This window comes from Coturnix japonica, chromosome 5, assembly GCF_054131305.1.
Source record: "Coturnix japonica strain WE chromosome 5, WE-NBRP24, whole genome shotgun sequence".
In the NCBI taxonomy this organism is placed as follows: Eukaryota; Metazoa; Chordata; class Aves; order Galliformes; family Phasianidae; genus Coturnix; species Coturnix japonica.
The window spans coordinates 41,691,789-41,920,897 of record NC_140667.1 but is presented as its reverse complement, the minus strand read 5'-3'; the positions used below and the strand labels follow the sequence as shown (position 1 = coordinate 41,920,897).

At 43.8% G+C, this 229,109-nt stretch overlaps 1 protein-coding gene, 1 long non-coding RNA gene and 1 other non-coding gene across 29 annotated transcripts; 2 read left to right on the top strand and 1 right to left on the bottom strand.

Moving 5' to 3' along the window:
• Positions 1 to 14,451: 14,451 nt before the first annotated feature.
• Positions 14,452 to 197,185, top strand: FOXN3 (forkhead box N3). 27 transcript variants are annotated; one of them, XM_085549332.1, is made up of 11 exons: positions 14,454 to 14,728; positions 25,647 to 25,783; positions 25,927 to 26,170; positions 27,793 to 28,183; positions 88,805 to 89,361; positions 109,295 to 109,431; positions 130,131 to 130,195; positions 170,721 to 170,786; positions 180,587 to 180,695; positions 187,322 to 187,345; positions 189,721 to 197,185. In XM_085549332.1, exons 4-11 carry the CDS (start codon positions 28,162 to 28,164, stop codon positions 190,268 to 190,270), a joined length of 1,530 nt encoding a protein of 509 aa, XP_085405458.1. In that variant the 5' UTR covers positions 14,454 to 14,728; positions 25,647 to 25,783; positions 25,927 to 26,170; positions 27,793 to 28,161; the 3' UTR covers positions 190,271 to 197,185. The 27 variants fall into 27 exon arrangements, 24 of the variants coding, with proteins under 24 accessions (XP_085405468.1, XP_085405458.1, XP_085405461.1 ...); XM_085549333.1 differs by lacking the exon at positions 14,454 to 14,728 and adding an exon at positions 23,932 to 24,224; XM_085549335.1 differs by lacking the exons at positions 25,647 to 25,783; positions 25,927 to 26,170; positions 27,793 to 28,183 and adding exons at positions 45,119 to 45,247; positions 46,513 to 46,629.
• On the bottom strand, positions 82,624 to 86,279 carry LOC116653457 (uncharacterized). The gene is made up of 2 exons (XR_014946759.1): positions 85,391 to 86,279; positions 82,624 to 84,860 (listed from the first exon to the last, which is right to left on the bottom strand). It is a non-coding gene; the product is annotated as an uncharacterized LOC116653457 (long non-coding RNA).
• A 26,176-nt stretch (positions 197,186 to 223,361) lies between the features above and the next one.
• On the top strand, positions 223,362 to 223,434 carry TRNAT-UGU (transfer RNA threonine (anticodon UGU)). Its single transcript has one exon. It is a non-coding gene; the product is annotated as a tRNA-Thr (tRNA).
• Positions 223,435 to 229,109: the final 5,675 nt, after the last annotated feature.

Here is a 229,109-nt window from a genome sequence, read left to right as displayed (position 1 = left end):
GTTGGGTGGTTATGATTTTTATCTTTTTTCTTTTTGAATATACATATATATATATATAGACATATATATGTATGTATGTGTATGTGTGTGTGTGTGTGTATATATATATATATATATATACACACAAACGTTGATTTACGTTGAGTGTGTTGTACAGTCTGTCCTGATACAGATACTGGAGACATATTGGATGTAGGTGCCACATTCTGGACTTACCAAGAAGGTTGGACTCAAACAGAAGTCATCGTGATGGGGCAGGAGGAGCCCCCTCCTATGGATGGCTGTTGCATTGGCTTCATGAAGGCTGCAGTGGGTGAGTTGCTGCAGGAATACATCCCATCCCACAATCGTCCTTCTGTGGGGACACTACTGGGGACACCTGACACTGGGGCCACTTGAAGCTGTGGCTGGAATTAATTTTATCTCAATGCCAGATTTCCACCTTGAGCACAGCTGCGTGTAAGTAGAAGGCAAAGTAATTTTTATGCGTATGTGATATGATAATTAAACTTAGCACTTTCTCCACATTTGCTATTCAACACTGTAAAAGGAAGCTAAATGAATTGCCAAGGAGATGTAGTGAAAATTAATGATGGGAATAGGACTCAGAAGGGCTGTTGACATCTGGGCTCAATGTTCTGCAGAATATCTACTCATTGGTTAAGATCTGGTAATCACCTTAGGTGAACATCCTTGGCTTTCTTCTGACAACCCCCCTGGCACGTAGCTGCATTTCTGTGCCTTTCCTTCCAGGCCAGTCCTCTGCAAGATCATTAAGATTTGATGCAATAACAGTTCTTTGTTTTAAAAAGACGGTTTCTGATGTCTGCTGTAGAACACCATCTTAGAGATCAACTTACATTACCAGAAACATGGCAAGAAATCCTTAGACATCACAACTATACAAAGCATGGTTTGTCCAATGTTAAACCACCAGCAAGGACAAACTATTTTTAGAGCTGTCATATGTTATCGCACCTGAGCTTTATTTGTCCTCTGATTAAAAGAGGTTTTCCCTCAGAAAAGTTCACTTGAATTTTATACTCATTTGTTAAGTCTTACGTTCCAATCCAATTTATTTTAAAGCAGATTCTTTGGGGAAAATTATAAAGCTAATTTGAATCGAATCTTTGGAGATTCAGGTTTAAATGAAGTGCCATAAAATTGGCAGTCAAAGGGAAAAAATAGAATTGAGTGTTATACTTGTATTACTCAGTGGACACAGGTGCCTTGCTTTTTGCTACTGCTGAGGGTTTTGATATCATGTATTTCAGACAATTTATAAACACATAAGAATTAAAGCTCCTCATTTTCTTCATTCCAATTGTAAACTTTTGGCTGTCAAGATCACAAAGTATGTCATTCGCTGTTTCCATTTTATCATAATAAATTCTATAAACTCTTAATGGTATTAATGCTGATTTTGGGGAAGTGAAACAAAGTCCCGTATTTGTTATGTCTTGGGAAGGTGGTTCTTCAGTGTCTAGTTGTGGGCTTGTCAGAGTAATGCTCCTCACTGCCAACATCATTCTTTCTCTGTTTCCAAATGTACAGGGTAGCACTTGGTTAATACTGCTGAGCTGTTCTGGGTGTTTGTTGAGCAAGGTAGAAAATGTCTGAAGTCTGGGTGGCAAATGTGCGGCTTTTTCTGAAGCCGGTGTCTTTTTGAGGCCTTATGATCTTGTATTATCGAGCACCTGGTATCTCACTAACAAATGAGTCAAAATTTGTGCTTACAGGCTTTTTGGAAACAGGTTAAATCTGATTTCTTGTTTTTGTAAACAAAACAACATAAAGCCTGTAGATACACCTTAAAAACAGGGCCTTTTTCTTAACAGAACTCATGTTTTTCTGTTACTATTTGATGCATTCACAGCTTGGGAAATTCACAGAAATAATGGCCAAGGAGCTGGTTGTTCAATTTCCTCTCACAGAAATTACTGGGTAGATGTTCATTACTCCATCCCAGCACTGTGCTTCCAACCTAATCAGAAGCAGAAGTGAGGATATGAAAGGACGTGCTAGAGAAAGCTCCAGTGCACTCCGTTATGCATTCTGCACACATGGGTCTATATTAGAAATGACTGGTATTTTGTTTGAGTAAATACATTAGGAGATATTTAAATTAAAATATATGTCACTTTCTTCCAATTTTCTTAATGTGAAAAGAGTTTTACTGAAAGAAGCCTTCAGGCCCATGGCTGTCTTTTGATACGCTCAGCTTCCCAGGAGCTATTATTTAGAGTGGAGATGCTTGCTCTGGCTCCATTTGTGAGTGCTGGATACCTGAAATCAGACACCAAGGATGGTATTTGAATGTGGAAATGAGAATCCTCCACTCTTTCACACATGCTGAGCTGCTACAACCCTCAGTGATCTCAGTGGGAGCTGTGGCTGCTCAGCATTTTGGAAGTCACCCTGTTAGAAGGGAGGAGCTTAGAGGTGGAGGTAGATGTCGGACTGCCTTGATAGTGCTCCAGTGCACCCTGGAACCAGATGGAGGTGAGAGGGTGAGATGCTGCTCTTCTCTGCATCACTGCTGAGCTGATGGGAATCTATGGAGCACTCCTCCTGCCTATCCCTGGCATTCTGAGAGTAGTTTGGCATCTGCTCATCACAAATTTATATGTTGCCCTTTTTACCTAAAAACAGCATTTGCCAATGTTCTGCCAGCTACAAGCGTATGCAAGCTGCTGGTCTCTGGGCGGAGTGGCACGTGGTGCCTTACCTCATTTGCAGGGCATAATTCCATCGGACTGAATTGATCTCTGGATTCCTGAAATCCTTCTCCATCTGTTGTGATTACAAAGAGAATAATGTTTTTCTGTTTATGTCAAAGAAGATAGAGGCCCTTGTCCTGGTTTTATATCAATGAGTGGAAACCTGATATTCCCCTTTGTTCAAAATGGTGTTGTTCCTGAATGCCAAAGTGAAGGAGAAGAAAACAATAGAAGTACATTTATACAGTTGTCTCTGTTTTACATTTCCTTCTGCTTAACTGTGCCTGAACCTCCTCCCTGATCTGAGTTCTGTCCCTCCAACAGTGGCTCTTGTGTCTCACTTGTCAGAGCACGAAAAAACTCATGGTTTTCTCAGTTTCTGTCTTCTAATCTTTATTTTAAATAGGCCCAACTGTACTTGGTATTTGTTTGATTTTGTCACCAGCCCTGTTTATTAGCTGATGGAACCAAGCCCTAGGCAGTATAAGCTCAAACAACAAAGGAGCTCACATACCTATTTAGCCTCACCCAATCCTGTGCTTTACTACAAATTAAAATAGATAGGTTTCCTTTGTGAGTTAAGCAGCAGGTGCAGCTCACGTTCTTGTAGCCAGAATAATCATTTTCTTCAGAAAAGTTTTTTAAAATGTTCTTGTAAAAGGTTCAGACTTTTTTGTTCTCGTCTCTTTTAGGGACACATGAAGGAGATTCAGGCACAGGAGGAGAAAAAAATGGAAGAAGCTCAGGAGAAACAGGTAAACAGGAAATGGGAAAAAATCAAACAACAAGCTTTTTCAGAAGAAGCAGAGCAAGTACATAATGTTTGTTTCAAGCTACCTATAGAAATAGTTACGTAAATGAAAATGTTTTTAAGTAACCAATAAGCACTCGCCTCCATGTACACTGCTAAGGATATTGTACAGACTGGTGGGTGTTTTATAGAGATGCCAGTAGACAGACAGGCTTTTGATGACAAATCATGTTGTATGCAAGGTGAGAAACAGCACAGAGAGCATTGTCCTTGATTGAGAACTGGGCTTACACCTCTGGGGTGGAGCAGAGGGAAAGCTGGACAGGCCTTGCACAGCACTGCCTGTCCTTGCTCCATCTGTGAGCAAAGCAGCAAGCTGGCTGGGGTGCTGCTGGCATGCAGGTGTCGGCATTGTGGTGCCCCTGCCTCTGTGAGTGCATTGACAGCACATCCTCTGTGCAGACAGTGTGCTGCTTTTAGTATAGTGCTATAGAGCTCCAAGAAATGTGAAACTCAAAAAATAATGTTTCTTTGGCAAAATGCTGAGTGCTTTGTGTTGGCTTTGTTAGTAATAATAGCATAAATACAAGATGGATTTTATTACACATAGTTATTAGGCATAAAACTTGAACAGCAAAGAAATACCAGCATGTGTAAAGCTCTTCTTTCACAGAACTAGGAGTAAGTCTTGCTCGTACGTTTGATAACTTTCCCCAGCTCCTGTAATTATAATGTATGTAAGGAGCCATCACTAATGCAGATCACAGAATCACAGTGGTTGGAAGGAACCTCGGAGATCACCCAGTCCAACACCGTATTAAAGAGATTCCCTAGGGTAGATTACACAAGAAAGTGTCCAGGCGGGTTTTGAATATCTCCAGAGAAGGAGACACTGCAGCCACTCTGGGCAGCCTGTTCCAGTGCCCTGTTACCCTCAAAGTTAAGAAAATTTTCCTCATGTTCAGCTGGGACACCTCCTATGTTCCCGTTGGTGCCCATTGCCCCTTGTCTGTAAGATTTACACTGTAAGATTCACGTTCAGTCTTTTCTCCTCCAGGAGATGCCACTCCCCTTAAATTGCCTGGTCATTGGACCACATAATTGAGGGCAGAAATGGACCATGTTTTCCTTCTGCTTGTGTATATCATGCATAAACTCACACATAAGCAAGGGATTATCTATAATGATTCTTTGTGCATTTATCTTTTGATAAAAAAATGTTATGTTACTTTCTTCAGCTCTCGTTCCTTTCGACTCAGTCATGTTCGCAATGTGTCTCACTGGCATGTGCTGAAAAGAGTCATTAGCACACACTGAAGGGTATCAAATGGGATGTTTGCAGCTGTCATTTCACTGGATTATCTTTGGCTGTTCCCCCAGTTCAGGCTAATTGTGTCTGTTGTCACTAGGCAGTCGGAGGACTATGCAGCAGGGGCCCAATGAAAGAATCTCTTCATCAGACTGTGTGTAGGGGTAGGAAACCTGTGGGAAATTAATGCTAAGGACATGAGAAGAGCAAGTAAGCACAGAGGAAGAACAGAACTTTGTTTGCAGCTGAGTGACGTTTGATAACTAACAGAATGTGGCTTTTTGGTGAAGCTAATTCTTCATTCAATTCAATTTCATTTAAAAAGAAGCATCCACAAATTCAAAACAATCTGACTGTGTCCCCTGGCCTGCCTCTGGCACGGCAAATATGGCTACAAGCAACTCCACGTGGGCGCAGCAATACAGCCCGCAGGTAGGGATGCCTGAGGCATTTCCTCAGATTCCCACTCATGTGGCCAGGAGGTCCCTCTGAACGAGGGAAATGTAACGTCTGTGATCAGACTGTGCTCCTGACAGCATGGGGACATTTGGGGAGAGATTCCCTGCGTCTGAAGCCCTGTCAGAAATACAACCAACAGCACACACCGTGTGGCACAGCTGGGAGCCAGTGGGATGCCAGATGCCCTTCAGCCAGTCCTCTTTCTCCACCTCTGTTTTCTCTCAGCTGTTTATGGCAGAGACAAGGGTGTGTGTAAATAACCACGTGCCCCAAGGAATGTATTTAGGGTGTTACACTCAAGGAGTAAAAAAAGCATGTAGACGCCGGCTGCCTTGCTGCACTGCGTGCAGACATACACATTAGGAAAGCTGATGTGAAGTTTTACTGTGTCAGTAGTTGAGCACATGAATATTTCATGGAGAATTGTTAGGTAAATATGCAAGAGGTTTTTTGTTCGGATTCGAATTTGCCTTTACTCAGGCATTGAATTCTGTGGACGAGAGGTTCAATATTTAATGCAGAGTGTGTGTAACCACATGAACTGGTGCTTCTCAGAGAGAGGGTGTTTCTTTAAAATATGTTCTCAGTCTAATATAGCTTAAATGAAGTCAGTGGCACACAGGATGTGCTGCAGGTAGGAGAGCGATAACACGAGTGTGGCTCTGCATAACACTTGCATTTTTTATTTTATACTTTCCAGCTCTTTGGATTTTGTTTGCAAGAGGAGTTTGGTGCAATCAGTCACAGCTCCTACAGGAACACAGAAATTTGTTAACACTAAAAATCCCCCTTAAGATGGCGTTCTGTACCTCTCCTCCTTCACCTTCCTCCCTTGCCTGCCAGAATGAGAGTGTGTGTCAGGGCAGGGTCCCGCCGGGAGCAGCTTTGGCATGAGGCTGGCAGGCACAGATGGCCGGCAAGCTGCAGCCCCAGTCCTCCTTGGCTGCTCGACCACACCGGATCCTCTGATGGGTCCTCAGCAGCCAGCAAGAGCGTGTTTGCTCCAAATCTTGGCTCCCTTGCTTTCCTCAGGCTGACAACAGACACACTGCAGTCCCTCTCAAGCAAACCCTCCCCTGTGTGCTGCAGGCTTGCAGCCTTGTGGTCACCATCACGATGTCCTCCTCATCCCTCTGTCTGAGCACACTGTGGTTGCCTGGACTACTTGGTTGCGTTTTTTTCTTTCCTTATGGCTTTTTTTTCCCTCCCCTCTCTGCTTTGCATTTCTCTTCCCACCATGATTCCCTTGCCCATGCTAGAAAAAGGAGGAATCCATGACAGTGGTACCAGAGCGTCTTGTGAATATGACACAGTGCTAGACAGCTCAGACAGCACAATTATGTTGGAGGCAGTGGAACTGAGCCTTTTTATTCCACAGCTGAGATCCTGACTTCTATTTTCAAAAGATTAATTCTTTTTAGGTTTACAGAAGTCAGCCAATGTCTACTCCTTGCTGTTGCTTTTTCTTGTCAAAGCACTTACATTTCTGCGCTTCCAACAATCTTTTTATTGGGAACAGCAAAGGAGTTTTATAAGAATAATGCACTTGTCTCTGATGCTCAATCAATCTAATTTTCAGCCGCTTCAAAGTTTGCCAAGCGCCACAGCTTAAAAATCCACACTTGAGCTTCTCACAGCGTGTGAGAGATGCTGCCTGAATTTCTGGGCATTCAAAGCTTGTGCTATCCTCAGGCAACATCAATTTGTCCATTACTGCAATGAGCCCATATTGCTCTCTGTGGTTTGATTCAGTTCCAGTGGCAAATTACAAGATTTAGGAGCAACTGAGAAAATATAGGTGGGAATTTCAAAAGTTCCTTCAGCGCGTCCCAGCCCAGCTCCTCCCTTAGAACTCACAGCACTTGTGCTCCAGGTCAGCCAGTAACTATGGCTGTACGTAACACTATTATATTTCTGCTGTGGTTTATTAGGAGAGCCCAGCAGGCATCCTTATTTCTGAAGTGACTGCAAACTGCCCTTCCAAAAAGCCACGTGGGCCATCTCACTTGCAAACATACATATATGTTTACTAAAACAGAACAAAGTGTATGTATGAAAGAGGAGACAAAAACGAGTTGCCACCCTGGAACAGAGTCCTGGAGAACTGAATTTCAACAAATAATTTTTTAATATAGAGGCTTCCCTGTGTTGTTATGCTGTGAGGTATAATCATATTGGTTAACATGTCATAACAGCTTTTATTCTCTGTTTCTTATGACAGCACAGTTTGGAAAACTGAAACGTTATCATGATCCCCATTTATTTCACCAGAATGTTTCCTTTTTACAGGTTGGCATTTAGTAACACTGCTCTTTTGTTTCCATTGGTTTCCTGTCAATGCTACTTTCTGTCTTAGACATTTCCATACAGTAATAATTCAGTGTTTAGTTAGAAAATACTGTCAGGATGTACTTACTTGTATTTAAACACTTTTCAGTGGGAAGAATTAAAAAAGAAAACCTCTGAAAACATACCTGTTGATTTGTGATTCTGTAAAACATCTTTTACCTCAGTTGTATGCCAGATCTGCCCCTTCAGCATTGCTTTTACAGGAGCAGGAGAGAGTATGGCTCAAAATGCATTAAAGAAAAGAGAAACGGCTGATATATTCTGTTATTACTCAAATGATGTTTCAAGCATAAAACAAAAGGTGAAGCATGAGTGAACATCTTGCAAAGCTGAAAAAGAGAGAACCTCTCCTTTTATTTAAAATACTTGTATGTGTTGAGATGCAACAGAAGTCCCAGATAGTCTTCGTTTGTGAAAATCAAGCCATAGCAGTTCAGCCTAGATGCCTGGATGTGGATTTGGTGCTCAGACACCTTTGGAAGCTCATTACATGTTGAGCCCATGCACCAGAAGATGCTGCAGAGGAGCAGCCCTACATCATGACTTGCTGTGCTGCACCTTTTCTCTTCCTTCTTCTTGTGCCTATTTCCCTTGGGACTAAGACTTGGTGCACTGAGTGCATTTCATCCCTTGGCCAGCAGCACCGTGGATTATATGACATTGGCTTTGGGGGGACAGGGAGTGAAGCCGTACAGAAAAGTACAGATACCCCATGGCATGGCCTGACAGAGATGGCAGTGATACTGAGCACGGTGTACAGTCTGGACACTGCAGAACCTGTACCTGTCCTGATAGGGCTGAACAGATAAAACAGCTGTTGACTCCTACTTTTTAGTACCAGCTCTCAACAGAAGCCAAAGCAAACACACTCCTATCTCACTATTTCCTGTCTGTGAAGTAGCTTCCCTCTTTACCTAGCTCCTTGGCAAAACATGATTTTAACTGCTCCAGTATGGTCAAAAATACTACATATAAGTAAATACAAGCCTGAAGGCTCCATAGTGACAGTACCACTTGCCTTCGTATGCCTTCAGGTACTGCCCTGTGGACAAAGACGAGCAGTTCAGCCCCCCTCCCCTCCCTGTGCTGGTGTTTCTGAAGTGTTCCTATCTTGGGTGATTTTCTAAGTAATAGGTTTTGAGTGACTGTGGGATGCTTCTGCCAAGCAATATAAATCAAATTTTGCATACCTCATACCAATCTATACAGTCATGCATTGAACTGTATCCATTCAGCTCTTCCTGTTGCTTCCATATCTCTAGAAATATCCTGAGTCAAGATGCCAGCCCTCCCCGCACCCCACACTCCAGAGGCTGGTCTGCTGAATGATGGCTGTATCTGCCCTGAGGACATTGTGAGCCCCATTCCCAGTTATAAGCTGCAGATATAGCATCTCCTCCCTTACGTATTTCTCTCCATGGAAAGAAAACCAAGGAAGTATGAGGCCAGATGGGGTGTGATGACTTTCCACCAGGTCCCTGAACAATAACCCAGGGATCAGATGTCAGGGTTCACTGTGAAGTACTCATACCACAAAGCAAAGGTTCCATAGGCACTGAAGTGACCTTAGGAGCCAACACCTGGAAACAGCTTTTTGCTTGAAAAACTAGTGAGCTTCCCACATCATTACTGCACTTCATGCAATGACATGGCCTAAAAGAACTTGGCAGTTTTCACCTCTCAGGGAGGAGTTCTGGACATTCCTCTCCTTGAATCCCCTTCTAACCCTCTTTCTCCTTCTGTGAACCTTCCTCCTGGTTTAAACTCTCAGTTAAAAATAGAGATTTTTCCCATAAAGAACCTAGCTCTGGAAGTTGCTTGCACAGGTTGGTCTACTTTGATTTTTTTGTGTGCACTCAAGATACTCCTGTCTGGAAAATAACTTCTGAGCATGCAAAGGAGGTTGCTTCATTAATACAATGGTGCACACCTGCTAACTGCAGTTAAAGAGATCTTCATGTATTACTACTGAAACTGGCAGCAATTAATAGAACAAATGATTCATCTTCCAAAGCCCAAACAGACAAATGGTCTCTCTGGCTGCCTTTATGCTTTCTAATCAGCTTACTGTTAGAGCACATTTTTTGCACAGCCCACTTGCATTCAACCTTTCTGCACTTTTGGTGGTTCATTACCTTATGTTTGGAAGTAGCTAGACCTGTGCTGGTACCAAAAGTCTGCCAAGCAACTTCTAGTAATGACAGAGATGTCAGCAGCACCCAGCTGGCTTGACTCAGCTCATCCATACCTTTCAAACATGCCTTCAGAGGTAAATAGAAACACCTGCCTGTCTGGGAGGTGTCAAATGGTGCTAGGGAGAGGCTTCAAAACTGGGCCTTACTGAGTAAAATGGCTTTGGGATGGCATCCTGGTTGGGTATGTTTGTATGTGAAGATACTGTATGGATGGAAAGGGCTGTCTGTAGAGGGCTGTCTGTAGACAGGACTGTTGCTAAAGGCTGTGCTGAAGATACAGGATGTGGTATGTGCCACCTGCTTTCTGAAACAAGAGGTATGTGAGGTGGGGGCCAGGCTGCTGAAATGCTGCTTAAAGCTGCTCTGAGCTTGAGTCTTGTGATCCAAGAAACCCAAAGCTGAATTTTGATGACTTATAACTTGGGGAGATGTAACCTGTAGCATTTCTCTGTGGAGCTGCTTGCAGTCCTATCCTGGTAAACTTGGTTTCTAATAACAGAGCAATTTTAAGGTTGTTATAGTAAATATAAGCAGTGAAGATCTTCCAGGTGCCGTGTAATGATTGCATTTTAAAAATAATCCGTGGATTAGAAAGAACATGTTAAATCAAACTCTTTGCAGTCATCTGAGACTCAATATCTTGATGCTTTTGAAATAACAAGGGCTGATGTTCTGGCAAACCTTTCCTTCCCTGATCCTTGTTTCTTAGGCCAGCTTTACCTTGTCATGATTGTAGCCTATGCTAAGAAGCTAATCAATAGCTGGGTGAAACAGACTGGAAGATCTCTGGAGCAGCCTATAATGCTACTAATCTCTTAGAATAAAGACCCAGTTTTGAAGATGTGTACTGCTTGAATAACTGTTTGCTCCAAAATGTTACTCTGCATTTCCATCATTTGAATGATTCCCCTCCTATTCCCAAGTTCTTCACCAGGCAACACTACTGTGCTTTGTAAATAAGAGTGCGTAACAGACAGTGATTTTTTCCTCATGGTCTCTTACGAGGTCTTTATTTTCTATCAAGTTCAAAGCAGTTCTGTGTAGATAAAAGGTTTGTGCTTCAGATTCACTGTTTCTTTTTGCCACTGAATTTTTTCATCTATATCAAGTCATTATCCCTCTCCAGTTCTTTCCAGACATCTCCTTCTCTAGCTGCTTCTTTGTACTTCAGTCGATGGGAGCTTCATCAGCTCAAGTACATTAGGAATTAAGCTGAGAGCAAGTATGCTATGAAAAATCCCATTATTTCCTGAGATAAGCATCCATCAGAAACAAAACACACACAAAGATGGAAAGGAATCAAGTGTATGCTGGGTAAAACAAGGAAACAGGCAAGTGTGGGAGTGAGGGGAAGATTTGTTAAACTTGCATTCAACTCGGTGGAAAGAGAATGCTGCCAAGACAGTCTGTATCTGAAATCAGCATACAGTGCTTTGGGATGGTGATTGTCAGTCTGCTATTTCCCATTTTGTTTAATTTTTAATCCAAATTGTGTACTAAAAATAGGGAGCATTTTGGAGCTGAAAAGATGTGAGTAGCAGAAGGAGGAAAAAACAGAACATGCAGGAGGAATGCTGCTGTAGCTGAAACAGCCCTGTTGGGATTTCTAGCTCTGTATGTCAGTCATTTGTGGTTATAGAATGCAGACTTACCTTATCTGGGCCATTGTGGCAGGGAGACACTGTGGTAGTCCCTCTGTAAAATAAATGATAAGTCATATCCTGTGAACATAGAGGGATGACTGCATTCCTCTTTGGACAACCATAACTGGAATATGTTATGGAATATGGACAACAATTCACCCATCCTGTTCCTAACGAAGTAATATTTCTACAGCTACTGTCATTCCTTTTCATGTGTCTGAAGAGCTTTGCACTGCTATTTGTTAATAGCAGCAAGTTTTTACTTTTGGGGAAGTTTTTACAGAAGTGCTGGAGCCTCCTATTTTCAGTTAGCATTGCTTCAGCATGGCTAGTTTGTCCTGGATGGGAAAGCCAAGAGATGTTTATCTGGATAAGATTGTGAAACCTTTATGTTTATGCTTTAGCCTCCTCTCCAGAGGAGACTGTGGAATATCTTGCCTGAAGTCCCAACTCAGCATCTCTTCTGAAGAGGCCCCTTAAAAAGCAGAGCAATCTCCTCTAGGCTAAGCAAGGAAAATCAGCTGGAGGAGTTAAAAAGAAAAAGCAGAGGAAACCTAATCTAATCTTTGAACAGATGTGCCTCCCGAGTCTCCAAAGTCCTCTAGCATGAGTGTATGCATGTGGTGCAGGAAGTACTGATTTCAGCAGCCATCAGAGGTTCTGCTGCCTCTTCTGACTTCCATGCGGTATATTGAGACTTGCCTTTGGCTTTCCACAGAGCAGCAGATTCTGGGTGACAGCAGTGCAAAACAGGAAACTTCCAGAAATTCAGATTTGGTTTGGGTCCAGGGTGCACAAAGTTTTGTGATCTGCATCATAATCTCAAATTGGTGCCTAATTTTGGAGGACCTTTGTTTAAAGGTGTATGGGAACTGTTGAGTCATGGCCTGAACCACTGACTGAGTACCTGGGGAAAGGACCATACCAGCCCTGGAAGTGCAGGTGAAGGCAATTCAGCTCTGTAAACAGAAGTTACAGATTGTGTTGATCCGACCAATTGCTACAAAGGACTAAAATGCATTTATCTATATGGCATTAAATTTTATATCATTTGGAAAATTGCTAAGCCCCCCCCCCCCCTCCCCCCACTCTTCCTTTCCAGAGGATGGGAGATATGAAGCTTACTTAAGTTTCTCCAACTATGTCCACCTAGAAGAATCATACCTTGTCAAAACAGCTTCTTCCTTGGGAAATGCTGGCTTGTTTAACTAGAGCACAAGATATTTTAAAATCATGTTCCACATGTTTTGTTTTCTACTACTTTTAAGTCTAATAACCAGTTTTTGTTGAGAGTAACCAGGGAAAACAAAAGGGATTTAAGTGCTTAAGTCAGTGGACCGTAGCTTTCTGATTTATGATGGCAGTGATAGAAATTAGCTAAGAGGCTTCCAGATACACCACCTGATGTCTGCTTTCAGATCCTGCTTAACTCTTTAAAAATCTAGCCCCATGAATGTTAGAACTGTGTGGCGTACTTGAAAGCCCTCTGTGGCACTATCAGTTGAGGAATTGGCTTTCTTCTCCCAGAGTGCTTAGAAAAGTGGGTTGTAGGTTTTTCTTATGTATGTATTTTTTTCCCTTCCTTAATGTGCTTTGGAAGTGACGGCAATTTTGGAGTTACAACCAGCTGTAAGCACCCAGGGCTCAATAAGGATGCTTTCTTTCTGAGAGGAAGGGATCCAGCTGAGCACTGAGCCAGGTGAGGCTCCAGAAGGCAGTGGACTGTGTCCAGCCCTGGTGTGATAGACTGCTGGTTCCTGAGCTGCAGCGTGCACTACAAACCTGATGTGATTATGCCCTTATCATGTTCTGAAATTCATGTACGTCTTTATAGCTGAATTGGTTCCCAAACATGACAGTCCCTCTTGTCTTCTGTCACTGCTGAGTAAAAGACATTGGGGACAACTGGAAGCAAATTACTGGTATGGCTGTAACTGAGCAGTCAGCCACAAGCTGAGCTTAAAGCTGTTCCAACTGCAACCAGAAGCTGCTCTGTGGAGGTGTGTGTTTGGACCATACTGCGTGTTGTCTCTGTAAAAGAGGATAGCAGGGCTATGTGTGCTCTGTCTGTTCTCCTTGGCATCCCTGCAGCTTGACTTCTCTTGCAGGTGGGCGCTGGAAAACTTGAACCTTCCAGGGCTCAGCCCTTGTAGGTGGGAGGAAGTTAAAAGAAGACTCCTCTTGCATCTTTCACTGAAAGAATTCCCCAGTCAGGTCTGAAGTTCACCACGAGCAGTGGAAAACTAGCCTGCTGTGTAGGATCACCTGGAGCAACTGCTCCTCACAGAGTCAGAACTAACTCCTGATATCCTGATGACACATCAGGATGGCAATCCTTTAACACTCACAGAGTGGTTTTTATCTTCTAAGCATTATGAATATTAGCTAATAAATCCTCACAAAGCCTGAGGGAGTTACAGAGGTATTGTTATAAGCTGGGGCCAGCAAAGCATTTCAGTTGTAGTTGTGCCTCATGCTGTGGCTACTGCTGGCATGGGTTGGGGCAGAGATTAAAATGTTACAACTAAAAAGCACTCTTCTTTTGTCCTCCAACAACTGACAGTTCGGTGAGGCTCTTCACAGAGCAGGAGGACCTGGGATGCAAAACCAAGTGGGGCTGTGTCCGCCCAGCCAAGAGCAGTGCTGCCAGCTGCAGCCGCTGCCTGCTACCCAGTGGCTCCCAGGCTACACGTGGGGAGCTGGGGCACTGCTGAGCCTCTGGTGGGGCTGCACAGTGCAATGCCCAGAAACCCAGTGCCAGCTCCTGCTGGAGCCTGTGTCTGCACACCTCAGCAGAAGGCAGAAGTAGCTCTGTAGGAGTGGCACATGCTGCAATTGCAGTACAGAAACTGCAGCCCTTTCTTGCTGTGTCTTCCAGAGCCCTATTAGCAGGGGTGAAGCAGCAGCCTTGGAACATCTTGCTGCCCTGATAGAAAGGAAATATGCTCCTCTTTAGCATAGATAAGGGCCATCTGTGCATGGCTGAAGTGAGATAACATTTAGGAACCTCCCAGGATATTAAGGCGGCACTTTTCTTTGGAGTCTCGTGCTGTTCAGGCTCATGGCAGTGCTCCCTTTGAACTCTCTGTGGTTTGTAGTTCTCACCACTTGCTCAAAATGAAGCAGAATGCAATGGTTCATCTAATATTATGGCTCAAGGAGAGTGTATGTAACAGTACCTGTGCTGATATGGGCCAGTTGGTGTTTGGACATCACAGGCCTCTGCATGGTGCTCCCAAAGGAGCACATGTATTTTGCTAAATCCATCCATCAATAAAACTTATGCTACCTGCTTCTAGATGGTAAGTTACATATGGGGAACTGTTTTTTCTGTCGATGATGATCAAAATAGAGCACAGTACTTTCTGGTTTTGTTACCAGGGCTGAGACAAAACATGTGGGGACCTGCATGGAAGTAGCTATATCAGATACAGTTTTTGAAACACAACTCAATCTGGCTGCAAGGCATCATTTTTCTGCACCATTGAAAGCCAGGCTATCTGTCCTAAGGACTGTCTGTTTTAGCCAACGTGTCTCAATCCTATTTATGGTTTCCCTAATATCTTACCTAAATCTCTCAAACTGTCACTGTTACAATTACATCATTGTCTGTTACCTTTCTGCAGTTACTTCCTGTCCAATCTGTCACAGGTATTGAAATTACTTTATTTCCTTTCTCTTTGCAACGATCTGGATCCACTGAAAGGATGCTGTTGTGACCCCACTCAGACTTTCTTTCAGTTTAAGCAGCCCCAGTTCATTCAGCTGAAATTTCTGGCTGGCTGATCTTGCTTGTTCCTCCCATCTGGTGTATCCCTGATTGTTCCATATCCACCTCAGGGTGTACTGGAGATATTGCCTCACTGTGTTGAAGCAGGCAAGATTACCTCATGTGTTTTACCCCGTGAGAGATTGCTGTTTTCTGGGTGTGTCAGTGCTTACTGGGGGCCTGGGAGAAGCATGGACCCACGTGTCATGGGGGAGATAGTGCAATAGAGCCTCAGAAAACACTTCTCATCCTAGTTTGAGTTCTTACCTCTTTCATTATATTGAGTGTAGCAGTAAAGGAGATTTCACTCTGTTAAGAGATCTTTTCTACCTTCTCAGTTGAGTAATGCCAAAAAGCATGGTGGTACTACAGCTGTATTACAAAGCTTGTTCCAAAACCCAGGACTCCACCAAGTGAAGCACATGTATTGTAATCAGTGAGTCATGATAAACTGTAGAAAAAGGGGAGCTCAGGATATTTGGCTGAAAGACTGAAGGTCACATACAGGTCAGTAGGAGACTGAATTATAAGATCTTAACATTTGCTCCTTCAGAAAGCAAATAATGTAAGTCCAGTTGAAAGATGAGTCAGTGGCCTTTTGCAGACAGACAAAATGAACTGAACAGTGAGGTTCAGGTATACAGAAGTTGTAACCAATATCCTGAACCTTGCCAAAGGGAGTTGTGTTGGTGAGTGGCTCAAATCTGGCCAATCTTTATTTCCAAGTAAAAGCAAAGGTATGTTTTGACAGAGAGAATGTGGGGAGAGGGGAAAAAAAAGAAGGGGAGATTGCAGAAAGAGAGAGAAAAGTGTCCTGCTTTTGTCTGGAATGAAATATTTTTCTTTCTAGTAGCTAATTAACTCTCTCCTTGCTGAAAGCAGGGCACAACTAGGTTTAAGAGGCTGCTTAATTAAAAGCAAAGTGATGAGTGATGACCAGAAAACTTTAGTATTCTGGGAAAAATAGAGGGTATCTTGATAAGATAGGGGAACTTCAAAGTGTGAAGTCTTTATCCTGTTTTTCCAGTGCTTTCCAAAGAGACTCTGATGATTGCCTCTCTTTACTCTTGTTGCTCTGTGTTGCAGGACATGAATGTATTTTTAGTAGTGTAAAACCCTATGGAAGGGAAAGTGATTTTGTTTTAGATGATTAGCCAGTCCCTGCAGCTCAAGGTCTTAAATTGCTCATGTATGCGTGCACGAAGATTTCTTGTATGCTTTCATACCTGCCAGGGACAGTGGACACTGACTATGGAGCCCTCACTGTGTTTCTTATTTGGCAGTGATAAACTCCCTTTGGTAAGTCCTCTCTGGCCTCAAATCTTGCTCAGTCCTCGCTACAAAGATGTAAAGCAGGATTGCTCCCCTTTGTCTTTGTTTTCCCATTTTGAAGAGATTATCCACTTTCCTTCTGTAGGACAACAGGAGAATTATGGCAAAAGAGTCTGGTATATCCTTTCTCCCACTTTCCTGATATGAAAGCACAGAACATCTGTGGGAGAGTTATCTCTGGTGGGGGCCTTGATGGAGAGTACCAACCAGTCTCCGTGTACAGACACTCTGCACTCCTCAGCACTTATCTGCAGTCTGCATCCTTGCTACTCAACAGGGGATATTCTTTTAAACCTTGCTCTCTTGTTTCTTTTGGTGCTGTGGCACAGGTGTTTCTGTTTATGTCAGACAGATTAATCTTAATGCCACAAATGCCTGCATAGTTGATGCCCTCAGCCTGGACCTTGCAGCTTGAGAGATGTGCCTCCAGTCCTGCCCCCCCCCAGCCCAGCTGAGGATTGAGGGAGCAGCCTGGTACAACCCAGGTATATCTCCCAGTTAGGAATACATTATTGCTGTCAGAGTACGTGTTGTCTGTTCTTTAACCAGACAAGACTGGATAAAAAAGGTATATGGATGGTTGATACAAGCAAGATGAGAGTAAAAAATGTTGGTAGGGTAGCAGTGAAAGCTGTTACTAAAGAAAAGAGCTGTAAAGAGAAAAATACCAGTCTGCTTTATCAATCAAGATCTCAAGCTGTTTCACCACTTCCTAGTCCAGGAAACTGGCTTCCTCTACACCTCCCCCCAACCAGGAGTGCACTGGGGCTGCCTAGAGCTGCTCCCCCAGGCAGGGGGGTGACCCCCCTTTTCTTGATAGCCAGGAATCTTATGTTAAGGATGTGGTGGTAAAATGTCATAAATTGCAATAATTGAGGGGAACAAAGACACTTTACTGTCACTTCATTAGAACTGCATTATACTTTCTATGCTGAGCTTTTTTAAAGACCAGAATGATTTAACTGTTAGATAAAGCATCCATCTCCATGTATCTGTACAGTTAATTTAAGGGTGACACTCTTAGCCAGGTCCCATCAGGAGGAAAAGGATAATACACTATTAAAGTTGCAATTACTGTATTAGACTCAAAATGTAAATCCATATACCAGCTGTTATAATCTAACAAAGAAGGAGGGGGACGTCTGGCAAATAGTTCTTGTGGGCTTTTATATAGCTGTTCATAACAGTGAAATTAAATGAATACATGTGTATGTGTGTACAGCTAGATTTATAGACTCTCCTTAAAATGTAAGCACTTCAGGTCCCGCTGAAGTAGCAGAAAACAGGCTGGGATTGTTCCACCTGCATAACTGGCCTTCAGCTTCCCAGTGTTCAGATATGCTTTGCAATGCCAGAGGGACTCGCCTATGCCTCAAGCTCAGCTGTTTCTTGGGGCAGGTGTGGGAATTCAGCGGGTTGACCTTTGGAGAATTGTGAAGCAGAAAGGAAGCTAATGCTGCAAGAGTGTTTCCTTTGGCAGGTGCTGCCCCTTTCCCTGTGCCAGGACCCCTCTGTGAACCAGGGCCTTCAGGGCACCAGTACTGGCTGCAGCACAAAGCCATGCTTAGTAGCTGTGATTTCTTTTTTTTTTTCATGTATTTTCTCCCCTTCAGATATTCTTGGCTAGATCTCTAGCAACCAACTGCAGCTTTGCTGTGGCTTTGCTCTGCTTGCTTCAGCAGAGCTTTGTTGGTTTGGAGTAGCTGAGGGCGTAACCCTCGCTCCAGAGAGATGAAATACCTTGTTCAGACCCCAGTACCTTATTGGAGCTGGGAACAGCACATACGTGGAACGTTTGCATTAAGAGCTTCTCTTCAGGTGCCACCTGCTACCAGAACAGTCTGGAGACCTGCAGGAGGTGCCCTTCAGGAGCTGAAATGGCACAACTGCTTTTTCAGTGTTGAAAAATAACATTTCTGAGCTTACTGAGCACAGTCCAGGAGTACATATATCGTATTCTAGAAGAAACCACCCTGTCTTTGGGTACCCTGTGATTTAATCTCCTTTCATTTTCAACTTTCCCTCTTACTGAAACTGTTCCGTTACCAGCATTTGCTTTTTCATATAAATGCAGTTTATTTCAGGTTTTTCAAAGTCATCCTGCATGACATTCCTCCCCTTTGCTGCACTGGTGAGACTTCCTAAATTTGTGACTTTATTAATATAAATTTATATTAATAAGTAATATCAATGTAACTTTTTTTTTTTTGCATATACCTCTAATGAAATTGTCGTACAAAAGCAGACCATGAACAGTACTGTTTGTCCCTCCTGGTGTGGAAAGCCCTGTTGATGTGGTCCTTCCTTTTCCATCAAAGTCTGTTGTCCTGTTTCTCTGGCCTCATCACTGCCTACTGCGTAGCTGTGCTGTGACTTGCACAGGCAGATTTAAATGGTTAATTCCCCCATGACACTGTTGTAAATGCTTTGCCAAAGTCCAAATAACTATGATTTTCTTTTTTCATGTTTTCCCTTTGAGGCTAAATAGCAGAAAACTTTGGGTTTTTTCCCCCCACATATATTTTAAAAATTATCCTAGCAAAAGTATGTGCAACTGCTGAGATGGCTTTTTGTTTTCCCCAGTGTAGATGTTACCTGTGTTGTTCTCCAGGGAGCCTGTGCCCCTTTATGGTGGCATTCAGCATCCTGGTTGCTCAGAACTGGGAGGGAGCTCATCCCCTGCTTGTCCATTCATCCTCACCTAAACGCATAGCACTTCCACTTTCTCTTCCATTATCCCTCCCTTAAATACAGTCTATCCTTCATTAAATTCAGTATCGCTTTTATTACAGAAAACAGAAGTACCCATTTATATTTGGAGCCATATTTGATTCTCTCTGTTCTTTATATCATTCCCATCAGTTCCACGTTTTCCCCTATTTCTCCTTCTATTTGTATAAATTAGGAGTCATTTGTTGTTTTAATTTCCTTTGCAGTGCTACACTTTCAGCATTTGCCACTGTATTTCCGCACTCTAAGCTCCAAGTCTGTTTTCCTATCTGATACTTCTCCCTTTCTATGCCATGTAAGTGCTCAGATTGCTCGGACTTAAAGTGATTAATTTGGCTTTGTCTTAAGAAATACAAGGTTTTGTGGCACAAGGCATGTCCCACATGCACTGGCCCCATCTTTTGGTGGTAGTGGCACTGCAATTGAGGTCATTTCCACTACTAGGAGTGGGACAGAGGAAGCCAGAGCTTGGCAATGCCTTAGATTTTTGCCAGGAGATAAATAGGTCAATATATTTCAGGACTGCACTGGCAACCTGGTATGTCTGATCTCTCTGTGAGTAATAGCCATTTTGAAGTGATTATTCATCCTGTTAGATCTGAAGCATTTCTCTAGAAGTGTTGTTTTTCTAACTTACGTGAAAGTTTCTTTGATCTGAATGTCAGGTCCTTTATAAACTGAAGTCCTTGAGTTATTTGGTCAACTTATTTTCACTGTTTGTTTCCTGGTAGTTCAATAAATAGTAGTTGGTCTATTTTTGTTGATTCTTTGATTTAATTTTGAGTGAGCCAGCCCATGCTTGCTCATTGCAGGATTCTTGTCTATGATTAGCTCTTGCCTGATGTATTTTCTGCTTACTGAAACCAGGTCTTAAATGCAGTTTTCTCTATCAACTCCTTGGTGAAGAGATCTGATGCTCTCATTAAGCACCTGGACCATAATACTGCATTTATTCTGCAGTGTAGGCATTGGATGTGATATTGCTATGAATACATTATATATACATACATCTAGCCTTTCTAGACTCTGTTCCCCAGTTGCTCAAAAGTTCAGTAGAACCAACTTTTACTGTCCTTCCTTGGAACTATTTTGGCTTGAACAGATCTGCCTTCAGCCTTTACTGCCTTGTCTTTGCTTTATAACATATTGCGTTGTGGTGCCATAACATCTGTCTGCCAAGATAATCTTTATTTCTATCTTTCCTGAGCAGCGTGTACCTTTCAAGGATTTGCAGAGCGCAGGTAAATGGAGCAGCTTTTAGGACAGCGCCTTTCAAGTTCTTTATTCTGCCCTAGTGGAGACTGAGTAGCCATTTCTCCAGCTTTTCTTAACCTTATTTCCTGCCTTAGGCTGGCAGGGAATACAGGCATGTACTTTCACACTAATCACATGGAGTTTCTCATGCTGAATTTTACTGTGGGATTCCAACAATAATATTTCTTTTAAAAATTTTTAAAGACTTGCTTTCCAAATATGTGCTTAAAAAAAAAAAAAAAACAGGCAGTAAAATCTTCCCCTGGAAACCTGTTTGTCTTGTCTGAGGAACAGGTATTTCAGGGTCTTCATTAGCAATATCTGAGCTCTACAAATACCATTCTAGTGTTTGCCCTCCTGTTCTGGATGAAGCCGGTGCTCTTAGCATGTTTACCACATATCTTCCCTGTCTGAGACGTGCCAGAGTCAGCAACTTCCTTGGGTTTCCTCGATCCTTTATTGTGTATTCCACTACCCATCTGCTGTGAATCACTCATAAACCTGGCCTAATCATGACTAATATGTGAAGAACTAATTTGCTCTTCACAAGATTAGATGAATTAGGTTGAATAATGAAGGCACTGATGCTACTAACTTGATTTGATTTGTATATGTTTAGACATATTTAAAGTCAATGGAGAAGTATTTGCAACTTGCAAAGCTCAAATGTTTCCTGGTTATTATCTTCTCTTTTGTAATAATCAAATTCATTTGCAACTAACCACAACAAAGCAACCCAGTAACAAAAGATGTATACCATGTTGGCAGTTGAAATGGTCATTTGATTTCCAATGGGAGCCTGTTGGCAGGTAGATCCTCAGCAGTCCTCATTTTCAGATCTACCTGTTTATGCAATCTGTATGATTTACCATGCCACAGAGAAGAGTCTGTTACAGCTTCTGCAAGTAAACTAGATGCTACATTAGACAGCCAACTTTCCTAGAGCTGTTAGCCATATAAATACGTGATAAATTGTTTTCCCTGTGTTAGGAAATCAAGGTGAGCCTGCTAAAAATAATAACGATATATCAATATCTCAAGTTTTCTTTTAATCTCCATTTGCCTGCAGCTCTTCCAGCTGAGGGCAGAGTGGGTTGACCAGCTCAAGGAAGTAACATTTCTAACCTCCCAATTCAAAAGGGGACATGACCATATTGTGTATTATAAAGTAATGTTTTCTCGAATCAAGAACTTGATGTCAATCATGTTTTTCAGTTGCAGAAGCCTGTTGTTTATTGCAGCAGCACATTTTGTGTAAGTTCCTTCCTGATTTATGGTGATTCACATTGATAGACTTCTAGTCTATGACACTGCCATCACAAATGGTAATTTACAGCAGCTCTAGCTCTGCTCTTTCAGAGCTGGCTTTCAAGGACTGGAGCCAAGAGCTATTCACCAGAAGTAAATCTGGGAGGAAGTTCACTTACTATGAATATTAATTAATGTTTATATACTGCGGTTTATTTTGTTATGCAGTGATTTAATTCAGACCATCCAAAATAGAGCTGTATGGCTGAAGAGAATCAGTAGCCATGTGCTCAATTCATTTCAGAGATAAACCTGCTTCCATTCATTTTCTTTTATGGCATAACCTGAAAACAAGCTTTCGTCAGCGTGGCAGAAAGGGGAGTGTATAAGGCGGTGACAAGTGGTGCTTCTCTGTTCTCTGTAATTATGCAATAAAGAGAAGATGTTCAGATTCACCTCCAAGCCCTTCCCCCGTGTTGCTCTTCCCATGTGAGAGTTAACCTCTTCACTTTGCTGCTTTCTTCTTATTCAGAGTAATCATCTCCTCATGGAGATGCTAGTGGAAGTGATTGAGACAAAGGGGTGTAGCATCATCTTGATGCTGAAGAGCTTTCAGAGGAGGTAAGTGTGCGACTTCCCAGCAGAGCAGAAGAATACACAGCTGAAAAATCTTCCTTCATTTCTAAGAAAAACAGGAATGGCCGGGTCACTGCTGGTTGCTGACATGTTTGTATTCCTTTGTGCTGCATGTTTTATATTTCGTAATCAAAAGCCAGTATTTATTGGGCTGTGCTCTCAAAAGGTCTCATCTCAAAATACTCTCACACCAAAATCTGTGATAAGAATAAAATCCCCAATGGAGACTATTAGCCCCAGCAATTTTATTTTATTTTTTCTGACATCAGCTCTTCCCTGCCTTAAAGGGAAGGGAGAGCCCTGAGCTCTCCTCTAAGGAGGCTGAGTGTGGGTGCTGGCCAGCTGGGCCTGTTGGGTCCAAGCCCTCTTTGTAAGAGGGAGAGATGGCTATGGCTTCAGTCTCTGGGCTGCCTCCTTCCTTCTGCCCGTGGAGCACAGCAATGGCCTCTCAGAAAGCTGCTGCTGGTACCTGTCCTTGCCCAGTGGGCACATCAGCCTAGGGAGACCCTTCCACACATCTTGTGTGTATGGTATAGCAGATAAGCCATAAATAGTTTTGCCTGTTTCAGTAAGTACCTGAACAGTGTTGCATACCATTGTAATAGAGCAAAAAAAACCCCCACCTTATTCCATTAAATTAGATGTTAGGAGTAATAGTTGGACCTTTAAGGTTAAGGGAATTCGATCCATTCAGGTGGCACAGAACAGCCTTCAGTGCATTACACAGCCTAAGGAGAGAGCAGAGTGTTGCCCACTGTATTTACTATCATGTTTGTTTTGGGAGCTAAATTATTCTTACTAATTCTGCTAGCAGTGTAATACGCTGTCTCAGTAATGGAAAGCATATGAAAGCAAGCAGATGGCGAGAGCAGAAAAAAACCCAAGCATGTCCTGATAATGTAGTAAGCAAGTTCATTTTTTTGGCATTAGGCTTTCATAACCGAGGCATGGTGATAACAAGTACAGACACATTTTTAAAGCGCAGTTCATCACAAAATACAGCCAGTTTCATTGCAGAGCAATGGAAGATTACTTTGAGACTTTTATTTAGATAAAAGCTAGATGTGAATGTTGTTGAATTAGACCCATCGTTTATTATTGCTGGCAGATGAGTGACAGCAGATACTGGTCAGAGTGATGCCATCATGGTCCTGTGATCTCTCGTATCTTCACAAATGTAGAGTTTCTCACCCATTCATTTGCAAATATGTAGCCACCCTGTACTCCAGAAAAACAGCAGGCTCTTTGACACAGGGTGTTATTGCAGTGGGCAGTATTGGAAATTCCAAGTGTTTTATTTCAGTCTGTGGTTGGAAGTTGTAAAGTTCAAGGTTGCTGCTTCTTAAATATCTGCCTATCTGCAGCATGTGGGGATCCCGCCTGCCTTTGGCCCCATTCCCTGTGAGGAGGGCAGTGCTTGGGGTGTGCTCTGTGCTCAGCATGGCTGGAGAAGAGTGGCCAAGCATTGCTGCTGAAGCAAACAGTCCTGGCATGGAGGAATTATTTTGGGGGGGATAAGAGGAGGGGTGGAACCAGCCTGACTACCACCAACCCACCACCAGGCTGGATTAAGGTTCTTCAGAGAAGGGATGCATTATTTTTTGTTATGATTTCATTTTGAAGCCATGCAGCTGCATTGTGTCACGTCTCAAGTGGCTGCAGCCATGCACCGTGACATGTGGCTGCAAGCAAGGCCCTGCCTTCAGCTTCCAGGAGTTTGGTTCAGAGGGAATAAGGGAGGAGGAGCTGCCAATGCTGCTGTGTGGGGAGCAAGTGCCAGTTCAGGGAGCAAACAGAACTGAGCCGTGATCTCTTTCATAGGGAAGGAGGTGAGTAGAGCCAGCCCCCTTTCTCATGGAACCATGTAATTGGTTACAGTGCTCGTTTTTCATCATTCAATAGCACAGCATGTTAAGTAATGCAAGTGTTTTGGGTTTTTTTTAATATTTCATATGCATCTGGTTCATTCCTGATTTGGAGAAACAAAGGCAAGAAAGGCTTTCTGATTGCTTGCTCCCTCTGAGGGCCTTGCTCTTGCTGCTTCCTGAGGAAAATTGTCTCCCTTTATCTTTTTTTAGCGATGGATGCTGATTTAACCTCCCAGGAGATCGTGTTTTTTCTTCTGGGTTGCTTTTGGTGTCTCCAGGAAGTGGCAGGTGGTTCTGCTCAGGAGATGCCTTTGATGGCCCCATGTCCTCTCTGTTTCATTACCCAGGCAGGAGGTGGGACTGCTGTTGCAATTGTTCCCATCTGTTTTTGGCTCCCAAGGCTGTGCCAGCCATCTCATTTCTGTGGCTTCCTCTTGTGAGACCTGGGGACAGATACAGAAGCCAGGTGACACAGGGGTGCTCTGTGGACAGTGCAGGGCCTGAGGCTGTTTCCTGGTAGAGCCTGGGCAGGTGCTCAGCAGGTATGGGATGGGACAGAGTCTGCTCTAATGCTGAAGGTGCAGCTTGAACCTCTGGGGGTGGAAGACCCTGTGTTGACGGCCAGAGGTCAGGGCATGTTACTTCCTTCTGCTGTGGTGTCTCTGCCATCTGCAAATCCCTCCAGCAGTGGCACCCTGCCTTGTTCCCACTTTGTTTAGGCTAAAGCCAGTGTGTCTCTCTTCAAAGCAAAGTGCTGCTCTTCCTGTGGGAAAAATCTCACTGCTACTTTTGCTCCATCACCACATCAAGCTGCTTTCAGTGCAGTGTCTGTAAGCAACTGTTATTTGTGGTGTTTGTCCTGCAGTGAGCCATGGTGTGTTGTGTCACCATAGTTCTAGACAAGGCTGTGAAAGCAGTAGAGGACTTTTCCAGCAACTGATGCCTGCTGCTGCTGCTCACAGCCAGCACAAAGCCTTCCTGCTGCCAGGCCTGCCTGCCCAGTGCTGCTGTGTTTATTTCTGGGGTTAAAGGGAAAGGGGGGAAACTGTATCTGGGTATTTTAATTAGCTAAAGATAATGGAAACAAGTGGCACTATGGCCACTTCCTAAACAGAGGCATGTGTTTGTAGAGTCTTGGCACTGTTGGGGAGCACTAGGTAGGACTCATCAGGCCAAGTCATCACTGCAACAGTGCTGGGCAGACCAGGAGCCCACTGACTCCTTGCAGGGATGCTGGAGCAGACTGGGGCCATCACTCCCCTTCTGCTGCCCCTGCACTGCTGGAAGTGGCACAGCCCTGCTATGTGCAAAAACCCTTCTGAATTCTTTTGCCTTGGTCTCACACGTCTGAGTCTTGTAACCTTGCTGCTGGTTCATTTTCAGGAGAGACAGAATATATTACAGAGCCAAAATCTCATGGGCAAATATTAAGACCTAGCACCTGCTGGATGGAGCCCACAGGCTGCAACCTTCTGTCTCCTCCAATGTTTGCATTCTCCTCTGTGTGAAAGAGCAACATGGTAAAGAATTCCTATTATTTCAAATATTTCACCATGGTGTTATCTAGCCTAGTCTAAACAATGGTCCCACTTGCTCTTGAGAATTGTGCTCTGCAGGGGAAAACAAAATGTTGTTATTCCCAATGTGTTCCCCCCACCACAAGGACACAGATATTTGTGACATGGAGTGGCAGCGCGCTCCTGGAAGCATCAATCCAGATATATATTAGCCGGAAAAAGAGAGAAAGAGTTGCCCTTCTGTCATATTCCAAACTGATCCACCCAGAGAAAGATCCATGCTGTGATGCTCCTGTCCTGGATGTGCCATTTCTCAATGCAGGAAGTAGATCACATCGCAGGCTCTGGGAATGTGTGGAATGTGTCACTCGCCCCATTGCCTTAAAAACAGTAAGTCTGTAAAACCTCGCTAAAAGCTGTAGTTCTGCAAAAGCTGCAGCTGTGGCAGTTATTTTCATATTCACTGACCAACTGGAGGAACCAGGCTGTGAACACCCTGACTCCAGTGGGAAATGGCTGGAGAGCCAGACCAGACCCAGATGTCCAAATGCAGCCAAACTTCAGCCCGAATACAGATAGCACAGCTAATCCTGACTTAATTTATGGCAGCCTGAACCTGAATGTGAACTCACCCACTGTGTTAACAGAGATCTGAACCTGGATTTGGCTCCTGAATAGCTTGGGTCTAGGTCTTGAAATTACCCGGTTGTTGGCTGCAGTCTGCTCTGGAGCTGGAGATTTATTTCTCCAGGAGGCAGGAAAACACGTTATGTTGCCAAACTACTTCCAGTCTTTTCCAGAATTACAAGTCAGGGGATGGTGGGTAAGTCTTGTGATTTTCATCCTACAATCTAAACCAGATGGGCTACTCTCCCAGCATAAATATTTAAGCAAAGAAAAGCAAAAAAACTGGCAGAAAAAGTTCAGTTTCCTAATTAATTGCATTATTATGACTTGCACTATTTAACAGGATGCGCATAAAGCTGGTTTACGAGATAGTTTGATCACCTCCTTTGATTCATCTCAATAAAATCTGGGATTTTTGTTTTCTCAGGGATAATGAAGTAACTGTAGAATAATAAAGTGGCTGTGCTTATTGGAAACAGAAAGCTCTCAGCTTTCAGAAGAAAAGATCCTCTTGGTGAGGCTCATGCTATATTAATCCAAAAGTACAAATAGGTGGAGGTGATCCAGAAAGCCTGTGTTAATAACATCAGCCCAGGTGAGGTTAACAAGGCAGAGCATGGGCTGTAGGGTGTGAGGATATGGTGAAGAGAAAATCTGTGCTAGGTTTTCTGGTCCCCATCCTGGCAGAGTAGCCAGTGGGCTTCTGCTCAGCACTGCAAGCCCATTGCTTGTGTCAAGTACTTGGAATAAGAACTTTGAGGTTTCCTTTTTGGAGAAGCATGGTGAAGATACAAAGCATGAGAGCTGTCTTCCATGTGGAAGAGCTGTGCGGGAGACCCCGAATGTGGGTGGTTCAGTTGCTGTTAGTGGCAGTGAGAGATGATTTATCTGCACCAGACCTGGAGGCACAGATGCTGAACCGGCAAACCTAGAGGACAGGGGATGTGGGACAGGGAGGGTGGGAGAGCAGAGTGGGGAATGGGTGCCAATACGAATGTGGAGGGGAAGAAGCATTATTTGGCCTCAGGCTAGACCTAGAATGGCCAGAAAGCCTGCATCCTACTGGCTGCACCCAAAATAGTGCCCAGAACTGCTGAGTGTGCTTCCGGACATTGAATCAAAGAACAGAGAAGTGGTTTTACAGTACATCACAGAGCACCCTGCTTTCCCAGCAGTCCCCTCAGACAGGTACTCAGGATGAAGCTTGGCAGTACCAGAGCGGCTTTATGAATGTTTTCTTGCAGCTTTACATTATTCTAAAATCTGCCTTGGTCATTGCTGAATAGTCATCAGTCATCTTCCCTCTGGTGGCATAGCATGTGCTGTGTTGGATCTCAGTTCCACACGGTTAACAGAAATCCTTCCCCTTATTTTTTTCCTTTCAGTCTTTCAGCATTTCTGCCACTGAAGATCCTCTTCTCCGGCCTCGAGTCAAAAAATCTTTGTGGCAGATTTGGCGTTGCCTGTAATAATTTATGAACGTGATGTGTTGACATGTTTACTGTGTGCATACATTGAGCTACTTCAATCGCTGCCTTGTCAGGAAGTGTACCCAGGAGAGAACAGATGAATCCAGGCACGCGGTGTGGAGGAAACACTGGGGAGCTGAAGCAGAAGTGCCCTTTGCTGTGACATTTTGGCTGTGCCCCTGCTGGGCTCACAGGAGAGGTTTCCCTGGGAGGACGTGGGTGCCCCGGAGAATTCACAGTGAACCATTTAAATGGAGACTTTGGAGAGCAAGAACCCAAAAGGGAATGGAAGTGCTCAGATCTACAGGTATCTAATTCAGTATGTGTTGGCAAAACTGCAAGATAAAGTGGATGAGGAATGTTTTTTTTAACTGCTGTGCCTTATTTCAGTGGTTAAATGGCTCTTCTGTTTTATTAATATCATTTGGGTTGTACAAGTAAGCTGAGTGCTTCTGTTCCCATGTCCATGTGGGAGCACGGTGATTGTGCTGGGTAGGCCGGCTGAAGTTTGGCAAAGCCTGCATGCAGGAAGGTGAGAGCCTGAGGTCTGGCAAAAGCAGAAGGGAAGACAGAAAGAGCACTGACAGCTGAGATCCAGCAGTAACCATAACAATACCATCATCTTTCTTAAAAGTCCCAGCACGTAATTCTACTAATGACTTTTATTAAACATTTAAGCCTTAGCCTTCAAATGATTCGTATTTGTTACAAAGCACCATCCCATTAACACAAAGTACAAGCCGAAACAAAGTTAATGAGCCCTAGTGCTTGCCGGATAATTCAAAGTTTGAGTGATATTAACAAAAATAAAGTAAGGAAGAAATCTACTTCCACTGTCCACCAGAGAACTTGAGTTTTATCCTTCTGGTTCATAAAAACAAGTCTATTGCTCAAGTGGCTCTTACGCTGTTACTAAAGTTGTTCTAGAACACATAGATGTGCATAATTAAGTGCCCCTTTGTTACATAAGGGCCTGCCTGGCTGTCTACAGGGAATGCGAGGGGCCTTTATTCATGACATCAAAGAGAATGGCATTACCCTCATGCTTCACTATGGTGGCTGGGGTTGGTCCCGTGTGGTGCCCAGGACACAGCACTGTCAGCAGGAGCTGGGCTCTGTGCACCTGGAGGCAACAGGAACATGGCCCAAAACATACGTGAATGTTTGTCTTATGGAAATATTCAACTGTGTAGGTGCAGCCATTCTCCTTGTGGAACTGGAGTGATCCCTATGGTGAAGACCCCACTGCAGAGATATTTGTCCTTTGGTAGGAGAGGATGCCCTCGCACCATAGGGCCATGGGTTAGGGAAGCACAGGGCTGCTAGGTTGGCAGCTTCCTAGGAGAGCAAGGCTTAATACAAAATGTGAAAGGGAATTAGGCAACATGGGCAAACTTGGACATGGGAGAATGTCCTGCAGCATAAATCATAAATTCTCCCCCATTTGGAAAGAGGTAAGAATTTCATCTTCATTAATTTCAGCTGCCAGATACTGATAACAAAGCGGCCCTCTGTATGAGAGAGCAAGAATCACTGAGGCTGATGCGAGGAGACAAGATGCACTTGGAGACAGAGGAAAAATACAGTGCTGAGAAAGTTTCCACTATTAATATTTTTCCCTTGCAAATGTGGGTCTCCTAAAACACTCCTTTCTTTAGGAAGGCTCTAAATGAAGAGGAGGTGGGAAGTAAAGTTACAAAGCACTTAAGAAAGCCTCAAATATATGAGTGGGAGGAAGGAGGAAGGAATGAAAGAATAATGAAGCCCGTCTCACTGGGAGCAGTCGGAGGCAGGGAAACACTCATACGTGTGCCTGCACTCTGCAGGAACTTGGGCTGAGGTCTCAGACTGCTGTAGTTGGTACGGCTGCAGCACAGAGCATTCAGGTGGCCTGAACTAAGGACAGAGAGGCACTGGTTGTGCTTCCACTAGTGGTGTGTTCCCTTCTCCATGCTGACCAAGGCCAGCTCGCTCAGCTGGTCTTTGCAGGTGGGGTGCTCCAGCCCCCTGATCTCTGTGCCCTCCTCTGGACCCGCTCCAACAGCTCCATGTCCTTGTGCTGGGTGTCCCAGGCCCGGACAGAGAACTCCAGGTGGGGCCCCAAGATGGCAGAGCAGAGGGGGACAATCCCCTCCCTCTCCCTGCACCCACCCCTCTGTTGATGCAGCCCAGGATTCTGTTTGCCTTCTGCCCTGACCCAAGTGCAATACCTTGCACTCGAGCTTTATAAAACTCATTACGGTTCGTGGCGTGCCCACTTTTGCATGCGCCCAGGTCCCTGTGGGTGGCATCCCTTCGTTCCATGGTGCCAGCTCAGCTTGGTGTCATCAGCAAACTTGCTGACAATCCCACTGTCCGTGTCGTTGATGCAGAGCGCCGATCTCGAGACGAATCTCGGGGGGGACACGATCCTACAACAGCCCCCACTTGGACGCGGGGCGGGGAGCGGAGCTGGGCGGGGCGGGGCGGGCGGGCGGGCGGCGCTAGGGCCCGGCGGGGCGCGACGCCGGCGGCGGCGGGAGGAGGAGGCGGCGGTGCAGGCGGGGCCGGCAGGCGGCGGCGCTTAGTGCGGTGCCTCCCGCCGCGGGGCGCGGAGCGGGGCAGCCGCGGGGAGCAGCCAGCCCAGCCCACCCCGCGGCGGAGCGAGGGGCGGCTGCCGGGAGGAGGAGGACGAGGTAAGGGGTAAGGGCGGCGGCGTGGCGCTCAGTGCGGGCGGCGCGGGGCTGCCGGCGAACCCCGGGACAGGGCGGCGGTCGGCGGCGACGAGCGGCCAAACTTCTGGGGCCGCCGCGAGTGACGGGGCCGCCCCGCGGGTTCCGCGGCTGCGTGACGCGCCCGCGGGCTGTGCCGGGTCGGGTCCCGTGGCGCTGTGGGCGCAGACCGGGGAGACCCCGCCGTCCGAGCGCGGTGAAGGGCGGCCCGGCCGGGAGCGCGGCGTGACCGCTGCTGCTGTTAGTGCTGCTGCTGTTAGTGCTGCTATTAGTGCTGCTGTTAGTGCTGCTGCTGTTGGTGCCGGTGCTGCCGCTGTTGCCGCTGCCCGTGCCCGGCTGTTGGCCCGCGGCCGCTTCCGACCCGGCGGGAGTTGCTTCGAGTTGGTGCCTTCAAAGCGTGTGCGCGCGTCACCGCCGCCCGGGGAGGGGTTTCCCGTAACGCCGGGCCGCTGTCGGGTCTGTCGGGTTCCGCTCCCGGCGCTGCGCCCCGCTCGGCGCTGCCTCCTCGGCCAAACTTCCGTGGAGGCGGCGGGGCGGTCGGTCCCAGCGGCGCTGCGCTGCCGGCCCGCGGCTCTCCGGGGCGCTGTGCTTCGGGGTGAGCCCTAAACAAACAGGAGCGAAACGAGGTGGTGCGATGATGAACGATCGCCGCGTCTCTGCGGGCGCGCTGAGCGGGGCGGCGGGGGCCGGGATCCCGCAGCGCGCTCCTGACGGCGCTGAGCGTAGAACGGCGATCGCTTCGGCGGCCCCGAAGGTCGGGCCCCGTCCCGCGCCCCTGAGCGGCCTCGTGTTTGGGGCGGCCGTCCCGGGAGCTGCGAGAGCTGTAAACACTGCGCTGATTGGCTCCGAAATTTAGACACGGGAAGCGGATGGTATCTAATAACAGACAAGTGGAGACAGTGTTGTCATGGAAACTGAGAAGACTCCCCCCATTTATAAAAAAAAAAAAAAAAAGAAAAAGAAAAAAAGGAAAAAATAAAAAAAGTCTGCGTATGATCAGAAGTGCCCGCAGAACGCGCTGGCTTCTGTTGCCGTTCCCACAGCATCTGTTGAAACCCGAGGAGGTGCCCGTCAAACCAAGGTCATCCTGCAGCCGGCCGCACCGCACGCTCTGCCCGGGCAGCGCCGGCCCCGCGTGTAGGGAGCGGGCTCGGGGCGGGCAGCGCCCGGGGTTCATCCCCGCGGCAAAACGATGTGACGGCGGAACGGAGCCGAGCCGCGTGTTGGGGCTGTGCGCGACTCCGACCGCACCTGCGAGAGATGGGAAGCGCGGGGTTATGGGCAGCACCTGCAGTTGGTTTTAGTGCAAATCGCCTGTTGGTTGTGGAGTGCTGCTTGAGGACAGAGCTGTAGGTAGGAGAATAACGCGTACTTCGTTACGTACGAGTGAGGTGTGAGAAAACAGGGCTGATATTTTGGGGCAATTAAAGTTTTACTTCGTTGGACTATTAAGAGCTCACTGTGTATGGAAGGAGAGGAATTCTGCTTCAGAGCAGCACAGAGCTGTTCCCCGGCAGACTCCCAAGAAAGGCTGCGGTGCTTCTGCTTATTTCCTTGTGCAGGGATGGTTTCTGGTGTCCTTGATGAAGACATCTCAGAGCATCTGCTGCGTTTTCTCCCAAACATTTTATTTTCTTGCTCCTTTCCATCCTCTCTTTGCAGTGATAGAGTACCTGAGTGCTTCACCACAGGGCAAAGCATTGCTTTGAAACCTCCAGCAACCACTACTGCCCTCCGTGTACTTCACTTGTGGATTCCCCATTCTGTGTTATTGGTCAGTCAAGTGGTACGGAGCAGAGCAGATGCTGCAGGGGCATCTCTCCTCAGCCTCCCCTGGGGAAGGGGCTGGCACTGTCCCTGTATGTGGGCAAGCGGCCCTGGGGCTGCATCTCTCCTCCCTCTGGCCAGGTGTTGCTCAGAGTCATCTTGGAGCATACATACAGGCTACAGGAGGTAGCCTGGCATTGGAGGCAAAGTGGGCTTGCTTCTAGAAAGAATTTCCTGTTGTCGGGTGCACCCTTATCTGCAGGAAGTGCGTCGGCTGCTTGTGTTCCAAGTGAAGGAAGCAGATGGGATTGGGTGCTCTTTGGATTTACCCTTGGTGCTCCTTGAGGTCTCCGCTGCTGTATTTGGCTCTAATGGTTGTAGTCAGTGAGAGTCCTGCAATGCCAGCCATTGCCAATGAAACGCAAGGAGTACAGTTCTTGTGCTGTTGTCTGCTTTATTTATTCACTTTTAATGTTATCATACTACCTTCCTCCCCCTCAAACTCTCTGGGCTACATTTTCAAAACGATGCCATTTGCATTTTATACCTTTTGAGCTTAATGAATGATTTGAATATTCAGTGATTCAGTGTGGATATTCACAGGTGTTTTTTTCTTCTCCCTTAGAAAGGAAGATCAAAAAGTGCACCAGTTATTTTTCTAACAGGAGCAATCCTTTTGCTCCTGGATCATAAATCACCTTTCATAATCTTTTATTTTGTTTAAATATCCACGGATATTTGAGCATAGGAAAGTGAAATGTAACACTTTACAGGGGCTGCCCATGATTACAAGTCGGTAAATGACTCCATAATTAGCTGGGGCTGGGTGGGATGTGGAGGGGGAAGGCCCATGCGGACAGTGAGGCTGTGCCTTGGGTTGCTGTGTATCTGCAGGCGGGGAGATTTGGGGGAATAAGCACCAGTTCTCTGCTGTCAGCTCACAATGGAGTATTTATGGTGTTAGTCTGAACTTCTATAGAGGGCTTTGGGAGTGGGAAGTATGGAACAGTTGCATAAACTTGTGAGGAGCTGCTCAACTTGCTTCACATCGTGATTTTTGAGGTGGAGACTGTGGCTGCAGAAGGGGCTCCTTGAGCTGAAGGCTCTTTAGTGGGGCGAGTGGGGTTGTCCTGCTCTGTGATGGAATTTGCCAGTTCATGACATGAGATGTAACGCAGTGCAGCACGGCCTTGGCCGGCAGCTTGAAATGTGTCTGTGAAACTGCATTTGGCTTGTTAACTACTGCTGTGACCAAGCCAAAGTCAGACTGTAACAAGAATAATAATAATAAAAAGGAATCTGATAAAGCGGCGCTTTCTTGTAAAATGTAACAATTATGGCTGTGTTTTTTCAGAAGTGATCAGCTGGTTCTGGGAAACCAGCATGAAGCTCTGTAAGGAGAGGCAGCGTTCAGAGGGTGGCTAATCCATAGGTTTTGGAAGTCCTAGTTTGCTTAAGGTTCCAGTCAGGAGCCAAGGCAGCCCGACTGCCTTCCCTATTAGGCTCAGTACCTTTACTGAGGCCTGCGCTTTGCCTGTGTAGCCCAGGGAGGAGCCAGGCACCCCATGGTTGGGCACAGGGTGTGGGATGGCCTGTGCTGGAAGTGCCTGCTGGTGGGCACAGGTGGTGGGTAGAGCTCAGTGAGGCTTTTTAGATAGTTGGAGCTGCATGGGGCTGCCCTGGTGTTAGCCCAGCTGCTGCTGGCCATCTGTTATCACTCACCTCTGTGCTTTGTGCTGTGGTGGGGACACTGAGTGCTCAGGGGTGGTCTCTGATTGGGGGTGCTGCTCTCTCTTCTTGTTTTCTCTTTTTCTCTGAGCATAAGCATCACTTCTTGTGTTTGTGATTAGGCAGTGGGAGCAGTTCCCTGGCTTCAGCTGTAGTGCTCCTGGGTATGAGCAGGAGGTTGCTGGTAAACCCTGCAAGCCTGTCAGTGACAGATGAATAGTTGGGGCCTTCTTCGGGTTCTGTGTGCACCTTGGGTGCTGTGTGATTAAAAGACAATAGCAGCCTTCCTCCAGCACCCCCCAGTTGTCTCCCAGAGAGCCTGGCAGTGTGGGCTCCCCATGATGGGGATGTGGCTAGTGCAGCATGGCAGCAGCTCTGGCCTGCTGCCTCATGGATGTGGGTGATGCACATGAAGAGTGGGTAATGTGTGTGTGGAAAGCACTCCTAAACCTCTCGAGTTAACTGTCAGGAAGAGGTGTGCACAGGCTATGTCTTTGGTATCTGTTGGCACTCAACCTCTTGCAGCAGCAGCCTCCTTTGGCCTGACCTTGATGAGTGCGGCCATGCAGCACTCAGGGTGCTGTTTTGGGGCTGCTTTCTTGCTACCTTCTGTGCACCAGTAACACCTAGCGGCGTCTTGGAGCTCATGCTCATTTCCTCTCAAATGATGTGTGGCTTCTGCCCATCAGAGTGGGGGACTGGTCTCCACAGCCCTTTGGAGTGGTGTGGGCTCAGGTGTGGATCCATAAAACTCACCTATTGCCTGGAGTGACAGGACAGACTGGAGGTGAGGCTTCCACTTAATTCTCTGTGTCGCTAGGCAGCCTCTTTTCCTTGATCAAGAGTACACCCTCTTCCTGAGCAAGGCCAGACCCATAGGCCTGCACTGTGCCATCCCTGTGGGGGGATCTTCTTACTGCCCATCCATGGACACCAGGCTCACCCTGACGAGAAGCAGAGGCACGAGGGGGTGGAATGAGCTGAAGTCCTCTCCCAGAACTGGGTTAAATCTTGCTGTGCCCCAAACTCCTGCTTGTTTCCATAAGGATTTTACAGTAGATCATTTGCAGCAGCCACCCAATTAATATGCTAATTTTAACAGCCGATTTTGTTAGGCTTTTTATTTTTTTGTGTGTTGAAGGTGGAGAAGGGATCCAAATGTTTTGATCCTATTTTTATCATTATCTTCACTGGGTTTTTCTCACTCTGTGCTGTGCAGAGAGGAACAAAATGTTAATAATTCACTAATACACTTTCACTTCATTAACATTTCATCATTCTGGCATTGTGCGTGTGGTGAACTCCTCAGTACTCTCGTTAAGGGCCTGATTGTGGCCCTGTAGTCTGACACCTCTCCAGGAGCAGAAACACCCAAATGCAGGTACAGGTCTGATTTCCAGAAAGGGTTTTTACAAATGGGAAACATGCATGCAAAGATAGCAATGGTTAGGTAGAGACACTGGCTGCCAAGCTCTGAGCCTTTGCAAGACCTACTGATGTGAGCTGGAAAGCATAAAGACACCAGGCCTTATTACAGTATTGCTCACTTCAGTTTATGCTGGGACATGTTTGGTTTAAGGCAGTGAGGTTGATAGCTGGACTCTATGATCTGTAAGTTGTTTTCTGACGTAGATGACTATATGAGTCTGAGTTATGCAAGGCGTGTTCAGGAGGCAGAAGCCCAGCACAGCTGGAGATGGGTAGTAAACTTCTGAGTTGCAAGGGGGGAAGAATGAAGGGCCAGTTGGGATCTTCAGGGAGCGACGTGTCAGAGTGTGGATCAGTTACAAATGCAGGAGGTGCTGGGACTTTTTATCTGTGCTTTTAGAAGCAGTGGAGCATAAGCTGTCTTGTAAACGGTTATGATGCTGCTGAAGTATGTGGAATTACTCTGATTTACACTACCTGGAGGTCTGTGCAGAAGTATCCCAAAAAGAGGAAGGATATGAAGCAAAGAATAGCTGAAAGAAGCTATAGACCTGAGCGACGGGGTGAGTCAAAGTTTGTTCAGAAGTGATAGGGAATGGGGACGTGGGAAGGATCAGAGAGCCCAAAGCTGCTGTTTCAGGACTGGGAGGGCCAGAAGACTGCATCTCGTAGAGCCACTGCAGGGCAAAATGTCAGCCAGGACAGAGGAACAGCACAAACTTAGCAAATAGAATTTGGAGTCAAGAAAGGGAACAACATGGCATTCTTCAGAGGCAGGAGCTGTGAATAATTATGTGGGCCTTGAACCCCTTATCAAGGGGATAGATAATTCCTCAGTGCAAGCAGTGAAGGTTTATTTATTTATTTTTATGCCAGCTAGTCAGTGTTATCTTCCATCAAGGGGCTCCATGACACGGCCATTGCTATGCTGCTGATAATAGTATCAGTGTTGCCCAGTTGCTCATCCTCCATAGGGGCATTACATCCTATGCTAATGGACTCTGCCTGCTCCCTGCATTGTTTTGCACTGTTTCTTCTGGCCACCTTTCCTTCTTCTCTCCTTTTTGTGTGAGTTTCTTTCTGCTCAGGTGGTGTGATGTGGGCAGCTCAGGAATGCTTTCTCAATCAGGAGCAGTTTGTGTTCTTTTTAATTTTTTCTTTTTATTCTGAATTTGTTTGCAGTCTTACCACTATCAGAGACTGTTCCATGTCTGGATAAGAGCTGGGCCAGCAGGACAGTGAGGACCCCGTGTGCCTCGCTCTGTCCTTGGCGTGGTGTGGAAAAGGGCATTGGGAGCAGAAATTGCACCAGTGCAGAAGTCCCGATGGTGGTATAATTGTTTGCCTTGCTTTCTTGTTTCACACACTTCTAAGTTCTTGTTGCCTGCTAGTTATATATGAAGATAGGGGAGATTTGGAGAGTACTTACGGAATTATTGACATTTCTTTAGCAGCTGCTGCTAACCTGCCTACGTTCAGCAGATTTTATACTGTCAAAAACAGTTTCAGCACATGAATGAATGGGCAGGGAGCCACATGAATATTGATCAATATAGACAGAAACCACCCTCCCATTTCTTGTTCAGACAAAACAATGATGATAAAAAAAAAAGGCAGCAGGAGTCAGCCCACACCTTGTTTTACTTTAAAAATAGAACTTTGTTGTGATGGAGTCTCCCAGATGGTAGAGCTGGAATCAAGGTTTCCTTTCCAAACCCAGAGAACAGCAGTTCCAGCCCGGGTGCCAAAAGATGGTCTGCCGCATCTATGAGCAGGGAAGTGGCTTGGCTTCTGCGGGCATTGAAGCCAGCAGAGTGGCACTCTGCAAAGCCCTGCCAGCCTTCCTCTGGTTCCAGCGTGAGAACAAGTGCTGGCTAAAAATGAAGCCTGTTCCGCTTCATGCCAAAATCTATGGACTCTTCCTTTTTTGGCTGATATCTGTGAAAAATTAGCTTGAGTGAATATCTTAGCATTTGATCAGGGTAGATGGTTCGTTTTTAAAGTCCACCTTTTGTGCATTTGTAGGGAACTCCCATGGGATACAGTGGCACTTGCATCTGATTTTATGAATGCAAGGCTTGGTGCTCCACTGCTATCATTGATACCGTGATAACGGTTATTATCCATTTGTATTCCAGTCATAGGTAAACGGTGTTAATATTTTGCTCTTCCCCAGACAGCCTCGCTCTCTCAAGCACATTCTCCGTTGATATGCATGGTGATTTATGTCAGCATTCCCATGTGCCAGCGTGAGTGATGCACATAAGGCTCTTTGGAGCCAGCAGACGTGGCGACCTCTTCATACACACTGATACATTGCAGCATAGATTTATACTGCTGTAACTGTGAAATCTATATCTTGTTATGAACAACATGCAGTCCATTAATTCTCTGTGCAAAATTCAACACTTCTTCCAGGCAAGCCAGGAACAGAGAAACAGTTTAGTCTTCTGGACACAGAGTTTTGGCCTTTACTGATGTGCAGACCCATAGGCCTGAAGAGCACTCATCTCTGTATCTTATGGTTACTGGAGCAAGTGGAGATGGGTTGTCAGTGTGTTTCTTTCTTGTAGCAGTTGTCTCTGGTGTCTCATGGTCAAACTCGGCTAACAGCCTTTTCCCCTGGCACCATGCTCACCATGTACCTTTCTTGGCTATCTTGGAATTGCAGGAAGCTGGTTGTCTTTATGTTAAATTTAACAGTTAATGAGGAGATGCAGACGTGGACAGCAGGATGATCGAAGTCTTCATAACAGATAATGAAGCTAACCGTCTTCCCCTAAAGTGCTTTAGTTTTAGCCTAAAGAGCTGCTTCACCTGTGAGCTGCAGAAGGAAGCGTGGCTAGATTCTGGAAGTAATCTATAATGCATTAATTACCACTGCCAGTAGTCATCTTTCATTCTTAAAGCAACTTCGTGACAGAAGCCACAGAAGAGATTCCTGTCCTACTTACCTTGTGTAAAGTGACTCAGCTCTGCTGAAGCCAGGGTTGGATAGCTGGGGAGAAGGCAGTTTCCTTTTTTTGCTAGAAAGCCTGAATGCAACGTTGTTTTATTTCTGCTCATTAAAGTTAATAACACAGCAAGTGTATTTTGAAATTAAGTATTTCCGGGATTTCTATATGTTAAATAACTGTAAACAAACTTTGTAGTCACTCTATAGAGCTTCCTGATATATCATTTTGAGCTACCTTCCATCTATTACGTTTTATCTGCCTGCAAAATCCATTTCTAATTCTGGCCATATCTGCTTTGTGATCGCTTGCCAGAAATCTATTCCCAGGTTTCTCCTTATTTTAGTGAAATATCTCTGCTTCAGCACCTTTCCCAAGGTGGCTGATCTAATCACGGCACTATCAGTTATCGCTTCTCATTTCCTTTGCTAGCTCTGTCAAATGCAATGCACAACCTAACAAAATGGCATTCAGGTACTCCCAGTGACCACTATTTCCCTCCCCTTTGCTTGGTACAACTGGAACTGCATGTGGCCTCTTCAGTGCATGTCCTTCACTCCAGGAAGGTGGCTTATGAGGAGCGAGTGCTGTGAGCAGAGCTTACACTGAGCAGGTGCCATAGGTGCTTCTGTCCGTGTTGTCCATCTGGGTGTTAGGTTCTACAGCTGCTTTCCCCAGTTGGAGGAAGGCAGTGTTTTGTTCCTTCAGTGAGCCACCAGCCCTCCTTTCAGCCTGCTGATGGCTGCGGGGTGCCCCAGGAGCTCTCCCCCATGGGGGGTTGCTGAGGCAGGTTCTAGGCATCCTGAAGTGGTCACTTCCAGCACATCTCAAAATCAAGGACAGGGGCTAATGGCTGGAAAAGCAGTTCATTGCTGTGTTTTATTCCTAGCTATTTCTTCGCTGTAGGAAGGTAGAGAAATCTGTGGTAAAATAATAATTAAATGCTGACAGTACTAAATTTCCACCCAGCGTGAGTTGGCAGCAGTTGCAAACCAAAACATTAGGTTGTTAAAGAAAGAAAAAACTGATTAAATACCTCTGTGTGCTTTTCTGATTAGCTATTCTTAAAAAGAGCATGTGGCTATAATAGAAGGGTGCACTTGACAGCAGCAATTGCTTTTTTGGGGAAAGGTAAAATTCTCCACTTCTACTGTGTGTGTATACATATATGTATGTCAGAAGGAATTTCTTGCTGATCTTCGCTATGGGCATTTATATCTTAGTAATCATCCATCTTTAATAAGCACCATGTAATCTCCCCACCAGGAAATATGTGAAATGCCCTCAATATTGCATTTCTGGAGTGAAGAGTTATCAATGAGTAATGTGCTCAGGTGTGGTTTGGTCTCCTTTCTTTACAGAGCTGACTTCATCCTTCAGAGCCCCATGGCCTTGGTGAACCTTGCTGTAGCACTGGTGATGTTAAAGCACTGCCAGGCTTGTGAGTAGGCTGTGCTGTGTGCCCTGTGGATGCATGCATAAATGGAGTAAAATGGTAAAAAGGGTCAGGAGGTCCATTTGTAGGTTACTGCTCTTCACCATATTTTGATGTGCTCCAGTGTGTGAGCTCCATGGCAGTGTTTCAGGGGCTGATACCTATAAATACCCGGAGGTGCTCCTGGGTCCTCTGTAGGGGATGCTGCTGGATGTAGCGAGGATCCAGTGTTGGTGGGGATGGTGACAGTGGTGCTGTGTGAGGGCTGTGGCTGGTGCTGGACCTGCAGGAGACCCAGGAGCAGGTGTGAGAACTGTCTGGGGGCACTTTGAGTTAATATTTGTTACAAATGAAGCCCTGGTGTTATGGATAAAGCCTGCCAGCAGCCTGACTGGTGTCAGCTGGGGTGCTAAGCAGCCATCCATGTGTGCCAGGAGCGCCTCTGAAACATCTGTGAGATTCATGGCCAAAATGTGCTTGCAAACATATCCCAGGTGTGGGAGATATCCAGGCCTGTGTAGCTCCTGCTTCTGTCATATCAGACTGCTTATCCCATGTCAGGGTCATCCATCCCCTCCCCCCTCCTTGTCCTTTCCTGTACCTGCATGTAAGAAACTGTACCTGCATGTAAGAAACTGAGGAACAGGGAGATTGAGAGAGTAGTTTTCTCAACTATTGCAGACTGTTTTGCTGTCTGAAGGTGTGCCTGAGTGTAACACAGCATTTTATTGTAGTGATGTGCTCCTGTCTGCACTCAGAGGTTGCGTGTGGTCAGTGGTCTTACAGACATTGCTTCTGCCCTGGAAAGGTTTGTCTGAGGGGGATTGGAAGGAGGCTCAGCCCGTGTGGTTACAGATTTACTCAGCGTTTTTATTAGGCTCTCCTTCAGGCAACTGGGATATTTGTTTTTCCTCTGGGAGCAGTATTAGGTACATTGTTGTTTTTTGTTTCTTTTTCTTCGCTATTTGTTCCAGAAAGCAATTTCTCAGGAAGAGTCATTCCGGTTTAATCTCCAGATTATCTGTTTGTTTGTTTTTCCTCAGGATAAAGCAGCTGGATAATCAGCTAACCCTGATGCAGTCAGAGTTGAGGGCTACGCGTGGGCATCTGTATAGGGATTCAGATCAGAAGAGTGCTGCTTGATCTGTATAGTTTGAGCGTGAGCATGGTAGTTTGGGAGCCTGGCTGCTGTGCAGGATGACTTGAACCCTTGGGAGACTTCTCCAGTTTTAAAAGCTGAGCAAAAGGTGTGTGTGTGCTGTTGTCATAATGGTTTTGCAGTAGAAGAGCAGCATGTGGGAGCAGGAGGATATCCATTCTCGCTACCACCATCCTGGCCCTGGCTGAGGCAGATGGACCTGTGCCCAAGGGGAGGGGCTTCCGTGGCATGGACCTGGCCTGGCTGATGCCTTCTTCCATGACGGGCAGCAGGGAGCCCCTCTGTGGGAGGGAGGATGGGGCATCCTAGGGCTGACCAGGCTGGGGTTGGCCGCTGCAGAATCTGGCAGCTCCAGGCACCCGGCCCTCATGTTTCTGAGTTCATTGGGACCTCGTAGCGCTAGCAGCAAGCTGGGAGAAACTGTTTCTCTCCTGACATTAAAATTCTTGACCCCATACAGTGCAAGGTGGCCAAGCAGTTACAGGCCATTAATCCTGAATTGCTCTTGTCAGGTGTTGTATTCATTAATCCAGGACCAAAGAGAGGTTTAGCTGTCAGTGAGGATATTGACACCCATAAGCAGCATTTGCAGCCATGCTGACATATGCCCTCGAGTTTCATTGGTCAGCCCCCTGCAAAGCTGGGGCTTTAGGTCCACCCACTAAAAGTGCCTTTGAACCTAGGCCTTTTTCTATGTTACAGTGGTTGACTCAGAGCCAGAGGCTCGTGGGGTCCCCTGCTGGCACCAAAAGTGGCCCCAGGTGCTGAGAGGCTGCTCTTCATGCTGCTGGGACACAGCACAGGTCAGGGCGGATGGCCCTGCTTCGATATGTACCCACTTGCTGGTTTTACTGCCTCATTCTGTGGAGGAGGAACGCACCAAGCATCCGATGGCAGAAGTTCCTCTTATTCTTGGATGCTGCCCAAGGGTTACTCGTCAGAACAATAATTGCTCAAAAAAGAAAAAGGAAAAATAAAGAGGTTGAACACCAAGACTTACAGGGTGCTTTGATATGCCAAGCTGTGCTGATCATGTGTAAGGGACATCCTTTTGCAGCTTGGATTGCTATAAAAGGCTTCAATAGCCTTTCTCTGGCAAACTGCTGGTTGCCGTAGTTGGGAGGTTGTCTGAGTGAATTCTGCAGGCTCAGTTCCATGGTACACATATTGATCTGCTGCTGCTCCCGAGGTGAAAACTGTTCATGCTTTAATACATTAAATTCAACTCCCACCGATCTGTGTGGAAGTCTTGTTTTGAAAGCAGAAGAAAAGCAGGGAGAACGTTGAGATGTTTTAACACAGCAAAAAGCATTTTCTTCCTACACAGTGCCACTTCACGGAGGGAACAGCTTCTCCTCCAGTTCTGTTTTGGTCTAGATCTCTCTCTTCTGAGATTTAAACATATGCTTGTACTAGTTCCTCAGCTGGTGTGTAAGTGCTGACGTATTGCATCCACTGACAGCGTACTTGCCTCCTTTACACCTGGTGTTTTTACTCTGGCTCTTTAAAGTTAGCGGGATACTCAGATTTTTCAGCAAGGTCCCTTAATGAAGCTGTACTGTGGGGGTTTTGGGAGTTTTGTTTTCATGAGAAAAGCACTGACATAATTACAATAGGAAAATAGAAAAATTAGGGATTTATTGTCTGGAGGGCTACCAGATTTGTCGCTTCCCATGAAGGGACTGGCCCAGTTCAGCAGGTGGGAGCCTCGAAGCACCATGTAGCTGGACTGTGCCCAGCAGCTGTGATACAGATGGGGCGAGATCCAGGTGTGACAGAAGGCCGTGGGCTGGTGTTGCTGCAGGAAGCTGCCTGAAGCCTCCAGGGAGGCCCATCCTGCCCAGGCTTTGCAGATGTGGCCTCTTCTCACCCCAGACAAGGTGGGGGTTTCCAGGATCATGCAGGTGATACTAGAGCTCAAAGCCACTGACAGGCCCTGCCTTGTCCATGCTGGGATTGCTCACAAACTACTGCTCCCCTCAGCAAAGCAGTAAGGAACATGTTTGGAAGCTGCTGAGGTTGCCATGCTAAGCCATGGTGGGACTTTGCTTTTAGTTTTGTCCTGTTAAAGTATTTTATTTGTGTGGGGTTTTTTTGTTCTGTCTGGTAGAAATAGCATTTGAGGAAATAAAGTAGGGATGTTAGCTTCAAGTCAGGCCATCTCCAGAAAAGATGCTAAGTATCAGGGACTGGGATGAGATCCTGATCTTAATGAAGGCTTTAGAGGGCAGTGAGATCAGCTACATCAGGTTGTCCGCATCATCTCTGCTAGAGGTGCTGAATGAGACAGGAATGGAGATTTGTAACTTTTGTTCTCTTGGTTGCTCCAGTTGTCTTGGTTTTGTTATTTGTTTTCCCTCCAATCTAGGCATTATTAGGTTCTCCTCCTGTGTCTGATGCACACATTTTTCTGCTAATGAGGAAATGGTCACACTCCTATTTAAGTCTTTGTAAAAACAAAAGCATCTTGATTTTATTATAACTTTGGCCGGGCTTTGGGGAGGGGTAGAGTTGAACTTATCTGTGAGTAAGTGGATTGCTGAGAATTTACAAAGTGTAAAATCTTTTGAAAATAAGTTTTTTTGTTTGGTTGGGTTTTTTTTTGGTTTTTTTTCCCTATGAAAATTAAAGAGTGAAGTGTTTTTCATATGGTGCTTGGGACTTTTTGTTGTTGTTCTTCACTTCTGGGCTGTCTATTTTTGATCCCACGTTGAATGGAAACAACAAGTCCCTAAATCAAATAAGATATTCTTCCGTTATTGGGACGACTCTTAAATATAATCCCATAGGCAGATATGAATAGCTTAGTTCCATGAATATCATGAAGTTTATGTTTTATGTGGATTTTGTTTGGTCATTCACTGTGAAGACATGGCTAGAAGTCCTACCTTCCACAGGGATGCTTTTTGCCTTTCCTAGTAAGCTACGCGGAAGTTGTTGGAGCCTTCTCCTATTTGTAGAAGGCACTGTAGACTGATGACCACTCCTCTTCCAAAAAATGGAAAATTTCCACCTAATTGCCTGGAAATAGGGAGGGGTGGATTGTTTTTTAATTATTTTTATTTTTAACCCGACCTCTTGGTGTTACTCTTTGTTCATGGCGACTCACTCTTTTATGCTGGCTGTTCGTAATTGAAGATTTCTGTGGATTGATAACGTGAAGGAGATTAGATGAGGTCAAACTGTCTTTGATTGCTACTTCGGTCTGCAATGCTGTGCTCCTTTCGCTGCAGCACAGATGAAAGAGTATGTTTATTCCTAAAATAAATAGTGCTCTGATGCTCACCTGAGTTTAGCAGTTTATCTGTGGGGAAAAAAGTTTCCTTAGAAATGACAAGGCTTTTCAAATTCTATTTTGGGTGTTTTAATTGGAGTGCACGATGAGTCCTTTGAAGTTTTATTACCTATTATGTACTTGATTCCAAATTTGCCTTTTGCAATAGCTTAAGGTTTTTTATTTGCCGCAGAATATTAACATTTCTGTTTCAAGCTTTGAAAGAGCAAACTTTCTGAGCATGATTATGAACATTAGTTTAATACATAATCCCCACTCAGAGGTTCTTCTGTATTTCCATGTGCTTGTTTAGAGGCTTTTCAAAGGTGCTTAGCTTTAATTACCATTATGTGAGCACACAGAAGTAAGGACCCAAGAGTTTTATCAATTATTCCACTTTCAAATCAATTTTTAGATAGTCTCGGAGCTGTTCTAAGTTGAATTTACATTGAAGTATAAAGGTTTTCATCTAAATGAGACGGAGATTGTGTTGTCTCCTTATTTAAATATTCAACGGATATATGTTTCTTTGTCTTAATGGGGTTGCCGGCAGTGTTTTGTCTTCTGTGGTATTATTTGCTTGCGAGTATTCTCTGTACCTTGGATGTGTGAACTTTTAGCTACTGAGACATAAATAATAGTACAGATCTGTGTAGAAATGGCATGTATAACTGAGTTTCTGTGGGTTCTAGTGAACTATAAGGCCTTCAGTACTTAGTGTAGAATAGAAGAAGGGCCTATTACTTGGAAAGGTAGAAGTGTGCCACCAGAGTGCTATGATTTTAGCAGGTGAGTCTGTAATGGAAAGCTGGCTGCTCCTGTATCCTCCACCATCTGTGAGAAGCTTCAGTGCAGTGGAATTGCCTGCTCCAGTGTCTTACCTAAAGGTCTGTGAAGTCCATGTGGGAATACAGGGTGAGTCATTGTTGAGTAAGAAACTGGAAATGTGCTTTTAGAATGCTGCAGAGACTTGGTGTTTGGGGAAGAGCTGTCTGGTGTATCCCAGACAGTTGTCAGAGAAAGTCAAGAAGACAAGTTCAACCATTTTGTGCATTACTCTGCAAAAAGGAGTAGAAGGTATTTTTAAGTATGTAGATGGTTCTGAAAGTAATGCCTTATATTTGTTTCCATGGAAACTACAACAGATACTAAGAGCACAGGAACACTATTTGATAGAGCAAATTTGCAGCTATAAAATGCTACTTTTCAAAGTAGCCATCACCACGAGCTATACATTTCTGCCAGCTGTGATCAAGAGCATGCATGCCACTCTTGTAGAAACATGTGTGGATGTTCAGAATGTAGCTTGTCTTTGACATTGCTGTCACTACTGTGACACATCCACTGTTTGGTCTCCATAAATGTTCAGCAAGCACTGATGAATATCCATGGATGCCTCGTTTCTGCATGGAGGAATCCAGTGGCACACCTTTGCTTTATATGCGCTTCCACGTCAGGTGCCATTTTGTTGGAGTGTCCCTCTGCTGCCATCTGTCACCTGGCAACAAAACAGAATGGAATATTGGTGGGAAGGTTCACCCTCCACTGCTGTACCACCATCTGCCTCTGATGTTGTGGGCAAACATAATAAAATAGGAGGCATTACTTTCAGAGCAGCCCTGGTATATTCTATTTCAGAATCAATAATTGACTTCTAGAGATTGTATAGAAATACCCTGTGCTGATAGCCAAACCATGAACTGTCCAGCTTTTAAGGTAGCAAAACCAGTACCAATGGCAGTAAGACACCACGGGCTGAAATCCACAGAGTTAGAATTCGCATTGTCTCAGCCCTTGCTTGTCCCAGCCAGGTGCTTCAGCTGTGCATGGTGAATTTATGATCTTTTAGCTAACAAGAGACATTAGTCCTCACGTGTCTATATCAAAACTAGGGACATGTCCTGTTGTGTATAGATGCCGTGTTTTGAGCTGAGCAGATGTCAGTCATTCCAGGGATAGAGTGTAAAGGGTTTCTGAGTCCCATGTGCTCCATAGGATGTGCAGAGGGGAGTGCTGTCCTATGGCCCTGTCCCCACTGGCTGCCCCTCTGGTGGGTCGCCATGGTGCTGTGCCATGGCACCTGCTATTGGTATGAGCAGTACATCACACGTGCCCTTGTGTGGTCATAATCCCTGGCTTTTGTCATGCGTGTCACAGATGTGAATTTCTTGTCCTTGAAGTTACCAGGTTCCTCTTCGTACCAGCCCAAGGCCTTCAGCATTGCTTCATGCCTGGCACAGAGCTTACCCTGTTGGCGCAGTCTGTTGCCTCATCTCTCCTTGGTTCCTCTTAAGTCTGTAAGTTGTCTCCTGTTTTTCTATTTTAATCGTTTTAAAAAATAATGATTCTTAAAATTTTTAAGCTTCCATTTTTACCTGGAATATTTTTGGCTTAGTTAAAAGTTCTCCACCTTTCTGAGATAACGCCATGTGCTTGTGTGTTTAGTGAAAGACAAACGTCAGTTTTTCAATAGGAAATTCCAGGTAGGTTGCAACATTTAGTTTGCAAAAAAAAGGAAAAGTCTTAAGGTTGTGTTTTTTAGGTCACAGGCCCAATACAAATTTTCAGGTTATTGTGAAAACAGCTATTACCAGATATTTTTTTTCAGAATTCTCCAGGAAAGCCAAGCTTTCCCGTAATGAGGCCCTGTTAATTTGTTCCACTTTCTATAAATGTTATCCCTACCAGTACCAGCGCTGTTACTGCACTGGTGCCATTAACCATCTGCTGAGCATGCAAAACTCCTCAGGGCAGAGATCGTATCTTTGCTTTGTACTGTACAATGCAGAGTGGGTAGCTGGCACTTGAGAAACAATTAATGGTAATGCGGCTTAGCAGGGTGTTCGGCTACCGAGCTAATAAGAGTGGTATAAATGCCTGGTTGGATTGGATTAGAGGGAACTGGTGTGTCCCAGTGGTGTGTCTCCAGCAGGTGAGGGGAAATGTTTATTTTATCATTGTTCCTCATCAGGTGATGCTTAAGACCATTTCTGAAGGATGCGAGAGTTCAGATTTGGGTGTACATCTCTGTGCTGCTTATTAGCAGTCTTTACCAACTAAATATTTTTTTTCTATTGTGAAATAAGGGATCTCTTCAGAGCATTAATCTCATTAGTGCCTGCATTTTCCTTCACACAGTCTTCTGTGCGCACGATAAGTCGCCGCTTTATCGTATTTTCCTTTGTATCTTAACGATCCCTGTGTGCCGGGAGCGAGCTGTGCCGCAGCTTTCCATCTTATGCTAATCCATCAACATCAAGTTAGCTGCACGTGAGGAGGATGCGCGGAGACGTCAGCGGCTGGCCGAGGCCCGTGGGTTGCGCAGCAACCTGCTTGGGAAGATTGATGGCCGGCAGCCTGCAACAGGCCCCGCACTGCTGAGCTGCTCTGGGGCTGGCTCTGGTGAAGGCAGGATGAGAACGTGCTCTGCGCCATCCTTGTTACAACTGCTAACTTCATTGGTAGGCTTCATTGTGCAGGTTGAGTGGCAGCTGCAGGCTCATTGATACTGTTGTGTTGCGCTTCCCCTCCTCCAAGGATGCGAGATTCAAGGCACGTTGTCAGTGTTGCTTCTTTCCCTCTTAAAAGGCCCTTATGTCACATCAAATAAAGCCACAGGTGAATGTGGTGCTTGCCCGTTGACCCCTTGCTCTGCGGTGGACTCTTTGGCTCACAGCGTGGGCTGAGACAGCTGACCTCCTCCTCTGCTGTGCTTTCCTTCCTTTGGGTTTCCAGTGTCAGGACTCTGCTGTGGGGCAGGCACAGTGAGATGCACTTATGGGAAAGTAGAAGAGCTGTTTGTGATGGACTGGGTTGTGTAATGGCCAAGTCTTGGAGCCAAATAGGAGCTGACCGCGTCTCTATAATGTTATGGAATATTTGATAATAATGCAACGTATTTATTTGCTATTTGGATCCCTTTAGAGGAATGTGCCTGTCTTGTGCTCCAGGGTGAATTTACAATTCATGTACATTTACTATGGTTGGAGATAAACAGTGCTGAAAAGTTCTCAACGAAACCCACTTGTGTGATCACAGACATCTTTCATGCTTCAAGTCTGGGACCTCTATGCCAGCTTTTTACCAAAGCCTTGATGCAGGAAAGCAATTACAGATGTGCTTACCTTTAAATCTTTTAACAGGAGGCTCAGAAACTTCCTGGCAGGCTTGAGCTGGAACATGGGCTGTGCTGCTCAGGACTGATGCGAGCAGTGTTGCTGGCCAGTGACAGTGCCCAGGAGGCAGCTCTGGCTGTGTGGCTCAAGTGCTTCAGACCAGGTTCCTTCAGATCTGTCAGCCCTGCAGATGCAGCTGCATTTGTATGCGCTGCTACTGGGGCCTGTCCTCACATCCCTGCCCTAGGGTGATTTGATCAGGACCTTGGGGCCACCTCTGCGATATGATTCCAATGTTTGCAGGCAGGGTGAGCGTGCAGCAGCCTATGGAACACTCAGTGTGACTCTTGCTTATGCTTTGCTTAGGTATGTGGCAATTATGGGCTGTTCTAAGTGCGTTTTCTGGTGGCAAGCTCTTTATCAACTGACTGTTGAATTTGTTATTTCCTAAAGAGCACGGCATGCTGCTCCTGTCTGAAAAGCTGCTGTTCTGTTTCCTTTTTCCCCTTATTCTTCAGCCATGCACAGGTTCTTCACTGCTTGTTTTGTTAAAGCCCGTCAGTTCTAGAGTGATAACTTCCATCAGCAAGGTAATGGAGCTGTGCTGAGAGGCAGTGCAATTGTTTTTGTCTGCCTTGTTTCTAAAATGGCTGTGCACTGTGTAGCAGAGAGAAGCATCTGGACACTAGAATCAGGTGTCTGACATTCAAAAAGAGGGATGTATTCAGAGGGTTGGTGTCTGGAAAGGGAGCTCACCCACCAGCTGTAGTGGGCACATGGTTGATTCGCATTGTAGCAGCTACTGGTAATCCTGGTTCTGACCTATGCAATTGCTACTGGTGCTGCATAAACACAAAACTGTAAAGGACCATTTCCCAAATTAAGAAGTTTACATTATAAGAAAATACCACATCATATGTACAATTTAATTGCTACAGTGCAGCTTTAGCTCTTCTGTACCCAGCAGTGGTACTCATCTGCTCAGTGCAGTGTCAGTACCATGCATGCCTCAGGCAACAAGCAGAGAGAAATGGGGCCCAGAAATGGGGCAGATTGGCCCAGTTCAGGGAGTGTTTCTAATCCAGGTCAGGTGTTATCTCCTGAAACACTGTTCTTGATCTCTTCTGGAGCCCAGAGAGTATGGCTGTAGGCTGAGGTCAACATGTCATAGCATCTTAAGTTGGTTGAGAGGGATCACAGACCTAATACCTAAACAGCCTCACAGCATCCTTTCACTGATCTGAGATATATCCAGAGCTTGGTTCTGCTTGATGCAATGTACTCCAGCTTCTGCTTAGGAATTGAAGTCAACCAGTACCTTCTAGGATAGAATCCCAGAGAAGCATGGAGGAAGGGTAGAGAAGCCAGGCAGCAGATAACACTGAGATACTTAAGCAGCAATGAGAATATCTTCTCTTATTTGAGGTATTTAATCTTTCTGAATGAGTAATATAATATTTATAATATTATAGTAGCTGTAATAACTTGCTTAAAAATTAAAAATAGTTAATGGCTGAAGTGGAATAAGTGTGTTTAATACTTCTTGCTGAACTGCTGTACCTCCTAGAAAAGTTTCATTTAAATGCATGATTTTCTCCCATTATAACAGTACTGACAGGAGCAAACACTGGCTCTGTATTCCCTTCTGAATGCACATCAGACTGATGATATTTATAAAGCTCCCTGCCTGATATGTGTCCCAGCTTTCTGGAACATCACTTCCTACCATTAGATGAATTAGCCCAAGACGGATGACAGTGCTGAAATTAAATGCACTGATCTGGCTGCCCTGTGTCCATTTTTGGGATGTGGTGTTAGATCTTTTGTGGTAGGTGAGTTTTGTGTCTTGTTTATGTATTATTATATAAGATTCCCTTAACCCTCCCCTTGGGTGGTTTCTCCCAGACTCAGCTCAACTCCCAGGAAAATACCATTTCTTGCACCACTTTCCTCATGTGGTAAAAAGCTCCACTGGGCTTAAAGACCCAAACTGCTGCTCACAGTCCTCAGCTGAGCACTGTTGGAAATACGATGGAGAGCTTGGATCCATTCCATGGAGGCTTGGTGAGCAGAACAAGATGTCAGTCTTGGTTTGATTGTAGGAGAACTATGTCTTCTGCTGCTGAAGAGATTCCTGTGGGCATTTTGTACACATGGCAGCAGTTTCTATAGCACTGATGCTTCTTTCCTGGATAGATTACATTGCTATTGCTAATTGAGAGAGATGATAAAATGTGAGGGTTGTCATCTACTAGAAGATGTTGAAGATTCTTGCCTGAAGTTACTAGAAAGTGTTTTAAATGTTGCTGTGGTCGCTGTGTGTCACGTTCAGAGCATCATTGGTTCATTCTGTGCAGTCTGTTTACTGCACTTCGTTTACTGACTGCACGTGGCTGTTCAGTGGGGGGAAGAGCATGGGTCCTTGCAGTCATAGGATAAGGGCAGGTTGCCATAAGCCCCTCTTCCTGCTAGTGCCCAGCCAGAGATACAGGAGCAGCCACAGAGACTTACTGTATTCAGGGTAGATTAATAAAATGAAGGCATTTTCAGTGCATATAATGTATGTAAAGCATTTGGTCTTCTACAGTGCTCTTAGAAACTTAGAATGAGTAATAACATTTGCCTATATTGAATGTGTGCAAGTGGAAGATCCAGGGTAACTGCAGGCAGCTTAGCCTGACATCAATCCTGGGCAAAAGAATAGAAGAACTGATAGAGGATTTAGAGAATTAAAGGTAGGGAATATAATTAATGCCATTCAACGTTCTTTTTTGGAGAATACGTCTTGTCAAACAAACTGTTTTATCTGATGAGATTGCAAGTTTGGGAGATGAGATAACTGTGTAGATATAATGTACTTAAACTTGTGTAAGGCATTTGATTTTATTCCACATGACACTGTGATTAAAATATTAGCACTATACACTTCTGCTGAAGCACAGGTTAAATGTATTAAGAACTGAGTAACTGACAGATCTCAAAAAGTAGTTGTCAATAGGGAATTGTGTCTGAATGGGAACATTTTTAATGTAGCTCTGCAGGGATCAGTCAGAGCCCCCGTGCTATTCATCATTTTTGGCAGTGATCTGGAAGTAAATATAAAATTATTTCTGATAAATTTCTGGATGGCACAGAGATTGATGGGTTGAGAAGCTGGGTGGTAGGATACAGTGTTCTTGGTCGCTTGTGCCAGAGGTACACTGAGGGCATAGTAGATACCTGTGATGAGGCTGGTGATCCTTCGTGTCCAGCTAAAATGCAGGGGCTGTGGTCCTTCCTTCTCTCTGCTGCACCACTGCTTAATGTTTGATGCATTCTAACGGGTTCTCCGTCACCGTTTATTGATCGTTGTTTATAAACAGACCAAGTTTTGTGCAGCTTTCCAGCCACAAGTTCCCTAAGCTAAAAGAAGACAGTATATCTTACTAAATAAATGATTAGACATCAATGATTTTCTGCCTTCTAGAGCAGAGTTATTTGGAAGCATGAAAGGAAATTGTTGCAACAGTACAAAACCACTGCCCTTTGCACTTGCATCTTTCCCACAGAGTAATCCTTCATTCATTGTTTACTTAATGAGAAAAGAAAGAGGTTAATTTATAAACCAAATAAAAATCAGACAGAAGACTTTATTTGTGGAACAAAAAAAATGAATTAAACGAACGCTCTATCCATTAATGCTGCTAATTGTACCATGCTCCGCTGAGGAAAATAGACAGGTCTGCTTGGATTTTGTTCTTGCTGATGGAAGCCACTGCCCTGCTCCAGTGAGAGTCCAAGCCAGCAATCTGTGGCGAGAGTTTCTTAAAAACCTTCCTTGCTTGGTGAATTAATTTCAGCTCCCAGTCTGCGACAAGCTCGGCCTCTCAGGAGTTTCTTAAATTTAATAGACAAGTCCAGGAATAATTGGCAGAGCTGTTTTGCCAGTGAATGCCATCTGAATCGCTTGCAAATTCTCAAGAACATGTACAGAGAGCTGCTGTGAGGAGAAGGAGGGACTCCTTAACTCATTTTCCCTGCTCCAGAAAAGTCTATGGTATCGGTGTTACAATTTATCTGCTTCTTGACTATTTCTGTTGATTAAATGACATTGCAGATGTTGGAGTGAAATTAAGGCTGGTATAAGTTGTGCATTACTCTTGAGTCTCCTGCGGTAGCCATTGAGCTTTGCTGGTCAGTGTATGTCTGAAATCTCCAGTATCCTCTAATCAACCAAACCAGCTGGCCCCTGTTGGGAGAAGGTTAGAAGGAAGGGGAGCTGGGGTGCCGTGTTGTGATCTGGATGAGAATAGGGTGGTTGCTTGATGCTGAGTGGAGGCTGAAGCTCTTGTATCTCCCACTTTCTTGAATAAATCTGAGTGGGGTGAGAGAGACCATAATAAACATGGGCATCATGCAGCTTAATGTGTGCTCTAGGGAATGGTTTCATTTTGCAGAAGGGCAAAAGTTGCTGTCGTTAGTGTTACTCTAGTGGAAATGTTAGTACAACTGTCTTCAACAGGAGGTAGCGTTCATGTCTGAACGTACCGAGGGATGGCTTTCCATGGCTCCCTGCATATAGTAAAATGTCACCTATCTTTTGGTACCAATGGCCATTGTAAATTGAGGGCAGACAAGAAATAGAACCGTGATGTCTTGAAAATGGGGGTCAGTTCATGAAGACAGATAAGAGCAGTTTGTGAAAACACTTAGGAGTAACACTGCGTTCCCTTGGAGAAGCCGTTGCTGACTGTGAAGCATAGGTATGGAAAAAACATGTTTGAGATAAAGGAAAAATTGAAGTTGCTTTGTTGGAATTCCCTATGATGCAGACGAGAAGATTTTGTGTTGGAAGAGGCACTTTCCTCTGAACTGTGGCTGAAACTAAAGAAAGTACATTAAAAGATTGATCTAGTTCTGAACTTTATCAGCTACTCTGCACGTGTCGAGGCTTCAGTCTGTCACTACCTGATGGGGCATGAGGGTCTGTAAGCCCCAGCTGTTGAACTGCTGAAGGGAGCTTGGAAGATGTTCCTCGCTTCTCATTGCCTCTGTCAGCCAGTCCTGAACCTTGATTTTCAGATTACGATAGCGAGGGTGAAATGCTAATCATGAAAACAATAAGCAAACATTTGAACTGAGCCCTCTGTCACTGAGCGTGTGCAGTTCTTAGCGGAAAAATCTGGAGCAGTAAATACGAGAAGCTGCTTTTCTCATCTTTAGAGTCATCATTCTCGAATTTAATCTGTAACTTGCTTTAATTCTGACATCACACAATTCTACTTCTTAAGCTGGACTTGTTCTTCTTATATGCTTTATCTGTGCACATATATACATATAAATATGTTTGTAAATGTTGATTTCATATACATGAAAAAGTGTGTTGTTGCAGTGAAGTATCTTGATGGGGCACAGTTACATGCGATCTTTGGAAAGCGTGTTTTTTGAAACACAGCCGTCTCTCTGCTAAGTATTCAAAGAACACTGTAATTATTGCTGTGAATATCTTCTAAGTGCTCAGTGGAAAAAATTGCGCATGTTTTTGTTAGAACATGTATTTGTTCATAACCTGTTCAATACATCGCCTATTTATTTGCCAGCTGGCTTCCTTTCAGAAATGTACTATGGAGAAGGGTGTTTTTTTATATTGTTGTGACATTTTTATGCTGTTGTCATACTTCAGGGAAGATCCTACCCTTCCATAGTATGTATCCTCTGCAAATATTTGTGAAACGTAGGACTGATATATATATATATATATATATTTTTTTTTTTTTCGTAAATATATTGTCAGAATTGTTCTTGGCTTCGGTTTGGGCATGCAAATAGTTTTTTCCTCCCAACTCCAAGTAACATCGTTCTGCTTGCCAATAGTTACATCAACACAGCATTGTTCATTTTGCCTAGAACATACGTAAGCTGCAATGCCTTCGTGTCTGGAACTGGAGCTGGAAGGGCTGTGGAACCTGGGGTCAGTGGCTGAGAGGTGGAGTCAGAGGCCAGAGCTAGCTCAGAGAGGGGCACGAACCCCTTGGTGTCCCCAGGCTTGCCAAGCTGCCTTTGCTTTGAAATGTGCAGCCTCTGTTGTGGCTCTTCCTCTGAGGAACAGCAGACTATGCTGGCTCTGCGCTTGAGGTTTTGAACGTTGGAGGATGCATGCTGCTTTCCATGTTTATGTTTAAACACAGGGCTGGGTTGTGGGGAGGGAAGAGTGGTATTTTAAAATAGATCTCTGAATGTAAACAACCTCATGAAGGAAGGCCAGGGCTGTGCTGGTGTGGCTGAGCTGTTCCCAGCCTGCAAAGCCCTGTTCTGGTGTGCCACAGACTGGTAGTTGGGTGAGGTCTTCTTCTGGGCAGACCCATGCCTATGCACGATCTATAAGGAATGGCCACTGGTTCCTCAGCCTCTGGACACTGGTGCTTAGCTGCTTTGTTCCCTGAGCCACTCAGTTCCAGATTTTAGTTTTTCCAGCTCGTTTCTGAGATCAGGGATGATACAGCTTTCAGGCTGTGGTGTTTTATGGATGTGTTTTAAAATGGTACAGTTTTTTAATAGGCTATTCCATGTAAGTCTGAGAGCAGGGCGTAGTGGGTTGAGAGCGGCTAAAACCATCTCTGTGCTGTTTTCCTCATGGGGGCTGTGGACAGGATATCCACAGCCCCCACCAGGCTGGACTGCGTCACTCCTTCACAGCAAGCAGCAGTAGCACGAGCATGGAGAGACATTTGAGATGCACAACATGTAAATATTCCATAAATACCAGGAATTTGGCAGGGAGGCAGCCATGGCTTCCTCTCTCCCTGAAGACGCTGCCATATGCCCAGAGATGATTCCAGTTATTTCAGTAGTGCCGGCAAAACTGCATTTGGGCTCCCTGTGGCTCCCAGGCTGGTAACAGTGCTGGTCTCTTCTCCTAGGGAATGGGGGGAGACACTGAGCAGCCTCGTTCCACCCGCCCCTTAGCCCAGTGCTGGGGCACAGAGCAGGGACTGATTCTGGGTGCCTCCTGTGATCATTCTGCCCCACCCCTGGGTTTTTCCACCTGGTGGGGTTGTGGCAGGATGTAGAGTAGCTGCAGGCAAATTGCTGTTATGACAGATGCACCACTGCAATAAAACTAAACATTTTTGGCAGTCAGTGACCCAGGTGTGCGCCCATAACTTTTACTTACTGCTGCATGTTGTCCCGGGCAGGCAGCAAATTAACCAAAACGAGCCATGGAGGTCGTGGGTTATATCACTGCGCCCTCAGACTGGAATGGCTCCTAGCTCTGGGGCATTACTGGATTCCAAAGCACAAAGGACTCGTGTCTGTATTTTGACAGCAGGGGAGAAGCAGCACCTCCTCCAGAAGACATTGTTTGCCATCTCCATGGCGTGCCTTGCTGCTCAGCCACGGCACTTCTTCCAGCCCCGTGCTGTCCATGCAGAATTGAAGAGGCATGTTGTTTGGCTTTTTGTTTATTTGTTTGAATCTTTTACATTTTTTTTTTCTTCCCCTTTTATTCTCTGTAAGCAGAGGATGTATTTAGGAGGATGTAAGTGTCCTGGGCAAGAGCACACACCCAGCTCCTGGCTCAGGTCTTCTCTACGCAGCTCTGCACTCCCCATACCATCTGTTTCTCTGAAATTAATGCTTTTGTAACCTCTGCAGGACAGCACTGCAGTTTATGTGTTTAAATGTTTAAAAGGTCCTTTGCAACTTTGAGGATTCAGTGTAGCATCCAGGTCTCCTCACTGGCTGCAGAAATCCCATTTAGTGTGCCTGCCCTGGTCTTCACAGCTTGGCATGAAACTTCATTTGATCTTTTAAAAGCTGTCCTCAGCATTTTGGATGCTGGTAGCGAGGTAGCCCTGCCTCATGGTGCTCTGAAAGGTGGATGGGGGCTTCTGTGATTTGTCTGGGCCCCCTGTTGTCCTTGGCCTCCAGCTAGTGTGCTTCAGAGCAGGGTGTCCCAGAGGTTGTGGCTGGGCATGTTGCTGGGCATCATTGTGCTCTGCTTGTTTTGCTGCTGGTTTGGTTGGGCTTGATGCTCCTCAAGCTATTTTCTAACCGAGGCAATGTTATGAATTCTGGGGTTGTAGCCACGTCTCAGGAACCTCCCAGTGCTTCCTGCTGTAGGTACCAGTGCCTCACCCCATGCATGTGACTGGGATCTTCATACAAACCACTGTGGTCCTTAGCCTGGGCCGTTCCATCCTGTGGTGAATAACACGTTAATCTAGAGGCAGTGCACTTGTTAGTGATTGTCACACTAATTGATTTGTGATAACTTCGTGCTATCACACAGAGTTCACGCAGATGGATTCCCTCGTTAGCCCACTGGTGTCTGCCTTGCAGAACCTGACCTCCTGCCATCAATTCACGTATCTGGCGATGGTGCTTTTGCTGCCACGTGTCTGGATGGAGCATGTCCCTTTTATTTTGCATTCTGGAGCCTTTAATTATTCTCAACAAGTCCCTTTCACACCTTGAAAATCCTGTAGCGATTTCAATTTGAATGGCTTTCTCTGAGGCTGCTGTTTAGAGGAGTGCATCTGCTCTGGAGCCCCAGTGGTAATTGTGCTGTAATAGTTATGATCCTTTAAATGCACTTAAGGTACCATGAGCTTGAAGAATTGATAACGATGCAATCTGGCATCTCAGTACAGGTTTTGTGTTGTCTCCAAGCTGAATATTTTGGTTTTAATTTTATTGTCCTGCCATTTGTGAAGATTGCAAATGTTAGCACGTGGTAGGACTTGGGTGTGTTTAATTAACTGCTTCCCTAAGACCAAGTGTGACCATATACCCATCCCGCAGGTCTGGGTCCTGTGGTGTTTCCTCAGTTACACTCTACCAAACCTCTGCTGAGCTCAGTGGGAGTTCTGCCAGAACAGGGTCCTAAAAAAGAGAGCGTGGCTTATTTGGGCCATATAGGCTCATATTTAAGAGGCTATTAAACAACAACAAAAAAATAAATACAGAAAAACCTAGTTGTCCTTGCCCAGAGCAAACCTTTATCCTGGGACTGGTCCAGCAGATTGATGATGGAGTTTCCTCTGGTTCATCTGTTAACCAGAGTTTTGTACTGTTGATACAATGAATAGATGCAGGTTTTTAAAGTTCTTTTCTGCCTTAATTCTACTCTAAGGAGAGCATTAAAAACAAAAAGTCTCTTATGCATGTCTCTTAATGAGCAGCGAGAGGTGTGCAGTGTGCAGTCTGCTGCCACACTTGGAATGTAACATTCCCAAAATTACAAGTTGGGAGTGTGGTAATGAACCAAAAGTGAATATGGTTCAGTTTGATGTGAATCATCCTTCAGGGGTTTAACTGGGCTCAAATGAGCTGCTGCTGTGTGGGAACCTAGTGGCTACAGAATGCGGCAGGTGTTGTTTGGCCAACCAGAGCTGGAGCAGCCGTGTGGCACCAGGAAACCTTGCTCTCGAAGAAGTTTCCTTGGAGGCTCAAGGAATTTCTTGCTCCTTCCTCAGCAGGAATTTGTAAGCCCAAAGTAAAACCAGCACAGGCTTGGTTGGCGCGTTGTGTCCAGGCAGTGGCAGCCCTTCCTGGAGGAAAGCGTGTGCTTTGCTTGCATAGACTGGGGAGCTGTGTGGTGCACTGACTCGGAGGTTGAGTAGTGTAGTGCTGGGTGGTACGGAGAGCTTCAAGATATGAACTGTGTTGTAATGGGGAGAGACAGAAATAGTGTATCACCTTCTTTAAAGCCTTGATGATGATTATGGGATGAGGTTCTTAACCTGCTGCACAGAGATTTATATAAGTGATTCTCATTAATGCCAGTGGGAATTACTCAGAGATATACAAGCGCATCTCAATAAGAAATGTGCCTTGGCAGTTCACTATTAATATTTGAAGATAGTACAAGCAAAATCTCCTTCTCTGACTCCAGCAGGCTAAAACTAGTGGTATTCCAGGGGAAAATAATCTGTTATTTTCATCTGAGGGGTTGTATAAAGGTGAACCATTCACAGTTCATGTTCTCAAAATAAGCATTTCTTATATGCATGGCATGTTAACTGTTCTCGTGATTCTCATGCCTGGCTCCTGCCTGCTATTTGTTGATAGGCAGCAGCACAGCTCTGTCTTTGGGTGCTGCTGACTTGCTCCATCCTATGGCTCTGCTCCTGTCCTGTTGTTCACAAGAGGAGGAGGGGTCGGTCCCACTCTTTGAAGATGCATCCTCACATGAAATGAGATGGGGAGAAAGCAGGCAGGAAAAAAAAGAAAAAACACAAGCGAAATTTGGAATTAGTAACTTCAGTCTAATGGAATATCTCAAAGGGCTTCTTCTGAAGTGGCCATTGAAGTGGGTGAAAGGGCCGTGTTTGTAGGTGAGGCACTGAGGCTGGCAGGCATTGACCTCTACTTGATGTTTCTCTGTTGTTAAGGTTCCTCTGTTTGGTACATGTAGTTACAAGCTTTCAAGTTGGTTTCCTCAATTTTGACTTTCTTTTTTTTCCCTCTGAAGCTTGAATCTTTAGTCAGGAAGGGTTATTTTAGGTACTGGCTCCATCCTGTCCTGCATGAGCTGTGGCACACAGCCTTCCCCCAGCTCACCTTCCTCCGGTGGGCACAGCTCGGGCTGCGTCTGTTCGCAGCGTGTTGCTGCTGTGCTTGCCCGGTCCCCGCAGGACCTGTGACTAATTGCTGCCACGCTGTTTCAACTAACTTACTCTATTATTCTTAGCATTACTTACATAATTTTTAATGGAAGCCCTAAAAGGGAGAAAGTAAAATTTATTATTCCTGACATCTGCCAGCAGCTTTGGAAAAAGGTAAGACCTGGTGCTGTGGCTTCCCAGCAATGCCCGTGGCTTAGCGGGTTTACCACAACAGATGAGACCTGCCTCTTGCCCTGCAGATAAGTGCTAAAGCTGACCTTTATAGCAGCACATTGCAGGTGATGGTCCACCCTGAAGCCAAGGGTTCCCTGAAGAGAAGGCTCTTGCTCATGGCTGAATTTTGTCAGTTTTCCCATTCTCAACAAGCAGACTGGGGAGGGTGAAGTCAGTGAAGCATTGCACCACATAGTACAGAGCATTGTGCTGTAGTATAAGGGCACATTACACTGATAATGCACTGTTTTAATACTTCATCTGTGAGAACAGAATACAAAAATACCTGTTTGAATCTGAGGTGAGGATTTCATCCTGTTCTGTTTGTAGTTCCACACTAGAGAGAGTTTCTAATTCCAAGGATTTATCCTTTCTTGCACCTTTTTTATTTTTTTTTCATTACAACCTGTAGTTCATAACTGCATAGAAGTGACCGTAAGGAAATGAAGCACACAGGCACACAGCACTTGCACAGAGTAAAAAAGCTTCTTGCTTTCCTGTTGTTAAGGAACAGTCCAATAACTGTGAGACCAAATGAAGGTACACCTCCAGCTCTCCCCTGTGCTGCTACCTGGCCACAGTTCACTTTACAGAAATTTCCAAGGAGCTTCCTGCCCCCATGGTCACCTCTGTGACATCTGTCAGTAGGCTCAGCTCAGTGCCAGCATCCTGGGGATAGGTGAGGGTTAGAGGTGGTGGTGGCACCTGGGGACACCAGAGAGGAGCTGCAGGTTTGGGGCCAGGTTGTTGGGAAGAGAAGGAGCTGTATTTTTTTTTCCAGCAGCTGAAATCCTTTTTGTATTTTGGTTTCTGGTACCAGCTATTTATCCAAAACATTTGGGAGAAAAGCTGTCTCTCTATGAAATATTTAACATCCTCGCCTTCAGCTGTGGGCTGAGAAAGCTCCCAATCCACGTGTGAGTCACCAAGAACTCCTCCAGCAGGAACAGAAGTCAATGCAATTGCTATAGGAAAGAAAACAACACCTTACTGATTTGGAAAATGCTGAGAATGGTTCGTGTCTCTTGTAGATCATGAAAAAACCTTTGCAGTCCTTGTCATATGCAGAGTCCCAGAATTTAGGTGCAGAAGATCTCAGTACCATCATATCCTGTATGATGGAGACAATTTGTAGGATGCCTCCTTTAGGGCATCCAGTGGCAGGGCTTTTATTGAGTGCTGTTCTGGTTCATATCCTGCCATGATGAAGGTTCTAAAATGTAGATCACTGCTTGCCTTGGTGGCTTGTTCCTTCAGCAAATTGGTGCAAGTTTTTTCAGTTTCATTTTCTCTTCCAGCTGTCAGTTCCTGTGCATCTACACAGCTGTGAGATCCCTGGGTTTGGTGCCCGCAGTGTGGAGTAGCCCTACAGAGAGGAGCAGGGGTAGTGCAGTCATGTGCTCCCTGAAATCAAGGCAGCTCCTGCTGGGTCTGAAGTAGTGCCTGGTTAGGAGCCCACTGTGGGCAAGTATGACTGCGTCCATCCATCTGGATCTCAGAGCAATTCTTTAATTAGAAGACCCACCACAGAATTTGGTTGCTGAGACCCTCTGGTTAGTTTGATGAAAGCTGAAGCACCTGTCACCTCTGTGACTCTCAGTATGTTTTCTGTCTTTCTGCAAAGACTTCTAGCAAATAGTAATTATTAGATCCTTCAACTGCTGAGTGTTTTGTATGTCCCATTTGCTTATGTGTCCCATGTATTCATGGTGGCTATAGCCACATTTGCTATTTATTCCTATGCAAGTGAGCTGCCTGAGTAAAATTTAGATGAACCTTCTTTTGTCACATTTCTCCCTTTGATGAAATCATTTTTTTTTCAATGTGCGGATGAATTGATCCACTGCAGAGAGAGATAGCAATCTCTGTCCTGAAGCTAACTACAGAGGCACCTCAGCTGGGTTTTACATTTCCTTCCCCTGTGGACCACATAACATTTTCTTCTGGTCATACGGAATCATTGTATAGGAAATATGAACCTACTGGTGAGAGGTGCACTCCTCTTCGTTACTGTTTGCAGGTTTCATTCATGGAAGGTAACAGTATTTTCACTGGCTGAAAACTGCCAGCTTGTGACTCAGGTAGATTCTGTGTGCTCTGAAATGACTCCTGTAGGGAGGACATAGATGTAGAAATACTTTTCTAGGCTTTATGCTCCACTTTAAACTGTTTCTTGTAGCTTACGGACCTGATGCTGATGTTGAAGTAGTTTGTATATTGACTTCTGATAAGTAAGATTTTGTTTTTGGCTGTTGAGATTAGAAATACAAACCTCGTAGCCTCTGCTCTACTGAGTAATGTTTATTTGAAGATGTGGGGTAGCTCCAGTGATCTCTGCTAATAACAAGTCCCTGGCTGAGCTGCTCTAATTAACCGACATATTCTGGCACGCATCGTTTGGGCCCTTTGATCCTTTGACCTCCTCTGTCTTGTGCACTTGAGACCTGGCTGTGCTTGTGCCTGGCGTTGAGCAGATGTTAATGGATCTGACTCCTTCTGTAGGCCCAGTGACTCTTCCTCTAGGTGACTTGTCTGGTGCCTGGGAGGGTAGCTGGGGCTGCTGCAAGTCAGTGAGGTTTTGAGCAGAAAAGCATTAAAGGCTGAAAGCTGTCAGGTACCGCTGTGATGGGCATTCTGCAAATACCCAGAGACAAGTCAGGATGGTCAGGGGAGAATTTGCACCAGCCTTACAGAGCACACAAGGCCCTCTTTAAAACTGCACCTAGATAAGCACATGTAAGGACTCCTCATGGGGAGGAGCTGGTGTGGCCATTCACCTGTGCCTGAGTGGGCTGATAAAGCTGACAACCTCATTCCCTACACATTGCTCGAGTTGCCTAATACCGCAATTGCCAGCCTCTTTGATGAAAGGCAGGTTCACGTATCAGATTGTTGAGCATTAGGGATAAAGGATTAGATTTGCAGTGTAATCTTCCAGTAACATTCCTCTTGATCCGTAGTCCATGCTTTATGAAGGGGCTTTTTTCTCTCTGACAATGTGGTGGCCAGCTAAGGGATGCTGTCGTCCACCTTCATTTGGAGATAGCAAGGCTGCTGCCGACCTGATGTTCATGAAGGTCGCAGCTGCACCAGGCAAAATTAGTTCTGTGCAGGACAGTTAAGTAGATTGGATTTTCTCAGTTGTAGCTGATTTGCTTTCATCTGGGCTCTTCTTGCAAAGCCTTTTAAAGTCCATTCCCCTCTGCCCCCCACCACTCTACCGTAGGGAAGAATTGAAAGCAACTAAAATGGAGGTATTTCTGCCTGGGCTCCCATTCTGCCTTGTGACCTGTTCTCAATTCTCTCCAAGGAAATTGTCTGACAGAGGTTGGGGCAGGCTTAGTAGTTGATCTGCAGCACCGCTCTGTATCCCCTATCACCACAAACATCAGAGGGGCCAGCAGGGAAGGTTCCCACCAGCTCTTCCCAGTGTGAGACCAGCAGCACCCCTGGCTGCAGGCAGCTGTGCCACATTGGGTTTCCTTGAGGTGGCTGACTGTGCTGAAATGTGAATGAATGAAGGCAGGATGGGAGAAGCTTTCTGACACTATCTTGAGGTTGCCTTTGGCCGCCTGCGGGGCTGGGCAGTTCATTATACAGGGCTGCAAATAGCTGTCTTAACACCCAGTCATACAGACTCCTGGATCTTAGCGCACTATGGACCATGCAGTAACTAGTGCTTTGATGTCTTAATGTAGAAACAGTTGCAAAAGAGAAGTACCAGGTCAGCTGATTATAAATGCAGCCAAATTGAGATGGCAGAATCTGTTTTCTTTCCTAAAAGCTTTTGTAACTATCATTTTCCCAAACTGCGCTGAAAACAAGCAGTGACCCTGCTTTTTCTCTGACATTTTCTATTACTTTTTATTGGCATCTACCTTTATGTTGTGACAGTACTCCGTGCACTGAATTACAGGTCTAAATACTGCTTCAGGCTTTGGGCTTTGTCGACAGTGTGCATTTGGGAAAGGCGTTAGTGCCTGAAGAAGTGAGTGCTCGGTGTGCAGTGATTAGAAATGTGGAAGGATCCACACCCTCTGTCTGTGCCTCAGCGTAGGTCTGAGGTGTGAGGTTTTGAGCTTTCTCATTCAGGCAACATTATATTAGGGAAATGAAAAATCTGACGGTTCTTTTATGTTTACTCCTTTAATGTCAAGAATGTGTCACATCTGCTATTAATTGGTAGAAAATTATGCCTCTAATTTACCAATTTGATTGTCTGGGAAAATGGAAGAGAATGTAACTAAGTAAACGAGTACCTATTAATCTTGTAAGTTTGCCTGTTTACCACCAGCCAAAGCAGCTTGTTATGTGGTGCAGTGGAAGCAGCTCCCCAGCAGTGCTGCTGTGCGTGGCTGGGGCCTTGGGAACCTGCCAGGAGCATCACTGCGGGCAGAGATGTGTCCTAGGGAGCAGGAAGGAGCAGTTGGGTGATGTGGGGACTGCACAGTGTGCCCACTGTCCTGGCTGTGGGGAAGGAGGAGTGGCTGCCTTTGCTACCACCTAGCTGATGCCCAACAGATGTGGGTGCATTTATCCACTAACTGATGTAATCATTATTAATGAACATTAATTATTTCCAGGGGCATGAGGGTGAGATGGGTTGTTACCAGTGGCAGGCTCCTTACTGTAGGTGAGGGTCCTGCCTTCTGTTGCAGGGCCATGCTCACTTGGGTGCCTTGTGGCAGGCTTGGAAAATCCCTCCTGGAGCAGTGTTCCTGCTAACACATCTTCTTCCAGCCCATGTGAGCTTACAGCATGTGTTCTTTTGGCACTGATTTTGAAGTAAAATGGAACAGCTTTCTCTTAAGCTGTGATGTCTCGTCACACCTGCTGCAGGAGGAACAGAAGTAAAAGAAGCTAGGTTGTTTTTTCTGATTTTTGCAGATGGGGAAGTTTGTATTGCAGGTAACTTACGTATCAGATTCAAACTACACATGCACTTCAGCAAGTTGCTGTCACCGAGTCTGAAAACTGGAGTTTAATGAGAAGGGTGGCTGAGTGGCTGTGACTTTGGTATGGTATGTGCACAGCAACAAAGCCTGGTAGCTCTTCTATCAAAAGACACCAGTGTATTTGTGGAAATGCATTTCTGGAGAATCAAATACTCTTATTTTAGTAGCAGAAAGCCCCCGAAACATGCCAGCTCTGGAATAAGCAGATTCTGAAAGCTGGCATATTCTGTATGATTATTCCAGTATACATCATCTGTCAGCAGCATATCCTAATATTTATGTACTTGGATTCTCGTAACTGTTATGAGGATACTGAAGTTCATAAATCATTTCGTATTCGGCAGTCACTTTTGTTACCTTTCTGTGCTTTAATAATGACATCCCATGTGTCCCTGCTAGGGTTCTGAACAGGGAATGGAGTCATGGCATGGTTATACAAGGAACACACTTGACACAAAGATCGGAGACTGGTTGATACTGAAGCCTTCCTCAACTCTACTTCTTTTCGTTCAGTTTCATACTCTGCCATGCTTCATTCAGCTCCATCCAGGCTCGAGGAGTGACTGCACTTAGATTGGGAAATGATATAATATGACTAATTATGTTTAATGCTGATAATGTTGTATAATCAAAATAAAGAGCGGATTGCGTGCAGATCCTGAAAGGGCACCAGGCTCAGAAGTGATGCTGTAGTTATAACCACTGGTACTATTGAAGTGATAGCAGCTGTTCAGCTCTGGTCCACAGCCCCTTTGCAGGAATGTGCAGAGTTTTCCAGAAGAAGGGCTAACTGCATCGGAAGCACGTAACTTCTGATAACAGTAATTAGCTCAGATGATCAGTACAGCTCAAAATATTTAGTGGAATATTATTACCCTGATGTTGCAGGACTGTAAACCGTGGCAAAGAGGAACAGCAACAGGAGCTGCTGTCCAAGCTGGGGATGGCCATGGTGCTGTCCTTGCTCTCAGAGCAACATGCTTTCTGTGTCTAACTCCAAATGTGTGGGGGATTTTCCTTCTGTCCCCCTGCCTTCATTTGTACAAGCATTAGCATGGACACTTCCAGTAGGTGGAGAAATACACTGTGAAGCAGATTTGGATGTGAAAGCAGATTTGGATGTGACATTCTGGATGAGCCGTTGTTAAATTAAGAAAGAAAACTGCAAGCCATAGAGGGTGACTGAGCTCTTCTATGAATGTCTCTTATTTTGCTGTGTACTTTTGTTTTCTCTTGCTTACTAAAGGGATAATGTGCAATCTAGGTTTCAGAGAGAGATAGCTGATTAATCTGTCTGCCAGGTACATATGGAAATAAATTAGTAAATGGTGCATCTGGGATTAAACTACTGCAGAGATGATAAATTATTGCCATCTTCCATGACTGCATTACTGAGGCTTCACTGGGTTCCCTGTACTCAGTTACTTGCTATTCACACGGTAGCATCGCGGCTGTTGAATGGAACGTCTCTACATCTGAAGCAATTTTCTATGATTTGACAGTTTTAGAAGAGGTCTGGCCAGACCTGTAAGGTTATGCAGTATCTTTAAGTATAAGCAAAGCAATTTGATGTGGCTCGTCTTCTCAGAATGAAACGCTGCCAGCTTCTGGGGGCTAGGAATGATCAGCAATGGGAAAGGCAGGGACTGCAAGAGCATTTCTCCCCTCTATCTGCCATCACCCCTCACCCCCATAACAGACTTACCTACTCTGGCACAACACTGGGAGAGCCTGAATGTGAGTGTCCTCTGGCTGGCTCCTCTCCCCCATGCTTGGCCTGATGCAGATGTCGCTGTAGATTGTGAAGCTCCAGATCAATACTGAGACCAAACACCACCACGCTGCAGCTGGTGGTTGCACTGGGCCCTGCTTTCATCTTCTCCGCTTTGTCCCTCCTTCTGCTGCATTAGCTGATCCATATAATTCACCAGCTGGTAGATGAGATGTGCCAGTTGCCTGCATTGGATGCATCACTGCAGTAAGTGCCCCAGCAGGCAGGTGGTGTGCCTGCCTTTCTGGGGGAAGAAAGGATAGCAAAGAAGTTCTCATCAAGGTTGTCGCACTGCGGGTTTAGCAGGGTGATGGCTCTGTCCGTAGTGCATGTTGGCAAGTCTCTGCTGATCATCGCCTCATTTCCTGAGGTCTGTTGGTAGGCTCTTAGTGCTTAGTCTGAAGTCACTTTGCCCTAGAAGGAAGGTGAGGGAATGATGTATGGGCACTTCCCTTTCAGCAGACAGATGCTGTGGGCTCACCCCTGTGGTCCTGGAGCACCTCTGGAGATGTGCTGGAGGGACACCTCAGAGCTGGGAGCTGCTGGGGATGGCTGTGAGCCTCAGGGACAGCCATGGCTGGGTCCTCCATACTTGCAGGCTGGATGCAGGGGCTGGCTTGGCTTGAGAGGCAGTGACTGGGTGAGTGCAGCCTCTGGTTTTATTCTCGGTGTCGCTTGCTGCAGTGTATGAGTCAAGCACAATTAGGATATACGCGATCGTAATTGAATAATACAAGAACAACGTGTTTCATTACAAGATGTATTGGGGGATGCAGGTCTGTAAATCTGAGCTAGTGAGGACTAGCTCTGCTCAATTAATCTAAGCACAGAAATATTTACTGGAAATACATTTATCTTCCGGTGACTATTTGCAAATTTTGCTTAACAACAACAGTTTGCTTGCAATGTAATCACGTTGTGCAGCGAGTGGGACTTAGCTGTCGTTGTTGGCCTTTCCCAGAAAGCATTTGGAGCAGAATGCGGAGTGAGTCCAAGGAAGCACCGACTGGTGCTCAAACAGATTGTGGCGCAGTTACCCGCTCTTACTGCGCACTTCAAGGAGAACCCCTGCAAATGAGACACGTGGGTTTCAAATGTACAGAGAAAGCTACAGAGATTACATTATGAATGAAAATATAGATGGAAATGTCTAATCCGATCTCGTGAACGGGTCTGTAATAACTGCCTCTGAAATATTCTGCTTCCAGCATGCATTTAATTTGTGCTCTGGCGGCAAAATAAAGTTGCTAAGATAAAAACATTCTAATAATGATTTATGTAAATACATTTGAACAAAGTAGGGATGTAGTTCCCTATAGCAAATTGTTTGGAATGTGAAATGGTATTTATGAACTGCCTCTCTCTGTGTGAACACAATAGACGATAGGAGATGCTACATAAAGGAAACATAATTGTTCATTCAAAATGGAGTCTGATGCCACGTTTAGTAAGCAGGGAAGCCAGTAGAACAGATTGCTGAGTGTCTGATGGAATAATCTCCAGCTCGATTCTTTACACGCTATTTATAGCATGCCTTAAATTTTAAATTTAGCCCTGTGCCACAGATGACCATAACAGTCATACCAGGGCTATGTATGATAATACCAATTACTTGCCTTAGAATCAGTGGGGAGAAATCTCAGGTTGCTTTGCGAGCAGGAAACCAGACTGCATGTCCTCAGAATATGGATGAAAAAACAGTTGTTGTCCTCAGCTGCTATGGGCATGTGGGGCCAAATTTATCCTGCCTGTTGAAGGTTTAGGAGTTATGCCAGGGGAGACTTTGATCCCTTGTGTCTAGCGTAGTGGAACCAATATGTCAATATAAGACATCCTGCTGCTTCTGATGTCCTACCAGTGGAATGACACCCCACGTGTGATCTAAGGTGGCTGGTGCCAATAAACATCATTCAAAGTGGACAAGTCACAAATGTGATCAAAAAGGATATTTGAGGAATGTTCTGATTCTATGCTCACATTAAAGCACAGGACAAGAAATTGACTTTTGCATCAGTGAGGACTTAATCCTACAACTTTGCTCATATAAACAGGTGTGCATCATCCCAAAGCACAGAGGACCAAGGGCCGTTTGAAGCATTCTAACAAAGCGCGTCAGGACAAGGAGCAATTTTTTCTTTCAGCATAATGCAAAATTCAGCATATGTCACTGAAAAGCGTTTTCAAATCAAGACAGAGAATGGCATGTAGGAATAACAGTGTCATTTTCTGTGTTTGCTTCGGCATGCCAGCATGTCTGTAGCTACCTGGTGGTGGGCCGAGCCACAGGGTTTGCATCCATCTCCAGCCATTTCCAAGTTTAGGAGCTGTTTGAATCCCTTACTTTGAACAGGGCTGTCTTAGTTTCAGCTGGGAATTGCTTTCTCTGGGGTGCCTGGTGTGATGCTTTGTTTTGGTTCTTGGAGGATATGGTTGATAACACACTGATGTTTATGGTAGCTGCTAAGCAGTGTTGTACAGACCCAAGGCCATTCTCAGCGAAAGGCACAAGGAGCTGAGAGGCAACAGAATGCAGGTAGCTGACTTAAACTGGCTGAAGGGTTATTTGTCACCATATGGCATCATGTACAGGGAGTTTTGAAGGGATGAGAGTTCATCACTCTCTCTCTTGTCAGGAGTGGGCTCAGTATCAATCAGGGGGCGTGTGCATTTGCTTGTGCATCCCTGGTTATATATACGTGTGTGTATATATATATGTAGTCATGACTATTAACCATTTATCCATCTCAGTAAATAGTTTTATCTGAACCCTGGAGTTCTGCTTTGTTTATTTTTTCTTGATTCTCTCCCCCATCCCTCTGGGACAGGAGGGAAGTGAGTGACTGACTCTGTGGTGCTCAGCTGACTGACGGGTTAAACCACAACAAGGGGCTGATTTCCTAGTCACTAGCAGCAGCTCTCCTGGTTTGCCCAGGTCCTCCTACAGTAAATTCAGGGGCCACCATGTGAAGCCATGCGTATCTGGCTGTTGTGTGAGAACTGTCGGCTGGTGACAGGACGGTTTGTCCACAGCCAGAATGGTGGTTTAATGGCAATAACAGAAGCCAACTCTCTGACCCTCGTGCTTACAGACCATTCTTATGGGCTCATCATGAGCTGCTGAATGAGGTTCTGCTCCCCAGAACAGCTGAAATTAACTGCATAAGCAGAAGCCCGAGGAGGGTGGGTTGAAGCCTTGTGTGCTGTTGTCTCTGTTCCCTTGTGGCTTGAGGAAACCCTTCCCTTGCAACAGCAGATCCAACCCAGGGAGGTCACCCTGCCATGTACTGAGGCTGCATCTCGTCTTTCAGAAATGGACAAGCCTCAGTAATTTCAGGAACTCACCTATATAATGTGCTAGGGTATGGCTGGGTATGGCTGACGTTAACTAAGCTGGGACACACCTGGGGCTGCTGCAGGTGCTCAGAGATCTCCAGAAGCAGCTCTTGGTCTGTCATTGGTGACTGCAATGTGGCTGTCTTTAGCTAAGATAAAAGCTTTATTTGCTTAATGGAATCGAATTTTCCTCAGAGAAATAATTGAAACAATAGAAGAATCACCCAAACCTGTGCTGAGCATTAGCAGATGAGCTGTTTTGAAATTGATCCATTTGGAAAGGAAATAATGTGCGGATTGGTCAAGATAATGATGGCACTGGATGATAAAGTAGAAGCAAGGGTGGAGAAAGCTTGTGAGGGATATAGTGTCACCTAAAAGGTTTGCAGAAGTGCTTTTATTACCCTGAATCAGCTTGGCTTTGCACCGGCACTTAGCTGTTTGCAAAAGAATTATACTTGCTTTTGAAATAAATACATTTGGCAGTGAACTCTCAACCTTTCTTTCTCAGGCCTCTTCTGGGTAGTGGCAGGTGAGAAGTAGATGCCTTCATTTCTTTTTCTGAATGCAGCATTAGACAAAATGGGGTGCAAAACTACGGTACATAATTTTCTAGCGAGCTGAATGCTTCAGGAAAATTACAGTCATTATTGAATGTAATGAAACCTGACAAATGAGAGTTTCATAGGCCCTCCTTAGTATTAGTGTGATCCATTAAACATGCTCTCCGGCTGCTAAGTGGCATTGTCCCATTTCACCACAAGAACTTCAGAAATCCTAAGGTAGCTCTGGCTAACAGCTGATTGAAAGCACCCAGTCAAGAGCACTTTAAGGGAAGAGGAGAAATTATCCTGATTAACATTATTTCCAAGAAGGTACTCTCCGAGTAGGCTGTAAATTGTGTTAGAAGCATTTGGGTACTGCAGGGAAGACCAGGTTTGACACTGAAGTAGCCACAAAGTAATGTACAGAGCGGAGCGATCAAGGGAAGAACATTTTGTTGATTGTGGTGGGAAAATTGAATTACTCTCAATTGCATAGCTATTCTGAATATGTAAGTGAAAGTGAATGATACTCGGCTTAAAAGAAGAGCAAGGAAATATAAGGAGCAGAAAAAGACCTTTCCCAAATTCTTCTTGCCTGCATATGTACATCTTCACAATGTTTTTACAGCAAGTAGCGTTGCACGCTGATCATGAATAGCTCATCTGTTATAGTAAGTCATTCCAGTGAATGCAAATGGAATCAATACAGTAATATTCTGTAAAATGATTGCTTTTCTCTTGACTGATTGTTCATTAGGAACAACCTTTAGATGATGGCCGTTAACACCTGATACCTGGCCACTGGTGCTGACTGAGCTGATGTGAGATAAATGGCAAAGGATCTGTGTAATCATTAGAGCTGGTACAATCCTGCTGAATTTTGTAGTGCAAGCTACAAAGAAGGAGTGTGTAACTGCCATTGCAGGACAGTGGGTACTGTGGCAGAGGAGAGGTGTGGATGTATCACAGTGCTTGGTCCTTTGGGCACTTAGAGCACCTAAGAGTCTGCTTTTGTTACAGGCATATTGAATTGAGAGTTCTGGGGCTGTAGGTGAGCATAGTTGTTTTCTTGCAACATGTGAGACTTTCAGTTACTAAATTGCAAGCCCATATTCCACATGTACAAGCAGTAAGTAATACACATAGATGTACAGAAGTGATGGAAATATTATTCAGTTTGGTTTCTGTCTCTTGGTCTCCCCCCCACCCATCCCACTTAGCAGTTTGGGAGGTACTACATGTGGCTAGGAACCATCAGCAGCATCTTTCTGAAGATTCCAGTGCCACTGAAATGCAGAATAATGGCAGGCATTAGTAGATATTTCTGAGTAAAGAATAGAATGAAATTTCAAATTAGGAGAGCCCCGTGACTGTGGTTTAATTGTGGGAGCTGTCTAGTTTGGTAATGTCATCTCGTTTTATGATGTCCTCCCTGACTAGAGCTGATGCAGAAGATTGATTTGGGGTATTTTTCCAAGATCAGTTGTTAAACATGGCTCAATTAATGGTGTTCTGGGAGGTGTTCTGGTGAGAGTAATGGACACTGGTACAGAGGCAGGATGCCTTGACGGCAGATAAAGAGCCAAAGCAAGAAGAATCACAAGGTCAGAACAGAAAACTAGCACTTGAAATACAAATTAGATTGCCATAATCTTACCTCCTTCTAGAAGAGGGGTCCATCAGCCTGGCTGCTGTGGTGCAGAGCAGAACATGACAGGTATGAATGTAATCCCAGAGAAGTTTATTTCCCCCCAGCTACTTTCCTACTCTGTGTTAGGTGTTTGTTGTGCTCATCCCTGTAATATCTGAGTTGTATTTGACATTGTTGTTCAGGGATGGCACCTCGTGTCTTCTATCAGGAGCAGATCTGTAAGGAAGATCTCTATTTGCTATGGTGTGCCTTACACAGAAAAATATTTACAGTGGCTTCTTACATCCATTCCTTTTTGAAACATAAAGCTCTTCAGTGCGCGCTGAATGTCTGTTGCCTCCTCATCTCCCTGGCATTCATTATAAACTGAGAGGCCAGGGCTTTTTAAAAGGCTATTTAGATGTTTTCTGCTCTAACTTTCTCTAATAGATATATTCCTATTGATTGCAATGAGACACAGAGCAGAACAGAACAGATCAATTGAAAAGTAAAGTTAAGACAGCGAGTACACTTCTTTTCCACTTACCTTAATGGAAGCAGTTATGGCTGGATCTATCCCAGGTGTAATGCTGCTGAAGTCAATGGAGCTGTAGCAGCGATGAATTTGGCTCCTAGTGTTTTGTTTTGACCTTTTCAGAAGGTTGCTCGGTGGGAGCGAAACTATTAAACACAGCCAGTGTGATACCTCAGGTTGAAATACAGAAAAGGCAAAGCTGGAGTGAATATCACCTTTTTCATTAAGGAAGAGGCCTGACTTTTATAGAGTAAGGGCAAAAGAATTGATTCCAGATAAGTGCTAAACTTAGTTTCAGGTTTCCTTGGTGAATAACAATCCTGAGTTGGCTTTAGACTTGACCATATGATGTTTTTATAATACATAATATATATTATATAATTATATATATATTACATATTTAATAATATATAATATGTATTATATAATAATATAAAATAATGTTTTGTAACTGAGAATTTACTCTGTTAAGTACGGTTCTTATGCTCTTTTGTATCAGTAGTTTTCTGTGGAAATAAATAGGAGGCATTACTTCTGGAGCTACTTATGTATATGTAGGACAAGTTTCTAGCCGTGCTCAGTGTGTTGGCCTTTATTGGAGGATAATTTTGGATTTCAGTAGACAGCACATATACTTTACACACTGCAATTATCTCAAGAAGGCAAAGAACACAGTGAACTACCAGCCTCAAGCCATCACACTTTATCCCTTTGGATGCACTCATCTAACTAAGAGACTGCAGCTTGCTTGATGACCATTGACTGCTGGGAATTGATCCTTGGTGTTAGTCCTGCTGAACCAGTCTTTCATTCTCCACTGAAATTTCCAGTGGTCTCTGAAAGTAGGGACAGTAAACCATGCATGACAGTGAAAAAGACTTTGACAGCAAGGCAGTGTATGGCCAGAGAACTTTTGCTTCCTTTTCACATGACTGCATTTGGGAAGATGGCGAAAGCCTGAAGAAGTGCAGCAGCAGCAGGTGCAGTCCTCTGTCATCCTGAACTGGTGCCTTCTGGCCAGGCTGCAGGTGCAGAAGGCTGTCAGCTTCCAGCAGCCAAGTGACCAGAAGCAGAAGTTCCTCAGCTGCAGATTAATGGAAATAAACCATTAATAGCAAGAGTTGTGCTAGACTTGGTTGGCTTATTGAAAGGAAAACTAGGAAGAAATGCTGAGATTTGTTTAGTGGTATGACTCAGATCCTTCCTGTATAAACTAGCCTGCGCTCTCTTCTAATGAAGGTGTTGCTGCTTCCCCAGCAAGAGCTTTGTTACTTCTGTAGAGTATACGGCACCATGTTTGCCGGGTTCTTCTGAAGTGTTATCATAAACAGCTAAAGCTAAACTGTGCTTGTTAAACAAATGAACACTGCACATGTTCAGATGCATTATCCAGGCTTTAATTGTGCTCATTTGTTTAGGCCCCATCCTGTCGGGAGGCAGAGGCCTTTGGTCTGAACCGAGGCCTATGGAAGAGCCTGCAGGATGCTGCTGCATGCGGGCCTCTGACTGCTTTAATTTCTCCTATAATCTCTTCCTCTACTTAGTCCTTTTGTGCTTACTTGCTACATGCATGTGTGTGCATGTAACACACATGGCCTAACGAGGCCAATGAGAGTGTAGCACAGCGTTGCTGTGCAGCAGCATCCCGTTTGTAAAGTGATCCAGCTTTGTCTCTAAGCTGGTTTTAAAAATAATTGCTGCATGGAGTCTCACAGCCATCCTGATTAGTGATTTAAAACTTCTGGACTCGGTAACTCTATCTTCATTAGGAAGATCTGTTTTTATAATAATTGTTTCTAAAGAGGAGCTGGGGGATTATTAAGAGATGGCATTCATTATCAGGAAAAATACCACCAAGAAATTTCCGAGACAAATGTTGATGTCCTGCATAATGTTCTTTTTCTTCTTCTTTTTTTTTTTTTTTTTTTTTTTCCACAAGGAAACAGAACTTTATTTAAATAGCATAACTATCTTAATAATTATCTTGAAAGCTAAATTGGATTTTAATCCTAAGAAAGCTCTGTGAGTTCTAGGTGGCCAGCACCTGAGAGCTTAGCAGCTGGGAAAGGCTAAGGCTCCTTTTTTGGTTTGTGTGTGTGAGGGAAACACCAGGAAAAGAACCATAGAGAAGTAGTAATGTCATTGACAAGGAAAGGCTTTGGTGGGATCTGGCATCTAGGAAGCAGGCTAAGTTGGAGGGAAGTGAAGTTGGGTAGGAGGAACCAAGTTTGGGGCTCAAGAGGTGAATGTTGGGAGATGAAGATCAAAGATTTATTTCATGTTTTGTTCTTAAGTGTGTGGGTTAGAAGAGGGATCGGTAGCTAGAAAATTTGCTGGAAGACTGTGTGATGTCTCAGTAATTAGCAAGTGGGTTTGCTGGTGCAGAAGCACAGCTGCTGAATGCCTCAGCATAGGAAGAGCTGGGTAGAGCAAAGCGCTGCTGAGTTTCTTGAGGTTTTCTTTACAGAAATTAGATTTAGTGCAGATCAAAAGCAACAATAATACACTGATATGTGGAAGCTGCGAGATCAGCGTCAGCTGTCCATCTCTGCAGTCAAAGAACTACACGTATCCCTGGATACTTCTCACATCTGAAATGTTTTTTACTGAAAGACTTCTGTCTTTGTAGAGGACATAATTATAGATAGAGAAGGAGCGAATGTGTTCCCCCTTTTTTTTTCCCCCTGAAGCTCAACTTTGCCTTCTTGATGTTTGTTTTGGTTATTGTGGCTTCTGAGGCTTTTTAAAATGAGTGTTTATTTCTTAGACAGAGTGCTTGGGAGTGCTGTGGAATGGCTGAGGCTGCAGAAAACAATATTTCAGCGAAAGGGAATGAGAAAGTAAATTTTCTCTGAGGAGATAAGTTTCTGAATGATTGTTTACGTCTGCATTCAGAAGAAAGGAAATGAATATTGCTCATGGAAGCTGTGAGATGGTCATGAGAGAAGGAAGCCATTATTAATTAATCATCAATTTTTATTTGAATATTTATGTGGCGCTGTGTGGCTGGTGCCCCACAGGGGAAGAGGATCATCTCCCTGCTTGAGGAGCCTACATTCTAAATTTAACGGTGGCAAGGACTTCTTGTGGCAGATGATGTGTTCTCATCATTCCCTGCTCTGCCTCAGCTTTTCAGCCGAATACCAGTTTAATTCCCTGTCCCGTAATTCTTCTTTTGCCCACTGATGGAGGGGAGCCTGTGCTGCACAGGAGTGGTGAGATCAGAGTCTATGAGGGCACAATCAATGCAGTAAACAGAGAGGCAGGATTAGAGGTCTGATCTCAGAGCTGTATCTTGCAATCCTTTACCCAGAACTGTAAAGTAAATAAAACCTTTCCAAGAATAAAGAGCGTGGGATTTGATGCCAATTTGGAAAGACCTGTACTTCCTGTGCCCTCTGACTGCAGTGAACATAAGGCCTTTTTTTTCCCCCTCCCCAAAAATCCTAATGGTGCACACTTAATGCACACTTAATTAATTAAGGCACGCTTCACAGTTAGACTTTGTGGTAGCAATACTGAAAGGTTATTGGTGTGGATGTTTGCTCTTTCTATAGCCGCGTTCCTATTTCTGTGTTTTGAGGCAATTGTTCTTAGATATGCTGTGCCTGTACCTGGTGCTATGCTCAGCTGGCAGCAGTCAGTGGGGAAGTGAACTCCAACAGATGTATTCCGATAAAAACCATATATTTAGTTCCTAGTAATTAGCTGATATATCACAAGGTTATGTAGCGTGAGTAGTTCTGCAAAGCATCAAACTAAACTCTTTGATTCAAAGAATACGTGTATGTGACAGCCCACTTGAAGTGGAGTTCATTTGAAAGGGCAGCTGAAAATACATGTGTTGTACCAAAAGATACCAACATTAACGTAAAGCACCTTCATTGTCAGAGCATCATGTAGTGGTTAGAACAGAAAATGAGAGTCAATCAGTCGAGGTTCTATTTCTGGCTCCAGCATATCTTCACTGAAGTCAAGTTAATTGGAGTTCAGTACAGAAATCTCCCCATATATAGGATTTTTTTATCCACTCTTGCAACTCTCTTTGACTTTCTAGAGCAATCTTTTAGATGATGAAGGAAAGCTGTGGGTTCTTTTATTCATTATGGCAATATTTTTGAGTAGGCATCAGAGCATTGGCCATGGGACTTCAGTGATGAGAGAAATCAGGGGAAGTCTGTAGCTATTGCCAGGTGCCGGTCTTGATCAGAAATCAGTTGCTTCACTGCAATTTTGTGTAGGTATTTTTCACTCTCAGGTGCCCTATTTAAATAAAAGACATGGCAATGTAAATGAAATGGCCTCTGCCAAGAAATTATTTGGCAGTGTTTATATCACCTTAGCTGGCTTAGTCCCACATTGTGCCAAGGGTGCTGTCTCTGCATGGAGCTCTGCACGTTCCTTTTGGGGTATCAGGCCCCCCTAAAAGTGACACCTAAACCAGCAATTGTTTTGCACAGTCCTGAAATAACTCACAGGAGAAACCGTGCAACACAATGTGTGACTATTTTATGGTCAGTGAAAGGCAGAAATTAAAAGTAGGATCATCAGAACAGAGGGAGGTACCACGGAGCAGTGCCAGGCAGGAGTTCATTCTCTATTTTGGGATGTTTCCTGGATGAGTATATTGATCTAGGTTAATAGGTAGGATAACCAAGCCAGTAATAAAAGCTCAGGGTAAATCATTTTTCTGTGATATGGTTGTGGGTGATGATTGGCAGTGCCAGGACAGAAGCTCCAGCACACTGAAGGTCAGCAAGTCAGCTTGGGCAGCTCATGTAGGGAAAGTCCTTCCCTGTTGTGGAAAGGAAGAGTCTGACTGGAGAAGTGCTTAGGAGTGATCAGGATCTCCTTGGGAGGTTACAAATGAGTTGGTTGTAGCCACAGTAATACAAAAGACGCATGCCCCTTCATCTTTATCCAGCTGTGCAGTAGTGCCTTGGTTCTCAGAGCACAGTTTCCATCACTGTCACAAGTCTGCGACAGGAGTCCAGCAGTTTGGTAGATGAGCAAGGTTCATGTCCATGGTGCTGTTCCTCAGGGCTGCCTCTTGCAGTGAGAGCAGCAGTATGGCTGCAGCCCAGGATGAATAGCAGCGTGATGCCTCACACCTGGGAGAAGGGGATCAAAACAATAGAAGTATAGCTGGCTGCAGCGTGCTTCACCTGTAATCCTGTACACGTACAGGAAAATGTCTGTAGGTTATCCCATCCAGCAGCTGATACGATCTATACTATTTTGCCTGAAGCCATTCTGGAGACTACAGAGAAAGTATTAGTGATCTGCAGGAGAAGCCAGGCTGCCTGATGTGGATGTAACATTAGATTCAGCCATAAGACTGGGAGCCACAGAATTTGTTAATCAGAGTCTGCTTTTTCTGGTCAATCTCCTTGGGATATTAACTCGCATTGTTCTAACTCAAGCTCTTCTCCAGGTGGTTTATAAAACAAGAGAGCTTTTTTTGCCCTGTTAATTTCCTGAAGCACAAAGTATTGCTTTCTTGTTTTAAATAAAGCTCCTGTTCTATTTTGGAATAACATAATGAGTGAAAAATGACTTTATCCATCCTGGTGGCAGGACAGCAGTTTGATACGCTGCCAGCCACAGAACCTGGATCAGAAACAAATTTGGGTTCCCAGGCTCTGTGCCAGATGAGCTGAGACATATTTTGGAGGTGATGTACTTGGACTCCAGGAGGAGGTTGTTGACTGTGCTGAGCTGCTTTCAGAAACATCCTGCCAGCTGATCCACAAAGCACTACTGCTCCTTGCCTCAAAATGGAGAGCTCTCCTGGCCAACGTTGTCTGTGGCTGTTTGAAGGTGCTCCAAAGGAACTGGATGCGCAGGTGAAGAATTAGAATTACTCTAGGTAGAAATTAAGGAATTCCTGCATATCTGTTCATCCCTATTTATTACTTAGTGTTGTATTGATCCAAACACAAGCTATCACGCATAACAGCAACTACAGCTTGTGGAAGGGCACTTGCCCTTTTCATATGGAGCCAGAGCTGAAATCTGCATATAAGATGTCCCGAGGACACCTCTCCTCACTGCTACCCACTAAACTTGACCTAACTTCATGCCATTCTGAAACCACGATCATGCTGTCCCTTCCTCAGAGCCTATTTTTGTCTCCCTGACCATTTCCACCCTGGCCATGCAGGTGTCAGGTATAAGGCTGCCACTTGGCTGGAGAACCCCACTGAGAAACTGAAGCTGTGGGTTTTTTAAAGGACAGAGCCCACGCAGGGCCTGGCCCCTTACAGCCCGAGTCTGGGTGAGACAGCATCTTCCAGCTGCTGTTCTCTCTATGGATAAAGATATTTTCAGCTGGAATGATCTGCTTCCGCATTTTGTATGGACGTATTAAGTGCTTGGAAATGTTCCAGGTACTTGAAGTGAGACTATAAAGCAAGAAGTGACTACAAGGGAAAACATGCTGTTTGAACTGTTGTGTAGAAAAAGAACACCCTTTCCTCTTATCTGAGCAGGTGCAATATTGTTAATTATGGTTGTGTGTTCAGGTGGTCATTAATGGGTATGTTTATGTGTTATCTTTAATTGTCTGTTTGTAACTTCAATTACTTTAAAAAAAAATGAAATGTAGAAATAAGAGTATTAGTAGCAGTCTGAGCAGTAGGAAGCATCTATAAACTTGAGGAGTCTGCATAAACATGAGTCATGCCATAGAGATACACAATAATTCCTTACTATTCACATATCACAAGGAATAGGGGGCTTCAACTTAAGCTGTCAGGTGTTGGATTTAGAGCAAAGGAAGATTTTTTTTCCACAGTTGATAGCTAAAACATGGAACTCCTTGCTGTAGCTGCTGGTACTGAAACTTGTGTGTTATTATATGACTTTTTTCAGGTAAATTGATAGGGGAAAAGGTGTGTTTGTAGCATAATACGGCGTCTGCCCACATCTTTAGCTGGAGAAGCTTTTAAGCAGCAGGTTAATGTTGGCGTAAATCCAGGGATGTAGTGAAGTAGTGCGTAGGAAAGCCATGGTGCACTGGGATACCTAAAGGCAGCTTCATGTTTTAACAGCACAACCAAAGCACAGAGGAGCCCAACCTTCCTGACAGATAAGCATACAGGAGGGTCTTGAGAACCATGAGATTATGTGCTTTGCAGAGCCGAGGAGTTGCAGGAGCAGTTTTTCAGCAAAGATAACAGTTGTTACACGTCTTTGTGTTGGGCTGGGTTTGCCCACAGGATGAAGTGTGATCCATCTGCCTTCACCTCAGCCACATCAGCTGGCCCCAGGGTGGTGGTGTGGGTTTCCCGGCTGTCTGACTTACCCATGGCATGGCAGTCTTTGTGAATTAGCTGGAAGTGGTGTCTCAAGGCTCCCCAGTGACTTCTCAAGCCGAAGCCATACATGGCACACTTAACCAAATGAGTGGCGTTGACCAGTGAAGGGATGCTCCCAACCAGATGAGTGGCACTAACCAGCCAAGAAATAAATCTTTAGTCAAAGTTCAGCATTGGTTTTGTTTCACACAGTTAAAAGTTACACTGTCAGTTTGTTTGCTGTTCATCCCCTGTGTCTGGTATTCCTCTGATTTTGGAGCCAACTGAGGGTTGTTTTTATTTGGATCGGATCATGTCTCGGGGCAAAAACTGACATCATTGCTGGGCATCATTAGGGAAATGAGGAGCAGGGTGTGGGGATGCGGGTGCAGGAAGAGCCTTTGTTTCCCACCACTGAACTGGGAGGTGAACTCCACTCACCAGACTGGTTGGTGGGGTCCGGCATGTGACAGGATTTCAAAGCCGCCCTTTGCCAACACCCTTCAGCTATGAGAGGCTCAGGAATCTTGTCAGGTGGAGAGCTGCTGATAAGTTAAGACTTGCATTGCTATGTGGAGCAGACATTGCTCTCAGTGTTTGTTGGAGGATTTGGGTTGATTATTTTTTTTAATCATCATTTTAAAGAGTAGCACTCACGGAGCCTTGGGGACTCAGTGTGTCTCAGGTAAATTCAGGATCGTGGAGGTAAACACAAAGACTGATCATACAGTTTTTGGTAGGCAGTAAAGCTCTTTCTTTTAAGTAGCACAGAAGTTCTTCCTCTGCTTGGTTGTAACATTTCCAGTTTGGAAAAGAAAGAGCAATCAGTTAGAATAGCAGTGGTTATTTAATTGGTGAACTTTTTTGCTAGCTTCTTTTTATTCCACGTGTCTGACTTACCCATGGCATGGCAGCCTATGGTTTTGACGTTGCTTTGCACTTCCCGTGCTTTACAAATTACCTTGCTGTATACCTTATGTAGCAACTGGACTTTACTGTGTAACTTCTGGCTTTTTCTTTTGTCCGGTTGGTTTTGACCTTCGGAGTTGGGTTGTGTAACCAGAGGTGCGAGTAATGTTTTTTTCCACTGAAGATGAGGTGCGTGTCATACCTCAAGTGTCTTTAATGTCACTTTGTAATTGCTAGTTCAACATGTTGCCAGATACTGAGCTGTAACACGTAGATACTGTGAGCAATTTATCTTGCCCAGAAAAGCATGGTGCGAGTAGAGGCAGAGCTGTGCAGCAAACACGGCTTGCACCGGGGACATAGAACCGTCTCCTATTTCATTCTAAACAGAAAAGCAGTGTTTCCAAACATATCAGAGGCACATAAAATAAATGATACTGTGCTTTCCAAGTCCTCTCTTTTTATTTTGGTGCAAATCCTGAATATTTGTAGAAGTACCGACAGGCTCTGGAGGTTCTTGCTTCCAGTTACACACTGGTGTTGCTTCCAGTTACACACACACAGGCTGGTGTGCTCTTATTTAGATCTAGCCTTCATTTTGAGGGCAGACTTCAATTTCTGAATAGTATAATTTAAAGCTATTTATAGCGCTTCGTGATTATCTGTAACTGCTAAGGAAAAATATTGGGCAGAGGAGAAATGAAGATGTATCAGCTGCAGCTCCCTCAGCCCTCCAGGCACCCGCTATCTGGATGCAGTGCAGGCCGCTGCCGGTAGCACGGGTGGCTCTCATCCCGGTATTTAAAGTTTACTTTGCTGCTTGTCTTGAGCAGGGTCAGTGTTGTAGTGAATAATTTATAGGCAGCATGAATGAGCTCATTAGTCACCTTTTCAGAGCTTAAATGAGTTTTGTGGTAGTCATTACACGAGCCTCTGTTCAGTGGCATGGTGGCCAGCTGCCTGCTCACCCAGCCTGGCTCCTCTGCTCTGCCAAAACCTCCTGTGCTTGCTTACCCAGCCTGCACCCTCACAGCACTCTTTGGTGGGCACAACCGTACGTCAGCCTTGTCTGTGCTTTGTGGGTTTAGAACGTGATGATCCTTGAGGTTCCTTCCAACCCAAGCCATCCTATGATTCATCGCTGCATCACCTAACAGAAACTCTCGTAGCTGTCTTTGCGTGGATGCGGTCTGGGAACCTGGACCTGCATCTCACAGGATTTCCTTTGAGAACAGTGTTCAAGAAATGTACAGGAAGAGTAGTGCTGAGTGGTGAGCAGAGGAAAGCGTTCTGGAATATCCTGTTGTACAATGAGCTGGAAATCAAGCTGGGAATCAATACAATCACAGCTGGAAAACCCACCCAATGGAAGCAAACAGCCAGAGGAAAACAATCACCTTCTAGCTTACAATACTAGTGGTAGCAAATTGTTTTTTTACGTCAGTTCCTGAGGAGCTCAGTTTATGAGATGTGAACACAAACTTTGCTACTGGGAAGGTCTTAGTTTTGCATCCGTGGGTACATCAGTAAGGGACAAAATCCCAAAGTCTGTGATGAAGTTTACAGGTGGTGTTCAGAAGAAATGAGGCTGGACAAAAGGTTCTGTCCAGAAGAATTAGTTTCAGGGGTCCTACAGACAATACTATTTGGGATCTTTATAAATAAAATTACTTCTCCATTATAGTTTTTCCCCAAACTTGTTATCTTCACCTCTATGCAATGTTGGGCAGCTGGTTTTCCTTCCCCTTGCTTTTAAGAACAAAAAATGCAGTTGATTTCTGGTTCTGCTGATTACTTTCATGTTTGACTTCAGCAGCCATGTGGTAAGTAGTAAAGCTGAGATAACTCCAGACCAAGTTTTGCTGCATTACACCTGTACAGCAGATAGCAGCGTCTGTGCAGTGAACCCAAGGAAATAGCTCTTTAGTTCTTACTTACGGAGCCTCTGCAGATACTGCAACAACACTAGAAGTACTGGCTGATGTTGCAATTAATTTACCAGCTGCTAGGTATGATTTCAGACCAATAAAGCCATTGCAGCTGAAGATTCCCATTAGATGTGTTTGTAGGCTTTGCTTCCCACTGGCTGGGCTACTAAAATAAGCTGCACTGGCAGAAGCGTGCCATCACCAGTATGAGCTAGGTTTATTCTTGGGTTGCTAGTAAAGTGTGTTGGTGTAATTAGACTGGCAAAGCATCTCCCATATGGACCAATTGTAATAAGTGTGTGTAGGATGAACTAGCATGCGTGCTCTTCTCCTTTGACTGCATTCACGTACAGAGATGCTTGTTGGAAGCTTGTCAGCTGTATATAATTTTAGTGCTAAGCATACTCATTTTCTCAGAAGCTGCAAGCAAGTGTTACTACAATAACATCGTAAATGTGCATACTTTATTTTAAAAGGAACTATTTCATAAAGCCTCTACATTTCGTAATAAGAAATTCATCCTATTTTATAGTGTGAAACAGAAGTGCTGTAGATATGTTTCCTCTCACTTCTGACTGAGCTTCATGTTGGTGCTCCTCTTCCCAGTTCTATTCCTGTTGGATTTCTCCAGTGGGGATAAATGAGAACTTGAGGGATAATTCAATGAAAGATTGGGAAATGCTTTGTAAATGTGATTCCACGTGTCTCGAGTGAATAAATGAAGGATAGATCTCCTGTCAGTAAGCAGAAGTAAGGTCTTCAGTACATGTGCAGCTTGTGTGACAGCACAGGCTAGTGCTTGAGGTGGGGCCAAGTTACCCTCTGATTTGCCATCGGTGAGAGGTTTGACCCCTCCTGGAAGGGTGCTGGAAGGAGGAGGCATTAATGTGGATGTGAATGGCTTGTGGTGAACAAAAGGAGGAAATGCCAAGTGGTGGGTGAAGGAAGGGGCAAAGGCTACAGAATGGTAACGGGATAAGATTGCTGGTAGCGGGGATTGTGAAAGAGGAAGCAAGCAAATACATACTGTATTCATCCTGCTCTTAATAGTTCCTGAAGGTGCTTGGCGTGCTTCTGCTCCATGCAAGATGAAATCCACTGCCTGAGAGATGACAGAGATTCAGAAACGGCAAGTGTGGTAACAGAAGCCAGTTGTTCTTCCTGGAAGAAGGAAAGGAACAAAGGGAGATGGCTGGTTGATGTTACAGCCCTGACATGTCCCACGGTGAAAGGCTGATCTCAGTGGTCGCAAGGAACACAGGCAGCAGCCCTGTCCGCTTGTGTCTTTGCTGGGTTCCATGTGCACTGGGAGCCTTTCAGAACTGAGTGTTTTGGTACAGCTGCATGTCAAATTATAAACCCTCATGAGCAAACTTAGCAGACTTGCAGCACAGCTCAGGTGAGAAGCTTGATCGTGGTGTAGAGAGAATGAGCGTGAGAAGGATGGTGGTCAGCTGGGACGTTACAGTTGGAGATTGGGGTAGAAACGATGACTTAAAAACAAGGATAAGAGGAGCATGTCTACTGTGTGGTGAGACTGGTGCAGCCACAGAGCAGTAAATAGAACTATTTAGCAAGGTGGTGTGGCATGGCTGAAATATACTGCAAAGGAAGGTGTTCACTGCTGAGTTAGGGAATGGAGTGGGTAGCTGAGCTGTGCAGGTCTGGTAGGAGCCCATGACCTTTGCTGTGCTCATTTTGCAACAATTGCTTGTAGGAGGTTATCAGGGATTCCAATCTAGGGGAGGATAAGAGATGAAGGGATACAGGGAGATGGCTGGAAATCCTTGTTAAATAAGATACTGAAACATCTTCAGTTGGTATTCTGAAATCTAAGTGGAAAGATTAGACTGTTGTATATAAGCCCGTGAGGTTAAAGTGCAGTGCTCTGCTGTCGGGACTTCTGTTTGCCTTTTAGTACTGCATATACTTTGGTCTTGGTTTACAAATAGTTTTCATCTGTCGGCGTTGCCAACTTTTTGCAAGATGAGTTAGTGTTACCTCTGTGTAACAAATGGTGAAATCAGTAACCAGGTAAATTTGGTGACTTGGCTGCGGTTACCTGATGGCCATACTTTGGATCATCTGGTGCTGCTGAAGTTTCTAAGCCAGCAGTGTGGCTTAGAGAGGCTGCATCTTCCTCTCTTCATTAGCTGTATTGAATATTGCAGCAGAAAGTCAGGAGCTGGGGAATGCCATCTCCCCAGGAAGTTGTCCCCAGGCGGCTCAGCTCTCACTGGAGGTGAAGCCAGCAGCTCTGGTTGTTGCTGGGCTTGGGGAGAGCAGAGACAGCAGCAGGAGGCTGCTCAGAGCCTGAACCAGTGGCCCGTTCCCTGCTCTCTCAGTGGTCTCTGTCCTGACTGCAGCCCTGCACTCGATCTCTTCAGCTGAATTCTCCTCCAAACACTCAGACTCTTGACTTTGCAAGCGAAGATAAATGTGACAGATCTCCACGTTAGTTGGTAAGGAGACATGTTGATTCACAAAGTGTATGGAGTACATTCAGGTGAGTGGCATTATGGCTTACTGATTTGGTTTGGGTTGAAAACAAAAACAGCCATAAGAGCTGTATACACTGATGTTCTGCTGACTGAGTGCTGGGCTGGTCAGAGGGCTCAGCTGGCGTTGTGGCTCTGCTGCCCCAGCTCTTATCTGTGAGCTGCAATCCAGCTGCTGGCCGGTCCTCCTGCAAATATGCAAGAATGTGAAACAGCGGCTGGCTGGGTCAAGGAGGGGAGGCTGTCAGCAGGAGGTCTGAGTGAGTTACGGTCTGAGCGAGTTAGGGCAGGAGTGGCTGAATGGTTTGTTTGAATGGATGGGTTTCGGCCCTGTGTCTGTGAACTACGTGGGCTCTCATCTAACATTTTTGCAGATGGAAATTGAAAAAGGTAACCAATGTCTCAGAAAACGGCAAAGAAATGCAGTGGGACGTAGCAGTGATCCCAGCTAAGCAGGGTGACACGGTGTGGGCCTGCAAGGCCTTGGGACAGCTGTCCTGACTATTCTAAAGTAAAACTGCTAAAATGCTTTTCTTCTTGGCTTAGGAATGAGTGCCGTGTGAGGCTCTGTCCGTGTTCCTGTGCTTGTAACGCACAACATTTGTGCAACAGGCCTTTTCTCTATTGGTAGAAATATTTGCAAGTATGCTAAATCTGCAAGTCTCGCTTACTCAGGGAAGAAAACACTTGGTTTTTGTGGCTCAGGTTTTGGAGGTACCTGTGTTGGAGGTGTCTTAGTGCCATGACCTTCAGAAGCTGTAAGATCAAACGCCGGGCACACAGGAGGTTGCAGTGTAATTGGCGCTGTCTGGGCTGGGCAGCTGCTTTTCGCGTTCAGATCAAGTTAGGTCACTCCCCTCGGTCTAAAAGTGGCACGCGAAGGTCGCTTTTGTTAATCGAGTTTGATACCGGTTATGTCAAGATAACTTCACCGGGACGAACTCAGGCCTGCTGTTAGAGCACAGCTCTATAGGCTGCAGGAATCAACCGTTTTGCTTCGGTTTGTTTTCCACGTTAGTGGCGGCGGCTCGCGGCCAGCGCCGTGCGGCTGTAGCGAGGTGGACCCGGGCAAGGCCGCGGCCGGGAGACCTGCGCCCGAGGAGCCCCCGCACGGCGCCGGCACGGCAGCGTCTGCAAGCGGCGGGACGACGGGAGCGGCCCCGGGGAATCGCAGGCTGCGCCGCGTTCCGCAGGAGCCGGCTGGGAGCGGGCCGGAGCTAAGGGACACGGCGCTAAGGGACACGGCGCTAAGGGACGGGGCCGAGAACCGCCCCGCTCCGTCCGTACTTGCAGCTCAGCGCCCGGCAGCCGCTCGGGGCGCAGCCGCGTGGCTCCCGGCGGGGCTGGGCTGACCGACGTGCCCCGGGCCCTGCGCTGCCGCTCCGCCCGCCGGGCCGTGTTCCCGCGGCCGCTCCCCGTCCTCTCCCGGGGTCGCGTCCCCTCGCGCAGCCGCCGCCGGTATCTCCGCGGGGCGGCCCCGGTCGGACGCCGAGCAGAGGCCGAGCCGAGCTGAGGCTCCGCGCCGCTCCGCCGCGTCCCGCCCCCGCCCGCAGCGCCGCCCGCCCTCCTTCCCTCTCTCCCTCCCTCCCCCCTTCGGGGCCGTCCCTCCCTTCGTTCCGCGGCTCTCCCGGCGCGGTGGCCCGGCCCACGTTTTCCCTCTCTCCCCTCCTCCCTGGTCATGTGTCGCCTTTTTTGTTTGCGGTGGAAACAATTTCTCGCTCTTCGGCTCTCGCCGGCCGATCCGCTGCCCGTTGGCGCGGGCTGTGTGTGCGGTGCGGCCGGGCCCCATGCTGCCGGCGGAGCGCCCCGAGCCGGGACCGCCGGGACCGCCGCGCCGCGCCCGGGGCTGGTGCTGAGGCGCCATGGCCGCCCCCGTCAGATGAAACTTGGCGCCGCGGCCTCGGACGAACACAGCGCCCGGCGCCCAGCGCTCGGCCCCCGCCAGGTGAGACCCGGCCCCGCCGCTACTTGCACGGGACTCGGCGCGAGCCGGGCCGTGTTGCCGCGCTCGGTGCCGGCCGGGCGGGACTCGCGGGGACTCGGAGCCGCCTCCGGTCCGGGCCGTAGCGGGGCAGAAGTTTGAGTCCCGCTGCGGCGCTGCTGTGCGCTCACATCTGGCCGAGCGGAGCCGTGCGCCGCCGGACTGAGCCCCCGCACGGAGCTGCGACGGTCGCCTGGCAACGCCGTTGATTGGCTGCGCCGACGGCCAATGGGCGCGCAGCCCCCAGCCCGGGCGGCGAGTGCGGTGGGAGCGGAGCGCGGGGCCGCCCCCCCCGGTACCTCCCGGTACCCCCTGATACCCCCGGTACCCCCTGATAGCCCTGATAGCCCCCGACCTCGGCGGCACCGCGCAACCACGGCGCTGTGCGGGGCCCGGCCGTGCCGGCTATGTCCAGCTGTGCCCGGCCCGGCTGTGCTGGCTGTGCCGGCTGCGGTTCCCGCGGGGAGCGGCGGGTCGGAGACGTGCGCTCCGCCGTGACCCCCGGTGTGAGCGCCGCTCCTTTGTCTGCCGCCGAATTCCTCGTTGTGTCCGCGCTCGCGTCCTTCCTCCGGGCCGAGCCGCCCCGCGGGCCGGGAACCGAGCGACGCCGCCGGGCTGGAGGCTCCGGTACCGCCCGGGGATCCGCTCCGGGAGCAGGAGGCACCGAAATAAGCGAATGAAACAGAAAGAGAGCGGCGCGTTGTCATGGCGACGGCGCAATCACATCCCTTCGCTGTCAGCCGTCGCGTAGTTCCCTGCTCGGAAGCTCCTGGGACGCAACTTCCATCCGCAGCCGGAGTTGCGCGGTGCCCACCCGGGGCTATAGCTATAGCAGCTATAGGAGCTGTAGGAGCTATAGCAGCTATAGGAGCTATAGGAGCTGTAGGAGCTGTAGGAGCTATAGCAGCTATAGGAGCTCCGGCACTGCTCGTTTCCTCCGGCTGTGTCGGCTGTGCCGTGCCTTTCCGCTCCGGTAATGGCTGCGTCGAGTGGAAGTACACGGAGAAAGACCCGAGGAACTTCCCTGTTTCGCTTTTCTGTACCGTGTGAAAGGAGCCCGTTGCGTTTCTTCCTCAGAACGACTTTCCTCCCGTTAGTCCTGGTAGATACACCACTCGTTTTGCTGCCGTCTGTGCTTTTTGTCCTTTAGAACGGTATGGGGAGTGACTGTAGGAAGTCCATCTCTGGTGGTCCGTGGGTGCAGAGGATCTCTGCCCTTCTCTGCACTCGCACAGGAGGCTGCCTGCATTGAAGTGCATTGATCCTCACCAGTGTTTATGTTGCTGCTGGCCGTGCCCCCAGTCCCGGCAGTGTTACTGCACGGCAGTGGCAGTGGGGCTGTGCTGCTGCTCCTGGAGCTCTGCTGCTGTTCACGAGCTGCTCCAACCCCCCCCCCCCAGCCACACGGGTCCCCCCATCCCTGTCAGCTCACCCTGCGCTCAGCTCCCAGCACCTTCCTCCTGCCTTGGGCCATGGCTGGGGCAGCTCGATGCAGGTTAAAGCCCTCTCTGTTTACATACACTTTCAAAGTGCTCTATTCCTCTGGTGCTTGTTTCCCCGTGTCTTGGCCCTGGTCCCAAAGCTACTGTGTGCTGCTTGCCCTCCCTCCCTCCTGTTCTGCTTTGGAAGTTGTGCTGTAATGTTTCAGTTGTGCTGCAGCATTGCCTGTAGTTGGATTGAGCCCTCAGCCAGTGCCTCTATCACAAGGCTGTTGTGTTGCCCTCAAGACCGAAGCAGCTGAACTTAATCTGAAGCAACTGCTCCTAAGCCTTCCCTATACCCCCCTTTTTTTTAATTTACATGCTTATTAAAGTGATATGATCGGAGTATTCAATGGTTTGATACATGTATTCATTATTAAAGTAGTGTGTCTCTGGGATTTCCTGCGTGGGGCTTCAAGTGCAGGGAGTACTGAGGCACGTTGGCATTATTGTATCATTCCATGCACTGAAAGTTCTTTACTTGCATTGAGTTCAGGCTGTGTCACCCCATGTTTGGGAGTGAGCTTTAATGCGGGTCTGTTGTTTTTAAGGCAGATGGCACGAGGCCAAGCAGCTGGTGGGGAAAAGCTGACAAAATGTTACACAGAATGTACCTTTACCAGCTAATAACTTTTTGTCTGTTTCTTTTCCCCTGTTGTGGGACTTCCAGGAGCCTCTGCCTCAATGGGTCCAGTCATGCCGCCCAGCAAGAAGCCGGAGGGCTCAGGAATCAGTGTTCCCAGCGGACTGAGCCAGCGTTACCAAGATAGCGATTTGTCAAAGGCACTTCACGATGACGAGGACCTAGATTTCTCTTTGCCTGCCATCAGATTAGATAAAGGGGCCATGGAAGATGAAGAACTAACTAACTTGAACTGGTTACACGAAAGCAAGAACTTGCTGAAAAGCTTTGGGGACTCGGTGTTGCGAAGCGTCAGCCCCGTTCAGGACATTGGTGATGACACGCCTCCGTCCCCAGCCCACTCGGACATGCCCTACGATGCCAAGCAGAACCCCAACTGCAAACCTCCTTACTCCTTTAGCTGCCTCATATTTATGGCCATCGAGGACTCGCCAACCAAAAGACTGCCCGTAAAGGATATATACAACTGGATTTTAGAACACTTTCCGTATTTTGCAAACGCTCCCACTGGATGGAAAAATTCTGTGAGGCATAATCTGTCCTTGAATAAGTGTTTTAAGAAAGTGGACAAAGACAGAAGTCAGGTAAGTTTGCAACTGTGGAGGCCTGTTTGGTAAAACTCAGCCGCTTATCCCAGAACGTATTCATAACTGTAAAGCATAGGCTACACAGTGCTGTCTTTGGTAACGCAGTTCACTGCATCCAGAAAACAGGCATTTCTTTAGCATGGCTCATTCTGATTTTACTAAATTCATTGTCTAGACATCAGTAAGAAAGCAGTCGGTGCGTGTGTTTTCTTTGCTCCCCAGCTGGTGTCTTCATGCGTAGTGGTTAAATATTGTTTTTAGTTACCGTGCTGTGGTAATGGTTTCCAGCTCTACTAGATGAATGTAATCATGTTATAAATAGGCTGCTTGCTGTTCTTGGCTTATACAAATGTATAGTGAAAGGCTATGCCTTACGTAAGAGGCCATCTCTTTTTTCCCCAATCTGTGTCATAGTCAGAAAAGAGGGTGTTTTCTTCTTTTTTTCCTGTACGAGCAGAAGTAGTGCTGACTTGTCAGGGTGAAGCTTCATTCTCTCGCAGGTGGGAAGAGAAACTCTCCGAACAGAGCAGATAGGTCTGGCATCGGAGGTGAAAGTTACCAGAAACTCAGCCATTCTCTCTCTGGAGTTTTGCAGCTTCTGAGAGCAGCGCAGCGGCAGAAGTCTGGGGAGCAGATTGTTGCTTTCGAATCTCCGCTGTTGCTGTCTGGTTTCATTGCTGAATCCTCAGCTGCATCTGCAGGAAGAGGCTGTGTGCGAGGGAATGGGGAAATGAGCCGCGCCGCGGAGGCAGGACTTTGCATAACCTTGTATTGCATAAAGCAGACTGGGAGCAGATAGCATTTTCCGGAGGGGGTGGGCTCTGGGACCTGCGGTCTGGGATGAAGCTCTGGCAAAGTACGAGCGCAGTGATAAAAATACCAGCTTGCAGATTAATTTCACAGTCCTTCCCTCAGGTTGGTGAGCTAAATAGCAGGTAGAATCACGTTGCTGCTGCTCTGCAGTTGGCTGAAGGTCAGAAAGGGAGCACTTTTTTTCTGGCAGGAATAATAGGTGCTCTCAGCTGCTGTATTTCAGTTAAGTTAGTGCTGTGATGGTCTTGTCACTGGTTACCTTGGAGTGAGACTTCTGTTGGTGGTGCTGTTCTCCCTAGTTTGGGTGCGATTGAACTTTAAATGCTCTGGAATAGAAAGTGTTTTGTGGATGAAGAGCCTCATGTTACCCTAAGCTAACAGCTGTTCATTTAAGGTGACTTAACTTTCTTTTCCCTGCACCTTTACTTTTCTAAATGAGCAACTTCTTATTTTGTTTCTTTTCAATGTGGTTCCCTGAAATGCACAGTCCACGTGTTGGAGATCACACGCCGTATGTTGGTATTCTTATAAATTCATTGCTGTGAACGATTGTGTGTGAGGTTAAAAAACCTGTTCCTGAATTGGATCTTGCTTTGTGTGAGCTGGAGCCTCAAATTCTTGTTGGGAAGGAAGGCTCTAATAGCAAGTGCCACACCAAGCTTTTATGGTCCTGTCCCAGGCTGTAAGAAACCTTAACACACAGTGCATGTTAAAAAAGCAACCAGTGCTGTGACTGGCAATGCATGTGTTTAGTGCTGCCGTTTGTTCTATCCCCTTCCTCTGTTTACAAGCTGACTGTTTAAATTACAGCTTCCTTCCTATGAGGAACTTGTATTCATGAATGTCTGTCAAATACCTGCGGCCTTCTAAGATCACAGGAACCATTCCATGAAGCACTTCTCCACGGGGAAGGGGAGAAGCACAATACATGAGTAGTCACCTGTGTCTCGAATTCATGATTTAGAGCCATGGTTACACAGCGAGACAGTAAGATGTGGGGGGAGCCCTTGCCTGTGTAAGTAACAAGGCCGGGTTTTATACTCCCTAGAAAAGCATATGATATGAAAAATAATTCCTGCCATCATTTCGTGCTCCTGAGCCCTTAATAACTCTGTAGTCACCCTGCTGGTAGCCAGCATTAAGGTAATTGAGAAGAGAATCTGAAACTTTAAATGCACAAAGTCAGGTCGCTTAACTCGTGTCCTGGCCAAGGGATGTGGCAGGTGGGGATGGGAGCGCAGGGCTGGCGCTGGGGCCGGGTTGCTGAATCAGGTGCCTGACAGCTAATTGTGGACTTGGAAAGCACTAACCTCCAACTGCTGGCTTTGAAAGGCAGTCATGTGCTCACACACCTCCAGAGCTGGTCGGGGTGCCTTACAGCAAGCAGCTCTGTTGCTGACGGCAGCCTGCAAATCTCATAGGGTGCCTGAGACCTTGGGGTGGGGATAACTCTCCATTACAAGGAATCATCTCATTGCCACTTCTTCCAGTTTGTAGCCACATTCTGCAAGTTGCAGGCTTAGAGCGTGCCCGTCTGACTGTTTTTATGTGACAAAAAGCATTTGGCAAATGGCATCTCTGAAATGCTAACAAGCCGGGCTCTGAAATGTGGGGTGCAGGGAAGGAGTTAATGGGTGCTGGGAATTGCAGGCATTTGCTGGCTGATGCGCGCTGACACACACTGAAAAGCTTGGAGCTTTCCTCTCAGAGTTGTGCCTTCCACTGTTTGTTTGTATCGCCTTTCGGTAAATGGCTTTGCTAAAAAAAGTTCTGCTGAACACTTAATTCCTTTTTGGATTCCCTCTGCATAGTAGTTCCCTCAGTCTTGGGCTCGCTCATTTATATTCATGGCTAAATATGTATTTAATAGCCTGCAGCTCCTCCTGCGTGCGTGTGAATGCTCGTATTTCCTGATCTGAGATCCTTGCAGCAGAAAGAACTTGCAGGCTGCATCGCTTTGCTATCCAGCTTGCCCTGCTCTGGATCTTGTGTGGGAGCAGTTGTTTTCTCCCCAGCTGTGTTCCTGTGTTGCAGCAGTGCACAGGGCTGCCATGCCATCGGGCCATGGTGGACGTGTGTGACTTTGCAGTGAGGCCGATCTGCTGGCCTGAGGCAGGCAGGAGGACTGAAGAAGGGAAAACGCTGAGCCCTTGATTGTGCAAACCCCTTTGCATTGAGCTCAGCAGTTTAATAATAGTTGGCCGGAGTATAAAGTGTCACATGATGGGGAGCACAAGAGGAGTTCCCTGGCTTTGTTTATACTGCTGGACTTGTGAATTCAGTCATTCAGATTAATCCTATTGTGAGCCCACAGATCTAAATGTCCTCTGGTGTGTGTCCCGTTTAGCGCAGCCCTCAGCCCGTGACTCCTGTGACTTCCTGCCATCTGCTCCTTGGCTGCGGAGAGGAATTTTTCTTGTATATGCATCTCCATAGCAACGCGTTTGCAGTTGATATGGAAAGTAAGCAGTTGCCCTAGCAACGGAGTTACTGATGTGGCAGCTCCTGAGCTCGCAGGGAAAGGGCTGAGCTGGTTCAGACGCATTATGTAGGTTTGCTGTAATTAGAGCTGCGCCCACTAGTGCTGCTGCGCCCGAGGGTCTGTTGCAATATTTTGCGATAAGCCTCATTTTTTTCTCCTTGCAGATCTGTGTTATTATCCGTGTAGGGATTCCTGGTTTGAACAAAGGCCGATAAGGTTGTGTTTTCAGGGCGGGTGATCAATCTGTGCCTTTTATGAATGCAAACTTTGCTGACTGTTCTTATGGAACGTGAGCAGATGAAGGGAAAAGATGCTTGGCATCACCAACTTCTCTACAGTTCTTTGGTCTCACTCAGCAGCCCAGTTATGGAAGAAGATGCTCTCATCCCATGCCTCGTGCTCTGCTGCCTTTGTTTGCTGGTCTGTGCTGCTCCGGGTATCCCTCCTACAGAGCGGGCTCCTCTTTGTGTCTGCCCTGCTTGTCTGAGGCAGAGAATGGTGCACGTGTTCCCAGCTGGGTGCATGCTGGGGAAATTCAAGGCTCTTGAGGGTTTGTTTGGCACTTGTGCTGAGGGACGTCTCAATAAAAATGTCTCAGTAAAAATGTAGTGAGAGTAAGGGATATGTTTATGGGGATGGGACAAGAAAATTCTCCTCTCTTGATGTTGAGGTTATTCTTAGAAATACATGGACCATAACTGGGTCACAGAGATCCAGCAAGGCTCCTCCTCCGTCTGGAGCGGGCTGTGGGACCCGAGGCCGCCTGAGTGTTATCAGGGTGTGCAGGGTGTCCTCGTGTCCTGCTCAGCCTGCTCTGTGCCAAGGTCAGGGAGCTGGTGGGACCCCAGGTGCAGCGTGGGGGCTTCTAAGGAGGCCTTGCAGCGAGCACGCTCCCTCTGAAGTGATACTGCCTGCGCTTTTGGCAGGCAGAGCCCTGCAGGAAGGTAAGAGCTGGCTGCAGTGAGAGGCAGGGCAGCCTGGTTGTTCTTTATTATGAGATCTCTTAATCCAATCTGCATACACACAAAGGTGGTAGACTTGTGGCTGCGTCCTCCCTCTGCTAACATTCAGGAAGATGTCCTTTGAAAGCTGTTTGGCCCTCTGGGTATGGAAACAATCTTCTCCAGTTCTGATACCACTGTCACCTAGCGTGACCCACATAGCATAGGCATCAGAACTGCATTGGGTTTGTATCATCTGGTTGGAACTACAGTGGAAAAACCCCTTGGACTCATGTTAAGGACCTCAGGTGATGCTGTTAATAAAATGATGTCCTAAATGAGCAGATCCAATTGTTTATGACCCAGATCGTTAAAAGAAAAGTGTGTTTGTTAAACTACAATTTGTTGTGTTTAATCCCAGATCCGTTTTCTTATATTTCAGTCTGTCACACATGTGCTCGCAGTCACCAGAAATGCACCCCTCAGATTAGTTTTTAAAGCAAAGGGAGTCATTTCTATCCAGAGAAATCACAGCAGACTCTGGAGCCTTCCTCTAATATGGGATTTCCAGATATCAGACAATTTATGGAGAGCTTTCTTGAACCCTTTCAGTTTTGTTTTTGAAGTGCAAAAGCAAGGAATGACACAGAATATTTAAATAATAGATTTCCTAAGGCTCTGCATGGAAGTGCTCTTCCATTTAGCTGGCTTCCAGCTGGTTGACTGCATCACTGCTTACTCCTTGCAGTAGAGACTGCGTGTGTGTGCTGGTTTAGGGCTGTATGGTGCATAATTAGCTCTTCTTCAAACAGTGGTAAGAAGCTGGTGATATCCAGAGGCCTCTGCACCTCCTGTCTCAGTGACTGGTTATACCTGGCCCTTAGGGAAGACAGGCAGTGTGCTGTCCCCATCCTGGGGAGCTGTGGTGGGCTGCCAGGCAGTTGGCCTGCTGGTTATTTGGGGTAGCTGCTCCATGCAGACATGGTGTGAGTTGTGTTAGTGCTGCAGGGCCTGGACGCGAGGGCCTGGGCTGTGCGGGCTGGATGGAGCGAGTTGTCGGCCGTGGCTCCTCCCAGTTCTGGGCTGTGTGCTCCAGCAGCGTGCTGACACGCTTTGGCATTTCAGCGACCAGCCCTGGATCTCGTTGCAGATCGGATCCAGCTGGACTTTTTTTTCCCCTCTCTTACTGAATTCTCAAGTTGCTTTTCAGCTCAGTTCTCAATTCAGGTCACAGCCCAGCAGTCAGTGATGCTGACACAACCGAGGGAGCTGTGACAGGGGCGGCTGGGGAGTACCTTTGGTTGAGGTGCCCGAGGGGCAGTGACAGCAGAGGCCTGATGGAGGCCACCCCCGCAGGGAGAACAGGTCACACATGAGATCATGGGGCTGGGCTTGGAGGAACCCCAGGGATCACTCAATCCAGCCGGTGCTCAGCAGAGCCACCCTCAGCAAAGGGACGTAGCCAGACAGGCTCTGAGTGCCTCCAGAGTAAGAGATTCCCTTTTCTTCTGAAGATGCTGGCTTTTGGTTTTCTCCTGGGAGCAGTTGTTCAAGGGGCCAGTATTGAGGATGTTTCACAGCTGGTTTAAATTGTGCCCAGTGTGAGCTGCCAGCACCAGGCACTGCCCCCCAACAGCCTTTGCTATACAGATGAGCCCCCCTTCTCCAGGGTCACTCTGCGAGCTCCTCTCCAGCTCCTCCCAGCACCTGTGTCACTGCAGTGAGCTGCTGGAAAACTGTTCTCAATGGGATTCTTTTTCAGTGGGCTGGTTTGGTTGGCTCTTTTTCAGCTCCCTGCTTGGCTTGTGGTCTCTGTGGTCAGGTAGTACCTGAGGCAGAGCAGGGGTGGGCTGAGCTCCATTCAGATAGGCAGCAGCTGGCAGCTCAGAGCTGGGCTGTGGGACACGAGCAGTGGAGATGGTTCTGAGGGAGCTGTGCTGGGAATGCTTCCTGCTGGCTGCAGCAGAGCAGCAGGTTATGCTGCACAACCTTATTCCTGGGCAAAGACCTCTTGAGAAGTGCTTAGGAGAGCTGGTGGTGATTGAGTAGTGTGACTGTGAGTGCTGCTTGGGCAGCCTGAGACAGCCTGTGAGGAGCTGAGGAGCCTTCCTTCCTTCCTGTGAGCAGGAAGTGTCTCATGGAGAATGGGCAGAGCATTGCTGGATAAGGCGTCATGCAGACAACCCATGTAGCTGCAACATCACAGCGCGCTGTGGTGCAGTTAGATGTGCAGTTAGATGTGTGGACACAGATTTCTTTTAAATAAAAGCCACACAACTGCATCTGGTTAAGAATTGCTCAGTACGCCCCTGGGGAAGCACTGCGCTGCACACTGGTATGTATTTTCTTTACACTAATTAAGATTTCCCTCTCTGAGTATTTACTTTTATCATTTGATTCATCATCCGGTATTTTGAACCAGTGCAGGTCTCTGCCATGCAAAAAAAGTCAGTGAAGAAAGTTTGCTTTAACAAGACACATGTGGATGTTGCTGGTTTTCTGGTACTTCTCTGTTTTTCTCCATCCTCCCACCAGTTTGGGCTCTTGACTTCAGGGGAGCTGCTTTCTGGTTTACTCTTGGGTAAGTACCAGAGAGCTGAGACTGAGGGCTGCGGAAAGCAGCAGTTGTAGCCATAAATGATGTCGCTGGCTCTTACTTGGTTATCCATAATGGTCATTTTAGAGACGGTACATTTAATTAGTTATGTTTTTCAAATTCTGTTCTGGATGTTATGGAAACTTTGCCCTGGAAACTGGTGTAGGAATCTTTGAGAGGACTCATTCCAAGGATCCTTAAATGTGAGTGGGTTTTTCCTTGCTATGGTAGGAAAGAGACCAGATTGCTGTCCTGTGACTTAAGATGCCCAAACTGTGTCTCCTGCATGCTCAACAGTGAACAGTAGCAGTTTGCTGAGTAATACCAGGATTCTGATACAGCGGTGTGAGTTGCTGAAAAACACCTGTCAGTAAGCAGAGGAATGAATGGAGGTCTGAATAGCAAGGAAGTGTCTGTGGCACTACGTGGAGCAGAAGCTTATTTATAGCATTTTGCACAAGAGAATCTAGTTGAATACTAACAGCAGAATTCACACCAATTCAAGCTATCAGCAGAAAGTTAGGCTCTGCTCCAGGGCTGTATTTATGAGATCCCATGGCTGCCTGCTGCGGGAGGGAGCTCACTGAGATGTGTTAACTATGGCAAATGTTTTTCTGATTTTACTGTGGAAAGAAAAGCCTCCAGTGCAACTGGTCGGGCTGTGGGGGTTAATGAGGGCTGGGGTTGGGTGCTGACACGCCTTGTCTCAAGCTTTCATTTCCATATTTTCTCTTTTCCTCACCCTTTCATTTGAAAGGCAGAGAGTGGGAACACACTTGTCCTAAGGTGATGCGTGTTCTTTTTGAACTGGGGAGGAGGTTTTGAAATGCTCTGCTTTTAGATTAGGAGGAAGGAGGTAATTGTCATCGTTAGGAGTAGGTGATGCAGAATGTAATGAAAGCTGTGGTTTTGCAGCTAGGTCTTTTCTCCTTTAATTGTCAGGTAGAACTAAGGATTTCACGTGGTTTGTCTTGAAGAATAAAATCCTTTCCTTGCAGGATAACCGCTTTTGCAAAAGTTCCCTTTAGTATCACTATCTTGTACAGCCTGTCTGTGTGCAGCCTTCTCCAACCCTACAGCAGGGAAACTGCATGTCCAGGGATCCTCACTGCTCATAGGAACGCTGCCAAGTCTTTGGGGAGGAATGCTTGATGGATGTGAGAACTGCATGCTGTGGGCTGAGCCGGAGCTACAGTTACAGCCAGGCCTGGAGAGAAAATGGTATCGAGCTCCTGGGTCAAAAAGCATTTCGTCCTGCAGGAATGCCTTTACAGATTGTGTTCAGTTGTAAGTTTCAGTGAAAATAATGGTAGGGTTCTTGCATTCATTCACCTTTCTTGAAGAACTTCTGTGCTGTAGATGGGTGGTGTGAATGATTCATTGGTTTACAGGAACTGCAGATGTAGGTGTTTCATTGGGAGGGACTAGAAGTTACGTGGTTGGTGTGGCTGAGATAGTGGGACATCAGGCAAGCGCTTTGTTTTTCTGTTCTGGCAATTGACATTACACATTATTGTTACATAATTGCCTCATTGCACTAATTAATTTGGCTTTTCTCTCTCTTGCCCCCCTTCCCTAGAGATCAATGTTTTCTCTCAGGGCTCAGTGCTTAGTATGCAGGCCTCACTGTTGTAAGGGTAGGGTTGTTGGTTTTGTTTTGTTTTTTCTTTCCAATTTATTTCAAGTTCTGGTGCTTTTTACACTTTGGGCTGCACGACAGAGGAAAGAAGCTGTCATAAAGAGATAAATGGCACTGAAGACTCAGTGCAGAGCTAGCTCCCAGCTATTGAGACAAATGGGATTTTATTGTTCAGGCTCTCCCTCCTCTTCTGCTTAAATTCATTTGTTTTTGTATCTCTCTATCCCTGTGTGTATACGTACGTGTGTGTAAACTCTACATAATTATTTTGGTTTTCAGATCATCAAAACACTTGTGAGGTGAAATAGGAGCAAAAACAGTACGAATTTGGACTGTCACACAAAGCTTTCCACTTGCTCGCATCCCAGCATTAGGAAAGCAGCGTGCTGTGGCAGTGGCATGTGCAGAATTTCCTTAGGACAGATGTGCTGTGCTGCTGCAAATGGTTACCAATCAGTCTCAACAGATTGCTTTAAATCATGATGCTAACTAACCTGAACTGTCTCTCCTCTCCACTTGTTAATTTTTATACTTTCAGGTTTTGCTAAAACACCTGTAAGACTTTGGTGCCTTTTGGGGCAGTGCTGCTTGTGTTTAGAGGAAATCAGTTCCTTCTTAGCTTAGAAAGTCTGCTTTGGTCTGTCATTTACTGTTGGCTCTTAGAGCTGAGTAATTTGGAATATGGGAAAACAGAGACATAATGATGACCATTTCCATGAAGAGAAGAGCTTTTCTGTCATCCCTCTTGTTTGAGAAGAAATACAGAATTTTCATTTAGAAAGCTTTGATTTTAATTTGTAGTATTGAAATGGAAAGGAAGATCTTGCTTTCTTATCCTGTTTTTCTGCTGACTTGGGAAAAAGAGCAGGAAGATGTAGTCCTGTTCCCCCAGCTAAAATATTTGCATTATTTTAGTTTCTAAGTATACGTGCTTGTGATTTAACTGCTTTTGCTAATTAGCATCTGCTCCTTCTCCACCACTTGAGTCCCTCTCACCCTCCAGTGGCAGTATTGCCAAAAATCCCTTTGGCTGGGCTCGAGCTGACGGGACAGACTTCTGTGTCTTGATTACGGTACAATTACCCATTTGTGTGCTGCATCAACCTCAATTTATTTCCCTCACAATTTATAAATTAGGGGTCACAGGCTTGATTTTGAATTTGCACTCTGAATCTTTAATTTAGCCGTGCGTTAGGAGGGGGAAGAATTTGCTTCATCAGTGAGCTCTGTTTTTTCCTGTTTTGACTGTCAGTTCCTGTTGTTTGGCATCAGTTTGAACAGCGTGATGGTTCCAGAGCTTGCTTAAGTGGCTTTTCAATTCAAGCCATGTGTAACTTCAGCTCTGCTAACGGGGTGGGATTGCTTCTCATTCTTCATACAGATACACTGTAACATATGTATTCTGATGCATGTCTGTAATGATCCAGATGAGTTTTCTGTGTTGTGTGGCTTTTAAGGTATACAGGGTAACACTAGTGTCCAGATGTGTGTGTAAAAGTGCAGATGTGTGTGATAGGGATGGGGACAGCAGTTCCTATGCAGATTTGTGCCCTAACATTCCTGAATTTGGCTCAGAAATCATGATACCATTTAAAATAATGGGAGATGTCTTGTTTTCTTAGTCTTTAAGATCCCTACCATCTCTTTACTGTTATTGTTTTTTTTCCTCTTAGTTCTTTATTGTTTCCATCACCTAGTAATAGAGCTGTTCACATGCATGGGTGTGAGGATAACATGGCAGGGTGAAGGGCTTTAAGTCACCCCTATGCTGTGCTGAAAGCTCATTAGCATGTAAGAAAAGAAAGAAGTTGCAAGGCTTTTTGAACAAAGTTTTTCGTTTGTACACCGTCTGCTATTTTTGGTGTGTCAAACGTGAAGGCTTCCTGTGTGAAACCGATAGCGAAGAAGATCACAGAAGACCTGGAGCAGTGACTCAGGTCACAGCAGGCCTGTTAGTGTGACACCTGTGTCGTCAGAATCGCTTCATTTTGGCATTCTTCAATGAGATTTTCTTTTCCTTTAGAGGGTTATATTTGTTCAAAGGCACATTTGATCTTGAATAATTTGGAAGAAAACAATTTTCCATCTTTCAGTTCTGGACTGTTCGCAGCGTTAATGTCGGATGCTGGATGGATTGTCAATTTTTGTTACCGGAGTCCGCTCAGAAATGGTTTCTCCCTGTTTCCTTCCACTTCAGGCACATTAAGTTGGATAAATTCGTGCACTGATGTTTAATCATTGAGCACTAATCACCTTTGTTCAGTATTGATCTGCAGCCTTTTTGTATACTATGATTATCATGAGTAATAGCCTGCTGCTAAGTAGCAAGGATTGGTGCAGACGGTGAGTTAGCCCCGAGTAGTGCTGCTGCTGCTTCTCTAATTTCCAGCAGCTATTACTCTCATCATACAGCATCACTTTCCTTTTCCCTTCCCTGGCCTTTTCCCCCACTTCCATGCTCCAGCTGGGCGCAGCCCTTCCTGCAGACACGTGTCATTCTCCAGCTGTACCAGTCCCACACGCCTGTGGTTGCCCGTGGGATCCTTTTCCTAAGCAGCACATCCTTCTTCCTCCTCCTCTCAGCACACTCCTGTTTTACAGGTGGCTGCCTGTGAACATCACGCTTGAAAAGGACTGCTTGTGAGATAGGAAAGTTAAAAAAAGGCTGGGGAAAACCCAAGTAGGCAGGGCTGTGGTGTGTGGGTTGAAAGCTTTTTTCCCCCCTTCCTCCCACCCTTACCTTACAGAGTAAAAGACCCAGTCTGTGCATGAATTCACTGTTCTGAATAACCTCTCTTCTCTGCACACAACTGATGCTCACATCCTGTTTTCTAGCAGCTCGGCCAAAGCAGCGCCCTGAAGAGCGGTGTTTCTTTTTCTGCTGGGTTCTTTTCGGCTGGCTCTTAGTCTGGCTCTGCTGCCTGTGGTGCATGTCCTCCTATTCTCTTGCAAATCTAAGGAAACCTGCTTTTCCTTTACGTCACTGTGGGATTTGGAATAAAGTGAAGTGGACCTTAAACAGAGGAAAAATATACACCAAGTGAGGATTCTTAGTTATTTGGACTTTGAGGAATGCTTTGCTAATGCGGAACTGGTCTGTCTGGGAAGCAACATGAATAAACCTGTGAGCCCCATTCCTGCCAAGCTGCAGACTTTCATCAGGGACTTGCTGTCTTCCTTGAATGTATCTAAGTGGAAATATTTGTCTTTTTTTTTTTTTTTTTGCTTTAAATCCACTCACACCAGTGAGTCTCTGTCCTATTTGTCTAATGGAATCACTTTGCCTTCTTTAATAAACTACCTGCGTACTTTTCAAATCTGGTTTGTTGGTGGAAGTGCTCAGGGCAGCTGAAAGGCAGTATTAATTACCTGCTCTGAAATGCACTTGATGGAGTGGCTCACACTGCAGAGGGCCTTCGTGCGGAGCCATGGCGTGGTGCATCTGCTGGGATTGTTGAGCTTGGAGAAGAGAAGGCTCCCGGGAGACCTCATTGTGGCCTTCCAGTACTTGAAGGAAGCGTATAAACAGGAAGGGGAATGGCTGTTGATGAGAGTGGATAGTGATAGGACAAGGAGGAATGGTCTTAAACTGAGACAGGGGATGTTTAGGTTTGATATTAGGAGGAAGTTTTCACACAGAGGGTGGTGATGCACTGGAACAGGTTGCCCAAGGAGGTTGTGGATGCCCCATCCCTAGAGGCATTCAGGGCCAGGCTGGATGTGGCTCCGGGCAGCCTGGTCTGGTGGTTGGTGACCCTGCACACAGCAGGGGAGTTGAAACGATGATCTTTGAGGTCCTTTTCAACCAAGGCCATTCTGTGATTCTATGCTGCTTTCTGCCTTTCCCCATTTGCAACCCATTCAGCTGTGCTTATAAAAACTCAGGCACCAAAAAACCCAACTAAAACCTAAAGGGCAATTGCCTTTTTACATTGCTAATTAATCTTACTGTCAAAACTTTGGAGACTGAGCAGCCTTATCTCTCCTTACTGTTTTACAAGCCCAGCACAGGTGAGTGCTGGTGCTCAGGCCCTGGTGCTCCTACAGGCAGATACTGCCCTGACTTCATACTGATGTGCACTGAGCAAGTGAGCCAGGGCTTTGGGCACAGCTGAGGAGTAGTCTTGTTTGGGGGGACGTTTGCAGTGCTGGAATCGTTTGTTTTGCTCCCCAGCCTTTGTCATTCAGTCATAAGAAAGAGAAAAAAAAAAACACAGTAAAAAGTAACTATTTTTGACCTTGACGTAGAAGTGGGATTGAAGGAGGGGGATTGGGATGTGTGTGTACAGGTGGTAGAAACGTGTGTTGCTGTGTGCTGTGGCAGTGGGCACTGAGCGGGGCCTGGCACTGGTGTGTGTCTGTGCAGTGCCTGCCTTAGCACACAGGCCCACCTCAGAGCGCTGCTGCCAGGCCACATCTCCAGCTGTCCATCACTGTGCCTGGATCTCCTCAATTCATCCCATGAACCAAATGAAGCGCTAAGCAAGGGAAGCCCCTGCATTAAGCAGTTAAGGAGAAAATGGTGCCAATCCATTAGCTTTTGTCAGGTCTTGCTTATTTCTGTTTTTATTTGTGGCTAATGGAGTTAGTCCCACCCACTCCCTCCCACCGGTTTCTGTGAGCTGTTAACCCCTTCCCCTGGCAGTTCTCTCCCTTGCTCATTTCATCATTAAGGCGCTGGCAGACAACGCCTGACCCGCTGACCTCCAGCACTGATCTAAGTGTTGGATAATTTTTTGAGTATCTGTTGTGTGAAGGGTTGTTTTAAAATCGCTCTGGGTTTTCAGATGCTTTGTAACCATCTATTTGTGGGAGCAGGCACTGTTCCCTGGCTGTGGAGGCAGCTCAGGGATACTATGTGTCACATTGGCTGGCTGGTACTGGGGGGCTCAATCCATGACACACCGCCTGCATGGCCACTAAGGGGCTGCTGCTCTGGAATCTTGGCATGCTTTTTTTCTTCTTTTGCCCTTGACTTTGCAGGTGACCTTGAGCTCTTAACTTCTTTTGTTTCTGCATGTCCTCAATTTTCAACAGAGTGGGGCTAATTGCACTTTCTGTGTGTACGCAGGAATTCTGCAGGCTGACCCAGCAGTAGCAGTGCTGCTTGTTTCCTTATCTCCTCAGGCTCGCTGTGATGGCCTGCCAACAGCTCTGGCTCTGGGCTCCCTGCTTCCCAGCCCTGTGCCCCCTGGACCCCGTGCTCTATTCCTGCTGGGCAGTGCTGCTGCCTTTTCTTGTCCCCTGGCCTGGTTGGCTTTGGGCAGGCCTGGGGCTGCCAGGCGTTGCAAAGGAGCAGCACATGTCTGCTTTAGTTATGAGCAAAGCTTTGTTTAAGGGCAGCAAACAATATTCTCTACAGGCGCTCACAGGATTTCCATATGGCTGTGAAATAGTTTTATAGGGTTGTTTGCAAATGTAGTAAATGAAGAGATGCCTGACAGGCTACGTGTGGCTCACAGAGAGTGGTGATACCACTTGCCATCTACTAAGCCTGTCAGAAGAGTCTCTTTGTTATGGGGGATGGGGAGTTAATTTTGTTTAAGACAAGGTAACCCTTCTTGCCATAATCCTGCTTCTCACTTAGGGAAAGCTCCTGTCTTATGGGGCCTTCCTCCCCTAGCTTCCCAGTCTGCTCACAGTGGACAGGGGGAGGTCTGGGGACCAAGATGCTTATGGCCCTGCACTACCTGGGCAGCACCAGGCCGCTGTCCTAGTGGCAGGACAAGGGTCTAGTAACTGATGTATTCATGTCTGAGAGAGTTCTTTGAGCAAATGAGCTTAAAATAGCAGGAGATGAGCATGAAAGCAGAGACCTGGACTTCTGCGATTTGAGCTAATGGATATTTTTACCTGGGGCAAAATTAGACCTGAAAGGCTCCAATCTTTTGTTCTCTTGAGAGTAGCAGTGATTTCTTGATGCAGCTGGTTTACTTGGGGTGGAACACCACGCTCCAGCAGTCCTTCCCTTCACACCACTTGTTTCACATATCAAATGAGCATGTATTTATGTCCATGTAACCGCGTTTTAACTAGTGAGAGCTCTTTCTCAGCTTTGTGCTTGATCCGCACTGTGGTGGAGGGCTTTGTAGAAAGGTGTTGAAAACACAGGAGAAGTGGGTGTGAGGGTTTTGTCATGTTGCATGCAAATAGGACTTTATGTTCTCTGTGTTGTGTCAAACTGCCACATAATGGTGCCAAACCTTCCTCTGAAGGGCAGGGGGAAGTTTCTAGAGTTCAAAGGTTGGGGGGATTTTGTGTGAAGCTTTATGAAAATCAAATGCTTAGTGTGCAGTTGTTACTGTCATTAAAATTGCTGCTAAGGACTGTAGCGCAGCTCTCTAAAACTGGCTGTATAGAATTTCACAAGTCTGTGCTAGAAATGTTTGAGAAGAATGAAAAAAAATGACCCTTACACGGCATGAATAGTTATTTGCAAATGTTATGAGATATTACAGTGGATCTAAGGAATGTGTTTTATAAGAATAGCAATCATTGGCAGAGGTTTTGTTTTTCTTTCTTTAAGAACTCTTGAGCAGTTGTATTTAGCTGACCTCAGATGATTCTAACACTCTGTTTGTGTCTTTTTGTGAATTACTTCATTTGTTTAATGATGAGGCAAATAGAGAACCCACCATCCTCATCTGCACGGTGCAGAGCTGTTGAAGAGCATAAAGGTTTGGTGTTATCTGTGACTGTTCATAAAAACTGTTTGCAGCCAGAGAACCAATGCAGGTGAGCAGAGCAGACAATATTCAGTCTGTCCTTACTGTCAAATCCCAATGAGTAAAACATAACCAACAGAGTTTGAAGCAGAGCAGCAGACCAGCTCCACTGTTTTCTCCCAGTGCTGGCATTATTGTGTTGCCCCTGCCTGGAGTAAAGGAAGGAGCTTCGGTCCTAAGCGAGTCCCCCGTGGTCAGCGCAGAGCAGAGCAGGGTGTTGTGGTGCTGGTAGCATGGCCCGCAGGTGGGAAGCACAGAGCTGCTGGGCTGTGCTCGCTGAGTGCTGAGGACCCCCTGCCCTGGCAGCGCCTTGGGGCTGTGGTGCTGATACAAGACAGCTGTGATCACAGTGGGCTTCAGTCCTCTGACTGAGTTCAAGTTTATATCATCAGCTGCTTATTCCCCATTGTGCCTTCAATTTTGTTTGCACAACTTCAGGAGCAGTGTTGTGTGATATGGTCCTAAACATTGAGAAGTATTGTTCCCTCTCTTTCCTTAGGCACTGAAATATCTTTCTGGTCTAAAAACAGTTGTTTGTTCAGATTCTGGTCCTAGCTGTAGCTACTCGAGTGGTTGCTTTACGCTGTGTGGTGGCATCACATGTATTTCCATCATCCCATTCTTTTATTGAAGCTTTCCTTTTGAAAACTGGCTTATTAAAGTTGGATCCTGTAGAAACACCGCTGTGTTTGGGTGGCACACTTGGACACCTGGGAGAGCTGTACGGCATTCCTGTGGGTAAACAGGTTGGCAAATCTGAGCAAAGATTTGCTTCAAGTTCTCTACTGAGAGGGGCACAGTGAGCATGGGATAAATATTTATCCAGAATAAAAACCTTTGATACACAGTAATCTCTGTTCTATTACTTGCAGAGAGGTCATTTGCTGTAACAATAGCAGGTTTCATCCATGCTGAGAGCAAACTGTTACATGGGTAATGGGGATGACTGACATACCAATGGTTCTTTATCTTTGCAAGAAAGTGTCATTAGTGTTATTCAGAGGTCCCGTGTTAATGACTGCACTGGCTCACACTGACCCAGCCAGGGACTGATGTGCCACCATCCTCTGATTTCAAGTTGTGATGACTTGGGACTGCAGATGCTAATTGGAAAGGTCGTTTTTCAACTAATAGGAAGTTTCTGCTTTTTCTACTGGCTTTCATAGTTAGTGCCACAGTAATCAGGGCAGGATAGTTACAAACAATAGTGTATGTGTGCACCACTCCATTTGGGTAATGGTGACATTCCTAGTTCATTCCGTTGACAACTTTGGTTTTGGAGAGTTTAGTCCTGAGCATTCATCCCCTTCTATTTCAGTGGTTCATCTTAGGGGGGAGTTGTTGAATTCTTTTCCTTGGAGCAACAAGCTCATGGACTGAAAGCCAACTGCCCAGCTTGTCCCAGCTCCCCCTGCGTGCCTGCTCTTTCCCAGCTGCTCTGTGCCCAGCCAGGGCTCCGCTCTTCCTCTGGGTGCTGTGCCAGGAGGCACATTGATGTGTCACCATGGCTTGTCCTGCAGAAGGGGACAGTCCCCAAGGATCTTCTTTGTAGAGAGATACTGGGCACCAGGCAGAGACCTGCTGTGGGAAGAGGCAGCCCTGTGCTGCTGCTCCCCACTGTCAGCTTGGTGCCCCACTGGACAGCCGTGATTGTCTGAGTCCAAACCTGCATGCTTGGTGGCCTCTATGTCTGCTCTATTTCCCAAGCTTTGTTTGGGGCAGACTGTGTGACATTAAAAAGAACCACCATGGAAACAAGCTGCGTTCCTAACAAATTTCAAGTCATTGCTAAAATAACCAGGGAATGAAATTCCTCAAATAAGCATTTGCCAAAATTTTTATATAGATAGGGTCTGTATTTTTCCCAGCTGTTGGTCCTGGAAAGTGCTCAGCAACCTTTTATTTTGTGGAGCTTTGGGCAGATGATAAGTACTGCATAGGGCTAGGCTGTCAGCAGTGTGAGGTATATGGAAGCAAGATCTTTATAACGAGGGGTTTTAGTAACGTAATGCTGTTAACTCTAATGATTGAAAGAGCTAACAAACAGCTTTATTTATTTATTTGCTTGTTTGCGCCCTACCAGGTTGTGTAAATAAGATTTTTAAGACTTCTGTATGCAGTCCACTTTGAGGGGGAAAGAAATTGGACACTGAATGTCTCACACCTGTTCTTGGTAATGTACCAGTTTTAATGGCTGGAGGGAAATCATGTTTGGGTATTTGAGCTATCAGGAAGAACAACACCTAAATAGAGTTTGTATGTATTGTAGATGACAGGAAAAGGAATAGAATATCTTAATGATAATTAGTAAACATAATCAGGAAGCTTCTTATAGAAAATATTAAGCCCTAAGTATTCATGGGGTAACTTCTGCGCGTTGGTTTCTCTCTCTGCTAGTTACACCTTTGGAATGGCTTGCCTGTGGTTACAGCCCTTGGATAAGGTGAGAGGACTCTTGGTAACACCATCCTTGTTTGTAACAACCTGAACCATGAATACATGAGCAGCCTGGTCCGAACGGGAGGTGCCAGGAGGCACGGCCAGACGGGCTGCAGTGCTCCAGTGCTGAGGTTGCTGAGCTGGGATCCATTCCTTGCTCACTTGTTGCCTGGGAGACAAATACTACCCAGGGATTTTTTTTCCTTTCTTGCTGGTTTTTGATTGGAGACACTATTGACTTTTGGCTTGGAGGAGGTAGTGAAGCAGCACGCCAAGTGTCATAAGATGGAAATTAATCACTAACCGATTGGTCTGAGTTCCAGTGATTTCCTATCCTGTGGCTGCTCTGTGTATGGAAGACTAATGACACATCTTCACAGACAGCTAGTGGAGCTGTTCGCACCTCGGGCTGTCAGGGAAGAGTCTTAAACTGGGGGACACTTCAGTTTTCTTTGTGTTTCTGTCTGTTGTGTGATTGTGGAAGAGCAAAGGTAAATATCTTAAAAAAGGAACTTTGAGTGGTTGGAGAGCTTTGCTTTAAATGGTGTTTATTGTTACTGCTTAATTCTAAATCAGCTGCAGTGAAAAAAAGAGCAAAATGTATTAGCGAAAAAACATAGCACTGCCTTCTCAGTGTTTCTTCTAACAAGAATACTTTCCCAATCTCTTGTGTGAGAGTTTCTGTTTTCCAGTGAGATTATTTTTGGCTTTCACAAGAATATCTGCAAGCCAAACACATGCAGCATGGCAGCAACGCGTGGTTTGAAGTCAGCCTTCAGCAGTGACCTCACCCTGTAAACCCCTTGACTTGTGCTCACTCTGGTGGGGCTGGTGGAGATCACAGCCAGGTAGATGACTTGGATGAAAGAACTCAGAGGCTTGGAAACAGCGTGTTGTGTTCCAGCAAGTACGAGTAGACAAGGTGGTATTTAAATGTAGCATTTTTAAAGCTTGTCCCATGCTGCAAAGAGTAAGGAATCCAGCAAAGTTTTTCCCTGAAAAAAAAAATGTTCCTAGCTTCGCGTGTTGCTTGCTTAAAAGGAAAATTTGTGGTGTTCTTGCTCTCCCTCTTGGATGGAGCGTGGAAATGGAATTTGAGAGATTTTGATTCTATTTTTAAGTCTGTCCTTTGCCTAAAAAGTCAGTTCCTAGGCTTACCGTGCAAAGTCTTGCAGAGTCTTTGGCTTATTGTCCCACAATTGAAACCTAAACATCACAGGCTCCTTGCTGCAGGCTGGTGTGAGCCATGGGCACTGCAGTGGGTGTCCAGTCAACCACACCCCAAGGCCTGCTGCTCCTGGAGCCCCCAGGCCCTGCAGGCCCAGCTTCTCCCTGTGCTGTCCCTGTGGAGCCATGTGGAGCCTTCTGAATGGTTTCTGACAGCCCAGGGGCTGGCTGGTCCCCATTGACCTGCAGAACCTGGTTCCTTGCTCCCTGCAGGTGGGTTTGGCTTAGATTGAAGGCCATGACTCGGGCAGTGCTGTGAGACTGTGAGGTGCTCCCACACAGAAATCCAGTGAGGCTTGGGAAGCTTCTTTCTTATTTTTCTGGTTTTGTTTGTGGGGTGACTTCTGTGCAGACGTGCAGCCTGTCAGCTGGGAAGGAGCTCTGCAAGCACTAAGTGTATCCCACTGGTGTGTCCCAAAGCCACCCATAAAGCGGGCAGTCACTGCTGCTGGAACCACCGACTGATTTCACAACACCCCGGCGTGGTTTGAGCTCTGGTTTTACTCTTTTGTTTGGGGTTCTGGGAGTGTTTTGTTTTTTTCCCCTTAGGGGAGAAAAGATGATTTATTTCTTCTTGTAGTATAATGGCACCGATGTCATGTGGCTGAAGGATTAAATCCTTTTATTTTTAAAACAGTTGCTAGGGTATGTAAACCCCTCCTCTTCGGCCCTGTTTCTCCTTAGTGTAGCAGCACAAAAGGAAAATAAAATCACTTTCAAAAAAGAATCAGATTCTCTTCAAAGTTTCCATCTAGCAGCAATGGTAGCTTTGTGTTGTTCCGGCACAGGGTGATGGGGACATTGCCAGATGCTGTTAAATGATATTAACTAATAAGGGGTGGTAGGGAAGCAGCTGAATGTGCGTTCTTAGTTTTGTTGTTGTTGTTTTTTTACACCATAGTCACAGTATATATTAATGGAGTGATATCTCTGCTGGGCAAACCGTGTTCACTGCTGTCGGACCAGGAACCCAACTCGCTGCTTTCCTGACAACTGCTGCTAAATGAATAAGGCTGTGCCATTAGATCAAATATTTGATTTTTTTTTTCAATTCTTTTTTCTTCGCAGAGTATTGGAAAGGGGTCCTTGTGGTGTATAGACCCAGAATATAGACAAAATCTTATTCAGGCTTTGAAAAAGACACCCTATCACCCATACTCGCACGTGTTCAATACACCTCCCACATCTCCTCAGGCATATCAAAGGTAAGACCCAGATGATTTTACAACTCTAATTGTTTTCCTGCAGCTGCCTGTGACACTGGGCAGGCCCGGGGGTGCCATGGGCGTGGGGTGGTGGGTGCTGGTTGTACCGGGTGTTGGTTGTGCTGTCCCTGTGGGGCTGCGTGGTGGTTGTCACGGGGACGGTAATCCTGCCTAGCAACCGCGTGGCTGGAAGTTCGGGGGGCTCCGCCTGGCTTGGAATGATGGGTGGTGTTTATTTTACTCCTGTAATTTTTTGGTATATATTTCTGATATGTTTGTAAGAAGTTGGACATTCCCCATGTGTCTGGGAAAAGCAGTAATCCCCTATGTGTGTGATTGCTTCCTCATGTGTAGCAAGACTTGGGTAATGGGTAGAAAAATGTAAATCCGCTCTGCCATCATCGTATCTCCAGGAGCAATACATTGTCATAGTAACAAATTCCAGGGGAAATCCTGATAGCGGAGATGGTAGGTTTGGAGAAATCCTGGGGTGGCAGAGCTCAGTCGCCATCCATCAGCCTTATGTAGCTGAAGGACACAGTAACAGTGTTGGAGATATGAATGAGAAATGTCTGGAACGGGGGGATTCAGCAGTGCAAGAGCACCTCGAGGAGCTGGGTTAATGGGGGAATCACAAGGTTTGTGAGGATCGGTTGCTGTGATTCCACAGGGTTAAAGCGACCTATTGCGTGTCTTTATCAGATGTTTTGGAAGAGTAGGATGCGCAGATTAATCGCATGTTCAGTTTAGTATCTGCATAAGCAGCTTAGAAGTGAATGGAGTGGAAGGATGTATTGTAACAATATTCCAAGTGAGACGGTCACCAAATGTACAGGTGCTCCAGTTCTGAGCAGTTAATTCCAGCAGATAATGAAGCTTTACAGCCCCTGCAGAACGTCCCGCATAAACACAACAGAGACGACCTTTTATGAAGGAGTTTTATAGTGTGGACCCACACGTTGAGGTGGCTGACTCAGTATTGTACGGGTGTCATTAAGATTAGACGTTACTCAAACCAGGAAGTTTGGATTGCAGTGGGAGCCATGGAGAGAAGACTGTAGTTAAGGGCTGAAAAACAAACGTGCAGTGTTTGAACACAAGAAGGAACTTCAGGCTGCAGTTATCTGATTTGCTTCTGCTTCTTGGAGGGTAAGAAAGTTATCTGCGAGCTCTAAGAGGAAGCATGCAGTAATGCAGGTTATTTCGTTGTGATTGGATTGGATTGGATGTGTATTAAAATCAAAGAAAAAAAGAATATTTTTTCCTAGTTCTTCTGATTGAAGCATATTTCATGTAACGTATGAGGAATTTTGAGGGTGAACCAACGTTGTGATACACACTGCGATAAAGGAAAACCTCTCTGCTGGGTGTGGAAAAATGAGTGCCTTAGTCCAAGGGCTACAGTGTGTTTCTTTTTAAATATTTACAGTTGTGTTGGCAATAGCAACCTTGAAATGTATTTATAGACACAAGCTTTGTTAAGTAACTATGCAAGACAGCACCCGGGTATTTTATCTGTGTGTTTTACCTTTGGTTTTCTGTTTCTGATTGGACTGTAGGTGTGATTTTTCTCTTTTGGCGGTGCTTGGAAATCTTGAAATGATTTTTCCTTTTCTCTATGTTGCAGCAGGAGAGTTCTCAAATTATTTTCAGCATTTTCAGCAGCAGAAGGAGAAATATTATCAGGAAATGTACAGTAACAGAAGCTATTAGTTTCACATGTGTGGGATATTATTGCAGATTTTGATGGCTTTCTGGGAAGGTTGGTTAGATCGCTGTGTAGACTATATGATGTGTAAAGCTTTTTCTCTGCCTGTCCTTTTCCAGTCTTGTTTTGCTGGTTGTTGTTTGCTAAACCAGCGGCATCGGCACAGCTGGGCTAAGCTGCCATCTAACTGGTGAAATTGCAAATGGGTCTGAGATGGGAATCACGAAGCATTTTCTCTCCTGCATTGCCCCAGCCTACCTGTTGGGAACCAGCATCTGGTCCTGGTGTGTGTCTGTCCTGCGGGAGCTGCTTGCCTAGCATGGCTGATGTGCTGTGTGTTAGCGAGGTGCTGGGTTCCCAGCCCTGTGGAGAGCACTGAGATTGATGAGGAGTGGGCAGAGCCCCCTCTGCAGTGACTGCCTAATGTGTAAAGTCACTTTTCTGAAGGTGTGCTGCTAGATCTGATCCCTTACCTTTCTTGGAAGCGCTGATGCCAGGAGTGGGTTTATGGCTTATTAGAGGGCTTGGAGGTGTGCTTGTGACCAGATGTCTTATGTAACTTCACCAGTTGGGAATTTGAAAACTGGGGAGTGGCTTCTGTTTTATTGGGGTTAGTGTCTCTTATCGCTATTGCCTTCTGCAGATGATGGCTTTCCTAGAAATGTTTCCTCCATAAATGCTCGTCACCTCTCCGGTGTCTTGCCCTCTGGTATCTGATAGGGATGTTTTTATTCTCTGCCCCATACTAGTTCCACTTTGACTAGTCAGAGTCCTGTGCCAACACGTGTCTCTATTATTTTTATCTCTGTAAGCTGCTTTTGCCCAGTTGTTTTGCCCAGGGAGAAGGTTCTCAAGTGTTTCCACCTCAGGCTCAGGCCCGACCAGCAGCACAACCAGCGGGGCTGGAGCTGTGCTGAGGCTGCTGGTGGGTATCTGATTACTGGCTCTTTGCACAGGGCGATTTGTCATCTTGCCATGAAAATTCTTTCCCCAATCTGCACTGACTGCTGTTGTAGATGGTCTGCTTAGAAATGTGCCTCGGAATGACTCCTTCCAATTTTTGCAGGTTTTGGCTTTACTGCTCCTTCCCTGAAACTGTCACAGGTTTCAGCCTGTACCATTGTTTATTGAAACTAAACCTGCATCAGAGGCAGCATATTGTAGCGTATCATTCCAGACAGCATGTAAGTGCTCTTTTCTGTATGCTTCATGTTTTAAGATGAGAAATTGTTCTTTTCTGGCTTTATGGGGAAGCTGACAAAATAAACATGTCCTATTCATTGAGTACTTTGAGACACTGAAGGAGTCTCCCTGCTAGAAGGGACCAGGGGAATAAACTAATTGGCAGTCCTTTGTGGTCTGGGAGCATAGCTTTAATTCTCTGTTGCAGGTCTTATTTTCAGTAGGAAATGAAGCTGACCATAGCACAGTGTAATATTTCTGTGTATGCCACAGCCTCTTATCATGATCGATCCTGTTATTTTACTTCCTGAGCAGAGTCTGAAAGAGTTTTCTTCTTTGGTGCGGTGTCAGGGCAGAGTCTTTGGGGAATTTTGTTTTGCTGTTTCTGTAGTTTAGAGATCACAAAAAATACCAGTTCCAAGCTGTGCCCTCTGACACAGTAATATGTCTTGATTTGAAGATCCATCTGTGTTTTGAGACTGTGCTGCTTGATGTCTGTTTTCTGGCAAATTAAAGAACATTGGTTCTGCTTGATGCCAGACAGGAATAGCAAAGAAAAAAGAACTTTTGCTTGAGTGAATGCCTGTAATGCTCTCAGTGCATAAATATTTGAGGATTTACCAGTCCAGGACTTGTTTTGTAACATATTCTAATCAGCTCTCCATCCAGTATCACTTCTGTGATATGGGATGTATCCCATTGGCTGTCATTCTGTAAAACAAATAAGACCAGCTCTTTCCTTTTAGGAGGATTTCTCTTGTGCTGTACAACATAAAGGAGGCTGAGGGCAGGGAGATAAGCCGTGGAAGATGGCAGAAGGTCGTGGACAGAAACAGAAGAGCAGAACATTGAGTGCAACCTCTATGGCACAAAAGTCTCATGCATTCTTTCTGCAGCACCTTGTGCTCAGCTCGAGTGGCTGGTGGAAATACAAATAATCCTCTGATTGCATCTTCCCTTCCTCTCAACATGGGTTGAATGCTTCTGGGCCCTCTCAGCTGAGAAGGTTTTCAGTTCTTTCTCACCCATACAAACTTCTTGTTTCCCATTTGCTGTGTATTTTCAGATTTGGCTCTCGAGGTCTTTGTTTTAGTTGTGTGTCTGAAGGCCTTTGGTAAAGAACTGCAAAGCAGCATCCCCGGTCTGTCAGAACTCATCTCTAGAAGATGATGCACAAACATCATCTCCTTGCATTAAGTTGTTGTAATTCATAGCCCCATTTGTTGAATCTTCCTGGTTACTTGGCTTTTTAGGCTTTTGTTTCTCCTCCTCTGTGCCTTTTGTAGATAAATATAGCCTCACTCTAGAGATAGCTTGGAATGGTACTATAGATATTTCCACTTCAGTTCATGGGAAAAGGAAAGTCTAGGGGTTTGTTTTGTTTCGTTGTTTGTAAATCCTTCTAGCTCTGGGCGCTTGTTGATGAATAATGGTTACAGTAGCCTTGTTGATGTGAATTGGTGACCACAGAAACCTGGAAGTAGGTGGGAGCTGTGCTGCTGAGATGGCTTTCTGTTGTGCCCCATCCCTCTGTGTGCTGTTACATGGTTTGAGGGCCCTGCTGTGATGTGGGCTGTGTGGTACTGCAAAAAGCAGAGGGTGCTCCTTTTCCCCCATCCCTTTGTAGCATGCAGTTAGTCTCTCTGCCTTCATCCCCTTCATGGCCATTGCACCTCTCTAACAATTCCAGCAGTTGCATGGGTGGGGAAGCTTATGTGATGAGATTCAGTAACAGTTCACAGAATTGTTAGTAGCTGAAGATTAGGACTTGGGAGCAAGTGCCTATGTGATGAACAGCATCAGTTCGGTGTTACAGCAGTAGAAATTACTTGACTTATGCATATGAAAACAGAAACAACAAGGTCCTGTTTCACTCTTGCTGGTGGTGTAACTGTGGACAATTGTGACACTGTGGAATCCAGGTGACCAAGGTGGCCATCTAGCCTTGGGCCACCCACTGAAAGTATGAAACAGAATGAGGTGGTGGGCCCTCAGCCTGGGTCTGGGGCCATCTAGCAGCAGGTGGGAGATATTGAGCTTCTGGAAGGGCTGGTGGCCTTAAGACCTTGCAGACAAGCTGCTCTTCGTCCTGGACAAAATCCTCTCTGGTCTCCTTATCTGCCAGTCACAGGAGCACCTGTGTGCAGGGCTGGGCTTGTCACGGTAGAGTTCTGAGTTGTTTTGTATGTATTTTTAAAGGAAATTGCAGTTGCATTTCATGCCCATGTCAGGTATCCACGTAATCCTTGCCTGTTTACCTGAGCCAATATATTTAAAAGTACCAATCAGCTTTTCTGCAAATGATTTATTAAAATGCATCCTAAACACTTGGAGCTTTTCCAATATCTTGTTGCAGTACCTATGGCCCTAAATCTTCAAATGGCAGGCAGCTTCCCTTGAAAGCTGTTGCTTTAGTAAATATTTATTTTCAGATAGAAAGCTCAGAACAAGTTTCAGGGGGTGAGTTTTTGAATCTTTATTAGCCGAGAGACCTTTTACAGGGATACATATGGTGCCTCAGCATGTGAATAGTGTACATACGTACAGCCTGTGTATATAGATTGGAGAAGAGTGTTTGTTTGTTGGAAGAAAGTAAGTTTAGGGATAATTTTGTATGTCAGTGTTTGAATGCTGATAAAGGTATTTTTTCACCCTCCTTCTTAGTTATGGGTTGCCTTCTGTTGTCGTGCACTCATGGTGTGTGTGGTGATCAGTGCCCATGTTTCTCATTTTTGGACACAAAACTTTTGGATGGCCCTGTAGGCAGTGTGTGTTTGTGACTGTGTGTAGTTGCTGAAGGCATTTGTTCTGTTTCTAAATCCTAAAACTGCTTTGTAAAATAGAGACGCTGCGTGATGTTTTTTATTTTGATGTGAGTTAAAGGAGGAAAGGGGTTAAGCAATAGATCTCCAAAAGATGGACTTTTATTCAACAACCACATCCAGAGCAAACACAGATGCAGCCTGGATGAGCCCATAGAACTCCATGGGGTGCTTGGGTCTGAATCCACCATGCTGATGTTTCAGGCCAGCCTGGGCTGCAGTAACAAGCACAGGTGCACCTTGCTGTGCCCTTCTTAGGCTTTCTGGGAAACTTTCATCGCTTCTGGAAGCTCCGGCCCCAGCCAGATGTGGGTTTCTTCCAGGTTGGAGGTTTTGATGTTGTTGTGTTTTTGATAAGGTTCCAACCTCACTGTCCACAGTCTGTGGGGTTGCTCAGGACGTGTGTGTGGGGCTGCTTTGCAAAGCGCAGAATTTAGGCCTCTGGGTTTCAAGATCTTTTTTTTCCTTTTTAAGAGGGAAGGAGTGGAGAGATCGGGCAGCTCAAATACCAGCGTGGATCAGAGCTTCGTAACCGATCTTTCCTTTCTTTTCCCTCTGACTCATTTTTGCTTTGTTGGCAGCTCCTCCTGTTAATTGCCAGAACTTGCTCTGTAGGCTCGTGTTGTGCTTCAGTTATGTACTGTAATTTTTCATTGCTCTGCTCTTAAGGCATCCGGGATTGTGCAGCCAGTGGGTCTTGCTAATACAAATGTAAATGCATTTCTTTCTTGGCTTGCTGCGGCATGCGTGCAGTTGTTAAATTTTCTTTTTATTAGCTTGTATGACATATTTTTGGTATTAAAGTCAGTACTACATGGACTTTATTTGTAAAAGAGGAATAGCCGTAGTTGATTAGTGTTCTCTTTCTGAAGGTAGCAGCCGGTGTCCAGCTCCCTACAGCTGGGGCTCATCTTTGCATTTGTTGTTTACAGCCCCCTTCCTTTTGCTGCTGCTGTCAGGGTTTGCACTGCTGGTTTTGACTTCCCTGATGGCTTGCTGTTGTCTGCTTGGGCTCTATGAATTTTGCAGAGCTGTACACATCTCACTACTTATTTCTGTAGTTATTTTTATCATGACTTTATTGTATAGCCTTCTAAAAGAAATCCTGTTTGAATAGTAATTACCAACTACCTGGAAAGCTCCCTAAGATTAGCTAACAAAATAACAAAATATACTTAAAATTGGGTTACTTTTAATTACGTAACTTTCCTGAAAAGAGGTGTTTGTTTTTTCCAGCCAGCTGTCTGATCCATAGCAAAATTCATAGCAGCTCCCCAAGTACTTCAGATTTCTATTAATTGGAGTTCATTCTCTGTATGAAAAATGGTTCTTTGGTTCACTGTTTTGCATATGAAAGATGAAGACGACCATTTTTTTCTCATGAGATTAAAAAAATAAATAAAACAATTAATTAAAATGCAATCATTTTCTAGACTTAAGGGAATTAATAACAAACAAAGCTTCTGGAACAGCCAGCTTTTATTTTCCTGCTTGTGAGTATGGCATAATGTAAAAGGAAGACTTTATACAAACACATTTATTCCATGATAGCTGAAGAGCCGTAATCAGCAGTATTGCTCAAACAGTGTAGATCTTTCTTTTGCTGCTTTTCACTTCAGAGGTAGAAATAGCATTGCTGAGATGCTCGTAGTGCCCTTGCACAGTACCACGCTGCTCCTTCAGTTGTGCTGATGGTGCTCTACGTCATGTAGAGCCATGGTGTGCCTTGGATCCTGGTTGTTTGTCTTTTAAAGGATTGGGGCTTTTGGAGGAAGGATGTGGGCTTTCTTAAAACAATCCTGCATGTGCTGCTGAGCTGTTGTCTACCTGAGAGTGGTTTGATGGCCCAGTGGTGTGGTAGGAAAATTATGGCTTATTTCACTCTCCAATGTTTCTGCACAGAAGAGCATGGAGGCAGCATTTAAGTGCATTTTGGCAGGTAAATGCTCTAAAGCTGCCATAAGGGTTTCCTGACTTGCAGACCCATGTTCTCAAGTCACTTCCATGCTATAGAAAAGTTTTTCAGTGCTGGGTAAAGGTGCAGATGGTAAGGGAGGAACCCTCCCACAACTTGGTGATTCCTTATGAGCCTGGTGGGGTAGGCTGATGTACAGAGCACAGTTTAGTTACTGCATCTTTGTCTGTACTCAAGTGCAGTGTCAGTAGGGCTATTCCTAATCTAATTATTCTCTAACTTAATTCTTTACTAATCCTGGGCTGGCATGGGAGTTGGAACCGCTCCGAAATGGGCAAGAATATCCCAGGAGTTTGCAGGGCTGGGGAAGAAGAGACTCGATAAAATCTCAGAAAATGGGCCATGGGAAGTTTTCTGTTGGCACATAACAGTATTGGATGACCTGAGGAGAGCGTTCTACCTCCAGTTTCTGACACAGAAGCAAACAGGAGTGAGCGACAGATCCTGTACTCAGGGGCTGCAGATGGCATTTTCCAGAGATTGGAAATTCAAATGCTCCCATTCCAGTTGATATGGAACACCGTTGCCTCAGCAAGGTGCTGTGCCAGGGGTTGCTTTTTGGTTGAATATTTTAATGTTCGTAGGGCAGGAGTGTACACAAAGCTGAGCCTTCTTATTCCCCAGTCTTATGTCTAAACACACTGAGATGCTCACTGATCTTGAGCTATGGGCAGATGAAGAAAAGTCATCAGGAACTTGAGCACTGTGCTCCAGCCTGCTGTCCATTGGTGTGATTGGAGACATTACCTGGTCTTTTTGTGTGGTTGTTATGTACCCACATTGTGCTAAGGTGCTCCTCGTACCATACCTGACGGTAGGTGCCTGAGGGCATGAATTAGTGAATGGGGTTGGGGATGTGGTCTGGCAGTTGCATTCCTACTTCAGAGCATTGCTTGAGGTTGTGATGCAGGCAGTCTGGGTTCCTCAGTTGGCATTCCTCATTGCCCTTCAGCTACAAGGCAACACAAAGCACCACATAATATCTTGGTGTCAAAACTCAGCGCTCTGTGATGTAATTCTGCCAGCTTGAAGAGCTTCAGAAGCCTTTGGTTTATTTATCCTGAGTCAAAGCTTAATGCTATAGCCTTAGGTTTGCTGGAAATGAATATCCACTGGAGGTAGCTTTTTTTGTTTGTTTGAGCTGCAGTGCTCAAAGTGCCCATGGCCAGCCTCAAAAAACAGCATGGCCGTACAGATGGTCAGCCAGCCCCAAACAGCAGTGTGCCCATCCTACAGATCTCCAGCAAGCTCCTGGAGCTTCTGAAGCAGCGCCGGAGTGCTCCTTTGGCTCTGCAAAGCCTCGCAGCACATGCTGTGCTATTTAAAGACGCAACGCTTCCTGCTAATTATGAACAGTTACTTTGCAGGAACAGGCTCATTATAGGGGCACTGAGCCCTGGCCCGCCATCCTTTTCAGCACCTGAACAATATGGGAGGGAGGGAGGAAGACATAGCAAGAGGAACTGGAGTGCTGGCACCAATTAGTGCTGAGATTACTGAAAGAGGATTGTGATTTCAAGGCCAAAAAGAGTAGGGAGTGGGTAAAAGGATTTGAAATGAGATTATGGGACCTAAGAGCGCCTTTCTTTTGTTGGGGAAGTAATTCAACAGTTTTGCTCAAGCCAGTGAGACAATCCCTTTTAGTGGCTGAAGTAGGAGATCTGTGTCCTGTTGCTTTTTAAGGTTCTTTGACTAAGTTGATCTCCCGTCGCATTCGTTAGTTCTTCCTGCAAAATCAAAGTGTTTTCAATAAACAAACAGAACCAGAGGAAATCTCGTGGCTCATCAGAAGGCCTGTTGTTTCTAAGGGAGCTTATTTGTATTCTTTAGAAGGAGAGCCAAAGAAGGGAGGCCGACTGAACTCCCTTCTTTCCTTTAGGGAAATGTTTTTTGCTGGTTACCATGAGGCAGGCACCAGTTCCCTGCCACCCCCTAGTGCAGCGCTGAGCCCCAGGGCTGCTTGCTGTCCTGCACAGAGCTGCAGCTCAGGCAGCTCCACTGCCTCCTGTCAGCCCCTTTCTCCAGCAGGAAAGCAGGCATGGAGCTGTGCTGTCTTGCTGAAAGCATCCACCATCCACATGAGTTCCTAAGGCCGAAGGCTGGAGCTTGCTTGGAGACAGCAGAAAAAGCAGGCTCATTCCCTTCCCTCTCCGTCTTGAAAGAGAATTAGAAAAGGGAGTATTGCAGAGGAGAATTACAGACACGGTGGGTTTCATATAACTTTTTTTTCTGTGTAGTATATTAAGTGACTGCAAGACTATGTGAAGTGGTGAATCTTCCTACTCTTCTCAAAACGGAAGGCGTTTCTCTTGGCCTGGCTTATACTCAGTGTGCAGAGATCATGATTTCTTCTGTTGCCAGCGTTCTTTTTCAGTGGAGCTTCTCAGAATGAAAGACCCAGGTAGGCAGGCTTGAAAATGCTACTTCCAGTTCACTGTGCCCACTAGTTTGGGGAGTGTCTCAGAATGAAGCAGTGGGTGCTGCCTTGCTCCTGGGTCCCCTGTACTGCTGCTTTTCACACCAGCACTTGCATGATGTGCTTTCACTGGCAGATCCTTAAAGCTGACACCTGACGTGGCACTGAGGTCAGCAGGCATCATCTTGCCACTGGGGCAAGGCTGGGTTGCATGTGCAGCCGAGTGCTTGTGTAAACCTTCCTTTAATTTGTGGGGAATGTTTTTCTCCGTACATAAATAAACATAAAAACAGGAATTTCTGCATATTGTTTATGCAGGTGAGCTGTTTTCTTGGACTTGTTTGTATACAGGCATTTTAATTCCCATCCAAAGCACTAGTTAAATGCTAGATTTAGTTAATTTCAGGCTTTGTTCTGCTATGCTGCTCTCATACAGCCTAGTGAAGCCGGGTGCTTTCTGTCCTCATAGCCTATTCTGGACACCCTCCAATGAAAGAGTGTGAGGGGTGAGCCCACCACTGAAGCTTCCACACAAAAAGCGAGAATGGGTGTTAGGGAAGAAACACAAGCTCTTGATGGGATTTGTCTAATTGACTTAATAAGGCTTCAGACGTAAAGTGGTCACTTGCTGAGATGCTAAAGGCTCTATACATTAGCCATAAACTTTCTGAAATAAAGACATTAATAAAACCAAAAGGTATTTGGGTGAGGAGAGGTTAAGGCAGAGGTTAGCAATGACGAGAGTGGCAAGTCCTCTTTGTAGAAGTAGGAAAGCAGAAGGGCGAAGGGTCCACTGAGATGACAGCAGTTTCTGCTCACACCCTACATTGCTTCTCGTTTCTCTGTGACATAAAATCAAGGCTCAGGGATTTCCCAGCAGGATCTGATAGCTCAGTGTGCTGCGGCTGAGCTGAGAGCCGCAACGCTGCTGGCTGCATCTCATGGCAGACAGCTGCAGGGTCAGGGCTGCAGGGGAACGGATTTGCTGCTTCCCAGTCCATGCGTGTTTGCTTACAGCTGTTTCTGTGTTGGCTGGAAAATTCAGCAATATGCTATGTATAGAAGAGATCTGATTATCAATGAAGTCTCTAGCATGAGAATTAGATGGAATGGCATGTGGCAGAGCAGCTTATTCCATTTTGTCCCCCCTGGTTTGTCAGAAGTTCCATTAACATGTGAAGAAAATATTTTTGCTTAATTGGTTGTAGTGAATGGATGCTCTGTAAATTAATTGCGTCTTTAATGTTTAAAAGGTTATGTCCCATTCATTTATGACTGATTAGGGTCATTTCACTAGAATGAGTGAGCTTGAGGTCATCTGGTATCTGAAGAGTTTGTTACTTTGTGTGATTTGCTGCTTTAGAGGGCACGAATGCTATCTGGAGATGTCAGGGTGTCAGTGTCACTTTCTAAACACCAGTGAACCATAATTAATTGTTTCCTGTAATCTAACTCATTGATTTTCTATATTTGAGGTGATCTGAGGAACAGCTTTACTCCAGGGATTAATTACAGACAGAGAGTGAGAGTGCAGATACACTCATGAACATATTTTTGCTAGTTAATACTAATGAGGTTTTTTTTTCGCAACCATGTGGTAGATACTGAATCAACTGGAAGGGGAATTGCACAGTAGCTGACAATAACCTTGGCCATCCTTAAGAGCTTCTTTTGGTGCCCACAGAGATGTTGCTTCTCAGTGATGAAATACCCCCTTTTTGAGACTGTCCACAATCAGGTAGACCTTCCAGAGCATCTTGGCTCATCAAGGAGAGAGTTTTGATCTCCTTTTCTGCTGTTACATCAGCAGAGAGCTGTAGAAAAAGGTGCATGTTTCCTACACATTTCCTCCTGCAGCCCTTGTTGCTCTGCTGCTGCTTTGTCTCCCGCAAATCCCATAGTGAAGAACAGGCTGTTGAAGCTGTACCTTACTGGGTCACTTTCAATTTCTATATGAACAGATGAGAAGCAGCAGCCAATGGAGGAAAGCACTGACCGGATCACCAGATTCCACTGAGGAAGCTGAGATCTGTTCCAACAGTAATGCTATTAGACAACTTCTGGAAAAATAGTCTTGGTAAAGATGCAACTTCATCTGTTAATCTGCTGGCTTAAAAGTAGATGTGTGAGTTGTTGCTATAAATTATGGCAAGGCCAGCTTTTCCTTGGTCAGTTTCTTCATTCGTGCAGGTAAAACTATAACTTGAGAAAATTATCACAAAGTTGTTAAATATAGTGTTGATATTCTCAACAGGCTGAACAGCTGTTCTGAGAGTTAAGAATTAGGGATAAAGATGCACACTGAATGCTATTTCCCATTGCAGGTGGGAGGTTTATTTTTTGCCAAGATGAAAGTGGCTGAAGATAATTTAAAAATGAATAAAAATGAAGTCCTCTGAGTATTTGTTTACTGTTAGATTTGCAGAATGTGTGAAATGCAGTATTTAATAGCACTGCTTTGAAAATCTTCAGCAGAAAATACTGGGGGTTGGATGCTGTGGTTGTTGCTGCTGTGGAAGTAAGTAGAGTGCAGTTGGTTTGGAGGATGGAGCAGGGTAGGACATGGAGACCTTGGAAGCACAGGTCCTATGCAGGTCCCAGGCAGGGGTCAGCAGGGGCTGGGAGGTGGATGTCCCTGCTCTGACCTGGCCTACTGACCCCTAGGGGATCTTCAAACTGAATGATCACAGGAATGTGAATGAGTGAAACCAGATAAATTTTGATACTTATTTTTTATGCCTTAGCGGTTCCTTTCTACAACAGTGTATCTAAGGATAACTTGAAGTTTATACATTATACTTGTGTGCTGATGATAGAAGCACCCACAAACTGCGTATCCTTCAACTTCTGAGCACTTCTCACATCATGCAGTGTGATCCTCGGGCAGTCATCTTCTAGGGGCAGAAGTCTGTGACCACTGAATGCAGGGCTCTTGTAACCAATACACATGAAGCACGATCAGAAACTGCAGGCTCTCCAAACATGTGAGTGCTCAACCACTCTTTATTATTAATATTATCATCACTTTTTCCATGTTTGCCCAACTTTTTGATACGTGCATCGAGCAGTGTGTTGCACAGCCCAGTGCCACACATCACTGCTGCAGAGGAGCGTGCCGTGCTGCGGAGCCTCTGAGCACATTAAGCTTCCCTGGGAAAAATACCCTCAGCATCTGGGAGAGGTTAAGTGTTCCAGGGGAGAGGTTAAACATTCGTTTTGTCCTCTGCTTCTGTAATTCCAGAAGCCAGATTAGTTCTGAATCGTCTGAACCACATTCATTCAAGATTAATGAGAAAGACCAAGTATGGAAAATTTCTGCTGGTAAGCGCCTTGGCTTTGAGAAAGTGATAGAGGGGAGTTCATATTGGCAGCAGCCTGCAGGTCATGCTTGGTTTTGAGTTTTGCTGGTACTTAAATTGATGGAATGAGGAGTCATATCACGGCAAATAAATAAGAATTTCAGCAAGTGGCATGAAGCATTTTGTGTGGGGAACTTGAAGGCCTCCTCTTCCTTTTTGCCATCTATTCCTGTTTTGTTGGGGATCAGATTTGCTCTGCTGTGTCCATGTCTATAACTTTGTGTGTGTTCAAGGTACATCATTGTGTTTAACAAGACACATGATGTGGCCGATGGATGACAAGCTGTGCTTAGCAGAGATGTGTCTATTGTTTATCTCAAGTCTGACTGATGGATGGGCCATAGGTTGAAATATAAGTGGGGGCCTGACACAGGAAGAACTGTGAAATCCAGGCAGGTGTGCCAGCAGAGCTGCTGGAATTCTGCAGCTGTAATAAATAGAACACCAGAGTAACAGAAGTAAATTGAGCCATCTTAGGCTGTATTGAATTTTGATGGGTTTCAGACTGGGAGAGTGCTTGTATTTGGTGTGCCTAGCTGGTGGCTCAGCTGCTCCAGTGCATCAAAGTTCTCCAAAGCCTTGTTTGATTTTTTAGCATTAACTCTGAATGGACACTTCATATCAAATTGCAAGTTAAGGTCTTCTTCCTCTCACTTGTTTTGCATCAGACAAAGCTTGTAATCAGAATACCAGAGTGTTCTCTTTCTGGTTCTGTAGGGTAGAAGAGAGCCAGACTTCTCCCCACTGACCAGGTCAGTGTTTGATGCAGCCTCAGTCCAAAGGATGCCAGGCCCACAGCAGGCCCAATATTGCCAGCTGTTCACACCTGGCCTTCAGGGGACCGACCTGCTGTGCCTGCATGAGCTGTGCTGCGTAGCACATGGGCAGCTGTGTGTTGCTTTTAGGTTTCCCAGCCAACTACCATTGGGATTTCATCTAGTGATAAATAGCCTCAGAGCCAGGTAATAACAGCTGTGGATTAAGGAGAAAGACAGCCCTACAGTATGTGTAGTGACCTGCAGTGTTTTTCCTTACTTGAAAATGTGGAAAGCAGGGGAAAATAACAACCAGTCCTCTAGTAGAAATGTGCTGTCTTGTTCCTTCTTTAGCTGCATGTACTTTAAAAGACTTTTTCCTCATTGAATGTCTTGTTACTTAACAGTTCTTTGTTCTTCCCAGAGGTATGCAGGCTGTGTTGGTGAGGATGTATTTCTGCTCTTCCCAAAAGAAGAAAAATAAAACTGGGGAATAAAGAAGTGACTTGCCTGGAGTCACAGCGTGCTGCAGAGGTAGTGGCAGGATGAGATTTTGAGGCCAGTAGTTGGCATCTCCTGATTCCCGCTGGAGACAAATCTGTTTTAATTGAAAGTAATGTGGGATGGTTGTTTCCCAATGAATTTCTAAATATATCTGGACTTTTTCCTGCTTTAGCATTCAGCCTAGAATTACAATGTGCTCACAGTAAATGTATTGAAATACTTAAGCATAGATTATTAGTGGCAAATTGTATCTGTCTCTCTGTGTCATACTTCAAATAGCCACATGCTTGAAACAACTCTATAAAAATAAGGATTATTTTGTAATTTCTTTAAAGAGAAGTTCTGCTATTGTTGTGTCCCAAATACATAGTCAGCTCTTTGGAAAGACTGAAATTCTTGCTGAAGGCTACAGAGTCTCACCAGGGGATGAGAAGGTTCGTGTAACACTTCAGCAGTGAGAATGGTCCCTTAAGCCCTACAGCTGAGTCATTGATGGACTCCAAAGAACAAATGGCCAGTTTTTCTTGAGAGCGGGCATCACCCTTTTTGTGTCACATCTAAAAAGTATGAGATTTTTTTTTTTAATTCCTGTTTTTTTTTTTCCTTTTCCACTTGTTGCTTAATTACTTATTTTTAGTGGAGACAGTGGCAGGAGAAAGGCTTTGGCTATTTGAGGAATGCAAAGATCTGGCCAACTTTCCACTTTATCCTTCACAAAGTACCATTAAATTTTATTTTCAGGTGTTTCATTTGTGAATAGCTTTCCTGTGCAACTTTTCTTTTGTCTTTAATAAAAATTTAGATGTAATCCCTCTGGCAATCCTGACATATAGAAAACTCATTTAGAGTGCGCCAGAGATCAGAATCTTTATTATTCACTCACAAATGTGTTAGGCACCCTGGGGGGACCAGGAGAGGTTCCATCCAGGAGCTGAAAGTCTCGGTGCCGCCTGCCGCAGTGACTGAGAGATACCGAGAGACAACAAGAGCCTGAAGTGCAGAGGGAAGAGAAGCATTACCAGAATATTAGATCAGTCTTCATAAATTAAAAACTAGTATTGTGAATTCATAAATCTTCTTAAGAATAATGTAGTGTCAGTTACGGAAAATCTGAGAGGACAGAGTAATGGGTTTGTATTTTTAAGATCTCTGAAGTAGTCAGATTTCATTAAAATCAGGAAATACCTTAATACGTCCCTTCCAGTTATTTTTTATGTATTGTCATTAGCCCGGTTTGGCAGAGTTTTTTTCCCCTTTGATTTGAGAGGAAGCTTGCTTGACTGTTGCCAGGCGATAGCTAATTGTGATATTAACTGCCAGCGAGCTGCTGGCAGGGATTGTGCGGGCTTTTTCCTTGTTAACAAAACGCAGTGTTAGAGGTGCAGCTCTATATAAATGCTTTCCTATAGCTCGAGATTGGTAATGTGAGTGGCAAATGCTTCAGTGTAGCTGCAGCACAGCCAGATGCACAGCACTGAGGCCTCCCTGCAGCACTGGGTGGGTACCAGCTCCTGGATGACGCAGACCTTCATGGACATCCAGGCAGGGCAGAGTGCTGAGTGTGATTTGGCAGTAGTGCAGGGACTGAGGTACTGAGGAGCACTGGAGGCGAGGCAGCCAAGCAGCATGAGGGCTTCACCTCTTTGCTTTCCCATTGACCACTGGAGAGCCCACACTGTCTGGCCTGAAGAAGTGCTGCTCACCTTGAAGCACTGAAGGATGCTGTATTCCCAGGAAAACATTCTTCCAACGTTTCAGTTAGTTCCTCATCCAAAGCTGACTTCTTGAGAAGTGGTACAAATCAGAGCCTTGTGGCTTGGTTGGGAGTCCATCAGCTCCTTCTGGCTGCAGGCTGAATCCAGCTCACTTCTGGAGATGAACACGCATTCCAAGAGCAATGTTCTTTGCTGCCAATGATGCAAGGTTTCATGGGCTCCAGACAGACAAGAACACCTATTGCTATTTTGAACGTAAGAATGATTGTGTTTTTTCTTGCTTTTCAGAAGCTTTTGTAAGTGGGTTTCCCAGCCCACAAGAGGCTCTGCTGGTTGCTTTGATAAGGCAGCTCATTCTTTCTTGGTTTCTTGCCCTCCTTGGACATCTTCAGTTTGCTGGTTGTCAGAAGTGCAGGTGAATCTGCAGTGAGGAATTGAGCTGTGGGATGGGTTGGTGATGAAGGCCCTGTAACGATGACTTCACTCCTGGCAGATTCAGTTCCACTGCTGCGCTGAAGGTGCTGTCAGCCCTGGGCAAGGGGTAGCCATGAGCTGATGTTCTCCTGTGTCTCCTCAGGTGTCACTGTACTGGTCAGGAGTGGGAGAGTTGCATTTCTTCATGCCACAGCTTTTCACAAAGCTTCTGCCTTGGCCTGGATGTGGAAGTGCTTCAGTCATTCATCGTCTTTGCAGGGCATTCTCTGGGCACACTGTTTGGTTACTCCTTCTGTGCTCTCCCTCTGCCTTCTATTGCACTCTGGGCAGTCCAGGAGCACATGCACTGCTCTCCATTTGCTGCCTCTGTGTTTTCATCATATTGTGGTGCACAGTCCCATAGAACTGAGTTTGAGTTTTCAGTTGTTTGGGGTTTTAAAGTCTATTAATCAGGCCTTTCTGACAAAGAGACCTGTGAGGGATTTTGGCACAGCTGTAAAATGCTGCAGCTGTGAAAGAGAATTCATACCCTGGCTTTATTTTTTGTTTTAGTGCTTAGCTTTAGGAACTGCTGTCCCCCTGCTCTAATATGAATTCCAGAAGACAAAGGGTGTACATTTCCTTTTTTAAGTCCCTTGAATCTTGCACGCCTTTGAATGATCTCATAAATATGTGCCTGTGTTTGGTAGCACAAGTAAGGGGCTCGTGCATGGGGTGACTTCTGTGTGCGCAGCAGTGGCCAGGCAGCTTCTAGCAAAGCTGTGCCCAGATCCTGGATTGTTTCAGGTTTCAGCAAAGCAGCATTTCCTGATGGAAAAGCTTTCCCTCACAGCATCCCTGCTGCCCTCCTGGCTGAGGCAGCTTCCCATGCTGGGCCCTGCAGCACTGAGGGCTCCTGCTGGTTGAGTCTCCAGAGGAAGAGCTGCCTCCAACGGAAATCCAGGCCCACTTGTCACTGTAGGCATTTACAGCAAATTGGTGCCTCTGCAACAAATGCTGCTGCTCTCTGGGGGATTCCTTTGACTGAGGGTATGTTTCAAGTGACCATGTTTTCTTCAAATCAAACCAATGGTCTTTGACAGGTAGCTGTATAGGTTTTCATATACCCTCTGATCCACAAACTATGCTAATTAGTGTTCTTTCAAGATATTTGTTTGCAATTTCAGCTCTTTGCTATTGATCCAAGCCCCAGAAAAGTACACTGTGCTTGTCTGCTGCAGGGAGGTTAAGTCAGTCCAAACCCTTGCGAGTCGCAGGTCTTCCTGCAGCAACACAGTTCAAACCAGTAGCTGCCTTTTTTCACTTAGTGTTGTGGGGATGGATTAGAAATGCAATTTGACTTCAGTCAGTGTGTTTATTTCATCAGGTTGGAGAAAAACTCCGCTGTTAGTAATGCCAACTGCATAAGCATTAATCTTACAGCACGTATTGATTACAAATGGCACTTCATAAAGCAGGTTTCATATTTTTATGTTATAGCAGAAGCGGTCATGATTCTCCAGTCTCTTACAGACTAAACTGAAGGAACAGTTCATTTGGAAAACTGCCTGGGATGGACCCAGTGTTTTGTTTTTTTTATTGTAGACGGTCTTTAGAAGAATGAAGTTTTAAAATGGTTTCTTGATCTGGAACAGGGAGAAGCAGCTTCTGAACACTTTAAAGTGAGAGACAGCTTAACTCTCATTTCTCTACTCGAAATACGTTTTAATAATTAATGCCATCTGAGACTTTATAGGCAAAAGTTTGCGAATGGAAGATGATTTCTCCAACATTGATCCGGTGCAGCCGATCTCCAGCAAAGCCCCACAACCACAGGAGTTGGTTGTTTGAAAGGCCCGACCAGTCACTGCCTACATTATTTACATGCTTGAATTCTTCAGCTTCCTTCCCCGGGAAGGCACAGTTAATTTTCTCAGCTTGCGGGTTTGTGCTGAATCAGAGGTTTGTTTTTTTTACAAGAGCCTTGGGCCTTCCAAGTTGGAAAATAAGATAAATCACTATTGCTTTGTTTCTTCGGTGGAAACATTTTGTCTATTCAAATATATGGTTATCCTTCTCCTCTTTAACCCACTCCCAGCCAGAACCAGGTAGCAGCCTGGGTTTTTGTCACTGCTCCTGTTCTCAGCTCCACCAGCACCATTAGGATTTGAAGATGCATGGAGGCGCAGCGCTGCAAGGCCTCGTTGCTGAGGCAGCAGCGGGTGAAGTAAGGGGGTACAGGAGGGGGAGTATGTAGGGTGCAGTCAGAGGGCTGCTCCACCATTGCCCACTCGCAGCCTGTTGGCTCCTGCCCTACACATTGCCCCGGACTCACCGTGGTAGAAAGCATCGAGCCTGTTTGCAGGAGCACAAACGCCCTCAGCAGCCCTTGACCTTTGTGTGAGCTGAGGAGCTGCACTTGAGGAGCTGGCGCTCACTATAGGAAATGCAAACAATCGGTTATATTAAGCCCTGTGAAGTGAGTGTGTGCATTCAGACAAGTGCACGCCCCAGTGCACTCTAGCTCTTCTGAATGTAGGCCTACTTAACTTCTTTTTGGTCATTTCAGTCTCTCTCTCTGTGTCTCTGAAGTCCCCTTTTTGTTCAGGCTTTTATTACTCCTGTAATTGCCACGGATCCTTTTATGGTCTGTATTTTAACACTTTATTGAAATAAGCCACGCGCTGAAGATTTATATGTTAGCACAAGAGTCTCTGCAGAATGATTGTAAAAATAGAGGGTTTCTTTTCAGCATATGGCATTTTAGCAAAACTTTGCTCATTCTGTGAATGCAACAGACAGCATCTGCTTGCCTTGTTGCCTTGGAGTGGTAGACAAAGGACAAAGGTAGCAGCAGAAGCGGCACGTGGGGCTTTCCAAAGGGCAAGGGGGGTTACCTGCAGAGGCAGAGTTGCCTTACATTGATCTTAATGAGGGATATTTAGTTCCTTGCTTTTAATTTCTGCTATAATTTGGGAGCAGGGCGATTACTGCTGTACTGGTCATGTACTTTAGTGATAGTAACTTCAGTAAAAACTTCATGCAGTAAAATGCGTATGATTATCTTCAAGGTTAGAGGGCTCATTTGGAAGCCTGTTTCCCAACCATAGGGGAGGTCCCTGGAAGCCTGTCCCTTCCACCTGCCTCAGCAGTGTTCTAACACCTTTCCTATGATTTTAGCTATTTCTCACAGGCGTTGCCAGGGGCTTTCCTGGGGCGCTGAGCTTGGCAGGAGGAGGATGGGCTGTCAGACAGATCTGCTTGGTTAGGGAAGGAGCCAGGTAGCCTTTTCTGTCTGGGAAGTTTTGTGTTCAGCTGTGGGTACTTTATTTCCATGGGGCCTGGCGTGCCATGAAGGCACATGGCTGGAGCTGCTGGTGGTGCTGGGCTGCATCAGGGCTGGTTGGGGAATGTGGAACACAGAGATGTGGGCTGTGTGGCTCCGGTCGGGGCCTCTGACCGATCTCTGAACCCTGAGTTCAGAGTGCATTTTAGTGGGTGGTGTGGGAAAAAGCATATAATTTGCTGTACTGAGAATTCGGAAAAAAATTGAAAAAATTTTGAACTCAGTTTGTTTTTTATCATTATTTATTCCAAATATCCTTTTTCTTTCTTAATCTAAATGAAAGTGTGGGTGTGTGCTGTGCTGAGTTGTTCTTCTTATGAAGAGAATGCATCTTGAATGGAATTAACCTATTTTTAAAGAGAATTTTTAGTCTCTTGCTTGAAGGCAGAAACGCCATGAAGTTGCATTAGCTGTAAAAACAAAATGGAATTTATATAAATAGAAACATTTAATTATTTAATGTGAATGAGGTTTTCTTCACACTTATTTCTTATTACCTTTAGCACATCAGGTCCACCCATTTGGCCAGGAAGCACCTTTTTCAAGAGAAATGGAGCTCTTCTGCAAGGTAGGTGATGGATGCTACATCTTGGAGTAACTGTTCTACGTAACCTATATCTGTACCTGCAAACTGGACAGCTTTTGTAATATTCACTGGGCAACAAGTAACCAACTGTTTTTGTTTCCTTTAATCTGTTTCCTTTACTGTGCATCTGGTGCCTTGAGAATGATGATTCACTACATAAAGTGAGTGTAGTCTATAAAAGTTGCTGCTTTGTTTCTTTCCTCAGATTATTAATTTGCTTATGGTGTATTATGGCAAAGGTTTTCTGTTTTGGGGTGTTTTTTTTTTACCTTTGTGGAATAAAGAATGCCCAGAACGGAATGTTCCAGTAGCCCTGCTTTTAGCTGTGTGGATGAAGCAGGGCTGTTCTTTGTGAGATGTCCTTTCTTTTACCCCCAAATTGTGCTTTATCTAAAGGTGCCCAAAGATGGGTAGCGGAGCTCTAGCGGATAAACAGTAACAGAGTATCTGTCTCCTGAAAGCTACCATGTGTAAGGGTGCTTACCTTTGCAGAGGAATGTAGAATATCTTATTTAGATGGATAATATCATTACTCACTGCAAAGTGTGTTTATATTTCTGCTGCTGAGCGTGTGGAACTACCGTCATTCTTAAGGGAAGTGAAGAACGCTATTACCCCAGACTCTGCACATTTGTGTATGGTGCAGAAGTAACTTATGCCATCTAAGAAGGTTTTATGGTCTTTTCAAGCAGATGTCCATGAAGTGTCTTAATTTTCTGTTTATTCACATGGTGCCAAGGGTTTTATGGCTTTTTTTTCTGGCAGAAAATGCTGTGTAATATCCTCCAAACATTTATCAAGTTACCTAAATCAAAGCATTACTCATAACCAGGCCCACAGGTGAATAACTGGCAGGCAGCGCTACTCACCTTCTGCATGCCGAACTAGTCCAGCATTTGTGGTTCACCTAAGAATATTTTTCAAGTGATTCCTTGCACATATCTAGGAGTTTGCATCAGTTTGCATCTGTTATCTAATGCTTATGCTGAGGTTTGGTCATATGTATTTTAGATGCACGAAGGCATTGGGATTATTTCTGAACAGTATAAATTGTGGAGCTTGGCAGCCTTTGAATTTGATTTAAGTAGGGTAGATCTGCTATCTTTGTAGTCTTGGAATTTTGTTATTGATTCCTTTTTTAAAGAAAAGAAAAGAAACTATTGTGAATAGATAGGTTTCATTTGGCTGTTTAGCTGTTTTAAATGTCTACTTGCACATATGCAGTTTTTGTGGTTCCAATTCATAAAATGTAAGCTGCTCTGTCAAGTTTGTATGGCTGTGTTTTACTTCTTCGTATGATGCAAGATGTCCAGGAGCTAAGTACAGCTATTTCTGTCGTCCTCACTGCCTCAGTTGTTGCTCAAAACCTTCTGCCAAAAAAAAAAGCATGCTGTTCACCACTCTCTTTTCTTCTCTTCTACTCTTCTATGTCTTTTTAAATAAGAGGGAAAAAATAAGAAAAGAAATCCTCATATTAAAGAAATAGTGAAAAAGAGAGAGGTGACTGCTTTTCCAAGCAACTAATGTCAAGACCTGTAAGTGAGTTGGCATCCTGAGTTGCTGCTACAAGTGGGAAAGCCAGCCAACTTGAACTCTTATGTGCTTATATCCAGCTTCATTCAAGTGAAGGAATGAAATGCTGACTTACATACCAGTTTCAGGCTATATCACTGCTGTTTGATTGACAAAAGTTTGGGTGACAAATGGTTTTTTTGTATTTTTACTCAATACATATTTTACTACTTGTGGAAAGAAAGTTCAGCAAGTGTTACTAGTATTAATATTGAAGAATTCTGAAATGTTAGTAAATGTAATATGTGCGCTTGCCATACCACATTTCTGCTGAGTTGTTAAAGATAATACTGTTTTTCTGCAACATAAGTAGTATTTTTTAGCCAAGGAAGACTAGCAGGTGCTCCTGGTTTCCATTTGTTGTATACTTGACCTGTTTGGCAAAGTGAACTCAACTATTATGAAAGATTGAGCGTGCTTCTCCAAGGATCAGGAGAAACCAGATATCTGTGTACCTCGAAACAGCAAATGAGGAGAAAGATATGCTAAAATTCATTGTGGCAATTCTGTGTCCGTAAAGTCTTTGATGTGAGCGGGATTAGTTCTCTGTTCCTTTCTGTCCTGTGCTTCGCTGAATAATTTTGAACACATCTCCCAAAATATATATGCTGTGTTCATTTTGACTGTAATTTTATTAGGTATGAGATGGCTACCTCAGTCTGCTTTATGAGGATCATGCTACTGTGGTTCTGAGCATTAACTTTCATATCAAAACAAACAAATGATACATCTACCATTGAGCAAGTTACTGGTGCTATTTAAAATGTTGAGCTCCTATACTAGATGAGAATTGTATCCTGTATCATTTTGCTCTTTGGTGTTCTCATGAAACCCCATGCAGTATGTAATACAGGTAGGACAACAGCCATAGCAGGTTCTAATGCCTCCTCTCGTAACTGATTTATACATCCAAGGAGCTTGCTGCACTCTGGCCTTCAGGATTCCCAAGACAAAGAAGTACAGCATTTTGCTCTTACTGCTTTACCTTTTCTACATAGGAGTCTGTAACTCATTGTACATGTTGTGCTGTTTATTTCAAATCATAGCTTATTTTTCTTTTCACCTTCTTTATCAATAGCTTTTGTTCCCACTGTTTTTTCCTGTTTTCATCTGTTTTCACGTATCTCTTTTTATTTCATAAAATTCATAGCACGAGGAAGTCTTTAATGTGGATGTGTACTAAACTCTTCAGAAACTTGTGCTGGGTGAGATAGGTGTGGATGTATTCTCATTAATTTGAAGGCCTTGAAACTCATGTATTCTGTTCTGATAAGCTCTGTTTTATTTCTTTGCATGGGTTTTGAGTTTTAAGCTTAGGATATCGCCTTGAGGATGCAAATCAATTGCAATTATAGAACTATTTTGCTGTCAGTATATCTAACGTTCTCCCAGGATAAATTAAAAAGACATCTTTAACATAATCTTTAATAGCAGTCATACATAAATTTCGGCTGTGGGAGTGCCACCTGTAAAAAGATGTATCTGGTCTATGAAGGGCTTCCCAGGCAGGTGCCACCTGCAAGAAGATGAAGATCTGTGGAGGGATTTTGTTTGTTTCTTGAAGAGAAAACTTCCATTTTGATAAAGAAAATCATACTTGGAACTCACTGTTCTTTGTTTCATTTGCTCTCACACTAAAACTAAACACAACGTATTACTGTGTCTTCTTGTATCAAATGTTTTCTGTACTGAGTTTCAGGGAAGTGTCCAGAGATGGTGCCTCTGGGTATATTTACAGCTGTCAGGAAAACAGGATGCTGTGCTTTGAAAGCTGAGGTTTTTGGCTGCAGTTCCTACTCTGCGGAGAACTGTAGCTGGAGTGTGAGAGATGCAGAAGCTGCCCCGGGAGATGCAGGAACCCCATGGCTGGTCAGCACACTGACAGCACACTGACAACACTCTGTGCTTTAAGGCAAGCATATGCCTGCCAGGCTTAATGCACTTCTTGGGTCTTGGGTTTCTGGCCAAAGCCCACCAGAAGCAGATCTTTGTGGCAGCAGGGTGAGTGATTCTTCATCTCCTAGCAGAAGGAAATGACCTTGGGTCATTCGTGCCCTATTGCTCATGAGGCTGAGTGCAGAGATGGCTCTCCTCAGTGTGACTGGGTTACCACCTGGGAGCACTGCTTCACAGGATCATAGGGGTTGGAAGGGACCTCAGGAGACCATCAAGTCCAAGCCCCCTGCTTGCAGGTGCCCTACAATATAGGTCACATAAGCAGGTGTCCAGGTGGGGTCCTGAATATCTCCAGAGAAGAGATCCAGAGAAGGTGTTCCAGTGCTCCATCACACCTACCATATAGAAGTCCTTTTGCATGTTAGTGAGGAACCTGCTGTGCTTCACCAGTTCTGGTCAGCTGGGGGCACAGCCGTGATCTCCCCATACAGTCTGCTTATTGTGTGAGCAAGTTCCTCCACTTGCTGATGACCAGTGCCATTTAAATCTGCTGCCTGTGGATGCAACATCAAACTCATGCTGTTCTAGAGATGTGAAGTGTTTCTTGCAGACCTTGGCTTGCATCTGCACACAGGATTGCTGCATTCACTGAGCTGCCACCCTTTCAGGGAGCTTGCCTTTAGTGAAACCTTTTTAATTAGAAAAGGGGGGGGAGGGGGGGGAAAAAGATTGGCCTCAGTCAAAGATACACAGGTTTTAATGTACTGCTGTTTGATATGACTATAACATGAGACTTTCAGGAGATAGCCAAAACATGGAAATACATGTGAGAGAGCTAAAAAACTATATCTGTTATTTAGAAAGTGTATTTGTTCAAAACATGTGCAGACTGGTTCTGAGAAGACCCATGCAAGAGCTGGGGTGCCCATTCATTCATGAACACATTGCACATTCATACAGAGATGTTTTCTTTCTTTAGTAAACATGAGAATCCTTGACATGAGCAAATTCCCATTTAATCCATCGTCCAGTGAGTGAATCATTGTGGGAAATAAGAGAGCAGATTTGGGACTTCATGTTTCCAAGTATCGGCTATTAATAGAAGCACTTACTGAAGTGGAAGTAAGCCAGTGGGAGGAGGGAGAAGGGTGCAACTGTTCCTGGTTTCCCTTATAAAGGCTAAATTAGAATTGTCTGCTCTTATAAATCAAGGTGTTCAGTCTGCTTTTTGTGCTAGTGGTGACACAGCAGGAAATGCATGACAGAAGTAAGACCAGTTTCTCTGGAGAAGTGATTCCAATAGCAGGTACTCAGTCTTTTCTCGGGAGAGGCCTGGAGGGACTTGCTCTCAGTATGTTTAAGATGGAAGCTGGCAGCAGGGCTGTAAGAAGATACCTGTGTTCTCTCTCTAATACCATGAAAAATTGGAGTGCGTAGCTCAGCATCCACCAGCAAATGCCACATGGGCTTCTTTGTAGTGGTGGAAATTCACCTGTTCTTCCTGCTTGCATGAGAAGGGCGAGTGCAATCCGAGACAGTGGGGATAGGTGCAGACTGTCCTCGGGCGCAGGGCTGCAGATGCTGAGGTGGGGAGGGCAGGGGCTGTGGAGAGCTGAAGGACAAGAGAAGTAAGTGTCATGTGCATGTAACTTATTGCATCTGAACAGAAATCCAGGCTTAGAGGAAAGAAATGCTACCTAGATGTGCAAAGGAAAAGAAACAAGGCAAGGTATCATTTTTATTACAAATACATTAATATTGGTAGGACATGAATGTAATGATGACCATGAGAAGAGAGGCCCACAATACTATAAAAGGGAAGCAGAGCATTCCATTGGTAGATTCAGGTGCTCTGATCTATAATTCACCTTAGGCAAGATCCTTATGATCAAGTCTAACTGAACGTTCATTTTCTAACATGCATTTGAGTCTCGGATTTCCCAGCAATCTGAGTACTTCTGAGTGGGGTGGTAATAACAGTGCTTCTCAATGCCCAGAGCTGTCAGTCGGCAGACACTGGCTCTGTATCTTGTTTTGATGCTTTGCTAATGGAATAACTTTATGCAGCAGGGAACATAACCATTAGCTTTTGCAGTGGCTTTTTCCTCTTGAAGTTCCATTGGGCCCCTTACTTTTACAGATATGCATGGAGATTGACTGTTAACTCCATAAATGACTGTTTTGTGGAGCTCTGGTGTTTTGAGTGTCCAGCTGAGTTCAGCAGTGTTCTGCCTTTGGAAGGGTCCCAAACTTGGTGACTTCACCATGTTTTCTCTTCATGTTTTTCTTCTCTGAGCACCTGTCCCCACCCTTCTTTCAACTGTGCTATCTGTGAATGCTCTCCATTTGCTGATATCTTGGCTTTGGTCAGCCCATTGAATTAACAGCAAAGCTACTATCTTGTTACAGTAAATCAGTTTTAATTCGCAGTGCATAATTATTTAAATCAGCTTCCCCCCTGCCAAGTGAAGGGGACCTGACAGCTTCTTCAGGAGTTCCCTATCAGGAAGATGATTCACATGCTGCCTCCGTGGAGATGGAATATTTGAATAATTTATTTATTATTAGCATTCAGTGTGTTTGCAGTGGTATTACCAAAGAAGTAAAATGAAGTCAGAGGGGTTGTACAGCACGTCCCAAAGGGAGTAATTTGAACAGCAGAGCTCGCCTTTGTTTGAGAAAGTGGGTAAAGCCCTGGCTGGGCTGCTTGGAGTCCTGAGGGTGCTGGCAGGGACTCGTGTTTGTGTGCGGGTTTGGAAACACTGTGTGCATTCAATAGATGGTACCAGCCACAGACAGCATTTTGAAGTGATCCTAACAGAAACAGTCACTTTGGCATGACATTTTTGTTTGCGTTCTGTGTGGTATACTCGTAAACAGGGTGCTATGTATTAAGTGTATAGCACATCAATTGTCTTCTTATTTTTCTGCTGAAGTGTGTAAGACAGTGGCCAAAACTGTGATTTAGTAAGTGCCCAAAGTGTGGCTGTGTTAATGTGTGTAATGGGGGGAAATGTGGCAGCTGCCTGCTCGTGTTTCCCAGGTGCAGGACTCCTGAGCCACCTTTGGCTTTGAAGTTGAAGGGGAATAAGGCTGAAGTGCAGCAGACAGGTCTTGTTCATGTTAGCTCACGTTTAAGATAAGCTTAAGCCCTACTCTGTTGAAACTCAGTGACTTGCCTTTTAGATCTGCACAGACATTTCTGCTATCTGTGCAGATAAGTTTGTGTATTTTGCAACAGTCCCTCGCAGCGACTTTGAAGTTCTTGCTCCTGGGTGACTCGGGACAGAGTTTACTGCCTTTGTTTACTTTCCGTGACAACTGGAGGGTGTGGGTGCCTGCTGCAGGCCAGTCATGCTGCCATGCATGGGCACAGAGGTACAGCTGCCCTGCCTCCAGCATGAGCAGCAGCAGTAAAATGGCACTTGGAAGTACACGCGGGAGGGAGGAATGACTGTTTCTGCAAGTCCCTGTGGCCTGGCATGGCTGCCCCAGTTAATAGTGTAGGGTAGGAGAGGGAGGCTTCTCAGAGCCTAGAGGGTGAGTCAGGAGGGATTGCTCCTTGCACAGGTCAGTGCCAAGCTCATCTGCAGGTAGCTGTGCTCCAGGGACACTGCTAAATGACTGAGCTGATCTTAGCAAGCTCCTGCTCAGTGCTCCTTGCCAGCCTGTATACCCCAGTGTTCCTCGTTTCCCTCTAGGCCCTGCTCCCAGCTCCCTACTCAAGCCATTTCTGCATGCCTGGGGCACAGTGAGCATCTCCCAGGGACTGCTGGTAATTGAGAAGTGCTGGCCATGGTCCCCGCAGAGAAGTCTGCCAGCAGCTTGTGTCAAACTTGTCTTGTCCGTGGGACCGGCCCATCTCCAGCTGGGCTGGGTTGGAGCAGGAGGGGTCAGCAGCCCGCATCAGGGATGTGGCCTAGTGGTGTTATTAGAGCAGCAGTGCTCTGAGCAGGCCGTGGTTAGAAACGAGCAGTAGCATGCATGCAGTAACACAGGACACAGTACAGTATGTAAAGATTTCCAGAACTGTAAAATCACTGTGATTGTTGCCATCAGGATCTTTGGGCTGATGAGCTGGAGCATATGCTCCGTGCTGAGAGCCTGCTACTGTTTGGCATTCCTTCGCTGTGAAGGTGGCTTGTATTAGAAGTAATCTTGGCTTTCATAACTGTAGATTCTGCTCAAAAGTACAGCCACGAGAGAGGCATACGTCTGTGCCTTACGTGGAGATGACTAAAATAAGAACAGCTTTGCAATTGTGTCACTGAGCAGTTCTGGTGGTGTGTAGTTTGCAATGAACAAGGAAAGCTGTTGTCAAGTTGGGCTATTCCTTGACAGCGCGTCAGGTTCCTTGAGACATAGCTACACTGAGAGAATTAAAAGGAGAACTCTGGGAGTTCTTAATAAGCTCTTATGCTTGGACTTTCTTCTGTCGTGGGCAGTTAGACAGCCCTCAGCAGACTCCCAGCCGGTAAACCGAAGAACAGAGTTATGGGAGAAGCAGCGACGGTGGTCAAATCTGAGCGATGTTTATGTCTTGTGTTTTTTGTCTTTGCGGTGTCTGTGGTTAACACTGGCAATAAGTGTTCCTCTCCAACATGCATAGAATTTCTGCCTGCTGGTCCGAGCTGATTGTGATAGTGCTGGTTAAAGGTTGGTAGGTTTTTGGTTCCATAAAAGGCATTTCTTAAGCATCAACAAGAAATGGTAAATTAGTGGAAAAGGCATATTGCTAAGTGAGCCTAGTGTCACTTGAACACTACAGAGTATCTTAAAGTGTAAAGGTGGTAAGCAGTATGCACACTTCATGCTGTGTGTTATTTAAGCTGAATGTGGAAAAAACAGTTGGTTTAAGATACTGGAATAAAACTTAACCACAAGAAATTCTTCAGTTGTACACTTGACAGTATGCAGAGCTCTGGGGTCACTGAAGTTCGTTTTCACACATTGCTTTATTTTGCTGCAGTTTATAGCAGACTTGAAACTGAATTGGGGCTTCAAGAGGGAAGGAAGGGGGAGGTTTCCCTTTATCATTAGAAGTAAAGCATGTTCAGAAACCCAAAAACTGAATCTGGGACTCCTTTTGGGGCAAGTAATCCTTGAAGCTATCCTGGGAAGATGAGCCTCCAGTAAGTACAACACTTTTTCCTCTCATTCCTCTCTCGTTTAAAAGAAAGGAAAGTTGCATTTGCATCCTGAAGGATGCATTCTTTAAACAGTCCTCCTAAATCAGCAGGAGATAAATTCCCCTTTTTGTGATCTTTGGCAGAAATTCTTAAGACTTTTAAGCTTTTAAATAATTGATCCTCTTGTTAATGCTTTTAATACTGACCACAAATTAGCAAAGAAAATATGATGTTGTATTCGAGCTATCTTGGGACAGCTTCCGTCAATTTGGAAATACCATTATAAGATTCCTTTTATGTGCTTTTTTTTTCCTCAAAGTTTTAGTTCTTTTTAAAGGTCAAAGTCTCTCAGTGGTTGCAACTGCATAAAATAAAGCTAGTAAGTTCACTTCCTCTCTGACAATGTTTATTTCTATGTCTGGTCCATCACGCTGCTCTCTAATGCAGAAGGATATGGTGAAATTGAAATTAAAGTTGTTCATAGAACAGTGGGAAAGTCCACTCCTGAATTCTGTCCATATGCACAATTGTAATATAGATGCTAAGAACACTTACTGCATTTCTTAATTTCATATTTCTACAGTACATCGCTGCGCTGAAGCTTTTAAACAGAGCTTCTTTGTTTTATATGAATGCACTTGTTGTTTTTCTTCATAATAGGATATGCTGCTTTGTGAAACACATGTTGAGTTCCATCATTCGGGTTTCTGATACTAACAAATAAGTTGTTTCTCCTGAAACAAGAAGAGCAAATTGTTTCTCTTGGGAGGCAAAGATAAAATAACTAAGGCCAGACAGCCTGATCAGCCACGTGAACAAATGTCTGTATCTGTGTGTATATTTAAACAAATTTGTTTAAATGTAAATGTATGTGATCAAATTTATTGAGCATGTACAAATAAATCTGTAGTCATACAGGGAAGTAACCCTTTTCGTGCTATAAATTTGGTTCATCTCCCTTCCTTCCTTTTCTAAGTTGGTAACTTGCCTGCTTCTTTTAATAGGGTACAGTATCTCTCACAGATACAGCTGTTCCTACTCTTTACCTGGAAAGGAAGCCTCCCATAGTAGGTGTAAGAACACAAGGCCTGAAATGCATGACTTGGTGTCTGAGCAGGGGTTTGATGTGTCTGGAGAACAGCAGTGGTTCAGGAGAACAATGCTGATACTTGATTTCAATGGTTTGACCAGAATTAATCCCAACAGGGTACCCTGTGTGCACATGGGTGTTCAGAGTGTGGTTTCATACCAGAAGACAAGAGAAGCAGCTTGGTACTGTCTGCTCAAATTGATGCTTAAGGCACCCAGTAAGCCCTTGGCTTCTCAGTACAATCTGATGAACTGCTTTGTGCTTGAAGGCAGAAATGGCAAGGGGCAGAACTTGATGGGAGCAAAATCCAGTGACTAGGCAGTATTGCAAGGTCATGGCTCCGTGGCTTTTCTGTTCAGTCACCCTGGATTAGCAAAGCTCCAATGACTTCTAAAGAACAAGACCTGGCAGATTTCTGCAATGAATTCTTCTGAAATTGCTTTGCCAAGAGCAGCAGTTATGGTCTTAACCAGAGCTGCAGGTGCAAATAGGTCAGTGGTATGGAGATTCGTGTTGTAAATGTTTTATGAATTGCCAGCTGTCTTTAGAGATGCCCCCTCTGCCTTTCACCTGAGGAGTTTCCCAAAGACTGGCTCGTTAAGCTCTTCCAGGTAGCCCTTAGCGCCTGCTCTTCAGAGGACAGTGAGCAAAACTTCCAGAACAAGCATTGCTGAATTTTTGACTGATACTTCACTTCTCTGTGGCTAACTGCAAGAACAGAACTTAAAGATTTATTTTTAAAGTGGAGAAAAATGAAATGTAAAAAGCCCAAATGAAATGTGCAAGTTTACAGGTCTGCTGAACAACTCTTCAGCAATCCACAGATGCTGTATGGTGGCCTAAGGTGGTGGTAGTGAACTATCAGCCTAACTAAAAGCATCTCTTCTTATTTATCTGAAGAAATGTTGGCATTGTGGCAGTACTTAGAGTGCTTCAGTAATAATCTTTTATGCTGAAGATTGGTTTAAAATGATAATAAGCCAAAAATGTACCTTAGAGCGGGTCTTTTGTGTGAAAACAGATCCTAAAGTAATGTAGCTCTCCATATTGGAGTTTTCTCATCCTCTCAGTAGTTCAAGAGCAGAGTTTCCCTGGGCAGAAGGCTGATGGTTTCAGATGGCATGGCTGGGAGCTGTGGTCAGCCCTGTTGGAGGCCAGTGAGGTCCCCAGTGTTAGGAGTGCCCCACAAAGGGTAGAGCCAGATGACCTCTCAAAGAGACTCAGTTTTAAGCAATTTGAAAAAGAACTTTCAGCTTCATGGAAGGAGAAACATGGTGCTGAGGACTAGGTGGGATGAGTTGTGGTTAGGACTAAAGACGTTTTTAGAAATGTCCAGTTGTGTCTAACTCACCTGTCTCAGATTTTAATGTACATTCTTTGCTTGGATTCTGTGAGCTGAAAATGAACAGTTCAATGCAGAGCACTAAGTTTACAAAATGACTCATGATTTAGCTAATACTAACGAATTCAGGACAAATTGTGAAGTGGGGGAAGATTTCAACATGCTCTTCTTGTTAGACCAACACAAAGATTTGTCCCAGCTTTCACTGCACTGCTGTGTGGTGGTGGTGGTGGTTTCACAAGTCATATTTCTTCTGCACTTGCTGAAACATGTCAAACTGCTGTTGTGCAGTAATATATTCTCCTTACAGAGCTGCCTGTCAGTGAGGTTAATTAGCTATTGGTAGTGATTTGTCTACTGTAAGTAGATGACAGGTCTAAAAAAAAATAATCAAATCTTTCAATGCAAATTTAATCTCTCCTGTTTTGTATACTTCAGAATGCAGTTCTTTCTACTGTATAATCATGTCACATATATATTTTTTACATTAGTCTCCTCCTTTAATCACTACATGAACTGAGAAATCTAAATTTAGTAGGTTACTATAAATCTGGTTATATCTTGCCATGTTAAGTAATTTACCTTTTGAGTGGATTTAAGTTTCGTTCTTTGTAGGTAGATTTTCCACCCTTATGACTTTTATTTGGGTTCCTTATTTGTAAAGAAAACGTGAACTGTTAGTTGTCTGCATAGGGTGAAATTAGTTTGCTATTTAATTAGCAGAAATGCTATAAAAGTGAAATGAAAAAGAATTTTTGAGTGCCTGCTGTAAAAGTTAGAATTTTCTCAGAGGTAAAGGTATCTGTTTAAAGCAGAAGGCTTGTTCTTCTACTTAGTTCTTTATTCGGGTGTTTATTCCACTTGCCTCTGCCCATTGTGCATGTTGGTATCATAGTTTATAGTTTCCTTCATTGAAGTTGAAATTTTGCATCAATTTCTGCTATCAAGGAAAACTTGAATTTCTTAGGAAGTCATAATGTGGTCACTATAATAGAAGTACAGTATATGATACGTAAGTTTATTCAGTCCATATTTCAGATGTACAGGGCACTCTGCAGAAAATCATGGTGACAGTTGTTTACCATAAAATGTATAATATCTAAATGTAACATATTTATGTATGTACTACACTTGTAATAGGTGTAGTCTTTAAAATCTGTGTAATATTTTCACGATTGATAAACTGTACTTGGATTGTGCTAATAACTCTGAACAGTTATCATGTATCTTCGAAGTCCTTGCAGGCATTATCTAATGAGTTTGCACAGCAGCCTTTTCAGTTGCTTTGGGTGAGTACCAGTGCCCTGGGCTTAAAGGGAGACTTTGAGCCCATCAAGTGTGGCAAGAGCCACAGAATCCCTGAGCCCATCTTTATTTATATCAAGAGAAATTCCCATCATAGTCAAGAAACACTCTGCAAAATGAAATATCTGCCTTTCTGTTTTGAACGCTGAGTTTGGGAGGCCTGAATGAATACTTGTATGGTAAGAAATTTATTATATGTTATTGGTGTTGGATGTTTACTACATTGGGCTTTCTTCATAGGAGACTAAAAGTATGGGATGTTAAAGAGGATACACAGACATTTGACACTTCACCAAAGGAAAAAGGAGCTGGAGAGAAGATGATTGTCTGAGTAAGGTGGTTGTAAATCCCATTAGTATGTCCATGGCCAGACAGCATCTTTTTATCTCTTGATCATCTGCATGACTCCTCTCTGCAGGCCTGGCTGCTGAGTAGGGTTCGGGTCAGCTCTCCCTGTGACACCCTCCATTGTGAGTTCTACAACTTCTGCACGTGAACTCTGAAATTTCTGCCAGGAGATGAAGGGTTTCTGGGGTTTCCTTGCATTCCTTACTGTTGGCTGGAGCGTGCAGCTCACTTGTCTGTGCGACTATTGGAGCAGTCACATAAGCAAGTCTGTAATTTCCTGCAGTATTTTTTCTATTTAAAGTACTCGAATCACAGAGCACTCAAATTAAGCAGTTCATGCACTTTGGAATTGAAGAGAGTGCCTTGGAGAAACTCTCCAACTGCAGCTGAATTAATGCTAACCGGGGCCTGAGGATTGCTAGGAAAAATTAGTGGATGAGGGGCTGATAAACCTGGCAGAGTTTCAGGAAACAAGGGTGGGGTGGCTGGGGAGCATTATCTTATCTAAATGGTAATTTCTATTCTGTACGTTAATTAAAACACATAGTGTACAAACGAGCATTTAGGAAATCTTTCAGAGGATCTTTTCCTAAGGGGGTATTTTGGAAGTAAATTGCGAGCTGTACACGTCTACTCCGTCTATTCCGTGCAGCCTCCAGGAATGGTGCAGAAACAAATGATCCAAATTATATTCCCCGTTCTAGCAAGAGGTTTTGTTTATGTAGATATTTGGGGCAGAATCGGTTTTATTTTGTACTTAATAATGCATTTTTGGTATCCTGATTTTCAAAGCAGTTATAAGATTGTAGATGTTTTTTAATGCTTCTTCTTGAAGACTGCTTTAACCAGGAACCAGTGTGGATGTGTTATAGGAGGGGCTGATTGGGTGATTAAGTGTGGAAACAAGGTTCCCATTCTATCAGAAAATATTTACATGGAAGACATGTTTTTCATTACCGGGTCGGTTTTGCTTTCTTTGCTGCCTTACATTACAGTGCATTCATGTCTGATCTGTTTGCAGTCTTGCTTCTGTGTCGCATCCCATATTTTGCTTTTTGGGTGGAGCGATCTCATGCACTGGCAGAGTTGGGGACTGTTGGTATTTTATTTGCTGCTTTGCCTTTTTATGGAACACAGGCACATACCACTTCGAAAAACAACAACAAACCAATTCTCCCATAAAACATTCCTCACTTGAAAAACTGTAGAATTTATCGGATTCTTGGTAATTGCAGTGACCTGAAGTGTAGCAAATGAATAATAATGAAAGCCAAATAACAGAGTTTAGAGGCAGTGATCTTGATTTTTCAACTTTTGCAGAAGAATAAATATTTCCTGTCATGGGAAAAGGAAGTTACAGATGTTGGTGTGGAATTAAAAGGGATTTGGAAATGGAAAGTAACCCTGCGCCCCAAATATGAAACTGGATGTGGTTTGGCCGGGCATTTCAGTGCAATCCACTCTCCTAATGTAATACAAATAATTAGATTTTGGATTAAGGTGGGCTATATTCATCAGAACCACAACAGGTAGAGATCATTTTTGTCTCATCTGGACCCTCCTTTGTTATACCTCACTTAGTTTTCTGATTTATGAACCTTTGTATCTTTTCCTTCAATGATTAGGCTACAGCAGAGTGCAAAAGATCTTAAGGATAGAATTGGCTCTTGAAGCCTGCAATATTTACCACTTCAAGAATTAATATGAATTGCCAGCCAAACCAAGTATTTCTTGCTTCTTCATGAAGCCTACCTTAAACAAATCAATATCTGCTGGTGCCTCCACATAATGGATTTTTATATATTGTTACAGAAAGGAATCTTCCTTCCAAGTGAGTCAGAATAAACTTCAGTATCCAAGCAGGCTTCTCTGTGGGCCCGCTTGCTTTCCACACTAAGTGCAATCCTGGTTGGAAATGAATGGCTCACTTCTGTATCTGAAGTCTCTGGCACCAGGAATTAAGACTTAATCATGCCCTGCATTGATGGGTAGCAGAGCAGAACGGCTCTCTCTGAGCTGACAGGATGGTGTTTTGTTCTTTGCTCGTGTTCTCTGGAGGTAGTGGAAAGGGCTGTGAAACCTCTGATTCTTTGCTCCACTACGGATTAAGGGTTTTCAAGCATAGCTTGGAGATTTTTTTCTCTCTGATTTTATTGAGGCTGAGATGTCTGGTAGTATCCTAGAAAGCGTAATGATAACACCACTAGGATCTTGCTTATTTTTATTGTGTTCCATGAACTAGCTTGGATTAACTATTTACACTGCAGAGTTTTACAGTGAGCTTTATTAGCAGAGCATAATGACTGTGACGTACCTCTGGCAAATCTGTGGTCTCTTCACAATATGGACTCAGAAAATCTGATGAAACAGATTGGTTTTGTTTGGAGTGCTGGTCTGTTAAAAGTGCTTGTGAAAAGGATGCCAGAAACCACTGTAGTTTTACAAAGAAAACAAAGCAAACATATAAAAACAAAGCGACCTTTCCTGTGGCTTTGTTGCTGTGATAAATACAGTGAGTTCCAGGAACTTCTGAAAGGGAGTCTTTAAAACTGATCTGACGCACAAAAGTGCAAACATTGAGCTAATCTCGAAGAGCAAGTAAAATCACATTGTATTTGACTTTAAAAGGGATGGTAAACTCTATCCTGCTGGGTCTCTGCGGGATGAACGAGCATTGATGTTTCAGAATCAAAGTAGCCCGTGTAAATTCAGTCTTACGTGTTATGTAACAGCCGAGGATTTTAGGAGAATTATGACGTAAAAGCTTGGTGCTTATTTAATAAACTGATCATTAATTACAGTTCAGCAATTTGCTTCTGGGGTGAAATGAGGAGTAGCTGTACAACCCTTTCCATTTTAATCACAGCATCTGTTGCGAGGATAAGTTTCTTTCCCCCTAATGGACATTTTGCTGTGTTGGTGCTGCACATGTTGTTGGCAGCGCTTGAGCACAGAGTTGTTTACTGTGTGGGGTTTGGTATGTGCCCCCTCTAGGAGACACTGACCCATTCACTCAGGGCAAACAGCACGAGCTAATTGCTGCTTTTGGTCTTGCTTTTCTATCTATGATTTCCCCCCCCCCCCTTTTTTTTTTGCCCCGTGTCTCTTCTATCTCTTCCAGTTAAATGATGCAGTCATAGAGGACGGCACATGTCTTTGTACCAGTGTTATAAAGCGACGACTTTGTAGGCTGTTAGTACTTAAATCTACTAGGAAGCTGTGCTGTAGCTGCTGTGGGGATCAATCAACAGCTATCAGGATCTCCACTTAAACACTTCAAGTAAGATACAAACTGCTTAAAGTTTGGGACCACCTGTCAAGACTGCATATGAATCTTCCACCTACCACAGTTGCCACTTCCACATTGAAGCTAAAACCAAGACACCTTGCAACTTCAGTTCTTCCTGAAAAAACTATTTGGCAAGAATAGTTAACCCCAAGCACTGCAGTGAAGCACAGAGCTTCTTGTTTGTCAGAAGTATGAACAAAAATAGCCACGGGGTTCAGTAAACACAGGATAATGGTGCTCCAGTCTCGATGCCAGTTCCTGCAGTCATTTTCTCTCGTGGCCATCAGCAGAATAAAACCAAATGGGTTCCACATACTTGAATCTTTGGCAAAAGACAGTGTTCTCAGCAAACATTACTGGGTGTTGGTATCAACAGGTCCTTGGGAAAGACTTACCAGTTCTTTCTAGGAAGGAAATCTGACATTTTCACCCCTAGCCTTAATTTCAGACTAGAACAGAGAAAAAATACATATATTGTGCTGTGCTTGCCTATTAGGGTTGGTGGAGGGAACAGAATTGATGTGTTGCCTTGCCTGAATGTAGGTTTTAATTACTTTCCTTCTTTTGTACTGGAGCTTAAGGGATAACGCAGAATAAAGGCTTTCAGGGATGCTGCTCATGAGGGCTAGTACCGTGTGTGTGGCAGCCTGGTGCAGCACTGCACACCTGGCACAGTGCTGGTTGCTGGTTTGTTGGTCTGCAGAGCACAGAAACCCCAGCAGTGGATTTCAGCTCCATCACATGAACTGCCAGGTGCACCCATGGGCGTCTGCTGGTTACAGCAGCTCTCACCCAGGGGCTTCAGACTTCCAATGTTCTTGATGAGTGGTTTTCTTTGCATTCCAATCTGTAAAGAGTGAGAGTTTGCTGTAGGAGTTGAGTGCTGACAAGTCCCTTTCATGTAGCCGTGGTTTGAACAAGCAGAGAGTTCTTTCTGAAATACTAGCATAAATTGGGAGCTTTAATCTTAATTAGGGCGTGTATGTGGCAAAGTGAATTGTAGGGGGGAAAAAGTTGCCACCTTATTTTTAATTATATTTGTACAACTTTTTATACAGTAATTATGTGTTTTACTCTTGAACATCAAGTTATATTGGGAAATAAATGGTATAGGCTGAGCCTGAATTTTAAGTGTGAGCAGTGTTTAAAAAGCAATTAGCACAGAGAGGTGTACTGAGTGATAAATGGGGGAGGAGGCGAGCAATTGAAAGCAAAATGATCTTGTTCTAACAGCTTTCTGTTCAGGAGCGGCTCGTGCATCGCATGGATTTCTGTTGGGCTTCTGTGCAAGGCAAGTTCCATGCAGTGTGACCTTCACATGCACAGCTCCTGCTGGGAGCTCCAGCTTGCCCAGTGACTTTGATTTGCTCACAGTATTGGCGAGCGCTTAACTGCATAAGCAGCGTTTCCTGAATATGACATAACTTCAACTATAAAAAGTTTAATTTTTATTGTGGTTTTGGAAGACATTAACAAAGTGAGATGTCTATCAGTCCAGCATTTCCGCACAGCGACTGACAGATGTGAGAGCAGCACCGGTAGGTGGACGTTTTACAACTTGGGCATGTTCAAAAGCAAGCAGACCAAAACTCAGAGAAGCTGGCAATAGTGCTGCCACGTTATCCAAGGGGCATTTTGACTGCTAATCAACGTAAAGTATTTCCTTTCTATGCAGTTCTGTCATCTGGGTTCATGTGCCTGACAGCCAGACACATTAATGAGAGCAGCGTGTGCACGGTAATGGGAGAGCAAGCCCCCGTGACTGAAGATTTCAATCATGCATCTCTCTTCCTTCCAGAAATTACAGACAAAAGAACTGTAGTAATAGCATTTGGGGAGTAAATTTAGGGAGACAGTTTGGGTGGTGAGTCATGACTTCAGCTCAGTTTCTACATTTTGAAATGTTAGTTCTGTCTGTAATGTAAAACTCCTCCCAGAGATTAGGCCCGTTTTAATCTCTGCTTGTGTTCAGGATAGCGAGTGATTTACCGGAGTTAGGGAGACTCACTTAACAGCTCTGATTCAATTTGCCAAAAGGAATAAAGAAAATTAAGTTTCTGTGGTGTTTTGAAAGCCCAATTCTATAAAGACCTTCCAGATATTTAAACTTCTGACTCTTAGAAGTGCTATGGAATTCGTTTTATATGCAAAACAGCAATATTTCGATACAAGTGAATTTTTAGAGCTTTACCGCAATTGCTGTATTTAAAAGTAGTACTTATTTAGAAATCATGAAGGCTCGTTTTCCTTGCCTGATGGGTTGTAGTCTATTTTAATCTACCAGAAATGCAGCTCTGTAGATGTGTATCTCCAAGAAGTTGAACTGGGGTGAACTTTGTGTCGATAAGGGTTTATTAATACAGTGTTACAGGTGAATTCTCCTCTCAATAATAGCATGTGGGTTTTTTCTTTTTTAATAGTTGCATCTATTAACTATTTCTATAATATAATATAATATAAAGTATTTCTTTTTGGGCATTACCAAGTCCAGTTCACTGTCATCACTGCTGTGTCATTAAGTTACATAGTGCTCCTAAATGGATATGCTGGTTGTGGCTACTAAAGATGAGGTCTGTGTGCTGTATTCTCACCAGTGTTGACCCTCCCACCCGCATCCTCTCATGCATTTCAAATCATGTTCTGATGGTATCTGGGCAAGAACTTGAAATTGGAGTGTTTCAGTGTATTATTTATCCTTATCAAAACTGGAAAATTTCTTAGCACTGCTACTGCTAAACAGCGTTGTGGTTGTGCAGATAAGAGTGCCTTTTGGGGAAGAATTACCACTAATAAAGCATTGCAGAGCATGGTGACAGCATCAGTGCTAAGGAGAACTCTGTAGCTGAAGGTCAGAGCACACCCTGTGATAGGAAGCTTTGCTGCCAAGGGCAGTTTGTTCTGGCACTGTGCTGCACGCTTTGCCCACAGTTCTGTGGTTTGTTGACTCCTTGCTGTCTCCCAACAAAACCTGTTCCAGACCACTGTTGCTATCACTGGAAATGGAGCCTAAGTTTGAAACCAAAAGGCTCTCTGGGTTTCAAGTTGCAGCAGTCACAGAGGAAGGCAGGAAATCAGTGCTGCCAGTGGGAAAGAAAAAACTGGGAATAAAACTATCACCAATGCTCAGAAGAGGAGGAGATGGCAAGGCTTGTCTGTCCACTAGTGAACGTTAGTTTTTGTTTAGGAATAAAGAGTCCATGTACATTTGTAACAAATTGCTAATAATTCACATTACTTCTATTTTGTGTGATATTCAGAAACGTAAGTTGGAATTTCTTTCCTGTGCGTATGGACCATTAGTTTAACATATTGACATAAAGGAACATGACTTCAGGTGGGTTTTCCAGGTCTCTGTTTCTTAAAAAAATTGCTTATGTCAAGTATGTTTTAAAATGTTTTGGTTTATATTGCCAGTTTGAAGTGGAGGTTAAGTCAGCCCTGCAGCAGCCACCACATACAGCTGTATGAAGAGCATTTTTGCCTTTTGTAAATATCAGTCAATACATCTTTGAGTGTTTTATGGAATGTAACATGAAAGGCACGTTCCTTGCCAGAACTTCTTTTATGCTGGGCTTCTCTGTAATGTAATTTCCATCAGTTAAGAAATAAAGGGAGCGTGTTTTGGGGTCCGTTTTGCTTGGCAGAGAACAAAGAAAAAGAAGCTTGAGGTGGGAGGGGGGAAAGGAGTATTATTTCTCAGCTACTTCACACAAAGAAATACTGTACTGCTTTCAGAAATCCCTTAGTACAAATGCCTCCTGTCATAGGCAATCAGTGTTACGCTGTTTTGACACAGCTGTACAGGATACTGCAGTGTTTTATGAAATTGTTGTCCTGGACTCAGTACAGCAGGGCTGGAACTGGGCTAAAGCTGTAAGTCTGATTTTCAGTGTTCATACTGGTGCTAATTGTGAAGCAAGAACTGCTTTAGTGGGTAGTTCTTCTCAAATGGCATCGTTCAACACAGTACACTCAAAGGGTGAAGGTAACCAAGCATGGAGCTGCTTGGAAGGACTGGCCTGTCTGTCTGTCTTTGGGTCTGTGCAGCTGTGTGTGCACAGAAAGGAGTAACAGAAATCCTCTATTACTTGTGTGGCGCTTGTGTTGACTTTGTTAGCATGCCTCTATCAAAACCCTGGTAGTATAAGATGTGTTTGTTTGTTCTTTCTTTAGCTGGAACTTAAACCAGGTTACATAGTTGAATGCTCCTAGAATGGATCCAAACAGTGGGCAGGGCTGGACATTTGGGGAACTTCCTACTTCAAGCCCTTATACCCATAGCAGTAGATGCCACACCAGTATACTACACTGTCCCAAAAAGCCTGACTGTAAAACACCAAGAGCTTGGCTCTGTCTTCTGTTTGCTTGAAGTGGTATCTGCCAGATCTCTGCACTAGCAAATGAGGTTTGACTGGGAAAAACATCTGGACTCTCAAATCAGTGAGGTGGGGAGGGAGGGAGAGCTGTAATCCCCCTCTGGAGCAGGTAGTGCTCTGCCAAAAAGGGGCTGGCCGTGGCTGGCAGCAGTTTGCCAGCTCAGCTGCTGCCTAAAGGCTCTTGTGTGAGGCTTGCTGCCCTGTGCTGACTGCCTGATGTGTGCTGTAGTTGTTCTGCTGCTGTAATCCTGCACAGGGAACAGCAGAAGGTAAAAAGCTGTAGTTCCCTGCTGTTGATAGTAGCATAAGCGTGTGCACAAGAATGTACTTCATGCTTGTTAAGCTCGCATCCCGGTTGCCCTCTTCTAAATGAGCTGTGCAATACTGAAAATGAGATAATAGTAAATAAAATGTTCAACCTACTTTGCAACTGTCAATAAGCACATGTATCCATTTTACGTTCTGTGCACACATTTGGTTATGTGATGTTCCTACAGACCTGCTGCTTGTTTTTCTTTGTATTGTATCTCCTTCTGGGAGTACATATTCATTTTCTCCTCTAATTATAATCCTGTACTGCTTTAACTAGTTTAGTAATGATGAGAGTGGCCATTACTTCATTAATGTGTAAGAAGAAGGTAGGATTCAGCTCCCTTGACTTCTGCTGGTTGCAAGTACTTTGAAGGTAGGTGACATTATTCTCATGCTTAACTTTTGAATATGTTATTTTATCTATGCTCCAAACATCAGACTTCCTCGTTAGCGGACTGTGGGAGCATCCCCTAGAGCTGCTTCTTGACTTAAACTAGAAAGTGAAAATGTTATCAAACTTACTGGCGTTACACCAAATTTCATCAGATTTACTGGCTTCCTTATATTCTTCAATTTTCATGACAGTACTTCCTTTAAAATATAGTTTCAAGGGCTCATTTTTTGGTGTTGGTTCAGTGAGGCAGCCTGCTCTTTGTGTTTCTATTTTATTCACACTGAGCAGGGGAATCCTGATGTGCAAATGGCAGTTGCTCCGTATTGGTGGGAACTTCCTTTTTTGGTCTTTCAGTCTCTTGTTTCCCCCAGCCCACCTCTGCTGTTTGGTTTCTCCTGGGCATTGACATGTGCTCACTTTAACGGTTTTCTTCAGTAGTTTTTGAGGTTTTTCAGCTTCTTTTGGTTTCTTGCTCTTGTATTTCCATTTGAAAGTCTCATCTCCTTCCATAGGTAATTTTGCAGTTTTGCTTGAAGTAAGCTGGAATAAATTCTACACCTTAAGTGAATTGTAACTTTGTGTTTAGCATGGATTGGATTTTAATTTAGCTTTCTTTTAAACATGGTTTGCTGTAAAGGCACAGTGGCTAGTTTAGTGCCAGCACACCTTGTTCCTTTATGTTTGCTGTTGGTGTGTATATGGGCTACTGGCAGTAAGAAGAAGGATTTCTATCGATATTTATATAAGGTGTGTGGTTTATTTTTCCCCACTGGATGTGTTGTTAAATAATAACTTCTGTAGTTCAGTGTTACTCCCAGGTAAGTTTATAAAATACATGCATCGCTTGAAGGATTAGGGTTTTTTTACCCTAAATTGTTGCATGGAGAATAGTGTTCAGTATATAATGTGTGGCAGGAAGAAATGTGTTCTTTAGGTGGAAAGAGGGAGATGTATGACATTCTGGTGACATGTATATAATTAGTTTTGGGGAACTGAAGGAGAGTTATGATTTGTGGCTGTCCATGTATTTAAATGGGTTTCATTGTTTCCTTGGGCAGATCTGGAAGGCAGGAGCAGAACTGCAGTACTCATGGTGTGCTTTTCCTTTGCAGTGATAGAGCAGGCTGTGCACTGGGGCCAGGCCACCCTGTCACAGCACAAGAAGCAATCACTCACTTCAGCATACTGCAGAGCCCGATTTTCAGTTGTCTTAATCTTTGTCCCAGCTGCAGCAAGCAAGGGATGAGGACATGGGGTGGGCCATGTGCTTTCTGAGCTGGGACGGGCTCCTCCATTCGGCCTTGGTCTTGTTTTGCCCTGAGCTGGAAGATCTGTGAGGAGAGATGTAGTGTCAGAGTTGGTTGGTTACTGCTTAATATGACAGTAAAGTAAAGCCTACCCTCCTGCCTGACTGACCAAAACATGGGAAACGAGACCAGCCAAATACAAACCAAGCACTTCCTTGTGAGAGATGTGAGAGGGAGAGGTAGCTTTGAAGCATGGCAGTGCTTCCTGTGCTGCTGTGATGGGGCCACGTGGGATGGGAGGTGTTGCTGCTGTTGTCTTCCCTCTCTCTGCACACACAGTTACAGGTAATTAAGCTGGTAGACCAAGGCCTGTATTTTTATAACTTTTTTCACCTCTTCTAGCTTGCCAAAATACAAAACACAAACTGTGAAAGGGATCTTCTGCAGGGTGTTTGAAAAACTTCTATTATAGTTTATTTTAAATCCTTGCCTCTGTGTGGGTGAAACGTAATTAAAGCAAGAACTGCATTGCTAGTTCTGAAAATACATTAAGTGTATGTCATCAGGGTTTTTATTTCTGAAAGCTCTAATTCTGGAAAAATACTGGAAAGCAACAGACACAGAAGCCTGGCTGCACTGTGAATAGCGCTGAAGTATTTAGTGACTGTAGTACTAATAAGGAGAACACTCTTTTTTCTTCTTTCATTTAATTTTTTTTAAATGGCATTAGTATTCCAAAGAGCAAAAATCCCTGGCTGGAGAATTGTAGAAATGATGATTGCTCATTAGCAAATAGAATACAGATGTTCTGTTCATTTTGCCTGAGTGCTTCACATAAACACCTTGGGGAGTGACTGGCACAGAGTACGAAACTTGGTAGCGTGACAGTGTGCTTGGCACTTTGGGGCTGACAACAGAAGCATACTGTGTAATTTTGTATAAGTTCTTGTAATATTTTAATCATTTGTAGTGTTTGTGTAATGAGAGAACCTTCAGAGGTGGGAGGTGTCTGTGCGGGGCTTTCATCGCCACCAAAAACTGTAGTGGGTCAACTCTATGGAGGGCTGTTCATGTCCTTCTGGCTGACTTTCTACCTTCAGTTCACAAAGGAGCAGGTTTCTATCCATCTCCAGGTCTGTGAGTCTTGTATTACCTGTAGGTTTCTCTGATTGCCTTAGCAGTTGCCCAGAATTTTCTGGCCTCGTAGGTGGTATATTTTTGTTCCTTCCTCATGTATCTCCCAGGTGAGGCTCCTCTGCCCTTTCATTGCTTCATCCTCTCTGCCCCAGCAATCCCAGTTACTTTTTTCCTTCTTTTTTAGAGTGAAGTTTTTCTTCTGCACTCAGGAAATCGCTCTGAGTGGGAGATGCTTTATTTTGAATCATACCTGGCTGCTGCTGAACACATACTGACTGGGGTCTGGAGCAGGACTTTGTGATAGCTGTGTGTAGGAGCCATGGTGATGTGCTTCCCAGTGTGGTGCTGTTAAATGAACAGTTTTGCATGGCTGCCTGTGGAGCTGACAGAGGAGCTGGAAGGGGAGATGCCCCTGCCCTGTTGGCAGAGCTCAGAGGGTTATGCTCTCAGTGTTCTTGCTCCCCTTCAGTGCTTGTTTAGTTGCCAGTCCAGGCTAAGAAGGAACTGAATGAACTGGGAAAGTTTCAGAATTTTATTAAAGAATACGTTGACTCTGGTTGGTTCTTTACCCTATTTTTTTAGTTGATAGCTCTTCAAATTATGGCCATAAAGTCACAGAATAGTAAAGGTGTGCTTCAAAGCAGAACAAACCATACTTCCTTCAAACTGCAGCTGAGCTGCCATATGCCAGACCCGTCTCATGTTCCAGATACTCTGAAGAATTACTACACAGCATTACCTCCTTGTGGGATTTTTCTGTATCTTTTAATGCGGCTTATTCTGGTCCACCTTAGTGAGAGAAGTCTTAAAAGTCTTAAACAGCGTTGGTACTGGAAAATGGTCAGGTGATATGGATCAGAAAACGGGATTGCACACACTGAGAGCTGGCCATGGCCAGAGGGCTTGTTGGTTCTAAGCCTCCACCCTCCTTTTAAGCAAATACTTAAAATGAAATGGAGGTTATTAACATTGTTTTGTCCTGCTGGGTTGAAAACATTCTGTCTAAATGCAAAGGAAACATGGTAAGTATCAAAGTTAAACCACTTTCAGAGGCAGAATCAAATGAAAATGAATTGAAACAAGTTGGATCAGCATGAACTGACTCTGTTTGTAAAGAGTACTTTGCATTTCTATATCTTTTCACAGCCATAATTGGGAGAAGAATATCAGCAACTTCACTTACAAAGCTGGTGTTTGCTTCCTTCTTTTGCCCTAAAGCAAACAAAGTAGTCAGGCTCCCTGTTTGGAATCTATTGAATGAACCCAAATCACTTATTTGCTGTTTAGTTGTCCTGGCAGCAAGGCAAATAGATGTGAAAAGATTAGCCAAACAAAAAGGCAAAAACCTTGGCCCCCTTGTAAGGATTTGGGAACACAGCTAGGAGTTCATCAATTGTTGGAGCTGCAGTGTAAAGGCATTTTGGAAAAAGCAAGCTGGAAATAAAATACCTCATCTGTGTGGACTCATCAGGGAATTCTTGGAATAGTTTTTTAAGTTTATTGTCACCTCTTCCTTTCTCTTGTTGTTTGTTTTGTTGCGGCTCCAATATGCATTGAAAATTCAGCGTAACAAATTGCAAGTGAGAAGAGAGGCATGTTAGAGCAGAAAATCAATGGCTGTCTTAGCTTAATGACTGGGACACTGCCGTGTGTGGCAGAGACTTAACTGAGAAAGTTGTCAGTGTGGACATTACGTTTCTTATTCAATCACATTAAAACCTTGAGAAACAGTACGCTTTGGGACAAGCGCAGCAATTATTGCCAACTAAGACTCATGTAGTAGGAGAGTCTTTGCCTCTAAAGCTTGCAGGCTAACTGTGCAAGGTAGGGAGACCGTGCAGTGGAGAGAGATTAAACTTCATCCATTTAGAGGGGACAATGAAACACCTTGCCTGAAACCATGGTGTCTGCACAGAAGTGGGGAGTTTAATGTGGGGCTTTGCAAGCTCCCAGGGTTTTGCTGACAGAGTTTTGTGGGCATGTGGAGATGGGCCATTCCTATGTATATTGTTCTGGAGTCCAACCTTGGATATGGGCCCAGGGCTCAGTGGGGAGTGCAGTGGGACAGAGCAGCTCTGTCCCTGCCTGGGGTCTGATGTACTTCACTTTGAAGATGATAAATGGAATCACAGAGAATTGTTGCTGTGATATGAATTATTCCCTCTGTTATTAAATAATAAACATGACCACAGTGACCTACTCACTCTCTAGACTGCATTCCTTCTGTGGCTTAATCTCAGTAATGGCTTAGTGTTTGAACTAAGTAATGCCAGGGGTGGCTGAGAGCCGCTGAGAGAGGGGCAGCAGAAGGGAGTTGGTAGATTGATACCATATCGTGCGTATTGTAAAGCAAGGTAGTAAAAAGCCTCAGGAAATTATATTTCTTAAGTAATGCAGTCAGAATTGCACTTAGGCAGAGGAGATTGCTTTGTATTTACTAGCTGTGTTTACTGCTTTTTTCTGATATGCCTAAATAGGAAAAGCGGGTATTCAGAAACTTCAGGGAATGGAAAATGGAGTTCTAGACCCGAATCTGTACAGCTACTTTTGGGAATAACACAGTGAAATGAGCGAGCTTGATTTGCTGTGCAGCAGACGCCAGGATTATATGATGTGGAAGGAATTTTTTACTTTTAAACCCTTTCAGTGTGATGAAATGCAGGGGAGTGGAAGGAGGGGCTGATAGAAGTGCCCTCGTTTTGTTAACCTCTTCTGCGTTTTGAATGCAGACGTACCAGTTGATTCATGTGAGCACAGCTCATCGCGTAGGTGGACGCTACCAAAACAGTAATTAAATGTAGTCTGTGTTTCTGGAATAGAGCTAAAACGGAGTGGAAAATAGTATTATTTATTCTGTGGTTTGAAGCCTTTTTGCTATAAACAGAAAATGCAACAAACAGAGAACCAAGTTGGCATGAAAACTGATAAGGAGTACAGTGTGTCTTTTTTGGTATTTATGCATTATTTAAAGCAAGTTTAGCAGACTGTAAAGCTTTTGATTATAGTCAGGTTGTGTGTTCATCTGCAATTGTGTAGCATCTCAGACTGGAGTGGACCAATGGATATTGACAGTGCTGATGGCCCAGAGCAGCTCACAGGAGCAGTGGGTGATGGTTGTCATCGTGCTGTGCTCCCCCAGTCCACCCAGTGCCATGCCGGTCCCATTCACAGGTAACCATTTTACAGGGGTATCACCAAGGTCCTTTTCATTGAAAGAAAAATATACTTGAATGAACTTTCTTTCCTCCTGTGCGATATGATGTAAACTCCATTGAGTGCTCTATTTAAAGAAATGCCAAGGATAGATCAGAGCCTTTATTAAAATATCCTGAAGCCCCTTGCAAGGTTACTCTCCTCCCATGGAGACAGTCTGTGTGTCAGCTGCAGCAGTGTTGGGATGCAGCCACTCTGTGTCTGTCTGGGGGGCTGTCCCCCGAAGTAGCGACCATCTCAGTGCAGCTGCAGTTCACTTGGGGCGGTTCAGTTCTGGTTCTGGGGGGAGAGGTCTAGGCCTGATCTCTTGGAGCTGACTTTGATGTGCAAAAAGGAGCTGTGCAAGGAAAGGGAAGGGCGCCAGGTGCTGTTCAGCAGGAGTGGCCAGGCAGGCAGTGGGGGGAGCAGGGCGCTGTGCAGCACTGAAGCGGTGAGCAAGGACAGAGGTGAAATCCCAGCTAACCAGATCTGTGCAGCGTTCCCCTTCCAAGCACTAGTAAAGCTAGAGGTGACTTCATATTCAAAACCTGTTGAACCTGTTGGCAAAACCAGAGCCCTGGATCCTCACTGCACTGCGTTTTGTTTGTTGCTACTAACGCCATGCCAATTGCCTAGCGATGGTGTTTGTTTTCTTGGAGCGAGGTGCAGCTCTCACATGCAGCCCTGCGCAAGAGTCACACGGGCAGGGTTCGCTGAGCTGGGCAGGAACAAGAGGAGGAGGAGGGCCACGGTGCTGAAGGGGCAGAACACAGGGAACAGGGAAACCGCAGTTGTTTCCTCCTCCCGCTGGCAGGCACGGTCAGTGTTAAACCCATTGCTTTTATAGGAACAAGCTGACCTACTTATTGCAGCATTGGATTTCAGTTGGGCTCTCGTTGTCTGAGAGGAGCTGGTTTCTAACCCCACCTCAGCTCCATCCTCAGCTTGCTGGGACATCACCTTGTAGGCCTGGCCTCCAGTCCCTGCCTTTGGGGAGCAGGAGAGGGCTGTGACTGGAGCACAGGTGTGGTAGTGAGGAATTGTGCTGCCATGACAGTGAGCACCATGCCAGAGAAGGAAAACGTGCTGGGAGACTGATGGGTGACACAGAGTAACAGGAAAACTGGGGAGGAATGATACTTTAAGAATTATGCCAGCTTTTGACTAGCATCTTCTTGTTAGTTGCATGCTGCTGGGCAAAGGGGGGAAAGTCACTATCGAGGGGGCTGTCAATGTATTCAGGATATCTGAAGGGAGAATTGCCAGCCTATGAAATTCAGAAGTGATTACAGTCAGCTGCTCTTCCCTAGCTGGATTCATAGAGCAAGATGAAATGTTATATGCCAAGAACATGTGAAGAAGTGCCAAATTAGGGAAGACTGAATGTCCGTGCAGGGTCAGCAGGTAGCACTGCAGCCATGTAAGGTCTGTGCATTGCTTCCCCTGAGGGTGATGGCACTGGCCAGTGTGGCACACAGCTTCCAGTCCTTCAGATAGGCCCAATAATTTGAGGTTTCTGTGGGTAGGTGACAAAGGTGGGTGGTAGAGAGGACAGAGCAGGAACATGGCAGTGTCCATTCTGTGGCAGATCTGCTGCTTTGCCCATTTGTCTGCGCCAGCAAGAGGTATCTGCTGCCATCCATCTGTGATAGTGGACTTGCATCCTCTCTCCTGATCTGGAATATAAACCCTTACGTGGTTTGCCAGTACATCTAAAAATCTGCTGCTACCACAGAACCCTTCTGCTGATTTTAAAGAAAATTTCATGGTTTCATAAATAGAGCTTCTAGTGCCTGTTTCTGCTTCTCTTTCCAGCCTGGAAAGCCTGGTCACAGCCTTCCTAGAGGTTTCCTGAAGTTCTGCCCCTGGAAAGCTGTGACCACCTTCAGCAATTACGTTTAGTTGTCGCCTTAACTTTGAGGGCCATTAAAGCTCAGCCACAGCGTTACCAGGGGCTTTGCTACAAAATTCTTTTTCCACCTTTTCCGCATTTTTCCAGTACCATTTAGGTGCATCTGGTTTTTGTTTTGATTTGATTTGGTTTTGATGTACCCAGATACCCTTGAAATACTTAAGCTGAAAGTTTGGAAAGAAAAGAGAGGATTTCTGTGTTTAAATTCTTTAGAGGCACTCTGCTATTGTAATGCTAGGACTGTAGGATTATCCTGAGATACAAAATGACACACATCATAGTTAATACTCATCAGCATCCTTTCTAGCAATCTCAAAGCAGTCATATCATTAAAAAGCCTCAGCAAGCTGTGTTACATTATCATGCTCTAGGGCCAGATGAGATTTGATGTTGCTGGCTGATAAAAAGGAGTTGGAAGGGAAGTGTTCCCACTTCTGTAACTAACTTTATAAATTAACTCTTTGTAACATTGTAAATGCATTACCGTACATCCGATAAAATATCCAATAATGGCATGAAAACAAATCTCGGATGTTTCTCCTAATATTGTGCCCTGAAACTGAAATGAAGGCAGCTGCTGAGCTGCATCCCTGTGAAGGGAGGCCCTTCCAGCTGACATCAGGTCCAGCGATAGTGCTGTTTAATCTGACACCGACTGGTCTCCTGAAACAAAGGAGAAGTACAGCTTCTCTCCAGCCATCTGAAGGCATCATACTGTTTTCTGGTATAACACCAGCACTTGGTAGGATTTGGCACTTGGTTTCTTATGCTGTAGAGTCCTATAGCTACCAGGTCTCTAATTTTACTAGCATTTCACTGACAGTTTTCCATAAAACATTTCATTAGTTTATTACCAATGTGAGGATATTAATGGCTTTTTGTAACTAAGGCTCTACAAGGACTACTCTGTCTCTACTTAGAGATTTTCATACCCCCTACTGGACGCAGAAAGAGGAGAAACAGGACGGTTGATAGTTGGGAGGGTAATCGCCTATGAGACACTGGGATACACAGAAAATTTCCATCTTCTGGTTGTGGAAGAGTCAAAAGGGTTTCCTAGAGGGGTTGCTAGTCCATGCCGCTCTGAAGGGCATTTTCTTATGTAGTTACAAGAGTAATATTGACACGAAGCCTTCACATTTGCTAACAATAAGCTGTCTCTTCCTTTATGACTGCTTTCATCATTTCACCCTCCATGCTGGAGCATCCACCATCTTTCCAGCTTGGGACAGAACTACATGGTACAGCTGCAGACGAAACGAGATTTAGGATGATTTAATTGGCTGTTTCCTCTCTAGCCTTGCTGTATTCTCATGAGAGTGGTACAGAACACACTTGTGATTCTTGTTAATGAAGCACTAATACTTTACAAAACTATCCTGAGCTGTAGTTAAGCTGTCCAGCTGTTTCAGTCCCAGGTTCAGCCCTGCAGGATGCTGGTACTGCACTCTTCTTCCATGGGGACTGCTCCTTCTTGGCTTGTGTACACATCTGAGCGCCTTCCTGGATTACAGCCACAGTTCTCACTACTATCTGGATAAAGCTTCATTCCAGTGTTTTTTTTAACATCCAGCAATTTCTTCCAGGTAAAGACAGTGTGCACGGTCAGTGCAGTTCCCCATTCACTATTCCCCATTTTGTGAAGTAGTTATTTTATGCCTTTCAGTTGAAGATTTTCGAGGTTGGAAGGACTTCTGGTTTTCTGCCCATTGCTCATCTTCCAGCTTTGCCTGTCAGGCAGTGGCAGTTCAGAAAGGAGTTTGAGCAGCACCATTCAGAGCAAATGAGAGGCTGGCAGAAGTAGGCTCCTGTGCCTCTTTTTCTTTGTTTTTAATTAAAAAGGTAATAGGTAGTAATATAATAAGACATTTCCTTATTTATTGTTATTTATTAGTAGTAATAATAAATAAAATGTTGTTTCTTTTGGCTAGAAAGGAGCTCCTTGATAGCAGTTTGGCCTGTTGGAAATATCCTTCAGGTCTATAAAATGAGACTTAACTGCAAAGCCTTGCCTTTGGTCTCTGTCTGGTGACTCAAGTGAATTCTGCTCCCACCACATTTTGGTTCGTGACATTTCATGTCTTCTTTGGTTTTTAAATGTTTAAGTAAAAAGAAAAATCCAGCAAAGCCGATATTTAACTTACATGCTTGGTACTCCAAGCACATCAAGCACGAATGGTACTATCCAACACAAGTGGTATGAGATCTTAGCATTTGCAGGTTGTTTTCTGGGAGATACGAGTTGACTGATAACTGAATTCAAGAAGTTTTATTCAGGTTTTAAATGCATCTTCTACAAAATCTCTTCTATGAAGTGCTGAAGTAAGAAACAAAAAACCCTAAAAACTAAGCAGTGGTGATTAGTCTAAACAAAATATGTTACAGTTGTCTTAAATGCTATTATGGTGTATGCTATTTAAGATAAGTTAAAGCCCTTGCCTAAGGCCGACTAATTTCACTCTTAAAGTCTCTTCAGTGTTCAGCCAACCTATGTTCAATGTGTTGCTTTCAATAGGAGCTTTAAAAAAAAGGATGATATGGTCTCAGAATGTTAATTGTTGGAGTTAGTAGTTATACTAATTTGCTGATGATGTTGCATCATATTGCAACAGTGGGAATGTCAAGATCTTGAAAGGATATCTTTGTTTTCATGTTTCATGATAATAATTCTTCAGAAATTACATTGCTTTCTGCATTGTCTTCATATTGGTCTGCGTTTCTTCCCTCAGCCCACTTGGATTGCTCTCCATTCGAAAACATTGGGATATCCTAACCATTGGATTCCTGCTCTTCTAATATTTTCTTTATTGCCAAGTGAAGAGCTGTGGAAGAACAAGCATTGCAGGAAGAGTGAAAGCAGTTCTTTTGGAGGATGGCGGTGCTTCTGGGACTGCCTTCCCCTTCCATTCATTTGCTTCTGAAGAACAGAAGGGCAGCCTGTGGTAGCGATGCTGAACACTGCTGCCTGCTGAGCACACAGCATCACACAGGGACCTCTGCAGGTCTTCAGCATCTGCGTGTACGGACTGGGGCTGACTGACAGCAATGCAAAATATTGATTGGCAAGTGCTCTAATGGAAAATAGGCTTTAATCTGCCTCAGTGCTTAAGTTCGTGTCTAGTCCTGTTGGTCTTTAATGGGAATACACTGCGAAAGATTCACAAGGGACAAAGAGTTACCCCAGCAGTGTTTCCCATGTGTTTAATAATTATTTTCTAAAACTAGTAATTTGGTGTGCTTGTTTATTGATTGATTCACACTAGTGGCTGCTCATTGGCCATAATCTGAGGAAGGAGAGAATGGTACTGGCTTTTATTGGCTTTATTTATAGTAAGTTTGTCCTGAACATTATTCTACAAACAGAAAGTGATCTGTTCTCTATGGTATGGTGCTTCTCAAGAATTAACACTAACTAACCTCCATTTATCCTCTCTTTCTCCCTGGAAACAAGAGATATAATCTAGAGTTAGAGGGCAAGCCTGTGCTGGGTTCATGACTGTGTAGTGTGGAGATGAGCCCAGGAAGACTGTATGCCCACCTTCTGTACCTGCTTTTTGGTTGTGTTTGTCATTATGGGCTTTTTTAAAACATACGTCTGGTGGCAGTTCTGGCTGCTCTGCTACATCCACACCTTGTAATCCAAGACTCTGCAGCATACACCTGGGAGGGAGCTCCTGGGCTTGCAGCAAACTTTCTTTACCTTTCCTGCATTCTCGAAGAAGCCCCTATGCACCATCTTAGATGAGCTGTAGGGCATTGAGCCTCACCTGATTCCCCACATTCCCTGCATACAAAGCTGGTGGTGCTGGCAGCACCTTCTACCTGTGCCTGCTCCACTGCCCTACAGAGGAAAGCAGAAGAGAGAAGGCAAGAGTCTGAGCAGAAGTTTATTTGTAGAAATAAGTGCACAGAGAGGTGAGACTGCCTGCAACCAGATCTCACACAGCTTGCTCACTGGCTTTCCTTCATTGTGTCACAGTTGAGGTGCTGTGACTGGAAGTTGCCAGAGGCCTACTCGTCTTCATTGTACCAGATGTCATGCTTAGATGCCTAAGGCAGCTGCCACAGAGCTTAGACTGGCTGTATATGATAGCTCTGAGCTTGCATCACCACTGCAAACTGGCAAGATCACGTTGCCTTTCAGATGTGAGGCTGCAGTTGTCACTGCTGTCCTTCAGGTGCAGATGGCCATCTAGGTTCAGGCATTCCTTGGGGAAGAGAAGGCTCCAGTGAGAGCTCATTGTGGCCTTCCAGTATTTGAAGGAAGCATATAAACAAGAAGGGGTATGACTGTTTACAAGGGTGGATGGGGGAGGTTTAGGTTAGATATTAGGTGGATGTTTTTCACACAGAGGGTGGTGACACTGGCAAAGGTTGCCCAAGGAGGTTATAGATGCTCCATCCCTGGAGGCATTCGAGGCCAGGCTGGATGTGGCTCTGGGCAGCCTGGTCGGGTGGTTAACATATAGCAGGGGGGTTGAACATAGATGATCACTGTGGTCCTTTTCAACCCAGGCCATTCTGTGATCCCACTACAGTTCAGCAGCATGGAGCTTATCATGTGCTGGATGCTGATAGGCCTGAATTCTGTGTGTTCGGAGCTTTGCTGGTCAGCATTTTTCAAGTTGGCTTTGTCATTAAGAATGTAAAAGGTCTGGTCTTGGGAATGTCAGACATCATCCTGGTAGTTCCTTGGGTTTGTGTAGGTAGAGAGCTGGGCTCTCTGTTTACTCTCCTGAAGTAGGTTTCCAAGTCTGTCAGTTGTCTGGCTTTTTCTTTTGAATGAATAAGTGAATCTTTCCATCTTTTCTCAGCATACAGGTTTGGGTCTTTGCCCACTGAGCTACAGAAATTGCAGATCTCCTCCATGGTGAAGTCTGGGATTCCTCAGTCACTGTGTCTTACAAAGTTTCCAGAGAAACCGTTCTGTTCATCAAAACTTTGTCTTTTGAAATCATAGATCTAAAGCAAAATTAGCCTTGCTGTTATTCTTCCCACTTTCTAAGTGGAATCAATTTGTGGCCCCTTGTTCCAAAGTTGTCCTCATTACCTAAGAAAAAAGAGCAGAAAAGAATCTATTCTTGTTCATTCAGCAGTGTGGATAAAGAAACTTGTCAGCTGTCACATCCAGGAATAACTGGCCTTTCCATTGCTAATAACATTTGTTCCCTACTCCACACTGCAGAGTTAGTCTCTTGTCTTGACATAATTCCCATTTCTTTAATGATGCAGTGCTCTATCCACATCTACATCTAGTGCAAGAGCTCAAGAGCAGATGCACTGTCACTGTCTTAGAATACTTCTTTGACCATCTTTTCACAGCATGATTTTAATCTAAACATTTTCCATTTTCTCTTTTTTTCTTTATTTTTGAAGTCTGCTGTTTCATTACTGCCTGACAGTATCCTACCATATAAAAACAGCTTTTCCTTTCCTTGAAAAGCACAGACCTTTTGACACCTGTTTCAGTAGTAACTGCTATTCCTCTCTGTTTGTGAATTTTCCTGTAATAACAATAGTACCTAGAGATCCTCTTTCATTATGTCAGTCTGCCTGCTTTATTAGCGCACAGCTATTTTAGCTGTTGGGTTTTTTGTTCATCTTTTTCTTGTTGCTTGTGGTGCATTGGCTTTCTAGATATAATATATCCAACCCTCTCCTTAACAGTGTCACATGCCTGATTCCTTTCCTCATTATTAGTAGCTTTTTTTTTTCCCTTTCAGATCACTGAAATGCCTTTCTCACTGTTTCCATGTTTATATGACATTTTGCTCACTGAAACCTGAATCCCAGGCAGAATTTTTTATCTGCCTTTCCCAACTTTCTGCTGTCATACCATGTGTTTTGCTGTCATTGATTCCAGCAGATGGGTTGCTGGGGTGAAGCCTTCCTGAGGACATGCCTTGCAGTGAAGTTCATAGCAGCCACCTTTTCCTGCTGTTGGCTGAAGGAAGGAAGGGGGAAATACAAGCATTTCCCAAGGGTCACTCAGGCTGTGCAAGAAGTGGCGAATCTTTTCCCATCAGCATACTTGGTGCTTGCTGGGCTTGAAGGCAAATGCATTTCTCAAGGTCTGTGGCTGGTCTGAGATGGACACAATCGTATTTTAAAATAGCATGAGAGGGAAATGGATGCTTAAAAGAAATACTTGTCTGGCATAATGAGGTATAGTTTATTTGGTCTCAAATGGCATCAGTTTTATAGAGGGCTTCTTTCTGCCATCTGTCTTCCAGCTTTACTGGAAGGAAAAATCATTGTTAGCAGCAGGAACCTTATGAAAGCTTGAGCATTGGTGACACTGATCTCCCAGTTAGAGATCATATGTATCTGTATAACTGGGAGTGTGTGTGTCTCCGTGTGTGTGCAAACTCATGGCTGCGAGGAGTCAAAGCCCTCATAATCCCATGTTCCAGTGTAGAAACTGAGGTTGCAGCAGTCAGTTAAGGAGATGGTTGAAATTCCTGTTTACAAATTAGGTAAGTCCACGATGGATCAGCAAATTGTTTCCCTTGTTTCCCTTCCCTCTGCTGTGGTAGGCTCATGGCTATTGCTTTCTCCATCTGATGCTTTCTGTTCAGTACCACAAGCTGCACAGGCTGGATGTAGTCGCATAAGATGTTATTGTTGCCTTTGCAAAGGGTAAATTTTACTTTCACATCCTTAGAAACAGTCAAAAAGAAGCTGGCAGTAATGCATAGCAAACAGAAGAGTTCTTCTAAAATTAAATAAAAACAAAGCAATCGCCTCCCCTGTTTTTGAGCAGAGAATGTATTGCTATGTGCCATTTTTATATAGAAGATGTATATCTGATACCTCTTCAGTCATCTGTCTCTGCAAGATTTTTGTCTTGCACTGGTAAAATATGTATCGTTGTTACTCTTTCTTTTAACAGTTAATTGATCTTAATCTTTACTGCTGAGATGAAAAGTTGCGATGGTATATTTTGGCTTCATACAGCTTTCCTAGTGATAGATGAACCTTTCTGTGAGTTTGGGCGTGTGTAAGACCTTAACTCTTTCTTCTACCCTTCTTTTTATTAAAACTAATACTTTTTAACAAGAACATGTGTCATAACTGTTTGTTTACACAGCTTTTCAGCTGATAAAATGATATTGTTAGAAAACGGAAATTGTGTGTCTACATCTGTGATGATAAAAATTTAATGAAACAGAGGAGCAGGAAGAAGGGTTTTGTTTCAAATGCTCTGTATCGCTTAAAATTTGACTTTATCTGTTTTCTCAGATTCCTTTGTGCAGTACTTGGCAATGCCAGAAATGAACTTATAAAGAGGAAAAAATAATGGCTCATTTAGACCTGTAGCTTCTTTCTTCTGTGTCTCATATTTGATCCTTTCAAAGGAGTGGAGCACCACTATGCCTGTTTTGTATTACTAGTGAAGTAACTTCCTCCTGACCTCTATAGTAAGCCTTTAGAACTCATATTTTTGGTCTTTTTGTGCGCTGATATGTGAGTATGATATTATAAGAATATAATCTCATGTTTCTTCCCAAGGTCTTGGTTCTGGTTTCTGTTAGTTTACTGTACACTGCTATAAGTACTCTGGTTGTTTTAAGAGCTTTACTCAACCTTATTTAAATATTTCAGAAGTGGACTCAGTGACATCCTGCACCAAGGAGTTTTACCAAGTTACAGTGTTTACAGTTCAGGTATCTTCTTTCTTTCTTGCACATTGCAGTTTTGTTTAAATAATTATATTCTTACTTTGTCATTAGGCAAAAGAAAAAAACAAATATAAAAAAGCCTTCACCCTACTAGTTTTTGATCTAGACTCACTCATACCAAGGTTAACCATCTAGAAAAGGAATAGAGCATCTATTAACGAAAAAGTTAAACAGAGACAAGCAGATGTTTGCTCTCCTGCAGTTTAATAAGCCTGAAGGTAAAAGGTGGGAGGCAGCATTGCTTTTGCAATGTTTTCCTGCAGGTGAAAACTGAAAATATCAAGGAATCAAACCATTAAAAAAGATACAGGAGTGGGCTTTGCTAAGAGTTGAGGCAGGAAATATAGAGGCTGATCCCATAGAAAGGGAATAAACGAGACTTTATCTTCTGAATAGGGTGGCAGTAAGTATTGTGCATCCCAGCTAGAGTAGTGGTTTTGAATGGTGAATGACAGCAGAGGATGCTAGTGTAGAAGCAGATGGGGTTGAAAGCTAGAACACTGAGTGGTAAAGTAAAATTCTATACAAAAATAGTTCTGGTTTAGATGTAGTAACTTTAAATTAAAAGAAGATCTTATAAACTCCTTCCTGATGAGATAGTATGGCCATGGTTGTGGTGTACAGATGGTGCAGTTTGTTTACTAATGGCGTTTTTTACGTCAGTTGGCAGTAACATTTTAGTAGTACCTAAAAATGCATCTTAAGTGCTTCTCTGTAGGCATCTGTGCATGAAAATTCAGGCCATGGTTGGTTTGAATTGCCTAAATTACTGTTTTCTTTAAAACCATGTAGTGTAGCTGTAGAAGTAAATACCCTGTAGCAAAATCAGGAGGGGCTGTGTCGCTCTAATATTTGTTATGGCTTAATTGGAAAGGGCTGGATTTGAAGGATTAGATGAATCTGGTGAGTTACCCTTTTTTTGATGTTCTCTTCCTCAAAGGAAGTTCTGTCTTTGAAAGCACTGCGAGCAAAAATTGTACTAAGCTCCCGCTGCTGATGGAGATACTACAGTGGTATTGGTGCTCCTACACCATGTTGGCTTTGGGATGTATGCTTTCATGCTTCATGAGTTCATATAAATGCTTAAGGTTTCTTCCAGGTCCTTTCTGATAGTCTGCCAATGGCATTTGGTGAGTAGGGGACCAAGCAGTTAAACCTCAGGTTGCAGAGTGAAGTGCTGAGTAAGTAGACAGCTGTTATCTGTTAGGGAGGATGTGGCTGCTGGCAATTTTTTGTCACTGTCTTTTAGTCAGTCTGATGTGAGAAGCTTAAGACTTTGACTCTTCCTTCGTCATCAAATATCACCAATCTTTGCTCTTCTTTGTTCCTTTCTTTCCTGTTTCACTGGGAAAGTTGAGCCCCTTCTATTTTCTTCTAGCAAAAAATGGAAACACAGTTTGTGTACTGAGTCAACTCTCCACTTATTTTAATTAGCAAAAAGAAGCCGAAGTGCATCCATTAAAATATTAATTTAAATTTCTTAGCTCCAAAACTTTGAATGTAGTTATTTTTAACCTGGTTTCCTAGGGAAAGATGTTCCTGCAATCATTTTTCACTAACCACCCACTGTTAATAACTTCAAAAGCTGTAGCGATGATCACAAACACTTCAGGTGGGGTAGAGATGTCAGCTTTGAAATCCACAAGCTTCAGAAATGGGGGCAGGCAGGTAGGAGAAATGCTTGTTACTGTGCTGGTCAGGTTGGCACACAAGGTCTGGCCTGGCTACTGGATGTGGGAGGATCTGTGTGGAAAAGACTTCATAAAGATCCCGTCTGTTGGGAAGGGATCATCGTCATGGGGGCACTGATGGGAAGCAGGAGTCAGAGCTGGAAACCACCAAATACTTTCACCTTCCTTCCGTGCTGCTACTCCTGATTATGTCTCCACTCTTCTTGATATCCTTCTCAGAACTGCACCTCCAGATTACAAGCGTAACCCAGGATAATATTGATCTGGCCTTCTGTTGTACCCTCAGGCACTACTTCTGCACCATTTTGTTTGGTCTGTTGCTGTGGGGTGCTCTGACTGGCCTCGGCCATTTTCTTCAATCACATTCCTTGTCTTTGGCCTCAGCCCTTGTCTTCAGCTGGTGCCTCACAGGTATTGCACAGGTTTCTTCCTTGAGCAAACGTAACATGTTCATTCTCTGATCTGGCTGAGGCCTCCAGTGTAAGCAGTCCCTTCTTTCCCTTTGTCTGAGGAAAGATGGCCCAAACCATGTTGTCTTTCATCCTGCTAGTACGTTTCTCAAGCCCCCCTTACCTAAAGCCTCTGAGAGCCTTTATGCTGTCTGCTTTCCTCAAGAGCATACCCATATAAACAGAGCCGGGCACCATGGCAGGTGTGGATGAGCTTGAGTCATGGTTGTGCTTTGGAAAACAGCTGCTGTGGATGCAAGGGAGTGTTGTAAACAGCTTATATTAGCGTCATGAAGTCATTGCGAAACCACGGTGGTGCCATCAGTGGTCTGAATGCTAAGAATACACCTGTCAAGATAAAATGGTTGCATCATTCTGTGATTCTTTTATATCAGAACTCTGAGTCTGTTACCCAAACAAAAGCCAAAGATGGTAGGAAATGTGTTCTTTTCTGGTTGTGTCCATCTATTCTTTCAACAGCAAAAGTGTTATCCAGAAGTGGGATTTTGTTTAAAGTAATACAAGAAAATGCAATGTAGGAACAGCCTGTAAGCATGGATGCTTGCAGCAGGAGTACTGCTCTAGATCTATCTTCAGGGTTGAAAATGGACATAAGTTGGTAGAGCTGCTTTTATGAGAAGTCTGCTGGTAGCTTTTGGAAAAGAATATGCTCGTCTTGCCCAGGACTCTGACAAGTATCTGCTTTTCAGTATGTGGGCAACTTTTATACTGATTTATTCTTCTGCTACTCTGATTTCGGTTCTGCACTTACCACATTGTTGATGTTTACTGCTTTAGCAATTAAATAATAGAGTAGTTGTATTACAATTGTATTCATGTCTGCATTTTCATGGAAAAATAGTACATACTTAACCTAATAAAAAATGCCCTCATATTCTTAATGGTTAAAACCTTGCCTGTGGTGTTTGTGTTGTTAATAACTCTCAGGGCTTTACTCCTCATCACACTACTCTTCTAGAAATAGCTTTGAAATATATAGATACACAAAATATATATTTTTTCTAACAGTGAAAACTAATGTTCTGACATAATAGCCAAAATAAAGTGCCGTGGAGCTATTAGCGGTAAATTGAATTTTTTGGTATGTAATTTAGTATAAACACTGACAAGCTGAGAAAAATAAAATAAAAACAACAAACCCGCGCTCATTAGTAATTCTGTGTAGTGGCACAGAGGCAGCAGTCGGCAAGGGTGTGCGTTTTTATGTCTGCTTCAATTGCACACTTCATTTACTCGGACATGGCACAGGCGGCTTTCTCTGTCACACGGCATCACGGCGCGATTAGCGAGTTGCGCCCCGGGGCAGCTGGGACGCTTTGCTGGGGCAGATGTTCTTTTCAGCTTATTCAGTGGCCGTTCTTGGGTTGTTTACTGTTGTCATAGCTACCTGCATTTCCATAGCAGCCGTGCTGCTGTGTGTGGAGCAAGTGAATATAGTTATAAAAGGATCATATTTTGTTCTAGCTCTATAACTTACCATCTGTCAACTGATTGTTGGTGATGGATTCAGAAACCAATTTAACAACAACAGCAGCCGGCTGATGATTTTTGCTTATATTAAAGTGACAGTGGATGAGGATGCAAGTAAGTTGGTGTTTGGATGAAGTGCTGCCTTTGCTTTTCCCTAGGATGTAGTTTTAATCCCAGTCTTTTCTCAAACACGGCTGAAATCCTTTCTGACAAATCAAGAAGACCAAGCGTCATCTTCTACATGCTCAGGTGTAGGTGTTTCCGTATGCTTTCCCACCGTCCTGTTTGCTCATCTCAGTGTGTTGATTCCAAGTTCTGATGTTGCACCTGCTTTCACAGATCCTTTGTAATGAAATCTAAATGCTCTTCACAAAATTAAATAGGAAATTTGTGAGGCTAACCAAGGCTGGACATGTGCCACCGTGCACACACGTGGGTGGTTTGTTGACATTCCTCACTGTGCTCTGATTAGTGGCAGTGTGGAGATTATATGCAAGTTTGGGGGTGAATACAACATGGGATCAAAGAGCCATCTGAATAATGAGCTCTTGTACCATCTCACTGAAGAAATTCGATTGAACCTACAGTTTAGCAACGGGGGCAGAAAGATTAGCCCAGTTGTAAATAATGTATTTATTGATTGATTTTTCCAGATCCTGACATTGATGCTGCCACTGCCATGATGCTTTTGAATACTCCCTCTGAGATACAAGCAGGTTGTGAGTAGATATTTCTATAGCCTATAGCAACATAGACATGTAAAGTTAATATTCTCTTCTATAAGTATACAGTGTACCAGATACAAAGAAGGATTTAATGAAGAAATACTACTTCTCTTGTAGACCCTTACACTTCCTTGACCCTTACATGAGTATAATTTTGTGCTTCCTATTACATTCATTGTTACATGAATAATAGTAATCCATAATCTCTAATGTAAAAGAGGGGTTATTGTTATTCATGACATACACATAATTTAGTAACATGCTATTATCCATACTGATGGAAAGACCTGGGGCAACAGCCAGGAAGGCAGAGAGAGAAAGAGAGCAAGGGAGTGAAGGGTACATGGCATATGGTTTTGTTTTCATTTTGTTTTGATTTGACTCCCATCGTGTGAGTTACCACAGCCATCTGGATACTTCCCATTCACTTGGGCACCGTTTCAGCTCCTTCCTCGCACACTTCCTGCCCGTTTTGCTGTTTTGCACTACCTGCTTCAAGGCAGTAGGCAGGCTCCGGGGAGGGAGGAAAGGACTGATTTCCTGCCAATAGAATCGTTCTTGTTCTGGGACCAGACCTAAGGGCTTGATTCTGTATATTAGCAAAGCCTTGAAGATGGTCTGGCCACTGCTGTCCAGGACTGTGCTCGTGGTAGAAGAATCATCCTATCCCAGAGAGCTTTCAGTAGAGGTATTAGAGGAATCCATGGAGAATATCACTTCACAAAAGCAGGGAATATAAGAAAACAAACGTATCTCTGGTCAGCAAGCACGGTAGTAATGCCAAGTGACAGCCAGCTCTAAAGAATGAAGGCAGAAGTTAAAATAGAAGCCATTATAAAGCCTGTCTAGCCTCACTATTGTTCTAGCTCATGCAACCAAATCCACATTCCGGGGGAAGCCTTGGTTCGCACTCTGATATTCTGCCTGGGGAAGAGTCAATTACCATCAAAGCATCTCCTGCACAACCGAGGAAAGCTATTGTCAGCCTGCTTTGTGACCCTGCCAGAGAAATATCTGTTGAGAGGCTCCTGTGGAGAGACACTGTGATGTACCAAGAGCCTGTCCGTGCCAGAGAGGGTGGTCCTTGCCCTCCTCTCCCTCAAAGCTTTCAGGAGCTGTGGGCTGTCAAAGGGCAATCAATTCCAGCCCCTTGTGTGAGTAGGAAAAAGGAAAGATTTTACCAAGGAGAGGAGGGTACTGGTGAGGTTAACAGGGAATGAAATGAGCGATCTTTTGACGATAAGAAATTTAAGTAAGTCAGAGCTGTGGGCAAAAAATGGGTAACAGAATTTGGCATATAAAACAGGATAAAAAGGAGTGAAAGAGTGAATGTGTGAGGGACAGAGGAAGAAATACAACGCTGTGCCCAGAAAAGGATGGAGAAAACACATTTGGAGGTTTGTGGAGGTCATTCTGAGGAAGAAAAGTGTAACCTTTTGTAACTTGGCATATCTCACCTCCCAGTCAACTCCCCAGTGGGCTGTTGTGTCAGTGTCGCAATGTCAAAAGTGAGACAGAGGTGAAAGCAGGAAAGTGGCTCCTTCATTCCTATTTCTGCCTCCCTGATGTCATGAAGTATCAAGGACTTCTTCTGTGGCTTAAAGGCAGGTGTAAAGACATGGGGATCTACTCAGATGCTCAGGAATCCTTCCAAATATCAGATGAAATTGGCTGAAGTCAGAAAAAAAGATTAGGAGCATTGATCATAACCTCAGAGGTCTTTCAAATTGCAGCAAAATATTTGTGTGCGAACACATCCTTGAGACGGTAAATCAGCCCACCCTATGAACTGCAGTGAGGTTTACCTTACTTACCATGTTAGGAACATCTTAGGCAACTTAAATTAATTACTAGCATGCATGAAGAAACAATTACATGAAAATATCACATTTAAAAATAATCTTCAAATAAAAGGCAAGTAGGCTATAAAGATTTCATAGCGATCCTGAGCATCATTTGGAAGGTCACAATTCATTCTCTGCTCAGCTAGTGACTACAATACTCTGTAAATTAACCTGTGAACTATCAGTGTGGTAATTGTGGAGATAATGGTTGGTGTCTTGAAGATTTGGGTTTCTGTTTGTTGTATCAGACTGTACTATCAGGCATGTGCTCGATTCATCAGGGCTGCAGAATTTGAAGACTAGCCCCTGCTTTGAAGACTAGCTTGCCTGCAAGGGATTTGAAGAGGGAGGGACATTGCTTACAGTTTGACCACAAGGGTTCAGAACTGACTGAAAACAGTCTTTGGGTATGAGAGTCTGACTACCAGAGTGCCACTTCCTTCAGCAGCAAAGATAGTCAGATGGAGGCAGAGCCTGAGTGTAATTTCAGAGTGTAACAACTTGGCAAGTCCAAAAGTTTAAAACCCCAGTCCATTAAGGTGTTCATCTGTCCTGAAAACATGTAAAACGTCTTTGTGAACTGTGGATGTCTCCGTGGCACAGTCTGAACTTGTGCCTATATGGATGATTGTGCGTGTTGGCTTTTTACTTTGAAGGTATCTCCTTCTCTGGATGGTGTGGGTGCTAAAAGTGTATTGGGGATAAAGTTAGATGCAGCCATCACTCAAAGTCATATTAGAATGTATTCTTTTAATGTGATCTGTCAGAAAGGAATCCCATCATGGTGGCATTAGAAAATCCAGGGTATACTAGCCCTTCCCTGTAACAGACTGATTAATTAACTTCAGGTTTTAAGTGGCCATTTAAAATTCTTTATGAACATCTCAGAGACTGCTGACAGCCAGACAGGAATTTTAAAATCAGCGTTTGTTTTTATACGAAATCATGAAATGGTGTGTGAGCTGTACAAGCATTTGCTCAGCATCTGCTTCAATCACACCATGCTTTCATTTTCATGCTAAAAAAATTGCAAAATAAGAGAGTAAAACGCTGCTATTTGGATTTTTGTGTTGGTTTGTGGAAGTTTTGCTTTATAGACTTATGAAAGTGATTGTTTGCATTGCAGTTATACTGGGTTGTTGACAAAGTAATGTTGGCTTTCTAACCTGTCCAGGTTGGCAGGTTAGTGTGATACGCCAAGAGGGGGCAGGTAGGAACATGTTTTTAATGATTATTGTTTATTTCAGTTTATAAAAGTCCTTGCATTTCATCAAGTTTTGTATTATTTGATTACGCTTTAAAAAGATAAAATAAAAAAATAATAATAATTTAAAAAAAAACAACAAAAAACAGGAACACCTGCCTCCTTTAGTAGCAGCTATCACAGGTTATGAATACTTTGGATTTCATTAGTAGTGGAACGTGAATATTCATGCCAGGATACGCAGCTTGCATATACCTCCATGTATTTTTACCTGGAGAGGACTCAGTTTTGGCTGGTTCCTTGTGGGCAAGTTGTGCCCAGTGGCTGGGCCTTTGTGCTCTGATGGGAATCCGACTCTCAGAGAGGCCAAGGGCAAAGCTGCAAACAAGTGATGAAGCTCTGTCTGGAAGCTGCAGCTACTCAATGAGTGAAGCCCTGGCGTTATTTTGTATGACTGTTGGGATGTTCAGTACTTCACTTCTTAGCAGTGTCTTGGATGTGAGTGCTACCAGCTGGCACTTACAGCGACATGTTGTCCTCAGCTCCAGAGCTGTATCATCCTGGCATGCTGTTTAGTTCTGCCAAACTGTGTTTTGCCATGCAGAGTCTGGACATAGCGTTCAGTGGTTCTGCAGTGCTTTTTGGATACCAGAGATTCAAGTCAATGTTAGCATTTTAAGTAGCAGTACTTTTTTGATCGGGGGGATTGTTGTGAACTTGAAACAGTTTGCTCAGTTTGCAAGAAAAAGTAGTTGTGCATAACCTGCTGTTGATAGTAGTGCTGGTGAAACACAGCAGGTCAAAGTATTAAACTTAATGTGAGTAGCTCCTGACTCAGCTATCACAGACATAGCTTTGAATTCAGGAGTAGTCCTTTGCATGTTGCTGTATGATGTGGGAATTGCATACCAACGCAAGCATGTTGACCAAGCTGCAATTTAATACTACACACAGCTGTAAGCTGCTTGCAGATAGGGGTTGGGAGGAAAGCAGGAAAATCCAAGAGAGCGCCCTCAGCACCCAATATTTATCATCCTGTTTGTTTCTATTCATCTAGATTAGCTGGAAAGTGACAGCCTTCAGGATAATTCATGGCAATGTTTTTATAGTTGGTTCCCTATTGGAGGCTGAAATGCTCTGCTAAGGATTTTTGGGAAGGTAGGAGAACGGAGTTTTGCTAGGCACCTTTTAAACGGTTCAAAAACGTTTTTCAAGGGTGAGATCAACACCTCCCTGTTTTGGAAACCTTTCTTCTCTCAAAGTATCTGTAACCCAGCTTAAATACATTCAGTACATCTTAAATTCGGCGGGATAAGAAGAAATACTTGAAAAAGGTCTGCTTCTATAGTAATAAAAATGTATCTCAATGAAACTCAGTTTATAAGCGAATGCAAGTGGACTGAATATGTGGAATACATATATTTACAGAAATGAAGGAAAAAAGGATATAAAATTGTCTTAAGAACAAACGAAATCCTGCGAATAGGATCAAATAGAACGTGCTGTCTTCTCAGTGCTTTTATTGCATGTGAAATTTGCTAACTGCTATTGTTCTGTTTGTAGGCTTGTGGACAAATTACTTGTTGTAGCTGATGAGGCAGCTTCCAGCCTTACCTTTTGTATCAGAAAAATGATAAATCATAAACAGTGAAGTATTTCATAGAGCTATTTCTGCTGACAATTCTGTAACAAAGCAAAAATTGGAAAAACATTTTCATTGGGTTGAAACTTTCCATTCCATTCAATTTGAGGGGAATGGCATCCTCAACTTCTGTTAATGCAGATTTTGTTTCTTAACTTCTGGTTTTTCAGCATTATGTCACTAAAGTGAAGAAATGAAATTGGAGAGAGAACTTACTGTTCTGATATATAGTTTCTCCCTGCTCCTTGCATTTTGATTTAGCAGTAAGTTTCGTTTGTTATAGGGTTGGATGCATCCTCAATGTGCAGTTTGTTAGGGCTGCAGATTGTGGAATCTGTGAGTTCTGAAAAGCATTCTCTTAAATAGTAAAATAGAACTTGTAAGGGAGACGGTATCAAATTTATGCCTGGAATAAGAGAGTTGAAGTGAATAAAGTTATGAATTTTGCAGATAGTATTTGCTTCTGGCAATTTCTGATGTCCCATCAATTACACATCATCAGCAATTTCCTGTTTTCAGTGCTTGTAGCCTGAGATAAAGTATTCTGCTAAATGCTGTCCTGGAAGAGGAATTGGCAGAAAGAAGCTAAAGCTGACAGATATTAGCAGAAATTTGGTATCTCTTGCCTATAGTAATTTCTTCCGTGCTACATGAGATGTCTCAGGGAACAGAGGCTGACATAAATGTGTGTGCCACACGATGACAGGAGAGGCAGAGAAACCAGTCTGTCCCATCAGGATACCACCTTCGTGCTTTGTAAAGTGTCATCTGCCAAGGGTTGTGTTGAAAGAAGTCCCACAATTTGAGGCATTGTACTTAAGGATACGCTCTGAGTTGGAACAGTCCTGCACCAGCTGTGGGGTGGTCATACAGCCACCATGTTATTTTCCACCTTTGGCTGCTGGGTACAGTCTGCAGAGCAGCACTGGATTTTTGTATGCTTCTGCTGGATTTTTTTAACGTTATCTAACATTGTGATGGATTCTGATTACAGTATGTTCTACCACATGGCACTTACTTTATTGTCTGTTAAACTTGTTAATGTAAAAGTTTGCTGTAGAGTATAAAAGACAGGAAGATTATTTCCCCCTTGGAGAATTTCAGAGATGTAGCTCTGATCTATGATGTTATATGTATCTTCACAGTCAACCACCAGAGACGTGAAATTCCACCAAATTCTGTTCCTGTTGTGGAATTTCAGCAGAGCAGAGTAAGATCACAAATCCTTTGCCTCCTGAACACAGCAGATTAGAGGCAAATTCTCTGTATTGTTTATCTCTGTTTACCGTAATTGAAATATTTCTTGGGTTTTAAGTTTTCTGAGAGTGAAATGAGATCCGTTGCCTCCTTCAGAACAAAGCAGTGATGGAAGCTGAAAGGTGAACAATGATTTTATTCTTTCAGACCCTTCAAGTTTCACTAAGAACATTTTATGAAAGAAGAAACGTTTTATCACAGAGGTGCACTGATCTTTTTGCACTGTGTTTTTGAGTTGTATTTCTCAGGCATCACCATCTCTAGGCGCTCACACAGAAAAGGTGTAAATTACATTTCACACTTCTGCCTAGGAATGTGGATCCGTGTAACCTGCCCGTGCCTTTGGTTAAAGAAGCGTTGCAAAAGAGAACTCTGGACTGTAAGATGTTAGTACACACCAGCACTGATATTTGATACGATTTAAATTATTCTACCCCCACGCTTTGAATTTTCAATCCAAAATATAAATAACTAACCTCAAAGTAAGGTTTCAAAACTTAATTAAAGCTAGGAAGGCACAAATGTATCTTTGGACTGAAAGCTCTACGTATTTTCCAGTAAATAATCCACAAGCTTTCAAAAGTGCCAACGTGTGAAAATAATTCCTTGTATATTCAGTAACCATCTTCGTACAACCTGTGCGAATGCAGGGATAGTATCTGGGTAGCAGGGACAATGTATTTATGGAATGTTTGTAGGTATCAACAATTTAAAATAAATTACTGTCATCTTTGGAGGGATGGCTGTTGATGCTGCTTGAAACGCCTTCTTTAAGTAGAGATGTGTGAGCAATGGGTAGCAGTCACACAGTGCCACGCTGGCTGTGTGGATAACCTAGAAATGAATAACTTCTTCTGCTGCTTTGTTTTGATCACTGCTGCTCTTCTATTGCATGTTAAGGATGCCGTGGAAACTCCTTTACCTATAAGTTATGTTTTTTTCTGGTTCCAGATGTTTACAGGAAAGATACACTGCACTGTGTAGGTTCCTCCTGTGGCTGATCCCTTGTACGCAGCTTTCTGTTTGTCTACATAGTTTAACTAGTGATAGAGCCGTACTGCTGCATTGTAATTCAGGGGGTCTGGGGAAACAGAGAAATGAGGACCAGTATCACTGCTATTGCAGGCTGAAATAATTACTGAATTTTAAGTGTTAATTTGAATATTCAAAGCTGTGGTGTATTTAAGAAAAAATTAAGGCTTCTTTTGGCACTAGCAGTACTATGGAAGTTTTTGGGTAGAACTCTGAAAAGACCAGGAGTAACTGAGGTGAATTTCATATATAGGAATAGGTACCAGTGTGTCAAGGGGTCTTTTTGGGGATAGTTCCAAAGAACGGCAAACTTCTTTTTATTTTTCCTTTTTTTCTTCTCCTTGGCATTTGTTAATTACTGGAGGGAAGAGGTAGAATATGTGTGTTTAGACTGGAATCTTTTTAAATGTGCAACTTTTGAAGAGGTTATTTCCAAGTAGCACAGCGTGACTTATGGATGGAGGAATGGTGTGAGTGTGGATATTAATAAATACAAACTCCAAGCTACAAAACATGGAGTACTTTATATACATAAGAGGGCAGAAAATTGAAACTCTGAGAAAGCCGAGAAGAAAAGACGTGACCCAATGGTTTTGGAGAAGTGATGGGTAAGAGTGAACAGGATTTCTGAAAGTAGTGGAGGTGTCAGTATGGCAGAAACAGGGAGAAAGAAGAGAAGAAGGGATGATAAATACCAGCTAACTTTGCCAACAGGCCGGGATAATTAAGTCACTGTGGAAAGAAGAGTTTGGACATCAAGGAGTCTGTTGCTCCTTTTCCTGCCGTAGGATTGTCAATGTGTTTGCTTTGAAGTTGTGTATGTATATTTATTTAGTCAGCACACATAGCTAACTGACAAGTGAGTGTGTGTGTGCATGCCTAAATGGTTTGTTTCAGTATAAAACTCTATGGTTTGTGTCTGAGTGAAGATGAAATTACCATATCTCTCTAGGTCAAATTTCTTGGTTCATTTCTTTTAAGGGGACTTTGTAAATGCACAGAAACTGTACTATGTAGTGCAGAATGAAATCTGTCCCTCTTGTAAGCCTGCTGGGAAACAATGCCTATTGGAAATTACGTCTTTTTGTTGACTTTTAGATATTCAGCAAGTTTATATGTTACCTTAAATCTGCCCATTCTCTGTCTGTTTTCTGCTAGCCATATCCTTGAGCAGAACACTTCACTTTTATAGTGTTGTTGTTTTGGCCTTCTTAAGGTTATGCCATTGAAACAAATAAAACAAAAAACTCAGGCTGCAGAGTTATTAGCAGGAGAACATTCCTCTGTATTATCTACAAACCCAAACACAGCAACACTGAAAGCCTTGAGCAAAGTGTACACGATCGATCGCTCATAATCTAGTGCTGGAAGAAAATGTGCACAAAGTAGTGAAGTATAAATAGCAAAAAGCAATTTTAAAATTATTTTGGTCATTGAAAGCTGACCCTGGTTGTTACAAAGTAGGTTCTGTAATTTTGGCCATTTGAGTCTGTACTTAAGCACCTAAATATAAATGACCTATTCTTCAGAGGTTCTCAGAAGCAACGGGGGTATCACACAGTGGCAGGATTTGATTAAGGGGTGATGTGCTCTCACCAGCAGGAGAAAAGAAGATTATTTTCCCAGGACTAATCTTTGTGGTCTGTAATGAAGCAAGGTGAGCATCAGGATGGCAGGAAGGGGCCCATGGATCTGGCTTGGTGTTGATAGATACCTCAGCAGCTTAAAAATAATGTGTTTCTAGGCCTGGATGTGTTTCTCTGCCTCAGAGCATACTAACATTTTTGAGTATGAGCATTTGAAGTTGGACACGTGAAGTGTGTACTTTGATTCTAAGGCTGAATGAGTTTTTTGGTCGCTCTGTAACTTAAGTGCAACCTTTGAAAGTAAAATTCCGTAGCTGTTTATATTTATTTAATATGTTTTTTTTTAATAGCATCTATGTGTTTGCGATAACACATACACAGTAATGGTAATCATTGTCCTTTCAGACATTCTCCATTAGGGGAAGGTATGGTACAAATGCTGCTGACTTTTAGTAAGTATTTAAAAAACAAACTGACTGTGGACATTAAAGAAGCGTGTTTCAGTGAAGGCTATTAGCAGTTTCTGTTCAGTCTGCAGGGGCTTAACAGTTGTGCAGTTAAGTCCCTGGAAAGTGCTGGTGTGTTCAGGAGTCCTGCAGCCCAAGGAGGAAGAACAAAATTGTGAGGACACAGAAAAGCAGCTCTGTAGAAATGAAGTACTCAGATGTTGGTTAAATTCTTACTGGCCAGAGCTGCAGTGCTTGATGCCCAGTCCAGTGTGAAGTCCCCAGTGAAACCTTCTATCCCCAGTGGGCAGCGTCTGTGCCGCCCACTCAGGCCTGAGAGCAGGCTGCATGCTGCAGGCACCTTGCTACTGGCTGTTTACCTTCTGTTTGTCTGTAAAGGGTCATTGTTTCTTATGGTAAATGGATGTTACATCTGTGCTCAGAGCTGTTTCTGACTCTTCAGCACATACATTCCCAGAAGAACAGTGATTATAAAACCAGTGATTTGATTGTACAAGGAATGATCTGCAGCAACTAGGTCAGGCAGTGGCTTCCGTAAGCCACTTTATCACTAGTTGCTGTCAAAATATTTGCTATGAAAATAGCATTGAAAGTCGGATGGCATTCACAAGAGTTGAGATGAGATGCTGGAAGGTAAGCAGTGCACTACACAGGCCTCTCCGATGTTTTCTCAAGTCATTGAAAAGCTTAACTTCATGTTTTGCTCACACACTTTGCTGATGTTTTCTTTAAAAGAAAAAATATACTCTTTTTGTTTTTCAGTTCCTCCAGGGGTGATACAGAATGGAGCTCGAGTTCTGAGTAGAGGAATATTTCCTGGAGCCAGGCCATTGCCAATCAGCCCTATAGGAAGCATGGCTGTTGCAGTAAGGTAAGATTGGCTCATTGTGAGATCTTTATGGAATAAATTATTATTTTTGCAGAAATTGTAATATTTTCATAAGCTTGGAGCATGGGAAAATTTACTGCTTGCTAATGCTTAGGAGATTTTAAATGAAAGAAACCCTCTGCCATCCAGAACACATGGGCTGTCATTCTTTGCAAGATAGTCATGGTATTTCTGTCTTATTTCATACAGGCTTATAAAGAACCTCGTTTTGTTTTCACTAGCAAGTTGAAGGCAGCTTTCTGTGAGAAGCTCCCCGGGTGACCTCTTTTTCTTAGTGTGGATGTGTTTTCCTGCCCCCATTCTCCTTTAAAGACAGTTTCCTGATGATTATTTTTTTCTGGGATTAAATACCTATAGCTGTCATTTCGTTATTAATGTAGGTCTTTGTGAGATGGTTTCTTTCATTACAGATTCTTTTTCAAGGTTATACTGAGACATTCAAGGGTAAAACGTTGTTTGAAGATCCTCGACTTTTTTTCCCAGAAAGCAGGGCACTAAGGGACATCTAGTGATGGCAATAAGAACTGTGGTTCAGCGCTTTGCTTTACTTAAAGTAGGGATGGTTTATTGTTGCACGAACAATTTGCCTCAGGTGTAGCTGTGTTTTCAGTCAGTCACAACAGAGGATAATTCAGTCAAGTGTGCTGCCAGTGCAAAAAAAAAACCTCACATTATTGGTCAAAGCCGTTCCAGCTCAGGCAATTGGATGTTCTGGGTGGGATTTCATATTCAGTGCTGGTGCTGCTTTGCTGGGCTGTTCCAGTTGCACACTGATCTTGGTAAGTGATTGCAAGGTGGTGAAATGAAGGAGCTTGATAGCTACTTGTGCCATCATTATTTACTTGGGATTTTTTTCCATTTGCACTTTATTTTTAATCTCTTTACATAATTATTGTCTTGCTCTTTGGGGGCAGTTTTTACATCCAAAAAATGGAGACAGAGAAAACCTCCAATATTCATGTGATCTTGATGACTAAAAATGCAGAGAAGGGGAGACTTTGATGGGCAGCTGCTTCAACTGTTTTTCATATTTGCTATGCTGCAGAGATACAGCCCTGGAGGTCATCCCCCAGAGGTCTGCAGTTTCTCTCCATCTCACTTTCCTGCAGTCTGGTCTTGCTAGCAGGGGAGGGCAACCATCTTCAGGGCTTTGCTTCTGGCTTTGGCTGGGACTTGTATTCTGCAGTGGGGACTGCAGAGCTGTGGGACTGCTGGATTGTATGTTGTATATATCCATGTACTTAGGAAGTGACCAAGCTAAACAGAAGATGCAGTGGTCTGAATATTCTCTGAATATGGAGCTTATCTGTACTTCCAGCTTAGGGCCCTTCCTTAAGAAGAGGAGACTTTCTGTTCTGTAATCGGGTCTAACTTAAGGAGGAGACAGATCTGTTTTTCCATCCATGGCCACTCAAAAACTCTTCTATGTAGACGTCTCCAAATTGCTGTGCTGTAGGGCTGCATATAGATAAGTTATACATTTTTGAGCTCTTCTCTTTGGAGCGAGAGGGGGTCAGCACATAGAACAGGACCTTCACCAGCTACCTGCTAATCTAGATTTGGGAGATAAGGGATTTTACCCTTCCCTTGCTTACATTCTTTTTGCTCTGTCTCAGAGAAAAGCATTTGTAATTTGTTAACGCAGACATATTTCTAATTCTTTGTTCTCTTTTCCAGCCTTAGGCAATATTAGAAATAGCTTGCTAGGAGTATATTGCTGATCTGCATGATGTCTGCTCTTCTTTAGGAGCTTCTTCAGTGTCTTCTCTTCTAATTCTTGGAAATAAATAAGGAGAGGATTGAGAGAGCAGGGAAGAGGCTGTGTGAGATTTGGATAAGTTGAGGGATTCTCTGCAGTAGAGCAAGTTCAGAAGACAGTTTTGTCTTGTGCCTACTGGGGATATTAAGATTCAGAATTTCTTTAGGAAGGTCAGTTGGGATGCATGGTACCTCTTAAAACATCATCCAGACCTCTGATAACTGAATATTTCTGTTACTGTAAAAACAACATCCTGTTTCTTGGTTGTTGCTCCTCTCTTCAGATATGCACAGCTAAAAGGAGCCTGTTGTGCTGAGCTTTTGTGGCATCTCATGGAAATCCATACAACTTCTGCTTATCATGTACAGCAGAGGGAGTTCATCACAGTGTCTGCGCAGCCTTCCTCTGTTGCTCTGAAGGGTGGGAGCACTGCTTATGCAGAGCTGCCTTCCCTGTGTGGAGGGAGTTGCACTGGTCAGGCTGGCAGGAGATGTCAGAAATGTCCCCTTCCAGCTTTCACCAGCAGCAGGTCTGGTGGGCAGCCGTAGCAAGTGGTGTACTCTGATTTTCCAGTTAGCCTGCAGAAATTGTGTCCTTCAGCCTATATGTTCAGGCACCTTCTTTCCAATAAGATTTTACTCAATTGTGTATTTTCTGGAGAAAAGTTCCTCTGATGTTCTGAATGAATAGCCATAAATCAGGTTTCTGCTAATTTAGTTCTGTCCTTTGCTTCCACTTAGGTTTCAGTTTTGTGTCATATGCTGAAGAACACAGCAAAATGAAAGATAAAAGTCTGTGCAGCTGGATTTGTTACCAAGCAAATAACTTACAGTATGTTACCGTGCTGTGCGGACTGCCATTCCTGTCAAAACAGAGTAACAAGTTTGATCTTAGGTTAAATTTGCAGTTGTAATTAAGCAGAATGTTTTGATGAATCTGTTATTCAGAAGGGAGGCCAGAACCACAGGACATAACTAACAGACATTGAAATCAGTTATCACTATCAGAATATCACTGATTTCTGATATGCTAGATATATTATATGCTATAAATGGAGAATAGTAGATGAAGAGGGCAACATTATGTTGGCTTAAATTGCACAAATAGGCCTTTCATTCCAAACTAATCTACGAATGGAAAAGGCATCCCACACTGTTTTTACTTTGAAAATCATCCACTGGTGTTAAATCTCCACAGCAGAGCATAATTGGGTCTGTTCTGACAGTAGCTTTTTATTTGCTTTATTCACACCACTTTTAGCTTGTTTATCATCCATATTTTCCATGTTGTGGCTGACAAGTCTAAGACCCACCCAAAGACAGCAGGGGAAAACAACGCTTTCAAAGCTGTGCAGTGTGTAGTGTGTCTCTTACATGAGATCCATCATGTGTATTTTTGGCAGACCATGTCACCATGCAGTTCTCCAAGTGAATCTCAAAGCACAAGCACTGGTACTCTGAATACATAGAAAATAAAATACTGACTTATAAAGGTATTCAGTGAAAGCAAGCAAAGCCAGTAGTGGCTTACATGAGCAAGGAGTTGACTGTGCCTTAAAGGAGAGCTTTTGTCCTTACTATGTAAAATTGGAAAATATCCTTTAGATGTTTCTCTAGGAGGACTTCTGCAGACACTTCAGTGGGCCTAGTCTCTATGTAAATGCCCAAAACATCTGCAGCATGCATTGTGGCAAGGTGCAAGAAGCTCTGTCAGATGTGATCACGTTCTGAATTCATAATGTGGTGCCAATTACACCATGTTGGAAGAACATGAGCTTGGGAGAGCTATTTGGACTGTAATGCCAGTGCATTCAGCAGAAACCTCTCTCCATGGTGTCTGTAAACTGCCTTGCTTTTCTTTAGCACATGCATGGATTGTGTCTGTGCACGTCCTTCCCACAGCACTGTAGACCTGCTAAGCCTTCCCTGCCTGCACTGGGCAAATCCCCTGAGGTGAAGTTAGTGGTATTTCACTCCACAGAAAACCTCAGCAGCTGTGTGGCACAGACCTTGACGTTTGGTCCAGGTTAGTCTGCAAAAGATATTTTGCTGAATATCCCTGGCAATATTTGTGTAATAGGCCTTGTTTGTTTGTTTGTTTTCCTCTGCTCTGAATGTACACTGTGCTACAGAGGCATTTTAACAGCATTTGGATGGGCTCCCAGGGAACCCAAGCTTTGTGGCACTTTAGCCTTCAGTACTTGTACTGTGTAGGCATGCTTCCTCACTTTTTGGTAAGATTCAGATGCCATCAAAAGTAGGATTGGATTGTGAATTCTTTCTTTACTAATACAGAACCTGCTGGTTCTGTATTCTGTCCTAATCCTGCTTTTCCCACTGAATTAGACAACTGAGGAGAGCTGATGCTTTTAGCTCCAACTAATTTCCTTTTACTGTTGGAGTTGTTGCTGCATGTTTGTTGCTAGCCTTGGTCCACAAGGCTTTGCAGTCTGTTCAGTGGCCAAATGGAAACCCTATCCCGTATCATTAGCCAGCAAATTCACCTGAGATGCAGGTAGAAAAGAGGGAAACAGAGTTCACCACTACTTTGCTGGGAAATATTAAGGAGCGGGTAAAACCTTTAGGATTTGGGATGAATAAGGATGCTTAAATTTGCCATTCAGGTTTCTAAGGCAGTTTCCTAGAGAATGGAAGTGCATCCACACTGGCAGAGCTACCGCTTTTCCTTCATTTTGAAATAAAATATAATGCAAAGCCAACAAAAGTGCACATACCCAAAAGCGGCATTAACAGGCCTTAGGTACCTCAGTGGCATTATGTTTTAAAATAACTATTTTGTTTCTTTTTTAACTAGTAATACTGCATTTCCTCTACTGCTCATCAGTACTGGAGTTTCACAAGAATGGTTGTTGTGCCTAATTTTATTTGAAGAGTCAACATTGTTATTTACCATTATTTTAACTTCAAATTTGTAGAGCAATTACTGCATTACACCTTGAAATCAATCATTCAAGAGTGATTAAATAAACCAAACATGTCACTTGTGCAGCACAGAAGCCAAAGCATTGTAGGATTATATGCTCTTGTGTCTATAAACAGTTACTTCTGCTTAAAGGAACTGGTAGATATTTCCATTTGTAAATTCTTTACTGTACATTCTTAACGTTCTTGTGTATTGCTGGTACGATCAGCTTAACAAACCCAACATCATCCTTGTTGGATTGCTTTCCCCTTTTCACCTGCGGCAGGCAGGGTGCATTGTCCTTGGGATGACTGAAGAACCAAAGATGGATCTTATGGTTATTTATCCTGCAAAAAGAACTTCAGATTTTCTGTGGCTATTGACAAAGTGCTCTTTCTGCCAGCAGTTCATGATTCATGCTTGTTATGGTTCTTTGCATACAATTACTCTGTGAAGTGTCTCTGTGAAGAGCTTCCATCAGTAGTGTAACTGACTTCTTGTTTTAACTCAGTAACCCCTGATAGAATCTCATCATACAGCAAGTGAGCATCACTTGTCTTCCATATGCTTGCTTATTGTCCTATCTGCTGATATGTAGTGTTTATAAATAACAGTTCAACTACCTGTATCTAAAACTGACTCTCCTGAGTTTTCCTCTGAAATCACATTACCTATATGGTAAAAGACTGTTAGCAAACCTGGAATCTGTCAAAATGCATACACCCAATTTACAGTACCAAACTACATTGCTTTCTTTATATCTTTTAACTGTCTGCTTTCAAAACTCACTCCAAAATGTTCGGAGGGATTAAGCTGGTATTTAAACTGTACGTAGGTTTGTTTTGTTCAGCAAAGGAATACAGCTGTCTGTGATGTGGAATACAGTAAGTATTTCTCAGTCAAGCTTCTCGCCATGTTGCAGACAGAACAGAGACCAAGGAAGACCCCTTTAAAAAGCAGAAGCAGTGGCACTGTGCAAAAGCAATTGTTTCATTACTGAATTGAGATCCAGCTCCTGTGGGCTCCATTTCACTCCTGATGAAATTAGTAACTCATATCAATTTACAAGGGGAATGGAATCAGGCTTTCAAAAGGCCAACTTATCTCTGTAGACCTTGAGGGTTGTGTAATTGTGCCACAGCCAAACTGAAATATTCTTAAAAGAATCTGTGCGTGGTACTTTTAGGTGTATAACTGTGGTAAAGAACCCTCAAGCAAATAAGAGTCTGTAGGATGAAAAGCTCCCAAGTCTGCCCCATGGCCTTTCCTTACAGCGGCATATCTGAGAACATGTCCACTTCTGGAAATGTAGAAATGAAGTGCTGAACTAGAAAATGGGGAAATAATAAGGTATTGCTTCAAATTGTGTCTCACCATTACACTAAGCACACAACTCTCAAATATTTTTTCTTCTCCTGTATAATTGAATACTAATCCAAACATCAGAGCAAGTGCCTGTTTTGATGAACTGTTGTTGTTTCAGGGACAAAGTTAGAATTATAACCAGAATTTTGAGCAAAAATAGATTCAAATGGCCAAAATTTGTCCTCTGGAGCCTGGGGGAGTTGTGTCTACTGAAGATCTGCATTGAACCTAGTAGATCACCACAGTGATGTGTTACTGAGTGCGTGACTGGATGAAAGCACATATGGAGATTGACAATGTCTCAGAAGCATGCGCAGATTATTAATGATTTAGATAATATTTTACTCAACTCTTATTTATGTACTAATATCAGTTTTAACTGATTCTTCCTATGCGTTGACCTGTTACCTATCAGATGAATTTAATTTCAGGATACGTGAATTTTGCCCTGATGAATATCCTAAGTCGCTCTGCCTGTTTAACTCATTTTCATCTCTGCAGATATCCTTTGCTACTTCTCTCCTTGACCTTCTTTCTCTTCCTTTTTTATTTCCCCAAGCAGAACTGGTTGGAAATCTTTCAAAATGTAAGTGAAAAACATAAAGATTTTTCTGAGATGCGAATGCTGTTCATTTCCTGACCAGTTCCACCATAGCTTCTCTTCCTTTGAAATGCATTATTTCCTGTCTCCTCCCACTTATTTTAAAGTGACTTTTTTTTTTTTTTTTGTCCTTTCCTGTCTTTCTTTGCCATCATCCCCTTTTGTTATCTCATTCCTGTGGGATTCTAACCACACAGTAGTGTACCTTCCCCCAGGACATTGCTCCTGTAATCCCTGGGCCTTTTCATTCCATTTTTCAGTTTTTATAGGGGATTGGGATCTGGAGTATGTCTCTTGGGCAGAGCTTTTGAAACCAAATTAGATCCCCTTTATGGAAAAGCAAACACTAGACTAAAGAGGGGGCAAGTCAGGGAGGTCTTCTGGCACGTGGTTGCTCTGCTCCATGGAACTGTTGTCTTCCTTTTATTGGTAGTTTCTGGGAACAAATAGAGGTAGATCTAATAACACAAAAATGTGCATCTTGATTTAAATCCCATCTGTCAGAAGCCCTGTTTGTTGGTAACCTAATCCATAAGAATTCTACTTGGATTCCTACCCATTCTGTCCTGTGTGTTTTTTTCCCTTGGAGCAAGATTTTATTGGTGGTTTTATATGGGGAACTAGGAGCATGTGATTTTTATTGAGCTACATTGCCCTGACTACTAGCTGCCTAATAAAATCAAGTAACTTTAATTTTATGCTAATTTATGATAATTTTGAACATCTTTAAATGTAAATTTACCCTAAAAATGAAGAATCTGTCACTTAAAATGCATGGCATGCCTCCTTGTAATGACTGATCTTAAGGAGTTGGTTATAAATTCACCTTTCAACTAGTTTAGTATGGATGATTTCTTCTTTTAAGCATTTGGCATCCTCTAATGACAACCCCTGCAGTGGGAAACCATCACAGAGTAAATGCAGCTGGCATGCTGCACAGTCATGAATGACATTGCATTTAGTTATTAATAATTGAAGGAGCATTGTGTATTCCTTCTGGGTTTTGTATATAATTTATGGATCATAAAGCTACTTGAAAATCTAAGTGAAAATAATTTTATTGAGCAAAAGTGGCTGCTAATAACTATGCCTTCTGTTACATATATTTATCTGAAAGTACTGTAAATAAGAACATTTGGAGAGACTGATTAATGCACTGCCTTTTAGCATTGTCCTGTCACCAGTTCTCAGAAGCTGTTTCTTACTTCAGTAAGCTCCACAGATAAGTGCATTGAGATGAATAGGAACTGAGGGATTATATACCTCTCTGGTATTTTCCACCTTTTAGCCATACCTATCTAAAATGGATAATACTCTGTTGTTCATTCTGTAAAGAAAGCAGACCTGTGTCTGGTCACTGTCACATTTCTGTTAAGAAACACCTGTGCTCATTGTGCATTTTTAACCAACGCAGTTGTGATTGTATGAAAGCACTGTGGTGAAGCTGGAGGGTGGCAGGACCTGATTTTAAAGTGGCTTATCATGTGACAGATGAAACTGCCGTGCTTGTTTTTGGTTTTTGTTGTTATTGATAGAGGAGTTCAAGGCTGGTGAACTGGCAGGGAAAATGATGATGCCTGTACTAAGGGATGAGCATCCCCTCTCCTTTTCTCAGTGGGAATTAAACACTGCACACGAGCAAACCCTTCTGCAGCTGACTTGCGAGCATTGTGTTCTCTGTTGTGAAGCTACTGGTAATGCTATAATATTTTCCAGTGCAGAAGAGGACACCATTAATTTTTAAATATATTGTGCTGCTGTAGTTCCCACCGCGTTGAGTGCTATAAAGCCTAAGAGGAAAATGAAAACTTCTAAAGGGAAATTAGAGTTTTTGGTACTGTTTGTTTTTGAGCACATTTTAGTATCTTGTTGGTCCTTGCAGAGATTGCAGCTGAAATCCTCCTACCTGGGAATGGCAGAGCTGAGAAAGAGTCTGTGAGAGGAGGCAAAGGCAGAGCAGCAGGAAGTTGGTGTCTCTTCCCCATGTTTTTAGCAGCGTCATTTGAAAAGGTTGGAGGATATTTATACAGCTCATCAGAACTTATTTAAATTCTAGTAGATAAAACTTCTTAGTTATTCTTTTAAAACGCAGATCAGGACTGCTCAGACATCACCTCTTACGGCCACCCTCCTTGCTCCTGCCTCTTGTACTGCCACATATCTTTTGCCTTGATGGATGTGTAGAGTCCAATTTGCAAGCAATTGCAAAAAGTCAGTCTTTGAAAGCGGCGTTTGTGGATGTTACTTCAAAAATCATAACTTTTGATTATCTGACAGTTGTTTTTGCCTTATTATCTTTTGCACTGAAGCAAGGTTTACTTCCCTGTGGTTTTTACAACAACTTCCACTTGCTTTTCCAGGAATGGGATAACAAACTGCCGGATGCGGACAGAAAGCGAACAGTCGTGTGGCTCTCCAGTTGTTAGCGGCGACCCGAAGGAGGATCACAACTACAGCAGTGCCAAATCTTCCAACCACAGGAGCACATCGCCTGCTAGTGACTCCGTTTCCTCTTCCTCTGCTGATGACCAGTATGAATTTGCAACTAAAGGTAGCCAAGACAGCAGTGAAGGAAGTGAAGTCAGCTTCCAGAGCCACGAGAGCCATAGTGAAACAGAAGAGGAGGACAAGAAGCAAAATCGGAAGGAGACCAAGGATTCTTTAGCTGACAGTGGGTATGCATCCCAGCACAAGAAAAGGCAACATTTAATGAAGGCGAAAAAAGTACCAAGTGACACACTGCCTCTTAAAAAGAGACGTACAGAAAAGCCCCCTGAGAGTGACGATGAGGAGATGAAAGAAGCAGCGGGATCTCTCCTGCATTTAGCGGGAATTCGATCCTGTTTGAATAACATCACCAATCGGACGGCAAAGGGGCAGAAAGAGCAAAAGGAAACCACAAAAAATTAGAACAAATCAATGATTTGTTTGAACTTACAAAGTTTTGTTTCAGCACGTCAGGTGAATTCTAATGATTTGTGGCAATATCAGCAATTATTCCTTTTTTGTTTTTCTTTCTATTTGGTTTTATTTCTTTTTTTTTCTTTCCTTTTTTTTCCTTTTTTTTTTTTTTTTTTTTTTTTTTGACCCTTAAGATTTTTACTTTTAAAGGAGATTGAAGCCATAGAACTCATACTGACACTCAGCTAATTTACAAAAGCTTTTCATTACCCGAAGACAAAAAGTTAACAACAGCAACAAAAAAAAGCCAAAATCGCCATTGCTTTCTCCGGCTTGTCAGAAAATGCATGGTTGAATACGCAGTGACATCAACATTGTTGTGATGGGATAAGATTGGGCACTTGGAAATCTCTCTTACACTAGAAGAGATTGCATAATTTAGTAGTCATTCAGGCCTAGCCCTTAAAGAGTTTTTTTTAACGGCCTTACAATTGGGATGTGAGTGAATGTGAATAAAGAGATTTGGGGGAAGGAGAAGGCGTGTACTTCTCACACCAAACCACAGACCATCTGATGGCACTCGGATTCACCGTGCCATAGAAGTCTTTGAACAGCCACTGGTGGCAACTGTGCATACTGTAATGCACTTGTAGTGCTTCGTGTACTGTATGTGGCTAATAGCGTGAAGACTGGTGACTTTTAAGTTTTGGGAAGTTTGAACTGTGTATGCAATGAGTTTCAGTGAAATAATGAAAAGAAATGGCGGGGGGCTGGGGGGGGAATGGGAAGGGGCACTGTTAATAGCTAATCATTGAGTTCTGTCTTCTATATTAAATTTACTGAATGTTCAAAAAGCCATAAGCCCGAAGATTGGCACTGCGTGCAAAAAATAATAGTATAGGGAAAAACAAGCTGTGTCTTCTAAACTGCCTGAGTGAAAAGCAATCAAGTCTAAGAAATTACAGTAGATATTAAGGAAGAAAATAAATCAGAATCCTTTTCTGTGGATCAAATATTTGATCTAACTGAAGGGGGGGGGGGAAAAAAAAAAAAAGAAGAAGCTACAAAACCTGCCATTAGTATTATTCTGTAATTGAAACAAAAGCAACAGGAAAGCATATCGATGATCAGTGAAGCTGAGTTCAACAGAACAGCTCCTACGCTGCCCTCAGAAGCGAGCGTTGCAGTTACTGTCGGTCAGGATTCATCTGTGCAAAAACAATGACAGATTTCCAGATTCAACCAGCGTAGCCAGCAGGAAAAACAAACAAAACAAAAACGATCCACACCGCATGGATTCCTTTTGGAAGGGGGGGAACACAAAAAGCAAACCATTTTTTTTATTCAAAGATGACAGAGGTCTTGTAAGGTAAATAATGTATTTAGCATGAAGCATGAATTATTTTCATATAAATATAGAAAATAGAGAAAAAGGCTATGCCTCTAATTTTTAAGCCCTTAGGCTTAGAGTTTGGTTGGTTTATTTTCTTTTTTGTTTCATTTTGGTTCTTTTTTTTTTTGTCGTTGGGTTGTTTCGTTGTGGATTTTTTTTTATTATTTTTATTTTAATTTTTATTTTTATGGTTTTCTTTCTTTTTTTTTTTTTTTTTTTGAAGCAGGTGTTTAAGGTTTAACCTTCTTCAGGGACAAACACTGACTGTTGGGAAACTTACTCTGCAATATTAAAAAATAAAATCTTCATGCTCTGGTAGGGCTTGGATGGTTGAATTATACTGCCTTGTCTGCACATTCAGCCCCCTCTCCCTACTTCTCTTTAAAAAAAAGAAAAAAAAAGAAAAAAAAAAGAAAAATAAGTAAAAGTGTGTCCTTTCTTCGTCTGTACATGTGTAACATGACGCAATAATCTGAGGGCAAGTTTAGTAGTGAGTGTGTATGACAGAATCAAGAGAATAATGGGAGATTAATTGAGGAGAACTCTCTGATTTGATTCAGGAATAAGTAGACATGAAAATAGCTTTGCTAATTTGCCGTGAGAAAATGAAGTTCTTAAGAGCCTTATTGAGGTGTCCCGAGAAAAAAAACAGTGCAACAGAGGGTGTGATTCAGGTATAGGGCTTCTCTCCTGGCACGGTGATTCTTAGATTGGAGATCCGTGCAGAGGAGGGAAGCCGTGAAATAGATAATACAGTCTCTCTCACCTGGATTTGTCAGTTTGGCATGAAAACGTTCCATAAAGAATATCTTAGGGACAAGGAGGAAACCCCAGGGACTGGAAAACCCTGCCACTTAACAGAATGAAATGGTTTCTGTTAAAGAATACAGGTTTGTATCCCCAAAACTGTTCCAGTCAGCAGCACCACTTAAGGTGGATCTAGTTCCTGAAGAGTGAGTTAGGGAAGAATCTGACTTCCCGCTCAGTGGAGTGAAAGGAGAGTTGCATTTGGTGTATATGCAGTTAGGAAGTGGAAAGACCAATGGGTCGGCTGGGCTGGATCTGGCAGCCGTCTCATGCTCCACAGATGTTTTGTAATACAAAGAACAGGGCCACGCTGGGGGCGGTGCACCAAAATTGTGCCTCTCCTCCCATCTCACTCAGTGTGCCCTGGGATCCAGGACCTGCCTTGTCAAGGGTTGTCTGACAGCTGCTGGAGCCCAGCACAATTGCCAGCTATGCAGATAAGGAAGGAGAGAGCCAAGGATGGTGCAAGGAGCAGCTCTGTGCTCTCCTGTTTACTGGTCCTGGGGCTGAGGCATGAAGGGCTGATGGCCAGTGTATTACAATTGGAGTACGCAGGTATGAAACCTGTTGGCTGCCAACAGCCTTTGAGATAAAGTTGGGGAAAACAATGTTTTCTGTTGGCCGTGGAGCACGGAGATGGATGAGCCATATCTTCCCTTTTCGACAGAGCCCTCTCAGTGTGATCAGAATGGGACAGTCCCAGGCCACTCTGTCTGCAGGCAGAGTGCACAGGCATTGAACCACACAGTCCTGCACAGGAGAATTTGGTTCTTCATTGTTTTATGAACTTTGAGAGCAATCATTTGAAATACAAAGCAGTGCAGTACCAGCTTGCCACCACCTTTGCTCATTAATGCATTAATGTTCCACCAAGGAGGTCTTTTAATGTATATCAGAAAGCAACATTTAGAAGTCAAATTCATAGCAGAAAATGCACTGAAAATGGGGCTCTGCCATTTCTTTCCTCCAGAGAGAGCAATGTGGTTGTCTGCTGGTGGCCAGATCCTGCCCAGTCACAACACTAATTCCAAAGCATTTTTACTGACTGCAGTACATCAGTGCAAACAAGATGAGTGTCTGCTGCGCAGCAAGTACCATTCATTAATGTGGACTCTTTGTGGCTAAATATATAATTACCACTAGTATTATATTACCTTAGAAATTGGTCATTTTGCATAAATATCTAATTAAGCAGGTTATCTTTATAAGTATACACATATTTAATCTATCTAAGACTTCAACACCTTCCTTTTATACTTGCTGGTAAATGTAAACTGTTGGCAGGTGTCTGCTTTCATGTGAAATGTGTTCCTCCTCATTCGATCTGTTGAGGAGTTCACAGTTTGGCTGAGTGCTGATGTCATCAACAGATGATTTCTGGAGTTGAAAACGAACTTGTCTTTTATCGATGCTTCCTCTGACTATTGACGAGCAGATGATTTGGGCTTGTATAAAATATTTATGAGTCACCTTTTGAAACATTTCTGTGGCCAGCTAAAAATGGCAGCTTCAGCCATCAGAAAAGTTCCATCTGTTATTATTATTATTATTCTATTTTTAACAGGAATTGAGTGTTTGTTTTTTTTCCAGAAAACAAACAAACAAAAAGTCATCTCCTCAACCCAATTGTCTCTCCTTTCAGTGAGTCATGCCAAAACTGAGTGGTAATTGCACTGTATTACAAGCTCTCTCACTTGCCAGACATGCGGTGGTTGGGTTTTGCTTGTTTCCTTTCTTTATTAAGCCATTTGGGGGTGAGAAGTCATAGAATCTCTCAACTTTCTGTTTCCTCACTCTTATCAGTATTGCCAAATTAATGGTTCTCCAGAACAGGTGGGGACTAGAGGAATCCTGGTAGGTCAGCAAGCATTTAGTGGCAAGTTTCGTATGGACGTGTGTTGTAAGGGTCACTCAGACTTCACCAGGAGCTCCCTTGGAATATACCCTCTGCAGGGAGAAGCTCTTGCAGTCCAGAGCTAATGCCACAAGCAGATTTCACGGGAGTCTGCAGGGAGGTGAAATCTGTTGGTGACGTTTGCATGCTGCAAGCAGTTGGATGTTCTCGTGGGAAGTCATTTTGATGCAGATTTTTGCCTGCACTTAGAAATTTAGGCACAGTTCTTGAACAGCTTTAATACAACATCCCGTAGCTGTTTCTGAAAGCATTTTGATGCTGAACTTCTGGTAAAACCAGCAGTAGTTCTGTCAAGATCAGCAGAGCTTTGCAGAGAAATGAGGCATGCTGTTTAGGACCACAGAACTAGCCTGTGACTGTATTCTCTCTGGTAATTCAAGTGACGTCCATAGGCTGACTCCTGTCTTAAAATGGGAGAAAAGAATCCCAAAGGAGGTGCATGAGCTTCCAATGTTCAAGTGAATTACTGTCTACCTTTGCAAAAGATACAAGGAAACCCTGTGGGCTGCATTCTTTACCAGAGTGAGGTAGAGGGGTGTCAACGTACTTGAACATACTAAGTTGTGTGCCAAACGGCACCATGGATAAAAATGGCCATTTTCTCCATAGCCAAATCATCAAGATTTTTCTGGAAGTATTTCTGTATCTAAATGTGTAGATATGCACAGTCTGGGATTTCCTGGAGCCTCTGGGTGTCTGGTCTCCTTTGCAGTCAGCAGAGCTGCGGACACCCAAGTGTTCTTGAAAATCCATACAGTTTTATTATTACCATTTTTCCTTTGATCTGGCCCAAGTAGTTTTTTAAAACGTTGCTTTCCTGTGCTCCAGGATTAAAGTACAGAGAGAATGCATTTACAATTCCAGATGCAATGCAATTTACTTCACTTCATGGAGAATGCAGACATTCCTTGGAGTGTGCCACACAGTGAGCTGCTCCAACAGCTCGCGGGCATGCTTTATAGGAAATGGTTTTAAAACTTCTTCTTGACTTTGCCACCGAACGAGCATTTGAACCATACATCCTCTTGATTGTAACAGAATATCAGTGTTGACTGTCTGACCAGTTAAGTTTTAGTAGTGTTCTTCACGGCCCTCCAGTAATATATCAAACACTGTTATGCACATAATGCAGCACTGTGATCTAATTTAAATAATACTTTTTTATTATTTATACTACTCTATGTAATATACATCAACACTTTGCTATATAACCTAAGTGATAACCCTCTTCTTAGTTATCTGCCAAACTTTGAATTTCTGTTTGGTTTCTATTGCATTTAGCACAGTTACCGAGTTGTAATGATGTCTCTTTTCCTTTGAAATGGAATGTGTAAGTCAAACTATACGTTTGTGTGTTTCTGTTTTAAGCTGGAGTTTATAAGGATTTACACACAACATTCGGTGTTCTGTATAAATCTGCATACATTTGTGAATTCATCTGCTAATCCCCTTTTATTTAGAAAGTATTAATTATGGTGGTTTATTAGGGTTTTTTTTTCTTCTTTTTTGCATTTTTACTTCTAGTACTGGTTATTCTTGAATTAAGCAGAGACTTGTCAGCTGGGTTGCTTTATCATGTACACAACCTTACAATTCTTCCACAGTTCAGCCAACAAGTACTAGCTTCACTGACCAAAAAAAGTCTCAACCTAATGTGTCTATGGTGCTGTATTTTGCTGGTGTACATTTAAAACCAGAAACGATCTAAAGGTCACCTTGAGCTGTTCTAATAAGTAGCCTTTCCCGGTTTGGGGAGCTTGGGTTTTGTTTTTGTTTAGCATTGAAACAAGAAGTATTTATCTGAAGCTACATAATGGTTTTTCTACTGTATCACGTTTCCTTCTACAAAAAGGGGAAACGGGCCTGATGGAGCAGCCTCTCACGGACAGTGGGAGGCGTTTCTGTTTCAGTTTTTCACTTGATTTCATTGCCCGTTGGATCAGGCCAGCAGTCTGAGAGTTCATCGTCTGAGGGCTTAAGGGATGGCTGCAACTTGTGCCAGAATTACGTGTTGCGTTCTGGGACGGCCAATATCTAGAAATGGGAATCTCTTTACTCTGGCCTAAAATCCCAAGACATTTGTTTTCTTTCAGATTAACCATTGAACTTCAGTACATGTTTAAGTTCACAGAGCATTGTATGTTTTTCATTATGTGTGTGGGATGACAATTGAAAGTAATACCTGTACCTGATAACCAGTTCCATGCCTGCATCATTCACACTCACTACTTAAAACTGCCATGATGTAAAATGTCGGGGGGAATGATTTGTGTGTGTATGAAAAGCATTATGGACTTGTACATTTTTTTTATACTCTGATCTGTAATTTCTGAAATATTTTGTTTTACAGAAAAAAAAAGAAAAAAAAAAAGTGATAAAGCAATCAAAAGACCAAGAGATTTAATATCGATGCTTGAGGGTCACAGGACCTTAACTGGCCAATATGTTAATTTAGTACAGCGATAAGCCAATTTTTTTTTCCTGTACTTGGCGTCTGAAACTGCCGATTTCATCAATATTAAAATACAAACTGTGATGGGGAATGAACAGTGATGTTAAGTTGTATTTGTGTTTACCTAAATGAGCAGTCCGAAGACAAGTGCAATCAGCTGATCTTTAGGGAATATGAAAATGTTGATTTAGAGGCATACTTGCATTTTACATTTTCTTGATGTGTAATCATATTGCCAAAGACAAACTACTTCATCAATTATTATTGTAAATAACACTTTCCCAAAACCTACCATAAAGTTTCTGTGATGTATTGTCTTCCAGTTGCAATAAAAATTACTGAGTTGCATCAATTGAACAGTTGTAGTTTTGTGAGTGTTGTCTTCAAAATACACTCAGGTATTATAGAGGAAAAACAGCATTGGGTTTTTTTTTCCCCACAAATGAATTGCTTCATTTTTAAGTACTTCTAGTCCCAGTGGGATGTTACCCATATTTTTAACTGCAGTAGGAATAATCTGCCACAGGGATCAGTGCTGTACACCCAGGCCACTCAATGCATCTGCATGGCTCTACCAGCCAACGTGAGGCTGGAGCAGGGGAAACAGCAAACAAGTCATCTCTTCAGAAGGCAAACAATAAAGGATTCAAAGGAATAGCAGTGGCCTTGTAGCTTTCCCCGGTTAAAGCAAATCTGAAGAGCAAAATCTTATAAACTGTTCCCCAGGTGTTGGTGTTTCAATGTGGGCTCTATGAAGATGTGGATTTAACTTGTAAAGAGCCTGAGAAGAATGCTTTTGTCTAACAAAAATTTTTCCTGCCACTACTTAGAGCTGCACAAGTTTCCTTTTGTATTCTCAGCATCTGCTGTGGCAGCAACAGATTGAAGGTGAGGAACAAAAAGCTCAGACTGAGAGGAGACTGGTGAAGACAATACACATATCTCTGCTCCACGCCATCTTGGCTCCCCTCCTACTGCCAGCCCGGCCACCATTGTGCTGCATGGTGCCCACGGCCTCGTGACCTGCAGCACCTCAGGACACGCAGAGAAATGCCATATAGGAGATACCTGCCTCCCATAGCACAACAGAGGTTCCAGCTTCTAAACAGAGGCTTATTTCAGGGGGCTGCAGGAGGACCCAAGATGTTTGCCCCAGGCCTTCCACACAAGGCAAGCCAAACCCCGGCAGTGCTACTTTGTCGCTTTTTGTGCAGCCTCAAATTTCGTCTGTTGTGGGCAAAACGGTCTCAAGTGGCAAATTTCACGTTATTGTCAATTAACACAAGGTGCTGATTGCTCATTTGGGTATTGAGAAAGCACACAAACAATCAGCCACTTAGGCGAACACCTGTCCTATCACCAGCATTGAACATCCTTGTTTTCACCACAGGTTACACAGTTTGTCAGAATGGCTCTGGCAAGCTGCAAGGCAGTGTGAGCAGCCCAAGGGACTTCTGTGAGGCACTTCTGCTGCTTAGCTCCTCTATCTTAAGGGCAGCCCTTGCCCATGAACAGACCACTGAAGGACACAGGCCCTGAGAGGTGTCCAAGCTGCAACATGAGTGATTTATAGACTATAGTCTGTCTCTCAGAGACACCTCTTTTGCTATGAAGTGGATTTCCAGCCCTCAGATTTGCAAGATCCCTCATTAAGTGCACCTGTCCTACTCTGCTCGTTTGCAGTGATGGTGCTCAGCTGGTTCCTCCTTGTTGTTGACCTCAGCTCAGAGCTGCTCGGTTCTTAGTGTGACTGACTCAAGGCTGCAGTTTGGGAGGGCCCTCAGGCTGAAACCTGCATTCTCCCGGCTACCACAGCCCCTCAGTGGCTGTCTGAGGGTATGAGCTGAGCTATGTCTGCAGGCTGAAGCACTCTCAGGGTGCTTTGGACCATACTCATACTCTGAGGAGAACACAGAGGCATGTACCCACCAAAGCCCCTGAGGTATTGATAGCTGCTGCTGCCTAATGCTCCCTGCATGGCAGTATGATTTTTCAGGGGCCACTCCAGCCACCTCCTTGCTGTGGCAGAGGTACATCACAGCCCTCAGTGTGAGGCTGAGGAGTTCCTGAGCAGAGCAGGCAGAGGAGGCCTAGCTGGTGGAAGGTGGTGTGTGCCCAACTTCACCTCAGCAGTCTGCAGGAGGAGGACATCTTGGACAGAATGGGTAAGTGCAAAGTGCCTGTCTGCATGGTCTTCATGTTGTATCAGTTTGGTGTCCCTACAGGGAAGGGTATGTGTGACGCTACTGCTTGCCTATGTGTGTTGTCTGGTGAAGCTATCTAGAAAGTAATCAGAAAATGTAATGCAGATAATGGCAAATGGCTTTTATTCTGTGTGTTTGAGATCTTTTTATGCCAGGAAATCAAATAATAACAGTTTCTGTTGTGTCTGCTTTGTAAAAAGCTGCTGTAAATGAATAACTCCTCAGCTTTAATAACGCATAATGCTATAATTGGGTGTGTTTCCTACATAAGATAATTAAAGCATTTTAGAACTTCATCTTAACTTACAGCTGATGATTGATTAACAACGGTGAGAAACTATGAAAACACTGTGAGACAAACGTTTGTCTGAGTTAACAACAGACATATACTGTGCTTTTTCTCTTATGCTGTTTGACATAGTTCTGATTGCCTGTGAATGTGTAGGCTTTGTTATATTTCTATTTGCGTCGGGATTGGCTGCCTCTTTATATTTGATCAGCAGTGCTGCTCTCCACTGTGGTGTAAGAAATCAAATAATGACGGTAAATACAGCAATCCGAGCATTACAGTGCAAGAGGCTGTAAACACGGATCTTTAAAATCTCTGCTTATCATCATAAGCAGCGCTCTTGCCAACTCTTTAATGACAGTTTCTAGAGGCTTTTTCCAAGTAGCTGTGATTGAAAAGGGCAGCATTGTTTTTTGGTAGATTGGTCTCAAAGTGCAGAATCTTCAACAAAGTGGTGTACAATGAGTGAAATACTTCTGCTGGAGGTACTGTAGGCATCAGCGCTGCACATGAAGGGCACCTGGTGACTCCTCTGAGTGCTGGGGTGAGATGCAGAAGGTTTCTTCTGAGCTGACATTCCCAGTAGTGCTCAGCTGATCTTAAATGTTTTTTTGGCAAAATGTTGCCTAGAAGAAGTAGTGTGAGTTGGAAGAGGTTGATGCTGCAGCTGCTTTGTTAGGAAATGCAAACGGAGAGAGCCATATAAAATAATGCTGTCTCCTCTCGTTCCTCAGCAACTTTGTTTCTGTACCTCTAAAACATGGATCTGTCTTTGATGCAGGGACACGATTTTAATCATCGTCTTGCATAATCTGCAATCATAATAAAGAATGGTGCTGTTTGGTGACTTTAAAAATAGCATTTTTTTCTGCTATTGACATACTGATTAATGCACTTGCTTATTCTAACCTAATTCATTCACCACCTTAGTTACCACAGCCACACTACTTGGAGCATATTCAGATACAATGGGGTTTGTGTAATGCAGTGTTGTAAGATCTTCCACTGTAGGGAGAGACCTGGCCTGCTGCAGGTGGGCCCTGTCTGCTGTCTCTCCTGACCTGTACAGCTGGAGATCTGCTATGCATAAACTGGATTTGGGAAATATTATCTGAAAGACATTGGACTCAGACATTTTGAATCGCTGAGCTTTGCAAGCAGTGAGTGGGAAGAGTAGGGAAAGCATCCATTGACTGCAGAGGAGATAAATGTGGCAGAACAGAGGTTTCTGGTGTTGGCTGAGACATCCCGGAGCTCTGGGCAAGGGAAGCCCTGTCAGAAGCATGTGCTAGGATCTGACACTGGAAATCAGGATGGCTTTGCCTCCATGAGACCTTTCTGAGTTTTGAGAGACTTCATCCTGGGGGAATGAATGGTGATCTGAACCACATTTCAGGATGCACGTGTGCCTTAGGCAGGTTTGCCTGGACAGGGTTGACTATGAGCTCTGCTCTGGGCTGGGTCTCCACATAGATACACTCCGTGTTGAGCTAGGGACTTCTGAGGGGGGAAAAAAGGGGGAATCCAGAGAGTACCTGAGTACCCTGGGCAAGACAGGCAATCCCATCTGATTTCACCACTTCTCACAGCATTTTACCTGATCTGAAGCATGATGGCAGCCTGTTCTGTGCCACCACAGCCCTTGTCCCACTACTGCAGCTGTTCCTGGAGATCTGGGCCGCTGCTGCCTTGTGTGACTTCTTCCTCCTGAGTGATGAAGTGCCACTGTCTGAACAGTAACGTGCAATTACAGTGACAGAGCATTCACTTAACATTTTTACTAGATTATCCCCCAAGTGACAACACACAGTACCGGTTTTACTATTAGCTTTCTATAGGCAGATGTCAGAGCCATTTTAACAACTCCTAACTGTAAACATCTAAACCAGGTGCTCACGGTATGACTAAGGCTCCCTGGATGTCAGAAGAGCTTCCATAGGTGTGACACTGTGGCTCTCAGTCACCATCTGGAGGCTCTGGGGATGCTCAGGGAGTCTGGTTCCTCACCAGCTACTTAAGTAATATTAACATAATACCTGGAGGGCTTTTCCTGAACTGGTTAGCCTCAGCATCACTGCATCCAGCGGCCTGGAGGCTGGTGAGTGAGAACACAGTCATAGCCTAGAAATTATGCCATTTATGAGATGACTTGCAAGAGAATTATCAACTGACTCCTGGGTACCGTGTCAGGATGCATTTCTACTTCTGAGAAGTTGAGTCTCCTTCCTCCTTTCTTTTCCCTCACTAACTTGTTTTTCTTTATTTTGGTCAGTTGTGGTACATTCTAGATGATGTCAGGCTGACTGCCTCTAGTATGAAATCTGGGTACAGATTACCTTTCACATTTCTTTTTATCTCTATTTATGTACCATCAGCTATTAACCTAGACTTAATCTAGAGTCTGACCTCTCAGAAAGGCACAGTCTTACACAGGTATTGTGTTTGTCTTAGTAAGCTGGAGTGCAAACAGATGTGAAAACAGGACTGCTTAAATTTAAGGAGCAAGAAACCTAATTGCTTGGGTATTCCGATCTCTGTGCAGTAGTTGTTTGCCTGCCTTGCCATGTTACTTCCCCACTCCCTTCAAATGAGACTGCAGTAAAATTAACAGCCTGTGACAATGTACCTAACTGGAAGAAAATTACTCATCTCCGCCAGGTTGGTCCTGTAATTCACATCAGTCGTACTCACAGCGACTGGAAGGGTTGCAGGGAACCTCAGGCTGTGAAATGAGTCAGTGGCCAAGAAGTAGGGCCCTGCTATGATCCTTGCTGAATAACATAGGGTATTGAAGCCTATGCTAGGCAGCTTCTTTTCAGCATTAAGTGTCATTGGAGGAAAAAGAAAAGACACTATTTATTTTCTAGAGTAGGCAAAATTTCTGGGTTTTTTAAGCAATTCATCTTGAAACAGCCAAGTAGTCACTTGCACCTGTATTTGTAAGTCTGAATAATAATAATTTCTCACTTAGCGTTTAGGGGAAGAAGAAAAGGTGACGAGCCCAAAGGCGGGGAAAGTTTGGGTCCCTCAAAGAACCTCAGGTAGTTTGCTTGTGCAAGCTGTTAATGCCACTAAAATACATGAGAGCTCACCATGAGGATCACTGTGTGCTGTGTATTTAAAAAAAAAAAAGTGCAAAGGTGAACATATTTCATTTTTAAAAGCAGGTATGGTCCATCAAATACAGATTCTGAGGCAGATGAGAAGTGCAGAAGTAGCTGCCGAAAGGATTGTCCCTTTAGAACTGTTTCAGATGGGCATGGGCAGAGTTGTCTGGATAATACCCAGCTCACTGTTACCATTAGAGTTAGGAAGGAGAAAAGCCCAGAGCTGCAGCACCCAGGCTGTAGAGGGGCTGCCAAAGCCAAAGGGTGTGTTGCCAAGGCATTGCTTCACTAAGAAACTTACCATGGGAGCCAGGGTTAGGATTTGGGGTGGAAGTGGAGAGAAAATGCTGTGCTGTGAAGTGAGAACCTTCTAGCTATTCAATAGGCTGGAAAATACAACTAATTCATTTAAATAGCTGCTGCAGACAAGTTGTCTAAGTGTCTAATCCAGTTCAATTAGAAGTATAAATGGATTCTGTTTTCCATTGGAGTACAAAAGACAGCCTTGTTTCCAACCACCAGGTCTGGTACTGAAGCCATCTTCGTCATTTTTGTGTGTGTTCTTTGATTTCCCTTACCTCCTAATTTGTCTTTCCCTGATCCTTACTTGAGGGAAACTTTATGTGTGAATCACCAGGCAGGCATAACTGTGGAGTAAAGGAAGAGGGACAAAGGTGAGCCCAGGCTCTCCCCTATTACTGTAAGTCTCAGTAGTGTGTACTGTTGCATATTCCTATTCTCAGATGACCAAGAAAATACCATGAAGTTGTATTTTGGTCTTTTTTCAAGCATGATCTAATGTTCAGGCTAAAATACATCTTTTCCAGCCGAATTGTACACAGATAATAAGACATTTAAGCAGTTCAAGGTCTAGCCTTTAACTTTATTTATGGTGGATACAGTGTTCTAGATCTTGGTGGCAAAATTCAGTGTTGGTACTGTCTGCTCTCAGTTTTGTGGAATGCCCAGCAAAGTTCACTGGGCTGTTAAAACTGTAGTATTTTAGAGAAATTATGTAAAAGTTATAACGTTATGGGAGCTGGAGAAGCCTACGTACCAGTTGGCACTTGTAGCTCTTTGTTTCAGAACAAAGAACAGTGTTCTGTTTGGCATTGGCTGTAGGTAAGATGTCAGTATCTTTTCAGAGCTGCTGCTGCCATTCAGGTAAACAAACTCTCAGCCCTAATTCCACAGCAGCTGGTGGCAAAACTGAAATAGGCAAGCCTGTGCCTTTAATAGTGCATGGATGTGGATGTAAAAAGATCTGATCACCTTAGGTCACTTTTTAGAATTTCAGATTAAAAGAAGGTTCAGTTATTCTCCCAAGTCTAAAATTTCCCAGTGGTTTCCCTTCTCGTTTTCTCCTTTCACATGGTATTTCTTACAGCCATTGCAAGTAAGCTTTGCAGGCATGCACAAAATATGGCAATGATTTTGCCTCTCCCCACCCCCCAGCATGTTATCTCATTCTCAAGGACTGTCTTCTGGGCGGGGTGCTGCAGATCCCATTAAATATGCTTCTGTATCAACTCTGTTCCTAAGCAAAGTATATTGATTGGTGAAGCTTTGGACCTACTTTAATCAAGTAATCTAAACAGAGCTTAAGCTTCAAAAGCCTGGTGATGCTCCTAGCTTCAAAGCTTTAACTTACCCTGAATTAATTTATCCTGAATGTTCTAATGCTCCCAGCAACCCTATGGATTATAATGTTAGAGGTTGCAATCATGGCTCTGGTAATATTCCCTAAGCTTAGATTGTATTGATTACAATGTAAAGGCAGAAAGAAGAGTGGAAAACACAAGGAAGAAACAAAAGGCTTTGATTTGAAGGAAGAGTGAATCTGTTCACCCCTGCAGCAGGCTGCTGGGGAGGGATTTCAGAAGGTTTTAACAGCTTATTTTCCCCTTGATTGAGGAGGGTTTTTTGGTATGGACTGTGTCAAATGCTTCTTTCCGGACTCTTCCTTGTGTACTATTGTGAGTGTATTATGTCATAAATACAGTTCTTTGGCAAAAGGAAGATTGGTTTGGATATTATATGCAGTAGCTGGCAAGGTAATGCTTTGCATCAGTACCAGTTACCATATTTATCCCAGTTCCACCCAGAGAATACGGGGTAGCGTATTTTCCAAGTCCAAGCCAGAGAGAGAGAGACTATTGTGTGTAGCCACTCAGTGCTGAGCAACGTGTACTAATTGCAAATATGATGCATGCTGATGAAATAGGCCTGTAATGAACAGCTTTGTCTTTACAAAGTGTAGGTGTCCAGTTGCCTTGCCTGTATCTTCCTGTGCAGGTGATGCAGTTGGGGTGCATTTAATACTGAGGTGAGATGAGGCAGGGCATCTTTCAGCATTTTGACATTCCTTTCCTCAGTCCTAATTAAGCCTGAATTGACTATATTGTGGGAAAATGTTTTATGCTTAGGTTCCATCATGGGTTGAATTATTCCATGACCACTGGTTTCTGTAGTAGGGCTGATACTGACTGTAGCTGCCAGAACAGCAAATGAAGGAAGTGCAGCATCCCCAGCCTCTCATACAGACAAGCCACTGTATGCTCCAAGTTCTTCAAGGACTGAGACACTTGTACTGCAGGTAAGGGAGGGCCTGGCTGGAAGTGCTCAGAGCAAAACCTGCCCTTCAGGTCCACAGGGGATGGAGAAGATGGGAGACCCTGTCCAGATGACTGGCTTTGCCTAATTAAGATCATGTAACACACCCCCAATCATTGGTTGAGATCAAGAGAGAGAGGGAGGATATCTGGGCTCCTAATTTCACTCTCCTAGTTTCCCCTGCCCCCACCAGAAGAGCAATCCCTTTCAGTGCTGTTCATTGGAGAAATGAGCCTGCTTCTACCTCTGGTATACAGCTGTCATTTTATACAAGTATCCTTTGCAGCACTCCATCTCAGGACATAATGTCCTGCTGGGGCTGGCTGCTGTCTTTAATCTCTAAATGTAAACACATGGATTACTCTTGCTGTCACCAGCATCCAAGCAGTGCTTCTGGACAAACTTTTACATGCCCTTCAGGAATTTAAGGATTTCAAATTTGGCTATTTGGTTTTCTCAGGCACAAGCTGAGGGAGTGTGGAGGGGCAGCAGAAATCTGAGTACTTAGACTTCTGGCACTAGGGCAGACTTCTAACCCCAAATCCTAACCACCATATGCAGCAAGGTTCAGTGGGGTTTGGGTGAAGAGGCGTAGTGACTGATCTTGGCTGCATTTAGCCCTACAAGCGTGTGCTGTGCCTCAGCCTGTGGAAGAGGCACAGATGACCCAAATTGCACCACGAAATCCAGCACCACAAAGGTATTCAGCTCTCATGCTGGCATTGCCCCAGCCTGGAATATAGAACAGCTTTCTGTTCTGATGGTCTCCAGCAGACTGTTTTACTTAATGCCAATACAAATCTCTAAAACTTGTGCTGCTTCAAGCACACTTGTCAAAACATAGTAGAGTGAAATCAAGGAAGTCTTAAAACCAGAGAAATGTGTTTATTGTACAGGTTCCTACTGGGTCACTTCTCTATGTTGGTTGCACCAGAGAAAATTTGCTGGTATAAACAAATCCTGAGTGACAGAGCAGGCTACAGCCCAGGCTCTGCTCTAAATTACTGTGCACTTTCTTTCTAAGTCTTTGTCTTTCTCTCATTTTCTCTCTCTCATTTCTTTTTTCTTTCTACATGCAGAGAGGAGAAATGATTGCTAATGAATTGCAAGCATGGGGTACGGGAAGATCAGTTAATATGGCCCAAGTATTCAGCAATACAAATACATTAGAGTGATCAAACAATGAATGAAAATTGACCCAAAGAGCAGGTTCCACTGAGAAAACATGTGAGAATGTAAATTAATGTGACTTGATGAAACTTGAAATGTCATAACACAGCAGGGCTCACAACACATCAGAGGAAATGTGAAAATTATACTTTTTCCTGAAATCATAGTTTTCAAAAATAAGTGGCTTTTATATCCTTCTAAAAATATAATAAAGGAATTAGTGTCAAGAAAAAGGTTATTGTTGTTTATCAGACTGCAAGCTCAGTCCATGGTGGCTTTTTACGCATAACCTCTTTTATTTTTCTGACTATGCAAAGGGAAAAGGAAAGTACTGAATTCTTTCTTCTTGTCTGGATCCCTCTTCTTTTTAACTTTGTGCAAGGGGAATTTTTTTTTTTTTAAGTTCTTTGCAGAGTAAATGACATGCTAATCTATGGGGTGTTCATGTTTTTTGCCTTCTGGCCGTCTTTCATACAAAAGTTCTAATGCTTTTAAACAAGCAAATAAGAGGAAAGGTCATTTGAAATTAGCCTGCCTTCTAATAAAACTTACTTAAAAGGTATGGATAAAAGCATCGTGAGAAGGAGTTAAATAGTTATGCTGGCAAGTTTCCATACCCAAACAGAAAATGTAACATATTCTTCCCATCCCGTGCTTGTGATTACATGAGAGTGATGTGACTAGCCTGTGTGCTTAGTAGATCTTTCTATGTAGAGAGGCAATGGATTTTTCTCTTGGTCTCCATGCTAGAATATAGTGTTCACAGGGACCTAAACCATAGGTAGGCAGGAAGTGGTTCCTTTCCTGTTCGTGTTAATGAATTTATAGGAGAAATTAATCATAGCCTGTGTCATGGTTGGAAAATGAAGACATAGAAGAAGACGTTTGATTAGAAGGACAGTCATAGTTACTAGGGGATGCTTGAGCACAAGGTATTCTTGGTGAAATCCAGCAGTTCCCTTTCCTGGAGACCTACAAGAGGGTAGGCTGGTACTGTCTGAAGAGAAAACTGGCAGGATTCTGTGTAATAAAACCTTTTTATACTTGAATGAAACAGCAAAAACAGATAAAAGTTCATTTGAGTGCTGTACACAGAAACCAGAATAGAAGAGAGAAATAAAACAGGTCACTAAAGCTCTTAGATAAGTAATTTAAATAGCATAATACGTGATGTTGTTTTCTTGTTACTACATAACAGAGAATATCTATTTCATGAAATGTCTTGGTAATAATCAGAAGCATTCTATTTTTAAAGACTAACTGATGAAGTTTGTGGTCAAAAAGCAGAAAAACAGCCTAAAAGGTACCTAACTATTTGCGGTGTGCTCAGTAAAGTCGTGAATGCAACATGAATAGTTTTGCTTTGGTGCAAATAAGCAGAGCTTGAAGCTGGTTGGTACATTTTCATCACTCGAGAGAAGTAGAAATAATCAGTGAAACTGGTTTGAAACTCATGTCCTGAAACATGAGTCCACTGTGAAGCATGTGACTAACAATAAAATGACTGCGACACCAAATAATCCTCTGTCTTTTATGGGTTGAACCATAGAGAAGAGCCCTCTACTCATTTGCTACGAGTCTTGAGTATCAGTGGAAAATAGGGGAGTTTAGTGTTGTCTGGTTGGGATCCTATTACAGATGATGTATTTGTATTGAACTTATAAAATGCACAATTCTGTTCTCCAAGAACAGAAATGAACTGAAGTCGACTGAGGATAAAGTGGAAAAATAATTGTCTGTGTTGAGCATCTTGTGCACTGGAGACTAAAGAGAAAGGATTAAAAAAATAAGGGCATGGCTGTTTGCACTGCACAGTGTTGAATATTATCACTCAGCAGACACAGAGCATGTTTATTGGCACTTTACATGCATCTTCAAATTAAAATGATGGCACAAGGTATGAGTGTCATGTATCATTTATTAAGTTAAACCCCTCTTCCAGCTTTGTCCCTCATATTGGCTCCTGTATTTGCCAAAAAGACAGTGGAGGGGATTCTGTGCTGAGGGAGCTCCCAGGCAGGTGAGGGAAGCCTCTGGGTTCATGTGGGAAGCACTGAACAGCTGCAAGCTTGAAAGCTGACATTTGGATTCTTCTTCCCTATGGGTGTAGGAGCTGCAGTGGAGGAGGAAAGGAAAGTCTTCTCCAGCAAAGACATCTGTTGAAGAATACGGTTCCTAATTCCTTATACAGATCAGCTGCAGAGGATGGAGTGAAAACACAAAGCTTGAGCTCCATCCACTTACTTGGTAGAGTTGTGCTTAAAAAGTCAGCTTGGTTTTGCAGTTCTCAAAACATGTGATCTCCCTAAGTTCTCTCCTCTATATTTACTTACGTATTTAATTACTGAGGAGGACAATTAAGTTTTTCTGGTCCGGCCCATTTTTGACTGAATATACTGTTGTATTACTTCCTACATCCTTCACCGCAGGTGTTTAAGACAAGGCTTCTGAAATATCTTACTGTGTTTCCTGAAGGAGGTATTGGGGTCTGTGGAAAAGTTGTGCCTCAGGAAGCCAGAAGACTTGGCAGAATGTTTAGTCTTGGACTGCTCTAAACAAACCTTACAAATGACCTTTCCCTGCAGTTGGAGGTTCACTGCATAAAGTTATTCCTAAAACAGTTTCACATCTTGCAGATTGTCTGTGTTTATACTGGAGTCCAATTTTCCTGCTTGCACTTGAGCTGTAGGAGTGCTTTGCTGCCCACTTTATTTTTTTTTTTGCTGGTAGGATAAGATGTGTGTGTGGGTGAGGAGATATTGCTATTAGGAATTTTCCAAAGGGATTCTGGCTAGTTTCTCATAGCTGTTCTCTTTTTCAGAGCTCTATTTACACTTCTTCACTACTTTCACACTGTTTTGGGGTAGGAGGCTTTGTTTATTTAGTAGAACCAGTAATGCTGGAAGAAGAGTCATTAACACCACCCAGTGCAAGCCTGTGTTTAAGGAATAAATAAAGCAGTTTCTTTAGTAGGAACTGTGAATCGCAACTGGAAGCTGAGCGTCTTGGCAAACTGCATCTCAGAAGAATTAAAGAATATCAGCCAAAGGGGAAACTTGGGCCAGTTGTACAAATATTTAGCTACATCATGCCAGGCTGTAGAATTTTGGCAGTGGTGGCTTGTCCTGGAGTTACTGGGAGGGATCAGCTCTATGAGACCTTCTTACCAGGTTAGATAAGATCCAGTCATAACTATATGAAGTCCTGGGACTGATTTCAAAAGTTTTAGAAACCAAACAAATTGCAAAGCAAACAAATAGGAGGTAAAAGTAATCATAGTTGCTTGCTAGAAAATTGAACATTATAATAGGTTTGTTTCTGAACAGTTGTGCAGTGTTGTTTGTAACATCTGCTAATAACAGTAATTCATATAAGCAAATACATTTTGCAAAGAAAACAATGCAGACATAGGATTAATGCATCACACTGTAAAGTATTTATCTAAATTACACAGAACATAAAGAGTGGCAGAACAGCCCCTTAGGTCCTTGAGAAGATTTTTGTCATTTTGGATGTTTCAGTAGCCTTTGCAGAATCATAGAATCACAGAATGGCCTGGGTTGAAAAGGACCTCAAAGATCATTCAGTTTCATCCCCCCTGCTGTGTGCAGGGTCACCAACCACCAGACCAGGCTGCCCAGAGCCACATCCAGCCTGGCCTTGAATGCCTCCAGGGATGGGGCATCCACAACCTCCTTGCAGTGTGTCACTACCCTCTGTGTAAAAAACTTCCTCCTAATATCTAACCTAAATCTCCCTTGTCTCAGTTTAAAACCGTTCCCCTTTTCCAAAAACTATCAACTCATGTTAGCAGTCTTTCCCTGTCCTGCTTATACTGGAAAGCAATGGACAGAACTGATACAAGTGACCATGAATTGTAGGAATAAATGCAGGCAGTAAGTCAGGCTGTTTGGTGGTTTGTTTGTTTGGGGGGGAACAGTGGACTAGAATCTATAAAGCAAGGCTAAGCTGTACTGGTTCACATCATCAGAAAACACAATGCTCCTGCTGCAGTCTGTACAAAATGAGAGACTTAAACCTCTCAGTGTCTCATTCTCCAGCCGTTATCTCATTTCTTGCTGCTTCTTCATTTCTTGTACCATGTCTCCTTTCTGCAGTTTATTTGCTAGCTGCTGCTAGAAGCAGCAGCAGCTCTGTATCTGCACCAGGCCGTGGGCTGAATTAGGCTTTGTAGTGGTGCTGTCATGCACCACAAAGGGAACCTCTGCTTTGTGCTATCCCCTGATCCCCAAAACCACCTCTCTCATTTTTTCCTTCTTTCTGTTCTATCAACTCAACTAGTCCACCTGTATATAATTTCTTGCCATTTATGTTTGTATGTTTTTACTGAGCTCCTGCTTGCCACTTAGAAATCTCCTTTCTTCTCTGTGGGAAGCCAGCAGTGGAGTTTTGGTTCCTGGTGGCAGCTACTGATTGTTATTGTACTCAGATGAGCTACAAGATGTCACTTGGCCTCCCTTTATGTTCCTTGGAAAAGGATATACATCACCTGAGTAACACTTATCATCGTCCTGTGAAATGTCTCAGAGTCCTAAAGGATTCTAAGGCACCAGTTATCTGTGTTTGAACACCTAAATGGCTCCTCAGCTGTCGCTAATTTCTTTCTCCAAAATTTCATGGCTTTATTTGTTACCAGATCTCATAACTTCACTGTATCTAGTATTGTTCACAAAAATGTAATAAGTAACATCTTGGTGGTAGAAATCCTCATTGCTCAAATGAAATCATGGAATCTCAAAGCTTCCAAAGCCAAAGGAACTTATGCCAGTTCATTACATGACCTGCTGTCAGAATAGCTGCATCTTCTCTATCTCTGTACATGTGTAAAGGTCAAAATCCATGGAATAAGGATGGTTTTCTCAGTAGGGAGCAGTACACTGAGGTGTGAATAAAAAAAGTGTCTGAAGTATATCCCCAGACAGAGCGTCCAGTGACCAATTTCTGGCTCAGCTATTTGCTTAAACATTTGCTAATCTTCTGTTTGGAGGTTATATGATCTATTTGGAAATTAATAGCAGTTTTACAATTGTCTTGAATGGAAGGTGGCCTGGGTTTTTACTAGATATCTAAGATTCCTCCTGACAATCCCAGTTTTTCCCATTTATTCCAGAGTAGGTTGCAATGTATTTTATCAAGACGAAAGTACCAAATTGCATCAGATTTGGTTAAACTTTTGAAAGAAAATGTTGAATTTGATATCAAGTAGTATATCCTTATTAACTAGTAAATACACATACTACACAGTTATGTATTGTCATACCTCCTGCATAATTTTAACATAAACAGTTACTAGGATATGATAATTCATGTATTGTACTCAAAACAGCTGTTTATTTCATACTTTGTATATTTTATACTATGTCTCTTGATATATATATTCATCAACTGGAACTTGCAAGGTTTATGAGTGGTAAAGGCAGATAAGAGATCACTATCCTGAATGAAGACCAGTGAAATCGTAGAAATCATATTGCTGCACTGTAGAAGGAAGGTAGTATATATTATATAAACTATATTAATAGTTCCAAATTATGTATGGGAAGTACTCTCTGCTACATTCCATATAGCTCTTGTAAAGGAAGACATCTTTCTTCTGCCTCTGCATATGGCATCATGAGAATTGTCCTGCTCTCCACCTTCCCAGCCTACCTACAGCTACAAAGGCCACAGAAACGAAAGGTGCTGTTAGTCCATTTGGAGGAAGGAGATGTAATTGATTAGCAAGAACCAATTTTTTGTCTTTAGCTTGCAAAGTCTTTGAAGAATGGTCTGTCACTATACATGTTGTAAGTGCGCAGCATTTAGCATAGGAGGCCTGGCCGACTGGAGGCCCGAAGGTTGTATTGCAATACCAATATTAACTGTGCAGATCTGTGGTAAAATGATAAACTGCACAGACTTGTGGTATAATTTATCACCCAGCTTTCACTTCAACATACAAAGTCTGGAATATAATAGTCTATACAGGTGTATATTACTTTTTATTTCTCCCTTTTAGTCTTTTTTGGGGGGGGCAATTTGTGCTGGTCCTCAGTAAATCGTTGCTAAGAGAGTTGGTAGAGTTGGAAAACAGAGCCACAGAAAGATAATTTCAAGATATGCAGATATTCAGAATGCTTAAGAACACTTCAGTAGAACAGGCAGAATAGTACCTGATGATGGTCTGCTCTATGAAGAGAAAGAAGATGCTAATAAAGTAACATTTGAAACTTGAACATTTGTCTGTGATGTTTGAGCTTTTTTAATTAACCAGCCTTCCAAGCTCATAACAATTTATATCTGTTTGTTATTTAGTCACTGCAGATAGTAAACTGTATTTAGTAATCTTACCTATTCCTTGTGCATCTTCTTGACAGACAGAAATGAGCTGAGTCTGAAATGAAGTCTGAAGCCAGAGAGATCCTTTTGTGTAGGACAACACCTGTGGTTAAAAACAGGCTGACAAAAATGGTCCCCAAGGTCAGTAATACAGTGACTGCAGTGTGTAGGAGAGCAGCATAGGTTTGTGGCAGCTCAGGAATGCCCATGTAAGGTCTGAGAATGAGATAGGAAAGGGAGTGGGAGAGTCTGAAATGTGGACCCACAAAGGACGGAGAAGGTGTGTTTGAGATCTGTAGGAAGAAAAATGGATAAATGGGGCAGTTTCCCACAGACCTGAACATGCAGAGGGCTTTTGTCTGTCACTACATCCGTGTCCCACAGGGAACAGTCTGTTATCTCATCTCCCGTGTCACTGGGAAGGAGGAAGCTTGCCAGTTGTGCATGTGGCTGGGAGCTCCAGCTCCTCCTCACGCCACCACTTTGCTACTGAACGTGCTGTGCTTTGCCCTTTCCTAGCTGTAATTTGTTACATCCTTATACAGAACCTTATCAAACCTTACAGAAAAAAAAACTTGATCTGTAGAGTTGAAAGGCTTGTTCCAAGTGTGAATATTCCACATGAAAGAATTTCTCTTGTTTCAAACCATTTGCATTTTCCTTACATGTTATTGATCTGATTGAACAGTTCTCAGATCAAAGGCATGGCGATAAATGAGCAGCAAAGGTGGCAATATGCAAAGTGGGTAGCTGTTAAGAGAGTAGCTTAAATAATTGCTCAAGGATTTATTGGGTGACATGATTAATGATTATAGAAATATGATGATATGATACCAAAGCATGGTGTACAGTGATTGATGGGGAAGTTGGATAAGGCCAAACTTGGGTACCAGAGTGTAGGAAACAGTAATATAGCTTGTATTGGTGGTATATGTGTTAATTCCTTGGGAAATATTAATGTTCGTATTTGTCTTCTGATAGGAGCTAAAACCGCAAAATACATACTGCATGATATTTCTCTTGTGACAAGGCTAAGGGAAAAAACCTCTGCTAGCAGGGCATTGTAATAGCAGGTCTGATTCAAAGAGGCATCCTCCACTTATTTTCTTTTTTTCTTTTTTTAAAAAGTCATTTAAATCCCCACCAAACACAGTGTAAGCTCATGCTGCTGTTTTAATTAACACCTGAGAGAATGATAAGTAACACATTAAAGGAGAAAAAAATCTGCTTGTGGAATTGACAGTAGTTTGCATGCAGACAGGTTTTATCCTGTTTGCCACTGGCTTTTTAATTTTTTTTTATTTTATTTTAACTTCAAATTGCAATAGACAGCTGCAGTATAAGGTAGGAGATTGGAAAAGCAGAGGGCTGGATTGCAGGCAGTTTCTACTTTGTAGCTCAAGTATTGCAGACTCCTGAATTTGATGCTCTGTTGAGAGCTGTATGAGATTCCTGTTCACTCCACAATGGTGAGTAACTCAAACCAGAGCTGCAGACCCTGCTGTTACATGGTGGTGATGTGACAATGACTGCCATAGCTTTAAAAGCAGACTGATGTGGGCAGTGCTATTTAAATGAAAACAACATTGCTCACACTAGACAAAGCAGGTAGCTCTAGAGAGAAACATCTAAATCTGAAACCTTGGAGATGTTGTTAATGTGAGACAACAGTATAGATGATAGAGGATTTGAAAGAGGTACCAGAACTTGCAATATTTTAAAGCCATAATCTGGCTCGCAAGCCTCAGGTGTGAGTATTAATGAGATTACAGTTTTGCTGAAGAGTTTTCATAACAGAAAGCAAGAAGTGGGTTGGAGCACCTGCTGGCCTTGGGAGCAGACACACGTGTAGCGTGAGGGACTCGATAACTATCAGAATCATGGCTCAAACCCATTATATTTAGTTATGGTCTAGTTGTATTTATAATGGGTATTAAACCAGGGTTAGCCCCACCTGACTTCTGCAGTGCGCCATGATAAATTCTGTGGCACACTGAAATGCCTGCAGTGATATTTTATTAAAATAAGCAAGAGAAAAAGGTTTTGTTGATCTGAATGTGATCAGGACCATCTTGTTTACCTGCTTTGCTATAGAATTTATTTTTAAAATATATTGTTGGCTGTTCTTCTGATGGTATGATTTCTCATTGCTTTTCTGACTGCTGTTCACATAAACCTACATGTTAGAATTTGGGAAAGAATATTAACAGCAGCCAAACTGCACAGCGCTTTGTGCATCCAGCAGGGTGGAAACGTGTATGATGTTCTAGTTAGAATGGATGTGAAAAATCTGAGTGGTAGGTACTCTGTATTTTCTTGCTGTCTGCCAAGGCAGTAGATCATTTCTGCCCCTCACAGTGTCTTCTGGCGTGTCCCTGCTGCTGCAAGATGTTTCTGGGACCCCAGCATTGGGGTTCCCCCTACTACCTGGAGAGCTGGAGAGAAGGCCTTGCTGTAGGCTGGTCCTTGAACAGCTCTTACCCAGTGCAGTGACTGAAAACAGCACAGACGAAGTGCTTCTCTCTTTGGAGTGGATAATTTTGCAGTTCTGTTCCTTTTTACATTTCTTCCTGAGAGCTGGATCTTATTCATTTAGTTACCTGAAAGGTAGTCATTTAGCTGCAGGACAAGAATTCAGGTAAGAATGAATGATCAAACCTTTCATCTCTGACTCCAGCTTTAAGTTCAGGTTAAACTACTCTTGCTGTGCCTTATTATTGCAATCAAACTATTAGCAGAAATATTAACTGGGATAATTTGCATCAGAGTAAATGACTGATTGATACCGTAGGCACTGTAAGAACCTGTTAACATGAGCTAAAAATGAATATGTTTTTCTGTGAAGTGCACTGGAAATCTAGATGGATTGTTAATAAAACAGAGAACATTTGGCATATTTTGAAAGGCACTGAGTTTGGTAATGAAGGTCTGTTGCTCCTTTTGCTGAGAATGAGGGAAAATTGCCACCCAGGAAGTCCTAAATCACACCCAGCCTGTGGGTGTTTTTCTGTGGGCATGATAAATCTGGTGGCTTTAAGCTTCTGAAGGAAAAATGCGCAGTCCATAAAATATCACTGCTGTACTTTGCACACTTTTGCTAAAGGGCTGAAGACTGAAAAAGCAAGTAAGTGTGAAGACAAAGGCTTGGGTCCAGAAAGGAGCCAGAGTTACTCACATCCTAGGTTCAATTGTATCAGAGCTGTGCCCTGATACCAGTGTTACCAGTGGATTACTAGGAGTCCAAAGCATCTTGTTTCACCTCTTGTGTAGCATTTCAAATGTGCCTAATGTCTGCTTGTTCCTATGACCAGCAGTGCTTTAGCGCCAATGAACTTCAGAAGGCAGGTACCTAATTTCACATACAAGGACTACAGTCATGTTTCTGTGACAGGGATCGCTTTGCTAGTCTGTCCTGGTTAAACGTTGTAGATGAGCTGAGAACCAGCTATAGGGGTCAGCCATATGGATCCAGCAGCAACTACTGCTCTTTTCTATGAAGTGTGACTGAGTAAGCAGAAGCAAGTTGTAGCTGTGTAGTAGCTCAGTGGCTGGACAAGCCATGTAGATGCAAGTTAAGTTATTTCCATACCTGAAATATTCAAACCTGTACCTTTCACAGTTCCAAAATACTGGTTACAAAAGAAGTATACTGCAAAGTAGAAGCATTCTTCAATTTTTTCTGTTGATATTACTTAGCTGTTCTTAAAATAATTTGTACTTCATTATACCAGACTCAGAAGATGACGAGAGAGCCTAAAACCTAAGATTTTTGCTTTGGTGCACAACCCTTACCTAAATTCAATTTCTCTTGCAAAGCATCTGCTTCAAAATAGCCTTCAGCCATGTTATTGGGGTGTGCCAGTGGGAGGCAGGAGCTATGACTATAAATCCTAACTAGAAAGATGTAAGAAAGACTTTGCAGAACCAGGAATTAAAATACCTTGCTCTGCCAAGCCTTCTATGTTGCAGTAACAGTGCATCCTGTGTGCTGGGATGTAAATGCTGCTGCAGGCATCAGCTCCTGCTTCTGTGTGGGCTCAGTTTTGGAAGGTACAGACTTAAAAGATGGACATTGTGACAGTGTTTGTCAAGTGTCAAAGTGTCATTCAGGATCCTGGCTTTGGTAACTTTATCTCCCAGTGTGTTTTCCCAGGGCAGACCTGAGGAACTTTAACAGAGGTGCCCTTGGGGACAGAGAGGAGCAGCTATTGCTGAGCAGTACTGCTGTATTTGCTTTTTGAATAGGCTCAAGTCATTAGTGCTGTCACATCCCTGGAAATTCACTTAAAGAAGACGTTTGAAGGAGAACCTCTTTTATTCCTGCACACACAAACACATGCAAGTAAAGTTTCATTTTATTATATTTTCAGATAAACAGACACAGCAAAGCCTCAGTTTCATTTTATCTCCCAGATAGCTCCAAGAAAAAAAAAATAATCACAGTTTCTGCCTGCAGCCTAAACAACTCACTTTGTTGCCAAGTGCCAACTCAAAAGGAGGAACAGTATAAACTAATTTCATACCTATTCAGTTCAATAATAGGTATTGTTCTAACTATACCTCTAGTGATAAGAGACAGAACAGCTTATTTTCCATTGCTAAGCAACTGTTAAAACAGAGTGCAGAATTCAGCCATCTCTAATGGTCTGATAGGAATCAGTGTCTGAAGTTCTTGTTTGCATTCTGAAGTAAAAAATAAGTTTAGTTCTCTATTGATGTTCATTTAAGATAGTTTACAGCTGCACTAGTTTCAGTCAGGATTCTGTCTTATTGGTGTTTTGAATGGCCTGCTCTCTGTTAGAAAGAAATATTTATCATTAATGCATTAAGCTGCTTTAATCCACTTGTTTTGTTTTGATGTAATGATGCAGAGGTATAGAAGGTAACACAGGAAAAAGAGAGTAATATGAAAAACACTCTGCAGAAATAAAAGCTGGTAGTATGAATGGTACCAAATGCACGCAGAGAAGTATTTAGGTAGGGATTCATAAATCAGAAGCTGGTATTAGTGTCTGAGATGCAAAGACATTTGTAAAACCCTTTTATGTTTGGAAGACCAAAATCTATGCAAGACATAAAAGCCTAAGTGCATTAAACTGTGGGAGTTCTTTTCCAATACTAATTTATGGGTTCAGATTTTAGCCGTTTGTGTACAAGATTTAGGAGAAGGAACTGGCTCATGACTTGCAGAGATAATGAATAGGCAAATACTTAAATGCAGAAGGATAGATGTTGCACAACGTGCAGGAACTTGGATTCAAGTGTCTTTCTTTACAGGTGTGGAATGATTTCAGTGGTCTAAGAGCACTTTGACATGATGGGATCTTCAGATGCTCTGTTCCTTACCTGCAAGTAAGGACATATAAACACACGCACAGTAGGTGTGCTGTTGTGAATTCTGTGCATGCATCCAGTGTTCCTCTATTGTTTTAATGGGTGTTGCCCACATATATAAGCTTTAAACGTTGGCGTTCAGCAGAACCGCTACACTTTGCTGCCATATAAAAACATAACTGTTCCACTGGCACAAGCTGAGAAAACCAGCATTCTGTCAGATGGAGCCCATACAGGTGAGTCAGTGATACCTCACTTAGCTCAGTGTGCCTCACACATTGACTTGCAAGAGCCTTTGGAAGAAAGGACTTCAGCCAGCTGCCTGAGTCAGAGGGGTGTATCATCACAACATGATGTGAAAATGTGGGGGTGAAAAGTTGAGGCTGTCCCTCTGTGAAGATTATGGCAGTGTCTGAGTCACCACGGGATGTGAGAAAGCTGCAGGCAGTGGCATGCAAAGTGGGCTCGGTCTGACTTGTCCTCTTATGTAACTCCTCCGTTATCATCTTCTCTGCTCTATATATAAACTCAGAAAAACAACAAGAAGCAGTTACTGAAAGCAGTACTCTTATTTATTCATTTATATGAGCCAAACATGACAAAATATTATACAGCTTCTACACATGCTTTAGTACAGCTTTCCTTGCTGGTATGGGCAAGACAATCTATTTCAGCAGTCATTAAAAGGATGTTTGCACCCCCTAGTGTATAAGAATTTACAGGAAATTTGGTTCCTGTAACAGCCTTAGCTGAATGAGGGTGTTTGATATTAAATCATAACAAAATCTCCCTGTTATAATCTTAACAACTTAAAGGGAAAGGATTGTAAATTTGAAGATCTTGACTATAGTCCCTCATGTCTTGGTATTCAGCGCTATTAGGACCTGAAAACTGCTTCTGCACACTTGGATGTTTATTGCTCAGGAAGGCTGCAAGGATCTACAGTAAAAAATGATATTGTACTGAAAATAGAGTACTTGAATCCAGACCTCACTGAATCTTAGGGATGTTGGAACTAGGTTCAGCTCATTAGCAAGCTAAACTTTGTAATGGTGTTTCACTTTAGGTTGGGGTTTTGAGGATGTAGATCTTGACTCCAGTTACTACGTGCTGCAATAACTTGCTGTGCATGTGTAACTGCCCTCCAGGAACTGCAGCCTGGTTTGTCAGATCAGTGCCCTGCCTCCTGTTGCTCAGAGTTAGGTCTTAAAACACCTTTGAAAAACTTCTCTTAACCCCCCCCCCCCCAGTGATCGTTTTCACATCTCATTCTATGGTGTGACTTTACTTACACCAAGTTCTGCCCATCATGTTAAACAAGATGGAAATATTTGTTGTGATGGACCACTTGACCTGGTTTGTTGGGACCCAAACTGCAGTTCAGCTTCTGGCATTGTGTCAAAGTATCCGGAGTCCAAACAAAACTCAGGAGCTGGTTCCTGGCTGTGAGTGTGAGATGCAAGTAGCTTGTAGGTACCGTTTGAAGAGGCCTGCTTGATGGTCATGAGCACACTGACCGGACCAAATGACATGTATTTGATATCCAGAGTTCCCCTATTTATGCCTCTGTTGGAAAGAGGATCTAACCATTTCCCCTGAGGTTCCTGCAGCTCCACTGCTGCAGCCTTGGCAAGTGCCTGACATCCAGAAAAATGATACTGCCAAAGGAAAAAAAGAGGTCTGTTTTCATTATCCAAGCAGAATTAAATGGAGGAAAAAAAAAAAATTAAAAAAAAAATCCCAACCAACTGCATAAATGATGAAAATTAAATTAGGCTTTCTTTACTTTCATTATCTGAGTACCTTCTTATAATGAATGTATTCTAAGATATGACTTTCAGCCAATGATGTTTACTGTATTAAAAACAGACTGATTTTTATTTACTGCAGAATGTTTAATAGCAAACCATTGTAATACAGTAATTTTAAATGAATTTTTTCTTTAAAGCAAGAGCCGTGGCCTTTTGAGAGTTGCTCCTCAGTGCTACATCTATCCTGTTATGTGTTAGAAACCACACAAACTACTGAGAATGGTTTAATGAGAAAATGTTCAAAAAAAAAATAAAAAATTACCTTAATAAGGAAATTATAGTAGGATTTATCAGTGCCAGTTTTAAAGTGACTCTCCACCCATATTTGAAAAATTTAATCTATCTACTTTAGGAACTGGACTAATTATTTTCAAGTTCCTTTTTTAATTAAAAAGCCAGATCTTTCCATACCAATTAATTTCTAGTTTAGGACTTCTTCTTCTTCTTTTTTTTTTTTTTTTTTTTACTTTCACAACTGGATACTCAGGACTGTGATTTCTGTTAGACAAAACTCCAGCTGGAAAACTACTGAAGTTTATAAACTCTTCATGATTATTAGGGAAGTGCTAGAGCCTTGTTTCTCCCTTCCAAGAACAACCAGGAGAGTGCTACCTGCTGCCTTCTGCAGTTTCCCAACAGCATTGGTACTAGCACATAGAGGCTGGGGGGTGACTGAATCTATCCTAGCCCTGTCCTCTCAATCTCTCTTTGGTTCATGAGGCTGGAGCTGTTTCCTGGTCACAGGGTGAAGAAATATTGACTGTTGGGTTGAGGTTCAGGTGCAGATCGGTTTGGTGCTGATGAAGTCATCACTCTCTCAGACTGTTTGACGTGAATTGTTGGAGCTTTGATTTACAGTAGATGTTGTTGCTGGCAGTAAGCGACCAAGAGACTGCTTGAAGTTTCAACAAATGGCCAAACTGAGTCCTTGAGTTCTTTTGCCCAAAAACTTTGGGTGCTTTACCAGAAGATGGTGTTATTGATATACACCTGTTAGTGGGACACAGGTCTTAGGTCTGTCCTTGCTCTTAAAGCAGAATAGAATAGCCCCAGTGTTCTCCATTGGCCATTGAAGAGCAGTGTAGATAGCCAATGAGAGTTTGTATCGTGCTATTTAAATTTATTTTACAGCTGTAATTGTCTGAAGTCATATTCAAGGATGGGTTTTTTGCTGTCCTTCTTTAAAGAAAGCTTGTCCTGTTCTTTTTAATACACAGGGTTGGTGAGATGCATTTAATAACTCCTTCTTGTCCCTTTTGAATATCTAATACAGAATTTTATGTGAATATGATGGTGTTTCTTCACTGGGAGATTTTTTTCCTGCTCGAAGAAAGCTGAAAGGTTCTGACCTTTGCAGAGATGTTAATAACCAGTCAGATTTCCCAGCAACCCCATGTGGCTGTTATTCCAAGAGCCATCACCTTAAAGTCTTGGAGAGAAAGCGTTACTGCTAATGCAGTTTGGTGAGTCAGTGTAATATTTGCTGCATTACCTTGGCCTGGCTTAATGGCAGGAGCAGCATGCTCTCTGTGTCAGAGAAAATTACCTGTTGACCCTTCCTGCAGCTTGGTGCTGTTCTTAACTGGATGGCTTTGAAATGAAGTGTGGAAAATCTTATGTGGAGCCCATTCCTCCTGCTCTGTCCCATAGGGAACTCATTTCCTGTCAGCTTGCCCATTAAACAACAATAATAACAACAAAATATCTGGCTTTGGCCTTTTCATCTGTTATGGTGTTATTTCATGTACACACCATAGCTGCACAGTGAGCCTACCTTCCTGGTGCAGAGATCAAGTGAAAATGGAAATAAATGCAGAAACTGAAAAAAAAAAAAAAAAAAAAAAAAAAAGAGAAAAATGCAAAATGACTTTTTTTTTTTAATTATTCTGATGGAAAACAAAGAGCTTGTCGCATTGCCTTTGCTAGAAGCAGCCTTGTTCCATTCAGGGGAAACTTACCTCCTTCAGCAGCCTGGCACAGTAACCACACAGGAGATCTCTGCAGCTGTGTAATGTGGGAGAACTGGATGCTACCCCTTCAAATGATTAAACAGATGAATTGTGAGTGACAGCTGGAAAATGAATTTCATGTTCTTGAGAGGCCCTGTATGATGCCAGAATTCACTGCTGGTTCACACAAGAGGCATGTCATCTTCTAAGGACCTCACCCCTGGCTATGGGGCCAAGTCTGTAAGTGATGCTGTAAATGCACAGGGTCAATCCATTGGTTCCTTGCATGTCTGCTCAGACTGCCAGGAAAAATTCCAGAGTTCCAGCCTCACTGCTGGTTCCCCAAAATCACACAGCTTCAGGCTCACCAAGAGATGGTTCTTCCCTTATTTGGGTGGAATTCAAGCAACTGGCTCAGACAGACATTTAGAGTCTTTATATGCTGACCCTGCAAACCCATTGCTCTGGACTGTGTCCCCGATTTCTTTCCAGAAGCCTCACCCTTTGGATGTGAGCGTCCCCTGTCCCCAGCAGCAGCCTTCTGCTTGACATCCCACTTGACCAGTGCAAGAGGTTTTGCTGGGGGATAGAGGTAACTACAGTGCAACATCACAGAGGAACAGATTGTCAGGTACCACTGCTCACACCACAGCTGTGAGTCCTTCCCATGCTGAGGACCATCCCATCACCCAAGGGCATGTCCATCATTTGGTTTGATGTGACCAGACTAAGAGCTTCAAAGAGCCTGAAAGCCATAAGCTCAAGGGGCCCTTTAAACAAAGAGAACTAATAGAAAAATCTCCTAAATCATGTGAAATCCGCCATTCAGAACTGACAAAAGTAAATGTGGTGAACTTTCGGTGATATTGCACCATGCAGAAAGGTTATTAAAAATGTATTTGAAGGACCAGCTTTGTCAATACTAATGCACTGAAGGGTTTCCCAGCTCAGGCCCTGATGTACTGACTTACCGAGGGAGCAATGACTGCAATAATGGATTGAGTAGCTTATGTTAGATAAGTGTTTTCAGACTTCACATGCAGAGAATTGTTTTCAGTTTTAGAATGATGGGGTGCTCAGTAACACTGAGGTGAAACACGAATAATATATTTTAAAAGGAATATTGACAGCTGGCTATTGGTTCAGCTCTAGAAATATGTTTGAAGGTGTTGATGGACACAGAGTGTAGAGGAATGAGGGATTAGTGGTAAGAATGTGCATCATTTATTGGTTTATTTATCGGTTTTTATTTCTGTATAATCTGATGGATTTCAGAGATGATCTGTTCATTCTTTATAGTGACATGACCATACCAAGTATATGCAAGCGCTCGAAAAATTTAAAGCATAATTAGCTCTGCTTTGATAAACAGGTCTGTTCTTTTCCTGTTTATTCAGACATCTTCGACCTGGCTGCTCGTTTTTCATTCATGAACTGCTGGAGCAAGTGAGTTATTTGTGCCTATGGATGTCACACCTGACTTCGGGCAGCTCCCTCCGTGCTCGGGGCGGCGCTGCGAGCTCATAGCGGGGCTGGCAGCCGACGGGCCGCGGGCTCCTCCCAGCGGCGGCCGCTCCGCGGGGCATCGAACCCGGTCCAGCTGTGCGCGGGGAGCGGCGGGCAGCCCCGTACGCAGCCATAGCGCTTAGTGAGAGATCGCGTCCAGCGGGTGGTGCGGGCTGTTTGTTAGGTGCGGCTGGGGAGTATTTTGAGCGGCGGCTCCATAGCTCAGTGGTTAGAGCACTGGTCTTGTAAACCAGGGGTCGCGAGTTCGATCCTCGCTGGGGCCTGGTTTGTTTTTAACGGCTGCTCGACAACCGTCCTTATTTTAGGGCGTTTTGTTGGTGGTCGCGAACTGCGCGTATCGAAGTGGGGGGATGTTTGTTTCAAGAGCGCTCGGATGCGAGCAGTAGGGATGGAATGTGAGGGCGGCCATCGCACTGCCCTCAGTTCTGTGCTGGCTGAGAACAGAGCAGCAGCTGAGTGCCTTGGGAAAGGAGCGTGGGGGGAGGCTACAAAGGTGTCTGTACGGCTCACGGCGTGATTTCCCTGATGAGAGCTTTGGCAAAGTGCTGTTCTGGGCATTAAAAGGAACAAACTGCCCCAGAGTGGAGAATAAGCTGGGCTGGATTATCCGAGTCCTCACAGCTTGTCAGGAAGGCTGAGCTGCTGGGTTACGGCTGGGCAGAGCAGCTGCAAGCATTCTTTGGCTGCAGCCTGATGCATCGCCACAACATGCAGGCAGTGTGTGTCGTGGCCCTGCAGACCATGCAGCCCTCCTGGTTGTGTACAGCTTGGCAAGAGGGCCAAAGTGTGCCCACTGCGCTGTGTTTTGGGATTGTTGTCCTCCCGGACTCCTGGCAGGGGGCTGATGGTGGTGGTGACACAATCTGGAGCTGGGAGGGCCTGCTGTCAACGTGGCGGCTGTCAGAGGTGTGATGCCATGTGCCTGTAGTGTCTGTATGGAGGAGCTGGGTTCTGCCCTCAGCAGAACTTCTGATCTCTGGGCTGACGTTTGTGCAGGTTGCCTTAAGAAACCATTCACATGCTTACAAAGGATCACCCAGAAACATGTCTGCCCGTGCATGGCTTCTGTGCTTGTGCCTGGCATAGCACAGCGTGGTCAGTGTCTGAGCTGAGGTGATGGGAAGGTGATGTGTTCATCATGGAAGGACAGATCACATGTGTCATGAGTGGCTGATCTGTTCCCCACCTCCAGCAAACGTAACAGGAACAGGTTTTTGTCTATTCCTTCTTCTTGTAGCTATATATAAAAACTACCATGGAAGGCTTTTCTGAAATGCTGACAGGTTGATACATGCGCCTTTCTAGCGGTTGGGAAGCTGCATGAGTGGGAGCTAAGCCACCTAATGTCAGCATTTAAATTCTGCTTCCATTTTAGGAATCTACTAACTGAATCCTCCGAATTAACTGCGTGCTGTTATATAAGCACAGGAGAGAGGCAGATGCTCCTGGAGGCCTCCAGAGGGAGAGCCTGCTCACCAAACCCGGCTCAGTGCTCGGCCAGAGCACTGCTGGACATGCACGGGCATCCTCAGTGGCTGGGAACCATTCCGGGGATCAGATGCTTTGGGACAGTGTCACAGCACTTGAAAGCGGGGTTTGGAATGTGTGACTCGTTTTTCTGCTGATGTGAGCACGTTGGGTTTTTTTCTTTCTTTTTTTTTTTCCTTCCTTCCAAAGCCCTCCTTTATGCTTAAACAGGGCCTGTCTTAAACAGTAGGTTTAACAAATTGTCTTTCATAGCTGTGGTACTGTATGTAACATAGTGGACTTATTACATGTGGCCTCAGAGAAACCCACAGACAGCAATGTGTGGCAAGAGCAGTCCATAGAACCTTTGGGCCCATAGCTCACTCATACACAGGTAGAAAAGAGGAAGATACACCCAGCCCGTCCATCCCCCATGAGACACATAAGTACCAATTCCTGATCCCAGCCAAGGAGCGACCTCAAAAAACACCATCCTTTACAAGCCGTGTCTTCAAAGGTCTCCGTTTCTTGCTCAAGGAATTTTTAGCAGCTGTTATTACTGAGGGGAGAAATGAGTCAAAGCTTTGGTCTGAGAAACTGAGGTGACCTTCACTGTGTTCAGTAGTACATCTGTTGGCAGTGTCATTAGAAAGTGCCTTCATAGTTTCTCTGAGCTGTGGTGAGGAGCCTGGCTGTACTAATTGTGTTTTCAATTTGACTACTAGCAGAGCCCCTTGGAATTAATATTGTATCTGGAAAGACAGCTGCTATCACTGTGAGATAATCTAAGTTCATTTTGAAGATCTTCCTTCTTGTTGTGTGTTGTTTTGTTTTTCCCAGGAAATCCATGCCCAGTTGCTATGTCCAGCAGCAGGAGGCCTCACACAGGGAGAGGCTGTTTTCTTCATAGAGCACTATTATTCTTTCCAGATTTGTAGCAAAAATTGACATATCTAAGCCTAGTGTACTGCAGTGTGATACCATTTTTGGCACAGGGAATAGGGAATTTAAGTCACTGACTTTATCTGTTTTAGCCTTTGGAAGAGAATCTAAATATAAACCCTTTCAAAATACCACATATGTCAGTATTGCAAAGGTGTTCTCAAGACATCATAAATTTCTTTAAAAACTCCAAGCAGTCTCTTTCCCACCAAACTCAAAGCACTTTCAAAATCTGAGATTAATAAAGCACATTTCCATTGGTTTAGTCAGAAAAGAACTGACTTCTGGTTCTGGTCTTGTTCCTAAGTACTCCAAGCTTGATGGTTTCAGGTCTTTGCCAGTGAGTCAAAGCCAAAAAGGAAAAGTCAAGACCTATTTTTCCTCACCTGGTCTGAATGCAGCCATCAAGAATGCCTTTCATGAATAGTAAAGATGCTCACATGTAGTAATCAAAGGTGTTAATACTGATGCCAAAAAGAAAAAGCTGTTTATCTGTTACAGATACTATTTTAGTCAGACATTGCCCTTTTAAGTTTTATTCTTCTGGCTGCTAAAACAATGCAAAATTCCTCATGCATGACAAAGCTATTACCCACCTAATCAGGCTCTTCCAGGATGTTTCACACCTTGATGCCTAACCACTTATTTTTACAAGTTTAATGGTCCTGTTACTCTGTGTAAAGCTCCTTTCAGAGGGTGGCACTGACAAATTCTCAAGCGTTGTTTGAATGAGGATGGAAAGAAACAAGATCCAGAGGTCTGAACACAGCCACCAGCTACAGTACTGATCTGGTCTGCTACATCCTGACCTCTAGAGCCAGCTGTCTCCTTGCTCACTTTCATCTGTCAAGAAATCTCTCTCTCTTAAAGTAATTATAATGCTGCTGCTCAGAACTAGATGCAGGCCAAATTCATCCCCAGCGTGGGAGCTCAGTGCATTAGGACTTTGAATGATGATGCAAAACAATCTTCACAGGGAATAACAGTAGATAAATCTGTGCTTCCTGGTATTTTTTGGCAAACGACCCTATTTCTGAGCCAGTTAGCTATGGGTGAAGGGACAACTAATGAACCTGTTTGGCTTTTAATATAGATGTTATTTACTGTAATGATAGCATAGGAATAAAGATGCTTAAAAAGAATAGGGGCCTCTGATAACAAGAAAATACAGATTAATTAAATCCTTCAGTGTTGGTCAGGAGAGTTACTGCTCTAAAGAAAAATAATGTTTCCTATATTTTTAGGGCCTATTTCCTTACGTGCACTATTACAGATTACTATTAGTAAAGCAAAAAACATGTATTTGTAATTATAGGTACTCATATATATGTATTTTGAGTTGTTACTGGTATTACACTCCGAAGAATAGCAGGAAATGCAAACAGAAATGTTTAATTGCAGCTCTCCAAGGTATTTAGCTGTCTGTGCAGTGTTTGATCCACACCTTGCCTGTATTCTGACATGTGTCTGTCTGCAAATTTCAGTGGCACGCTTTTGTAGAAGGATGTTGCCAAAGATAACATGTGGCCTTTTTTCCATCAAGTTATACATATTTAATGATGGGAACACCAGGTCCTGGCAGTACAGAATTTAGGCACAATAATTCAGGAGCTCTGAATATAATGATGTGCATATGGAAGTGCAGAGGAGAGCCCTTTACAAATCTGTATGTGTGATTTATTGTGGCTTGAGAATGGGGGAAGAAGTTCAGGTTTGGAAAGGTTGAGGCACTGTTCACTTAGAATCTGTGCATCCTATGTATGTACAAACAAAAATCCCACTGTCATCAATAAGCTCAACAGACTCTTCAGATTATGATGATGTTTCTTGTTTTCAGGTGAACAAAATTGATATGCAAGAAAAACTAGTGTTAGGGAAAAGGTGGAGCTTAAATAAAATTTAGAAATATAGCCCTAAAGTATGAGGAAGCATAAGAACATTATGCACCTTTCTTGCCTGCTTCTTCTAAGACTTGTTCTCTAGACTTATCCATTTCAACTTATCTTATTAAGAGCATAAAGGAGACTTTAATGGAAAACTTTTACCATGAAATAAGGCTGGCATCAACTTTGTTCATCTCCACTCAAACCACAGAGGCAGCTTTGCTGACATCAGAGCAGGCAGACCTCAAGCTAATGCTGCATGTGTCTGCCTGCCTGCCTGCATCTATCTGATTATCCCTCAGACAGACCCTGTGCACAGACTGCTTACAATTAAAACACATTCATTCCTTCTGGAGATAAACAGAGGAGCTGTTCTGTTGGTCACCAAGTTACAGACTATTTTTGGACAGGAATGCAGCTGTTTGCAATTCCCCCGCTGTATACGTGATCCTTGCTAATGACCATGGTGCCTATGCATGTGCACAACCTCAAATCACAACACATTCCTTCCCGAAAAGAGTCTGTGAGTATGTCTGCTCATCCCCTTCAGAGCACCAGTGCTGCTGAACGCTTTGCTGCTGCAAGAAATTTAATCCACACCAAAAGCCATTTGCAATAGAGATTTAAAAAAGGGTAACCCCTCCCCAGATGTGTGTCTTGCTGCATGTAGCAGCTGTATGGAGACAGAGACAGCTGTCTCTGCACTAGTATTTTTTAGATTGATAAAACATAGCACTGAAGAGCTATGAGGTTGAGCTGTGCACTAAAGAGTCTCTAATTTAAACAGAATTCATAAATCTAATGTTATATAAATTAGAATTCCTTATTGTTAAATGATTACTATTTATAATTTCTATCTCCTTTTATTTATTATAATGATACTAATCTATTATTGTTGCTGTGGCTGGTTTTGCAAAAGAGAGAAAAAGCAAGTTCAGATGTTACAGTTAACTGCTTAATTAATGGAGTTCTGCAGGCTGTGTATGCTTTACCAACTGAATAGTGGAAGCAAAACTGGAAAGCACCGTCACAATTATTCTGAAGTCACCTTCTTGCCCCTTGACAGCATTGCTGATGGCCCAGGCAGCGTCTCCACTGCTAATACAATTGCAGTATCAGCTAATTGGGAAAGAGGTTCAAGCTAGAGCTCAGGAGCCTGGTGCTCAAGTGTCCAGTTTTCTCAGTCCAAACTGAGCCTCATGTTCTCAGTTCTAAAATTACTTTAGGCTGGTTTTTGGAACCCCGAGGTCACTGAGTTGAGCAGCCAATGAGCCTGCAATTGCCATTCTCGTGTTTCTCATGTGGGGAAGCAGATTGCTTGCTCTGGTCTCAAGCTAGGGAGACACCCAAAATGTGGGCAGTTAAGGAAGTTGTGGATGATGAAGGAGATAAGTTTTGGTGCAGAGCTCAGATCCTGAGCAATCACAGCAACAGGGAGGCAGCTTGAGACAGGGCACTGGCTGTGATGAGCTCCAACACCACTGCTGCTTGTTTGTCTTATAAATGTCAGTCAGCCAATTAGTTCAGTGAAGCTTTTCAAAACATTGCCCATGAGGTTATTATAATTACAGTGCTAACTCAAATAGCCTAAATTCCAGTGTGTGAGCAGCACATAAGAAATATCAACACAGGACCAAGCTAGAATC

Excerpts from the sequence above, each read along its gene's own strand:
- FOXN3 (XM_085549325.1), top strand. The coding sequence starts at position 14,709 with ATGCTACCTGCTTCTAGATG. Across the intron at positions 14,729-27,950 it reads ATGCTACCTGCTTCTAGATG|GAAGTGTACCCAGGAGAGAA; the intron begins GTAAGTTACATA and ends CTGCCTTGTCAG. Across the intron at positions 89,362-109,294 it reads TGGACAAAGACAGAAGTCAG|AGTATTGGAAAGGGGTCCTT; the intron begins GTAAGTTTGCAA and ends TTTTCTTCGCAG.